Source organism: Ranitomeya variabilis, chromosome 6, assembly GCF_051348905.1.
Source record: "Ranitomeya variabilis isolate aRanVar5 chromosome 6, aRanVar5.hap1, whole genome shotgun sequence".
NCBI lineage: Eukaryota > Metazoa > Chordata > Amphibia > Anura > Dendrobatidae > Ranitomeya > Ranitomeya variabilis.
This window is the reverse complement of record NC_135237.1, coordinates 474,589,762-474,878,119: the sequence shown is the minus strand read 5'-3', so window position 1 is coordinate 474,878,119 and position 288,358 is coordinate 474,589,762. Positions and strand designations below refer to the sequence as shown.

The 288,358-nt window shown below is 44.0% G+C and overlaps 1 protein-coding gene across 1 annotated transcript; it reads right to left on the bottom strand.

Moving 5' to 3' along the window:
- Positions 1 to 54,135: 54,135 nt before the first annotated feature.
- CPA6 (carboxypeptidase A6) lies at positions 54,136 to 259,090 on the bottom strand. The gene is made up of 11 exons (XM_077270644.1): positions 258,812 to 259,090; positions 147,867 to 147,942; positions 102,417 to 102,541; positions 92,113 to 92,227; positions 85,327 to 85,428; positions 84,209 to 84,325; positions 83,985 to 84,095; positions 77,614 to 77,701; positions 66,848 to 67,050; positions 66,623 to 66,707; positions 54,136 to 54,464 (listed from the first exon to the last, which is right to left on the bottom strand). The coding sequence occupies exons 1-11, from the start codon at positions 258,946 to 258,948 to the stop codon at positions 54,277 to 54,279; spliced, it is 1,347 nt and encodes a 448-aa protein (XP_077126759.1). The 5' UTR covers positions 258,949 to 259,090; the 3' UTR covers positions 54,136 to 54,276.
- Between the last annotated feature and the right edge of the window lie 29,268 nt (positions 259,091 to 288,358).

The window sequence follows — 288,358 nt, the reverse complement described above, 5'->3', positions numbered from 1 at the left end:
TTGATCCCAGATGTGGCATAAACACGGGTAAGTTCAGAAACAGGTTCACCTTAAAGTATTATACTGGTGTTTCCAACAGCTCCCACCGGGGGGAGTAAATGAAGGATTAAGTAGCTACACACAGTCCCGAAACAAAGTTCCAAAAACACAGTTCTAACCAGAAGGAGTGAACCGAGGGTTAAGTTCCAAGTCAGCAGACTAAAGATAACATAGAGAGTGTAGCTTACAAATGCAGGAAATGTCCAAGCCCGAGGTAGAGAGACACTCAGAACCAGCAGCTGAGCTGAAGGAGAACAGAATCAGAATACTCCAGCAAAGAGTCTGACACCTGACCCGGGTTTTAAACAAACGAACAGGAAGTAGGGCAGACAAAAACAGCAAACTCCATCTTAACAAAGGGCAAAAACATTCACAAGGTGACTTAGAAAACCCAGAATACTGACATTACTCCCCCCCTAGAAACGGCCTCAGGACGAACCTGGACCAGGCTTGTCTGGGTATCTACGATGAAATTGAGCAACCTTCAGGGGAGCATTGATGTTACTTACTGGTTCCCAAGAATCGTTTTCAGGAGAGTAACCCTGCCATCTAACTAGATACTGAAGCCGGTTCCTATGAAGTCTTGAATCGATAATGTCCTGTAACACAAATTGTTCTTCGCCATCAACCAACACTGGTGGAGGAGGAGGTACGATACGTCCCTGAAATGTGTTAAGAGAGACTGGTTTTAATAAAGAAACATGAAATACTGGGTGTACCTTTAGAGTTCGTGGCAGCTTAAGCCGACAAGCAGCAGAGCTCACAATCCCGGTGATCTTGAATGGACCGATGAACCTTCTGTCCCAGTTTCTGCGAAGGAACACCCAATTTTAGATTCTTGGTGGGTGGACAACCAAACCGAGTTTCCTACCTTATACATGGGTGCCGGTTTCCGGAATCTATCGGCCGACTTCTTGTAACGCTCCTGTGCTGCGGTCAGGGAGTCTTTCAAAACTTCAAGATTACGTTGCAACACCGCCACTCTGTCTTGAACTGCCGGTACCGAAGTAGCAACCGGAGACCTAGGCAAAATATTTGGATGATATCCCAGATTGGCGAAAAAAGGCGTTACCTTTGTGGAACTGCTCTGTGAGTTGTTATACGAAAATTCCGCTAGTGGAAGTAGCTTCAGCCAATCATCCTGCAAATGACTGACGTAACAGCGTAGATATTGCTCCAAGGTTTGATTGGTCCATTCAGTCTGCCCGTTGGTCTGAGGGTGGTATGCAGAAGACAAGCAAACATTAATGTGGAGCGCAGAACAAAATCCTTTCCAAAACCTGGAGGTAAATTGTATTTCCCGGTCAGAGATGATCTCATCTGGTACCCCATGCAGCCGGAAAACATTCTGGATAACCAGATCCACTGTCTCTGTAGCTGAGGGAAGACCGGTGCAAGGAATAAAATGAGCAGCCTTCGTTAAACGGTCCACTACCACCAAAATAGTTTTTTTACCGCCAGAGGTGGGTAACTCCACAATAAAGTCCATCGAAATAGACCCCCAAGGGCGAGATGGTACGGGTAGTGGCTTAAAAAGGCCAGTAGGTGAAACACGAGGAACCTTGTACCGGGCACAAACCTCACAAGAGCGGACATAGTCATTCACATCCTTAAAGCAGGTAGGCCACCAGAAAAAACGACTTAAAAATTCCTGCGTCTTCTGTACCCCCCGATGACCAGCCAATACGGAGTCATGGACCAATTTGATAATTCGAAGTCTCACAGCTTCAGGGACATAAATACAGCAATCTCTAAGCCATACACGATTCTGAAAGACAAGATTCACATTGTCAGGTGGGGCAGCAAGAAATACGTCACCATCATAGGCCAGCTTGATCTCCAACAAGTCCCGGTCCTGGAGCACTCCTATGAAATTGGCATTAGACAAGATGGTCTTAGACGAGGTCCCAGGCACGGAGTCCATCGTGTGGATTCGAGATAGTGCATCAGATTTCCCATTACGTGAACCTGGGTGGTACGAGATGATAAAATCAAACTGGTTCAAGAACAAACTCCACCTAGCTTGTCGAGGAGAAAGACATCTGGTAGACTTCAGGAATTCCAAATTACGGTAATCTGTGAGCACCACTACCTGTTGAGTTGCTCCCTGCAAATGGTGTCTCCATTCCTTAAAGGCGGAAATGATTGCCAAAAGTTCCTTATCTGCAATATCATAGTTCAGTTCAGCAGATGATAACCTGCGAGAAAAGAAGGCACACGGGTGCAACAAACCTTTGTCTCCGGTTCTTTGTGAGAGGATTGCTCCCAGTGCACAGTCAGAAGCATCCACCTCCACGACAAAAGGCAGTGCAGGATCCGGGTGCGTCAATATCGGAGCCGCGGTAAAAGAAACCTTGAGGCGATCAAAGGCTTCCTGTGCTTGCGAAGACCATACAAACTTCTTCTGTAGTACTATTGTAGGAACTCAAGGATTCTGATAGCATGGGGCAATGAACAGACAGAGACGGGTTTCTTTAGTGCGAATAGTGTATTTGTACACCAGCAATAACACCCAAAACTATACTGATAACCCACAGTGTCCTGAAATGAAACGAGTCCTTGAAACATATACAGCAAATCGGCAGAGTTCTTAAGGCAGAGTCCTCAGCAAGGTGAGTGTGACAGGTGACGTGGTGCAGATCCAAACACTGTCGGCACAGAAAGAGTCAAATCCAGGTATGAAGTAAACGCATGGAAGTCCAGAACAAGTCAACAAGTTCATCCCAGGTGTAGCATGAACACGGGTAAGTCCAGAAACTAGTTCACAAGTTGATCCCAGATGTGGCATAAACAAGGGTAAGTTCAGAAACAGGTTCACCTTAAAGTATTATACTGGTGTTTCCAACAGCTCCCACCGGGGGGAGTAAATGAAGGATTAAGTAGCAACACACAGTCCCGAAACAAGTCCCGAAACAAAGTTCCAAAAACACAGTTCTAACCAGAAGGAGTGAACCGAGGGTTAAGTTCCAAGTCAGCAGACTAAAGATAACATAGAGAGTAGCTTACAAATGCAGGAAATGTCCAAGCCCGAGGTAGAGACACACTCAGAACCAGCAGCTGAGCTGAAGGAGAACAGAATCAGAATACTCCAGCAAGGAGGCTGACACCTGGCCCGGGTTTTAAACAAACGAACAGGAAGTGGGGAAGACAAAAACAGCAAACGCCATCTTAACAAAGGGCAAAATCATTCACAAGGTGACTTAGAAAACCTGGAATACTGACAGGGGTTCTTGGCTCATAAGGATGTATACAATCACCACTAGGGGGAGATCAGTACATATCAATTTATACAGCCACCACTAGCGGGGGTTTATTGCATGTAGATATACAGTGCCTAAAAGTAGTATTCAACCCCCTGCAGATTTAGCAGGTTTAATAAGATGCAAATAAGAGCCTTCAAACTTCCAACAAGAGCAGGATTTATTAACAGATGCATAAATCTTACAAACCAAAAAGTTTTGTTGCTCAGTTAAATTTTTATAAATTTTAAACATAAAAGTGTGGGTCAATTATTATTCAACCCCTAGGTTTAATATTTTGTGAAATAACCTTTGTTTGCAATTACAGCTAATAATCGTCTTTTATAAGACCTGATCAGGCCGGCACAGGTCTCTGGAGTTATTTTGGCCCACTCCTCCATGCAGATCTTCTCCAAGTTATCTAGGTTCTTTGGGTGTCTCATGTGGACTTTAATCTTGAGCTCCTTCCACAAGTTTTCAATTGGGTTAAGGTCAGGAGACTGACTAGGCCACTGCAACACCTTGATTTTTTGCCTCTTGAACCGGGCCTTGGTTTTCTTGGCAGTGTGCTTTGGGTCGTTGTCTTGTTGGAAGATGAAATGACGACCCATCTTAAGATCCTTGATGGAGGAGTGGAGGTTCTTGGCCAAAATCTCCAGGTAGGCCGTGCTATCCATCTTCCCATGGATGTGGACCAGATGGCCAGGCCCCTTGGCTGAGAAACAGCCCCACAGCATGATGCTGCCACCACCATGCTTGACTGTAGGGATGGTATTCTTGGGGTCGTATGCAGTGCCATCCAGTCTCCAAACGTCACGTGTGTGGTTGGCACCAAAGATCTCGATCTTGGTCTCATCAGACCAGAGAACCTTGAACCAGTCAGTCTCAGAGTCCTCCAAGTGTTCATGAGCAAACTGTAGACGAGCCTTGACATGACGCTTTGAAAGTAAAGGTACCTTACGGGCTCGTCTGGAACGGAGACCATTGCGGTGGAGTACGTTACTTATGGTATTGACTGAAACCAATGTCCCCACTGCCATGAGATCTTCCCGGAGCTCCTTCCTTGTTGTCCTTGGGTTAGCCTTGACTCTTCGGACAAGCCTGGCCTCGGCACGGGAGGAAACTTTCAAAGGCTGTCCAGGCCGTGGAAGGCTAACAGTAGTTCCATAAGCCTTCCACTTCCGGATGATGCTCCCAACAGTGGAGACAGGTAGGCCCAACTCCTTGGAAAGGGTTTTGTACCCCTTGCCAGCCTTGTGACCCTCCACGATCTTGTCTCTGATGGCCTTGGAATGCTCCTTTGTCTTTCCCATGTTGACCATGTTTGAGTGCTGTTCACAAGTTTGGGGAGGGTCTTAACCCCTTCCCGACATGTGACGGTATAGTACGTCACATGTCGGGACCACCGCTTTGATGTGCGCTCCGGCGGTGAGCGCACATCAAAGTCGCGACATGTCAGCTGTTTTTTACAGCTGACATGTGCGCGCAATAGCGGCGGGTGAAATCGCGATCACCCGCCGCTATTAACTAGTTAAATGCCGCTGTCAAACGCAGACAGCGGCATTTAACTACCGCATCCGGCCGTGCGGCCGGATATGAGCGCATCGCTGACCCCCGTCACATGATCGGGGGTCGGCGATGCTTGTACATTGTAACCATAGAGGTCCTGGAGACCTCTATGGTTACTGATCGCCGGTGGCTGTGAGCGCCACCCTGTGGTCGGCGCTCACAGCACACCTGCATTTTAGCTACATAACAGCGATCTGATGATCGCTGTTATGTAGCAGAGCCGATCGGGCTGTGCCTGCTTCTAGCCTCCTATGGAGGCTATAGAAGCATGGTAAAAGTTAAAAAAAAAGTAAAAAAAAATGTGAAAAAAATAAAAAAAATATAAAAGTTTAAATCACCCCCCTTTCGCCCCAATCAAAATAAATCAATAAAAAAAACCCCCAACCTACACATATTTGGTATCGCCGCGTTCAGAATCGCCCGATCTATCAATAAAAAAAAAGCATTAACCTGATCGCTAAACGGCGTAATGAGAAAAAAATCGAAACGCCAGATTTACGTTTTTTTGGTCGCCACGACATTGCATTAAAATGCAATAACGGGCGATCAAAAAAACGTATCTGCACCAAAATGCTATCATTAAAAATGCCAGCTCGGCACGCAAAAAATAAGCCCTCACCTGACCCCAGATCACGAAAAATGGAGAAGCTACGAGTATCGGAAAATGGCGCAATTTTGTTTTGTTTTGTTTTTTGCAAAGTTTGGAATTTTTTTTCACCACTTAGGTGAAAAATAACCTAGTCATGTTAGGTGTCTATGAACTCGAACTGACCTGGAGAATCATAATGGCAGGTCAGTTTTAGCATTTAGTGAACCTAGCAAAATAGGCAAGCAAAAAACAAGTGTGGGATTGCACTTTTTTTGCAATTTCACTGCACTTGGAATTTTTTTCCCATTTTCTTGTACACAACATGGTAAAACCAATGATGTCGTTCAAAAGTACAACTCGTCCCGCAAAAAATAAGCCCTCACATGGCCAAATTGACGGAAAAATAAAAAAGTTATGGCTCTGGGAAGGAGGGGAGCGAAAAACGAAAACGGAAAAACGGAAAAAGCTCCGGGGGTGAAGGGGTTAAATAGTCAGAAAAGGCTGGAAAAAGAGATAATTAATCCAAACATGTGAAGCTCATTGTTCTTTGTGCCTGAACTACTTCTTAATACTTTAGGGGATCAAACAGAATTCTGGTGGGTTGAGGGGTTGAATAATAAATGACCCTCTGAAAAAACTTTTCCCAATTTTTTAAAAAAAATAAACAAAGAAATAACATTCTTTTTTGCTGCAGTGCATTTCACACTTCCAGGCTGATCTACAGTCCAAATGTCACAATGCCAAGTTAATTCCAAATGTGTAAACCTGCTAAATCTGCAGGGGGTTGATTACTACTTGTAGGCACTGTATATATATAGACATCACTAGGGGGATTTTGGTGCATAAAGTGGGTGCTCAGCTCATAAGGATCCACCACTAGGGGGAGATCAGTATATATTAATTTATACAGCGACTACTAAGAGGAGATTAGTACATATCAGTTTATACAGCCACCCCTTGGGGGGAGCTCAGTGCATATGGATATATACAGTCACTAATGGTTGGAGCTTCTTGAATATAGCTTTACTAGCTATTGAACTCATTTTACGCCCCAGTGGCGAGCAATTATATTGGTATATGGTCTCAATCCTGGTATGTGCTGCTTCCAAAAAAACACCAGTATACAGGCAGAGATGCTTACCTGTCCAAGGCCTCCAACAATTGCACTAACCAAAGTGCAGTGGACCCAAGTTAAGATGGCAACTTAACTTGGGTCCGCTGCACCTTGGTTAGTGCAATTGTTGGAGGCCTTGGACAGGTAAGCATCTCTGCCTGTATACTGGTATTTTTTTGTCTAGAATAGTGGAGGTTTTTCCTCTTATGGTGTTTTTTTAGATTAGGACTGCCAATATGTAAGGACCCTTGACGCCGGTTGGCAGCTTAAATATTGTGGCCATAATATCGACCAATACCTTGCATACATTGTTATGTTTTTGGTGCACTGTATATTTTTCCAGGGTGCGGTTGGGCCCTAAATGGCTCTGTACACTGTGGCCTCTGTTCACACAGGATGCATTATGGCGAGCCCGCTACATGGCGTCATTAATAGGCTCTGAGCCATATACTTTGCATTCCTGTGTGAACACGCCACATACAGACTATTTGTTTGCACAGGTGCACCAAGTGGCCAATTCCTGATTGTAGGGTGGCTGCATTATCGGTATTATTGCACCTGTGTATTTGCCATCTTAACTTGGGTCTGCTGCACCTTGGTTAGTGCAATTGTTGGAGGCTTTGGACAGGTAAGCATCTCTGCCTGTATACTGGTGTTTTTTTGTCTAGAATAGTGGAGCTTTTTCCTCTTATGGTGTTTTTTATGTGCTGCTTCTATCCTGCGCCCTAATCTTGTCATGTGCTGCTCCCATCCTGTGCCCCCTTCCTGTCATGTTCAGCCCCCATCCTGCGCCCTCATCCTGTTTTGTGCGCCTCCATCTTGTCATGCTAGGCTACTCTCTTCCTGTGCCCTCATCCTGTCATGTGCTTCCATCCTGCGCCCCAATCCTATCATGTTCTCCCATCCTGTGCCCCAATCCTGTCATGTGGTGCTCCCATCCTGCACCCCATGCTGTCATGTGCTGCTCCCATCCTCTTCCCCCATCCTGGTATGTGCTACTCCAATTCTGCGCCCCCCCATCCTGTCATGTGGTGCTCACATCCTCTCATGTGCTGCTTCCATCCTGCACCCCCATTCTGTCATGTGCTGCTCCCATCCTGTGCCTCCATTCTGTGATGTGATGCTCTCATCCTGCGCCCCCATTCTGTCCTGTGCTGCACCCATTCTGTACCCCATTCTGTTATGTGCTGCTCCCATCCTGCGCTCCCATTCTGTCATGCGCAGTAAAAAGTCACTGGCTTGCTGTGCTGATGTATTTTCTATATATATTCAATAGAAAGTGGCTGGATTGCTCCACTGACATATTTAATATATGCAGACCCTGTAGTATAAGGCAGCACCCCATAGGCAGACCCTGTAGTATGAGGCAGCACATCATAGACAGAACCTGTAGTATAAGACAGTACCCCATAGGCAGACCCTGTAGTATAATACAGCACCCCATAGGCAGACACTGTTGTATAAGACAGCACCCCATAGGCAGACCCTGTAGTATAAGACAGTACCCCATAGGCAGACTCTGTCGTATAAGACAGCACCCCATAAGCAGACTCTGTTGTATAAGATAGCACCCCATAGGCAGACCCTGTAGTATAAGACAGCACCCCATAGGCAGACCCTGTAGTATAAGGCAGCAACCCCCACAGGCAGACTGTAGTATAAGGCAGCAACCCCCACAGGCAGACTGCAGTATAAGGCAGCACCCCCCACAGACAGACTCTAGTATAAGGCAGCACTTCCCCACAGGCAGACTGTAGTATAAGGCAGCACCCCCCCACAGGCAGACTGTAGTATAAGGCAGCACCCCTCCCCACAGGCAGACCCTGTAGTATAAGGCAGCACCCTCCCACAGGCAGACTGTAGCATAAGACAGCACTCCCCACAGGCAGACTCTAGTATAAGGCAGCACCCCTGCACAGGCAGACCCTGTAGTATAAGGCAGCACCCCCCACAGGCAGACACTGTAGTATAAGGCAGCACCCCTCCCCACAGGTAGTATAAGGCAGCACCCCCCCACAGGCAGACTGTAGTATAAGGCCCCCCCAGAGGCAAACCCTGTAGTATAAGGCAGCACCAACCGCCACCCACAGGCAGACTCAGTAGTATAAGGCAGCACCCCCCCACAGGCAGACTCTAGTATAAGGCAGCACCCCCCTCACAGGCAGACTCTGTAGTATAAGGCAGCACCCCCCACAGGCAGACTGTAGTATAAGGCCCCCTCAGAGGCAGACCCTGTAGTATAAGGCAGCACCAACCGCCACCCACAGGCAGACTCTGTAGTATAAGGCAGCACCCCCCCACAGGCAGACTCTAGTATAAGGCAGCACCCCCCTCACAGGCAGACCCTGTAGTATAAGACAGCCCCCATAAAGAAATACAATAAATACCTCTCTTCTTCCTGGTTCCTGCGCTGCTCCAGCTTACCTCCGGACCACGGGCACCAGGCAGTGACATCATCGCGCCTCCTGTCGGCGTCGGTGACGTCATATGCTGACAGGGATGATGGGAGAAGGAGCGTAGAATGTAACTGTATTGGCGAGCTCTGCTCCCCAATACAGTTACAGTAGCGTAGCTCCGGGTTGGCCCCCTCTGAGCATCGGGCCCGGGGCGATAACTCCCTCTGCCCCCCCGGTAACTACACTACTGCCGGATAGGTAAGTTGTGCCGGAGATCACAGGATGCATTCAGTGCTTATGCATATCGCCCGCGCTCTCCTGGGCCACAATCCTCATCCCCGGATGCGTTATTCTGGGGGGTCCAGACTGCGCAGGCACGTCACGCTTGTGCAGTCTATAAAGGCTTTGGACAGAGTGATGCTCCTAGCATTATATTATACAGCCACCACTGGATGATCTTAGTGTATATATGACAGTGCTGGAGTCCCAAAGTAGTTGTAGTACGCCGCTGCCTCCAGGTTGTAGAGCCGCATTACAACCATGTGAATTACTGATTGGGCACAGTCAGGCTATTAGGGACATTAGCAAACCAAATGGTAACACCCAGTTTGTTTCTATATTTCCAGGAGGAGTAACAAGGATGGGCACAATGCAGAGTTCTAAGAAAAGATGCTCTAGAAATATTTAATAGCCAATAGTATTTACCTAAAGACGTGTCAGAAAGGGGGATAACATTTACCATTGTAGAGAAATAAAATGTCAGGGTTGATTACAACGCAGCCCTTGACATTTATTGAAAATTGACCTTCCGAGTGACTAGGAGCTCCAGGTTATACTGTACAATACATCAAAGTAATATCTTTACCTATTATACGTATAGATATGAAGATACAGTCACACTTTTGTGGTGTTTTTTGGTGCTTTGATGGGTTTAAGAAAATTAAGAAGAAAATAGATACATTTCATTTGTTTTTTGCATTCATTTTTATGGCTCTACCTGATAAAAAAAAACCACGAAAAAGCATCAAAAACACTATAAACAGCCAGAAAACGTGCTTAAAAAGATTGATAAATTCCCTCCAATGTTAGTATCACGTTTCATAATTTCCTGTTCATTGCCAAAGAAGTCAAGAATAGCCCTAACTTTGCTCTGTGTGTAGACATTTCACGTTTTTTTTTTTCAGGTTTATTTAATTCAGTTTTTTAAACCAGGAGTGGTTAAAAAACTATATGAAATAATAACTGTCCTTCATACATTCTCTCACTTCATGAGCCACTCTTGCATTGAAAAGTCCCCCAAAAATCTAAAACATCAAAAATTGAAAAGTCCCCAAAAAATCTAAAACATCAAAAATATGCATTTTCAAAAATATGCGCTAAAAAAAATGCCACTTTGGTATCAGTGGAAAAATCATGTTGCCTTTTACGCTGCCACAATGTTTGACACCACTGTTTCCAACGCCACTTCAATAGGTCAAATGTCACTTATAACTAAAGTGGACAGTTTCACAAAACGTGGGATAAATACAGTAGTTGTGGCTCTTTGAATTGCATTAAAGGGATTGTCTCAGTAAATATTTGTAAATATAGAGCAGTTTGACATTAAAACAAATCTACCCATACTCACCTTCCACAGGTCCACTGGCAAGTCTCCACGACTAAATGAATAAGGCATCAGAGGGGGCCTAGTTACAAGGTATAAATGCATAACAAGATGATCAAAAATATGCACAAATATAATTTGAAAGTGACCATAAGATAATAAATCATGGAATGGTACATGAAAAAGGAGCCTAAGCATCAGATAAAAAGAGGCTGTAGTGAAATGTGTAGGTCGCGATAGTATGACAGGGCTGCATACAACCTGTTGGTTGAAATATGAGAGGACCTAGCACAAGCAAGGTGAGAAAACCCCACGCATATCGCCACTAAGTTTGGGGCTTTCTCCATATTTTGGTGATTTTCACTATTTGATACACACTTCTTTCCTCCCTTTGCATATTTGTTACAGTGTGTAGTCTGTGATCCCGCAGCATTATATATGTAGTGCCCTGAGCCCCCCTCCCTTATTTTGACTACATTTTTAGTCTGGGATTTAGGAGCAATCAAAAGAGATTGGGTAGGATTGGTCGCTCCAGACTCCAGTCCGGGTCTTGCTGGCCTAATAAAATGCACCGGGTCTAACTCAGGTACTAGTAGTGTGCTAAGGCTAGAGAAAGACAGAGCTGGTGGATAGTCTGTACTGCAGCCAAGAGGTTCCTATAATACAAAGTTGGTGAGATCGTTTGATTTACTTTGTCTTAACCAGAGAGAGGATGGTTTTGTTATTTATCTGTGCTGAAGAAAGGACTGTTTGGTCATAGTTGTGCTGAAGAAAGGCTGTTTAATTTTTGGAGCCTCTGCGTATCCAAGCAGCTACCAAAGAGCTGAAACCCATACAATTGGTGGAGAATGCGGACACAGTCCCAAAGAACACAGGTTGTTACAGTTTAAAGACTGAATGTCCTGGGTAAAAGGCAGCTACAGCATTGCAAACATGGTCTGAAAGCATGGAAGAGCTTATTAAGTAACTGGTCCAGGCCAGCCTGCAGTTACAACAGCAGTAAACCCAACAGGTAACCAACAAACTCCTGATCCAGCAGTTTCAGCAGCAGATGCCTCTCGTGACAGAAACTGTTGCTGTTGAAGCCAGAGAGATGGCACCTCCTGCGAACGAAACTGAGAGTAACTGTGAGGCGAACAGTACAGGGGACTTTGCAGAAAGCATGTTACGACCTTGCCTTGCCTATGTAGGATGACAGTAAGTACGACAGGCTGAAGGTAGAGATTCTGGCACATTTGGTTGTAGCCCTGGCTGTCAAGGTGCAACAGGTGTATACCATAGGGACAAGCCGCCCAGGTCCCGAATGTTCGACCTGCAAAAATGGCTGCAGCCTGAGACCTGCTCTTTAGCAAAGAAGGTGAAAAAATGTGGTTGATCGACTCAGTCTCTACCTAAGTCCGTGCATTGCTGGGTTGCCCAAGGAGATCCCTAGAATTATAATATAGCACCATTTATTCCATGGCGAAAGGGGTATACATAATAAAAACAAGTACAATAATCTTAAACAATACAAGTCAGTGACTGGTACAGGAGGAGAAAGGACCCTGCCCGCGAGGGCTCACAGTCTGCAAGCGATGGGTGATGATAAATTAGCTGAGGGTTACTGCATGTTGTAAGCTTATTGGAAGAGGTAGGTCTTCAGGTCCCTTTTGAAGGTTTTCATGATGGGCAAGAGTGTGATATGTTGAAGCAGAGAGTTCCAGAGTAGTGGAGATGAAATCTTGTATGTGATTGTAGGAAGAGGGGGTAAGAGGGGAGTAGAGAAGGAGAACTTGTGAGGATTGGAGGTTGTGTGCAAGTAAGTAGCAGGAGACTAGGTCACAGATGTTTGGAGGACACAGGTTGTGGATGGCTTTGTGTGCCATGGTCAGAGTTTTGAACTGTAATGTCTGGCTAATGGGAAGCCAGGGCAGGGATTGACAGAAAGGAGAGGTCTTGGAATTTTTAAACTTTGAATTTTCATGCCCTTAAATCAAAGAGATATGTCACACAAAATACTTAATAAATAACATTTCCCACATGTCTACTTTACATCAGCACAATTTTGGAAACAATTTTTTTTTGTTAGGAAGTTATAAGGGTTAAAAGTTGACCAGCGATTTCTCATTTTTACAACAAAATTTACAAAACCATTTTTTTAGGCACCATCTCACATTTGAAGTCACTTTGAGGGGTGTACATGACAGGAAATACCCAAAAGTGACACCATTCTAAAAACTGCACCCCTCAAGGTGCTCAAAACCACATTCAAGAAGTTTATTAACCCTTGCTTCATAGGAACTGAAGCAATGTGGAAGGAAAAAATTAAGATTTAACTTTTTTTACAAACATTTTATTCAGAACCAATTTTTTTTATTTTCACGAGTGTAAAAAGAGAAAATGAACCATAAAATTTGTTGTGCAACTTCTCCTGAATACGCCGATAGCCCATATGTGGGGGTAAACCACTGTTTGGCGCACGGCAGAGCTTGGAAGGGAAGGAGTGCTATTTGACTTTTTCAATGCAGAATTGGCTGGAATTGAGATTGGACACCATGTCACGTTTGGAGAGCCCCTGATGTGCCTAAACAGTGGAAACCCCCCACAAGTGATACCATTTTGCAAACTAGACCCCTTAAGGAACTTATCTAGATGTGTGGTGAGCACTTTGAACCCCCAAGTGCTTCACAGAAGTTTATAACGTAGAGCAATGAAAATAAAAAATCATATTTTATCCTCAAAAATGAACTTTTCATCCCCAAATTTTTATTTTCACAAGGGTAGCAGGAGATATTGGACCCCAAAGTTGTTCTCCAGTTTGACCTGAGTACACCGATACTCCATATGTGGAGGGAACCACTGTTTGGGCGCATGGTAGAGCTCGGAAGGGAAGGAGTGTCGTTTTGGAATGCAGACTTTGATAGAATGGTCTGCGGATGTCATGTTGCATTTGCAGAGCTCCTGATGTACCTAAACAATAGAAACCCCCCACAACTGACCCCATTTTGGAAACTAGACCCCCCCCCCAAGGAGCTTATCCAGATTTGTGGTGAGCACTTTGAACCCCCAAGTGCTTCACAGAAGTTTATAACGTAGAGCTGTGAGAATAAAAAAATCATATTTTTTCCCAAAAAATTATCTTTTCACCACCACATTTTTACTTTCATAAGGGTAACAGGAGAAATTGGACCCCAAAAGTTGTTGTCCAATTTGTACTGAGTACGCTGATGCCTCGTATGTGGGGGTAAACCACTGTTTGGGCGCACGGCAGAGCTCAGAAGGGAGGGAGCACAATTTGACTTCTTGAATGCAAAATTGGCTGGAATCAATGGTGGAGCCATGTCGCGTTTGGAGACTCCCTGATGTACCTAAACAGTGGAAACCCCCCAATTCTAACTCCAACCCTAACCCCAACACACCCCTAATCCTAACCATAACCCTAACTCCAACACACCGCTCATCCCAACCCTAACCATAACCCTAATCACAACCCTAACCCCAACACACCCCTAATCCCAACCATAACCCTAACCACAAACCTAACCCTAATCCCAATCCTAATCTCAACCCTAATCCAAACCATAATCCCAACCCTAACCTTAATCCCAACTCTAACCCTAACTTTAACCCCAACACTAACTTTAACTTTAGGCCCAAACCTAACTTTAACCCAACTCACTATAGCCCAACTCTAACCCTAATGGGAAAATGGAAATAAATATATTTTCTTTATTTTATTATTTTTCACTAACTAAGAGGATGATAAAGGGGGGATTTATTTACTATTGTTTTCATTTTGATCACTGTGATAGGGTCTATCACAGTGACCAAAATGAACCAATAGGAAAAATCTTCCTATTGCCGGATGCCAGCCGCCAGATCTTGGCAGGCGCACTGCGCATGCGCCCTCCATATTCTTACCGGAAGAAGACGCCAGCGGATCGGGGGGGATCAAGGACCCTATTTCTCTGTCCTCTGATGCGCTGGGCCTCTCTGTCCTTTCCCAGCGCCTGTGCACTCCAGTACTTTGCTCTGCCCTCAACAGGGCAGATAAGTACGCCTGCACAGGAGAGCAATGCCGGGGAGCCTGTGTGGATGACGCAGGGAGGCGTCATCCACATGAAGCAAGCAGGAGGATGGGGATCGTAAGAAGATGGGAGGTGCCGGACCAAGACCAGCGACACCCATTGGACTGGACCGCCCCGCTGGTAGGTATAATAAAAGTTATTTTTCTTCTTACAGGTCGGATTGGGGGCTTATATACAGCATTATAGAATGCTGTTAATAAGCCCTGAAAGGTTGTGGCCGTAACTCGTATCGGCCAAACCTTGTGATAGGTTCCCTTTAATTTTCCACTGGTTTATTAAAAGAACTGCATAAACCAGTGCAATGTTAGCAAAAACATACTCGGCCTTCCTGGCCTAACAGGAAAACTAAAACATAACATATGGCACTGTCCTTATTGCTACGGGAATCCACCTGCTTCAGGAGCAAACAATAAAAGGTTCAGCTTTACTTAACATGAAAACACAGCTCCAGTATTTATCCTTTGGACTCCTCACTCTCTACAGCTGTTCACTCAACCTAGCACTAAACATGGTTGATTAACCCCTTTCAGCTAGAGTTGTATCTAGGTTTTCTGGCACTCGGGGCAAGAATTCAGATTGGTACCCCCTTCACCCCCCCAAGCACATATGCAATTTGCACACTTAGGGCAGAGACAGACGGCCGTATTTCTCGTGCGATAATCGCATCGCACTGCACGGACTGGCCTGGCACCTCTCCTGACCTGAGCAAGACAGTGTGATGGATTACTATGCAGCTGTCAAGCTCAGGTCAGGAGAGCCGACAGCCAGTACGAGGTTTACGATGCGATTCTCGCATGAGAAATACGGCAGTCTGTCTCTGCCCTTACTCATGTACCAACAAGCTGCTCTGCCTAATGCTCTCAGTGTTCAGTGAACATCTGAGAGAAGCAGGAAGAGAAGTTAGTCATCACAGGGCCACAAGTGTGAAAATTGCATATGAGTGAAGTGTCCATTTGATGACTACTGGAACCTGCAGAGCTGAATCCTGACTGTGAGCTGAATCCTGACATTGCAGGCTTCTGAATTCTCACAACAAATGCCCTGCATACTTTTAGGATTCTCTCTTGCCAGTGGCAAGAGTGGACGGTCATGTGAGCACGAATGCGATTTGTATACTTCTGGCCACATTCTGACTAGACGTGTCTGGCGTCGCTCAGTTAGTTTTCGTGTCCAGTCAGCATGTGACCGTATGTATGTTGCCGGCACAAGAGAATCCTGACAGCGTGCAGGACACACTGTGAGAGTTCAGAAGTCTGCAGTCACATAGAATGTTGACTCATCACAAACCTGGACAATCCCTTTAATGCTCCTAACAAATAAAAACATGAGAATTAGTTAATAGCACAAATAATATTTACATCCAGGTACTTTATAGATGTTGTTGTCTCTGGAGTGATTCTCCTTCTTTTTTTCATCCTGTCCAGACCCCATGATGAGTTTTCTCATCCACATCTCGTCTCTGCAGACTTCCATCTTCTCCACTCTTCTGTAGCAAATCTCTACATGATGCCCTTAAAGATAGCAGTATTATTATAATTCTCCCGAATAAAAAATATCTTCCCTACACTGAGCCCCTGAATAAATAATTGCCCCTCATTATATTTTCTGCACAAAATATGACCCCCACACTGTCCCTCTTAGGATACATGAGCTCTACACTTTCCTTTCCATACTGGCCCTCCTCTTCACACTGTCCTCTCATACTGTGTCCCCCACTATTGGACACAGTCTCTACACTGTACCCTCATCACACTCCCCCTCCTTGGTATACTGTCCCTCCTGACTGCACCCTAACCCTGTCCCCCCATGCTACGCCCCCACTACTCAGTCTATATTCTGTGCCCACTCACTTTTCCCCATACTGTCTCCTCACACTATTCCCCTCCCTCCTCATACTGTCTCCTCACTCTCTATACTGTCTGCTCACACATACCCCCGTCTCCACATACTGTGTCTGCACACATCTCATCACCCTCACTCCTCATATTGTGTCCACATACAATTTTCCCATCGCTACTCTCTCTATATCCACATACATTCCCCTTTGCATCCCATACGGTCTGCACCCATCCCCCACTCACCATACTGTGTCTGCACCTATCCCCCCATATTGTTTCCTCATACATGCCCCCCATTCTTCCATACTGTTTCCTCATACATGCCCCCATCACCCTATACTGTTTCCTCATACATGCCCCCCATCCCTCCATACTGTTTCCTCATCCATGCCCCACATCTCCCCCTTTACTCCTCATTTTGTGTCCTCAAATCTCCCCACACACATTAAATCCCTCATCCTCACTCCTGATCTCCCCCCACACATTAAATCCCTCATCCTCACTCCAAATCTCCCGCACACATTAAATCTCCCCATCCTCACTCTAAATCTCCCTCCACACATTACATTTCCCCATTTCAAATTTTGCCACACACAGATCTCCCCATCCCCACTCCAAATCTCAAACTAATCACATTAAATCTCCCCATCCATGCATGCATGCCATGCACTTAATCTTTGGTGTCTTCAGCTCCACTGGAGCACTTACCACCAGTGTGCGCCTCTGCAGCGCTGGCAAGTGACAGCACCGTGTTAACAACATGATCACACTACTGGCGTCGTTCTGATCCGGCGGTCAGAGCTTCAGTTGTACTCTATGCAAAAAATAGAAAAAGAGCACTCACCATCCGAAGCTTAATTCAGTCCTTTATTGTGGCATTTAAAAATAGCAAGGTCTCACAGGAGAACGGAGGTGTCACGAGACGACGGCCGTGTCGCGCTTGCGGCTACTATTATGTTGGAAAAACTATTCGTCCCCTCTTTATAAGGTTTAGAGAGCACTTTAACTCTATCAATACAGGTAAGGGGGTTCCCCATTTAATTAATCATTTACGTGTACATCACGGAGGCAATGCGGCAGTGTTACGCTTTGCCGGTTTAGAAAGGGTTACACTTCCCCCGCAAGGTGGAGATCATAATAAGTTACTGCTTCAGAGAGAAGGCAAATGGATCTTAAGGGTGAATGCCACAGGACCTATGGGCCTCAATGAGAGATCAGACATGTCAATGTTCCTGTAAGTAAAACGGATTCCTTCATATTCGTGAGAGATATTTTGGCCATAGGTGTCATTGTATATGTGTAGATCATTTTGTTTTAAATGTTTTTAATGGTTGTTTTTTTACCTGAATAGTAAGTTTCTTGTTGTCCCGGCTGACGCTGGAGTAGGGGTGGAGCTATGCAGCGGCACTGCTGCTTAATGTTCCCCTCCTCCCAGTCTTACCTCAGACCCGTAGAAGCGCACCAGCGCGAAACGGCCGTCGTCTCGTGACACCTCCGTTCTCCTGTGAGACCTTGCTATTTTTAAATGCCACAATAGAGGACTGAATTAAGCTTCGGATGGTGAGTGCTCTTTTTCTATTTTTTGCATAACGAACTGGACTGTGGTTTTCACAGAGCACCCGTATCCTTAGCTCTGGCTGAATTAACGCACAGTTAATACATTAACCCAAAGTCTCTGATTGAAACCGGCTGTAGAGTGCGGATTGTTCTTGTTTTTTCTTTTCAGTTGTACTCTGTATGTAAGATGCGAGTACAATTGATCTCTGGAAGAGGATACGCTGCAGCTTCTTTGTGCTGGTTTTCAGCTTGACAGCTGGCACAGAGAATGGGTGACTCCCAGACCGGGAGGGCAGCAGAATGACCCCGGGGGAGACTCTGCAGACCACCACATTAGGTGGCCCAACTGTGCCCCCTTGCTGGCTGTGCCTTTGGCACATACCGCGGCTGCCCCCCTTAGATATGCCTCTGCTTTCAGCACTTAGTGGTCTAGTGCATTTTCCTAGGTTGACATCAATGAAGCGAACACCCTTAGTGAAACATACCTCCCCTCCAGTGCTTTGCCAGTGACTTTGTCACAGGAGCCATACATTAACATCGTCCCCCAATTCTGGATCCCATGTAGTAATAATGTCTACCAATTCTGGCCCCTTATATTAATAATGTACCCCTATGTGACCTCCATATAGTAATAATGTCCCCTAATTCTTGCTCTCATACATTATTATTGGCCACCTTAGTGCTCTACTCCTATTCTAAAAAAAAACCCAACCCAATCTCTCACCTGTCCCCACTCCCATTCTGAGCAGCTTGATCCCCTTTGTCTCCCGTCTGGTTCCCGCCCTACACTTACGCTACAACCACAGGTCTATCAGAGGCAGCAGAGCACACAGGCTTCACGACACCGGCCTCGGCTGGATTGCTTTGCATATGTGCACCTCTGATAGACCTGTGGCTGTAGAGTAAGCGTGGGGCAGGGACAAGTGGATCTCTCTGCTTTGAGTAGTTTTACACTTTTTATTTGTCCGAGGACACTCCTGTGGCTGAAAATAGCCCTGGCATCGGCAGCTCCTCCTCACCCACAGGCCCAGTCGCGTCCTCTGCAACCGCATTCATTACGTTCCCCCTGTAAAACATTAATTGACAGGTACAACCCCTTTAACACCAACTGTATAGTACCTGCGGCAGTTTAAGCTGTAAATCTTCAGCAGTTTCTTCCTCGGATATCTGCCACTGATTTCCGAGAAAATTGACATCCGATTTTGATGGCATGTAATAACTCCGTGTGCACATACCCTTCAGTACATGGTGGCTTAGAAACCAATGTGGGCCCATATGTATTAACTTTCCTTGGACCCATGTAGTCAATAAGTCAATTTGAGAATTATTTCTTTTTTTTTTTGCAATTTTGTTTTTTCCGCCCCTTCTCCAAAGCTACAACTTTTTTATTTGTATTGTATTTGCAGTATGTTTTGTAGCTTTCATACCTTTCATTTTACCAAATGATGTCCTGGAAAACAGGAAAAAGAATTCCAAATGTGGTGAAATGGTGGAAAAAAAGCAGGTTTTGTTAATTTTTAGTTTCGTTTACAGTATTCATTGTATGGTAAATATGACCTGTCAGCATAGTTCTTCAGGTCAGCATAACTACTGCAAGGTCATACTTGTATATATATTTTCGCCGATGACCCCCAATCACGTGAAAGGGTTTGACAGCGGCACTTAACTAGTTAATAGGCGCGGGCACATGTCAGCTGGAGTTGGAGTCCACATCAAAGCGGGGGTTCTGCCATCGAACGTACTATTCCGTCCGATGGCAGAAAGGGGTTAATCAATCTAGTCATTAAAATCTTTTTAGAACTTTGTGTAAAAGACATTCGTTTGTGTCACCTTTTCTAAGATTCATAACACTTATATTTTCCTGGTGATGAAGCTTTGAGGGGGCTTGTTTTTTGTTCTCCAAGCTGATGTTTTTATTGGTACCATTTTGGGGTACATAAAATATTTTGATTTTTTTTTTTACTTTACTGCATTTTTTGTGGCAGGTGAGATGACCTAAAAATGACAATTTTGGCATTTACTGTACATATTTTTCTTTACAGCCTTTACCATATAGGTTGTGGAATGTAATATTTTGAAAGATCTGACTTTTTCAGATCTGGCGATATCAGATTCGTTCATTTCTATATTTCTTTTTTTAAAACTCTTAAACACTTTGGATTTTGACATATATTTTTAAAATATTTTTGTAAACTATTTTTTTACTTTACTTTTTTAGTCTTCTTAGAATACCTGAACCTACGATTGTTTGATTACTGTTTCAATATCCTGCAGTATTGCAGTACATAGTGAAAATGATGGTCTCCTATAAATCCCAGCTCGTGGTTGGGCTTCATATGAGGAGGACCAAGATGGTATTGACAAGGGCCTTCAGCAGGCCCTGGCGGCTATAGTAACCCATCAGCACCTTGCGGTCACATCGCTGGGGTTTGAGTGGGTGCCAGGGCTCACTCTTACTGGCAGCCACATCTTTTAACCTATCACCTCCAGAACCACTATTTACCTGCAGATATGGTGATAATCTGTGGATAAATAGCATTTCCTTCATGTTTAGCAGGCTTACTGAAGACACTGCTCACTATACAGGGAGCACATTGTAATTTATTTCCTATAAGTAAGCGGCTACAGGGAAAATAAAACTTTATCTTCTCCCTGTAGCCGCTACTCCAGTATGCAGCCAGACATGATTTATATGCTGTTCACCTGTCCATTACCCCTACATCTGCAGTTAAAATAGCATTTCTGGAGGTGATAGACCTATTATTTGTAATACTGGTGTCTTCTTATATGGCAGGGGGGCATTTGTGCCCCCATAGGCACTGGGGCCAGGGTGCAACTGCTGTCTGTACAGTAGACCGTGCAATAGATGGTATATGGTAAACAAGGCATCTGATCAGTGGGCACAGAGACATTTGTCTTTAACAGAGTATAATCTTTGCTGATTCAATTGAATTATGAAAAATAAGATGTAAGTTGTGACCACTGCATTACCAAAGAGGTTTTCACAATTTCCCCTTCAAAATTGATTAAAAAAAAATGTCTATTTTTCTTTTTCTGTGAACTTTGGCTTGGATTGATAGGCACATACAGTAGCCTTGACAAATGATCAGCTCATTTTTCATACGGCACCAAAGCCGTGACCGGGAGAGCCTCCTACATCTGTGTAATTACCTAGGTGTGGACGATATTGACGGTGGCATTTATAGATGACCTTGCCACCTGCAATTTCACCCAAAATCAAAATAAAAGCGTGGCCTTGCTGCCCTTTTCCCCAACAATGTAAAAATGTTTTTAGTGCATATACCCATCTATTATGTCCAGGAACTGTCCGATTTGCATGCTCTGTAAGTTACCCTGTACTCTTTTGGAGTGCGTGTTTCCTCATCATCAGCATTCTGACAGCACTGTAAGTGCTGGAGCTGCACTGAAATGAGACCCCTCCACTCTATTATGCCTGTGTGCATTCTGACATAGAAGAGCAGGAGCTAAATTACTAAGACTTAACCCACTCCCTGAAATTCATTGGCACAATGAATACTGGAAATTCTAAGTGCAAAACATAATGGCATAATTGCGTTTTTCAACTCCAAAAGAATTGTTTTCTGTCTTTCAATACATTTATACAGTAAGTTAAAAGATTAAGCTAAGAAATAAAACGTGTCTTGCAAAAATAAAAACTACATATGGGTGGATCGGAAGAAAAATAAAGTTTGACCATATACCTGATCCTAGCGCAAACACTAACAGCAGCCGGGGAACATGCCTACGTTGATTCTAGACGTCTCGCGCCAGCCGGAGAACTAACTACCCCTATCAGGGAAAATAAGACCTCTCTTGCCTCCAGAGAAAAGACCCCAAAGTAATACAAGCCCCCAACAAATAATAACGGTGAGGTAAGAAGAAAAGACAAACGTAAGAATGAACTAGATTTAGCAAAGAGAGGCCCACTGACTAATAGCAGAATATAGTAAGAAGACTTATATGGTCAGCAAAAAACCCTGCCAAAATATCCACGCTGAATATCCAAGAACCCCCAAACCGACTGACGGTGTGGGGGGAGAATATCAGCCCCCCTAGAGCTTCCAGCAATAACAGGAATCACATATTGTACAAGCTGGACAAAAATATGAACAATTCAAATGATCAAGAGTACGAAAGCAGGACTTAGCTTAACTTGCAAAGAACCAGGACCTGAAGACAGGAGCAAACAGAAGTGAACTGATTACAACGAAGCCAGGCACTGGACTGAGAATCCAGGAAGTTTAAATAGCAACACCCCAGGCCTAACGAAGCAGGTGAGCACAAACCTGGTAAAAGACAATCCAAGTGCCAAATCACTAGTGACCACAAGAGGGAGCCAAAAAGTATAGTTCACAACAGTACCCCCCCCTTTAAGGAGGGGTCATCGAACCCTCACCAAGACCACCAGGGTGACCAGGATGAGCAGGGTGGAAGGCACGAACCAAATCGGCCGCATGAACATCAGAGGCGGCCACCCAGGAATTATCCTCCTGACCATAGCCCTTCCATTTGACCAAATACTGGAGCCTCCGTCTAGAGAGACGAGAATCCAAGATCTTCTCCACCACGTACTCCAACTCGCCCTCAACCAACACCGGAGCAGGAGGCTCAACAGCAGGAACCACAGGCACAACGTACCGCCGTAACAAAGACCTATGGAACACGTTGTGAATGGCAAACGACACCGGAAGATCCAAACGAAAAGAAACCGGGTTAAGAACTTCCAAAATTTTATAAGGACCAATAAAGCGAGGCTTAAACTTAGGAGAGGAAACCTTCAGAGGGACATACCGAGAAGACAACCAAACCAAATCCCCAACACGAAGTCGGGGGCCCACACCGCGGCAGCGGTTGGCAAAACGCTGAGCCTTCTCCTGTGACAACTTCAAGTTGTCCACCACATGATTCCAAATCCGCTGATACCTATCCACCACGGAATCCACCCCAGGACAGTCAGAAGACTCAACATGACCCGAGGAGAAACGAGGATGAAAACCAGAGTTGCAGAAGAATGGCGAAACCAAAGTAGCGGAACTAGCCCGATTATTAAGGGCAAACTCCGCCAATGGCAAGAAGGTCACCCAATCATCCTGGTCCGCAGAAACAAAACATCTCAAATAAGCCTCCAGTGTCTGATTAGTTCGCTCCGTTTGACCATTAGTCTGAGGATGGAAGGCAGATGAAAACGACAAATCAATGCCCATCTTAGCACAAAAAGATCGCCAGAATATGGACACAAACTGGGATCCTCTGTCGGACACGATATTCTCCGGAATGCCGTGCAAACGAACCACATTCTGAAAAAACAAAGGAACCAGATCGGAAGAGGAAGGCAACTTAGGCAAGGGTACCAAATGGACCATCTTGGAAAAACGATCACACACCACCCAGATGACAGACATTCCCCGAGACACCGGAAGATCAGAAATGAAATCCATGGAAATGTGCGTCCAAGGCCTCTTCGGGACGGGCAAGGGCAAAAGCAACCCGCTAGCACGAGAACAACAAGGCTTAGCCCAAGCACAAGTCCCACAGGACTGCACAAATGACCGCACATCCCGTGACAAGGAAGGCCACCAAAAGGACCTAGCCACCAAATCTCGGGTACCAAAAATTCCCGGATGCCCTGCCAACACCGAGGAATGAACCTCGGAAATGACTCTGCTGGTCCATTTATCAGGAACAGTCTGTCGGGTGGACACGAGTCAGGTCTACCAGCCTGAAATCTCTGCAACACACGTCGCAAATCCGGAGATATGGCCGACACGATCACTCCCTCTTTAAGAATACCAGCTGGCTCCGAGACTCCAGGAGAGTCAGGCACAAAGCTCCTAGAGAGAGCATCAGCCTTAACATTCTTCGAACCAGGCAGGTATGAGACCACAAAGTCAAAACGAGAGAAAAACAATGACCAACGAGCCTGTCTAGGATTCAGGCGCTTAGCAGACTCGAGATACATCAGATTTTTATGATCAGTCAAGACCACCACACGATGCTTAGCACCCTCGAGCCAATGACGCCACTCCTCAAATGCCCACTTCATGGCCAACAACTCCCGATTACCAACATCATAGTTCCGCTCAGCAGGCGAAAACTTCCTAGGGAAAAAGGCACATGGTCTCATCCCAGAACAACCAGAGCCTCTCTGCGACAAAACAGCCCCAGCACCGATCTCAGAAGCATCCACTTCAACCTGAAAGGGAAGTGAGACATCAGGCTGGCACAAAACAGGCGCCGAAGTAAACCGGCGCTTCAGCTCCTGGAAGGCCTCCACGGCTGCAGGAGCCCAATTAGCCACATCAGAACCTTTCTTGGTCATATCCGTCAAAGGTTTAACAACGCTAGAAAAATTAGCGATAAAGCGACGGTAGAAATTAGCGAACCCCAAGAACTTCTGAAGACTCTTAACAGACGTGGGCTGAGTCCAATCATGAATAGCTCGGACCTTGACTGGGTCCATCTCCACGGCAGAAGGGGAGAAAATAAAACCCAAAAAGGAAACCTTTTGCACTCCAAAGAGACACTTTGAGCCCTTCACAAACAAAGCGTTATCACGCAAAACCTGATACACCATCCTGACCTGCTTTACATGAGAATCCCAATCATCCGAGAAAACTAGAATATCATCAAGATACACAATCAAACATTTATCCAGATACTTCCGGAAGATATCATGCATAAAGGACTGAAACACTGAAGGGGCATTAGAGAGCCCAAAGGGCATCACCAAGTATTCAAAATGACCTTCGGGCGTATTGAATGCAGTTTTCCATTCATCTCCCTGCCTAATGCGCACAAGGTTGTACGCACCACGAAGATCTATCTTGGTGAACCACTTGGCGCCCTTAATCCGAGCAAACAAGTCTGACAATAGCGGCAACGGATACTGAAACTTAACAGTGATTTTATTCAGAAGCCGATAGTCTATACAAGGTCTCAAAGACCCGTCTTTCTTGGCCACAAAAAAGAATCCCGCACCGAGAGGGGAAGAGGATGGACGAATATGCCCCTTCTCCAAAGACTCCTTGACATAAGAACGCATCGCGGCATGCTCGGGTACAGACAAATTAAATAATCGTCCCTTAGGAAATTTACTGCCAGGAATCAAATCTATAGCGCAGTCACAGTCCCTATGAGGAGGAAGAGCACTGGACCTGGACTCACTGAATACATCCTGATAGTCACACAAATACTCAGGAACTTCTGAAGGAGTAGAAGTAGCAATAGACACCGGCGAAGAATCGCAATGAATTCCCTGACAACCCCAACTTGAGACAGACATAGCCTTCCAATCCAAAACAGGATTATGGGTCTGTAACCATGGCAGACCTAAAATGACCAAATCATTCATTTTATGCAGAACAAGAAAACGAATCACCTCCCGATGTTCAGGAGTCATGCACATGGTCACTTGTGTCCAATACTGCGGTTTATTTTCCGCCAGTGGCGTAGCATCAATTCCTCTGAGAGGAATCGGAACCTTTAAAGGCTCCAGGACAAAACCGCAGCGCTTGGCAAACGACAAGTCCATAAGACTCAGGGCAGCACCTGAATCCACAAATGCCATAACAGGGTAGGAAGACAATGAACAAATTAAAGTCACAGACAAAATAAATTTAGGCTGCAAATTACCAATGGTGACAGGACTGACAACCTTGGTTAAGCGTTTAGAGCATGCTGATATAACATGTGTAGAATCACCACAGTAAATACACAGCCCATTCTGACGTCTATGATTTTGTCGTTCGGTTCTAGTCAGGATTCTATCGCATTGCATTGAGACAGGTGTCTGTTCAGACAACACCGCCAGAGGTTTAGCGGATTTGCGCTCCCGCAAACGCCGATCAATCTGAATAGCCAGCGCCATAGAATCATTCAGACTTGCAGGAATTGTAAAACCCACCATCACATTCTTAATGGCTTCAGAAAGGCCATTTCTGAAATTTGCGGCCAGAGCAAATTCATTCCATCGAGTAAGCACGGACCATTTCCGAAATTTTTGGCAGTACACCTCAGCTTCATCCTGGCCCTGAGAGATGGCCAGTAGAGCTTTTTCTGCCTGAATTTCAAGATTAGGCTCCTCATAAAGCAATCCGAGCGCCAGAAAAAACGCATCAACATCCGCCAATGCAGGATCTCCTGGCGCTAACGAGAAAGCCCAATCCTGAGGGTCGCCACGCAAGAAGGAGATAATAATTTTAACTTGCTGAGCTGAATCTCCAGATGAACGAGGTTTCAAAGATAGAAACAATTTACAATTATTCCTAAAATTCCTAAATTTAAATCGATCTCCAGAGAACAGCTCAGGAATAGGTATCTTAGGCTCTGACATAGGACTGCTAACAACAAAATCCTGAATGCCCTGCACACATGCAGCAAGCTGATCCACACTAGTAATCAAGGTCTGAACATTCATGTCTGCAGCAAAGCTTCAAGCCACTCAGAGATAAAGGGGAGGAAGAAAAAAAAAAAAAAAAAAACTCAGAACTTCTTTTCTTTTAATCCCACTTCAGCAATGCATTAACTATTTTTTGGCCTGGCTTACTGTTATGATCCCAATGGCAGGGGACCTCAAAGATTACAGCAAAGTCTGCAAAACATAAAAACCAGCTCATAGGGAAGTGGTAACTAGGTTGACCATATACCTGATCCTAGCGCAAACACTAACAGCAGCCGGGGAACATGCCTACGTTGATTCTAGACGTCTCGCGCCAGCCGGAGAACTAACTACCCCTATCAGGGAAAATAAGACCTCTCTTGCCTCCAGAGAAAAGACCCCAAAGTAATACAAGCCCCCAACAAATAATAACGGTGAGGTAAGAAGAAAAGACAAACGTAAGAATGAACTAGATTTAGCAAAGAGAGGCCCACTGACTAATAGCAGAATATAGTAAGAAGACTTATATGGTCAGCAAAAAACCCTGCCAAAATATCCACGCTGAATATCCAAGAACCCCCAAACCGACTGACGGTGTGGGGGGAGAATATCAGCCCCCCTAGAGCTTCCAGCAATAACAGGAATCACATATTGTACAAGCTGGACAAAAATATGAACAATGCAAATGATCAAGAGTACGAAAGCAGGACTTAGCTTAACTTGCAAAGAACCAGGACCTGAAGACAGGAGCAAACAGAAGTGAACTGATTACAACGAAGCCAGGCACTGGACTGAGAATCCAGGAAGTTTAAATAGCAACACCCCAGGCCTAACGAAGCAGGTGAGCACAAACCTGGTAAAAGACAATCCAAGTGCCAAATCACTAGTGACCACAAGAGGGAGCCAAAAAGTATAGTTCACAACAAGGAAGGCAACTTAGGCAACGGTACCAAATGGACCATCTTAGAAAACCGGTCACAAACCACCCAGATGACAGACATTTTCTGAGAAACAGGAAGATCAGAAATAAAATCCATGGAAATATGCGTCCAGGGCCTCTCAGGAATAGGCAAAGGCAAAAGCAACCCACTGGCACGGGAACAGCAAAGCTTAGCTGAGCACAGGTCCCACAGGACTGCACAAACGAACGCACATCCCGCGACAAGGAAGGCCACCAAAAGGACCTAGCCACCAAATCTCTGGTACCGAAAATCCCAGGGTGACCAGCCAACACCGAACAATGAACCTCAGAAATTACCCTGCTAGTCCATCTATCAGGAACAAACAGTTTCCCCACAGGACAGCGGTCAGGTTTATCAGCCTGAAACTCCTGAAGTACCCGCCGCAAATCAGGGGAGATGGCAGAAAGAATCACCCCCTCCTTGAGGATCCCAGCCGGCTCAAGAACTGCCGGAGAATCAGGCAAAAAACTCCTAGAAAGGGCATCAGCCTTCACATTCTTAGATCCCGGAATATACGAGACCACAAAATCAAAACGTGAGAAAAACAGAGACCACCGAGCTTGTCTAGGATTCAACCGCTTAGGAGACTCGAGGTAAATCAGATTCTTATGATCAGTCAAGACCACCACGCGATGCTTGGCTCCCTCAAGCCAATGTCGCCACTCCTCAAATGCCCACTTCATAGCCAACAACTCCCGATTGCCGACATCATAATTACGCTCAGCAGGCGAAAACTTTCTGGAGAAGAAAGCACATGGTTTCATCAAAGAGCCATCAGAATTTCTCTAAGACAAAACGGCCCCTGCCCCAATCTCAGAAGCATCAACCTCAGCCTGAAAAGGGAGAGAAACATCTGGCTGACGCAACACAGGGGCAGAAGTAAAACGACGTTTAAGCTCCTGAAAGGCCTCAACAGCCGCAGAGGACCAATTCATCACATCAGCACCCTTCCTCGTCAAATCGGTCAGAGGCTTCATCACACTAGAAAAATTAGCAATAAAGCGGCGATAAAAATTGGCAAAGCCCAAAAATTTCTGAAGGCTCTTTACAGATGTAGGTTGAGTCCAATCATGAATGGCCTGGACTTTAACAGGGTCCATTTCAATAGCCGAGGGAGAAAAAATGAAACCCAAAAAAGAAACCTTCTGAACTCCAAAGAGGCACTTAGACCCCTTCACAAACAACGCATTAGCACGAAGTACCTGAAATACCATCCTAACCTGCTTCACATGAGACTCCCAATCATCAGAGAAAACCAAAATATCATCCAAATACACAATCATGAATTTATCCAGATAATTCCGGAAGATATCATGCATAAAGGACTGAAATACCGATGGAGCATTAGAGAGCCCGAATGACATCACAAGATATTCAAAATGGCCTTCGGGCGTATTAAATGCTGTTTTCCATTCATCACCTTGTTTAATACGCACGAGATTATACGCCCCTTGAAGGTCGATTTTAGTAAACCAACTGGCACCCTTAATCCGAGCAAACAAATCAGAAAGTAAGGGTAAAGGTTACTGGAATTTGACAGTGATCTTATTGAGAAGGCGATAATCTATACAGGGTCTCAAGGAGCCATCCTTCTTGGCAACAAAAAAGAATCCCGCTCCCAACGGTGACAAAGACGGGCGAATATGCCCCTTCTCCAAGGACTCCTTTACATAACTCCGCATAGCGGCATGCTCTGGCACAGACAGATTGAAAAGTCGGCCCTTAGGGAACTTACAGCCAGGAATCAAATTAATGGCACAATCGCAGTCCCTATGAGGAGGCAGGGAACTGGACTTGGGCTCATCAAATATATCCTGGAAATCCGACAAAAACTCAGGAACTTCAGAAGAAGGGGAAGAGGAAATGGACATCAAAGGAATATCACTATGTATCCCCTGACAACCCCAACCAGTTACAGACATAGATCTCCAATCCAGCACTGGATTATGTACCTGTAACCATGGAAAACCCAGCACAACAACATCATGCAAGTTATGCAACACCAAAAAGCGAATATTTTCCTGATGTGCTGGAGCCATGTACATGGTTAACTGTGTCCAGTACTGAGGTTTATTCTTGGCCAATGGCGTAGCATCAATCCCCCTTAAGGGAATGAGGCTTTGCAAAGGCTCCAAGGAAAAACCACAGCGCTTGGCAAATTCTAAGTCCATTAAGTTCAGGGCAGCGCCAGAATCCACAAATGCCATAACAGAAAAGGACGACAATGAGCAAATCAGGGTAACAGACAAGAGAAATTTAGGCTGTACAGTACTAATGGTAACAGACCTAGGGACCCTCTTAGTACGCTTAGGGCAATCAGAAATAGCATGAGCAGAATCACCACAGTAAAAACACAGGCCATTCTGACGTCTGAATTTCTGCCTTTCTGCTCTAGTCAAAATCCTATCACATTGCATAGGCTCAGGACTCTGCTCAGAGGACACTGCCATATGGTGCACCACCTTGCGCTCGCACAAGCACCGATCAATCTGAATGGCCAAAGACATTGACTCATTCAGACCAGCAGGCGTAGGAAACCCCACCATAACATCTTTCAGGGCTTCAGAAAGACCCTTTCTGAAAATAGCTGCCAGGGCATACTCATTCCATTTTGTGAGCACAGACCACTTTCTAAATTTTTGGCAGTATACTTCTGCTGCTTCCTGACCCTGACACAGAGCCAGCAAAGTTTTTTCTGCCAGATCCACAGAATTAGGCTCGTCATACAGCAATCCGAGCGCTTGAAAAAATGTGTCAATATTGAGCAATGCAGGATTTCCTGGCTCAAGGGAGAATGCCCAGTCCTGCGGGTCGCCACGCAGCAAAGAAATAACAATCTTCACCTGTTGAATGGGGTCACCAGAGGAACGGGGTCTCAGAGCAAAAAACAATCTGCAATTATTTTTAAAGTTCAAAAATGTAGATCTATCCCCAGAAAATAAATCAGGAATAGGAATTCTAGGCTCTAATACCGGAGTCTGGACAACATAATCATGGATACTCTGTACCCTTGCAGCGAGTTGATCCACGCGCAAGGACAGACCCTGAACCTCCATATCAGCACCAAAATCCTGAACCACCCAGAGATTAAGGGGAAAAAAAAGACAAAACAGGCTACAAAGGAAAAAAAAATGACTCAAAACTTTCTTTTCCCTCTTTTGAGATGCATTTAACACATTGTGGGCCAGCTGTACTGTTATGACCTGGTGGTTAAGAGGCCATACTGATATGACCTGGTGGCTAAAACGCAACATGGGACGAGCTCTGAGAAGGTGGTATCTCTACTGACCGCAGTCCCTAATCCTAACAACAACACTAGTAATAGCCGTGGGATGTTCCTGACTCTCCCTAGACACCTCTTCACAGCCTAAGAACTAACTACCCCTAAAGAAGGAATTAGAAAGCTATCTTGCCTCAGAGAAAACCCCAAAAGGAAAGACAGCCCCCCACAAATATTGACTGTGAGTGAAGAGGGAAATGACGTACACAGAAATGAAATCAGATTTCAGCAAAGGAGGCCAATACTAAACTTGATAGACAGAGAGAAAAGGATACTGTGCGGTCAGTATTAAAAACTACAAAATCCACGCAGAGTTTACAAAAATGAACTCCACACCGACTCACGGTGTGGAGGGGCAAATCTGCTTTCCCAGAGCTTCCAGCTAGCCTGAATATGACATAGTGACAAGCTGGACAAAAAGAAACATATTTGCAGAGCAATAGAGTCCAGGCAAATGGACAAACAAAACTTAGCAAAAACTTGTCTTTTGCTGACAAGGACAGGCCATATGAGAAATCCAAGGAGAGAACCAAATCCAACCAAGAACATTGACAGCTGGCATGAACTAAAGCCCAGAGCAGGTTTAAATAACAAACCCAGGCAAGGCGATTAGTGAAGGCAGCTGCCACAGCTACCTAAAGGAGCAGCAGTTCCACTCGAAACCACCAGAGGGAGCCCAAGGGCAGAACTCACAAAAATACCATTAGCAACCACAGGAGGGAGCTCCAGAACGGAATTCACAACAGGGGCTAAACAAGTTCAGAAATGTGTTGCAGTGGTAGTAATAAAGCAGAAGAGTTTCCTTTCACATTGAGTGACAGTTCACTCGGTTATCTTTTGATGTGGTTACCTAAGGAAACAATGATTCTGTAAATTTTTTAAGTCCTTTGTGAGAAACCTTAAGTTAAAATATGTACAATTGTACAGGTACATCTCACAAAATTAGAATATCATCAAAAAGTGAATTTATTTCAGTGCTTCAATACAAAAAGTGAAACTCATATATTCTATAGAGTCATTACAGACAGTGATCTATTTCAAGTGCTTATTTCTGCTAATGATGATGATTTTGGCTTACAGCCATTGAGAACCCAAAAGTCACTATCTCAGTAAATTAGAATACTTTATAGCTTGAAAAAATGATTTTAACATCCGAAATGTTGGCCTACTGAAATGTCTGTTCAGTAAATGCACTCAATACTTGGTGGGGGCTCCTTTTGCATCAATTACTGCATTAATGCGGCGTGGCATGGAGGTGATCAGTCTGTGGCACGCCTGAGGTGTTATGGAAGCCCAGGTTGCTTTGATAGCAGCCTTCAGCTCGTCTGCATTGTTGGATCTGGGGTCTCTCATCTTCCTCTTGACAATACCCCATAGATTCTCTATGGGGTTAAGGTCAGATGAGTTTGCTGGCCAGTCAAGCACAGTCATACTGTTGTTTTTAACCCAAGAATTGGTACTTTTGGCAGTGTGGACAGGTGTCAAGTCCTGCTGGAGAATTAAATTTCCATTTCCAAAAAGCTTGTCGGCAGAGAGAAGCACGAAATGCTCTAAAATGTCCTGGTAGACGGCTGCGCTGACTTTAGTTTTGATAAAACACAGTGGACCTACACCAGCAGATGACATGGCTCCCCAAACCATCCCTGATTGTGGAAACTTCACACTAGACCTCAAGCAGCTTGGATTGTCTGTCCACTGTTCCTCCAGACTCTGGGACCTTGATTTCCAAAGTCTAGTGTAAAGAATCCACCATCAATCATTGTTTTGGGAGCCATGTCATCTGTTGGTGTAGGTCCACTCTGTTTTATCAAGACCAAAGTCAGCACAGCCTTCTACCAGGAAATTTTAGAACACTTCATGCTTCCCTCTGCTGAAAGCTTTTTGGATAAGGAAATGTCATTCTCCAGCAGGACTTGGCACCTGTCCGCACTGCCAAAAGTACTAATTCCTGGTTTAAAAACAACAGTATCACTGTTCTTGATTGGCCAGCAAACTCGCCTGACCTTAACCCAATAGAGAATCTATGGGGTATTGTCAAGAGGAAGATGAGAAACACCAGACCCAACAATACAGATAAGCTGAAGGCTGCTATCAAAGCAACCTGGGCTTCCATGGAATGCTCTACCCCAAGATATTAGGACCATCCACAATTTGCATAGTTTTAGGCTCTCGCTCAAAACACATTTGTTCTGAGCGGCCTACCACGTTCACTAATCAAAGTCATTTTATATTTGTGTGTGTGTGTAGCCCATTCACTATCTCCATCTACCCCCCCCACCCCCTGAAGATGGCTGGACCATCATTGTAAATACATCATTGTAAATACATACCTGTACTTTGTATCTCCCCCACCTCATTGTAGATTGTAAGCTCTCACGAGCAGGGTCGTCTTATTTCGCTTTAATTATTGTATTGTTAACGTTGTTACTTATGACTGTTGTGTTTGAAACTGTTAAACTGTAAAGCGCTGCGCAATATGTTGCCGCTATATAAATAAAGATTATTATTATTATTATTATTATTCCGTAATACCTCAGCAGTGCTACAGACTGATTGCCTCCATGCTATGCTGCATTGATGCAGTAATTGATCCAAAAGGAGCCCCGACCAAGTATTGAGTGCATTTACTGAACATACATTTCAGTAGGCCAACATTTTTTGTGTTTAAATAATTTTTTCGAGCTGGTGTTATAAAGTATTCTAATTTACTGAGATAATGATATTTGGATTTGCATTGGCTGTAAGCCATAATCATCAACATTAACAGAAATAAACACTTGAAATAGATCACTCTGTTTGTAAGTACATATATTATAATATATGAGTTTCACTTTTTGTATTGAAGAACCGAAATAAATTTACTTTTTGATGATATTCTAATTTTGTGAGATGCACCTGTAATAGGTTCCCTGGTTGGATGTTTCAGATTATTACTCATAGTCATTTACGCTGCAGTATTCAATGATATTATTCATATTTCAGTTACCATGGAATCCTTCGAGAACATCTGTGAGTTGTAATTGTTCTGGATTATTTTGTTATTTACTTCACATAATGATCCTCAAATGGAGAACAATGTTGTTTGAGCCTGAAGCGCTTTATAGTACAGAAGAGACGTAAAAAACAACTATACAAACTAATAGGAACTTTTTGACTTTTGCTACTGCCAAATACTCAACATGTGCACATACCCTAAAGCGGTGCAGTTGGATTACATCATAGTAAGAAATCAATGTCCTATTGTTAATAAGAGAACAAAATTCTGAAGACATTTAACTAATACAACAGGTATCAAGCAGACAATGGCCTCCACAACAAAAGAGAGAAATGCAAATATCAAGTGCAGTATAAGAACCATGGTTACTTTGGAGTTGCTCTAACTTCGATGTAGTTATATTTGGCTTTTTAGAAATTTTTGTACAAATCCTTTTCTTTCGGTTTATCCCATCACATACAACAATTGTAACCCCTAAAATAGCATGTGTAGATTAAGTGATTTTTCATACTTGGCATAAGATACCGTATGTTCTCAATGGTTTAAAAAGGTATATTCTTCAACACCAAAGGAAAGTAGTTAAAACGTTTCCTTTAATCATATACCGAAGGACACAAAAATTGTGAGAATGTGCGCATATTAAAAAAGAAAACCCACAATTTTTATGCATTTCAGGTAGAAAAACCCTTAATTAAAGCTGGAACAGCTAATCTACATGGGTCCAGCTCCATTTCCTTGGGTCCAGCTCACAATACTATCAGCAATCAGCTGATTTAGCTGAAGTAATTTGCAGTTTTCTGATCATTTTCTTTGTATGGCAAGATTTCAAAGCTCTCTGTGCAATATATTGACAGCCACAGTTAAATTCACTGGTTTAAAACATAAGTACAATTTCTACGTTATGATTGGTAATGACATTTATGAAAGTCTGCTGGCAATCACTTCAGCAGCACTTCCTTCCCTGGTAAGGTCTCTGTGTCACTTTCTATGTAGTTCACTCTGCACTCACAGTTCTTGCCACAGCCTTTCATGGTCACCTCCCATGGCAGTAATGTAAAGTAGCTTGTCTAGCAGTTTGCATACATTTGCAATGTATCTTATTTCAGTCCTCACACAGGTACCAGTCTCCAAGATGTTTCTGGTGCTATAGTGCTATAAAACTCGAGTAGTGGCTGATTGACTCCTTTGATGTGGCTTCTCTTCATCTGTCTTGGCTGACTCTTTTATCGCTTATGCTGGAGTGTGCAATCTTTACATACAAGGTCCCCTTCATCTGATATGGCAAGCCACACACTCTTCTAATAGCAGTACTCCTCCAGGTAATAGCAGTACTTGCCTGATCTAATCAACTTGGGCAAACATCAATTGCAATTCAAGCTGTAGCTTTATTACACGTATGTAGCCCTACCAAGCCATTGGGTGACAAACCTCTGTAGCAAGTGCTACTCACCCCAACTTGCTTGCTATGGTGTAGTAATCTTTCTATGATGCACATTTTCTTCTCTAACCTGTCTGTGCCACCTGTGTGTATCCCATCTGGTCTGCTCTTAGAAGCTGGGAAGGGAAGTTTTCTCAGGATATTCTGGGTTCAGCTCATGGTAGACCACCAGTAAGACCTGCAGGTCTGAGGTGATAGGAGCCCCTTTCTCCCATAGTGGAATGAGCCATGTCAGGGCATCTCCTGCTAGGTAGGACATTAGAACTCCTGCCTTGTCCTGATCAGAAGAAAACTGCTAGCTGAAAACTCCATAGTGCCGCATGCACTGCTCCAGGAATCCACAGCGCTGCTTCAGATCCCCATAGTACCGAGGCAGATCAGACAGAACAGGATCCATTATGGGAGCACAAGATTCAGATTGTTAAGACGTCAGGCATCTAGTATGATAAGATTGTTCAAAACTTTTTCCTGGGTGTCTCACTGGTTGCGCAGCTGCAGAGCACAGAGAAGACTGGGGTCCAGCGGGGCCAATGGCCAAGCAAACTGTTGCAGTCATGGCAGGGCCAAGCGGACTGTTATGCCCAGCCATGGCACATGTGGATTTGTGGACCCACTGTGCCACAGGACTGGGCCTACCCAGGAAGGGGTATAACTAAGTGGCTACCTTTTGTGTTCACTGGAGACTTTAGTGATGAGGTCAGGCTTGTGTGGCAGGTAGCCGCCAGGTACCACTGCTTGGCAAAACCTGGTACTGCAGCTGCTGACACCAGGGGTCAAGAACGCTGACACTATTTTAGGGCTTAGTTCTGACACGCCGGTCTAGGATACTGGAGCAGGGTTAGGCCACTCATGGACCAGATAAAATTGTTCATGCACTGGCCGCTCCGGAACCAGGGGACAAGGTTCAAGCACTGGCCTCTCCAGGACTAGAGGACAGGGTGCAGGCACTGGCTGCTCTGGAGCCAGGGGAGGAGGATACAGGACTGGCCACTCCGGGACCAGGGGATGAGGTACAGGCACTGGCCACAACGAGACCAATGAACTACAGATACAGGACCTAGGGGAGAGTGAGTCTTTTATACAAGATGCTTCCCAGCCATTGGCTGGGAGCCATCTTGCAGGTGTACTACTTATGCTAAATGCCTTAAGAACGGGAAAGCACAGGTATGCTCTTATGCTCCACACACAGACCAGAAACTGACAGGGAAGCAGGAGTACGCCGGGGACCATGCTGCGGAGCTTGGGCAGTGAGTAAACCAGCGTCCCTGCATGGAGGGGAAGGGGACACCATGCAGGGGTGCTGTGTCATGATCTCCATGGCCAGAGAACTAGCATAAGCCTCTATAGGAACAAGCTCTTGGAAGATGTAACTGTACTGACCATGAACTAAACCTACCGCATCATCTAGAAGTAGCCAGGTAGCATGTCCTACTTTTTATCCCTATATGCCCAGCGCCGGCCGGAGAACTAAATAATGCTAGCAGAGGGAAATATAAGACCTGACTCACCTCTAGAGAAATGCCCAAAAGGAGACAGAAGCCCCCCACATATATTGGCGGTGATATGAGATGAAACAACAAACGCAGCAGGAAAATAGTTTTAGCAAATTTGAGGTCCGCTTTCTAGATAGCAGAAGACAGAAAGCATACTTTCATGGTCAGTAGAAAACCCTAACAAAACACATCCAGAAATTACTTTAGGACTCTGGCATTAACTCATAATACCAGAGTGGCAATTCCTGATCAACAAGAGCTTTCCAGACACAGTAACGAAACTGCAGCTGTGAACTGGAACCAAAATACAAAAACAAAACATGGACGAATGTCCAACTTATCTAGTAGATGTCTGGGAGCAGGAACAAGCACAGAGAGGCTTCTGATAACATTGTTGACCGGCAAGCATCTAACAGAGAAGCCAGGTTATATAGCGACACCCAGATCTAATCAGAACAGGTGAACAGGGAAGATGATGTCACAAGTTCAATTCCACCAGTAGCCACCGGGGGAGCCCAGAATCCAAATTCACAACAGTACCCCCCCCTCAAGGAGGGGGCACCGAACCCTCACCAGAACCACCAGGGCGATCAGGATGGGCCCTATGAAAGGCACGAACCAGATCAGAGGCATGAACATCAGATGCATTCACCCAAGAATTATCCTCCTGGCCGTATCCCTTCCACTTGACCAGATACTGGAGTCTCCGTCTGGAAACACGAGAGTCTAAGATTTTCTCCACAACGTACTCCAACTCACCCTCAACCAACACCGGAGCAGGAGGCTCAACGGAAGGCACAACCGGTACCTCATACCTGCGCAATAATGACCGATGAAAAACGTTATGAATAGAAAAGGATGCAGGGAGGTCCAAACGGAAGGAAACAGGGTTAAGAATCTCCAATATCTTATACGGGCCGATGAACCGAGGCTTAAACTTAGGAGAAGAGACCCTCATAGGGACAAAACGAGAAGACAACCACACCAAATCCCCAACACAAAGCCGAGGACCAACACGACGGTGGCGGTTGGCAAAAAGCTGAGTCTTCTCCTGGGACAACTTTAAATTGTCCATCACCTGCCCCCAGATATGATGCAATCTCTCCACCACCGCATCCACTCCAGGACAATCCGAGGATTCCATCTGACCGGAGGAAAATCGAGGATGGAACCCCGAATTACAGAAAAACGGGGAAACCAAGGTGGCAGAGCTGGCCCGATTATTGAGGGCGAACTCCGCCAATGGCAAAAAAGCAACCCAATCATCCTGGTCAGCAGACACAAAACACCTCAGATATGTCTCCAGGGTCTGATTAGTCCGCTCGGTCTGGCCATTAGTCTGAGGGTGAAAAGCAGACGAAAAAGACAAATCTATGCCCATCCTAGCACAAAATGCCCGCCAAAATCTAGACACAAATTGGGTTCCTCTGTCAGAAACGATATTCTCAGGAATACCATGCAAACGAACAACATTTTGAAAAAACAGGGGCACCAACTCGGAAGAAGAAGGCAATTTGGGCAGGGGAACCAAATGAACCATCTTAGAAAAACGGTCACACACCACCCAGATGACAGACATCTTCTGAGAAACAGGCAGATCTGAAATAAAATCCATCGAGATGTGTGTCCAAGGCCTCTTAGGAATAGGCAAGGGCAACAATAATCCACTAGCCCGAGAACAACAAGGCTTGGCCCGAGCACAAACGTCACAAGACTGCACAAAGCCTCGCACATCTCGTGACAGGGAAGGCCACCAGAAGGATCTTGCCACCAAATCCCTGGTACCAAAAATTCCAGGATGACCTGCCAACGCAGAAGAATGCACCTCAGAGATGACTTTACTGGTCCAATCATCAGGAACAAACAGCCTATCAGGCGGACAACGATCCGGTCTATCCGCCTGAAACTCCTGCAAGGCCCGCCGCAGGTCTGGAGAAACAGCTGACAAGATAACTCCCTCCTTAAGAATACCTGTGGGGTCAGAGTTGCCAGGTGAATCAGGCTCAAAACTCCTAGAAAGGGCATCCGCCTTAACATTCTTAGAACCTGGTAGGTACGATACCACAAAATTAAACCGAGAAAAAAATAATGACCAGCGCGCCTGTCTAGGATTCAGGCGCCTGGCGGTCTCAAGATAAATCAAATTTTTGTGGTCAGTCAATACCACCACCTGATGTCTGGCCCCCTCGAGCCAATGGCGCCACTCCTCAAACGCCCACTTCATGGCCAAAAGCTCCCGATTCCCAACATCATAATTCCGCTCAGCGGGCGAAAATTTACGGGAAAAGAAGGCACAAGGCCTCATCACGGCGCAGTCAGAACTTTTCTGCGACAACACTGCCCCAGCTCCGATCTCAGAAGCGTCGACCTCAACCTGAAAAGGAAGAGTCACATCAGGCTGACGCAACACAGGGGCAGAAGAAAAACGGCGCTTAAGCTCCTGAAAGGCCTCCACAGCATCAGGGGACCAATTAGCAACATCAGCACCCTGTCTAGTCAAATCGGTCAATGGCTTAACGACATCCGAAAAACCAGAAATAAATCGACGATAAAAGTTGGCAAAGCCCAAAAATTTCTGAAGACTTTTAAGAGAAGAGGGCTGCGTCCAATCACAAATAGCTTGAACCTTGACAGGATCCATCTCAATGGAAGAGGGAGAAAAAATATATCCCAAAAAGGAAATTCTCTGAACCCCAAAAACGCACTTAGAACCCTTGACACACAGAGAATTAGACCGCAAAACCTGAAAAACCCTCTTAACTTGCCGGACATGAGAGTCCCAGTCATCCGAAAAAATCAGAATATCATCCAGATACACTATCATAAATTTATCCAAAAAATCGCGGAAAATATCATGCATAAAGGACTGGAAGACTGAAGGGGCATTAGAAAGACCAAAAGGCATCACCAAATACTCAAAGTGGCCCTCGGGCGTATTAAATGCGGTTTTCCACTCATCCCCCTGCCTGATCCGCACCAAATTATACGCCCCACGGAGATCAATCTTAGAGAACCACTTGGCCCCCTTTATGCGAGCAAACAAATCAGTCAGCAACGGCAATGGGTATTGATATTTAACCGTGATTTTATTCAAAAGCCGATAATCAATACATGGTCTCAAAGAGCCGTCTTTTTTTGACACAAAGAAAAAACCGGCTCCTAAGGGAGATGACGATGGACGAATATGTCCCTTTTCCAAGGACTCCTTTATATATTCTCGCATAGCAGTATGTTCAGGCACAGACAGACTAAATAAACGACCCTTTGGGTATTTACTACCCGGAATTAAATCTATAGCACAATCGCACTCACGGTGCGGAGGTAGTGAACCCAGCTTGGGTTCTTCAAAGACGTCACGATAATCAGACAGGAACTCAGGGATTTCAGAGGGAATAGATGATGAAATGGACACCAAAGGTACGTCCCCATGAGTCCCCTTACATCCCCAGCTCAACACAGACATAGCTCTCCAGTCAAGGACTGGGTTGTGAGACTGCAGCCATGGCAATCCCAGCACCAAATCCTCATGTAGATTATACAGCACTAGAAAACGAATAGTCTCCTGGTGATCCGGATTAATACACATAGTCACTTGTGTCCAGTATTGTGGTTTATTATTAGCCAATGGGGTGGAGTCAATCCCCTTCAGAGGAATAAGAGTTTCCAAAGGCTCTAAATCATACCCACGACGATTGGCAAAGGACCAATCCATAAGACTCAAAGCGGCGCCAGAGTCGATATAGGCGTCAGTAGTAATAGATGACAAAGAGCAAATCAGGGTCACAGACAAAATAAATTTAGACTGTAAAGTGCCAATGGAAACGGATTTATCAAGCTTTTTAGTACGCTTAGAGCACGCTGATATAACATGAGTAGAATCCCCACAATAGAAACACAACCCATTTTTCCGTCTAAAATTCTGCCGCTCGCTTCTGGACAGAATTCTATCACACTGCATGCTTTCTGGCGTCTTCTCAGTGGACACCGCCAGATGGTGCACAGGTTTGCGCTCCCGCAGACGCCTATCGATCTGAATGGCCATTGTCATGGACTCATTCAGACCCGCAGGCACAGGGAACCCCACCATAACATCCTTAATGGCATCAGAGAGACCCTCTCTGAAAGTAGCCGCCAAGGCACACTCATTCCACTGAGTAAGCACAGACCATTTACGGAATCTTTGGCAGTAAATTTCAGCTTCATCTTGCCCCTGCGATAGGGACATCAAAGTTTTTTCTGCCTGAAGTTCCAAATGAGGTTCCTCATACAGCAAGCCCAAGGCCAAAAAAAACGCATCCACATTGCGCAACGCAGGATCCCCTGGTGCCAATGCAAAAGCCCAGTCTTGAGGGTCGCCGCGGAGCAAGGAAATCACAATCCCAACCTGCTGTGCAGAGTCTCCAGCAGAACGAGATTTCAGGGACAAAAATAGCTTACAATTATTTCTAAAATTCTGAAAGCTAGATCTATTCCCTGAGAAGAATTCCGGCAAAGGAATTCTCGGCTCAGATACCGGAGCATGAATAATAAAATCTTGCAAATTTTGTACTTTCGTGGTGAGATTATTCAAACCTGCAGTTACACTCTGAAGATCCATTATTAACAGGTGAACACAAAGCCATTCAAAGATTATAAGGAGAGAGAAAAAAAAGAAAGACTGCAGCATAGACAGACTGGCAAGTGATCCAATTAAGAGCACAGAGGAAAAAAAAAAAAAAAAAAAACTCTCAGCAGACTTCTTATTTCTCTCCTTTCTCAGCCAAGGATTTTAACCCTTTAGTGGGCCGGTCAAATTGTCATGATCTCCATGGCCAGAGAACTAGCATAAGCCTCTATAGGAACAAGCTCTTGGAAGATGTAACTGTACTGACCATGAACTAAACCTACCGCATCATCTAGAAGTAGCCAGGTAGCATGTCCTACTTTTTATCCCTATATGCCCAGCGCCGGCCGGAGAACTAAATAATGCTAGCAGAGGGAAATATAAGACCTGACTCACCTCTAGAGAAATGCCCAAAAGGAGACAGAAGCCCCCCACATATATTGGCGGTGATATGAGATGAAACAACAAACGCAGCAGGAAAATAGTTTTAGCAAATTTGAGGTCCGCTTTCTAGATAGCAGAAGACAGAAAGCATACTTTCATGGTCAGTAGAAAACCCTAACAAAACACATCCAGAAATTACTTTAGGACTCTGGCATTAACTCATAATACCAGAGTGGCAATTCCTGATCAACAAGAGCTTTCCAGACACAGTAACGAAACTGCAGCTGTGAACTGGAACCAAAATACAAAAACAAAACATGGACGAATGTCCAACTTATCTAGTAGATGTCTGGGAGCAGGAACAAGCACAGAGAGGCTTCTGATAACATTGTTGACCGGCAAGCATCTAACAGAGAAGCCAGGTTATATAGCGACACCCAGATCTAATCAGAACAGGTGAACAGGGAAGATGATGTCACAAGTTCAATTCCACCAGTAGCCACCGGGGGAGCCCAGAATCCAAATTCACAACAGTGCTGGCAGCAAAGTTGCACTCCTATAGAATGAAATTGCATATGTAGCGCCCCCACTGCCGCAGGGCCGAGGGGTACCCGGTACCGGGCCTCTGAGTCTCTGCTCTGGGGTTGTCATGGTGGCTAGGCCCGGTCCGTGACCCTGCTGAGGGGCGTACAGTGATAGATATGATGGATGTGGATGGTGGTGGTGGTGCGGTGCAGTAAATAACGAGGACACCAGGTTGCAGTCTCTTTACCTCTTTACTGAAGGTCTCTGGGTCCTCAGTCCGGAATACGGTTCACCAGGCTGCGCAAGTCCGGCCGGTCCAATGGCACCTCCAGAGTTCTCTTTGCAGGTGGAAATCTGTGCCTTCCTGCTAGCACTATGTGTTGTGGTCCTCCCCTGCTGTGCTTACGGGATAGTCCCCACAACTGTTGTGTCTGTTTCTCGTGTTCCCTCACAACAACTCGATTAGATGATGTTCTGCTAATCCTCCGTCCCTCCCGGTGTTATGGTTGGGACGCACCCGTATGACGGGTAGGCTCGTAGCTCTTCCGGGACCCTAGAGTCGCCCCTCTCCACAGGTTGCCCCCCATGTCTGCATAGGTGATTTAGGTGAGACAGCCCGCCTGTGACTGACTGTCCTGCCATTGGTTTGAAGTATTGCTTGGAGCTAGATATATGAATACTTCCTCGGCGTTCCGGCCGCCGGTTGTGCGCCTCAGTAGGATGTTGCCTCGATCTTACAGCACGACTCCTACTGGTAATCTCCTTCTTGCTTTGATCTCGTTTCTCACTCAGCACAATATATCTCGCTTCTGATCCTTTCTTAGGGCACCGCCGCTATGCTGAGCAGGCACGGTCCCGTGACGTTCCTTCTTGTTGCCAGGCCTCTGTCAGGGTCCCAAACCTGACAGGGACCCTACCGAATCTTCCCCACAACACCCCCTGCCACAAGGTGTTGCCTGGTTCCAACCCAGTCAGCTTTCTGAACTAACTTCCTGCCTGACCCCCAGTTTACCCACACGGTGAGGAGTGGCCTAATAAATAGCACCCTTAGCTCCCCCTGGAGGCCCGACTGTGAAATGTATTGGTGTATGTGATACCTGGTCAGATGAACTCCTTCAGTGCCATCAGACGTACCATAGCTCCCCTTAGCGGCAGAGCTTCAGTACTGCAACGACCAGGACTCTGGGGCGCTGCACATAGATCCTACAATTGAAATTGTCCACAAGCTAAAACAAACTCTTATCACAGTAGCTTATGATGACTAGACAGCTACTATATTATGGTTTTGATGTAGAAGATCATAATTCAACAACAGGCAGCAATGTTACTGTCTCCTTTTGGTCATGTGATTCTGTACTGATGCTTCATGTGAATTTTAGTAAAGCATAGAGGAATAAAATTCTGGATGAAATCTGTAAATCAAGATGGTGACTAAAGGAAACAAAAAGATGGATGAACAATATGAAAGTAAGCTCACTATATATAAGAGAAGTGCAGAGTGTGGTAGATATATCAGGGTGGGCATGCAGGAAAGAGGAAAAAAATTGCTGCTCTTATCAGTTCATGTCCAGGCCATTTACCCTCCTTATGGCCAGGCAAATTTTCAGGAGGTTTTGTGGTACATATGGTTTAAAGACCTGTTAAAAATGTTCCCATTCAAATATTCAGGAAATTTTAGCACCTTTTTATGTGATAAATGGGGTTTCATTTTTATGTCATTGCCATATCCTCTTTTTATTTCTTCCTGATATCGGATGATATCAGTGGAACAATAATGGAAATGTCTGTTTTTCCCATTTAGTGGTCCCACAAAGGACCACTAAAATGTATCAAAATATGTGTTCCCTATTCTGTAACAATTATTTTTTTTATGTATTTGACAAGTTTTATGTGGATGCGGCTAGTAACAGCGATTTTGATTGACTGGCATTTTTATGTTATTATAACACTTATGCAACCACATTCCAGCAGCAGTCAACTACTTGTGAATCTCCCCCAAATTTTTGAATGGCCTTTCCTTAACAATCCTTTCAAGGTTGCGGTTATCCCAGTTGCTTGTGCACCTTTTTCTACCACACTTTTTCCTTCCAGTCAACTTTCCATTAATATGTTTGGGTACAGCACTCTGTGAACAGCCAGCTTCTTTAGCAATGACCTTTTGTGGCTTACCTGTTGTGAATTTGGATTCTGGGCTCCCCCGGTGGCTACTGGTGGAATTGAACTTGTGACATCATCTTCCCTGTTCACCTGTTCTGATTAGATCTGGGTGTCGCTATATAACCTGGCTTCTCTGTTAGATGCTTGCCGGTCAACAATGTTATCAGAAGCCTCTCTGTGCTTGTTCCTGCTCCCAGACATCTACTAGATAAGTTGGACATTCGTCCATGTTTTGTTTTTGTATTTTGGTTCCAGTTCACAGCTGCAGTTTCGTTACTGTGTCTGGAAAGCTCTTGTTGATCAGGAATTGCCACTCTGGTATTATGAGTTAATGCCAGAGTCCTAAAGTAATTTCTGGATGTGTTTTGTTAGGGTTTTCTACTGACCATGAAAGTATGCTTTCTGTCTTCTGCTATCTAGAAAGCGGACCTCAAATTTGCTAAAACTATTTTCCTGCTGCGTTTGTTATTTCTTCTAAAATCACCGCCAATATATGTGGGGGGCCTCTGTCTCCTTTTTTTGGGCATTTCTCTAGAGGTGAGTCAGGTCTTATATTTCCCTCTGCTAGCATTATTTAGTTCTCCGGCCGGCGCTGGGCATATAGGGATAAAAAGTAGGACATGCTACCTGGCTACTTCTAGATGATGCGGTAGGTTTAGTTCATGGTCAGTATAGTTACATCTTCCAAGAGCTTGTTCCTATAGAGGCTTATGCTAGTTCTCTGGCCATGGAGATCATGACAGTTTGACCGGCCCACTAAAGGGTTAAAATCCTTGGCTGAGAAAGGAGAGAAATAAGAAGTCTGCTGAGAGTTTTTTTTTTTTTTTTTTTTTTTTTTTTTCTCTGTGCTCTTAATTGGATCACTTGCCAGTCTGTCTATGCTGCAGTCTTTCTTTTTTTTTCTCTCTCCTTATAATCTTTGAATGGCTTTGTGTTCACCTGTTAATAATGGATCTTCAGAGTGTAACTGCAGGTTTGAATAATCTCACCACGAAAGTACAAAATTTGCAAGATTTTATTATTCATGCTCCGGTATCTGAGCCGAGAATTCCTTTGCCGGAATTCTTCTCAGGGAATAGATCTAGCTTTCAGAATTTTAGAAATAATTGTAAGCTATTTTTGTCCCTGAAATCTCGTTCTGCTGGAGACCCTGCACAGCAGGTTGGGATTGTGATTTCCTTGCTCCGGGGCGACCCTCAAGACTGGGCTTTTGCATTGGCACCAGGGGATCCTGCGTTGCGCAATGTGGATGCGTTTTTTTTGGCCTTGGGCTTGCTGTATGAGGAACCTCATTTGGAACTTCAGGCAGAAAAAACTTTGATGTCCCTATCGCAGGGGCAAGATGAAGCTGAAATTTACTGCCAAAGATTCCGTAAATGGTCTGTGCTTACTCAGTGGAATGAGTGTGCCTTGGCCGCTACTTTCAGAGAGGGTCTCTCTGATGCCATTAAGGATGTTATGGTGGGGTTCCCTGTGCCTGCGGGTCTGAATGAGTCCATGACAATGGCCATTCAGATCGATAGGCGTCTGCGGGAGCGCAAACCAGTGCACCATCTGGCGGTGTCCACTGAGAAGACGCCAGAAAGCATGCAGTGTGATAGAATTCTGTCCAGAAGCGAGCGGCAGAATTTTAGACGGAAAAATGGGTTGTGTTTCTATTGTGGGGATTCTACTCATGTTATATCAGCATGCTCTAAGCGTACTAAAAAGCTTGATAAATCCGTTTCCATTGGCACTTTACAGTCTAAATTTATTTTGTCTGTGACCCTGATTTGCTCTTTGTCATCTATTACTACTGACGCCTATATCGACTCTGGCGCCGCTTTGAGTCTTATGGATTGGTCCTTTGCCAATCGTTGTGGGTATGATTTAGAGCCTTTGGAAACTCTTATTCCTCTGAAGGGGATTGACTCCACCCCATTGGCTAATAATAAACCACAATACTGGACACAAGTGACTATGTGTATTAATCCGGATCACCAGGAGACTATTCGTTTTCTGGTGCTGTATAATCTACATGATGATTTGGTGCTGGGATTGCCATGGCTGCAGTCTCACAACCCAGTCCTTGACTGGAGAGCTATGTCTGTGTTGAGCTGGGGATGTAAGGGGACTCATGGGGACGTACCTTTGGTGTCCATTTCATCATCTATTCCCTCTGAAATCCCTGAGTTCCTGTCTGATTATCGTGACGTCTTTGAAGAACCCAAGCTGGGTTCACTACCTCCGCACCGTGAGTGCGATTGTGCTATAGATTTAATTCCGGGTAGTAAATACCCAAAGGGTCGTTTATTTAATCTGTCTGTGCCTGAACATACTGCTATGCGAGAATATATAAAGGAGTCCTTGGAAAAGGGACATATTCGTCCATCGTCATCTCCCTTAGGAGCCGGTTTTTTCTTTGTGTCAAAAAAAGACGGCTCTTTGAGACCATGTATTGATTATCGGCTTTTGAATAAAATCACGGTTAAATATCAATACCCATTGCCGTTGCTGACTGATTTGTTTGCTCGCATAAAGGGGGCCAAGTGGTTCTCTAAGATTGATCTCCATGGGGCGTATAATTTGGTGCGGATCAGGCAGGGGGATGAGTGGAAAACCGCATTTAATACGCCCGAGGGCCACTTTGAGTATTTGGTGATGCCTTTTGGTCTTTCTAATGCCCCTTCAGTCTTCCAGTCCTTTATGCATGATATTTTCCGCGATTTTTTGGATAAATTTATGATAGTGTATCTGGATGATATTCTGATTTTTTCGGATGACTGGGACTCTCATGTCCGGCAAGTTAAGAGGGTTTTTCAGGTTTTGCGGTCTAATTCTCTGTGTGTCAAGGGTTCTAAGTGCGTTTTTGGGGTTCAGAGAATTTCCTTTTTGGGATATATTTTTTCTCCCTCTTCCATTGAGATGGATCCTGTCAAGGTTCAAGCTATTTGTGATTGGACGCAGCCCTCTTCTCTTAAAAGTCTTCAGAAATTTTTGGGCTTTGCCAACTTTTATCGTCGATTTATTTCTGGTTTTTCGGATGTCGTTAAGCCATTGACCGATTTGACTAGACAGGGTGCTGATGTTGCTAATTGGTCCCCTGATGCTGTGGAGGCCTTTCAGGAGCTTAAGCGCTGTTTTTCTTCTGCCCCTGTGTTGCGTCAGCCTGATGTGACTCTTCCTTTTCAGGTTGAGGTCGACGCTTCTGAGATCGGAGCTGGGGCAGTGTTGTCGCAGAAAAGTTCTGACTGCGCCGTGATGAGGCCTTGTGCCTTCTTTTCCCGTAAATTTTCGCCCGCTGAGCGGAATTATGATGTTGGGAATCGGGAGCTTTTGGCCATGAAGTGGGCGTTTGAGGAGTGGCGCCATTGGCTCGAGGGGGCCAGACATCAGGTGGTGGTATTGACTGACCACAAAAATTTGATTTATCTTGAGACCGCCAGGCGCCTGAATCCTAGACAGGCGCGCTGGTCATTATTTTTTTCTCGGTTTAATTTTGTGGTATCGTACCTACCAGGTTCTAAGAATGTTAAGGCGGATGCCCTTTCTAGGAGTTTTGAGCCTGATTCACCTGGCAACTCTGACCCCACAGGTATTCTTAAGGAGGGAGTTATCTTGTCAGCCGTTTCTCCAGACCTGCGGCGGGCCTTGCAGGAGTTTCAGGCGGATAGACCGGATCGTTGTCCGCCTGATAGGCTGTTTGTTCCTGATGATTGGACCAGTAAAGTCATCTCTGAGGTGCATTCTTCTGCGTTGGCAGGTCATCCTGGAATTTTTGGTACCAGGGATTTGGTGGCAAGATCCTTCTGGTGGCCTTCCCTGTCACGAGATGTGCGAGGCTTTGTGCAGTCTTGTGACGTTTGTGCTCGGGCCAAGCCTTGTTGCTCTCGGGCTAGTGGATTATTGTTGCCCTTGCCTATTCCTAAGAGGCCTTGGACACACATCTCGATGGATTTTATTTCAGATCTGCCTGTTTCTCAGAAGATGTCTGTCATCTGGGTGGTGTGTGACCGTTTTTCTAAGATGGTTCATTTGGTTCCCCTGCCCAAATTGCCTTCTTCTTCCGAGTTGGTGCCCCTGTTTTTTCAAAATGTTGTTCGTTTGCATGGTATTCCTGAGAATATCGTTTCTGACAGAGGAACCCAATTTGTGTCTAGATTTTGGCGGGCATTTTGTGCTAGGATGGGCATAGATTTGTCTTTTTCGTCTGCTTTTCACCCTCAGACTAATGGCCAGACCGAGCGGACTAATCAGACCCTGGAGACATATCTGAGGTGTTTTGTGTCTGCTGACCAGGATGATTGGGTTGCTTTTTTGCCATTGGCGGAGTTCGCCCTCAATAATCGGGCCAGCTCTGCCACCTTGGTTTCCCCGTTTTTCTGTAATTCGGGGTTCCATCCTCGATTTTCCTCCGGTCAGATGGAATCCTCGGATTGTCCTGGAGTGGATGCGGTGGTGGAGAGATTGCATCATATCTGGGGGCAGGTGATGGACAATTTAAAGTTGTCCCAGGAGAAGACTCAGCTTTTTGCCAACCGTCACCGTCGTGTTGGTCCTCGGCTTTGTGTTGGAGATTTGGTGTGGTTGTCTTCTCGTTTTGTCCCTATGAGGGTCTCATCTCCTAAGTTTAAGCCTCGGTTCATCGGTCCGTATAAAATATTGGAGATTCTTAACCCTGTTTCCTTCCGTTTGGACCTCCCTGCATCCTTTTCTATTCATAACGTTTTTCATCGGTCGTTATTGCGCAGGTATGAGGCACCGGTTGTGCCTTCCGTTGAGCCTCCTGCTCCGGTGTTGGTTGAGGGTGAGTTGGAGTACGTTGTGGAAAAAATCCTAGACTCCCGTGTTTCCAGACGGAGACTCCAGTATCTGGTCAAGTGGAAGGGATATGGCCAGGAGGATAATTCTTGGGTCACTGCATCTGATGTTCATGCCTCTGATCTGGTTCGTGCCTTTCATAGGGCCCATCCTGATCGCCCTGGTGGTTCTGGTGAGGGTTCGGTGCCCCCTCCTTGAGGGGGGGGTACTGTTGTGAATTTGGATTCTGGGCTCCCCCGGTGGCTACTGGTGGAATTGAACTTGTGACATCATCTTCCCTGTTCACCTGTTCTGATTAGATCTGGGTGTCGCTATATAACCTGGCTTCTCTGTTAGATGCTTGCCGGTCAACAATGTTATCAGAAGCCTCTCTGTGCTTGTTCCTGCTCCCAGACATCTACTAGATAAGTTGGACATTCGTCCATGTTTTGTTTTTGTATTTTGGTTCCAGTTCACAGCTGCAGTTTCGTTACTGTGTCTGGAAAGCTCTTGTTGATCAGGAATTGCCACTCTGGTATTATGAGTTAATGCCAGAGTCCTAAAGTAATTTCTGGATGTGTTTTGTTAGGGTTTTCTACTGACCATGAAAGTATGCTTTCTGTCTTCTGCTATCTAGAAAGCGGACCTCAAATTTGCTAAAACTATTTTCCTGCTGCGTTTGTTATTTCTTCTAAAATCACCGCCAATATATGTGGGGGGCCTCTGTCTCCTTTTTTTGGGCATTTCTCTAGAGGTGAGTCAGGTCTTATATTTCCCTCTGCTAGCATTATTTAGTTCTCCGGCCGGCGCTGGGCATATAGGGATAAAAAGTAGGACATGCTACCTGGCTACTTCTAGATGATGCGGTAGGTTTAGTTCATGGTCAGTATAGTTACATCTTCCAAGAGCTTGTTCCTATAGAGGCTTATGCTAGTTCTCTGGCCATGGAGATCATGACACTTACCCTCCTTGTGGAGTGTGTCAATGACTGCCTTCTGGACATCTGTCAAGTCAGCAGTCTTCCCCATGATGATGGAGCCTACTGAAAGAGACCTTTTTAAATGCTTAGGAAGCCTTTTCAGGTGTTTTTGTTAATTATTCTAATTTACTGAGATAATAACTTTTGGGTTTTCATTGGCTGTAAGCCATAATCATCAACATTAACAGAAATAAACACTTGAAATAGATCACTCTGTTTGTACTCTATATATGAGTTTCACTTTTTGTACTGAAGAACTGAAATAAATTAATTTTTTGATAGTATTCTAATTTAATCAGAAGCACTTGTACTTGCTAAAACCCTGGTTGCTACAGTACCGCTGCTCCCCTCCAGCCTGTTCACAGGACAGCCAATATACCTTCAATCATAGTGTCTCGGCTAAGCCCAGTGAATGGCTGCAGAGGTCATGTGTGGTCGACCTGACATCACCGCTGCAGCCCTGGAAACATAGAATTGTGGGGAGGTGGCTCTGGAGTACCTGGGGCATCAGCAGGTAAAAAAAATCCTTTTTTGTTATTTGAACCCCGTTCCGACATCGGGCATAAATGTACACCGATGTCGGATTCCCTCCCTTTGATGTGGGCTCCGACAGTAAGCCCACATCTTTTCCGGCACAGGTCAGCTTTTTTGGACAGCTGACATGTGCCTCTATCAGCCGCGGTTGGAATCTCAATCCACCTGCGGCTGTTAACCAGTTAAATGCCTCTGACAGCAGCATTTAACTCACGCTTCCAGAAAGCACGCCAGAAATCCCGCCCATCGGTGACCGCGTCACTTGATCGTGGGTCACTGATGGGTTGGCATGACAACCAGAGGTCCCCAGCAGACCTCTATGGTTGTCACTGCCGGATTGCTATGTGTGTCCGGTGGTCAGTGCTCATAGCAAGTGAACAATTCTGCTACATACAGGCGATCTGATCATCGCCTGTATGTACCAGAGCCGATCGGGTTATGGCATCTTCTAGTCTCCCATGGAGACTATTGAATGCCAAAGTAAAAAAAAATGTTTTTAAAAATATTAAAGTTCAAATCACCCCCCTTTTGCTCCATTCAAAATAAAACAATTTAAAAAAAATCAAAATACACATGTTTAGTATCGCTAAGACCACAAAAGCCCGATCTAATATAAAATATATAAAAAATATAAAAAAAGAATTAACTTGAACGTTAAATGGCGTAACGAGAAAAAAAAGTCAAAATGCCAGAATTACGTTTTTTTTGCTCACAGCAACATTGCATTAAAATGCAATAACGGGCGATCAAACGATTGTATCTGCACCAAAATTGTATCATTAAAAACGTCAGCTCAGCACACAAAAAATAAGACCTCCCCCAACCCGAGATCACAAAAAATGGAGACACTACAGGTATCGGAAAATGGCGCAATTTTTTTATTTTTAACAAACTTTGGATTTTTTTTCACCACTTAAATAAAGAACCTAGACATGTTTGGTGTCTATGAACCTGGAGAATCATAATGGCAGGTCAGTTTTAGCATTTAGTGAACATGGTAAAAAAAAAAACCCAACTGTGGGATTGCACTTTTTTTGCAATTTCACCGTACTCAAAATCGTTTTTGAGTACAAGACCTGGTAAAACCAATGGTGTTGTACAACTCATCCTGCAAAAACAAGCCCTCACATGGCTATTTTGACCAATAATCTAAAAAGTTATGGCTCTCGGAAGAAGGAGAGCAAAAAATGAAAAGGTAAAATAAAAAATAGCTCTGGTCGTTAAGGGGTTAAAAACAGGCAGACTCATTTCTATCATGATCCTTTACTGCCAAGACACAAGTAATCTCTCCTGATGAACCCAGGTGGGGGAACGCGTCGAGAGTGTGTTGTCAGCCTGTCCTCTTCATCTAAGGATCTAGGCTATCATCATTTCCAGCTATCTGCGTGAAGTTCCACACTATGTCAGATGAGTATGATGTATTTTGGGGTTGTATCGTTTTGAGCCCCTATTTGTCATTTTGTAAACTGGAATATTTTGGGGTTGAAGCATGTGTGTGGTAACATCTATGCATTTATATTATGCTGACGGTTATTTTGCATATTTGCTGGAATATTTATCAGGGTCATTGTGTGTCAGCACTGGTCTAATCCTTTTTCATATGAGGGGATTGTTATTGCAGCTATATGATATATCTTTTAGTGTTCTAACATACTTGCGTTGAGTGACTTAACCCATTATCTACCAATGTCCTTTTTTTGGGACGCATAATCTTTAGCTTCTAGCAACTAAGATTTTATAATTTTTATAATTGGGTCCAATTTTTTTGTGTTGTGTTTGTAAAATGAATGTTTTCAAAATAGGAAATCATGTCAATGTCATTTCTAATTGAATATTGGGACGCCCTTTTCTGAAAAATCTGTACTTGTAAAAATTTTAATTTGGCAAGTAATGGGTTAAGTTGATTGTAATCTCTCCTTTGTATACATTCACACCTTATTTTAGCCAATTTTTGGCCTGTGTTATCATACACTGACACCACGTCATCTTGATATACAATGATTACAGGCCATCTGGCCCTCTGTTTCTGACTGTCAGCCTTATAGGGTCTTTATAGGAGCTCAGGTACAGCCATCGTACGAGCGGGCGCGCCAATCTCACTTTTTCTTAGGGTGCCAACCTCCGCATCTAGGCAGGTGCTCAGATAGAAATGGTATCCAGGGAGAGGTCACTCATTTCTTCATGTTGGTTTAGTGAGTTTGTTATGACTTAGTTGCACTAATATTATCACCTTGTAGTTGTTAACCATTTAGGTGCATGCAGTTCTGCTTGTTGAGATTTTTTGACTGGGCATACTTCTATCATGTTAGAAGGGTCTTTTTCCTAACATTTTCTCTAGTCTTTTCTAGTATATCATTATTTACATTGACTAGTCAGCAGTATTTTTACAAGCCCGTTTTTTCCTAGGCAATTTAATTATAAGGAAGAAATCCCGCTGTTGGGATTCTTTTATCATGTTCACTTAATAAAGGTTATATTTTAATAGGGGTAGTTTTTCTTTAGTAAGCCGTTAAAAACAGAAACAACATTTGTGTATATACTTATAGCTCAGGTTTAAACTAACTGCCTGATAGATTGTGGTAAGATTAAAAAGACGACATGTCCTGGCGCTCCGATTTGAACGTACCGTAAAAATACCGCTTGAATATGGTATAAATTAACCACTGACATTCATCCATAAGAAGCAACTTGGTGAAAAAAATGGAAAGTAATCGTCATCCCTTGGATGCAGTTAATTAAAAAATGTTAGAAAAAGATTAAAAAAGAAAACGTTGATCATGTATCTGAGATTGCACAACTGCAGAAGGTGAGAACTTAATCTTTATGTTTTAATCAGTGCGTGTACATAGCAATTACTACGCTGTCTGCTTCCTCCTGCTTTTTTTTTTTGCAAGGATATTTCTCCAGTTTGTTGCTGCGTGATTGATTGGGCAGCTGAATTTCAGGAGTTTAGTTGCCCAAGAAGAAGATGAAAAGACGGAGGCGAGAGACAATCTTTGTGAATGCACTCAACTTTACACAAGTGATGAGGACAGTGAATAAAGAAGTGACCGAAGAAGCCGTCACAAGTAACTCAGAGTTTCCTCATAGGGTTATATAAAAATGCGTTTTGTAAACTTTTTTCATGTAGCTCTTTTTCCAAGTTGGTTACACTATACCTTCACTGTATGCAGCTTAGGGCTCATTCTCACATCCTATTTTTCCACGTACGAGACCGATTACTCTGATCAGACTTTGATCAGAGTGTGGTCCGAGTGTCATCCATTTTTTTCGCACATTGTGAAAAAAAAAACAAGTTTCTCCACCTTCTCCAATCTGACATCTGAGTGTGATCCAATTTTTTACGGACCCATTGACTGGCACTCATGACCATCCCTTCAAAATTAGACATGTCTCCATGATTTTCTGCAGACCTCTTGAGCCGTGAAAAATCATGGTCATGTGAATGGACCTACAAAAACATGGGTAGTACTCGTACATGAAAATAGGATGTGTGAATGAGCCTTTATGAATATCTGAAATACGACTAGTGAGAATATAAAATATTTCGCTCAAGAATCAAGATGCATTGTAAGGAAGGAGAATTCCAAAGCATAATTACAATATTTTTTTATATTTTATATTTCACGAATAAAGACAAATGTTTCATCTATACTGTGATGTAGCGTCCTATACCACATTCATCAAAGGCAGGAATGAGAAAAAAATAAAAAATAAAAATAAAATGTCTCTATTTCGCTAGCGGCATTTCCTCAGCAAATGCATGGTGATATTTTTAACTGCTAGCATTGTTTCTATACAGGTTGGCCGGATTAGACCCTCAGGTAGAAGAAATCCATAATATCCAGTGTCACGAAGTTCAAATGCAAATGTATATGGGATTCCAATATTGTAGGCCCAGTCCATGGAGCTGCCGGAACTCAAATCTGAAAGAAAAGGATGGTAATCGTGAATCACCACAAGCAATTAGCGGAAAGAAATTGTGAGTGTTGTTGGATATGCAATTGTTATGTGCTGAAAATGACAGGGCTGAGACAGAGACACCTCCGATCAAACCCTGGCTCAGGATCTAACATTATTCCGATTGTATCTCAGCTTTGGTAATTAAATGCAAATACATAAGTGGCTAAACAAAACATGTTATATGTAAAAAATGCAATAAAATACTTCATTATTCATAAATGAATATTTCTTATTATATTTTCCGGTTTATTGGGCTGGTTTGGAGCTATGAAGATTTTCTGAGACCTTTCTGCTGCTCCAGTATCTTATTATTTCAGAGCTTATGCTGTATTTCTTGCATAAGTGCTTAGAAGTGTCTGGCAGGCACATTATTAACATTCATAGATTCCCCACTTAAAGGGTTCTTCTGGTTTTGTATAAACAAAGTTCAATCTCTGAAACATGGGAATTAATGTTTACCTATCCTTTCATACATTACTTGTAGAAAAACAAGTATCTTACTGCTTTTGTCATCCACCACAGCCGGCTAAAACTGTTTTTGGTGCCCTTACCAGGCTAATGTGTTTTGATTCTTATGCTCTGTAATTTGTTAACCACTCCTTTGGAGTGAGTAGTTCCTTTTCATCATTCTGCCGGCACTATACATGCTGGAACTTTCTTATTCTACTCATCCATCTTGTATTGCCCCTGCCATTGTCCAATGGCTTGTTTTTCTTGCACTGAAAACCCACCTCTCTGTTGTGCCTGTAAGCAGGCTTTCAAACAGGATAGCAGGAGCAGAGAGGCAAAAATCTGCTCCACTTCCTATTATGCATTTTGGCATCTGTGTTGCTAGACATGGATTACATTTGACAGCAGGCAGCGGGCAGGTTACACGTTACACAAAAGAGTGAGACCATGTGGCCATCACAGTAGAGTACTGCGCACTGCAGTACTTTGCTCTGCCCTCAACAGGGCAGACAAAGTACGCCTGCGCCGGAGCCGCGGCAAGAAGCAAAGAAGAGGACGTCATCGTATGAAGATGGGAGGCACCGGACCGCGACGCCCATCGGACCAGACCGAACCGGGACCACCCCTGGGTTAGTATAATCTAACTTTCAGGTTACATCGGGGGCTTATCTACAGCATTATAGAATGCTGTAGATAAGCCCCTGATGGCGGTGGCCCTAGCTTATAAGCCTAAAATGGGGTGACAGATTCCCTTTAACTTTAGGCAAAGACTTATGGCCATATCCAGGCCTTGGAGGATACTGTGCATCATAAGATCACTACTGTTAAAGAAATGGTTAATCTTCATTTCATTTAAATCAGAAAAATAGCAGAAAAACAAAGTATTGCACAAAGTTATCATCTGAGTCTCATTTCCCGGATATTTTAAATAACAGTGGTCAATAATTCCCAGAAAATGTCAAGGACGTCTGGTTGTTGTTGCCCAGATTCTGTTTTTCTGTCCGAATACATCCAAAAATGTAAATGTCCAGCCAACATCTTATGAAACCAGAGGCATGTGCAAAGACTCCCTACATTCTTCTTGCCTAATCTATCTTGTGTCCCAGGATGTATATGACAACCCATTGTGTAAACCATGCATATGTGCCAATTTATTATGCAACGTTGTTTTTCCCATTTTGGGCTATAAAAGATGGGCTTGAGAAAATAAAGGCGGATTCATTATTATCTTGGAAAGACAACGTGTGTCTGTCTCTCTGATTTAGTTCTTCCCAATTATAGGTGCCTATGAATAGCTATACCTGAGGTTGGTTCGAGTGAGAGAAAATCTCGTCTTCAACACTACGTAAACATCGCAAACTTATGATGATGGAAGTCTTTGAGATATCATGTGCAACGGCTCAAAGAAGAAAAACGGATGATGAGCACCGGGGCAGGCAGAGAGGTGAGTATTAGGTTTTTTTCTTTTAATTAATATTCGCTTTGTTGTCCGGTACTCTTCTTTCCATGGTCGGGCGAGCCACGTCTTCGCGGAGCTTCTCTGCGGAATAATAGTTTGCAATGACGACGTGACATTATGACTTGTGAACTGAGTATATTATGGTTTTTTTTACCATCCAACATTCTTAACTAGGAATCACATGAAAGTCGGATTTTCGTATATTGGAGACTCCTTGTAAAGCAGGGGTGGGGAACTTTTTTCTATCAGGGGACATCTTAAAATCTATACCATCACTTGGAGGCCATACAAAATCATCCTGTTATATTTGGTCAAACATTTAATTAACTCACTCCTAATGTGATGGAATTAGCTGCTGCTCTTTGGTGCGGCTGTGGTGATACAGGCGCTTCTCACAAAATTAGCATATCATCAAAAAATTAATTTATTGCAGCTCTTTAATACAAAAAGTGAAACTCATATATAGAGTCATTACAAACAGAGTGATCTATTTCAAGTGTTTATTTCTGTTAATGTTGATGATTATGGCTTTCAGCCAATGAAAACCCAAAAGTCACTATATCAGAAAATTAGAATAATTAAAAAAACTGCAAAGGCTTCCTAAGCGTTTAAAAAGATCCCTTAGTCTGTTTCAGTAGGTTCCACAATCATGGGGAAGACTGCCAACTTGACAGATGTCCAGAAGGCAGTCATTGGCACACTCCACAAAGAGGGTAAGCCACAAAAGGTCATTGCTGAAGAAACTGGCTGTTCACAGAGTGCTGTATCCAAGCATATTAATGGAAAGTTGACTGGAAGGAAAAAGTGTGGTAGAAGAAGGTGCACAAGCAGCTGGGATAACTGCAGCCTTGAAAGGATTGATAAGAAAAGGCCATTCAAAAATATGGGGGAGATTCACCAGGAGTGGTGCTGGAGTCATTGCTTCAAGATCTACCACACACAGATGTATCCAGTACATGGGCTACTAGTATCGTATTCCTTGTGTCAAGCCACTCATGACCAATAGACGCCAGAAGCATCTTACCTGGGCCAAGGAGAAAAAGAACTGGACTGTTGCTCAGTGGTCCAAGGTTTTGTTTTCCGATTAAAGTAAATTTTAAATTTCATTTGGAAATCTCGGTCCCAGAGTCAGGAGGAAGAGTGGAGAGGCACACAATGCAAGCAGCTTGAAGTTTAGTGTGAAGTTTCCACAATCAGTGATGGTTTGGGGAGCCATGTTATCTGCTTGTGTAGGTCCACTGTGTTTTATCAAGACCAAAGTCACTGCAGCCGCCTACCAGAAAATATTGGAAAAGATCATGCTTCCCGCTGCCGACAAGCTTTTTGGAGATGGAAATTTCATCCTCCAGCAGGACTTGGCACCTGTCCACACTGCCAAAAGTACCAATACCTTGTTTAAAGCCAACAGTATCACTGTGCTTGATTGGCCAGCAAACTCGACTGACCTTAATCCCATAGGGAATCTATGGGGTATGGTCAAGAGGAAGATGAGAGGCACCTGACCCAACAATGCAGATGAGCTGAAGGCTGCTATCAAAGCAACCTTGGCTTCCATAACACATCAGCAGTGCCACAGGCTGATCTCTTCCGTGCCACGCCAAATTGATTCAAAAGGAGCTCTGACCAAGTATTGAGTACATTTACTGAACACACATTTCAGTAAGAAAACATTTCAGTTTTTAAAATCATTTTTCAAGCTGGTGTTATGAAGTATTCTAATTTACTGAAATAATGACTTTTGGGTTTTCATTGGCTGTAACCCATAATCATCAACATTAACAGAAATAAACACTTTAAATAGATCACTATGTTTGTAATGACTCTATATAATATATGAGCTTCACTTTTTGTATTGAAGTAACTGAAAAAAAATAACTTTTTGATGATATTCTAATTTTGTGGGAAGCACCTATAGGTGGTATTAATGATACTACGCATAACTGCATTTCCAGATTTGAGTCGGTCTGGAGCTCATTCTCAGTCGAGTCTGAATTTTGAAAACTTGTGGCAGTAAGTTCTAAACAGATGTAGATTACAATATATGTTTCGTTACAGTGGGAAATTCATCACTGCTCACGGTACCTTTATAGAACTCAACCAGTGGGGGTCTGCAATATATACATCACACACAGTGGCATGTAAACATTTGGGCACCCTTGGTCAAAATTACTGTTCTTGTTACAGTTAAGCAAGTAGAAAATGAAATGATATAAGGCCTAAAGTTAAAGATGATACTTTTCCTTTGTATTTTAGGCAAAATATCTATATATATATTCATCTTTTACATTTTAAAAATTACCAAAATGAAAATAGGCCGATACAAAAGTTTGGGCACCCTGCATGGTTAGTACCTAGTAGCTCCCCCTTTGAAATGCTTTTTGTTGCCAGACAAGGGTCTTTCAATTCTTGTTTGAGCGTTTTCATCCATTCTTCTTTGGATTATTCTTCCAGTTCTGTGAGATTCCTGGGTCGTCTAGCATGCACTTCTATTTTGAGGTCTAGCCACAGATTTTCAATGATGTTCAGATCATGGGACTGTGAGAACCATTTTATAACCTTCAACTTTCACCTTTTAAGGTAGTCTATTGTGGATTTTGACATGTGTTTAAGATCATTATCCATTTGTAGAAGTCATCCTCTTTTCAACTTCAGCTTTCTTATAGACGGTGTTATATTTATATCAGAATTTGTTGGAATTTCATTTAATCCATTCTTCCCTCTACCCGTGAAATGTTCACCGTGCCATTAGCTGCAGCAAAATCCAAAAGCATCATCGATCCACCCTCATGCCTAATGGTTGGCGAGATGTGATTTTCCTGAAATTCTGTGCCCTTTTTTCTCCACACATACCTTTGATCATTGTGGCCAAATAGTTCTATTTTAACCTCATTGGTCCACATGACTTGTTTCCAGAATGCATCAGGCTTGTTTTTATGTTTTTTTGCATACGTCTGACGCTGAATTTTATGGTGAGGATGCAGGAGAGGTTTTCTTCTGATGATTCTTCAATGAAGGCCATATTTGTGCAGGTTTCTCTGAACAGTAGAACAATATACCACAACTCCAGAGTCTGTTAAATCTTTCTGGAGGTCTTATGTAGTCAAGTGAGGGTTCTGGTTTGCTGTTCCAGCAATCCTATAAGTAGCTCCTTCTGATTTTTTTGGTCTTATAGACCTTATTTTGACCTTCATTACTCCACTGGAATGATTTTATGTACATCATCTATTTTTGTGCCACGTTGTGAAACTTACAACTTTTTGAGCTAAGAAGTCGCAAAACGAGTCAAAGACAGTAAAAAAAGCATTTTTTTCAAATTGCACAAAATTCATTAAACACTTGTGACATTTTGAAACACGTCACAAAAAAACAGTAAAACTACAAGACAAGAAAAGTAAAAAAAAAAAGCAAATGAAGAATGAGGATTTTTTTGTTTTAATTCCTCACTTTTAAAGGGAAACTGTCAGTAGGTTTAATACATTTACATTAATTCTACACCTGCCCTGTACTTGACTCATTGGAAGCCCTCCTGTCATACTCAAAATCTGTTTAAGAAATCTTGCACATTACAGTAGCGTTGGCGACATTTATAACTCACACTAGTCACCAAAGTCGTGTCTCATCCTAGAACAATCATGAATCTGTTGTATTCACTTCCAAAGAGGCATGATTGACTTGCCACAAACTGCCCAACAACCTTCTCCCTGTGATTGAATCTTGACTGTGGTACGTCAGTCACTTCACTTAGAGCATGATTACAGCAGATTCAGCATTACTCTTATGGGATGAGGTGATATGTCATTCGATGCTCTGAAAAATACATTTTTAAGATTGCTTAAATAGATTTCTAGGGTAAGGGATTATTTTGAAGGCTTAGAAACCTGTTCCTTTGGTTCATAAAATGGAAAAATCTTACAGATAGGTGGCATTAAAGGATGTTAGCGAACTTTCAGTGACTAGAAACATGCTCGCTGACATGCAGAGATTCTGTTCTGACCTAGCTGTGCTCACACAGATTTGAAGAGTGTACAAAAGCAGCCATACATATTACATTACTTCAATTTAAATAAAACCTTACACCAACTGAGCATTTTACAACAAGTAGACAAGTCAAATTTGTAAATTCTCTTTATTCTCTCAAACTCTCACTCATATTTTTATCAGAGAAAGACTTATCTAAATCCTTTTAAATATTGTGTATAATTTGAGGTATAAGGGTAAGCTAAGCAACACATGTAGAAATCATGAAGACCAATGTATTACTATGGAACAGGGGTGCACAACATTTTTTGTCAAATGGCCACATCGTCATGGTGAACTGATCTTTAGGGCTGAAAAAAAAATTAAAGGGGTAGTTACTTAAATACTTCATCAGACATACCTTAAGTACATGAGTACATCACTAAAGCCAAGTTTTAAAGAAGTTTTAAGTTTTGGGAGAGATTATCTTCAGTTTCTTCTCCAAAAGGAGTGATCATTCCCAAACTTACACTGAATTTTTGGACCAGAAATTGAGCAGAAACTCTCAAAAGTCCAAATGTAGAGGAGTTTTAACAGCCATGTAGTACATTATCTTACCAGTTATAGAGTGCTAGATGTGCTACTGTCAGTACATGTGTACAAGATCAGAACCAACATCATCAGTCCATGAATACAGCGCCAGAGCCACAGTCAGTACATGAATCCAGAACCAAAGTCAGTACATGAATGCATCACTGGGACCACCATTAGTACATAAATGCATCACCAAACTCAGTATAGCGATCAATTGCAACATTAGTTTATCACCGACAAAATACACTTGCATGGCATGAACCTTCTCTTCTCAGTATGCCCTTATTAATTGTAAGAAGATGCTGGGACTTGTTAGCAGTTATCATCAGACTGTTGATCATACAGGAACCACAGCACTGCATTATCACAAGTAAACATTTGTATATATGTACCTTACAGATCACATCTTCTCTGATTAAAATTACTCCCACCCCTTTTCCTTCCATGTAGCACAGACACCATGATCATATTTCACGACCACAACTTGTCTCTGCAGAATATCCTAATCTCTGACCCTCTGCAGCACATCATGAGACAACACCCATAAAAATAAAAGTATCATATGTGAGATAATGCTACCTGAGTGGGTTGGGGAAACTCGCTTGGCAACAGGATTAAAGCACTCAGGTACGGTTTCTCCACATAAACAGTCTAACCGGTTTATTAAACATCATAAACCGTGTCACAAACAGTTAATTATTTACATCAACGGAATACATTAACCACCAACAGTCTGTTCCAATGGCAGACACTTCTCTGCCCGTAACCACCTTTATTTGGAGTTACCTCACAGGAGCTCCGGCTCCACACACTGACTCCTGTCAGTCCTGGTTCCCAGGGAAAAGCTACCTCACTGGGATCACCGTCCTTGTGACTAGGGTACCTCCGATAATCCAGACCCACAGTAGGAACTGTATCTTCCCCAACACAATAGCCATCCCAGGCTCTGCCGATACGGCCTCTCCGTGTGCTACTCAGGAAGTCCAGTCCCAGGCTCTTCCAACACATAGGCCCTCAGTCTATAGCCTCACCAGGTGCTTCCAGGAATCCAGTCCATGCCAGGACATTCCAACACACAGGCTATCAGTCCCTGGCCTCACCATGTGCTTCCAGGAATCCAGTCCACTACAGGACATTCCAACACACAGGCTATCAGTCCGTGGCCTCACTATGTGCTTCCAGAAATCCAGTCCACTCCAGGACATTACAACACACAGGCCATGCACTCTGAACATGTGACCAAACCCTGGTCACATTATGTAGCTGTAACCACTCCCATAGATGGAAGGTGTGTGTGGCTAGTTTGACCCGCCCAGCTCTCAAACTATCCCTTCAAGCTTCCCTTTACAAACTATACAAATACTTGTGGGACTACAGGTCCCAGAACAACAATACTACAGGCTTACAGCGCAGACACCCTCTGCGACATATACCGGCCATTTACAATCATGCCGGACACTGTTTCATCACCACAGTTATACCTGCGACTGCCATGCATTTGTAGTGCCCCAGGGCCCTGGTCGTCACAGTAGCATTGCTTTCCTCACAGGGAGAGTGATGTTACGTTTGGAGGCAAGAAGGGATAACTGTCACCAGGTAAACACAAACATGCAACATGTTCACACTCCAGGCCACAAGGGGGAGCTTTTGATCCAATTTACTAGGTGACTCCCCACATATATGGTAGTTTGTAGGGAAAGTTAGTTAGTTCTTGCCAGGGAACAGACTGGAGCAGTCTGTGGCAGAAGAAGGTGTACGGAGCTGTGTAGCCGCAGTGCTGCAGCTCCTGGAGAGAGATTATACGAAAGCCGAATATATTGCAGTGAGCGTGCAGGAGTAAGAAGCACAGGAGAGGATACCAGTGGGAGACCATCCACGAGCAGGCTGCCTCCTTCTGAGGCGCAGAGACCGGTAGCCGGAACATTGAGGTTGTAAGGGCCTCTACGACTTACATCAGAGACCGGCAGGACAGCTGAACTGCAAGTTACCTGTCCACCCTATAACCCAGGATGCACGGTGACACCTATAGAGCCCGGGGCGTGCTAGAGTCCCTGTAAGAAGGCTCAAGTCACCTGTCATACGGGTTATGCCATATCCTATACGGGGGACAGAGAGAGAGCATCTGTGAGGACCTTATGCAAAGTCATAGACAGTAAGGAACTACCACACCACGACGCTAGAGGAAGGCTTTAATCTTCACCTGGATAAGGGGACTCCCAACTTGCCTCCAAGCTGGCCGGACCCTGCCTGCCCTGTGATCTGGTGCCCTGGACTGTGGCTGCCTGAAGTCTTCAGTAAACTAAGATAAAGAGACTGCAACCCTGTGTCCTTGTTCTTTACTGCACCATTCACCATCTTCCATCTACACACCGGGAGCCCTGGGGATATACTTCACCTGTGGGAAGTTATACCATCTAGCTGTCATAACTTCACCCCAGAGGATCCTTTAAAGCAGCGTCGGTCCCCACTGACCGAATACCACAGGTAGCATCACGAACATAAACTTTATTCCCTTTAAAGACCTTTCCCTTTTACATGGGCGCTCAGGGCCACGGACCGGGTCAGCACCATGACATCCCCCCGTGAACACCGGACCCGGTACAGAGTACCCCACAGCCCTGGCAGAGCGACTCGCATTCTTATGGCCTCAATATGCCTCCGTGCGTACTCTGAAGAGATCATGCAGCACCCCCTACCTGTAACTGGGGTCACTGCATCACACATTATAATACCCCAAGATTAACAATACCTCCCATGCTGTAGCCCTGAATCTATAATTTCCCCTCACTGTGTTTCCTGTATAAAATATGACCCCCGCACTGCCCCTCTCATGATACAATTCCTCCACACTGTCTCATATAAATTATCCACCTCTCCATATTACTCCCATATACTGCTCATGTCACATCTGCCCCCCATGCTGCCTCCTCTCTACATTGCCCCTGTACTCTCCCACATATCCATAAAGTCCCCCCAAACTAAAGCCCATACTGTGCCAGCACAGCAATACACCTTCGCCTATTATAATAGTTTGTATATACAATCTTCAGCAATGGGATGAGGTCAGCAGCTGATGAGCGCTCTTCTGCCCACTTCCAGATTTCAAGTCTTCAAATTCTCCTCTAAAAGATGTGACTACAATTAAATCTAGAAAGAAGGAAACCGGTATCTACCAATTTTCTGTGGGCCACAAGAAATCCTATGGGGTCATATGTTGTCAGGACTGCTCTTCAAGTTTCTCATTATGCAGTTAGTAGCAGATCTTTCTAATGGAAATGTAGGATATTATTTTAGACATCACCTCCCTACTAACCAGAATCCCACAATGTCTGTCCACTATTTTATCCTTCTCCCCTAGACTAGTAAAACTTTTTGTGCAGTGGGACTACCTGGCACCGTCTTCCCATCCACCGTCTATTGAATATGCGATGCGCATGTCTATTGACTTCATCGGGTGCTAGGTCACCCGCATGCGCAGTGCATGTTGACAGCTGTGGGACAGACAATACGCTGTGTGCAGGATCATGTGCGCATGCGCCATTTATATTGGCGAGTCTGGGCCCTATAAATGGTGCATCATAGACAGGACTGCTTTACCACTTCCCCTATGAGAAAGCGGGCACGCAAAACGTGCGTCAGAGCTTGCGGGGGGTCGGCTTTCAGGTCTGGACTTACGATGGGTAAGCACTTTATGTAATGTAGCGCTCTATTTTGAGGCAACACATGGGTGCAGTTACCGTTTAGCAATATACACGTGTTACTGGGTATTACCATGTAAATGTTAGTCTGCACCTTAGTGTGATTGCCTCTGCCTTCCCATGTCATACTACTGACATGTTGCTTCTCCTCAGTGTACTGGCTTTGTTTAGTCCTCACTGTATTCTTGATTGACTTTTTATTTAAGGTCACATATGTTTGTTTGCATGATTATTTAGTAAAAGAACTTTCTTTTATTTTTAGGTGGTGTTTTTCGTTTACTCCTTCCTTTTGTGTCTATAATTGTATTGGAGTACTACACTTTGATGATTCTTTATTGTTTGGGGAGACTTACCAACCATAATATGCTCTCGGCCCATAAAAATATAACGTGCTGTATGATTTTTATAGCTGCTACTAAAACGTAAAGGGAACCTGTCACCCCCAAAATGGAAGTTGAGCTAAGCCCACCAGCATCAGGGGCTTATCTACAGCATTCTGGAATGCTGTAGATAAGCCCCTGATGTAACCTGAAAGATGAGAAAAACAGGTTAGATTATACTCACCCAGGGGCAGTCACGCTGCGGTGGGCGTCTTGGTCCGGGGCCTCCCATCTTCTTACGATGACGTCCTCTTCTTGTCTTCACGCTGCGGCTCTGGCACAGGCGTACTTTGTCTGCCCTGTTGCACTGCAGTACTTTGCTCTGCCTTCAACAGGGAAGACAAAGTATGCCTGTGCCGGAGCCGCAGCGTGAAGACAAGAAGAGGACGTCATCGTAAGAAGATGGGAGGCCCCGGACCGGACCGCGACACCCATCGGACCGGACCACAGTGAGGAACGCCTCTGGGTGAGTATAATATAACCTCTTTTTCTCATCTTTCAGGATACATTGGGGGCTTATCTACAGCATTACAAAATGCTGTAGATAAGCCCCTGATGCCGATAGGCTTTGCTCACCTTCCATTTTGGGGGTGACAGGTTCCCTTTAATATAGACTAAACAGAATTCATCATCTTTCCCTCATCTCACTCGACTTCTCCAATGGACCTATCCATTAAAGTAAATGGCTGCTCACTCTCCCCAGTCCCTCAAACTCACTGCTTCGGGGTAATCCTTGAACCTGGTCTCTCCTTCAAACCATGTATCCAAGCCCGCTCCACTTCCTGCCCACTTCAACTCAAAAATATTTCCCGGATCCGCACATTCCTCAACCTAGCATCTGCAAAAATGCTAGTGCATGCCCTCATCATCCCTGCCTTGACTACTACAACCTCCTGCTCTGTGGCCTCCCCTTTAACACTCTCGCACCCCTCTGATCTATTCTAAACTCTGCTGCCCGACTAATCCAACTGTCCCCTTGCTATTCTCCAGCCTCTCCTCTCTGTCTATCCCTGCACTGGCTCCCCATTACCCAAAGACTCCAGTTTAAAACCCTAACCATGACACACAAAGCGATCCACAACATCCATATATCTGTGACCTCGTCTCCCAGTACAAATCTCAAAATCTCCTTCCCTACTCCCCCCTCATCTCCTCTTCCCACAATCGCATACAAGATATCTCCCGCACATTTCCCCTACTCTGGAACTCTCTAACCCAACATATCAGACTCTCGCCTACCATGGAAACCTTCAAAAGGAACCTGAAGACCCACCTCTTCCGACAAGCCTACAACCTGCAGTAACCACCAATCCACCAAACCACTGCACGACCAGCTCTACCCTCACCTACTGTAGCCTCACCCATCCCTTGTAGATTGTGAGCCTTCGCGGGCAGGGTCCTCTCTCCTCCTGTACCAGTTGTAACTTGTATTGTTTAAGATTACTGTGCTTGTTTTTTATTATGTACACCCCTCCTCACATGTAAAGCGCCATGGAATAAATGGCACTATAATAATAAATAATAATAATAATACAGGTGTAATAATGAGAGTGTAGTGCAATGTTTTCTTATCATATACTCACATAAAGTGGTGGCTGCAGGACCATGTCTGTAGCGTATCCCATAAGCAGAATTTATTGCTTGGACGGCTTTATTTGCTGCTGACTCCTGACAAGGTATAAAAAGAAAGGGCAAAAAAATTGTTTATATATGCTGTAGTTTTGTCCCAAAATTATATAGGAACTTCTGTAATATTCAGATTAAATTATTACATTTTTTCCAAAAACACAAACTATAATGTGACTTACCACACACTTGTAATTTGGAATGGCATCATACTGGTAGGAGTAAGGGTAGAGTACCATTTGGGCATAAGCGTGGAACGACATGTAAATTTTAATAAATTTTCTTCTTTTATGGATAAATTGAGCGACGGCCTTAACTTCTGGCTCAGATTCCGGATAGGGACCACAATATGTACTGTCACATGGATTAAATGAAGCACCTTCCTCTGAAGTAAGACAAAAATGTGAACGCCATGAAGTATTATGGAGTGAAATATTATTTGGCTGCCACAATCATATTGGAATGATAAAGCTGACAGCAATGTAGATAAGCATTTGTACATGGGAAGGCGGGGGAGCTGGGGAGCGTCGGAGCTGGGGAGCGTCTAAACAGCGCAGTGCGCATGCCCAGGAACCCCAGCCCCGCACTGTGCATAATGAATAACAGTGCGGGGCGGGGGATTCAGCAACAGTGTGGCCGCACTGACAATGAACACTGCGCAGGCCCCAGGCAGGCACGCACAGCGCAGGCGCCGGATTTCAGAAGATAACAGCCCTCAGGGGGCGGGTACCATCGCCCCTGAAGAGAAGAGTGACGGCAGTTGGGAGCTTCATAGAGGACACTTCGGACCGCCTCCAGGTGCAATATCTGGTATTTGTGGCCAATTTTTAAAACGCTTTTTTGAGGTAATAAATGAATCAAAAACTAAAAGAGCCACCTTGTTAGACTGCAGCATTACTGCTGCACAAGGTGGCTCTTTTAGTTTATAACGGCTGGAGGGGGGTGACAGTGGCCCTTTAAAGTGGGTCTGTCTCTAGATTTCAATTTGTAAGAGTGGCTTGTAAAAACAGGTAGACTACAAATGTACAACATCAGGTTACTACTACTAGGATAGGTGAAAAAGTTAGGGGCCGGGTAACTGGTAGTTGCTCATCTTCTATAATAATGCCATATCCAAAAAGTATCGTTTCTCCTTGCGTAGATTGACATGCTAAGCATGCCGAGATGAGGAGACTTAAAGCCGCAATGCTCCTCTGGGAAATATGCTAATTATGCAAATTGTCTCTTCAGAGAGGAAGAGAACTAGAACTCTAGTGCCACCTATTGGAAGGTAGCAATCCTACAAGTCAATGTCGACCCTTTAACAAGCCTTGTCACATGACTTAGGATAATAGCCAATCCAGAATCTCAATTTGCAGACACTGTGTTTCGGGGTACTGTACGTTCAGACCTCAAAGAATGCAAAGAAAACAAGTTCATAATCATTTAGAAACAACAATACTAATGTTTTAACTCTGGAAGAGTTCAGAAATCAATATTTTGTGGAATAACCATGATTTTAAGTCACAGCTTTCATGCGTCTTGGCATGCTTTCCACCAGTCTTTCACTCTGCTTCTGGCACAAAAAATATAAGCAGTTCTTCTTTGTTTGATGGCTTGTGACTATCCATCATCCTCTTGATTACATTCCAGAGGTTTTCAATGGGGTTCAGGTCTAGAGATTGAGCTGCCAATGACAGGGTTTTGGTGTGCTGGTCTCTTAATTTTTGCCAGAGCTGAATGTGTTTTTTTTTGTTAGTTTGATTTTTAATGAGGAAAAAGGGTGTGATTTGACATTTTGTGGGTTTTTTTTTTAATATCTTTAACCCCTTTCTGACATCAGATGTAATAATCAGTCCCTGTGCCCTGGGCCTATTTGATCAGGGACTGATTATTACGTCTGAGCGATCACCCACGCACACAGGGGTCGACTGATTCTGACAGCTGCTCCCAGCACTTTAACCCCCGAAATGCTGCCATTGAACACGAAGGCGGTATTCCGGAAGCCGGCAGAGGGCTGACAGCCCCTCTGCATTTACATCAGAGACACAGTGTTATGATGCGGGGTCCCGATCATTGCCATGATGACCTAATGTCGTCATGGCGACATCTGGGTCACCAGACCTAGCAAACTTGCTGATCATGCCCAGTGCATGATCAGCAAGTTTGTCAGTGCAGAACTGACAGTTTCTGCAGAATGGAGAGGCTGCTGCCTCTCCATGCTGTAGAAGAGATCAGCATGCAAAAAATGATTGTTCCATAGTGTCCCATAAAATTGTCCCACTAGTTAACCCCTTTAGTGAACACCATAACAAATAAATAAATAACAAGGCAAAAAACAATGCTTTATCATCATACTGCTGAACAAGAAGTGGAATAAAACGCAATAAAAAAGACGGATATATGGTAAGTAAACATGGTACTGCTGAAAACTTCATTTTTTCCTGCAAATACAAGCAGTCATACAGCTCCTTCAGCAGAAAAATAAGAAATGTATACACTCCCTACAGAAGTTATGTCGCTTATCCATGTTATGTAAATAAAAGCTTATAACCTGATGTTAAATTCATCCATTGGTGGGCGACAAAACTTTTGTCTTGCCCAAATCTGACCATTCTGTGTCCATTAACTGATCAATATTTCTGCATTGCTGCCAATTTATTTTCTTAACCTAAACCACATTTCGGAGGGTTTCAGCTTTCAAAAGAATAATTTATACAACCAATGGATGAATTTAACATCAGGTTATAAGCTTTTATTTACATAACATGGATAAACGACATAACTTCTGTCAGGGAGTGTAGGTGTAATGCTACAGTCGCACACTTTTGCAGTGAGGAGGCAGTGACCCAATAAAGTTTCAACATAAAATCTCTTTAATGCGGTTACTTCACACCATTAATGTCCAATTCACACAAGTATGTATCATTAAAGTCCAATTCACAGCACTACATAGTATCCGGTATCCTCCAGATCACTACCAGGAACCATATTCTCCGGATTACAGTCACTAACCATGCCAGTCCTCCTTCGGGCATAGGACAGTCTTCCTCTGGTTCACCACTGGGCACAAGGCAGTACACCTCCGAGACCTGTTGCCGTGGGCGATTGCACCACTGAGTTAATGTCTCCTTACTCACAGCTTTCCACAGTACACAATATCCTTCAGTTTACAGTCACTAAACACACCAGTCCTCCTCTGACCAGTTACAGTGGGCGACTGCACCGCTGTGTACGCTGTGGGGGCCAGGAGTTCACTCTGCTGGGCTCTGTATTACTCTCACACAGAGCTGAGCCATCTGCTTTGTTTGCTTCAAACTCCACTCTGATATTGACACACCCAACCCTTTACTGCAGGGCTTTTTACAAGCAACCTGTGGCCTTCAGCCACATGGAAAACCCGGGCCTGGAATGAAACGGACTGCACAACTACCATCCTGCAGTCTGTTGCAAAATGCAAAAAAACCCAGAGCAGGTTTTCCCAACTCTGCTTTGGACACTAACATGCCCAAGACTAACACTTAGGCCTCATTCACACATCCTTTTTTTTCCAGTACCACAAAAAACAGTACCGAAGATATCCATGTCTGTGTGTGTAATACCTGTGGCACACGTGTGGCAACTGTGTGCCACCCGTGTGCAACATCAGTACCACATGGACAGCCACCAGGGAAGAAGCGCTACAATAGGCGCTGTTCCCCGGGGCAGGTTCTGAAGATGGCTCTCATCAATCTCCCCTGCTCTGCCGGCGATTGGCGCGAGCAGAGGAGAATGATGAGAGTTATATTAAAGTCTGAACGATGACAGCAGGTGGGGGCTTTTGGGACTTTTACTTTCATCATCCAACACCTGGTGCTACTAATAACAGTGACAGCAGGGGCAGATGATCAGGGTATTGTACAACTGGTGCATGTGATCTAATCAAATAAATGAATGAAAAACCCAGCGTGGGTTCCCACCTATTTACTTGAGCCAACCAGGCAAAACTTACAGCTGGGCGCTGCAACCCTCAGCTGTCAGCTTCAGCAAGGTTGGTTATCAAGAATAAAGGAGCCTTGCTAAAGCACACAGCTGGGGGCTGGTATTCTCAGGCTGGTATGGGGCAATTGATATAGGCCCCCCCAGCCTAAAAACAGCAACCCGCAGCTGCCCAGAAAAGGCGCATCTATTAGATGCGCCTTTTCTGGCACTTTGTCCGGCTCTTCCCACTTGCCCTGTAGCTGTGAGCTTTAGCAAGGGTGGTTGTCAAAAATGTGCGGGACCCCACACTTTTTTTTTAAATTATTTAATTAAATAATTTAAAAAAAAAGTGTGGGGACCCCTTTATTCTTGATAACCAACCTTGCTGAAGCTGACAGCTGAGGGTTGCAGCCCCCAGCTGTGAGTTTTGCCTTGTTGGTTCAAGAAAATAAGGGGAACCCATGTCGGGTTTTTCATTCATTTTGTTAGATCGCAGGCGGCGGCTGAGGAATATCTGGATCATCCGCTCCTACTGTCACTGTTATTAGCGGCAGCAGGTGTCGGATGATGGGGTAAGAGTCCCCAAAGTCCCCACCTTCTGTCATTGTTCTGACTTTAATATAACTCTCATCATTCTGCTCTGCTCGTGCCAATCACCAGCAGAGCAGGGGAGAATGATGAGAGCCGTCTTCAGCACCTGCCGCTGGGGAGCAGTGCTTACTGTAGCGCTTTCCCTGGAGCTGATGCATGTCAAACGGAGGACATCAATGTGTGTTCTCCGTGTGCACATGTGCGGGACCTTTTGCCGTCTTTGTTGGCGTTAAAAAACAGACATATCTACGTGTGGCACACACGAATACACGGTCCATAGAAACACACAGACATGTGCACTGATCCATTCATTTGAATGGGTCGACGTGTGTACGTTCTCCAGTACGTGTGAAAACTGTCACCACATGTACCAGAGACACGGACCTGTGAAAGAGTCCTTAATTTTTAGACTGCATTGCAATCACAGCTATGCCTGTGATGGCAATGCACTCTCATGGCCTCCATACACCTCCATGCACATCCTGGGATGAATACACAAAACCCCTACCTGTGACATCGGTCACTGCCTCACAATTACAATCACTGCTACGCCTGTGACTGCAATGGCCTCAATACGCCTCCATGGCCTCAATACGCCTCCATGCGCATTCTGGGGAGAACATACAGTGACCCCTACCTGTGACACCAGTCACTGCCTCACAAGGTCTAAGAATAAAGCGATGCAAAAATAATAATTTTTTTCTATAAAATAGTTGTTATTGAATAAAAGCACCAAAACATAAAATACATATAAATGAGGTATCGCTGTAATCATACTGACCCAAAAAATAAAACTGCCTTATCAATTTTACCACACATGGAATGGCATAACCCCCCGCCACCCAAAAGAAATTCCTGAATTGCTGGTACCAATATAAATGTCAACTCATTCCACAAAAAAACAAGACCTCACATGACTGTGTAGGCCAAAATATGTAAAAATTATAGCTCTCAAAATGTGGTAAAGCAAAAACTATTTTTTGCAATAAAAACTATCTTTTAGTGTGTGACAGCAGCCAAACATAAAAACCCGATATAAATCTGGTATTGCTGTAATCGCACTGACCTAAAGAATAAAGTTGCCTAATCACTTATACCACTCGAGGAATGGCGTAAAAAATAAATAAAACCAATTCTTCATATGCTGTTGATTTTTTCATTTTGCCTCCCAAAGATCACAGTAAGGCTCGGCACACATTTATTCTGCGCTCTGCGTTGAGCTCTTACACCGGGGTTTCCATGTAAATCTCTGAAATATGTAATTCAGACGGAACCTCTGGTGGAAGATTCCGTATAATGAGGCAGATGGAGGCACTGTGGACGCCATCTGACCTGTGATCTGGCAGTGTTCGTCTTGTTAGCATTGCATAAAAGTGCCGTCGGTCACAGTTTTGTGCACTTCTGAAAAGAAGGACACTGCTGAACAGAGGCCATATGGAGACCAGAGTAACTGATGCCTCATTATAGTGAATGGCTCCCTCAGGGGTTCATCTGAATCGCATCACTCGGAGATTTAGAAAAGCAAAATAGCTCCGCACCCGCCAAAAGAAATTCAGCGAATTCTCGGCTCCAAAATCCAAATGCCCCCTCCCTTCTGAAAATGCCCATGCAGTGAAAATCGACACTATACCTGTAGATAAATTCTCCAAGAGGTAAAGTTTTCCAAATGGGGTTACTTAAGGGGAGATTCTGCTCTTCTAACAATTAGGGGCTCTGTATATGGAGTCCACAAACTATTCTAGGAAAATCTGCGCTCCAGGAGGCAAATAGCTCTCCGTTCCTCCCGTGTCTCTCTGTATGGCTATGTAGTACTGTACAGCCACCTATGGGGTATTGCCACATTCAGTAGAAATTGTGGGACAAATTTTGTTGTCACTTATACCCACTTTTTGTGTGAAAATGTAAAATCTGGGGCTAAAACAAAATTTTGGTGGTAAAAAATGTAGTTATTTTGTCTTCACTGCCCAAAGGTATAAAATTCTGTGACACCCCCATGGTGTCAATATGATCACTGCACCCCTAGGTGAATTAATTGAGAGGTGTAGTTTGTAAAATGGGGTCATTTATGGGGAGGGTTCTGCTGTTCTGTCACCTCATGGGCTTTCCTAGTTGGTCATGGCTAGTGTTGAGCGATACCTTCCGATATGCAAAGGTATCGGTATCGGATTGGATCGGCCGATACCCAAAAAGTATCGGATATCGCCGATACCCGATACCAATGCATATCAATGGGACACAAAATATCGGAATGGTTCCCAGGGTCTGAAGGAGAGGAAACTCTCCTTCAGGCCCTGGGATCCATATTCATGTATAAAATAAAGAATAAAAATAAAAAATATTGATATACTCACCCCTTGGACGGCCCCTGGCTCTCACCGGTCCAAGCGTCTGCCTCCATTCCTAAGAATGCAGAGTGAAGGACCTTCGATGACGTAGCGGCTTGTGATTGGTCGCGTGACCGCTCATGTGACCGCTCACGTGACCAATTACAAGCCGCGACGTCATCGCAGGTCCTAAACTCACTGCATTCTTAGGAATGGAGGCTGCCGGTTACACCGCTAAGGTCCAGGCTCCGCCGGAGGGGTGAGTATATCCATATTTTTTATTTTTAGTCTTTATTTTTTACATGAATATGGATCCCAGGGCCTGAAGGAGAGTCTCCTCTCCTCCAGACCCTGGGAACCATACACTGGGAACTTCCGATTCCGATTTCCGATATCACAAAAATATCGGAACTCGGTATCGGAATTCCGATACCGCAAATATCGGCCGATACCCGATACTTGCGGTATCGGAATGCTCAACACTAGTCATGGTACCTGCAAATCATAACAGTAAAATCTGGAGCTCCTTGCCTTCTGAACTTTGCACCGTGCTTGAAAAATATAGTATTTCCCAATTACTTGTAAGATATTGACGCACTCAGGAAAAAAATGGACCTCAGTTTGTTGTAAAAAAAAATGTCCTGTTAGCCCTTAGAAAAATTAAAGAATTGGAGCTAAAACAACATTTTAGTGGTAAAATTGTAATTTATTCTTTCTTCATCGCTCAGTGGTATAAAACTCTGTGAGGCACATGTGTTGTCAATATGATCACTGCACCCCTAGATGAATTCAAAATCTGAACTCCAATATGGCGCTTGATCCCTTCTGAGCTTTGCACTGTGACTCAAAAGTAGTATTGCCCCACAAATGGGGTATCGGCATACTAAGGAGAATTTGCACAACAAATAGTTGGTTTTTGTGGGGAAAATAAGATTTTTTTATTTTTAGGCTATGTGCACACGTCCGGAATTGCCGCGGAAATTTCCGCGGCAATTCCACAACTGTGCCGAGGGTAAAATGCATGTGGAATTGGCATGCGTTTTCCCACTAAACACTAGCGTTTTACAAGCGTAATTAGCTTGCAGAATGCTAGCGTTTTCCAAGCGATCTGTAGCATCGCTTGGAAAACTGATTGACAGGTTGGTCACACTTGTCAAGCATAGTGTTTGACAAGTGTGACCAACGTTTTACTATTGATGCTGCCTATGCAGCATCAATAGTAAAAAGCTCTAATCTTAAAAATAATAAAAAAAATAATACATCGTGATATTAACACCTTCCGGCGTCCCCGGCAATCTTCCCGCTCCTCGCGATGCTCCCGCTCCCAATAATGCCTAGGGGCAAAGACCTCAGATGACGTAGCGGTCTCACGAGACTCATGTCACCACAGGTCATTGCCGCAAGACATCACTGGGAACGGAAGCATTGCGAGGAGCGGGAACGCTGTGAGGGACGCCGGAAGGTGGGAATATCACGATTTATTATTTCAATTCTTATTTTTTTAACAATTATATGGTTCACAGTCCCTGGAGGAGAGTCTCCTCTCCTCCACCCTGGGTACCAACCGCACATGATCAGCTTACTTCCCGCATGGTGAGCATAGCCACATGCGGAAAGTAAGCGGATCAATGCATTCCTATGTGTGTGGAATCCCCGCGATTCCGCACAAGGAATGAACATGCTGCGTTTTTTTCCAGAATACGATTCCGCCGTGGAAAAAAAACGCAACATTTGCACAAAAATTGCGGATTGCATTCTAATAATAGGATGCTTAATGTGTGCATTTTTTTGCGGTTTTATCAAGTTTTTATAGTGAAAAACCGCAAAAAATCCTGAGCGTGTGCAGTGTGCACATAGCCTTATGGCTCAACATTGTAAACTTCTGTGAAGCACCTGATTGTTCAATGAGCTCACTACACATCTAGATCAGTTCCCTGAGGGGTCTAGTTTCCAAAATGGTGTCACTTGTTTGGGATGTTCACTGTTTAGGCACTTCAGAGGCTCTCCAAACGCGACATGGCGTCCACCAATTGTTCCAGCAAATTTTGCATTCAAAAAGTCAAATGGCATTCCTTCCTTTCCGAGCTCTGCTGTGCTCCCAAACAGTGGTTTTCTCCCTCATATGGGGTATTGGCATACTCAGAAAAAATTGTAAAACAAATTTTGGGGTCCTTTTTTTCCAGTTACCCTTGTAACTAAAGTAAATTTTTTTGGGAAAAAAGTTAAATGTTAATTTTTTTTCCCCGCATTCCAAAAATTCATGTGAAGCACAGGAAGGGTTAATAAACTTCTTGCATGTGGTTTTGAGCACCTTGAGGGGTGCAGTTTTTAGAATGGTGTCATTTTTGGCTATCTTCTATCATATAGACCCCTCAAAGTGACATCAAATGTGATGTGGTCCCTAAAAAAAAAAAATGGTGTTGTAAAAATGAGAAATCGCTGGTCAACTTTTAACCCTTATAACTTCCTAGCAAAAAAAAAATATTGGTTCCAAAATTGTGCTGATGTAAAGTAGACATGTGGGAAATGTTACGTAATAAGTATTTTGCACGACATATCTCTGTGATTTAAGGGCATGAAAATTCAAAGTTTGAAAATTATTAAATATTCACCATATTTTCCAGTTTTTTTCACAAATAAGCGCAAGTCATATCAAAGAAATGTTACCACTATCATGAAGTACCATATGTCACCAGGGTTCATTGACGTGTTCCAGAGTTATTACCTCATAAAGGGACAGTGGTCAGAATTGTAAAAATTGGCCTGTGGACAAAAGTGGACACCACCTTCGGGGATAAAGGGGTTAAAAACATTTTTCTCACTTTTTACTCTATTTATTAGCCCCATTAAGGGACTTGAATCTTCGATCGTCTGATCGCTTGTACTGTAAACAACAGTGCTACAGCACTGCTATGTATTATGTACAGTATTGCTAAAATCACAATCTCCTATGAACGCTAGCATTTGTGGCAAAAATGTTATTATTAATTAATTAATATGATCACGGCCACTTAAATCAATTAATTGAAAGGTGTAGCTTATTAAATTGGATTAATAATTGTGGGGTTCTGTTATTCCGGCACTTCAGACCATCTTCTAGTGGGTTATGGGATCCACAAACCATAACAGCAAAATGCTCACCCTAATGTGCCCTCCTTCCTTTCTGAGCTTTCTACTGTGCCTGAAAAGTAGTTCCCGATTACATGTAGAGTATTGGCGTACTCAGGAGTAATTGCACAAGAAACTATGGGGTCCATTTTTTCCTCTTAGTCCTTATAAAAATTTTAAACTTGGGACTGAAACAACATTTTAGTGGTAAAAATGTAAATATTCTTTCTTTATCACCCAATAATGCAAAATTCTTTGAGCCACCGGACACAGATCTCCCTGAAAATCTTCCTCCAGGGTGTGTTGTGTAAATGAATGGGGGCATTACCATTGTGAGACATGTAATGGCTGACAGTCTGCTCAGCTGACCTCACTGCATAGCTGTGGGTGATTACAGCTAGCATAGTATAGCAGAGCACTCTTTCATTGCAAACACATCTGTAGTTGTAACTCTCCTCTCATAGTTGCAATCACGCACAGCTATGCAGTATAGCTGACAGTATTAACACTTCTTTAGCTACCATCACACAAGCATCTAGTGTAGAACAATGGCAGTACAGATAAGCTGACATTACCATTGGAAATAATGTGTTTGTAATGAGACAGAGTTCAGCTCCGCTGTACTGTTAGGTATAATCGCACGCATTTCTGCAGTGAGATCAGGAGAGCAAAGTGCCAGTCATTACATGTCTGACACTGGTAACTCCCCCTTTCATTTACAATATCCTCTGGTGGCAGATTCTCAGAGAGATCAGTGTTTGGACCACAGATCTTAACAGCTAATTCACATATTAAGAAAAATTTGTATTTCTCTAGAATAATCCATCAGATTGCAGATATTAAAGTATCATTTATTAAATTTTATATGACCTCTGTGTCCGTAAAAACATTTTATGAGAGTTAATACTTCTTACAGATTCCTCTTAAATACTTTTAAAAATATAGGACTAGGCATGAGGCAGGAGGCCATAGTCAACTGTACTTACCACAAAAGTTAACTTTCCAGTTCCTGTTAGCATCTACTCCATAACAGTTGAATCTCATTTTAGACCTTGTTTTTCTCCAAAAACGATCCTGTACATGAAAAATGGATTGATATTCATTATTATTCATTGACACATTCTGATCTAGTTTTCCTTTTAAATATTTCACACAAATTGCAAATTCTTGAAAGTTAAGTAAAGCTAAAATTTGAGGTCGTTACAGCTTAACCTCTATTACTGGTGTCGTGTGCTCTTCGTTAAAATGAATATATCAGCAGGGGTGGAGAACAGAGCTGGAGTGACCAAGGCTTCAGATCTTAAGCTTCATTTGCATGTCAATTCAAATGCTGATTTCTCAATAACAGAGGAACAAACCGGCCATGTTAAGGTATTGTTGGACTTGGCTTTGAAAGAGTTACATGTGCATAAAAATTGTTTGCAATGAAAGAGAAGAAGTGATCTGCACCGCTGGAACCACAATAGCGTAGTTTGTCAGCTTGGTGTGCAATACAGCAGCAGGCATGTAACCTGAGACGTCGGGTGCTCACCAAGAAAATATACAGTACTATAAGTCCCAATATGTAGAAAGCAGAGGTGGCACTCACCAGTTTTGAAAATCCATGTTTTATTGAAGAAAACAACGGTTAAAACATCTACAACAGGAGAATGGGAGATGGAATATGCGAGTGACGACGGCCGTTTCGCCCTGTTGCGCTTCTACGGGAGCTGACTTGCAGATTACTTTTTATCTGCATAATGGCTCCCATACCTATTGACAGCCATGTCACCCTCCCAACCAGTTCCCTGCCCTGTACTGGCAAGGGACAAGAATCTGGAAACAACTCTTTACATATGGGTTTCTATTCTTTTTGGAGGAGACTTTGGTTTGGTTAACCCTGCTGTTTTGTTCGCATTTATTATACACTTGTAGTGTTCCGGGTCACTATGACCCGGCTTAGTAACCCTAATGTTCTGTTCGGGTCATAGTGACCCGAACAGACTTTTTGCGGCCCTGTAGATTTTTTTCTGTAAGTCTATAAAACTTGAGACTCCTTGACTTTTCCTCATTTGGGGGGACCTACCTATGAGTATTTTTTATTTTATTTTTTTCGTTTACTTTTTGCTACACGCAAAAAGTTACACTTGTTGTGTTCGGGTCATAGTGACCCGACATCGTTTTTTACAGCTGTGAGGCCATATTTTCAGTGAAATAAAGGAGTTATAACCTCACTTGGGTCTATTTATTGCATCTACTATTGTATATCAATTGATTTATTTCCTAAATTATTTCAATGGGGTCGTGCACGCGCTCTACCGGGGGTATGCATTGAGATCTGCGCACAATAAAATGGCTTTATTTTGATTATGTTTGGTGCGCAGTCTATTCTAAAATGTAGAGTGCATCCGGAGAGATCACTAGGTGTGCACTACACGTGTATATTATGCACAGAACGGACTGCTCAGAACGCGCTGTCTAAGACATTGTTTTTTTGTAATAAAATATGTGTAGTTTTCTATTTCCGTTTTGCTCATTGATCTGTTTTTTCAGAATAAAAACAAAAAAAAAAAATTCTAGTTCATTTTTTTTTTTTTTTACTACCAAACATGTTCACAAACAGTCTAGTAAGCAAAAATTATAAAAAAAATGGAGTTAGAGTGTCTAAAATCAAGGTTTAAAATGACTAATCATGTTCTGAGATTCTTTTATGGGTGAAATACTGACAGCTTAACTATCTATAAGTAGCGGTAAATAGACCATTTTCTTCTGGAGAAGAGTTAATCTACATGTAATGTACAGACATACAGGTTCCTCCAGAGTGTGATAGAAGAAGGCAATATTAGTCCACAATTTGTAAAAATGACTGACAAAATTAGTTTAATAAACCAGACGATGCATGGAATTAGATCTATTAACAAAGATGTGATTTTTTCACATATATTTATGCATTATTCTATTTTATTTGTATTACAGAACTGAAAACGGTAGAAGCAGAATACTCACTTGGTTACTTGGTTATTAATTGATGAATAATTAAATGATTCTGGACCACCAGAGACTGTAAACATTTTTGAATATCATTGAAGGGTCAGCATCTGCACTAGATTGTGCAGGAGCACAGAGCCGGAGGTCAGTTTATTACCATCTCTTCCTTCCTAATCACTCTGTACATGGCACTGAATGAGTGCTGTGTATACGGTATAAGAAGTGCTACTGTATATACAGTATAAGAAGATCAGCTCTGTATTTTAAGCAGGAGAAAAATTGCCATAAGCAGGAGAAAAATTGCCATGTAACTGGGGCTAATATGCTAGACCCAGTTATAGGGGAAATCAGTGATGATAAAAAAGTATTTTAATGTTGAAATTCCCCCTAAAGTACTTTTTTGACCTTTATTGCGAAACAAACAAAGAAAAAAAAGAAAAGAAAAAAAATCCGCCACTAATCCGTATCGCTGTTTCTACTAGCCCAGCTCCCATCAAAAACAAACTGGAAGTGTTCAATACATAAAAAATACTTGGTACAGAAGGGAGAACACAATGTAAAATGTACTTTAGAGTTTCTTTGTGGTCATAAAAAAGTAACAATAAAATGAAAAATAGACATTTTCCTGTTTTCTGTAATTTTTCTCACGATATCAGCAAAAAAGGAAAAAAAAAAAAAATGTATATATATATATATATATATATATATATATATATATATATATATATAAATCGGCTAAAAATTGTGCCCTGCATAGCTTTTAAAACTGCATGTATAGAAATAGCCTCAACACATGTGGTTGTGAACTGGCTAAAGCTTTATTTTAATGAACATATTGTATTTATCGCTTCTAATTTTTCAGTAGTTGTGCCATTATAAGTTGGGTGATAATAATACACATAGACACACATGCCCCTTTTCAGCCTATATATATATATATAATTCACAGCAATAATGAAAACAGGAGGCACAAAAAAGAAGACGTGGACTGTGATTCAGTTCAGCAGAATTGACCTCATTCATAGATTTAATGAGTCTTGATGGTAATAATTCCTGGGGGTTGGTAATTGGCCTGCTGACAACATCAGTTAAAATTAATTAGCCATAATTGGCTGCATACATCGCATAGACTGAGTGGATACATTAATGAATACAAAAGGATTTGAAAGCTAAAAATAAACATATTATTTTCAGTGCTGACAAGGAGTTATTTCGTTTTGTCACCTCGGAACAAAAGTCAGACTCCATAAACTGTGAGGAATCACACCAGGTGGAGCTGGAAGCAGACGTTCATTCTGTCAGCTGACGTACTAGTCTTTTATTGCATACAATTTTAATTACAAGTTGAGTAACAGTTTTTTATGCCTTCCTTTATGGTTTTGTAGCCTTTGATCTGTTTCCTGTACATTCAGAAATATTTACTGTAATCAGCAAATCTCTAGCATTTATGTGTCACTTTCTTTAGCCACTGGCTCTTCAAACTCTGGTTCTAAAGATACATTATTATGGCTGTCCTTCCAAAGAGATCGCAAATTATTCATGTTATTGATCACAAATATGTTAGGTGACTTTGCCAACCTATCCAACACAAATCCAGCAAAATAAGCTGAAAGTAATTTCTCAAAATAGTCTTTCTTGGACAAAACTGCAAGGCAAGCTGCAACAATACAAAACTGATCCTAAACATAACTGTTAAGTACAGTAAGTTAAAGAGATTCTCCATTTCTGGAAAATTCCTTTTTAAAGCACCACTCCAGTGTTTTGTTTTGTTTCTTTGAGTGGTGTCACTAATCCAAGTTCCCTGTACTTAGAACCAACCACCATCTTCATCCGTTATCTGCGCCATTCCGGACTGTTTTTTTTACAGTTTTTGACCTGCCGGATTGCCCCAGTGTTTTCTGGGCGAGATGAAGGTCAGTTCTCAACGTAAGGGCTCCTTTTCACTTCCAAGAAATACAGTTATATGAAAAAGTTTGGGCACCCCTATTAATCTTAAGCTTAATGTTTTATAAAAATTGTTTTTTTTTTGCAACAGCTATTTCAGTTTCATATATCTAATAACTGTTGGACACAGTAATGTTTCTGCCTTGAAATGAGGTTTATTGTGCTAACAGAAAATGTGCAATCTGCATTCAAACAAAATTTGACAGGTGCATAAGTATGGGCACCCTTCATTTTCTTGTTTTAAATACTCCTACCTACTTTTTACTGACTTACTAAAGCACTTTTTTTGGTTTTGTAACCTCATTGAGCTTTGAACTTTTTAGCCAGGTGTATGCAATCATGAGAAAAGCTACTTAAAGTGGCCACTTGCAAGTTGTTCTCCTGTTTGAATCTCCTCTGAAGAGTGGCATCATGGGTTCCTCAAAACAACTGTCAAATGATCTGAAAACAAAGATTATTCAACATAGTTGTTCAGGGGAAGGATAGAAAAAGCTGTCTAAGAGATTTAACCTGTCAATTTCCACTGTGAGGAACATAGTAAGGAAATGGAAGAACACAGGTACAGTTCTTGTTAAGGCCAGAAGTGGCAGGCCAAGAAAAACATCAGAAAGGCAGAGAAGAAGAATGGTGAGATCAGTCAAGGACAATCCTCAGACCACCTCCAGAGAGCTGCAGCATCAACTTGCTGCAGATGGTGTCACTGTGCATCGGCCAACTATACAACGCACTTTGCACAAGGAGAAGCTGTATGGGAGAGTGATGCGAAAGAAGCCGTTTCTGCAAGCACGCCACAAACAGAGTCGGCTGAGGTATGCAAAAGCACATTTGGAGAAGACAATTTCTTTTTGGAAGAAGGTCCTGTGGACTGATGAAACCAAGATTGAGTTGTTTGGTCATACAAAAAGGCATTATGCATGGCGGCAAAAAAACACAGCATTCCAAGAAAAACACTTGCTACCCACAGTAAAATTTGGTGGAGGTTCCATCATGCTTTGGGGCTGTGTGGCCAATGCCGGCACCGGGAATCTTGTTAAAGTTGAGGGATGCATGGATTCGTCTCAGTATCAGCAGATTCTTGACAATAATGTTCATGAATCAGTGACAAAGTTCAAGTTACGCAGGGGATGGATCTTTCAGCAAGACAATGATCCAAAACGCCGCTCCAAATCTACTCAGGCATTCATGCAAAGGAACAATTACACTGTTCTGGAATGGCCATCCCAGTCCCCAGACCTGAATATCATTGAACATCTGTGGGATCATTTGAAGAGGGCTGTCCATGCTCGGCGACCATCAAACTTAACTGAACTGGAATTGTTTTGTAAAGAGGAATGGTCAAAAATACCTTCATCCAGGATCCAGGAACTCATTAAAAGCTACAGGAAGCGACTAGAGGCTGTTATTTTTGCAAAAGGAGGATCTACTAAATATTAATGTCACTTTTCTGGTGAGGTGCCCATACTTATGCACCTGTCAAATTTTGTTTGAATGCAGATTGCACATTTTCTGTTAGTACAATAAACCTCATTTCAAGGCAGAAACATTACTGTGTCCAACAGTTATTAGATATATGAAACTGAAATAGCTGTTGCAGAAAAAAACAATTTTTATAAAACATTAAGCTTAAGATTAATAGGGGTGCCCAAACTTTTTCATATAATTGTACGTGCGAGTCTCGCATGTTAAAACCAAGCTCTGGCGCCGGCACTTGGGAGCGGAGCGTGCAGCTCCATGTGTTGCTATGCGGCCGCACGCTCCGCTCCCAAGTGCCAGCGCCAGAGCTTGGTTTTCACATGCGAGACACAGACGTTTATCTCACAAGTGGAAAGGAGCCCTAAGACTTACGTGGAGAGATTGTGACCGTTACCGCTGATATCCGGTCAGTCAGAAGCTAGAGTCACCAGATGGCGGTATGGGATCATAGCGACGCGACGCCGGGAGGAGCAAAAGATGGCAGCTGGTAAGTATATTAATCGGGGTAGGGAACTTACATTAGTGCTGAAATAAAAATAATACTAGAGTGGAGCTTTTAAATGCTTCAGGCTTTCAAAACTTTTCACTTTTCTTTTTTGTCTTGCTCTATATCACATAGGCCAGGAAAGTTGCACGGGAATGCAGATGCCCTGTCCAGATTCCCCAGCCTAGCGAGTGAAGGTGCCAAAACCCCCAGCTTTGGGCAGAATCACTGGCAGGGTGGTAGAGGGGAGATATGCGCTTAACGGTGAAATTAAACCAGAGCATTTTTTCTCCAGCACTCTATGACCTAAATTTACCACTAACATGAAGTACAATATATCATGAATAAACAATCTCAGAATCACTAAGATCTGTTGATGCTTTCCTGAGTTATTACGTTATAAAGTGAAACTGATCAGAATTGTAAAAATTGGTCTGGTGAGGAAGGTGAAAACAGGCTTTGGGGTGAAGGGGTTAAGAAGATACTTACATGGGTCCAGCTATACTTATATCCATCTACATTGAACACTGGCATTACATAAACATAGAGAAGGTCCATAATTTTCCTCATAACAGGATCAGTTTTATAAGTATTAACAGCCTAAAGAAAAGAAGAACATTTTTATTACCTGCAAGCTGTCAGGTTATAATTTATAAACTATATAACAGAGACAGATACTTCAGGCGGTAACTACAGCAAGATCTAGTTAGTACCTCCTTTACAAACCACTGACAAAACGCCGGTCCGATCCATTCTCTTGCATGAATTCCACAATCAATCCACACATCTCTCTTGTAGGGTTTCTTAGTCATGGATGGCTTGGCTCCCAACTGAATGAAGAGAATCTGGATTTAGTGCATTGTGTATTGAAATCAGAGCAGATATCAGTACAATGACTGCAAATTAAATTTTAGACATGTGTGCCCCACATGGTGGAACATTGGGATGTGATAAGTCCCTGAAATGCACCGTGATTACAAATATGAGCTAATCTAAATGACTACTATATGACTTTTTTTATGTTCGGGTATTATGCATGATCCATTTCTATGCTGAGTTTTTGATGACTGGAGTGTAGCGCAATCAACCCTGAGTAGATGCCTGTAATATGCTATCCCTACTACACCAGCTAGCCCTAAACTAATTGTAGATAAGAGTGGAATTAGAGAATAAAATCTATTTAATTTATCACTGAAAAGAGTTTTGCTCGTATGTGGCAGCTCCAAGGATGGTAATGCAATCAAGCCTACTCTAAGTGCCTCTAATACACTATTCCTACTCCAGCAGCTAATCCTACCCAAATTATAGCTAAGAGCAGTATTATTGCACCAGCAGGTAATGGAATGCTAAGCAACACACTGCCCTTTCTGCAGCAGCAACTCTCCCTACACTATTTCCAGGTACAATGCGCCCCTAATGGCGTCACAGTGTCTCATATAGACCCGATAACGAGTTGTGGCCGTCAATCACAGTAATGCCAGTAGCCAACATGGTTACGCCATTACCGTGATTGGCAGGCAATCCCCGCATGTTTAGTGTCTGAAAATCAGGTGCCAAACATGTTGTACAGAGCGTCATGAGCACCAAGATGCTCGATTGAGTACCGAAAAGTGTCGAGCATGCTTGCCCATCACTAAATACTACTTGTACTATACATTGCAGTATGTAATATCTCCAGATCGCACAAAAGAAAAATCTGCATGTATTTTCTGTAGGAGAATTTCACATGTATTTGTAGTGAGGCATAAAAACAAGCAATGCATTGAAGGATCATTATCAGAAGGAAGGCAATGTTTTGGTTTTCAGATGACTCTCCTGTCAGTCCGCTTACCTTAAGCACATACAACGGTCTCCCCTCATAGGATTTTCCCAAGGAAAACATGTGAACAAGGTTAGAATGAGTTCGATTCATGTGATGCATCCACTTTACAATCTGCAAGAAAAAAGATTTCATAATATTTCAGAGTAATCATGAATATATTACTGCACATTTTACATGTACAATGGACCTTTTTGTAAAATACATGAACACACCGAATATTCATAACTGAAAGCTCTAAAAAAGTACAGTCCAGTAGTCACATTAAAGAGTTCCTGTCATTTCAAATAACTTTTTAAAATGAGCTATCACATGTGCCCATGAGGAATAAAACTACTTCTTGTCTCTGAGTTAGTGTGGCATATTAGCTGCTGTGATGTGTCCCATCCACACAGAGACGTGAAAGATTCCTACTCTTCTATCTCTATGTAACACATGTTCGGAAGCAGCAGCAGCATGGAAAAGTCATACACTATTATGGGGTGAGATTAAACACTTACTAGAAAGCAGTAGGGGAATTATTACATATACAAGTTATACAAGTACAGTGTGAATGCAAAAGTACAACAAGGAATTTGTGTTTACAGTTTCCTCCCACACTCCAAAGATATACTGATAGGGAATTTAGATTGTAAGCCCCATTGGGGATGATGATGATGTCTGTACAGTGCTGTGGAATTAATTGCACTATATACAGTGGAGGGAAACAAAGTATTTAGGCTAAGTTCACACTTGCATTTGGCTGGTGTGCGTATGGCTGCGTCCTTCCTCCATTAAGCTCTGCCTATGCTCCGCCTACTTCCGCATGCATCCTGCGTATCTATCTTTAACATTCAGGACACAGGGACATGCGTTATATGCAGATGCGTCCGCATGTGGCATTTTGACATGCCAGCCGACCGCACGGGAACAACACAGGACGCATGCGGAAGTAGGCGGAGAGTACGTGGAGCTTAAGGGAGGAAGTTCGGCAGCCATACGCAAACCAGCCAAACGCAAGTGTGAACCTGGCTTTAGACAGACACCAATTGTGCAAGTTCTCCCACTTGTAATTTACATCATAGGTAGACCACAACTATGAGAGTCAAAATGAGAAAACAAATCCAGAAACTCACCTTGTCTGATTTGGCAAGATTTATTTTGCAAAATATGGTGGAAAATAAGTATTTGGTCACCTAAAACATGGAAGATTTCTGGCTCTCACAGACCTGTAACAACTTCTTTAAGAGGCTCCTCTGTCCTCCACTCATTACCTGTAGTAATGGCACCTGTTTGAACTTGTTATCAGTATAAAAGCACCTGTCCACAACCTCAAACAGTCACACTCCATACTCCACTATGGTGAAGACCAAAGAGCCGTCGAAGGACACCAGAAACAAAATTGCAGCCCTGCACCAGGCTGGGAAGACTGAATATGCAATAGGCAAGCAGCTTGATGTAATTAAATCAACTGTTGGAGCAATAATAAGAAAATGGAAGACATACAAGACCACTGATAATCTCCCTCGATCTGGGGCTCCACACAAGATTTCACCCCATGGGGTCAAAATGATCACAAAAACGGTGAGAAAAAATCCCAGGACCACACAGGAGGGACCTAGTGAATGACCTGCATAAAGCTGTGAGTACCGTAACAAAGGTTACCATCAGTAACATACTACACCACCAGGGACTCAGATCCTGCAGTGCCAGACGTGTCCCCCTGCTTAAGCCAGTACATGTCCAGGCCCGTCTGAAGTTTGCTAGAGAGCATTTGGATTATCCAGAAGAGCATTGGGAGAATGTCATATGGTCTGATGAAACCAAAGTAAAACTGTTTGGTAGCAACAAAACTCGTCGTGTTTGGAGGAGACAAAATGCTGTTAAATCCAAAGAACACCATACCTTCTGTGAAGCATGGAGGGGGCAACATCATGCTTTGGGGATGCTTCTCTGCAAAGGGACCAGGATGACTGATCAGTGTACATGAAAGAATGAATGGGGCCATGTATCATGAGATTTTGAGTGCAAATCTCCTTCCACCAGCAAGGGTATAATGCCCTAGGGTCCTGATTGTTACAGTGGCATTACTTTCCTCACGGGGAGAGTGATGTCACGCTTGGATGCAAGGGAAGATCTCTTCTGTCAGGTAAACACAAACATGCAACATGTTCGCACTCCAGGCCAGAAGGGGGAGCTCTGAACCCAGTTTTCTGGGGAACTGCCCTTGAGATATATTCTAGCTGGAGGGAAAGTCTATGAGCAGTCTGTCAGGAGGACAGAGAAGAGAGCAGTCAGACAGTGAGTGTTGGAAGGACTGAAGGGGCCATGCAGCCAGAGTTGCTGCAGCTCCTGGGAAAAGAGAATTAAGAAAGAAGAACAGTTTGTAGAGATCGTGCAGGAGAGCAAAGCACAGGAGAGTGACATCTGGGAAGGATAGCTGTGACTGGGCTACCTCACTAGCAGAGCGCAGATTCCGGTAGCCGGAGACCGAGATTGTGGCGGACTCCAAGAGGCACAGCAGAAACCAGCAGGACAGCTGGATTACAAATCACCTGTCTGCCTTGATACCCAAGAGGCACAGTGGCACATAGAGCCCGGGTCATGATAGAGACCCTGTAAAAAGGCTCGAGCCACCTGCCATACGGGTTTGTGTCCCACCTTTATGGAGGACAGAGAGGAACTGTGAGGACCTTGCTAGAAGCCATAGGCAGTAAGGGACTACAATACCACTGTGCTATGAGGAAGGCTTTCATCTCCACCTGGTAGAGGGGACTCTGAACTTGCTCCAAGCCGGCCGGACCCTACCTGTACCTGTCATCTGGTGCTCTGGAGTGTGGATACCTGAAGTCTCCAGTAAACCAGGTAAAGAGACTGCAAACCTGTGTCCTCATTCTTTACTGCATCATTCACCATATTTATCTATACACCGGGAGCCTGGGGATCTACTTCACCTGTGGGAAGTGATACCATCTAGCTGCCATAACATCACCCCAGAGGACCCCTTTAAGCAGCGTCGGTCCCCACTGACCGAATACCAGAGGTGGCGTCACAAACACAAACTATTCAAAACCCCTTTAAAGACCTTTCCCCTTTATTTGGGCGCCCAGGGCCATGGACCGGGTCACAGCCAATTGTGACATCCCCTTTAATTGCGACCAGACCTGGTACCGGGTGCCCCACCGTCCTGGCGGGTGACTTAAGGGCATTGAAGATGAAATGTGGATGGGTCTTTCAGCATGATAATGATCCCAAGCACATCGCCAAGGCAACGAAGGAGTGGCTTCGTAAGAAGCATATGAAGGTCCTGGAGTGGCTTAGTCAGTCTCCAGATCTTAACCCAATAGAAAACCTTTGGAGGGAGTTGAAAGTCTGTGTTGCCCAGCGACAGGCTCAAAATATCAACGCTCTAGAGGAGATCTGCATGGAGGAATGGGCCAACATACCACCAACAGTGTGTGCCAACCTTGTGAAGACTTACAGAAAACGTTTGACCTCTGTCATTGCCAACAAAGGATATATAACAAAATATTGAGATGAAGTTTTGTTAATGACCAAATACTTATTTTCCACCATATTTTGCAAAATAAATCTTGCCATATCAGACAAGGTGATTTTCTGGATTTGTTTTCTCATTTTGACTCTCATAGTTGTGGTCTACCTATGATGTCAATTACAGGCCTCTCTCATCTTTATAAGTGGGAGAACTTGCACAATTGGTGGCTGACTAAATACTTTTTTTCTCCACTGTAAGTGAATAAAATAAATCAAAATATGCTAGTGGACCTCACTGTTTCAGTGATAATCTGTCTCAAGTTCATTCACCAATGTTGACCTTCACGATCACAAGATCTAACACTATGAGACTTTTTTTCTGTTGGGATACATCAAGGACCCCGTGTACCTGTCCCCTCCTCAACCAAAGGATCTGAATGACCTGAGACAACACATCACTGAAACATTGGAGGTCACATCTGAGGATAAGCTGATACTCGTCTGGACAGAACTGGACTACAACCTAGACATCTGCAGTGTCACCAATGAAATCACACAGAAGATTTGTAGTGTATGGATAGAACTATAGATAATGTGTCTTTAGTAGTATATTTGTGTTACATTCTCTCGGTTATGAATACCGAGGCCATCATTTTGAACTATGCTTTTTGAATCACCTTGTATTTAAAGGTCATGTCAGAAGAGATGACTGGTCTTTAACCTTTTACCATTTATTATTACCAGGCCTTCGTTACTTTTAGGGACTACAATATTTAATTTCACTTGTGTCTTTTAGGTCCAGATCGATACATATAAAGCATTTACAGACCACCAGCAGGTGAATGCAGACCGAGAAAGTTATCGTCAATACTCCTCTATGATCAATGTGGTTAACAAAAGCTGAGTAGACGAGAACACAACAGGCAACATTTACAGTCCATTAGGTCGGTGAGAAAACTGCTGTGAATGTTATAACTGCGTTCACAATATTGATGTGTCATGATTATGACAGGAGATCCAGCTGCATTCACCTGCGGCCGACGATGGGAGATGATGAAAGAAAGTAGCTGGTTCCTGAAAATTCAAATGAAAGCCCAAGTGCAAATAGGATAAAGGGGAATTAAAAGAAAAGTTTTGTAACATCATCAGAAAACAAAAATAGAGATAAAAAAAACCTAATAAAATCTGTTTGAGACGACCACCCAAATTTATAGTAAACAAATGGTCTCTAAATAGGTTGTTTTACCAAAGCAGTACATATTATAAAAGCTAAAAAGGCTATTCCCACCTTACAGATATGTGGAAAACTCACAGCTTAGGGCCTCTTTCACACATCAGTTTTTTAGAATCAGTCACAATCCTGTGTCCAGTTTTGGCACCACTTTTTAAAAAAGACATCAACAAGCTGGAGCAAGTTCAGAGAAGAGCGACCAGAATGGTGACCGGTCAGCAAACCACGTCCTATGAGGAACGGTTACAGGATTTGAGAATGTTTAGCTTGCAAAAAAGAAGACTGAGAGGAGACTTAATATCTGTCTACAAATATATCAAGGGCTGTCACATTGTAGAAGGAAGTAGAGGAGCTGCGGAGACACCATCACGTGTTTCTCAACGCAGGCAGTGAATAGCCAGGCCTTTCCCCGGGAAGGAACAACCAAGGGAAGGGCAGCATCCAATAAAGGAAAACATCCAATAAAGGAAAACCACCTATGCCAAGCATGGTATCCATCCACAGACAGCTGTTTCGGGGTTTTTGCCCCTCATCAGTGTGGAGTAGGAAACTGGCTATCAGGAGCAGTGCCTAGTAGAAAGACTATAAAGGCACGGATGATTGACCTCGTGGAGACCAAAACACCCAACACTGCGGAGACACCATCACGTGTTTCTCAACGCAGTGATCCAGAACACTGCCCCCAAATATGCAAATGCAAGTAGAGGAGCTGCGGAAACACCATCACGTGTTTCTCAACGCAGGCAGTGAATAGCCAGGCCTTTCCCCGGGAAGGAACAACCAAGGGAAGGGCAGCATCCAATAAAGGAAAACATCCAATAAAGGAAAACCACCTATGCCAAGCATAGTATCCATCCACAGACAGCTGTTTTGGGGTTTTTGCCCCTCATCAGTGTGGAGTAGGAAACTGGCTATCAGGAGCAGTGCCTAGTAGACACTACTTGCATTTGCATATTTGGGGGCAGTGTTCTGGATCACTGCGTTGAGAAACACGTGATGGTGTCTCCGCAGTGTTGGGTGTTTTGGTCTCCACGAGGTCAATCATCCGTGCCTTTACATTGTAGAAGGATCATCTTTATTCTCATTTGCACAAGGAAAGACTAAAAGCAATGGGATGAAACTGAATGGGAGGAGACGCAGACTAGATATTAGAAAAAACTTTTTGACAGTGAGGGTGATCAATGAGTGGAACAGGCTGCCACAAGAGGTGGTGAGTTCTCCTTCCATGGAAGTCTTCAAACAGAGGCTGGACAGACACCTGTCTGGGATGATTTAGTGAATCCTGCTTTGAGCAGGGGGTTGGACCAGATGACCCAGGAGGTCCCTTCCAACTCTAATATTCTATGATTGAAAGTGTTGAAAAGACGGATCCTGTGTAGATTGTAAAAAACTGATGCACTGAATCTGTTTTTTTATGGAACCCGTCGAAGCAGCTGCTGCCGGAATTTAAAGGAACAAAATTCTGGAGAGAGAGAGGGAGAGAGAGGGAGAGAGAGAAAGAGAGAGAGTTTTTGCAGCTTTTTTTAATGCTTATTTCAGCTGCGTTTTACAATACCAGCAAAGCCGATGAGATCTCAGAAATCTCATGCACAAACCTTGTTTTTTGTCATCAGTATTTTGTGCTTTGCATGGTTTATTGCACAATGGAGTATGTCACTTCTTCCAGTGTTTTTTCAATGTTTTTCACCCACTGAAATGAATGGGTGGTGAGAAAAACCACCAAAAACGCAGGTATCAGGTTTTGCTGTGTTTTTTTGTGCTAAAACCTGATTCTATGGAATAGGACTTTTTAACACTAAACTTTATCAGCATGCACAAAAGACAAATCTAGCATGCCAAAACTGCAGCAAGAAATACCAAGGAAAACCAAGGAAAACATGCTTTTTTCTGCAGCTTCTTTCCTGCCAAGAGATCAGGTTTTGCTGCAGAAAAAAACAATGAAAAAGCTCCTAGTGTGAACTTGCTCTTAATTGCCTGTGGGAAAAAAATGCATAAAAAATGCAACTTGTGAACATAGCCTTATAACAAATGGTTAACTATTTCCATATCTCACTAATAGACTTTTACGCAACTAACTTGTGGAAAAAGAATACCTCTTCCAGTGGATGGAACTCCTCATAATTATGTTTTGGCAGCGATCTCCTTTTTCTTCTAGAATTGGAATGATTCTGGTTTTCAATCACTTTTTGCAAATTTTGTACAAGAATACTGAAAAAAACAAACAAACAAACAAATAAATGCAGAATAAATAATATAGATATTTATGTGGAAATAAATATAAATCTCATGAAGATAAATGAGGTCAGTGCTTGGCTAACTCTCCCTGTCTGTTAGAGATCTACACCATGTTCCAAATTATTATGCAAATTATATTTTTCTCGGATTTTCCTAAATGGTTGGTGCAAATCACAGTCAGTCTAATAAAAGTCATCACCCGTTAGAGTACACATCGAATTTTATCGAAGAAACCTCCCAATGATGACAGTATAATCTCCAAAATGAATAAAAACTCAATATGCACTGTTCCAAATTATTAGGCACAGTAGAATTTCTAAACATTTGATATGTTTTAAAGAACTGAAAATGCTCATTTGTTGAATTTGCAGCATTAGGAGGTCACATTCACTGAACACAAAAGCTATTTAACTCCAAAACATCCTAAGAGGCCAAGTTACATGTTAACATAGGACCCCTTCTTTGATATCACCTTCACAATTCTTGCATCCATTGAACTTGGGAGTTTTTGGAGAGTTTCTGCTTGTATTTCTTTGCATGAAGCCAGAATAGCCTCCCAGAGCTGCTGTTTTGATGTGAACTGCCTCCTAGCCTCATAGATCCTCAACCGTCAATCTACTAAAATGCTTGCGCATGTCCTCATCATCTCCCGCCTTGACTACTGCAACATCCTTTTCTGCGGCCTCCCTGCTAACACCCTTGCACCTCTCCAGTCCATCCTTAACTCTGCCCGACTAATTCATCTCTCTCCTCGCTACTCCTCCGCTTCCCCCCTTTGCAAATCTCTTCACTGGCTCCCATTCCCTCAGCATATCCAGTTCAAATTACTAATACTAACCTACAAAGCCATCCATAACCTGTCTCCTCCATATATCTCTGAACTAATCTCCCGATATCTTCCCTCACGTAATCTCCGGTCCTTTCAAGACCTCCTTCTCGCCTCCACACTTATTCGCTCCTCATCCAACCGCCTCCAAGACTTCTCCCGAATATAATTCCCGAAGAGAATGGAATTCTCTGCCCCAACACGTACGACTATCAACCACATTCGGATCCTTCAGACGGAACCTGAAAACCCACCTCTTCAGGAAAGCCTACAGCCTGCAATGACCCCACTGCATCCTCACCACTACCGGAGCTACTGCCTCACCAACACCGGAGCTCCTGCAACCCTCAACCTACTGTCTCCATCCCCACCATCCTGTAGAATGTAAGCCTGCAAGGGCAGGGTCCTCGCCCCTCTGTATCAGTCTGTTAGTTTGTTTACTGTAAGTGATATCTGTAACTTGTATGTAACCCATTCTCATGTACAGCACCATGGAATCAATGGTGCTATATAAATAAATAATAATAATAATAGATCTTTTGCTTGATGATACTCCAAAGGTTCTCTATGGGGTTGAGGTCAGGGTAAGATGGTGGCCACACCGTGAGTTTATCTCCTTTTATGACCTTAGCAGCCAATGACTCAGAGGTATTCTTTGCAGCATGAGATGGTGCATTGACATGCATGAAGATGATTTTGCTCCTGAAGGCACGTTTCTGCCTTTTATACCATGGAAGAAAGTTGTCAGTCAGAAACTCTATATACTTTGCAGAGGTCATTTTCACACCTTCAGGAACCTTAAAGGGCCCTACCAGCTGTTTCCCCATGATTCCGGCCCAAAACATGACTCCTCCACCTCCTTGCTGATGTCATAGCCTTGTTGGGACATGGTGGCCATCCACCAATCATCCACTACTCCATCCATCTGGACCATCCAGGGTTGCTCGACACTCATCAGTAAAAAAGACTGTTTGAAAATTAGTCTTCATGTATGTCTGGGCCAACTGCAACCGTTTCTGCTTGTGAACAAGCCTTTGAAGTATCCTACACCTTGAGACTCCAGAGGCACCAGCAGCTTCAAATATCTATTTGCTGTTTTATAATGGCTTTCTAGCAGCTGCTCTCTTAATCCGATGAACTTGCCTGGTAGAAACCTTCCTCACATTGCCTTTATCAGCACAAACACGTCTGTGCTCAGATTCAGCCACAAATCTCTTAACAGTACGATGATCACGCTTAAGTTTTCGAGAAATAGCTAATGTTTTCATCCCTTGACCAAGGCATTGCACTATTTGATGCTTTTCGGCAGCAGAAAGATCCTATTTCTTTCCCATGTTTCTTGAAAACTGTGGCCTGCTTAATAATGTGGAACATCATTTTTAAGTAGTTTTCCTTTAATTAGAATCACCTGGAAAACTAATTATCCCATGTGTTTAAGATTGATTTCAGTGATCCATTGAGCCCTGAGACACAATACCATCCATGAGTTTATTTGAAAAACAATTAAATCTTTATGACACTTAAATCCAATTTGCATAATAATTTGGAACACAGTGTAATGCGACCATATTGTGCATAGGCAACCCCTGTTCGATTCAGAAGAGGAATGGTTTGATTGTATAAATGCACAGAATAATGACATGCTGGCTGATAACATTGGCGATTTGTTTATATATATTATTGCCCACGATCTTCATCAGTTCATCAGACTTTGAATGGAGTTCTTCCCTTCTGTGGGGTCTGAGCAGTTAGACCCTCATCGATCTCTTATGACCTATTCAGTGAATGAGTGATGGCTTGTTTTTACTGAGTTACGCCTTTATGAAAAAGTGTTAGTTGTTATTACAGGAATTACCCTTAATAATAAAAAGTTGGTTCATTTGACAATATAGTACATTAAAAGGGAGCTATCAGCAGGTTTTTGCTATGTAATCTATGGACAGCAGGAGGTAGGAGTATAAACACTGAATTCAACGATATGTCACATAGGCTGAGTGCTGCTGTTTACTTATAGTGAAGATTTTAACACCAGGACATTATCATTGCTTAGACTAGCTGGCAGGAGCTTGCTAGTCCCACGCTGCCTCCTCCTGTGATAAGCAGCTCACTGTCAATAGACAATGTAAATAGAGAGCTGTGGTGTGGGCGGGGTTAGCTTTCTCAGCTCTGCTGCATGTTACATCTAAAAATTCTGGTTATGTCACAACTGCTGCACCCAGTAAATTATGTGATACATCATTGGGTTCAGGGTCTTTTTTCTTACTGCAGCTCAGAGATTCCCTTTAAGCAAATCTCTCATACATTTAAATGTCTATTCTGTAGAAGACAACTACATAGAGCTTTAAATTATTATGCAAACTAAATTCAAGTGTTATAAAGATGTATTTTTTGTTTTTCAATTAAACTTATGGATCGTATTCTGTCTCGGGGCTCTTTGGATCACTGAAATCAGTCTCAAACACATATGATAATTAGTTTGCCAGGTGAACTCAATTAAAGGAAAACTACTTAAGATGGTTATTCCACATTATTAAAGAGGTTGTCCACTAGTTTTGACTGATGAACTATCCTTAGGATAGGTCATCAATTTCTGATCGGCAGGGATTCGACACAAGCCACCCCTGCCGATCAGCTGTTATCGGTGTCAGTGGCGGAGGATGCCAGGCAGAAGTACTCACTTGCGGAGCTGGCTGCTAGTGGCCGAACCTTGGTACTACACATCCGCCTCCTATTCAAATCAATAGGAGAAAAATGTGCAGTACTCTGCAGCGGCCACTATCAGAAGATGGCCTGCTCTGCAAGAAAGTAAATCCAGCTGGTAGCCGTCACCACCAACACCGATAACAGCTGATCCGTTTGGGTACTTGGTGTCGCACCCTGGCTGATCAGACATTGATGACCTATCCCAAGGATAGGTCATCAATGAAAAAGTAGTGGACAACCTCTTTAAGCAGGCCACACATTTCAGCCAATATATAGGCAAGAAGAAGGATCTTTCTGATGCATCAAACAGTGCAATGCCTTGGACAAGGTATGAAAATATTACCTATTTCACAAAAACGTAAGCGTGATCATCGTATTGTGAATACATTTGTGGCTGATACATAGCGCAGATGGGTTCGTGAAGATAAAAGCATAATTTTTGTTCCAGACAAATTCATTGGATTAAGAGAGCAGCTGCTAAAATACCATTACAAAGCAGCAAATAGATATTTGAAGCTGTTGGCGCCTCTGGAGTCAAACCATCCTCCAGAGTCTTGCAGTTGTGCATAGACCTACTATTCAGCCACCCCTAAACAATGCTCACAAGCAGAAATGATTGCAGTGGGCCCAGATATACATGAAGGCTAATTTAAAACAGTCTTGTCTACTGATGACGAGAGCTGTGCAACCATGGATGGTCCAGAAAAAAATGAAGTATTGGATGGTTGGTGGATGGCCACCAGGTCACCACAAGGCTGCGATGTCAGCAAGGCGGTAGCGGAGTTGTGTTTAGGGCCGAAATCATGGGGAGAGAGCTGGTAGGCCCCTTTAGGGTCCCTGAAGGTGTGAAACTGACCTTAGCAAAATATATAGAGCTTCTTACTGGTCAATTCCATGGTGCAAAAAGAAGAACCATTTGTAGTAACATCCTCCTCATGCATGACAATGCACCATCTGATGCTGTAAGCAGGGGTGGGGAATCTTTTTTTCTGCCAAGGGCCATTTGGATATTTATACCATCCTTCGGAGGCCATACAAACTCCGCCCACAAACGGCATCCTAACTCTGGCACTGGTGTTAGGACGTAATCCTTCATTGCATGCCCTTCAGTGTTGAGAGCAAGAAGAAATTAATGAGCTGGTTATAATCAAAATAAACCTCTCTGCCCTCTCTGTGAATCTGCTCGGGCGCTTGATAAAAGGTAATTGAGGGCCGTAAATGGTCCTGGGGCCTGAGGTTCCCCAACTCTGCTGTAAAGAATACTTCTGAGTCATTGGCTGCTATATGCAAAAAAGTAGAGAAACTCATGAAGCGGCCACCATCCTCCCCTGACCTCAGTCTTATTGAAAATCTTTGGAGTATCCTCAAGCAAAAGATCTCTGAGGGTGGAAGGCTGTTCACATCAATACAGCAGCTCTGGAGCTCTGGGGCTCTGGGGGGGGGCTTTTACGATGTTTTGCAAACAAATTAAATCCAAAAAAACCTCCAAAAACTCACAAATTTGATGGGTGCAAGTGTAAGGAAGTGGCGGAGGACCTCAGTGCTCCCTCTCTTTTCTGTGTGGCCCACTCTCTCCTTTGTGCACTTCACTGTATTGTGTACCTGTATGTTACCTGGTACTGTAATGTACGTGCTGTGTTTGCAAAGTATAATGTCTGTTACTGTATTAAGATGTTATTAATGTCATGAGAACTGTTCTTGTATCCATGTTCCTATCTAATGTATGCTAGAGTTATGGACAGTGAAGAGTTAACAGCCTCAAGAGCAGGAATCTCCTGCTTCTAGTTGCCCAGACATGTTTGCCCAGGGCAAATGCTCAGTACAGTCGGGGCATTGCCAGACCCCCAGGAGGGGAAGAATCTGTTGCCCCAGATGCAATGATAAGACTACGGGCATTGCCAGATCCTAAGGAGGGAAAAATCTATTGCCCAGGACTGCAACATGGGCCCCAGTACTTGGAAGGGACTTCAAGCCTCCAGACTCCGGTATATTGACTACTGCTTCGACCGGCTGCCGAAGCTGTTGTGGGTATGGCCATGGACATTGCCAAGGAGAGGGCAGGAAGCCAGTGTTGTACTTCATCTCTTCAACTTTGTTCCCTGTTATTAAACTTCGTTCCCTGTTTGTCTGCAAGTTGTGTCTGAGAAATGTGTCCGTCCTGTCTATTTCATGTACAAGGTCCCGGGGTGTATACTGACTGTGGCTTAGTTGACTCGGCTGGGACTACCACCCCGAGCCACCTTGTTACACAACAATTGTGAAGATGATAACAAAGAAGAGGTCCTAAGTTAACATGTAACTTAGCCTGTGAAGATGTTTTTGATTTAAATGGATTTGATTTCAGTAAATGTGACCTCTTAACGTTGCAAATTGAACTCTGATGTGCATAATAATTTGGAACAGTGCATTTTGCATTTTTTTTAAACACTGTTATGATTGGGAGGTTTGTCCAATAAAATTTAATTTATACTCTATTGGTTGATGATTTGAACATTATACTGACTCATTTGCAACAAGCATTTAGGAAAATCAGAGAAAAATAGCATTTACATAATAATTTGGAATGCGGTATAGGATTGTACAATAGAAAGTAAATAAGGAGGAGGGAGATGCAGCTGCAGTTTTTGCTTCCATGTCTGTGAGACTGAATGAAGGAGTAGCTGACAGGGAAGGGGGGCAACGACAGCGCCTATTTCACGTGAATGTGCATCTGATGACGTACGTTCAGCTGATGTGTATGACGGCGTAAAGAGCCACTGGCTCCCTACTCTGCAAAACGTGTCACCAGCCAATCAGAGGCCAGCAACTGATGCCTATAGCCGGCACACCAACATCAGCTGCAGGCTATAGAAAAGGACACCACAAGTCATGGAAGCAGAGGAAGGTAAGAAGAATCTTTTTTTTTTTAATGTGTTGGAAAAGAGCGATAAAATTCACATTATACCAGGAAGGGGCCCACAATGTGGGACATTATAAAAGAAAGGGGACCAGAAGGGGGGGCATTATACAGGACAGGGGTCATTATACTATGAAGGAGTTCAGGATGAAGTACATTACACCAGGAATTGGCCCAAGATAGGGGTCATTATATCAGGATGGAGTTCATTATACCACGAAGATGCCCAGGGTGAGGGACATTGTTATAGGATGTGGGACATTATACCAGAAAGGCTCCACAATGGAGGACATTGATATTGGATGGAGGACATTATATTAGGATGAGGGACATAGTTACAGGAAATGCCAGGATGGGGGACATTATTACATTAAGGGGATCAGGACAGGGGACATTATACCAGGAAGGGGCCCAGGATGGGGGACAATATACCAAGATGGGCAACATTGTTACATGAAAGGGCCAAGATGGGGGACATTATTACAGTAAGAGGCCTGGGACAGGGAACATTATACCAGGAAAGGGGCCCAAAATTGAAGATATTATACCGGGAACTGGGACATTATAGCAGGAAGGTGCCCAGGATGAGGGACATGATTACGGGATTGGGACAAGATGGGGTACATTATTACAGAAAGAGAACAGGACTGGGGACAATAATACAGAAAGGGGTCAAGTATGGGGACATATTTAAGGAAAGGAGACCATGAAGGGGGGAATTATTACAGGAAGAAACTAGCACAGGGGACATTATTACAAGAAGGGGCCAGGATGGGGGACATTATTACAGAAAGGTGCCAGGTTGGGGACATTCTTACATGGAGGGTGAACAGATATGTCTTTATGGTATCTAGAATGATACATCTGACCAACATGGAATGTAGAATGCTACATCTGACCAACATGGAGGTGTGGGCCCAGGTCCAAATTTTGCACCAAGGACATCAGAGGCCCACTGTGGGCTGAAGTAAGTAGAAATTGTTTATACCACCCATGAGAATGCAGGAATCAATGTGATCCTTTCACCTTCTAGAGGCCTTATATCAGCTATATGCTATCTATGACCTCAGTGGTCTCTGTGTCCTGGGCTCCAATATTTCTAAATGATCTACAAAGATTTTCTGGTTAATCCGAAAGGTATCATAAAAGATCCAATAAGTAAACTCATTTTACAATTTTCTCACATAATATTGAAGACAATGTAAAGTTACATAAGTTTAACAATAAAAGATTAAATGAAATAATCTATTCTACTCAGTAGAACATATTGTACACAAACACTTAAAATATATTGATTTATTTCCTCAGTCTTCATTTCTAATTCAGGTATATTCTTTGTTTAATTACTCAGAGAAAAAAGCTGCACATACTGGAACATTGAATCAATTTTGTCGCTGTTAATTCAGTCTGTATTTCAGGCAGAGTGTTCTACAATATAAGCAGTAAACCTTCCTGGGAGGTAAAACTTGTGCATAAACAGCACAAACATTTATTTTTTGTTTACAATCTTTTAATTTATAGAATTGTTTTGTCATTTACTGTTCAAAATATAAGAATACTTAAATTGGTTGTTCAGTGAAAATAAAGTAGGATAGGTGATAACTTGCTGATCGGTGGGTGTCTGACCACTTAGACCTGCACCAGTTGGCAGAAGGGGGAATTTTTAGCTCTGATGGGAAACTTTTATGCCTGTTACAAAATGGAGCAGCAAGCTGCATGCCCAACCTCAACTTCATTTATGCTCTTGGGACTACTGGAAAAAGCAGAGCGTAGCGCTTAAAGGCAATCTGTCAGCAGGTTTTTGCTACCTCATCTGAGTGCAGCATGTTGTAGGTGATGAGACGCTGAATCCAAAGATGTATCACTTAGTTTACTGAGTGCAACCGTTCTCACACACTCAGAGCTTTTGTATTTAGAATGAAGCAGAGCTGAGGAAGCTAACCCCACCCACAACAGGCTCTTCATGTACAAATCCATAGACGGTGAAGTGGTTAGTTGCCAGACTAGTTCGGTAATGTTAATCTCTAAGGCTGCTTTCACACATCAGTTTTTTGCGGTCAGGCACAATCCGTCAAATGTTGAAAAAAACTGATCCATCGCAGATTGCGAAAAACTGATGCGACGGATCTGTTTTTTTCGACGGATCCGACTAGCTGATCGAGCTAATTGGATCTCAAAAAAATTGGAGCATGCTCAGTTTAAAAAGACTGAATTCCGTCATTTGACGGATCCGGCGTCATTGGATTCGATTGTAGCAAACGCCGGATGGGGCACGCTGTCCGGTTTTTCGCCGGAGACAAAAAACTTAACTTTGTACGTTTTTTTCCCGCTGATGGATGAACAATTTTCGCTGGATCAGGCGAACGACAAATGAAACGTGTGGCCATCCAGTGCAATCCGTCGCTAATACAAGTTTATGGGTAAAAACGGCAGCATCATTTGCCAGGATCCGTTTTTTTAAAAAATTCGCCGGATTGAGCCTGACGGCAAAAAACTGATGTGTGATAGCAGCCTTAGGCTACTTTCACACATCAGGTTTTTTGCATCAGGCACAATCCAGCAAATGTTGGAAAAATCGGATCCAGCGCAGATTGTGAAAAACTGATGCGATGGATCCGTTTTTTTCGAAGGATCCGGCTAGCATATCCAGATAATTGGATAAATTAAAATTTGGAGCATGCTCAGTTTAAAAAGACGGAATCTGGCGCCGGAATCCATCATTTTCCGTATCTGGAACCTTCCGGCCCCCATAGGCTTCCATTCTAGCAAACAGCCCCGGCGCTTCCGGCTTTTTTGCCGGAGACAAAAAACGTTGCTATTGACGTTTTTTCCAGAAACCGGAAACGGCCGAAAACCGGACGAAACGCAAGGCACTAATACAAGTCTATGGGGGAAAAAACGGATCTGGCAGCAACATTCTCATTTTTTTGAAAATTAGCCGGATTGAGCCTGACGGTGAAAACCTGATGTGTGAAAGTAGTTAGTGATAAATCCTTCACAGTTAGTAAACAACAGTACATACTTTGATAAGTGACACATCTCTGAATTATGTGCTTCAGCCTCTATCTCCGTCTGTCTTCAGATTACATAGCAAAATCCTGCTGACAGATTCCCTTTAGCAGCCTCAAAGGAATTGAATGGAACTCAGGTCGAGCATGTGCAATGCCGCTCTATCCTAATAGTGTCCCACCGTTAAATAAGTCCACACCCACTGTTCAGAAAATTATCACATGTTTTTTATTTTCAACAGACAACCCATTCAATTTCTGTGCTGGAATGTACTGTTTAGCAGATGTAGAGAAAAACAAATTTCAATATATTGCATGCACCATATTTATTATCTTTTAGACGTACTTTATGCCTCAGTCTTCGGTATTAATTAGTGTGTAGAAAATGTGGCATAGCTAGAAAGATTGGAGAAATGGCTTACAAATACTGATGTAAAATACTGACCAAATATTGCTAGTGTGACGGCAGCCTAAAGCGGCGGTGTAATGGAGAGGAAAGAGCTGCCTTTTTTCCTTGATAACTAACTTATATGAATTATTATTATTATTATTATTATTTATTGTTATAGCGCCATTTATTCCATGGCGCTTTACAAGTGAGGAGGGGTATACATAATAAAAACAAGTACAATAATCTTGAACAATACAAGTCATAACTGGTACAGGAGGAGTGAGGACCCTGCCCACGAGGGCTCACAATCTACAAGGGATGTGTGTACATGCCCTTACCTGTGCTGCACATTGGCTGTTCTCAGGTATGTCAGCAAAGCCTCAGAGCTGATATTGGATATGTGAACATCAGTGATGGTGTTATTTAGGATGTTGCTGAAACTGCTGGGCTGCCACAGATCCACCTGCAGTGCAAGAACTAACATGTCAACCGCATTCATGTATCGTAGACAATGAAACAGACAAATACAGGGGACAGGTACAAATCGTAAACTCAGAAAGTGAAATGTCTTACAGTGATATGAAGAAATGTATCCCTATTGACTATTAACCCATTTACACCCGAAGGTGGTTTGCACGTTAATGACCGGGCCAATTTTTACAATTCTAACCACTGTCACTTTATGAGATAATAATTCTGAAATGCTTCAACGGATCCCAGTGATTCTGATATTGTTTTTTCGTGACATATTGTACTTCATGATAGTCGTAAAATTTCTTTTATCTGACTTGCGTTTCTTTGTAAAAAATAAACGGAAATTTGGTAAAATTTTGAAAATTTCGCAATTTTCCAAGTTTTAATTTTCATGCCTATCGCTTCATCATCACTACTATTGTCTGAATAAACTTTTACACTTGGAGCAAATAACTTTCACCATACGAGTGCAGTGATTATTCTACTTTATGCCTGTGTGTGTACATGGTGCAGTGCTTTGTGTGTGTGTGTGCGCGTGTGTGTGGTACGGTGGTGGGGCTTTACATGTGGGCAGTGTTAGCTGCAGCCTGCGGCTAACGCTGCCCGCTATTAAAGAAAAAAGGTATTCACGCCTCTCCACGCCCATAGGGGCGTGGGGAAGCATGAATATTCATTTTGCTTTAGCAGCGGGGACAGGATCTTGTCTCCAGCTGCTGCAAGGCTGGCACAGGGCTGGCCCCCTTGACTCAGGGGCCCCATAGCCACTGGCTGGGGGCCCCAGGACCAGTGGGGGCCCTTGAAGCAGTGGGGGCCCTAGGCAGCTGCTGGCCAGTATGCCAGCAGGTGTCAGTGCCTGGGCCCACCGGGAATCCTGCGGTTCTCCGGTGGGCTAGTCCGGGCCTGGGTGCATGTAACTTTGGTGCAGAGCAGGCCTTGCATTCAATGCAACATTTTTTCAGGAGGCCCTCCTGTACATCTCGTGAAAGAGGTATTGGGGTGCTTCCTAATTTTTGGCAGCCAGGCCACTCACTGCATAGGCATTAACAGTATAGGAGACCCACTGTTTAATAATGGCCCTTTAAGAGTATTAATGCTTCTTGATGCCCCTCTAAAAATAGGCTCTGTGACTTTAACAGTCCCTCCTTCATAAATGAAACAAGATGGGTCTGCTTATGTGTCACACACAGGTCCGGACTGGCCATCTGGCAATTCTGGCAAATGCCAGAAGGGCCTGTCTGGTCATTGGCTGCCTTGTCTGCTACGTTGTTAACAGAATCGGTGTTCTCAAGATACCCATACTGTTAAGAGTTGTGACGGAGCCCAAAGTGGCTGACTCCATCACTTACCCCAGCAGGCCACGGGTATCATTAGAAACATTGGTCTTGTGGAAAATCTTCCTTTCCTCCATCCAGGGTAATATTAGCAATATGTCCAATCTGGTTCATGGGGACAGGGACAACATGGGCCTGTGTGATTTTAAATGCCAGGGCTGAATTTCAGCCCCAGTCCGTACCTGGTCACACACCACATGGCCAGCTAGTGTTGTTAAATGCTACAATGACATTTCTTAGTGAATGCATTTGTATTGGTTGAAAGCACTGCTAAATTTGAAAAACGCATCAAAAACGCGGTGGTGGAGGAACATTTTTGTTTGGGGTTAATTATTTATATACAGGTCATTACCCTGGAAATGATGTTCCTTAACATATTTCCCAGCAAAATCCATTTTGGTTTTGGTTTTGTATGTTTTTTGGTGCACCTGTAAAAATGGCGTGAAACTCTGACAACATTGCTTACAGCTGTGACCAAGGAGTCAGGAATGCTTCCAGGGGCGATCCCCATAATGTTCCTGTGTCATTTAAGCAGTGATTCCATCATTTACAGACGCTTTTAGATCTTAAAAGGACCCCAGGGGGATCGACGTAAAAATACTCGGGTCCCCCATAGACTTACATTGGGCTCGTTGCTCGGGTCGAGTACCTGAGTATTACAAATTGCTCAACTCGAGCAATGAGCACCTGAGCATTTTAGTGCTCGCTCATCACTAGAGTCAAGACATGCCACTGTGCTTGCTTTACAACCGACGAATTGCTCCTATTTTTACCAGTGCTGATTACTTGGTGGCCACCCTGCTGGATCCACACTAAAAGGACAACGTACCATCATTACTTCTGTCACGGGAGCAGGATTGCAAAATGTGTGACTACAAAAACACGCTTGTAGAGAAACTACTAAGGGGAGTGATGTTACGTCTGATTGCACTAAAGGAGTTCACCTGACCAGGTATCACAGTCACACATTACACTTCACACCCTGGCCACCAGGGGGAGCAAAGGGTTCTATGTATTAGGCCACTCCTCACACTCTGGTAAAACTGGGGGTTGGATAGGAAGTGAGAGAGAAGCTGACTGGGTTTTGCCCAGGCAACATCCTGTGAGAGAGGGAGTTCCTGGGAAGATTCAGGGGGGTCTCTGTCAGGGGTGGGATCCTGACAGCGGCCTAGCGAAAAGGACAGATCGTTACGGAGCCGCGCCTGCACCCGTTGCGGCGGCATCTTAAGAAAGGACACGAAGCGAGGTTTATTGTGGAGAAGTGAGAAACGAGATCACAGCACAAAGGAGGATAGAACCAGTAGGAGTCGTGCCCTAAGATCGTGGCAACATCCTACTGAGGCGCGTAACCGGTGGCCAGAACGCCGAGGAAGTATTGGGCTCCAAGCATTACTTCAAACCAACGGCAGGACAGTTAACTTTAGGTTGGCTGTCTCACCTAATTCACCTAAGCAGACAACGGAGGCAATTGTGGGAGAGGGGCGTCTCTAGGGTCCCTATAAAATAACTCCAGGCCTACCCCGTCATACGGGAGCGTCCTAGCCATATCATCTGGGGGACGGAGAGAGAAAGAACATCAGAAACACACACAACAGTTGTGAGGACTATCCCGTGGTGCTCAGCAGGGAAGTACTACAACACACAGGCGCTAGTAGGTAGGCACTGATTTCCACCTGCAAAGGGAACTCTGGATGTGCCTTCGGACCGGCCGGTCTCAGCCAGCCCTGTTAGCAGTGCTCTGGATTGCGGATCCCAAAGCCTTCAGTAAAGAGGTAAAGAGACTGCAACCCTGTGTCCTCGTTATTCATCGCGCCTTGCACCACGCACCATCATCACCCCTTTCATTGGACGCCCCTTAGCAGGGTCACGGACCGGGTCTAGCCACCGTGACAACCCCAGGACTGAGACAGAGAGGCCCGGTACCGAGTACTCCGCGGCCCTGCGTCTGGGGGCGCTCAAATACTACTGGTTTTCCCAACTTACAGTGGGGGCTCAATGGAAGTGTAGCGCCCCCACTGCCGCAGGGCCGAGGGGTACCCGGTGCCGGGCCTCTGAGTCTCTGCTCTGGGATTGTCACGGTGGCTAGACCCGGTCCGTGACCCTGCTGAGGGGCGCCCAATAATAGGTGTGGATGGTGGTGGTGGCGCGGTGCAGTGCCGGTCACAGTAAATAACGAGGACACCAGGTTGTAGTCTCTTTACCTTTCTTTACTTAAGGTTTGGAGGTACCCAATCCAGAGCACTGTTAACAGGGCTGGCTTAGACCGGCCGGTCCAACGGCACATCCGGAGCTCCCTTTTCAGGTGGGAATCAGTGTCTAACTTCTAGCGCCTGCGTGTTGTAGTCCTTCCCTGCTGAGCACCCCAGGATAGTCCTCACAACTTATTCTGTCTGTCTCTGATGTTCGTTCTCTCCGTCCCCCAGATGATATGGCTAGGACGCACCCGTATGACGGGGTAGGCCTGGAGTTCTTCCGGGACTCTAGAGTCGCCCCTCTCCCACAGCTGCCTCCGTTGTCTGATTAGGTGTTTAAGTGAGACAGCCAACCTATAATTGGCTGCCCTGCCGTGGTTTGAAGTAATGCTTAAAGCCTCTTACTTTCTCGGCGTTCCGGCCACCGACTGTTTGCGCCTCAGAAGGATGTTGCCTCGATCTTACAGCACGACTCCTTCTGGTCCTATCGCCTCTTTGCTGTATTCCTGTTTTCTCACTCAGCACAATATACCTCGCTTCTTGTCCTTTCTTGGGAATCTGTCAGGATCCCATCCCTGACAGGTCCTCTCTCTAGCTCTTCCCAGTTACTTCTCTCTATCTTCCTGTCTAACCCCCAGTTTTACCAGAGTGTGAGGAGTGGCCTACTAGATAGAACCACCCCCCTGGTGGCCGGAGTGTGAAGTGTAGTGTGAGTGTTACCTGATCAGGTGAACTCCTTTAGTGCAGTCAGACGTAACATCACTCCCCCTTAGTGGCAGAGCGACATTACTGCAACGACCAGGACTCTGGGGCGCTGCACTCCCCCCCGGTTAAATCCAGTACTCCCGGACTGGGAAAACAAGAACAACAATACATGTTAACAGGAAACACACAACAATTTGAAATATCATAAACAATTCATCATAACAGTGCTTCCCTTTATGGGAGGTGAGGACTTCTTGAACGTTGCGAAAGTTAGGTCATGCACAGTTTATGACTCTCAGTTCAGTGGTTGAAACAGCGGGGACCCCGGGTAAACAAAGGGGTCCCCTTTTAGAAGTTTTTGGAGCAATTCACTGTCCATTACTCCGTTGTCCATTTTGTTTTTTAAACCCTGTAACAGAAGATATGCACACAAATATTTTCAACTAAATAGCAGCTCTCATTAATACCTCCAAGTTTTGTAGCGGAGGGGAGTTTGATTCTGAGTGCTGCGTGTGGACCTTCGCAGCGCAGTGGTCGCTATTGACCTAACAGGGCCCACTATGCTTGCTACCGCTGGTGTAGTGCACTGTCTTATGGCTACACTTCTAGTGAGTCTGGGTAGCACTGGCAGGCTAGAGCTCTCAGGGCTGCTGCTACCAACAGTGGGTACGGCAGGCTCGCCGATAGCAGAGGGAGGATTCACCAGTTCAACGGTCAGCACGGCATCTTCAGGTAGGGCTTGTTGAGGCTGCGGGACCGGATGATCTGGTACCACCATTGTTTCTGGTGGGTTCGGCTGGTGGAACATTAGAACAGGTACCACGATGGCCTGATTTATCTGAGTCCAGGACTGGGGAAAGTCACCAAGAACAGTGTGTATCATCTTCTCCTCCTCCACAGGCGGGGAGACTCCTGGAGCCGTTTCTCTCCCTCTCAACTTTTCAGGGCAGACCTTAAGGTGGTCCCTGGATATCGCTGTCGAGGTCTCCCCTCCGTCCTTGCTGATGAGACAGACCTTCGTGTTGTCGAAATCGGATGGCAGGATGGTATACAGTTCCGCTTCCCATTGGTCATCGAGCTTGTGTAGTCTCCTCTTTCGTTTGAGTACTTGCTCACCAGGTGACAGGGGAATCGCAGGAGCGTGCTGGTTGTAGTCCCTTTCTTGTTTTTGCCTAGCCTGGGCGAGACTTCTTTCCACGCACTCCTGTACTTTGCGGTACCTTCGCTGCCTTTCTGTGTCCCAGTCTGCATCCGGCGAGGTATCTTCGGGGACTAGGACCCCCATGTCCAGATCAACGGGTAACTGGCTAGACCTTCCTCGCATCAGGTACGCTGGGGTGCAGTTGGTGGAGTTTACTGGGATGTGATTGTATATATCCACCAAGTCAGGCAACTTTGTCGGCCACAGGTTCCGTTCCTCTACGGTCAAGGTCTTCAATAAGTCGATCACTACTTGGTTCATCTTTTCGCACATCCCATTGGTTTGAGGATGGTACGGTGTAGTTCTTCTTACACCCGTACAGTTGGCAGAACTCCTGGAACACTTCCGCCTCGAATGCTGGTCCCTGATCGGTCAGTACCTTCTCCGGGTAGCCATGGGGCCTACAAAAGTACTGCTGGAAGGCCTTGGCGGCAGTCTTGGCCGTTAGATCCTTGACAGGTACAACCACCAAAAATCTGGAGTAGTGATCTACGATGGTAAGAGCGTAGGTATAGCCTGACCGGCTAGGTGTCAGCTTCACATGATCCAGCGCGACCAGTTCGAGCGGCCGTTTGGTGATGATAGGCCGCAGGGGAGCCCGTTGGCTGCCACGGTCCCTCCTGCGTAGGCTACATGGACCGCACTCTCAACACCACTTCTCAATGGCTCTCTTCATGCCAACCCAATAGAACCTCCCTCGGAGTAGCCTCTCCAGCTTCTTCCATCCGAAGTGTCCGGCTCCATCGTGGTAGGCTCCCAGAACCATGGGCGCATCTCGCCTTGGCACTACTATCTGCCATACTAATTCGTGAGTACGTGGGTCGATGCTTCTTCGGCACAGCTTGCCATCATGGATAAACAGTTTGCTTCTCCCCTTCCACAGTTGTTGGGTCTCCTGTGGATCATCTGGGCCAGAGTGCAACCCTGCCTGCGTCAAGAGCTCTTTCACTCGACGGACCGCGGGGTCACCATCCTGGGTTTCCGCCCATCCGTGATGGGGCAGGGGATTCAGCGTGGCATCCGGTTGGTTCTTGTGCCTGTTCTTCACATGATGGGAGTTCTGAGTGGCTTTGGGGCGATGGAATGCAGGCAGCTCCACCTCTTCAAGTGCCTCCGGGTCTTCCCCCGTTTCTGGCAAATTGGGCATTCGAGACAAGGCATCGGTATTTGCATTCTTGCGTCCGGCCCGGTACTTGATGGTGAAGTCGTAGTTGGACAGCCGGGCCATCCACCGCTGTTCCAAGGCCCCGAGTTTGGCAGTATCCAGATGCGTTAGCGGGTTGTTATCCGTGAAGACGGTGAATTTCGCTGAGGCCAGGTAGTGTTTGAACCTCTCTGTCACCACCCAGACGATGGCAAGGAATTCCAGCTTAAAGGAACTGTAGTTGTCAGGGTTCCTTTCCGTGGGACGAAGTTTCCTGCTGGCGTAAGCGATTACCCTCTCCTGGCCTTTCTGAACCTGGGACAGCACAGCTCCCAATCCTACATTGCTGGCGTCCGTGTACAGCACAAACGGTTGGTCGTATTCGGGGTAGGCCAGTACCTCTTCTCCCGTCAGTGCCGACTTTAAGCAAGTGAAGGATTCCTCCAGCCCCTCGTTCCAATCAAATGGGATGTTCCTCCCCTTGGTCTTCTTGGACTGGCCCACCAACAGGTTTTGCAAGGGCGCGGCCTTCTTGGTGAAGTCCTTTATGAATCTCCGGTAATAGCCTACCAGCCCGAGGAACTGCCGGACTTCGTGGAGGTTGCTGGGCTTTGGCCAGTCCTGGATCACTGTGACCTTGTCGGGGTCTGGGGTCACTCCTTCGGCGCTCACCACATGGCCCAGGTACTGCACTTTTGGTTTCAGCAGATGACATTTGGACGGTTTCACCTTTAAGCCAAAGTTGGACAGGGCTTCAAACACCTCAGCCAGGTGCTTCAGATGGTCTTCGTAGGTCTTGGAGAAGACAATTACATCATCCAAATACAGCAGTACGGTTTCAAAGTTCTTGTGCCCCAGACAGCACTCCATCATCCTCTGGAACGTCCCCGGGGCATTGCACAATCCGAAGGGCATGTAGTTGAATTCGCAGAGACCCATCGGTGTCGTGAAGGCCGTCTTCTCTTTGTCCGCCTCCGCCATGGGAACCTGCCAGTACCCACTGGTGAGATCTAAGGTAGAGAAGTAGTTAGCAGATTTTAAGGCAGCCAGAGACTCCTCTATCCTGGGCAGTGGGTATGCATCCTTATGTGTAATGCGATTCAACTGCCTGTAATCAACGCACATCCTCATTGTGCCATCTTTCTTTTTAACAAGGACTAACAGGGCTGACCAGGGGCTACAACTGTCTCTCACCACCCCAGCCTCCTTCATTTCTCGCAACATGTCCTTGGCACACTGGTAATGAGCTGGGGGTACAGGGCGCTATCTCTCTTTTAAGGGCCGGTGATCTGCCCGTGGGGATGTGATGTTGGATCCCTTTCACCTGTCCAAAATCTAAGGGGTGTTTGCTGAATACCTGCTCGTACTCATGAACCACCCTGTAGGCCCCCTGTTTCTGATGGGCTGGGGTGGAGTCAGTGCCCACATGCAATTCCTGACACCAATCTTTCGAGTGCCCTGCAGAACCGTTGTCCTCCGCCACGTTTGACGGGACCAAGGGTTCAGGTGTCTGTATCACACTATTATTGACAACGAACAGTTTGGCGAGCGTGGCATACTTGGTGAGGTGAACCTCTTCCTCCCCACAATTGAGGACACATACGGGCACCCTCCCTTGGCAGACGTCGACCACCCCCCGGGCTGTCAGGATAGTAGGCCTATTGTCTGAGTACACGGGTTCTACCAAGGCCTGGTAGTCCTTACCCCTGAGGCCTATGGCTGCCCGACACCATATTAACATCTCACTCCTGGGGGGTATCGCGATGGGATTTGAATCACTCACAGTGACACGACCAATCTCACCACCAGTCAGCTCTACCTGCTGTCTCTGCATCAGAGCTCTGATTTCTTTTTGCAGGGCGCGTTGTTCACTGTGGCCAGCGGTTTCTGCTACCTGTTGCAACAAAATAATAACTTCTGCAAGACAATTTTCTATAACATTAGTACCGATAGTCATCATGGGATTACATTCTCGGCGATCAATATCAACAATCACAATCCCTTGGGCTTTCAATTCCACCCGCTCCACCTTGATGGTGACCTCTTTATACCCCACTTGTGGCAACGGCTGACCATTACTGGCTATTATGGTGAAATCGTCATCAGGGCCACGAGTAATATCGGTGTCCTCCCAATACCGCTTATAAAGCACGTAAGGCATAGTCGTCACCTGGGAACCGGTGTCCAGCAAAGCGTTCATGGGGATACCGTCAACCACTACAGGGAGAACTGGTCGCCCTCCAATGTATTTGGCTCTCCAATGCTGCGGGCCTGACCGTCCTACTCCTGGGGGTTGGCCCTTTGCCCCAGGGGTTGCTCGTTTAAAGGACAGTACCTTGCAAGATGGCCCACCTGGTGACAGCGGCGGCAGATGGGTCGTCTGTCCTGATGGAAGCGATCGCTGTCCCGGCCCCTGGTCGGTGGAGTCCTCCTCTGTCGCATCCAGGGGACATCTTCTGGTCTGGAGGCCAGCTGGATCTTTTCCTTGGGGGCCTCCTGTAGGGACTGCACCGTCCGGGCTAGGGCAGCAACGCTCTTGGTCATCTCCTGCATCTGAAGGCGGAGTCCTGCAGGGGAGTCGTCCTCTAGGCTCTGGGCATCGGCCTCGGCGGCGACTGGGGCATCCGACACCACCTCCTGATGGTATGTGAGAGCGGGACGCCTGGGAGGCGCTGCACGGCTAGGCTGTCGCTCCTGCAATGCCTGGATAGCTTTATCCTTGAATTGCGCAAAAGTCAAGTCTGGATTTTGCATGGCCAGGAAGTGCAATTGGCCCCGTTGGTGACTGCACAGGAGCCCCTCAATGAACCGCTCCTTCAGGAGTTTATCCTCATCCTGCATGCTGTCGGGGTCACTCTGCTTAATGGCCCGCAGCGCCTCCTGGAGATTAAGGGCATAGTCCCGTAAGCTATCCTGCTGTCTCTGTTTGCACCCATAGAAAGTCAGTTTAATTTCTGTAGCAGTGCGGGTATCGAAGGTGGCTTTAAGCTTTGCAAAAACCTGCTGTGCAGTTCCCTTATCTGCAGCGGGCCAGGACTTCACTTCTCTCAGAGCCGCCCCGAAGAGTTGGCCGATTATCATATGAACCTTCTGAGGCTCCGTCAGGGGATAGAACTCGAGCAAGCTGCAGATTCCTTCTTTAAAATCGGTTAATGTGTGCGACTCCCCGGAGTAGCGCGGGAGTCAGGCCGCTCCGGGCAGGAACGGCATAGAGAAGGGCATTATGGCCTTTGTAGTAGCGGCAGTGTCCGACTGGCTGATGGGGCAGCGGGCTCCGCGGCCACCGGTGGTGGTATTAGGGCCGCGGCTACGTCCGCTACGGGGACCAGAGCTGCCTCAGAGCACAGTTCCAAGGCACACATGACCTGATTCTTCAGGCTTAAGTAGATCCTGTTCGTGACGCCAAGTTTGTAGCGCCCCCACTGCCGCAGGGCCGAGGGGTACCCGGTACCGGGCCTCTGAGTCTCTGCTCTGGGATTGTCACGGTGGCTAGACCCGGTCCGTGACCCTGCTAAGGGGCGCCCAATAATAGGTGTGGATGGTGGTGGTGGTGCGGTGCAGTGCCGGTCACAGTAAATAACGAGGACACCAGGTTGCAGTCTCTTTACCTTTCTTTACTTAAGGTTTGGAGGTACCCAATCCAGAGCACTGTTAACAGGGCTGGCTGAGACCGGCCGGTCCAACGGCACATCCTGAGCTCCCTTTTCAGGTGGGAATCAGTGTCTACCTTCCAGCGCCTGCGTGTTGTAGTCCTTCCCTGCTGAGCACCCCGGGATAGTCCTCACAACTTATTCTGTCTGTCTCTGATGTTCGTTCTCTCCGTCCCCCAGATGATATGGCTAGGAGGCACCCGTATGACGGGGTAGGCCTGGAGTTCTTCCGGGACTCTAGAGTCGCCCCTCTCCCACAGCTGCCTCCGTTGTCTGATTAGGTGTTTAAGTGAGACAGCCAACCTATAATTGGCTGCCCTGCCGTGGTTTGAAGTAATGCTTAAAGTCTCTTACTTTCTCGGCGTTCCCGCCACCGACTGTTTGCGCCTCAGAAGGATGTTGCCTCGATCTTACAGCACGACTCCTTCTGGTCCTATCGCCTCTTTGCTGTATTCCTATTTTCTCACTCAGCACAATATACCTCGCTTCTTGTCCTTTCTTGGGAATCTGTCAGGATCCCATCCCTGACAGGTCCTCTCTCTAGCTCTTCCCAGTTACTTCTCTCTATCTTCCTGTCCAACCCCCAGTTTTACCAGAGTGTGAGGAGTGGCCTACTAGATAGAACCACCCCCCCTGGTGGCCGGAGTGTGAAGTGTAGTGTGAGTGTTACCTGATCAGGTGAACTCCTTTAGTGCAGTCAGACATAACATCACTCCCCCTTAGTGGCAGAGCGACATTACTGCAACGACCAGGACTCTGGGGCGCTGCAGAAGAAAAAGGCAGAGGTGGAGGAAGTCACCAACGTAGCTGAGGCATCGCCAGCCCCTCGAAAGGCAGGGTTAGCATGGCTGAAATGTAGCAAAACCTTCTCAGCACGCCACAACATCCAGCAACATCATTTATTATGGTATGTATAAGCAGGAGGCAGCATTTCAGCAACATGATGGAAGCGCATATGTTCACACGTCTTCACGTGCTTAGGCTACGTTCACATTAGCGTTAAGCTAATGTGCGTCGGGTTTGCGTCGGCGACGCAGCGGCGACGCATGCGTCATGCGCCCCTATACTTAACATGGGGGACGCATGCGTTTTTTTATGTTGCGTTGTGCAACACATGCGTCTTTTTTGCCGCAAGCGTCGGACCAAGAAAACGCAACAAGTTGCATTTTTCTTGCGTCCGATTTTCGGCAAAAACCGACGCATGCGTCGCAAAACGCAGCGTTTTTGCGTGCGTTTTGACGCGTTTTTGCGTGCGTTGTGCGTTGCGTCGCCGACGCAACGGCGCACAACGCTAGTGTGAACGTAGCCTTACTGATGGGTCTGCCCCATTTTCCAAATTAGACACATGGCCTGAACTTGCCCTTTATGCCTTGGATTTGCTGGCCTGCCCTGTGGCAAGTGTTCTGACGGAACGTATGTTTATCATTGCAGGGGGTATAATCACATACAAGCGCATCTGCCTGTTAATATCCAACATGGGAAGCTAACATTTCTGAAAATGAACCAGGCGTGGATCCCACAGGACTTGTCCATATCTATGGATGACTAAAGAACTATACTGCCATTGGTTTAATTTGAGTGCCTGTTCCACAAATAAAAAAGCCCAAAAAACTGTGTTGGCTACCTCCTCCTCCACCTCTTCCACCTACACCTCAATGTCTACCTCCTCCAGTCTGACCTCTGCCCCCTGGATGTAGCTTGCTAGTTTATTTTGGGTTCATTCAATGTTCTTTTAAGGTAGTCCTCTAAAAAAAAATGTGAAAAAAATACAAACAATACAAAAAATAGTGTTGAATTACTCCTCCATTGCCTCTTCAACCCATCACACTGTGCATAGAGGAGCAGTGGGCCCATCATACTGTGCATAGAGGAGCTATGGACCCATCATACTGTGAAGAGAGGAGCTATAGGCACATCATACTGTGAAGAGAGGCACTATAGGCACATCATACTGTGCATAGAGGATGTGGACCCATCACACTGTGCATAGAGGAGCTGTGGACCCATCATACTGTGAAGAAAGGAGCTATGGGTACATCATACTGTGCATAGAGGAGCTGTGGACACATCATACTGTGCATAGAGGAGCAGTGGGCCCATCATACTGTGCATAGAGGAGCTGTGAACCCATCACACTGTGCATAGAGTAGCTGAGGACCCATCATACTGTGCATAGAGTATCTGAGGACCCATCATACTGTGCATAGAGGAGCAGTGGACCCATCATACTGTGCATAGAGGAGCTGTGGACCTATCATACTGTGCATAGAGGAGCTGTGGACCCATCACACTGTGCATAGAGGAGCTGTGGACCCATCATACTGTGCATAGAGGAGCAGTGGACCCATCATACTGTGCATAGAGGAGCAGTGGACCCATCATACTGTGCATAGAGGAGCTGTGGACCCATCATACTGTGCATAGAGGAGCTGTGGACCCATCATACTGTGAAGAGAGGAGCTGTGGACCCATCACACTGTGCATAGAGGAGCTGTAAACCCATCACACTGTGCATAGAGGAGCTGTGGACCCATCACACTGTGCATAGAGGAGCTGTGGACCCATCACACTGTGCATAGAGGAGCTGTGGACCCATCATACTGTGAAGAGAGGAGCTGTGGACCCATCATACTGTGCATAGAGGAGCTGTGGACCCATCATACTGTGCATAGAGGAGCTGTGGACCCATCATACTGTGTGTACGGAAGTTGTAGACTCCTCAATATGTGTATAGGGGAGCTGTAGGGCAATATATTGTGTACATTGGAGCTTTGGGTTCCTCATAATGTTTACAGGGGAGCTGTACATGGGGGGACTCAGGTTACATTATTAAATGTTAAATGGGCTCTTAAGAAGCCTTATTGTTATAGGGACACGCAGAGTTTTGTGACTGTCAGAGGTAGCATTATTTCTTTGAAGGGACTAAATGTGGACACTGTTTTCACAGTGGCACAGAGGTGGCATTACTATGTGGGGCAATGAGAAGAGCCCTGTTTTTCTGTTTTTGTACAGCAGGTGCATTGCTAGTAACACAACAGCAGCAGCTCAGTATTTGGGTATCAACAGGATGAGGAGTTTGTGCAGGTTGGGGATAGATGGGTCGGTGCTAGAAATGTGAGAAGTCGGATATGTCTTTGCTGTAATATCTGCAGACGAGTCCTGGCTGGAGAAGTTGTCGTGTCGGTCGGGGCCAGATGGAAAAATGGGAAAAGTGAACAACTCCATCAGAAACCATATGTCATTTGTAAGTCACTATCTGTAACTGTACTGTAAACTCCTATATGTTCTGCAGTAGTGGTATCTACTGCACCATATGGCGGTAATATCAGTGTATTTTTATAGAGATTTATTTTCAGTAATACCATGGCCATTGGCAGATGGCAGTCTTTTCTCACTATGGTCACATTCCACAAGGGCTCTTCGGGGGTATCACTACTTCCTCTTACAGGTACATCTCACATGAGGTGCGGAGCAAGAAGGTAAAAGTAAAGCTGCACAGCAGACAGGGTGAGAACCTCAAAAGGGCACACACACTGTTCGCATTTTGTGACGAGAAGACAGTGGCTGAAGCGGAGAAGGCAGAGGAGGCAATATATAGATTGTAGAGTGTAAACTTGAGAGCAGGGCCCTCACTCCTCCTGGTCTGTATTTGTCCCCACTTAATTGTAAAGTACTGCGGAATATGTTAGTCTATAGAAATGAAATTAACATGGACAGGGAAGAGGCTAGGAACGGCTGTAGTGCACAGTAGCAGCCAACTTAATGACCCGGACTGCTGTGTGACTTTGGGCTCAGACTGCTCTCCTGATTTGCAAAGGGGTGTGGTGGAAGATGACCTTGAGCCACAAGTGCAAGATCTGCACTTTCTGCAGGGGACCAAGTGGAAGACAAACTTGACTGATAGCCTGCACTACACTAATGTACTACAAACACGGCTGTCAGTCAAAGTGCTGGGGCAAAAAAAAAAATTATTTGAAAAAAAAATCAACCATAACACTGTGTGAAGCTACACTTGTGCACTCTTGGTTTAAGGCACCTTGTGGTGGCACAAAACAGTCTGATTGGGGATAAACAACCATGGACTTGGAGCTTTGCAAGAACTACAATAGAGATATTCCGGACTTCACAAGCCTCTGTTACCAAAGCCTGGACACATTCTAGGTGAAAAAAGCCTTATCAGCAGGTTCTGCATAAACTCTTCAGAATCTTGCAGCTGCAACATTATATCCATGAAAACATTATTAATTATGCAGTATGCATGCTTATGATTTATTCTTTCCCTGTCTTTTAAGGGAATTAGAGTAGATATGCAAAGACCATTAGTAAATCGTCCTGCTAAGTACACGGGGATATTTACTTGGTCTGCAAGGACTTAAAGGGGTATTCCAGTTTAAGCAAATTAATGTTATTCGTTAATGAAGAATTTATATTAATAATAATATTCCTCATGATGTATAAAGATATTTGGTATAATTCAATAAGAACCTTTGTTGTAAACTACCTGTGAATGAAAATAACAAGCCGTGCACCTGAGTGTCTAATACATGACCATGATAGAGGAAGGTTCCTGTTGAATTACAGCAAGCACCGGTCTTAATTTACAAAATACATTAGAAAGTTTAACAACTATTCACTATAGAAAAAAATAATGTAATTCTGAATTAGTAGTTAATATGACTTTGCACGATTCTACACCTTCAAAGCACCGCTAACAGAAAGATACACCCAATAAGTGAGAAAAAACAGATATAGCTTGCATCTGTTTGATAAGATGTTTGATGATGGAGGGCAGCGATATTAAAGAGGTTTTCCAGGTTTTATAAATTAAGGTTTATCCTTAGAATAAATTGATTGGTGGCAGTGACTATTGGCATGCCATCTGATCAGATCTTTGGAGAGAAGATGGCGCTCAAGAGCCACAGCATCTTCAATGTTAAGATGTTGGGAAATAGGAGAGCAGGGCAGGCCAGACAGGTGCTGATAGTGGGGGACACAATTATTAGGGGAACAGATAGGGCAATCTGTCACAAAGACAGGGATCGTCAGACGGTGTGCTGCCTACCTGGCGTTCGAGTCCGACACATCGCTGATCGGGTGGACAGATTACTGGGAGGGGCTGGTGAGGACCCAGCGGTCATGGTGCACATTGGCACAAATGACAAAGTTAGAGGTAGGTGGAAGGTCCTTAAAGATGATTTCAGGGAATTAGGCTGCAAGCTGAAAGCAAGGACCTCCAACGTGGTATTTTCTGAAATACTGCCTGTACCACGTGCCACGCCAGAGAGGCAACGGGAGATTAGGGAGGTTAATAAGTGGCTCAAGAATTGGTGTAGGAAGGAGGGGTTTGGGTTCCTGCAGAACTGGGCCGACTTCTCAGTTGGCTACAGGCTCTACGCTAGGGATGGGCTGCACCTCAATGGGGAAGGTGCAGCTGTGCTGGGGGAGAAAATGGTTAGAAGGTTGGAGGAGTGTTTAAACTAGGGAATGGGGGGGAGGGTATTCATTTTATAGGTGGGGAAGATAGTGCAGATAGAGACCTGGGCACAAATAAGGAAGTTGGGGGTGGCGGAGGCATGGGGGGTGGGGTTAGAACAGTTAGTAATTTAAGAAAGAATAGAGGTACAGAGAGTAACATCAAGTGCATGTATACTAATGCCAGAAGCCTCGCCAACAAAATGGACGAATTAGAACTAATGTTGTTGGAACATAATTATGACATGGTGGGGATATCTGAAACATGGCTGGATGAGAGCCATGACTGGGCTGTTAACTTGCAGGGCTATAGCCTTTTCAGAAATGACCGTACGGATAAGCGAGGGGGTGGGGTGTGTCTGTTTGTAAAATCGACCTTAAAACCCATCCTGCGTGATAATATAGGTGAATCTAATGAAAATGTAGAGTCCCTGTGGGTGGAGATAAGGGGAGGGGGAAAAAATAATAAATTACTGATAGGGGTTTGTTATAAATCTCCAAAAATAATGGAAGCAATGGAGAATATCCTTGTAAAGCAAATAGATGAAGCTGCGACTCAAGGAGAAGTCATTATTATGGGGGACTTCAACTACCCTGAAATAGATTGGGGAACAGAGACCTGCAGTTCCAGCAAAGGTAATCGGTTTTTGACAACTATGAGAGACAATTACCTTTCACAACTGGTTCAGGACCCAACAAGAAGGGGGGCACTGCTAGACCTAATATTAACCAACAGGCCAGACCGCATATCAAATATAAGGGTTGGGGGTCACTTGGGGAATAGTGATCACAAAATAATAAGTTTTCATGTCTCCTTTAATAAGATGTGTAGTAGAGGGGTGACAAGGACACTAAACTTCCGGAGGGCAAATTTCCAACGGATGAGAGAGGATCTTGGTGCAATTAACTGGGACGATATCCTGAGACATAAAAGTACACAAAGAAAATGGGAGACATTTATTAGCATCCTGGATAGGACCTGTGCACTGTATATACCGTATGGGAATAAACAAACTAGAAATAGGAGGAAACCAATATGGCTAAATAAAGCTGTAAGGGGCGCAATAAGTGACAAAAAGAAAGCATTTAGAGAATTAAAGGAAGTAGGTAGTGAGGCATTAAATAAATACAGAAAATTAAATAAATTCTGTAAAAAGCAAATCAAGGCAAAAAAGATTGAGACAGAGAGACTCATTGCTAGAGAGAGCAAAAATAACCCCAAAATATTCTTTAACTACATAAATAGTAAGAAACTAAAAAATGATAGTGTTGGCCCCCTTAAAAATAGTCTGGGTGAAATGGTGGATGAGGATGAGGAAAAAGCCAATATGCTAAATGACTTTTTTTCATCAGTATTTACAAAAGAAAATCCCATGGCAGCCAATATGACTAGTGATAAAAATTCCCAATTAAATGTTACCTGCTTAACCCAGCAGGAAGTACGGCGGCGTCTAAAAATCACAAAAATTGACAAATCTCCGGGCCCGGATGGGATACACCCCCGAGTACTGCAGGAATTAAGTACAGTCATTGATAGACCATTATTTTTAATCTTTAAAGAGTCCATAATAACAGGGTCTGTACCACAGGACTGGCGTATAGCAAATGTGGTGCCAATATTCAAAAAGGGGACAAAAACTGAACTCGGAAATTATAGGCCAGTAAGTTTAACCTCTACTGTGGGTAAAATCCTGGAGGGCATTCTAAGGGATGCTATACTGGAGTATCTGAAGAGGAATAACCTCATGACCCAGTATCAGCACGGGTTTACTAGGGACCGTTCATGTCAGACTAATCTGATCAGCTTCTATGAAGAGGTAAGTTCCGGACTGGACCAAGGGAACGCAGTGGACATAGTGTATATGGACTTTTCAAAAGCTTTTGATAGGGTGCCACACAAAAGGTTGATACATAAAATGAGAATAATGGGGATAGGGGAAAATATGTGCAAGTGGGTTGAGAGTTGGCTCAGGGATAGGAAACAAAGGGTGGTTATTAATGGAGCACACTCGGACTGGGTCACGGTTAGTAGTGGGGTACCACAGGGGTCAGTATTGGGCCCTCTTTTTAACATATTTATTAATGACCTTGTAGGGGGCATTCAGAGTAGAATTTCAATATTTGCAGATGACACTAAACTCTGCAGGGTAATCAATACAGGGGAGGACAATTTTATATTACAGGCTGATTTATGTAAACTAGAAGCTTGGGCTGATAAATGGCAAATGAGCTTTAATGGGGATAAATGTAAGGTCATGCACTTGGGTAGAAGTAATAAGATGTACAACTATGTGCTTAATTCTAAAACTCTGGGCAAAACCGTCAATGAAAAAGACCTGGGTGTATGGGTGGATGACAAACTCATATTCAGTGGCCAGTGTCAGGCAGCTGCTACAAAGGCAAATAAAATAATGGGATGCATTAAAAGAGGCATAGATGCTCATGAGGAGAACATAATTTTACCTCTATACAAGTCACTAGCGCGACCACACTTAGAATACTGTGCACAGTTCTGGTCTCCGGTGTATAAGAAAGACATAGCTGAATTGGAGCGGGTGCAGAGAAGAGCGACCAAGGTTATTAGAGGACTGGGGGGTCTGCCATACCAAGATAGGTTATTACACTTGGGGCTATTTAGTTTGGAAAAACGAAGACTAAGGGGTGATCTTATGTTAATGTATAAATATATGAGGGGACAGTACAAAGACCTTTCTGCTGATCTTTTTAATCATAGACCGGTGACAGGGACAAGGGGGCATCCTCCACGTCTGGAGGAAAAAAGGTTTAAGCATAATAACAGATGCGGATTCTTTACTGTAAGAGCAGTGAGACTATGGAACTCTCTGCCGTATGATGTTGTAATGAGTGACTCATTGCTTCAATTTAAGAGGGGACTGGATGCCTTTCTGGAAAAGTATAATATTACAGGGTATATATATTAGATTCCTTGATAAGGCGTTGATCCAGGGAACTAGTCTGATTGCCGTATGTGGGGTCGGGAAGGAATTTTTTTCCCCATGATGGAGCTTACTCTTACCACATGGGTTTTTTTTGCCTTCCACTGGATCAACATGTTAGGGCATGTTAGGTTAGGCTATGGGTTGAACTAGATGGACTTAAAGTCTTCCTTCAACCTTAATTACTATGTAACTATGTAACTATGTGTGGCCATTATACAAAGATCGGAACTGGTTGGTTCATATTCATCTGCATCACATTATATTGAGCATTTTTCCATTTGGACGCCTGCTATAACAAGGTAGATGTGACAAAAGCTTGGTTGGTGGGAGTTATTGGGATTCCACTGATCTGATATTGATGGATTATCTTTAGGGCTCGTGCATATGGGCCATATTTTCAGTCCGAGTATGATCTGACTAAACATCGGATCGCACTTGGACCAATGGTATTGGATCGCCCGTCAGGGCAGAAGGGTACTCGGTATTGGATCCTTCGGTTCACGGGGGGATGTCACGGTGGCTGACCCGGTCCATGGCCCTGGGATGTCCGTGTAAAAAGGGAATGGTCTTAAAGGGGGAAATGTTCATGACGCCACCTGTGGTATTCGGTCAGGGTGACCGACACTGCTTTAAGGGGTCCACTTTGGTGATGTTATGGCAGCTAGATGGTATACCTTCCCACAGGTGAAGTATGTCCCCAGGGCTTCCCAGTATGTAGATGGTGGATGGTGAGAGGCGCAGAGAAGAACGAGGACATGAGGTTGCAGTCTCTTTACCTTTACTGAAGACTTCAGCATCCACAGTCCAGGGCACCAGATCACAGGGCCGGCAGAGTCCGGCCGGTTTGGAGGCAAGTCCAGAGTCCCCTTGTCCAGGTGGAAATCAGTAGCCTTCCTCTAGCGCTGCAGTGTTGTAGTCCCTTACTGCTAAGCTTCTCATAAGGTCCTCACAACTGTTGTAGATGTTATGCCTTTCTCTCTGTCCCCCGGATAGGATAGGACAAACCCGTATGACTGGTGGCTTGAGGCAGTTTAGAGGGACTCTTTCATGCCCCAGCCTCTAAGGGGTGCCACTATGCCTCCTGGGTGTAGGGTGTACAGGTAAAGTGAAATTAGCTGTCCTGCCGGTCTCTGGAGCAAGGCATAAAGATCATTACTCCCTCGGTGTTCTGGCTACCAGGCTTCTGCGCCTCAGAAGGAGGCAGCCTGTGTAGGGCTAGTCCCCTTCTGGTATCCTCTCCTTTGCTATGACTTCTTTGCACGCTCGCTGCAATACAGTTCTGCCTTCAATGTCTCTTTCTAGGAGCTGCAGCTCTGAGGGCATGCACAGCTCCTTTAACCTTCTGTCCTCCTCAGACTCTGGTCTGGAACTCACTCTGTCAGCAACTGAACGATGTTCTTTCCTTCTTAGTTTCCGCTTTCTGCCAGGAGCTGCAGCTATTCTCCTATCGTACCAGCTCCGCCTCAGCTGATGTTCCACGACAAGCTCCCTTCTGGCAATCGCTCTCTCTAGCACATCTTTCTGTTTCCTTCCTCTCTGTTTCTCTGACAGGACCTGAACTGACTTTCCCTACAGACTACCAGTTATATATATATATGGGGAGTGACCTAATAAATATGGTCATGAGCTCCCCCTGGTGGCCTGGAGTGTGAAATGTGTTGCATGTTTGTGATACCTGGATGCAGTTATCCTTCTTTGCCTCCAAACGTAGCATCACTCTCCCCCAAAGGAAAGCAATACCACTGCGATGACCAGGACTCTGGGGCGCCGCATTATTCTATGGGTCCATGCACATGTCAGATATTTTCCTCCGACTACGTGGCCCAGGGAAAACATTCCTGCATGCCCAAGTTTGATCCGATCTTTGGATTGCACTCGGTGTCTCGGCCATGCAAGTCAGTGGAAAACATCTGACTGCACTCGGATGACAGAATGGAGAAGATGGAGACATTTTTTTCTTTGTCTTCTCCTCATCCAAAATAAATGGATCACACTATGATTGCACTCTGATCAGTGTGATTTTCATAATTGACCCCATTCTCTCGAATTAGAGAATATATGCCTGTTTGCACCTGCAGGATAATCCTTCATTTTTTAAAGGCTTGATAACCCCTTTAAAGACAGTATAGACTAGTGAGTAATTCTACTAGTAAGCAATGGATGTGCTTTTAAAGCTGAAAATGTGGCTGGCAATGGACTTCTGAAGGTTGGGCATTGCATGGTGTGTGTAACGCTCGCACCCAGACTGGTTGGCGGGGGCGTCCGGGGGTGTGGCCCCACTGGACCACTGACTAGACTACCCTGGAAGGGGCGTAACTAAGTAGCTTCCTAGGTGTTTGCTGGAGCCTCTGATGGTGAGGTCAGACTTGTGCGGCAGGTAGCTACCAGGTACTGCTCCAGGGTGGTGTCTTGCTGTGGATCCTGATCTCACAGGGAGACAGGACACAGGCAGGCAGGCACAGCTGTGACACTGGCTGGCAGATGGGTAGGGCAGAGGCCCTGATGGGCAGACGGGCTTGAAGGAGAAACAGGCAGGCACGGCTGGCACTCTGCAAGGCAGGTGGGCACGGCTGGCACACTGACAGACAGAACTGGAACTCTGGCAGGTCAGGTATGTACCAGAATACAGGCAGGTATATAGAAACAGGTAGGAACCTGTTCAGACAGGAGAGTATGGGGGAACAGGTAGGAACCTGTTCAGACAGGAGGAACGGAGATAGCAAAAAACCGCAAGAGCGGATGCAAAGCAGAAGCACAGGAGGTAGAGCTAAGAGCAGGAGGCGGAGCCAAAAACAGAAACGCAGGAGGCGGAGCCAATAACAGAAACACAGGAGGCAGAGCCAATAACAGAAATGCAGGAGGCAGAGCCAAGAACAGCAACCAGGAGGCAGAACCAAGAGCGGAAGGCAGAGCCAAGAACAGAAAGGCAGTTAAGAGCAGAGAAAGAGAAGACAGAGCTAATAGCAGAGAAGAGGAAGGCAGAGCTAAGAGCAGAGAAGGAGAAGGCAGAGAAGGAGGTGAAGCTAAGGACAGAGCCAATGGAGGCGGAGCCAAGAGCAGAGATGCTGGAGGCCGAGCCAAGAGCCAGAACCGCAGGAGGCAAAGCCAAGAGCCAGAAGGTGGAGAGCCACAGGTTTTGGAGAGCAGAGCAGTGAAGCTCAGAGCCACGGGTTGTGGCGAGCAGAGCACAGAAGCAGAGCCATGGGTTGTGGCAAGCAGAGAGGTGCAGAGCCACTGGTAGAGGCAAGCAGAGCAGAGAGGTGCAGAGCCACTGGTAGTGGCAAGCAGAGCAGAGAGGTGCATAACCACTGATAGTGGCAAGCAGAGCAGAGAGGTAACACAGAAATACACACAGCAGAGTGGAAATGGCAAACAAACAAAGAAGGAACAGGAACGGACATAGACCAGAGTTCAGACAGGAACAGACACGGATACACAAACAGAACATGGATAAAGGCCTGCGTATTGCAGCCCTCAGAGACAGACACGACCTGGCAGCTCAGTAGCACATACTATCTGAGGGAAATAGTTTGCTCAGGCGTCCTCCAATGGGTGAGGACGCCTTAAGAATCAGAGGCCTCTAGGGCATTGGCCGGAGACACCATAGGGAGGTGCGCACAGTCTCAATAAGAATCCGGATTTGCCAGTGCCGCCCCCCCTATGCACACAGCCAGGAATTGTACAAAGAGCAAGCGGCCATGAAGCACACGGCATGGAGCCGGCAGCAGACAGATCTCACAGCATGGCACAGGATGAGTGAGTTGATGTAACAGGCAGGTGGGGGATGGAGGGCCATGCAGTGATGCCGGCAGGGTTGTTACAGTGTGACAAGTACAAATTTAGCAATAAGTTGATGGCTGCAGAATTTGCACAAAGTTTTAGGGCCAGCATACCTGTTGTTAGCTTTCCAAGTTGGTGTCAGGGTACAAATCATATTTTTTACATTCTTTTGCTATTAATCATATGTAGCCTTTCATTCATCTGTGTTGCCTGAGTACGATGGCATGTTCCATCTTGACATCGCATTTTGTCACAATGGATGATTTGGCTCCCAGTAGTGTAACGGCAATGTCTTAGACTTTACTATAATGGTTATCACTAGTGTTGAGCATTCCGATACCGCAAGTATCGGGTATCGGCCGATACTTGCGGGTATCGGAATTCCGATACCGAGATCCGATACTTTTGTGGTATCGGGTATCGGTATCGAAACAACATTAATGTAAAAATGTGTAAAAGAGAGAATTAAAATAAAAAATATTGCTATACTCACCTCTCCGACGCAGCCTGCACCTTACCGAGGGAAGCGGCAGCGTTCTTTGTTTAAAATTCGCGCTTTTCTTTCCTTACGTGAAGTCCCGGCTTGTGATTGGTCGCATGCCGCCCATGTGGCGGCGACGCAACCAATCACAGCAAGCCGTGACGTAATTTCAGGTCATTCAGTATTTTAAAATTACGCTCCGGCTTTGTGATTGGTTGCGTCGCAGTCACATGGGCGACGCAACCAATCACAGCAAGCCGTGACGTAATTTCAGGTCCTTAAGGATTTTAAAATTACGTCCCAGCTTTGTGATTGGTTGCGTCGCAGTCACATGGGCGACGCAACCAATCACAAGCCGTGACGTCACGGGAGGCTGGACACGCGCGCATTTTAAAATGGGCGCGTGTCCAGCCTCCCGTGACGTCCCGGCTTGTGATTGGTTGCGGCGCGGTCAACCAATCACAAGCCGGGAGGCTGGACACGCGCGCATTTTAAAATGGGCGCGTGTCCAGCCTCCCGTGACGTCCCGGCTTGTGATTGGTTGCGGCGCGGTCAACCAATCACAAGCCGGGAGGCTGGACACGCGCGCATTTTAAAATGGGCGCGTGTCCAGCCTCCCATGACGTCCCGGCTTGTGATTGGTTGCGGCGCGGTCAACCAATCACAAGCCGGGAGGCTGGACACGCGCGCATTTTAAAATGGGCGCGTGTCCAGCCTCCCGTGATGTCCCGGCTTGTGATTGGTTGCGGCGCGGTCAACCAATCACAAGCCGGGAGGCTGGACATGCGCGCATTTTAAAACGCATTTTAAAATGCGCGCGTGTCCAGCCTCCCGGCTTGTGATTGGTTGACCGCGCCGCAACCAATCACAAGCCGGGACGTCACGGGAGGCTGGACACGCGCCCATTTTAAAATGCGCGCGTGTCCAGCCTCCCGGCTTGTGATTGGTTGACCGCGCCGCAACCAATCACAAGCCGGGACGTAATTTTAAAATCCTTAAGGACCTGAAATTACGTCACGGCTTGCTGTGATTGGTTGCGTCGCCCATGTGACTGCGACGCAACCAATCACAAAGCCGGAGCGTAATTTTAAAATACTGAATGACCTGAAATTACGTCACGGCTTGCTGTGATTGGTTGCGTCGCCGCCACATGGGCGGCATGCGACCAATCACAAGCCGGGACTTCACGTAAGGAAAGAAAAGCGCAAATTTTAAACAAAGAACGCTGCCGCTTCCCTCGGTAAGGTGCAGGCTGCGTCGGAGAGGTGAGTATAGCAATATTTTTTATTTTAATTCTTTCTTTTACACATTAATATGGATCCCAGGGCCTGAAGGAGAGTTTCCTCTCCTTCAGACCATGAGAACCATCAGGAATACCGTCCGATACTTGAGTCCCATTGACTTGTATTGGTATCGGGTATCGGTATCGGATTGGATCCGATACTTTGCCGGTATCGGCCGATACTTTCCGATACCGATACTTTCAAGTATCGGACGGTATCGCTCAACACTAGTTATCACAGTCCCTGGATGTTTCTCTAATACACTGGTCTGTGGGATACAGTAGACTTTCTATGCATGAGTTATGCAGAATGTCAATGGCAGCATTTCAGTCCAAAAGTGGAACTATTGTTGAAAACATACAAATTATGTGGCTGCTCATAATACCCTCGCGTGACATGAGGTGTTCGTATGTCGGCCAAATTACAATCACCATAGCTTAAGCAAAGTTTTGGACTGGGGTACCAAGAGCCCACCAGTTACATTAATTCTATGTGCCCAATCTTTAACAAGATGACAAAATTATTGTCCTGCGATGGAGGATACTATGCAGTTTTCCTGCTACTCTGTTGTGTAATTTGTGCCTACACTTACATAAAATAATTTAATTGGAGGCAGTGTCAGAAAAGTTTGTGTCCTCTCAGTATGTATCATTCATCATTTTATACAGCACTGTGTACTTACAATTGCACAATTTGTCTTTCTACCTGGATAATTCTTCTCTTTTATCTGCTTTATATAGAAACAGGAAAGCTCTGTTCCCTGCATTTATGATCCCCCTCTTCAGCTCCTGACCCAGCTGCTCCGCCCCTCCCCCCGATATAGACTTTTGCAGTGACTGATGACTCATACAGAGAAAATTGACCTCCTGTTTCTACATGGAGCTTAGAAGGATTCAGCTAGTCTGTTTTTAATCCCGTAATGTCATAGACATAATGGAAAACAGAAGAATTTACTGGGTAACAGGGAAAAAATAATTAACTTGGTAAAAGGGAAAAATGGGCAATAGTAAGTACACAGTGCTATATAATATGGTGGCTGCAATATGTTAAGATGATAAAAAATTTGATGGGAGGAGGCGGAGTGATTCTTTAAATAAATTAGATGTTGTATATTGCCTTTGTCTGCATTTAGTGTATCAAGTGTAGATACATTACCAAACACTGCTCATATGGGGGCCCCACTGCTGCACAGGGGCCCTCCAGGGAATTCACCTGTTCCCCTGTAGGCCGGTCCAAGCCTGCCTATGTACTATGTTAATGACTGCAAGGACAGGGACACACATTCTAGCCTGATGAGGGAGTTGGGGAGGGGAGTGTTGCATGCACTTACATGTATTTGTGGACTAAAGATACACTGGTAATAAATAAACGTCTATGGTCACACTGCTTTGACAATGAAGAACTGAGATTTTTTTTCTTCCTGGACAGTCCTAATAAGGAAAAAATATAGCTATTAAGCCAATGCATACAGTATGTCTTCATGCCCAAATGCTGAAATTGCAGTTCACTATTTCATATATCTATGCCTAGAACAATTAGAATATGCCTAAAACTGTGAAACAAGTCATCTTGCTTATAATAATCTAGCTGGAGGTGATTACAGCTTTAATAATCCAAGTCAGATAGTCATGTTCTGTGATAGTCACAGCAGTGCAGTGACCACATACTGAGCACTTTTGTCTATGTTGGCGTTTTACCTTATGGACCTGGCTTCAGTAAAAATCATACACCTCTATAGTCACACTAAGGCTGGTTTCACACTTGCGTTTTTATCTGCATGCGTTTTTAAAAAAAACGCATGTGTGAAAAACGCATGTAAACGCGGTAAAACGCATGCGTTTTTTAGACGCATGCGTTTTTATAGAAAAACACAAGAAAACACAAGAAAACACAAGAAAAAACAAGAAAACCCTAACCCTAACCCTACCCCTAACCCTAACCCTAAACGTGACTGAAATACGTGGCACTGAAATACGTGCAACTGAAATACGTGGTACTTAAATACGTGGCACTTAAATATGTGGCACGTGGCACTTAAATACGTGGCACGTGGCACTTAAATACGTGGCACGTGGCACTTAAATACGTGGCACGTGGCACTTAAATATGTGGTACTTAAATACGTGGCACTTAAATACGTGGCACGTGGCACTTAAATATGTGGCACGTGGCACTTAAATACGTGGCACGTGGCATACGTGGCACTGAAATACGTGATACATGGCACTTAAATACGTGGCAATATGACTGTCAGAAAATGTTCATTAAACGGTTAGGGGTGAGGTTAGGGGTAGAGTTAGGGTTAGGGTTTGGATCCCTTTATCACCTTGATGGTGGTGGGTGGCTTTTCAGTGTGTTTTCTGGTTTTTTTCTATAAAAACGCATGCGTTTTTAGCGCAAACAAACGCATGTGCTTAAAAACGCATGCGTTTACATAGACAGCAATGCATTTTTTTGCCGCGAAAAAACGCATGCGTTTTTTCGCGGCAAAAAAACGCGCAAGAAAATACTGCAGGTAGCATTTTTGAAAATGAACGCATGCAGACAAAAACGCATGCGTTTGAAAACGCGACCAAACGCATGTGCAAAAAAACGCATGCGTTTTCAATGTTAAATATAGGAAAAAAAAACGCATGCGTTTTTTGTGCAAAAAACGCTGCAGACAAAAACGCAAGTGTGAAACCAGCCTAAGAAAAGGACATCTTTCTCTTTTGTTTATGTCATATTTTTTCTTCATTTGTTTAGCAGAGTTTTGCTAACCATGGAATTACAGCTAATTTCAATGCAAATGAACCAATTTGTACTGGATCAGATGGAAGATAAATTATGCATCCATGAATTAGTTTCCTCATGATAATAACCATTTTATATTTGACTGGTATTTATGTTGTATGTAATAACTTCACATACTGTAAATGCCTTCGAGGCTGTTAGTTCAGGTCACTCAGGACCCATGGTTGATTGTGAAATACAGACATATGAATTTAGTCTTAGACAGAATAAACACCGATAGATTCCCAGTAACTTATTCTGCAGTCAACTATGTACAGTTTAGTTTGTTTCCATTATTTAATCATTTGCTTATTATTAACATGTCTATAGATCCTGTGATTTCCAGAATTCCATGACTTTTCAATGTTAAGCATACATACAGCACAGTAGTGAATAAAAGTTATTGGCAGTTTTGGAAAAAATTATGCAAACTAAGATTGATTTCAAAAATAGAAATGTTAATAGTTTATTTTTATCAATTAACAACATTCAAAGTAAATGAATCTATATTAAATCAATATTTGGTGTGATTGGCAACCACCCTTTGCCTTCAAGACACCATCAGTTCTTCTAGGTACACTTGCACACAGTTTTTGAAAGACCTCGAGAGGGAGGTTGTTCCAAACTTCTTGGAGAACTAGTAATCACAGATCTTAAGTGGAAATAGGCTTGCACCAATCTTTCTGTCTCTTCATGTCTCCTCATGTAATTCTACATAGACACGATGCTGAGATCAGGGCTCTGTGGGGCCATATCATCACTTTTAGGACTCCTTGTTCTTTACATTAATTCTTAATGACATTGGTTTCATTGGTTTTATGTTTGGTCTCGTTGTCCTGCTGCACAATTAATTTGGAGCCAATCAGTCAAAATTCTTATACTCACCTTAGTGCTCACCTCTCCAGCTCCTCCACTATTAGGGGATTTGTGTATGTGCTGAAGTAATAGTACACGTTGTGATGTCATGTTGCAATGATCTTCCGCACACTTTCGGTTTCCAGCGTCAACGGTGGGGGATCAGAAGATGCAGTGAAGAACAGACAGGTGCCGTTGAGTAACGGAGTTCAAGAGAGTTGAGTGGTGAGTATAAAGATTTAAATATTACATTTATTATATTCTGCAGTCTGAAGATAGCCCAGAACATAATAAGGTACATAAAATTTTTCCAGTGGAAAACAGCGCAAACAGGCAAATTAGAATTTTGCCTGTCTTGCTCATTTCTAATTGGTAGGTGTCTGCCTGTATTTCTCAGCATTGAGGACACAAAGAAATGGGCAGCGTTGAGGACCATGGGCACAGAAATCAACCAAGGAAATTTTCAGCAGATAAAAGGCATCATGTTTGTCTTCTAAATCAGAAGATGTACAGCATAGTCAGCATCTCAAAGCTGGCAGTAATCAGTGGGACCCAGCTTGGATAACTCTGTACAGAAGTGGCCTTCATGGGATAATTGTGGACAAAAACCATACTTTTGATATGAAAACAAGACCAAACAACTCAACTATGTACGAAAACATAGGAACTGGAGTGCAGAAAATGTAAGCAGGTGCTGAGCAGCAGTTTAAATGTGAAATATTTGGCTTTAACAGAAGGTAGTTTGTTAACGAAAAAAGTGGAGGTCAGTAAAATAATGAGGGTTTTCACTGCAGACAACAGTGAAGCATGGTGGACCAGTCTTTTAAACTTGAGGCTACATTTCAGCAAATTTACTTGAGAAATTGGTCAGTTTTAATGGTGTCCTGAATTCTGGAAAATACAGGCAGATACTTATCCATCTTGCATTATCATTAGGGTGGCATCTGATTGTCTCCAAATATATTCTACAGCAGGACAACAACCCCAAACATACAGCCAAAGTCATTAACAACTATTTTCAGCAAAAAGGAGTTCTGAAAGTGATCCCCGATCTCAACATCAATGAGTTTGCTGGGATTATATGAAGAGACAGCACGGTGGCTCAGTGGTTAGCGTTGCAGTGCTAGGGTCCTGGGTTCAAATCCAACCAAGGACAACATCTGCAAGGGAGTTTGTATGTTCTCCCCGTGTTTGGGTGGCTTTCTTCCTGGTATTCTGGTTTCCTCCCACACTCCACACTATGTAAAGCGTTGTGGAATTAATGGCTTTAAATAAGTGAGTAAAATACATAATAAAAAAAATGTGCAAGCCTACATCCATAGAAGATCTGTGGGAAGTTCTCCAAGATGTTTGGGACAACCTCTTTGTTGGGTTTTGTGCAAGTATACCTAGTAGAATTGATGCTTTGATGATGTTTTGAAGGGAAAGTGTGGTCACACCAAATATTGATTTGATTTTGATTTAGTTAATTCACTTTTGCTACACTAATAATAACAATAGCAATAATAATTTTATTTCTAGCACTAACATATTCCGCAGCAAGGAAAATAGAATACATGTATAAAGTGATATTAGAATTTCCTATCTCTGCCAATCCTTTAGTATCTTACTGATCTGTGGTAGATAATGCCTTAACTGGATGGAGGAGTACGTTCTCCCAGGGAGAGAAGATACGTGTAATACTGCATCTGATTGAGAATACCAACAATTTTTGTTCCCATGGATTCGATAAAAAATATGACATTGAAGGCACCGGAGGTACAGAACATAGGATGGATCCACAGGAGGCAATGTACTCTGTACCATGTGAAAAACTATTTCAAAGGCTGAACAAACTTATCCACACTCTTTGGAAGCAGCGTTTGGAACTCTTTAATACTGAGTGGTCTTAGCCGCTCACCTGCACAGGTCAGGAACCTTTTTTGCATTCATGCTATGTAATCTAATCCTTTCCTTTGCACAAATACAATTACTAAGAACAGAGAACAGCACATCTAATAGCAAGTGTGGTTAATATAAGCCCCAGGTCCCCAGGCAATCTATTAAATTACTTGTTTGAGCCTGTTAGATACATTGAAAAACAAGCACAGCGCCGCAGGCCGACACGGCACAGTTATCCTCTTTATGAATAAAAATAACAAAATTATGGAATGTTTGTATGTAGGTTTATTACATGGACCAGAATCCGAATCATTGTTCTGTCTAATCTGCATGTTATGGAAACTACAGAGGTAAATCATTAATAGACCTGATATATTGTCTGTGGAAATCCCATTCAATTTAACCCAATAGATTTTAATGTGCAGGACTGGACTGGAAAACGGTCTATGTCAATTTTCATGACGGCCATGCATCAAATCCCTTTAGTTAGATAGCTGTCAAAAATGGATAACTGTCCATTATGATGAGTATCTGTGAAAAGTAATTATCATGGTAATTACCAGTTACTAAATTTATTCCAGTGACTGGGGCTTCCTGTACAATGTCGGAGCCATATATAGCATAGTACATGCTTTTCACTCCAGCGTCAGAATAAGAACCATGTCACTGGCGATTGGATCCTGGGTCGTCATCATTTTTTTCAGATTTTTGTGTTAGGTTAGTGTCATGATCCATTCCAGGGTTTATTAGTGTCTGCCCTTTTTTCTGGACGGATCATGTCAAGGGTTAACTTTGCTCTGCCTCATTCTGGGTTCAGGTTTGCTATTTAGGTCCCATGAATCTTGCTGGCAGTGTCAGTTATAGTTCTGTGTCATGATCTCTGCAGGCAGAGATCATAGCAAGCCTATAGAGGGACAAGCTCTCGGAAGATGGAACTATACTGACCATGAACTAAGCCTGCCGCGCAACTAGAAATAGCCAGGTAGCATTTCCTATTTATCGCTAGATGCCCAGCTCTGGCCTAAGACCTAAATAGCTAGCAGAGGGAAATATAAGACCTGGCTCACCTCTAGAGAAATATTCCAAAGAAGACAGTAGCCCCCCACATATAATGACGGTGAGTTCAGATGAAACAACAAACGCAGCAGGAAAATAGTCTTAGCAAATTTGAGGTCCGCTTACTAGATAGCAGAAGACAGATAGTATACTTTCATGGTCAGCAGAAAAACACTAACAAAACACCATCCAGAGATTACCTTAAACTCTGGCATTAACTCATAACGCCAGAGTAGCAATCCCTGATCAACGAGAGCTTTCCAGACACAGTAACAAAACTTCAGCTGTGAACTGGAACAAATAGGCAAAACAAAACATGGACAAAAGTCCAACTTATCTAGTAGTTGTCTAGAAGCAGGAACAAGCACTGAGAGGCATCAGATAACATTGTTGACCGGCAAGAAACCACCAGAGAAATGAGCTTAAATAGCGACACCCACTACTGATGGAATCAGGTGAAACAGGAAAGAGGATGACAAGTCCAATTCCACAAGCGGCCACCGGGGGAGCCCAGAATCCAAATTCACAACAGTACCCCCCCCTCAAGGAGGGGGCACCGAACCCTCACCAGATCCACCAGGGCGACCAGGATGAGCCCTATGGAAGGCACGAACAAGATCAGAAGCATGAACATCAGATGCATTGACCCAAGAATTATCCTCCTGGCCGTAACCCTTCCAGTTGACCAGATATTGGAGTTTCCGTCTGGAAACACGAGAGTCCAAAATTTTCTCCACAACGTACTCCAACTCACCCTCAACCAACACCGGAGCAGGAGGCTCAACTGAAGGTACAACAGGTACCTCATACCTGCGCAATAACGACCGATGAAAAACGTTATGAATGGAAAAGGACGCAGGGAGGTCCAAACGGAAAGAAACAGGATTAAGAATCTCCAATATTCTATAAGGGCCGATGAACCGAGGTTTAAACTTAGGAGAAGAGACCCTCATAGGGACAAAACGAGAAGACAACCACACTAAATCTCCAACACAAAGCCGAGAACCAACACGACGATGACGGTTGGCAAAACGCTGAGTCTTCTCCTGGGACAACTTCAAATTGTCCATAACCTGCCCCCAGATGTGATGCAATCTCTCCACCACCGCATCCACTCCAGGACAATCCGAGGATTCCACCTGACCGGAGGAAAATCGAGGGTGAAACCCCGAATTACAGAAAAACGGGGACACCAAGGTGGAAGAACTGGCCCGATTATTGAGGGCGAACTCTGCCAATGGCAAAAAAGCAACCCAATCATCCTGGTCAGCAGAGACAAAACACCTCAGATATGTCTCCAGGGTCTGATTAGTCCGCTCGGTCTGGCCATTAGTCTGAGGGTGAAAAGCAGATGAAAAAGACAAATCTATGCCCATCCTAGCACAGAATGCCCGCCAAAATCTAGACACAAATTGGGTACCTCTGTCAGAAACAATATTCTCAGGAATACCGTGCAATCGGACAACATTCTGAAAAAACAGAGGAACCAACTCAGAAGAAGAAGGCAACTTGGGCAGAGGAACCAAATGGACCATTTTAGAGAAACGGTCACAGACCACCCAGATGACAGACATCTTCTGGGAAACAGGCAGATCTGAAATAAAATCCATCGAGATGTGTGTCCAAGGCCTCTTAGGAATAGGCAAGGGCAACAGCAATCCGCTAGCCCGAGAACTACAAGACTTGGCCCGAGCACAAACGTCACATGACTGCACAAAGACTCGCACATCTCGTGACAGAGAAGGCCACCAGAAGGATCTTGCCACCAAATCCCTGGTACCAAAAATTCCGGGATGACCTGCCAATGCAGAAGAATGTACCTCAGAGATGACTCTGCTGGTCCAATCATCCGGAACAAACAGTCTATCAGGCGGACAACGATCCGGTCTATCCGCCTGAAACTCTTGCAAGGACCGCCGCAGATCAGGAGAAACGGCCGACAAAATTACTCCCTCCCTAAGGATACCTGTGGGTTCAGAATTACCAGGAGAGTCCGGGTCAAAACTCCTAGAAAGGGCATCTGCCTTAACATTCTTAGAACCCGGTAGGTATGACACCACAAAATTAAAGCGAGAAAAAAATAAAGACCAGCGCGCCTGTCTAGGATTCAGGCGTCTGGCAGTCTCAAGATAAATCAAATTTTTGTGGTCAGTCAATACCACCACCTGATGCCTAGCCCCCTCGAGCCAATGGCGCCACTCCTCAAACGCCCACTTCATGGCCAAAAGCTCCCGATTCCCAACATCATAATTCCGCTCTGCGGGCGAAAATTTGCGAGAAAAGAAGGCACAAGGCCTAATGACGGAGCAGTCGGAACCTTTCTGCGACAACACTGCCCCAGCTCCGATCTCCGAAGCGTCAACCTCAACCTGAAAAGGCAGATTCACATCAGGCTGACGCAACACAGGGGCAGAGGCAAAACGGCGCTTAAGCTCCTGAAAGGCCTCTACAGCATGAGGGGACCAATTAGCAACATCAGCGCCTTGTCTGGTCAAATCAGTCAGTGGTTTAACGACATCCGAAAAACCAGCAATAAATCGGCGGTAAAAGTTGGCAAAGCCCAAAAATCTCTGAAGACCCTTAAGAGAGGAGGGCTGAGTCCAGTCACAAATAGCTTGCACCTTGACGGGATCCATCTCAATGGAAGAGGGAGAAAAAATATACCCCAAAAAGGAAATTTTCTGGACCCCAAAAACGCACTTAGACCCCTTCACACATAAAGAATTAGACCGCAGAACCTGAAAAACTCTCCTGACCTGCTGGACATGAGAGTCCCAGTCATCAGAAAAAATCAGAATATCATCCAGATATATTATCATAAATTTATCCAGAAAATCGCGGAAAATATCATGCATAAAAGACTGGAAAACTGAAGGGGCATTAGAAAGACCAAAAGGCATGACCAAATACTCAAAGTGGCCCTCGGGCGTATTAAATGCGGTCTTCCACTCATCCCCCTGCCTGATCCGCACCAAATTATACGCCCCACGAAGATCAATTTTAGAGAACCACTTAGCACCCTCTATACGAGCAAACAAATCAGTAAGCAATGGCAATGGGTATTGATACTTAACAGTGATCTTATTCAGAAGCCGATAATCAATACATGGTCTCAAAGAGCCGTCTTTTTTTGAGACAAAGAAAAACCCAGCTCCCAAGGGAGAAGAAGATGGACGAATATGTCCCTTTTCCAAAGACTCCTTTATATATTCCCGCATAGCAGCATGTTCCGGCACAGACAAATTAAACAAACGACCCTTTGGATATTTACAACCCGGTATCAAATCTATGGCACAATCGCACTCACGGTGCGGAGGTAACGACCCAAGCTTGGGTTCGTCAAAGACGTCTTGATAATCAGAGAGGAACTCAGGGACTTCAGAGGGAATGGACGACGAAATAGAAACCAAAGGTACGTCCCCATGAATACCCTTACATCCCCAGCTCAACACAGACATTGCTCTCCAGTCCAAGACTGGGTTGTGAGACTGCAACCATGGCAATCCCAGTACCAAATCGTCATGTAAATTATACAGCACCAGGAAACGAATAATCTCCTGGTGATCCGGATTGATACGCATGGTTACTTGTGTCCAGTATTGTGGTTTATTATTAGCCAATGGGGTGGAGTCAATCCCCTTCAGAGGAATAAGAGTCTCCAAAGGCTCTAAATCAAAACCACAACGATTGGCAAAGGACCAATCCATAAGACTCAGAGCGGCGCCAGAGTCAACATAGGCGTCCGTGGCAATGGATGACAAAGAGCAAATCAGGGTTACAGACAAAATAAACTTAGACTGAATGGTGCCAATGGAAACAGACTTATCAAGCTTCTTTGTACGCCTAGAGCATGCCGATATAACATGAGTAGAATCCCCACAATAGAAACACAATCCATTCTTCCGTCTAAAATTCTGTCGCTCGCTCCTGGACAGAATTCTATCACACTGCATACTTTCTGGCGTCTTTTCCATAGACACCGCCAGATGGTGCACCGTTTTGCGCTCCCGCAGACGCCTATCAATCTGAATAGCCATTGTCATGGACTCATTCAGACCTGCAGGCAAAGGGAACCCCACCATAACATCCTTAACGGCATCAGAGAGACCTTCTCTGAAAGTTGCCGCCAAGGCGCACTCATTCCACTGAGTAAGCACAGACCATTTACGGAATTTTTGGCAGAAAACTTCAGCTTCGTCTTGCCCCTGAGATAGTGCCATCAAAGTTTTTTCTGCCTGAAGTTCCAAATGAGGTTCCTCATAAAGCAAGCCCAAGGCCAGAAAAAACGCATCCACATCGCGTAACGCAGGATCCCCTGCTGGCAATGAGAAGGCCCAATCTTGAGGGTCACCCCTGAGCAAGGAAATCACAATCCTAACCTGCTGAGCAGGGTCTCCAGCTGAACGAGACTTCAGGGACAAATAAAGCTTACAATTATTTCGGAAATTCTGGAAGCTAGCTCTATTCCCTGTGAAGAACTCCGGCAAAGGAATTCTCGGCTCAGATACCGGAGCATGTACCACAAAATCTTGTAAATTTTGTACTTTCGTGATGAGATTATTCAAACCCGCAGTTACACTCTGGAGATCCATTATTGTCAGGTGCACACAGAGCATACAGAGATTAGGAGGAGAGAGAGAAAAAAGACTGCAGCAAGGCAGACTGGAGGAAAAAAAAAAAAAAAAATTCCAGCAGACTTCTTATAACTCTCCTTTCTCAACCAGGGTCTTTAACACTTTATGGGCCGGTCAAACTGTCATGATCTCTGCAGGCAGAGATCATAGCAAGCCTATAGAGGGACAAGCTCTCGGAAGATGGAACTATACTGACCATGAACTAAGCCTGCCGCGCAACTAGAAATAGCCAGGTAGCATTTCCTATTTATCGCTAGATGCCCAGCTCTGGCCTAAGACCTAAATAGCTAGCAGAGGGAAATATAAGACCTGGCTCACCTCTAGAGAAATATTCCAAAGAAGACAGTAGCCCCCCACATATAATGACGGTGAGTTCAGATGAAACAACAAACGCAGCAGGAAAATAGTCTTAGCAAATTTGAGGTCCGCTTACTAGATAGCAGAAGACAGATAGTATACTTTCATGGTCAGCAGAAAAACACTAACAAAACACCATCCAGAGATTACCTTAAACTCTGGCATTAACTCATAACGCCAGAGTAGCAATCCCTGATCAACGAGAGCTTTCCAGACACAGTAACAAAACTTCAGCTGTGAACTGGAACAAATAGGCAAAACAAAACATGGACAAAAGTCCAACTTATCTAGTAGTTGTCTAGAAGCAGGAACAAGCACTGAGAGGCATCAGATAACATTGTTGACCGGCAAGAAACCACCAGAGAAATGAGCTTAAATAGCGACACCCACTACTGATGGAATCAGGTGAAACAGGAAAGAGGATGACAAGTCCAATTCCACAAGCGGCCACCGGGGGAGCCCAGAATCCAAATTCACAACAGTTCTGCCTTTGGCGTGTTAACCTGACCCTGCTGGTAGCTCTTGATTTGCCCTGCTGTGAACCCTGACTTGTCCTGTGTCTGCTAACTCCCTCTGTCTGCCCTTTTCCCAGTATTTCTCTGTCTGTTTGTCTGCTTGATTCTCCGGTTCTGATCTTCTGGCTTGGTTATTTACTTAGTTGCTGTTTGTCCCTTTTGTACCGTATATGCCCGTTCTGGTTTACTGATCTCTGGCTATGTTCTGACCATCCGTCTGTCTAATCCTATTATACTGTGATGCTATCTAGTGTTTTTTTGACTCGGCTTGTCTGACCACTCTCTCGCCACTTGGTGGCGTCTGTTCTGCTGTCCTGTGAGTGCAGTCTTATTTTCCGCTCAAGCTCCCTCTGGTGGAGGTTACGCTGTACTGCAGTAGCCTGACAGTTAGTTTGCTCCTTCGAATGACCTGGGCATGAATTCAATACCATTTCTTTTTGATTATGGAAAAACATAATTATCAAACACCTTAAGGAGCTTGATTTGAGTGTCCATTTTTTTGTAAATTTGCTGAATCCGATTTTTCAACTAATTTGTCTGTGTGTGCATTTTTAATATTAGTGTGGTCTCCATTTTCTTGCTTGTGTAAAGCGCTTCACCATGTTACATGAAAATGGAGGTCCTGATGCAGTGTGTGCTGATGTTACCTTGGCGATACGTCTCTGCAGACCGCATACTGCCATTTGGCTGGGCAGACCAGGACAAGATGGTATGGAGATGGATGAGGAATCTTTCCTTCTGTTCAATCTCCTTTAAGTGGGCCTCCTGATCTCCCCCTCCCCTTGGCAAAGTCCTCTACCATTTAAATGGCCTTTCTGGAACAATTTCAGGCTGCTTACCTGAGTGATTATTTCCCTTTTAATAAGGCCCTACTGGCCTAGACTAAGATCCTTTTCATTCTGTTTAGTCTACGTTAGGCTTACTAGAATCCAATTTGCCAATGTTTCTTTACACTTCTTCAGAACATACTATCTCATGTCTCGTGGTCTCCCCTATTTGCACATGAATACCTGTTTACATTTCAGGTATGCAAGTAGTTAGACTATAGGTCTGTTACTTCTCAAGTACTGTCTCTAACTGCTACAAACAGGAAATTGCAAACCTGTGTTGTTGTGAAATTGCTTTTTGCTCCCTCTAGTGGTTACTAGTTTTTTGACTCTGGTTTTTCTGTCATTCCTTTTATCCGCACCTGGGTCGTTAGTTAGGGGTGTTGCTATATAAGCTCCCTGGACCTTCAGTTCAATGCCTGGCAACGTAGTTATCAGAGCTAGTCTGCTGTGCTCTTGTCTACTGATCCTGGTTCCAGTTATATCAGCTAAGTCTGCCTTTTGCTTTTTGCTATTTGTTTTGGTTTTGTATTTTTGTCCAGCTTGTTCCAAATCTACATCCTGACCTTTGCTGGAAACTCTAGGGGGCTGGTGTTCTCCCCCCGGATCGTTAGACGGTTCGGGGGTTCTTGAATTTCCAGTGTGGATTTTGATAGGGTTTTTGTTGACCATATAAGTTACCTTTCTTTATTCTGCTATCAGTAAGCGGGCCTCTCTGTGCTAAACCTGGTTCATTTCTGTGTTTGTCATTTCCTCTTACCTCACCGTCATTATTTGTGGGGGGCTTCTATCCAGCTTTGGGGTCCCCTTCTCTGGAGGCAAGAAAGGTCTTTGTTTTCCTCTACTAGGGGTAGCTAGATTCTCCGGCTGGCGCGTGTCATCTAGAATCAACGTAGGAATGATCCCCGGCTACTTCTAGTGTTGGCGTTAGGAGTAGATATATGGTCAACCCAGTTACCACTGCCCTATGAGCTGGATTTTTGTATTCTGCAGACTTCCACGTTCCTCTGAGACCCTCGCCATTGGGGTCATAACAGTTTGCCAGGCCAGTATTAAATGTTTAATGCATTGCAGAAGAGGGATTATAAGAAAGAAGATTCTGAGTTTTTTTTTTTTTTTTTTTTTCTTTTTCCCCTTTACCTCAGAGTGGCTATGCTTGCTGCAGACATGAATGTCCAGACCTTGATTACAAGTGTGGACCAGCTGGCTACTCGTGTGCAGGGCATACAAGACTATGTTATCAGAAATCCTATGTCAGAACCTAAAATACCGATTCCTGAACTGTTTTCCGGAGACAGGTTTAAGTTTAGGAATTTCGTGAATAATTGTAAATTGTTTTTGTCCCTGAGACCCTGTTCATCTGGAGATTCTGCTCAGCAAGTAAAAATTGTTATTTCGTTCTTACGGGGCGACCCTCAGGATTGGGCTTTTTCGCTGGCACCAGGAGATCCGGCATTGGCTGATCTTGATGCGTTTTTTCTGGCGCTCGGTTTACTTTATGAGGAACCCAATCTTGAGATTCAGGCAGAAAAGGCCTTGCTGGCTATGTCTCAGGGGCAGGACGAGGCTGAAGTGTATTGCCAAAAATTTCGGAAATGGTCCGTGCTGACACATTGGAACGAGTGTGCACTGGCCGCTAATTTTAGAAATGGCCTTTCTGAAGCCATTAAGAATGTTATGGTGGGTTTTCCCATTCCCACAGGTCTGAATGATACTATGGCACTGGCTATTCAAATTGACCGGCGGTTGCGGGAGCGCAAAACCGCAAATTCCCTCATGGTGTTGTCTGAACAGACACCTGATTTAATGCAATGTGATAGAATCCTGACTAGAAATGAGCGGAAAATTCATAGACGCCGGAATGGCTTGTGCTACTACTGTGGTGATTCTACACATGTTATCTCAGCATGCTCTAAACGTATAGCTAAGGTTGTTAGTCCTGTCACCGTTGGTAATTTGCAACCTAAATTTATTCTGTCTGTAACTTTGATTTGCTCACTGCCATCTTATCCTGTCATGGCGTTTGTAGATTCAGGTGCTGCCCTGAGTCTCATGGATCTCTCATTTGCTAAACGCTGTGGTTTTACTCTTGAACCATTAGAAAATCCTATTCCTCTTAGGGGTATTGATGCTACACCATTGGCAGCAAATAAACCGCAGTATTGGACACAGGTTACCATGTGCATGACTCCTGAACACCGCGAGGTGATACGTTTCCTGGTTTTACATAAAATGCATGATTTGGTTGTTTTAGGGCTGCCATGGTTACAGACCCATAATCCAGTCCTGGACTGGAAGGCTATGTCAGTCTCAAGTTGGGGCTGTCGTGGTATTCATGGGGATTCCCTGCCTGTGTCTATTGCTTCTTCTACGCCTTCGGAAGTTCCGGAGTATTTGTCTGATTATCAGGATGTCTTCAGTGAGTCTGAGTCCAGTGCACTGCCTCCTCATAGGGACTGTGACTGTGCTATAGATTTGATCCCAGGCAGTAAATTTCCTAAGGGAAGACTGTTTAATTTGTCGGTACCTGAACATACCGCTATGCGTTCATATATCAAGGAGTCTCTGGAGAAAGGACATATTCGTCCGTCTTCTTCCCCTCTTGGTGCGGGATTCTTTTTTGTGGCAAAAAAGGACGGATCTTTGAGACCTTGTATTGATTATCGGCTTTTAAATAAGATCACTGTCAAATTTCAGTATCCTTTACCGCTGTTGTCTGACTTGTTTGCCCGGATTAAGGGTGCCAAGTGGTTCACCAAGATAGACCTTCGTGGTGCGTACAACCTTGTGCGCATTAAGCAAGGTGATGAATGGAAAACCGCATTCAATACGCCCGAAGGTCATTTTGAGTACTTGGTGATGCCTTTTGGGCTCTCCAATGCGCCTTCAGTTTTTCAGTCCTTTATGCATGACATTTTCCGGAAGTATCTGGATAAATTTTTGATTGTTTATCTGGATGATATTTTGGTTTTTTCTGATAATTGGGATTCGCATGTGGAGCAGGTCAGGTTGGTCTTTAAAATTTTGCGTGAAAATTCTTTGTTTGTCAAGGGCTCAAAGTGTCTCTTTGGTGTACAGAAGGTTCCCTTTTTGGGGTTCATTTTTTCCCCTTCTGCTGTGGAGATGGACCCAGTCAAGGTCCGAGCTATTCTTGATTGGACTCAGCCCTCGTCAGTTAAGAGTCTTCAGAAGTTCTTGGGCTTCGCTAACTTCTACCGTCGTTTTATCGCTAATTTTTCTAGCATTGTGAAACCTTTGACGGATATGACCAAGAAGGGCTCCGATGTAGCTAACTGGGCTCCTGCTGCCGTGGAGGCTTTCCAGGAGTTGAAACGCCGGTTTACTTCGGCGCCTGTTTTATGCCAGCCTGACGTCTCACTTCCCTTTCAGGTTGAGGTGGATGCTTCGGAGATTGGGGCAGGGGCCGTTTTGTCGCAGAGAGGCCCTGGTTGCTCTGTTATGAAACCTTGTGCCTTTTTCTCTAGGAAGTTTTCGCCTGCCGAGCGAAATTATGATGTGGGCAATCGGGAGTTGTTGGCCATGAAATGGGCATTTGAGGAGTGGCGTCATTGGCTTGAGGGTGCTAAGCATCGTGTGGTGGTCTTGACTGATCACAAAAATCTGATGTATCTCGAGTCTGCTAAACGCCTTAATCCGAGACAGGCCCGCTGGTCATTGTTTTTCTCCCGCTTTGATTTTGTTGTCTCGTATTTACCAGGTTCAAAGAATGTGAAGGCCGATGCTCTTTCTAGGAGCTTTGTGCCTGATGCTCCTGGAGTCGCTGATCCTGTTGGTATTCTTAAAGATGGAGTTATCTTGTCAGCTATTTCTCCGGATCTGCGACGTGTGTTGCAGAGATTTCAGGCTGATAGGCCTGAGTCTTGTCCACCTGACAGACTGTTTGTCCCGGATAAGTGGACCAGCAGAGTCATTTCCGAGGTTCATTCCTCGGTGTTGGCAGGTCACCCGGGAATTTTTGGCACCAGAGATCTGGTGGCCAGGTCCTTTTGGTGGCCTTCCTTGTCAAGGGATGTGCGGTCTTTTGTGCAGTCCTGTGGGACTTGTGCTCGAGCTAAGCCTTGCTGTTCTCGTGCCAGCGGTTTGCTCTTGCCCTTGCCTGTCCCGAAGAGACCTTGGACACATATCTCCATGGATTTCATTTCTGATCTTCCGCTATCTCAGGGCATGTCCGTTATCTGGGTGATATGTGATCGCTTCTCCAAGATGGTCCATTTGGTTCCTTTGCCTAAACTGCCTTCCTCTTCCGATCTGGTTCCTGTGTTTTTCCAGAACGTGGTTCGTTTGCACGGCATCCCTGAGAATATTGTGTCAGACAGAGGATCCCAGTTCGTTTCCAGGTTCTGGCGATCCTTTTGTAGTAGGATGGGCATTGATTTGTCGTTTTCGTCTGCTTTCCATCCTCAGACTAATGGACAGACGGAGCGAACCAATCAGACTTTGGAGGCTTATTTGAGGTGTTTTGTCTCTGCTGATCAGGACGATTGGGTGACATTCTTGCCGTTGGCTGAGTTTGCCCTTAATAATCGGGCTAGTTCCGCCACCTTGGTTTCGCCTTTTTTCTGCAACTCTGGTTTCCATCCTCGCTTTTCTTCGGGTCATGTGGAGCCTTCTGACTGTCCTGGGGTGGATTCTGTGGTGGATAGGTTGCAGCAGATCTGGAATCATGTGGTGGACAACTTGAAGTTGTCACAGGAGAAGGCTCAGCGCTTTGCCAACCGCCGCCGCGGTGTGGGTCCCCGACTACGCGTTGGGGATTTGGTATGGCTTTCTTCCCGCTTTGTTCCTATGAAGGTCTCCTCTCCCAAATTTAAACCTAGTTTTATTGGGCCTTACAAGATATTGGAAATCCTTAATCCTGTATCTTTTCGTCTGGATCTTCCTGTGTCGTTTGCTATTCACAATGTATTTCATAGGTCCTTGTTGCGGCGGTACATTGTGCCTGTAGTTCCTTCTGCTGAGCCTCCTGCTCCGGTGTTGGTTGAGGGCGAGTTGGAGTACGTGGTGGAGAAGATCTTGGATTCTCGCCTCTCCAGGCGGAGGCTTCAGTACCTGGTCAAGTGGAAGGGCTATGGTCAGGAGGATAATTCCTGGGTGGTCGCCTCTGATGTTCATGCGGCCGATTTAGTTCGTGCCTTTCATGCCGCTCATCCTGATCACCCTGGTGGTCGTGGTGAGGGTTCGGTGACCCCTCACTAAGGGGGGGGTACTGTTGTGAAATTGCTTTTTGCTCCCTCTAGTGGTTACTAGTTTTTTGACTCTGGTTTTTCTGTCATTCCTTTTATCCACACCTGGGTCGTTAGTTAGGGGTGTTGCTATATAAGCTCCCTGGACCTTCAGTTCAATGCCTGGCAACGTAGTTATCAGAGCTAGTCTGCTGTGCTCTTGTCTACTGATCCTGGTTCCAGTTATATCAGCTAAGTCTGCCTTTTGCTTTTTGCTATTTGTTTTGGTTTTGTATTTTTGTCCAGCTTGTTCCAAATCTACATCCTGACCTTTGCTGGAAACTCTAGGGGGCTGGTGTTCTCCCCCCGGACCGTTAGACGGTTCGGGGGTTCTTGAATTTCCAGTGTGGATTTTGATAGGGTTTTTGTTGACCATATAAGTTACCTTTCTTTATTCTGCTATCAGTAAGCGGGCCTCTCTGTGCTAAACCTGGTTCATTTCTGTGTTTGTCATTTCCTCTTACCTCACCGTCATTATTTGTGGGGGGCTTCTATCCAGCTTTGGGGTCCCCTTCTCTGGAGGCAAGAAAGGTCTTTGTTTTCCTCTACTAGGGGTAGCTAGATTCTCCGGCTGGCGCGTGTCATCTAGAATCAACGTAGGAATGATCCCCGGCTACTTCTAGTGTTGGCGTTAGGAGTAGATATATGGTCAACCCAGTTACCACTGCCCTATGAGCTGGATTTTTGTATTCTGCAGACTTCCACGTTCCTCTGAGACCCTCGCCATTGGGGTCATAACACTGTGTGTGCCCATATGACTCCTCCCATCCTGGGCTGTTCCCCAACTGTTAACTCTGTCTGCTGCCAACTCACTGTTGGGCAGAAAATAGACAAACAACATATAAAAATATCACAACGCATTATATACTGTAACCAAATATAATCAAATATTCAAGGTGGAGTGTGAGCAGCTTCTCCACTCCCTTACACATACAAAGGGAGGTGGACACATGAATGTAGTAGACTGCATATGGGTGTCCATCTCCCGTTGGCGTACACACCCATAAATGATGCATGCCAGAATGCACAATAGCTCTGTCTGCACCATTATAGTCTATGGCCACATCGATGCATACGCCCAAATCCCGTTTTGCGGGGGTTTGGTTGTAAACCCTCGATGGGACCAATGAACGGATAGCAGAATACAGTGTGAAAGCACCCTAAGTTTACTGGGTTCAGCAATTAGAGTTCTTAGATGCAGTATAAAAATTGAGCTGAGAAAGCTGTCCTCACCCACACCAGCCTCTGTCTATTGACAGTGAGCTGCTTTTCACAGGAGGGGTCAAAGTTGAACCAGAGCTCAAGGGCTGTTGTTGTCCAGGCAATGATAATGTCCTAGTGACATATTGTTGAAATCTGTGTTTTAACCCCTACATCATGCTATCCACAGATTACATAGCAAAAATCTGCTGACAGATTCCCTTTAATGCTACACCCATCTACACCTTCGGTCTGGGACAGCTCATAGAATCCCATGGTATGCAGTACCATCTCTATGCTGATGACACGCAGATCTACCTATCCGGACCTGACCTCACCTCCTTACTTACCAAAATCCCGCACTGTCTGTCTGCTATTTCAGCCTTCTTTTCTGCTCGCTTTCTACAACTGAACATGGACAAAACAAAATTCATCATCTTTCCCCCATCTCACTCTAGCCCTCCACCAGACCTATCCATCAATGTCAATGGCTGCTCACTTTCCCCAGTCCCACACGCCCGGTGCCTCGGGGTGATCCTCGACTCTGCCCTCTCTTTCAAGCCACATATCCAAGCCCTTGCCTCCTCCTGCCGCCTCAAACTCAAAAACATTTCCCGGATCCGCACATTCCTTGACCGCGACACCACAAAAACACTAGTGCATGCCCTTATCATCTCCCGCCTTGACTACTGCAACCTCCTACTCTCTGGACTCCCCTCTAGCACTCTGGCACCACTCCAATCCACCCTACACTCTGCTGCTCGACTAATCTACCTGTCTCCCCGCTATTCCCCAGCCTCTCCCCTATGCCAAGCCCTTCACTGGCTTCCTATCTCCCAGAGACTCCAGGTCAAAACCCTCACAATGACCTACAAAGCCATCCACAACCTCTCTCCTCCATACATCTGTGACATGATCTCCTACCAACACGCAACCTCCGATCCTCTCAAGACCTCCTTCTCTACTCCCCTCTCATCTCTTCTTCCCACAACCGCATCCAAGACTTCTTCCGTGCTTCCCCCACACTCTGGAACTCTCTACCCCAGCACATCAGACTCTCGCCTACCATAGAAACTTTCAAAAAGAACCCGAAGACTCACCTCTTCCGACAAGGCCTACAGCCTGCAGTGATCCTGAACCTACTGAACCGCCGCACAACCAGCTCTACCCTCTCCTAGTGTATCATCACCCATCCCCTGCAGACTGTGAGCCCTCGCGGGCAGGGTCCTCCCTCCTTATGTACCCGTGTGCCTTGTTTTTGCTCATGTTTAATGTATTTGTCTATATTGCCCCGTATTTCACATGTAAAGCGCCATGGAATAAATGGCGCTATAAAAATGAATAATAATAATAATAATAATAATAATAATAATGCTGAAGTCTGATATGTATTGTGATGCACAGAGGCTGTAGAAGCCAAACTGTTTTACATTAATGAAAAAAACTATACTTTACAGACACAAATGCATATATTTAAGTGATTAATAAAATAGCACAAGAGTGTGCAACTTTTAATTTTACTAGTTTCTGAGTTTTTTACTATATTATAATCATTGTTTGATTAATTATAATATTGACTTATTGTATTGTTCTTCACACTATGGTGTGACCAAACCTATTACCAACATGTCTAAATGCTTTGGTCAGTTACAGAGCTATTTTTGTGGGAGGGTGAGGCTTTATAGATGAGTACAACAATCTACTAGTCTGCTTTTTCTAAGCTAGTTTCTGGCACTGGAGGTACAGCAATGTTTGGGAGGAGATGACAGCCTTACCTGCAACTGACTGCACAAATTCTTCACATCATTCACTTCTTTATCGCTATGAGGAATGATTCGCACGACTTTGTCTCTGCAGTAAATGAAACAAATACAACAATGAGAAACTGAAGTGTCAGCTGCTAATAGTACTATAAGAAGTTCACAAAAGCAAAAAAAAACAAGATACTGAAGGATAATGACAGACTGTGCGTCTCTAAGACATCCTGCAATGAAGGCAATGGGGCTTCTAGTTACACCTCTAATGAAGATGACATGTATTACTTGATAGACGTATTCCTTTTCATAAACTTTGACCAAAAGAGGTCAGTTCACCAAAACATGGCATCTCCAAAAGGTGTTTGGCTGCTGGTGTATGGACTTTAGGAGCGCAGATAGAAAGAAGATCACCAGCATACAGTGGGTGCGGAAAGTATTTAGACCCCTTGAAATTTTTCACTCTATGTTTCATTGCAGCCATTTGGTAAATTCAAAAAAGTTCATTTTTTTCTCATTAATGTACACTCTGCACCCCATCTTGACTGAAAAAAATACCGAAATGTAGAAAGTTTTGCAAATATATTAACCCTTTTACCCCCTAGGTGGTTTGCACGTTAATGACCGGGCCAATTTTTACAATTCTGACCACTGTCCCTTTATGAGGTTATAACTTTGGAACGCTTCAACGGATCTTGGCGATTCTGACAATGTTTTCTCGTGACATATTGTACTTCATGATAGTTGTAAAAATTCTTCGATATAACTTGTGTTTATTTGTGAAAAAAAACGGAAATTTGGCGAAAATTTTGAAAATTTTGCAATTTTCCAACTTAGAATTTTTATGCCCTTAAATCACAGAGATATGTCACACAAAATACTTAATAGGTAACATTTCCCACATGTCTACTTTACATCAGCACAATTTAGGAACCAAAATTTTTTTTTTGTAGGGGAGTTATAAGGGTTAAAAGTTGACCAGCAATTTCTCATTTTTACAACACCATTTTTTTTAGGGACCACATCTCATTTGAAGTCATTTTGAGGGGTCTATATGATAGAAAATACCCAAGTATGACACCATTCTAAAAACTGCACCCCTCAAGGTGCTCAAAACCGCATTCAAGAAGTTTATTAACCCTTCAGGTGTTTCACAGGAATTTTTGGAATGTTTAAATAAAAATTAACATTTAACTTTTTTTACACAAAATTTATTTCAGCTCCAATTTGTTTTATTTTACTAAGGGTAACAGGAGAAAATGGACCCCAAAAGTTGTTGTACAATTTGTGCTGAGTACGCCGATACCCCATATGTGGGGGTAAACCACTGTTTGGGCGCATGGCAGAGCTCGGAAGGGAAGGAGCGCCATTTGACTTTTCAATGCAAAATTGACTGGAATTGAGATGGGACGCCATGTTGCGTTTGGAGAGCCCCTGATGTGCCTAAACATTGAAACCCCCCACAAGTGACACCATTTTGGAAAGTAGACCCCCTAAGGAACTTATCTAGATGTGTGGTGAGCACTTTGACCCACCAAGTGCTTCACAGAAGTTTATAATGCAGAGCCGTAAAAATTAAAAATCATACTTTTTCACAAAAATTATCTTTTCGCCCCCAATTTTTTATTTTCACAAGGGTAAGAGAAGAAATTGGACCCCAAAAGTTGTTGTGCAATTTGTCCTGAGTATGCCAATACCCCAAATGTGGGGGTAAATGACTGTTTGGGCTCATGGCAGAGCTCGGAAGGGAAGGAGCGCCGTTTGACATTTCAATGCAAAATTGACTGGAATTGAGATGGGACACCACGTTGCGTTTGGAGAGCCACTGATGTGCCTAAACATTAAACCCCCCCACAAGTGACACCATTTTGGAAAGTAGACCCCCTAAGGAACTTATCTAGATGTGTTTTGAGAGCTTTGAACCCCCAAGTGTTTCACTACAGTTTATAACGCAGAGCTGTGAAAATAAAAATTCTTTTTTTTTCTTCACAAAAATGATATTTAGCCCCCAGTTTTGTATTTTCACAAGGGTAACAGGATAAATTGGACCCCAAAAGTTGTTGTACAATTTGTCCTGAGTACGCTGATATCCCATATGTGGGGGAGAACCACTGTTTGGGCGCATGGCAGAGCTCGGGAGGGAAGGAGCGCCATTTGGAATGCAGACTTAGATGGATTGGTCTGCAGGCGTCACGTTGCATTTGCAGAGACCCTGATGTACCCAAACAGTAGAAACCCCCCACAAGTGACCACATATTGGAAACTAGACCTCCCAAGGAACTTATCTAGATGTGTTGTGAGAACTTTGAACCCCCAAGTGTTTCACTACAGTTTATAACGCAGAGCCATGAAAATAAAAAATATTTTTTTCCACAAAAATGATTTTTTAGCCCCCAGTTTTGTATTTTCCCAAGGGTAACTGGAGAAATTGGACCCCAAACGTTGTTGTCCAATTTGTCCTGAGTATGCTGACACCCCATATGTGGGGGGGAACAACTGTTTGGGCGCATGGCAGAGATCGGAAGGGAAGGAGTGCCATTTGCAATGCAGACTTAGATGGATTGGTCTGCAGGTGTCACGTTGCATTTGCAGAGCCCCTGATGTACCCAAACAGTAGAAACCCCCAAAAGTGACCCCATATTGGAAACTAGACCTCCCAAGAAACTTATCTAGATGTGTTGTGAGAACTTTGTACCCCCAAGTGTTTCACTACAGTTTACAACGCAGAGCCGTGAAAATAAAAAATCCTTTTTTTTCCCACAAAAATGATTTTTAGCCCCCCAAATTTATATTTCCCAAGTGTAACAAGAGAACTTGGACCCCAAAAGTTGTTGTCCAATTTGTCCCGAGTATGCTGATGCCCCATATGTTGGGGTAAACCCCTGTTTGGGCACACGGGAAAGCTCGGAAGGGAAGGAGCACTGTTTTACTTTTTCAATGCAGAATTGGCTGGAATTGAGATCGGACGCCATGTTGCGTTTGGAGAGCCGCTGATGTGTCTAAACAGTGGAAACTCCCCAATTCTAACTGAAACCCTAATCCAAACACACCCCTAACCCTAATCCCAACGGTAACCCTAACCACACCCCTAACCCTGACACACCCCTAACTCTAATCCCAACCCTAATCCCAACCATAAATGTAATCCAAACCTTAACCCTAACTTTAGCCCCAACCCTAACCCTAACTTTAGCCCCAACCCTAACCCTAACTTTAGCTCCAACCCTAGCCCCAACCCTAACCCTAGCCCTAACCCTAGCCCTAACCCTAGCCCTAACACTACCCCTAACCCTACCCCTAACCCTAACCCTAATGGGAAAATGGAAATAAATACATTTTTTTAATTTTATTATTTTTCCCTAACTAAGGGGGTGATGAAGGGGGGTTTGATTTACTTTTATAGCATTTTTTATAGCGGATTTTTATGATTGGCAGCTGTCACACACTAAAAGACGCTTTGTATAGCAAAAAAGTTTTTGCGTCTCCACATTTTGAGACCTATAATTTTTCCATATTTTGGTCCACTGAGTCATGTGAGGTCTTGTTTTTTGCGGGACGAGTTGATGTTTTTATTGGTAACATTTTTGGACACGTGACAGTTTTTGATTGCTTTTTATTCTGATTTTTGTGAGACAGAAAGACAAAAAAACAGCTATTCATGAATTTCTTTTTTTTGGGGGGGGGGCGTTTATACCGTTCGACGTTTGGTAAAATTGATAAAGCATCTTTATTCTTCGGGTCAGTACGATTACAGCGATACCTCATTTATATCATTTTTTTTATGTTTTGGTGCTTTTATACGATAAAAACTATTTTATAGAATAAATAATTATTTTGGCATTGCTTTATTCTGAGGACTATAACTTTTTTTTTTTTCTTTGATGATGCTGTATGGCAGCTCGTTTTTTGCGGGACAAGATGACGTTTTCAGCGGTACCATGGTTATTTATATCTGTCTTTTTGATCGCGTGCTATTCCACTTTTTATTCGGCGGTATGATAATAAAGCGTTGTTTTTTGCCTTGTTTTTTTTTTTCCCCCTACGGTGTTCACTGAAGGGGTTAACTAGTGGGACAGTTTTATAGGTTGGGTCGTTACGGAAGCGGCGATACTAAATATGTGTACTTTTATTGTTTTGTTTTTTTTTGTTTAGATAAAGAAATGTATTTATGGGAATAATATTTTGTTTTTTTCTTTATTTAGGATTTTTTTTTTTTTTTTACACATGTGGAATTTTTTTTTTTACATTTTTACTTTGTCCCAGGGGGGGACATCACAGATCGCTGATCTGACAGTTTGCACAGCACTCTGTCAGATCGGCGATCTGACTTACAGTGCTGCAGGCTTACCAAGCGCCTGCTCTGAGCAGGCACTTGGTAAGCCACTCCCTGCAGGACCCGGATGCAGCCCTGCGGCCATTTTGGATCCGGGGACTGCAGGGAGAGGAGGTAAGAGACCCTCGGAGCAACGCGATCACATCGCGTTGCTCCGAGGGTCTCAGGGAAGCACGCAGGGAGCCCCCTCCCTGCGCAATGCTTCCCTATACCGCCGGCACACCGCGATCATGTCTGATCGCAGTGTGCCGGGGGTTAGTGTGCCGGGGGCGGTCCGTGACCTCTCCTGGCACATAGCGCCAGATGTCAGCTGCGATAGTCAGCTGATACCCGGCCGCGATCGGCTGCGCTCCCCCCGTGAGCGCGGCCGATCGCGCTGGATGTACTATCCCGTCGGTGGTCATACGGGCCCACCCCACCTCGACGGGATAGTACGTCCAATGTCAGAAAGGGGTTAAAAAATAAAAACTGAAATATCACATGGTCATAAGTATTCAGACCCTTTGCTCAGTATTGAGTAGAAGCACCCTTTGGAGCTAGTACAGCCATGAGTCTTCTTGGGAATGATGCAACAAGTTTTTCACATCTGGATTTGGAATCCCCTGCCATTCTTCCTTGCAGATCCTCTACAGTTCCGTCAGGTTGGATGGTGAATGTTGGTCGACAGCCATTTGCAGGTCTCTCCGGAGATAGTCAATTGGGTTTAGGTCAGTGCTCTCGCTGGGCCACTCCTTTGTTATTTTAGCTGTGTGCTTAGGGTCATTGTCTTGTTGGAAGGTGAACCTTCTGCCAAGTCTGAGGTCCAGAGCACTCTGAAAGAGGTTTTCATCCAGGATATCTCTGTACTTTGCCACATTCATGTTTCCTTTAATGGCAATCAGTCGTCCTGTCCCTGCAGCTGAAAAACACCCCCCTAGCATTATGATGCCACCACCATGCTTCACTGTTAGCATTGTATTGGCCAGGTGATTATCAGTGCCTGGTTTTCTCTACTCATACCACTTAGAATTATGACCAAAAAGGTCTATCTTCATCTCATCAGACTAAAGTATCTTATTTCTCATAGTCTGGGAGTCCTTCAAGTGTTTTTTTAAGCAAACTCTATGCGGGCTTTCATATGTCTTGCACTGAGGATAGGCTTCCGTCGGGCCTCTCTGCCATGAAGGCCCGACTGGTGGAAGGCTGTAGTGATAGTTGACTTCGTGGAACTTTCTCCCATCTCCCTACTGCATCTCTGGAGCGCAGCCATAGTGATCTTGGGTTCTTCTTTACCTCTCTCACCAAAGCTCTTCTTCCACGATTGCTCAGTCTGGCTGGACGGCCAGGTCTAGGAAGACTTCTGGTGGTCCCAAACTTCTTCCATTTAAGGATTATGGAGACCACTGTGCTCTTAGGAACCTTGAGTACTGCAGAAATTATTTTGTAACCTTGGCCAGATCTGTGCCTTGTCACAATTCTGTGTCTGAGCTCCTTGGCCAGTTCCTTTGACCTCATGATTCTCATTTGGTCTGACATGCACTGTGAGCTGTGAGGTCTTACATAGACAGGTGTGTGTATTTCCAAATCAAGTTCTATCAGTTTAATTAAATACAGCTGGACTCCAATGAAGGAGTAGAACCATCTCAAGGAGGATCACAAGGAAATGGACAGCATGTGACTTAAATATGAGTGTCTAAGCAAAGGGTCTTAATACTTATGACCATGTGATATTTCAGTTTTTCTTTTTTAATAAATTTGCAAAAATTTCTACATTTCTGTTTTTTTTTCAGTCAAGATGGAGTGCAGAGTGTACATTAATGAGAAAAAAATGAACTTTTTTGAATTTACCAAATGGCTACAATGAAACAAAGAGTGAAAAATTTAAAAGGGTCTGAATACTTTCCGTACCCACTGTATACCTGTATACTTAAAAATATTGTTTTATTTTATTACAAAAGAGGACATTCCACAAATACAGATTTACAAATTACTGAGGCTATGATATCTGTTACTACCTCTGTCCAATTGCTTTTATGTATGTTCCCTGGTAAATGTTTATCTTGTTAACTTCCATTGTGTTACATCCCTGTCCCAGCTCTGCTTTTTCCACCTCTATCCACTGCCCTCTGTTGTGCTCCACGTCGGGTTTTGCAGGTTGCCTGGCGTGTCTCAGTGATGTCATCCCCATGATCCTATTTAAGGCCCATTAAGGCACACCTACTGTATGTCTTAGGATTATCATTCAAAACTTCAGTTTGATGCTATTACGCATGCAGGTGGCACTAGTGGTTTTGCGAACTCACTGTGCCACAGGGCTGGGCTTGCCTAGGAGAGGTGTAGCTAAGCAGCTACCAGGTATTCGCTGGAGTTCCTGATGGTGGAGTCAGGCTTGGCTGCGGGTAGCCACCAGGTACCACTTCTAGGCAGTCCCCGGTATTGCAGCTGCTTACCAAAGGTACACAAACATGGATATGCACTCAGACTCCATTCAGACTACTAAGTTCAGGATACTGTTACTGATACGGAGGGACAGGATGGATTCAGGAACCCCTGAAATGGCTTCAGGGTTCAGGTGCCACTGATGTGGCTTCAGTGTTTGGAGACTGGTTGTAGCAGTTCAGAAACACGGAATCCATATTCAGGACTAGAACTCCAGGACCAGGGGTTTGAGTTCAGGACACTGGCCACACCAGGACCCGGGGTTAGGGTTCAGGACATGGCCACACCGGAACAAGGAGTTTGGGTTCAAAACACTGGACATGCCAGAACCGGGGGACCTAACAAGTCCTCTGTTAGAACACCACCCTACCTAATGACTAAATGTGTTGCTTGGTTACTCCCTAAGTGGGAGGGAGTCTTTTATACAAGATGTCTGTTAGCTATCTCCTAAAAGCCATCTGGCAGGTGAACATTAACACTAAATGCTTCTCAGCTATAGGCTGAGGGCATTTATCTATATGTGCGATCTGTCCCTTTAAGAGGTGTGGCACGCACAGACCAGGGAGCAATAAGCAGGGAACACGCGGGGACAACATTATGGGGCCAGGGTTGTGAGTAGGCTGGTGTCTCTGCATGGAGGGGGAAGGGGGAACAATGCAGGAGTGCTGACCATAGCGTTACAGATCCACTCCACCTTCTGTGCACCCCGTGCTTTACCTATTTCAACGCCTGCTCACTTCATCTTCAACCGCCCTGCTGCTCCTAAGATTCTTGAGTTTGCCACATCCTTGTGTGGTGCCCCTGACGGTTCAGTCACCACAGAGGTACTGCACCTCATCCAGAGGTGTGGCATCCCACTCTCAGGTAAGGAGGGGGCACTACCCATGACTCTAACACCAGCATCCAACACATGCACCTCACCACTCCAGTCAGGGCACCTGGACGTACCCTATGGGAGAATGGCCTCATCACAGTCTGGAGAGGGTTACTAGGTAGAGGGTGTGAGTGGAGAGAGTAGAGATGTCATGGAAACAGTAGGAGGACTCAGGAAAGGTGTGGAAAGTTAGTCAGTCTGTGAGAAGGAGTGGAGCAGAGGATAAGTGAGAGACAGTTGGAGCTGGGGACTTGAGCAGTGAGGAGCTTGTCCCAGCACCAGAGAACAGAGAAACAGAGAGAAGCTCCTGACAGAAGGAAGAGAGTGAAGGGGTCCTAGGGGCACGGGTAGTGAGCAATCCACCCGTGTGGTCCACATCCACACTAACCATCAGAGGTGGAGAACTACAAGTCTCAGCTAGCCAGCCGGAGGCTGTGGTATCTGTACATGCCACAGCCACATCCACACACATTCGATGAAAAGGCAGCCACATAGGACCCAGGGACAGGACGACTGGTTGCCATTGAAGGAAACATGAATGTGGCAAAGTACAGAGATATCCTGGATGAAAACCTCTTTCAGAGTGCTCTGGACCTCAGACTTGGCAGAAGGTTCACCTTCCAACAAGGTGTGTCCTCTGAATTATTCCTGCAACACTTGCCATGTACCACAACTACCACAGCCACCATCATCACAATTAACACCTATATCTGCCCTGGGCACTAGCTCTGCCTGTGGACAGCTGAAAAATCTTAGCTGCGTTACCAACTGCCCCAGTGGATCTGAACTGCAACGTCAGCCATATTGACCGAGTACCACGGGTGGCATCACGAACAATATCCCCATAAACTTTATTTCCCTTTAATATCACTTTTATTGGACGCCCAGAGCCACGGACCGGGTCACTGCTGCTGTGACCACATCCATTTAAGAATTGGCCCGGTACCGAGTATCCCCATGGCCCTGGCAGGCGCTCCACTTTCTCCACACATGCTATCCTGCCAGCTGCATCAACTTACCAGAGTCTGTGTACCCATTCAGGCCTGGGGCTTAAAGGTGTTGTCCTTTACAAATCAATAATTCTGCTGTCACCGGGGATTTGACAATATCTGACCCTGGACTGGAGGGTCTGCATAAGTTGTACATACTCCCAGCAAGTGTATGGAGCGAGGCCACACCCTCTAGACAGGCCCTGGCCGGGAGTATGTATGACTCATACATACCCTCTGGTCCCGGGTCAGAAACCAGCGAATCCCTGCAGCGCACAGTGCGTGCGCTGGGGGATTCATAAGTTTGCAGTCACCCAAAGTGACTGCAGACTTATTAATTTCAACTGAACAGCCCCTTTAATGGGTCCACTTTACAAGGTAAGCCTCACACATTGGCAATTTCTGGACTGCCTGCCTTTGCTTCTACTTCATTTCCTACACACTGTACCTTTTTGCTGGCATATTAGTGACGTCATGTTTGATTTTGCCCATAGCCCCTTTGTCTCATATTGTGTTTATTTGCTACCTGTTATCTATCTGGAAACCATGTCATGTACCTCAATACTAACAAAGTGATTAGAAACAGGCAAAATGATGGTGTTTGGTGGATTCCTTCCCTCAGCATTACAGAGATCCCACCATGACACTGTCACAACTTTGTTGTAGGGTATCCCAGGGCCAGGGGCTCCTTTCCTGTTCTTAAAGCTGGGGTGCCCTAGCTATCCCTGTTCCCTGCATTACTTCTAATGGTTAAGATGCCGGGGCCATGTATTTTGCTGAGCTCCTGAATCTGCCCTCAGTCTGTTCCCTTCCCCCACCCAGGGAAGAGGGGTGTAGTAGTGTATGACTATTCACCAACCAGACTAACAAGTTAATACGAACAGGGATAAAGGAAAATTTCAAACAAAAAATGGACTCACAAACAACAGGGAGATACCAGGGAGTGAAGGATGGGAAAAAAAGTAGGAGGAGAGGATTTGCACACAACCAAAAGCTAGAAATTCTTTGATAAATCCAACAAATGCCTTCTCAAACAACACACCACCAACTCCTGAACCATGCAGCATGAATCTAACTCTGGCAATGCTTAGCTTATATAGGAGAAGGGAGTTGCAAACTTTCATGGGTTTACCGCGAAAGAGAGGAGTCACAAGACCACAGGGTCTGATTTATCCTACTCCTGCATGAATTAGAAGCATTTCAACTTCTTATTAAATTGTACAAATTTCTTTGGGCAGTGCAGGGGTTGATCTGCTCTGTTAAGAGCTCCTTTAGCTAAAGCTCTCAACTGTGCACTGTTAACCACTCCCATCTCCTATATAATCTGGGCCCTGGCTAGCACTCATTGTCTGAGTACGTTTGCTGCAAGGCTGGAGGTTGTTGTTGGCAGTTATTGGAGAAGGCGTTTGGTGGATTTATCTGACTGTTGCTAGGTTTTGAGTGTGTGATAATTCCCTTTCTTCTTCTACTTTGGTTTTACCCCATCATCTACTCCCCGGTGTTTTCCTGTTACATGTGTGAGTATATTTGTATGTTTGGTATTTTTCGTTACCCCTGTTCATATTACCTTGTTAGTCTGGTTGATGTATTATAGTACACTACTACTTCCCTCTTCCCTTGGTATGGGAAGGGTACAGACAGAGGGCAGAAGTAACACGGGGAACAGGGTGAGCTAGGGCACCCCATAGCATTAGGGAGAGGGAAGGAACCCCCGGTCCCTGTACACTCAAGAGCAGTCATGACAAAAACAGTGAACTGAGATCTTTAAGGAAGGGAAGCTTCCAGGAGCTCTCAACTGAGTAGATTAACACTTGCACTGCTAGAAGAAATCTGCACTGTTTAATAAGGTGAAGTGCTTCTAGTCAATGCGGGAGTAAGAGAAATCAGACTGCGCTGTCTTTTGGCTTCTCTCTGTCGCTGCAACCCCATGACAGACAACTTCTATGTGGATTCTAAGTACCAGTCATCTAATTTATGAATACATTTTACCTATAATATATAAAGCTCTGCCAAGTTACCAAGGTCATTTTACCTTTATATTCAAAGTTAAATAAAACACAGAAGTAAAGTTAGAAAACAGCACAGCAAAAGCAAAAAAACATATGTAGCTTTATTGTATTGCTGTTAATAAACACAAGATTTGTGCATTTTTGTACTATAATTTGAAGCTTTTCATTGGAGTATAAAAAATATACACACATTATATATCTTCCAGCAACAATCTCATATATTATATGGAGGTAGCATGAAAATCCCCCATCCTTTGATCTCTGGGAAACAGTAATCGCACATGTTGATGTCTGTAATGACAGTTGTCTGAGGGGCTTATCCCCCGCTATGTGTGATAAGTCCGAGTGCATGTTTTTGGCTGAAGATCATTTGACTGGCATCTATCTTATGTGTATAGTCAACGATAAGATGGAAATACATACTAAAAAAATATCAAAAGAGCTATAGATCTCCCCGATTTCTACCTGTGTATATAAAGGTCTCGGAACGGTATGCTATTTTCTTCTGAGCACCTTTGAAATTCTTTCTCCCTTCCTTGAGATTCTGTACTTGGCACCTGCTGGCTTGTGCATACCAGGCCTCTTAACTCCTGCCAAAGCACATGGTGCCACCACAGGGGGTGATCCTAGCACTGAAATGTCAAACAAGACTCTTACTGATTTCTACCTTTCACTGCTTAAAAGTAAGGTGATTCAGGCATCCAGTACAATTCGGGTACTTGCCACAAATGTCTAATTTAATAGCTTTAAATCTTCATTTACAAACCAGGAAACTGCGAAAGTGTTTGTAAATGGCCAGAGGGTTAGTACTCTTCTGACTAGCAGATGGTCACAGCAACAAATACTGGCTCAGAGAAACAATACCAGTTGGACGTCCCAACATGGTAAGGAATTAGTATATGTAAATCACAACCTGTTCACAAGGTTAACTATAGGGCTTTTTACATGGCTTATAAGGGAAACTGTGTAGATCTGTGTGATCTTACCGCTCTTGTATTTATTTATATCGCTTTTATTTGTATATCTTGTATTTATTTATTACTATTAAGGCTCATAACTGTATTTTAGGTCCGAGTGTAATCCAAAAAAACATCGTCTCTCACTCGGACCATTATTATTCTATGGGTTTGTGCATATATCAGATTTGTCCCACACACCAAGCGAGTTCGAGGAAAAAAATCTCTGAATGCAAGTCAAAGAGTCCGTGGAAAAGGCAAGAAAATACATAATGTTAACGACAGAGCAGTACATATAGCATTATAAAGCTGGGTACAAAAAAATATATGAATGTACAAAGTCCTAAGAAGAAGACCCACTGGTCAAAGAATAATTATATGCTCAAAAATACATGTACCAATTCATAGGTGTGTGAAAAAAATGCTCTTACCCATATTATAATGCAATCTTCATAGTTGCTATAAGAACATAGTCCCCAATGCACGTTTCGCATGTTTAGATCTTGCTTCCTCAGGGGGTGTGAAGTATTAAGCTTTCCCACACAGCTTTCAATGTTCTGAATGCTGATCACATGGTCAGAGGACAGCGAATGGGATCTGAACTAATGAGTGCATGCACTGATACTGGTTGTTGTCAACTCCATTAGGTTAAATTGCCAAATAAAATATAGTAGTAATTATAAAGAAAGAAAAATTATGTGCAGTCAGCAATTTTATCTCTAAATTCTGTAATTATGATGTTCTATTACAGATCCTAAAATGACAAGCTTCTCATCATTCAATCAAAATGTTAAAGGTATTCTCCAACTTATAAACTGGCTGCTAATACTGTAAATAACAAAATCCTCACTATTCACCTATTCTCTCACTCTACAATCCAGCGCTGACCCTCTTGGCATTTGTTAACATTAGGGCAGCACACAACCAATGGAGCCTATCAGTGGCTATAACAGGGTCTGCAATGGATGCGGAGTGCAGCATATATGGCTCATGTACTCTAAGGGTATGTGCACACGTCAGGATTTCTTGCAGAAATTTCCTGAAGAAAACCGGAAATTTTCTGCAAGAAATCCGCATTTTTTTTGTGTGTTTTTTTCCCGTTTTTTTCGCGTTTTTTTTAGCATTTTGCAAACGAAATTAGCTTGCAGAATGCTAACGTTTTCCAAACGATCTGTAGCATCGCTTGGAAAACTGACTGACAGGTTGGTCACACTTGTCAAACATAGTGTTTGACAAGTGTGACCAACTTTTTACTATAGATGCTGCCAATGCAGCATCAATAGTAAAAGATAGAATGTTTAAAAATAATTAAAAAAAAAAAAAAAATGGTTATACTCACCTGCAGACAGCCGATCTCCTCAGCGGCGTCCGTTCCTATAGATGGTGTGTGTGTGCAGGACCTTCGATGACGTCGCGGTCACGTGAGCGGTCACATGAGCGGTCACGCGACCAATCACAAGACCGCGACGTCATCGCAGGTCCTTCACACACACCATCTATAGGAACGGAAGCGGCAGCATGCACCGAAGAGAGGCGGGAAGACTCCGGGGCCATCAGAGAGTGAGTATATGACTATTTTTTATTTTAATTCTTTTTTTTACCAATTATATGGTGCCCAGTCCGTGGAGGAGAGTCTCCTCTCCTCCACCCTGGGTACCAACCGCACATGATCTGCTTACTTCCTGCATGATGGGCACAGCCACATGCGGAAAGTAAGCAAATCAATGCATTCCTAGTTGTGCGGAATCCCCGCAATTCCGCAAATTTAATGAACATGTTGCTTTTTTTTCCGCGATGCGATTTTTTCCCGGAAAAAAATGCAACATTTGCACGAGAAATGCGCAATACACTGTAATAATAGGAGGCATATGTAAGCGTTTTTTTCGCGTTTTTATCACGTTTTTATAGCGAAAAAACGCAAAAAACGCAAAAAATACTGAACGTGTGCACATGGCCTAAATGTTATTGGTAATTAGTTCACGGACAAACAACAAGGTATTTTCTGTTTCTAAAGTTTGTATAGTGTCTGTATTATTGATGCGCAAACGTGCTTTGATAACATTTTATCCGAGCATGCTCGGGTGTTATCCAAGTATCTTGGGAGAGCTCATATATTATGTTCAAGTCTCTGCTGCTGCATGATTTGCAGCTGTTAGACAGCCTCAACACGTGTGTGGATTGCCTGTTTGTTACACAATCTCCACATGTGTTGAGGCTGTCTAACAGCTGCAAATCATGCAGCAGCAGAGACTTGAACATAACATAACACCAGAGCATGCTTGGATAAGACGTTATCCAAGCACGTTCACTCATTTCTAGTCTGTATGTATATTTTTACTTTGAGAAATATTCCGTTGATACACATACTGCAGAATTTACAGCTGGGGGTCATCATATCCATCACTGGAATAAAATCGGGATACATGATGGCACAAACTTAACAAGTCCTGGGCTCTCTAGTGAATATGACATTTGACATTCAAGCGAACCCCTTCAACTCTATACATGAGAATTGTGATGACGCGGAAAGGTCATTTATTGTAGTTTTTAAAGTTATAGTTCTGTAATGAGCAGCTAGTAGTGTAAAGATGAGAGGAGTGAAAATAATATTTATCAGTAATTATGATGCAAAACTTTAAGAAGGAAATGAGAAAACATCAATAACAACACAGCAAGATAAGAAATATTGAATAAATTAGTAATTAACTTTCCGAACTGATTTCACATATTGTAATTAATTTTCTTAGAATGATGAATATAAACAGTTTTATTCTTCCAAACACCAATGAGTTTGAATAAATACAATTAGTTATAAATGCAAATCATTTTTTAAACTATTGCCTATCTGAATTTACACTGTTCATGTAGCCCAGAAACATGACACAGAGGGGCATGTGTGTAGAAAAAGTGAATAAATCAGGGAACCTGTCACATTAAAGATGCAGCCCTCGCTTATCTTATAGAGCAGGAGGAGTTTTGCGGTAAAAGGTTCAGCATAACTTGTAATTTATTGATCTAAATTGGTGCTCATTCAGGGCTTAGGAGGCGAATGGGTGGTCTCACTCAGTTATTGACAGCCTTAAAACCCTCATACATAATAGATTACCATCGACCAAATGAGCCGATATCGACAGGTTTGGCCAACAGTCTAATCTTGACAGTCACCTGTCAATGAAAATATAGGAGACTGGTAGTAACTCCATGTAACTGGTAGTACAAAGACTATGAAAAAGTGAAATAGCTCCTCAGCCTCCAATAGAAATTCAGCAAATTCTGCTCTCCCAAAACCAAACGTCCCCTCCCTTCTGAGCACCGGTGTGCCTAACCCACATATAATGTCCACATGTTTGGCATTTCTGTAGCGATTAGAGCCCACCTAATTTATGGGTGAGTATCTCCAATAGCATGAGTTTGGCATAATGTAGTGGTCACTATAAGGTACTGGTCACTACAGCATACTGTTCACTACAATTGCAGTTTGCAATTTTCACTCAGCAACATCCACTGCTGCTTGTTTGTAGAAAACACCCATGGAGTCAAAATCGTCACTATGCTTATAGATAAATTCACAAAGGGGTATAATTTCCAAAATGGGGTCAATTTAGGGAGGGATTTTGTAAGTAGTGTACTAAGACTGGTGTGCACCTTACACTCCTTTCTCTTGTGTCTTACATCCCTGACAAGTGCTGGTTCATGTTATATATACAGTATACTGTATATATTTATTGAGTATGCTTTCTATTGTACAGATAGGGAAAGCGTAGTATGTAGGTTAGCCACTAGAGGGGGGCATGTTAAAATACTATAAAGATGGGAACATAGAGTTAGGAACTAGTTAACATAAAAGGGGCCAACTGGAGTAAGCCAGGATGATTTCCTGATTGGAGTTAGTGGTGCCAGGGAGCCCAGGCAGGTCAGCTGGGCCTGGGAGCCCAGGCTGTACAGTGGGCCATGCAACTTTAAGTGATAGCTCAGTCGTCCAGGGCCTATAGTGGCCAGAAGTGACAGCAGAAGTTACAGCAGAAGTCACAGCAGAACAGAAACGCAGGTCGCTCTAAAATGTGGCAGCTTACTACGTGGGCAGATGCCCTTATGTCTAGGTTGAAACGGACAGGGAAACTCTAAAAAGTAGTTAAGCCAGACATGGAGGACGCTGCAGTACCAGACGAGACTGTAAGACCCGGGAGCATAACGGGAGATGATAGGAGAACCACAGGGAAAATGAAGGATATATACTGTGTAGAATTCCATGTCAATGCTGTAACTGATCTGGTTGTGCTGAGGATGGATTCAAATAAATTTGTTTGTTTAAAGTTGGAACTGGACTCTGTCTCTCTTTGCGTGCAATCGACAGGAGTGAACCTTCAGCAAACCAGAGGGGACAATTAGGGTGCGGAAAGCAGAGAGACAGGTACGCTGACTAAGGGACGTTGTATTCATGAGGTGGGGGACCAGGGCACGTATAAGCATTTACTCTCAGTCACGACTACGGCCCTGGCAGTCCCTCACAATTTTGCTCTTTTAGCACATAGGGGCTCTCTATATGAAGTCTGCAAACTATTGTAGGAAAATCTGCTCTCCAGAAGCCGTTTGGCAAAGCAGTACTGCACAGCCACATATGGGATATTGCCACATTCAGTGGAAATTGTGGGACACATTTTGGTGCCATTTTTACCCACTTCTTGTGTAAAATGTAAAATCTGGGGCTAAAACAAAATCTTGGCAAAAATGTAATTATTTTTTCCTCACTGCACAAGGGTATAAAATTCTGGGACACACCTGCAGCGCCCCAGAGTCCTGGTTGTTGCAGTACTGTTGCTCCGCCACTAAGGGGAGTGATGGTACGTCTGATGGCACTTAAGGAGTTCACCTGACCAGGTATCACAGACACCAATACACTTCACAGTTTGGCCTCCAGGGGGAGCAAAGGGTACTATGTATTAGGCCACTCCTCACAATCTGGTAAAACTGGGGGTTGGATAGGAAGTTAGTCAGAAGCTGACTGGGTTGGAACCAGGCAACATCCTGTGGCAGAGGGTGTTGCGGGGAAAGATTCAGGGGGGTCCCTGTCAGGGGTGGGATCCTGACAGAGGCCTAGCGAACAAGAGAGAACGTTAAGGAACCGCGCCTGCACTACATCGCGGCGGTATCTCAAGAAAGGACAAAAAGCGAGGGTTATTGTGGAGACGTGAGAAACGAGATCACAGCAAAAAGGAGATAATACCAGTAGGAGTCGTGCCGTAAGATCGAGGCAACATCCTACTGAGGCGCGTAGCCGGTGGCTGGAACGCCGAGGAAGTATTGGGCTCCAAGCATTACTTCAAACCAACAGCAGGACAGTTAATTATAGGTTGTCTGTCTCACCCAAATCACCTAAGCAGACATAGGGGGCAACTGTGGGAGAGGGGCGACACTAGGGTCCCGGAAGAACTCCAGGCCTACCCGTCATACGGGTGCATCCTAGCCATATCATCTGGGGGACGGAGAAGAACATCAGAACAGATACAAGTTGTGAGAAAGAACATGAGAAACAGACACAACAGTTGTGAGGACTATCCCGTGCTGCTCAGCAGGGAAGTACTACAACACCCAGGCGCTAGAAGGTAGGCACTGATTTCCACCTGCAAAGGGAACTCTGGATGTGCCTACGGACCGGCCGGTCTCAGCCAGCCCTGTTAGCAGTGCTCTGGATTGAGGATCCTGAAGCCTTCAGTAAAGAGGTAAAGAGACTGCAACCCTGTGTCCTCGTTATTCATCGCGACCTGCACGACGCACCATCATCACATCTTTCATTGGACGCCCCTTAGCAGGGTCACAGGCCGGGTCTAGCCACCGTGACAACCCCAAGACCGAGACAGAGAGGCCCGGTACCGAGTACCCCGCGGCCCTGCGTCTGGGGGCGCTCCACAACCATGTCGTCAATATGATCACTGCACAACTAGATGAAGTGTAGTTTGTAAAATGGGGTCACTTATGAGTGGTTCTGCTGTGCTGGCACCTCAGTGGTTCTCCCAGTGAATCATGGCACCTGCAAACTATAACAGTAAAATCTGCACTATAATATGGTCCTCCTTCCCTTCTGAGCTTTGCATAGTACCTGAAAAAGCACAAAATTTCACAATTACATGTAGTGTATTGATACAATTAGGAAAAAATGGATCTGAGTTTGTTGCAAAAATTTCTGCTATTACCCCTTAGAAAAATTAAAAACATGGGGCTAAAACATCATTTTAGTGGTAAAAATGTAATTTATTCTTTCTTCACTGGTATAAAATTCTATGAGGCACATGTGGAGTCAATATGATCTCGGCACCCCTAGATTAATTCATTGTGGGGTGTTGTTTGTAAAATGAGTTCACATATGAGGGGTTTCTGTTGTTCTGGCACCTCAGTCTCTGCCAATGTTCCAGCTAACAATATGAACTCCAATATGATGCTTCTTCTCTTCTGAGCTTTGCACTGTGCCTCAAAAGTAGTTTTACCTCACACATGGAGTATCGGTGTACTCAAAAGAAATTGCACAACAAATTATATGGTGCAATTTCTCCTGTTATCCTTATGAAAATAACAAAATTGGGGCTAAAATAACAATTTTGTGGGGAAGATGTGATTTTTTATTTTCACGGCTCAACGTTATAAATAGTGTTGAGCGATACCGTCCGATACTTGAAAGTATCGGTATCGGAAAGTATCGGCCGATACCGGCAAAGTATCGGATCTAATCCGATACCGATACCCGATACCAATACAAGTCAATGGGACTCAAGTATCGGATGGTATCCCTGATGGTTCCCAGGGTCTGAAGGAGAGGAAACTCTCCTTCAGGCCCTGGGATCCATATTACTGTGTAAAATAAAGAATTAAAATAAAAAATATTGCTATACTCACCTCTCCGACACAGCCTGCACCTTACCGAGGGAACCGGCAGCCTTCTTTGCTTAAAATGCGCGCGTTTACTGCCTTCCGTGACGTCACGGCTTCTGATTGGTCGCGTGCCGCCCATGTGACGGCGACGCGACCAATCACAACAAGCCATGACGTAATTTCAGGTCCTGAATGCCTAATTCTAGGCATTCAGGATTTGAAAATTACGTCACGGCTTGTGATTGGTCGCATGCCGCCCATGTGACCGCGACGCGACCAATCACAACAAGCCGTGACGTAATTTTCAGGTCCTGAATGCCTAATTCTAGGCATTCAGGATTTGAAAATTACATCACGGCTTGTGATTGGTCACGTCGCGGTCACATGGGCGGCACGCGACCAATCAGAAGCCGTGACGTAATTTTCAAATCCTGAATGCCTAGAATTAGGCATTCAGGACCTGAAATTACATCACGGCTTGTTGTGATTGGTCGCGTCGCGGTCACATGGGCGGCACGCGACCAATCAGAAGCCGTGACGTAATTTTCAAATCCTAAATGCCTAGAATTAGGCATTCAGGACCTGAAATTACGTCACGGCTTGTTGTGATTGGTCGCGTCGCGGTCACATGGGCGGCACGTGACCAATCAGAAGCCGTGACGTCACGGAAGGCAGTAAACGCGCGCATTTTAAGCAAAGAAGGCTGCCGGTTCCCTCGGTGAGGTGCAGGCTGCGTCGGAGAGGTGAGTATAGCAATATTTTTTATTTTATTTCTTTATTTTACACATTGCTATTAATCCCGATACCGATTCCCGATATCACAAAAGTATCGGATCTCGGTATCGGAATTCCGATACCCGCAAGTATCGGCCGATACCCGATACTTGTGGTATTGGAATGCTCAACACTAGTTATAAACTTCTGTGAAGCACCTGGTGGATCAAGGTGCTTACCGCATATCTAAATACATTCATTGAGGGATCTATTTTCCAAAATGGGTTCACTTGTGGGAGTTTCCACTGTTTAGGCACATGGCATCCGCTAATGATTCCAGAAAATTTTGAGTTAAAAAAATCAAATTAAGCTCCTTCCCTTCTGAGCCCTGCCGTTTTCCCTCATATGGGTTATCAGCATTTTCAGGAGAAATTGCACAGTAAATTGTAAGGTGCAATTTCTCCTGTTACCCTTATGACAATGCAAAATTTGGTGCTAAAAAAAAAGATTTTTATGGGAAAAATGTGATTTTTTATTTTCACAACTCAACTTTATACATATCTGTGAAGCACCTGGGGGTTCAATGTACTCACCATACATCTAGATAAGTTCCCTGAGGGGTCTAGTTTCCAAGATTGTTTGCACACTATATGGAAAAAATGTATTAAAATGGTGATTTTCTGTAAAAAAAAAGTGGTTATTTCAATGTTCGGTTTGGATTCCGATCGCCGAATTTGCAATATTCGCCAATTTATTCGTCGAATATTCGCTGAACATAACCGAATGCCATTACAGTCAATGGAAGGCAAAAAAACAAATACATGCACAACATCTTCAAATGGCCCCAAAAGCTTCCAACAGACATCAAATAAGGAAGAGATACAAGGAAAGTGGCCTCAATTCACCAACAGCACAAATTGTAGCATGGCATGACATCGATCATCGATCTGGGCCAACATTTACAGCTTTTGATTGAATGTGAAAGTAAGACAAGGTGGGTGAGGGATTGGTGTAGGCCTGCTGTGCTGGGAGCCCTGATACCACATGCAACAGCTCAACCTGCTTTCATGCTCAGCCACATTCAAGTGGCACAAATATCAGTTTCGTAGAGTACTATTGTCAGAAAACTCTAAGGATAATAACATGAGTAGTTGACTCAAAGTAAGTGGAGACCTGACGGTCTTGGAGGCCTACTGCTACAGGCGACACACATGAAGGAGACCCAACAAGGAGTCTACACATTTACAAAAAATAGTGGCAGACACCAACAAATTGGCATCAATTGCAATAGAGTAGAACTAGTACCTCTTCCACTACAGCCAACCCAGCAGATATAGATTGTAATGGGCAAGATGGTGGAACCACTGTGCCATATCTCTCGGAAAGCCTGGAGTGGCGTAACTAGGTGACCTACCAAATCCCAACTTGAATAAGTGGCAGCAGGCGAAAACTGCGACCCAAGCCGGGACAAAGAGGTGGCACTCGGTGTTACTCCAGGCTGACCTACAGAAGGTGGCAGCTGACCCCCTACGTAGGTAGGCTGCTACGGCCTGAAGGAGGAATGAAGAATGTAAGCAGGCACTGTAGGGACACTGGAACCACGGGTGCAGATGGGACCGGCTCTGGAACAGAAAAGCACTGGCAGGTGCCGGCTGTACTGGGTGTTAGACAGATGGACACTGGCAGGTGCGATCTGGACCAGCTGATGAACAAAATAGCACAGAGAGGTAAAAACAGATGGGCACAGACAGGTACGAGCAGACCTGGGGAACCCAGTGATAGGCTGGGAATACCTTAGGTTGACGCAGTCGGTCCCTTTAAGAGCGAGGGAGCGCATGTGCGCCCTAAGCATAGTGCATGGACTTACAACTGAACCTTGGGGGACACCGACACATAGGGGGCGAGATGAGGAGGTGGTGTGTGAGTGGGAGACACTGAATGTCCTGTCTGTTAGGTACAAGGAGATCCAACAAAGGGCCAAGTCTGTAATGGAAACATCAGAAAGTCTGTAGTAAGAAGGAATGATCCACTGTGTCAAAGGCAGATGCCAGGTCCAGGAGAAAGAGGAGGACAAACTCGTGTCACTTTCATTTGGTGGTTAGTAGGTTGTTGCTGACTTTAGTCAGGGCACTTTCTGTGGAATGGTGCAGTCTGAAGCCAGATTGTAAGTGGTCAAAGAGGGAGCAAGAGAAAAACTGGCATGATAGTTCAAAATGGACGTGTTGTTTCAGTAGTTTGGAGGCATAGGGGAGAAATGACATGGGGTGATAGCTAGACACAGAGTGTAGGTCAAGGGTGGGCTTTTTGAGGATGGATGTGATCGAGGTATGTTTCAATCAGAAGGGAAGACAACAGTTGTTAGTGACAGGTTGAAGATATGGGTTAGGCTTGGGATGAAGACTGTGGTAAGGTTTGGAATGAGGTGGGATGTTATTGTGTCAAGTTCACAGGTGGTGAGGAAAAATCTTCAGCTGAGATGAGAGGGAGAGGGAGCTGGTGGACGGAGGCGAGAATTGAAAGTACTGAATAGCTGTTTAGGGTTGTGAGACAGGTATGATATGAGGGATGAGAAGTCTGTTTGTTTTGCTGCAGTGGGCAATTGCGCAGCATTTTTGCAACTTCTGTTACTGGATGGGCTACTCCACTCCCTTTCTTTGGCAGCTGCACAGCAGTAGGCTTTGCAGATGAGGGCCAGAAAGTACATGTGCTCCAGCAGATGGCAAGCGCTGCATCAAGTTGCCTTTGCGCCTCTTCCTCCACCTTAACATCACACACAGTCCTCAGTGGGGCACCCCAATTACCCTTGTTTTCCCTCACATCACAACTCCCCAACTGACTGTTGGTAACAACAAATGGCTGAGTCTGCAGATCTGTTCACACATTGTAAGCCATGGGCATCAGAAGTGTACTACAAAGATTCACAATGTCAAAAGGAGGAAATCATCTGCACCGATGGTCAAATTTTTTCTCAGTTTGATCCAGGGCCAGACGAAGTTGGGTCCGAGCAAAATCGAAACCCTGGACTCGGATACTTGAGGCACTCGCGGACTGTACTGTTCTGTCAGAGGAGGAAGAGGAGGAGGGTGACTCTTAGGGCGAGGAGTGGGAGAACAGAGAGGATAAGGTAGTAGATCACACTTGGTAAACCTAGAAGCATGCAGATGAGTAGCTCAGAAGAGGAGGAGGAGGAAGTAGAGGAGATTACATAGACACAGAGTTATGCAACCACGACAAGCAATGCATCCGAAACATCCTGTGGCAAGTGTTGTCACACAGGTCTCCGGCCACAAAACCTTCACTTGTTTACCCCCTACATTTGGGGTGACTGAGAGCCTTTCAGCTGAGACGGAAGTGGACATGCCAGCTGTTTTTGATTGATCTTACATACCAAGCACAACCCATCTTTCTCAATCAGCCGTAACATCTCCACCTGCACCTCTCTCACAGTCCAGCAGCTTGTCATATTCACCATACTCCTCTGTGTGTCAGCAAAGCAGTGAACCCTTGTTTGTGCAGTTGTGCTCACGTGAAAGATTCTTTCCTTCTACACATGGCAAAGCTAGCAGCTTGAACTTCACCATCTTCAATCTACTACTAATAATAACCTTTATTTATATATCGCAAACTTTTTCCGTATAGCTTTACAAGTCAGCAGTTCATATAAAACAGTCAAACGTTACCAAGTTTAAGATAATCAATCAATTAAAACAAAAATAATGATGACTCTACTCTTCAGAGCTTACAATCTACAGTGGGGTGGGGGTGACACAAAGTACAGGTGCTTATTTACAGTGATGGTACAACCATCTTGAGGGAATAGGGGTAGATAAAGGTTGCATGAGGCTTTTGGGTATGGTTGAGCTTGATGGCGAATTATGTCCAGAGAAGTAGAGAATAGGCTATATACATAAAAAGGATGTTGATTAGGGAACATGATAGGCCACCCTAAACAGATGTTTTTAGGGAGCACCTAAAAATTTCTACGTTGTGGTTATACTCCTAATTTCATGGGTGATAAAGAGTAAGAGATGATATATCTAGGTAGGAGTGAACTGAGCCAGACAATTCCAGATCAGGGGTGTTACCGTCTTTGCGTGTCTCAGAGGTTGAAAGTTGTGAGAGGCCACGAGAAGTGGCTAGAGATAGAAGCTGGGAAGCAGTTGGGGAGGTAGGGCTGTTGATGTCGCCCAGGATAAGGTTTGGCAATTCTGAGGTCACAAAGTGTGGCAGCAATGCTTAAAAGTGGTCAAGAAAGTAGATGGGTCAGCCTGGGGGATGGTATATGACTGCTACTCTATTTGCGAGGGGATGGAACACCCTGATAGTGTGAACTCAAAAGAAGAATGGCATCCAATGGTTACATAGTAGAAAAAATGCACACAGATGAGGCTTGAGTAGAACGCCAGTTACACAAGGATGTGTGATGCACAGTGTCCGGCTTACAGCCAATTAATGACTCCCATAATATTATGTCAGGCTCGCTAGGCCCCTTTTTGCTTGTTGGGTATACTGGGGCATCTGTCCTTGTGGGGTGCACTTATATAGTGCTGGAAAGCCCACCTGACATAGTATTATGGGCATCATTAATTGGCTGTAAGCCGGACACTGTGAATCACACATACCTGTGTGACTGGCGTTCTACTCAAGCCTCATCTGTGTGCATTTTTTCTACTAAGCAGCCACCCCCTCCATAATTTGGTCAGTTAGTGAGTGTCTGCTTTTATCAGTACTTTGCACCTGTGCTGCCCCTGCATATATAATGGGGGTTTGCTGCATCCTGCCTGTGCATTTGTGACCTGATTAGTTTTGCTAAGGCTGTTTTCTTCTGGAATATTTATGGTGGAGTTAGCAGTGATCACACGGTGGGATATACACATATTCCATGTGTTCAAATCTGGAGGGGGATAAGTCATACGCTCACTATTACTTTTCAGAAAACTAATTATTTTGAACAGCTTGCGGCCTCCTCGGATGATCGTCGCCCAATCGTGTCACTGTCTGGACGATAGGGGCCAGCTGAAAGCTAATCGCTAGAAAGATCACAGCGCTTTTTCCTGCATGACTCATGGCTAGTGTTGAGCATTCCGATACCGCAAGTATCGGGTATCGGCCGATATTTGCGGTATCGGAATTCCGATACCGAGTTCCGATATTTTTGCGATATCGGAAATCGGGATCGGAATGCATATTCATGTGTAAAATAAAGAATAAAAATAAAAAATAGGGATATACTCACCCTCTGACGCGCCCTGGTTGTAACCGCTGCAACCGGCAGCCTCCGTTCCTAAGAATGAGCGAGTGAAGGACCTGCGATGATGTCGCGGTCTTGTGATTGGTCGCGTGAGCGGTCACATGAGCGGTCATGCGACCAATCACAAGCCGCCACGTCATCGAAGGTCCTTCACTCGCTCATTCTTAGGAACGGAGGCTGCCGGTTAACACCGCTAGGTCCAGGGTCCGCCGGAGGGGTGAGTATAACCATATTTTTTATTTTTATTCTTTATTTTTTACATGAATATGGATCCCAGGGCCTGAAGGAGAGTTTCCTCTCCTTCAGACCCTGGGAACCATCCAGGATAGCTTCCGATACTTGTGTCCCATTGACTTGTATTGGTATCAGGTATCGGTATCGGCGATATCCGATATTTTTCGGATATCGGCCGATACTATCCGATACCGATACTTTCAAGTATCGGAAGGTATCGCTCAACACTACTCATGGCCCGTGATTTCTGTGATTATTGCATGGCCACTCCAATCTGTTGGCCACAGAAATGCAGCCTTTCTGTCAGTATTCCGTGTTTTCCAAGTCACCTTGTGAATGATCTTGCCCTTTGTTGAGATGCAGTTTGCTGTTTTTGTCTGCCCTATTTCCTGTTCGTTTGTTTCAAACCCGGCTCAGGTGTCAGCTTCCTTGCTGGAGTATTCTGCTTCCGTTCCCCTTCAGCTCAGCTGCTTGTTCTACTGTGCTTCTATCCTTGGCTCTGGACATACTCTGCGTATGTAAGCTACACTCTCTAAGTTATCTTTAGTCTGTTGACTTTGGAACTTAACCCTTGGTTCACTCCTCTTGGTAAGAACTGTTTCTGAACTGTGTTTTTGAACTAAGTTGCTGGACTGTGTTTTGCTATTTAATCCTTCATTTACTCCCCCTGGTGGGAGCTGTTGGAAACAACACCAGTATAATACTTTAATGTGAACTTGTTTCTGGACTTACCCGTGTTTATGCCACAACTGAGATCAACTTGTGAACTTGTTTCTGGACTTACCCGTATTCATACCACACCTGGGATTAACCTGTGGACTTGTTCTGGACTTCCCTGTGTTTACTACATACCTGGATTTGACTCTTTGTGCACCGACAGTGTTTTTGATCTGCACCACGTCACCTGTCACACTCACCTTTTGATCACCTTGCCAAGGATTCTGCCGTAAGAACTCTGCTGATTTGCTGTATATGTTTCAAGGACTTGTTTCATTGCGGGTTATCAGTATATTGTTTTGGCTGTTATTGCTGTTGTACAAATACACTATTTGCACTAAAGAAACCCGTCTCTGTCTGTTCATTGCCCCACGCTACCAGAATCCTCGAGTTCCTACAATAGTATTACAGGATACTACAGCCAACAGAGTATTCTGCTGGGGCAATGACTGAGACACGGGTAGACAAACTGTTTGCTATGATTAACTCCATGCAGCAGGAGGTGAAAGCTGTTCAAAATAAAATTAGAGAAATGGACTCCCGGGCTGGCCACAATGCGCAGGTATTTGGTCAGGCTCTCCAAGATTTGCGTACTTTGATAGAAGCTCAGGAGACCTCACCTGCTCAGCATACACCACCCACCAGTATGCCTAAATTGCCTCCATTCCGGTTTAATGGTGACCGAAGTCAATTCCGCGGGTTTGTTAATCAGTGCATATTATTCTTTGATGCATATGCCTCCTACTATCAGTCTTATAGATCTAAAGTACTATATATTATTATGTTGTTGACATCACGAGCACTGGCTTGGGCAAATCCTATGGTTGAAAGTCGCGATGTCCATCTAAATAATTTGGATGATTTTCTGGCAGCTATGGCGCAAATGTTTGATGATCCTAACCGCCATGCCTCTGCTGAAACTGCCTTGCTTTCCTTACACCAGGGGAAACGTTCAGTCATAGAATATATTACTGAATTTAAGAGGTTAGTAGTGGATACCAACTGGGATAACAATGCCTTATTGCCAATTTTTAAGAAAGGGTTGTCCAGTACAATCAAGGATGAGCTAGCTCTCTCAGAGTCTCCACAGGAGTTTGAATTATTTTTACAACACTGTGTGCATATTGATATCCTCCTAACTGAACGCAGACAAGAGAAATGGGCAGCTTTAAATTGCATCACTAATTTTGCTCTTCCGTCTAGGGAAACTACCAGCAAGAACCCGCGGGAGGCTGCGGAGGTGCCTATGCAAGTGGACTCACTACAAAAATGTGAGAGTAATGAACGCCATGAATATCGTTTTCGTGAGTGCTTTTGTTTTTACTGCTGTCATTTGGATCATTTCCTCATTAATTGTCCAAAATGTCCCAGGCGAACTAATAAGTTGTTGGTGGCAGTAGGGGATTATGACAATACGGACACTGAGTCAGAGATTTCGGAGACCAGTTTACATCTAGATGCTGTGGTTCCCCTAACAGTGATGTTGACTTCCCCTAAAGATCAAGGGGAGAAATATTCACATTGTTCCCTTCTTATTCAGATTCAGGGACAGTGGATATCAAGTTCTGCTATGATAGACTCTGGAGCAGGCGGGAATTTCATGGATTCTTCTTTTGCCAGGGAACATCGTATTAAGACACAACTAAAAGCCTCACCAGTCACCATGGAAACGGTGGATGGTTCTCCATTAGTTTCCGGACTAGTAGACCGGGAGACGGTGCTTCTGAAGTGTAAGATGGAACCAGACCATCAGGAAACCCTTTCATTTATGTTAATATCTTCTCCTCAGTTTCCTGTAATTTTAGGAATTCCCTGCTTGTGGTCACAAAATCCAAACATCAATTGGGAAACCAAGGAGATATCATTCCTCCCGAAGTGTAGTCCTACCATCAGTCCAATGGCAACGGCTCCAGTTACCCAGAATTTGGAGGAAACAATACAGAGATCTACTCTTCCTCTGGTTTACCAGGAATTCTTGGTTGTTTGTGACAAGAGGAAGGCAGACCAACTCCCTCCACATAGACCATATGACTGCCCCATAGAACTGCTTCCTGGGGCAGCGATTCCTTTCGGCCATTTTTACCTGTTGGCAGCTCCAGAATTAAAGAGAATATATAAATGAGAATTTAGCCAAGGGATTTATCCGACCATTTTCTTCACCAGTGGGAGCCCCCATATTCTTTGTAAAGAAGAAAGATGGGACTCTAAGACCTTGTATTGACTACCGGGAGCTAAATAAGGTAACCATTTGTAACAGGTACCCGTTGCCGCTAATTCCTGAATTGTTGGAGAGAGTTCGTCAAGCTAAAATATTTACCAAATTAGATCTTCATGGGGCATATAATTTACTCAGTATACGTTACGGAGACGAATGGAAGACAGCTTTCAGATGCCGGTATGGACATTTAGAATATTTAGTGATGCCATTCGGACTCTGTAATGTTCCTGCTGCTTTCCAACACTTAGCCAACTATATTTTCAGGGATTTACTGGATCATTATGTAGTAATTTACCTGGATGACATCTTGATTTTCTCTGTTTCTCTACAGGAACATCAGGAACATGTCAAGACGGTGCTCAGACGTTTGAGAGATAAACATTTGTACATCAAACTCGAAAAGTGTGAAATTCATTGCTCCAAAATTAAATTTTTAGGCTATGTTGTTTCTCCCCAGGGATTGAATATGGAGTCCAGCAAGATCCAGGCGATCGTAGATTGGCCGGTACCAAGAAACATTAAAGAGGTGCAACGATTCATTGGTTTTGCTAACTTTTATAGACGCTTTATCCGGAATTTTTCGGAAATTGTCTGTCCCATCACTTTCCTCACTAAGAAGGGGAAGAAGTTTGTATGGTCTTCACAAGCCCAGGGAGCCTTTTACTGCCTCAAGGTTTCTTTTACCACGGCTCCGATATAGACGCACCCGGATCCTGCACTGCCTTTTGTTGTGGAGGTGGACGCTTCTGACTGTGCACTGGGAGCAATCCTCTCACAACGAACCGGAGACAAAGGTTTGCTGCACCCGTGTGCCTTCTTTTCTCGCAGGTTATCATCTGCTGAGCTGAACTATGATATTGCAGATAAGGAACTTTTGGCAATCATTTCCACCTTTAAGGAATGGAGACACCATTTGCAGGGAGCAACTCAACAGGTAGTAGTGCTCACAGATCACCGTAGTTTGAAATTCCTTAAGTCCGCCAGATGTCTCTCTCCTTGACAAGCTAGGTGGAGTTTGATCTTGAACCAGTTTGATTTTATTATCTCGTACCGCCCAGGTTGACATAATGGGAAAGCCGATGCATTATCCCGAATCCACAAGATGGACTCCGTGCCTGGGACCCCGTCTAAGACCATCTTGTCTGATGCCAATTTCATAGGAGTGCTTCAGGACCGGACTTGTGGGATGAGATCAAGCTGGCCTATTTTGGTGACGTATTTCTTGCTGCCCCACCTGATCATGTGAATCTTGTCTTTCAGAATGGTGTATGGCTTAGAGATCGATGTATTTACGTCCCTGAGGCTGTGAGTCTTCGAATTCTCAAATTGGTCCATGACTCTGTATTGGCTGGTCATCGGTTGGTACAGAAGACGCATGAATTTTGAAGTCATTTTTTCTGGTGGCTTACCTGCTTGAAAGATGTGAATGACTATGTCCGCTCTTGTGAGATTTGTGCCCGGTACAAAGTTCCTCGTGTTTCACCTACTGGCCTTTTAAAGCCGTTACCCGTACCATCTCGCCCTTGGGGTTCTATTTCAATGGACTTTATTGTGGAGTTAAAAATACTATTTTGGTGGTAGTGGACCGTTTAACGAAGGCTGCTCATTTTATTCCCTGTACCGGTCTTCCCTCAGCTACAGAGACAGTGGATCTGGTTATCCAGAATGTTTCTGACCGGGGAATACAATTTACCTCTAGGTTTTGGAAAGGATTTTGTTCTGCGCTCCACATTAATGTAGACCGAACGGACCAATCAAACCTTGGAGCAATATTTACGCTGTTATGTCAGTCATTTGCAGAATGATTGGCTGAAGCTACTTCCGTTAGCGGAATTTTCGTATAACAACTCACAGAGCAGTTCCACAAAGGTAACGCCTTTTTTTGCCAATCTGGGATATCATCCAAATATTTTGCCTAGGTCTCCGGTTGCTACTTCCGTACCGGCAGTTCAAGACCGAGTGGCGGTGTTGCAACGTAATCTTGAAGTTCTGAAAGACTCCCTGACCGTAGCACAGGAGCGTTACAAGAAGTCGGTCAATAGATTCCAGAAACCGGCACCTTTGTATAAGGTAGAAGACTCGGTTTGGTTGTCCACCAAGAATTTAAGATTGGGTGCTCCTTCGCAGAAACTGGGACAGAAGTTCATCGGACCATTCAAGATCACCGGGATTGTGAGCTCTGTTGCTTGTCGGCTGAAGCTACCACAAACTCTAAAGGTACACCCAGTATTTCATGTTTCTTTATTAAAACCAGTTTCTCTTAACACATTTCAGAACAATTTGTGGTACAGGACTTGATTCAATTGATTCAAGACTTCATAGGAACCGGCTTCAGTATCTAGTTAGATGGCAGGGTTACTCTCCTGAAAACAATTCTTGGGAACCAGTAAGTAACATCAATGCTCCCCTGAAGATTGCTCAGTTTCATCGTAGATACCCAGACAAGCCTGGTCCAGGATCATCCTGAGGCCGTTTCTAGGGGGGAGTAATGTCAGTATTCCGGGTTTTCCAAGTCACCTTGTGAATGATCTTGCCCTTTGTTAACCCATTATCTACCAATGTTCTTTTTTTGGGATGCCTTATCTTTTGCTTCTAGCAAATAAGATTTTATAATTAGGTCCAATTTTTTGTGTTGTGTTTGTAAAATGAATGTTTTCAAAACAGGAAATCATGTCATTTTCATTTTTAATTTATGTGAATACTTTTCTGCCCAATGATGACAGAAGTATTCTAGGAGTGATACCTTTATTGGCCAAAGGTATCACTCCTAGAATACTTCTGTCATCATTGGGCAGAAAAGTATTCACATCGATTTTTCGGGTTAACACGGTACCACAATACAATTTGTTATTGTACATCATCATTTTTAATTGAATATTCTTCCACCCAGAGAGCTTTCAAAGCACCTATTTTCGAGGTTTTTGCCGTCCCATTTTTGGGACATTGGCAGAATGCATTATCTATATACTGTATATATATATATATATATACAGTTAGGTCCATATATATTTGGACAGAGACAACATTTTTCTAATTTTGGTTATAGACATTACCACAATGAATTTTAAACAAAACAATTCAGATGCAGTTGAAGTTCAGACTTTGAGCTTTCATTTAAGGGTATCCACATTAAAATTGGATGAAGGGTTTAGGAGTTTCAGCTCCTTAACATGCGCCACCCTGTTTTTAAAGGGACCAAAAGTAATTAGACAATTGACTCCAAGGCTATTTTATGGACAGGTGTGGGCAATCCCTTCGTTATGTCATTCTCAATTAAGCAGATAAAAGGCCTGGAGTTGATTTGAGGTGTGGTGCTTGCATTTGGAAGGTTTGGCTGTGAAGTAAACATGCGGTCAAAGGAGCTCTCCATGCAGGTGAAACAAGCCATCCTTAAGCTGCGAAAACAGAAAAAACCTATCTGAGAAATTGCTACAATATTAGCAGTGGCAAAATCTACAGTTTGATACATCTTGAGAAAGAAAGAAAGCACTGGTGAACTCATCAATGCAAAAAGACCTGGGCTCCCACGGAAGACAACAGTGGTGGATGATCGCAGAATAATCTCCATGGTGAAGAGAAACCCCTTCACAACAGCCAACCAAGTGACCAACACTCTCCAGGAGGTAGGCGTATCAATATCCAAATCTACCATAAAGAGAAGACTGCATGAAAGTAAATACAGAGGGTTCACTGCACGGTGCAAGCCACTCATAAGCATCAAGAATGAAAAGGCTAGACTGGACTTTGCTAAAAAACATCTAAAAAAGCCAGCACAGTTCTGGAAGATCATTCTTTGGAGAGATGAAACCAAGTTCAACCTCTTCCAGAATGATGGAAAGAGAAAAGTATGGTGAAGGCGTGGTACAGCTCATGATCCAAAGCATACCACATCATCTGTAAAACACGGCGGAGGCAGTGTGATGGCTTGGGCATGCATGGCTGCCAGTGGCACTGGGTAACTAGTGTTTGTTGATGATGTGACACAGGACAGAAGCAGTCAAATGAATTCTGAGGTATTCAGAGCCATACTATGTGCTCAGATCCAGCCAAACGCAGCCAAACTGATTGGTCGTCGTTTCATACTACAGATGGAGAATGACCCAAAACATAAAGCCAAAGCAACCCAGGAGTTTATTAAAGCAAAGAAGTGGAATCTTTTTGAATGGCCAAGTCAGTCACCTGATCTCAACCCAATTGAGCATGCATTTCACATGTTAAAGGCTAAACTTCAGACAGAAAGGCCCACAAACAAACAGCAACTGAAAACCACTACAGTGAAGGCCTGGCAGAGCATCAAAAAGGAGGAAACACAGCGTCTGGTGATGTCCATGAGTTCAAGACTTCAGGCAGTCATTGCCAACAAAGGGTTTTCAACCAAGTACTAAAAATGAACATTTTATTTAAAATTATTGAATCTGTCCAATTACCTTTGGTCCCTTTAAAAACAGGGTGGCACATGTTAAGGAGCTGAAACTCCTAATCCCTTCATCCAATTTTAATGTGGATACCCTCAAATGAAAGCTGAAAGTCTGAACTTCAACTGCATCTGAATTGTTTTGTTTAAAATTCATTGTGGTAATGTCTATAACCAAAATTAGAAAAATGTTGTCTCTGTCCAAATATATATGGACTTAACTGTATATATATATATATATATATATATATATATATATATATATATATATCTGTAAAACAAATTTTTGAATTCTTGGCGCTATATAAGTGATAAAACAAAAATAAATAGAAATTGATGCTCAGCCATACTCAGGTAGCACACGTATCAGTTTCGTAGATTACAATTGTCAGAAAAATGTAAGGATAGTAACTCAGGTAGTTGACTCAAAGAGTGTGGAGGACTGCTGGTATTGGAGGCCTACTGTTACAAGCAACACACATGAAGGAGACTCAAACAGGAGTCTACACATTTATAAAAATGTATTGGCAGACACCCACAAAGTGACATCAATTTCACCACACTAGAAATAGTCTGATATGGACTGACAGGTCTTGCACTACACCCAACCCAGCAGATGGACACCCATCCAGGCGTGTTCACATTTACAAAAATTAGTGGCAGACACCAAGAAAGTGCCATTGATTTAACCACAGTAGAAATAGTATAATAGGGACCTACTGGTCTTCCACTACACCCAACCCAGCAGATGGACATTTGGACACCAAACCAGGAGTCATCGCATTTCCAAAAATTAGTGGCAGACACTAACAAAGTGGCATCAATTTTACCACAGAAGAAATACTATAATAGGGCCCGACAGGTCTTCCACTACACCCAACCCAGTAGATGGACACCCAACCAGGAGTGTTCACATTTAAAAAAAATTAGTGGCAGACACCAACAAAGTGGCATCAATTTTACTACAGTAGAAATAGTATAATAGGGACCGACAGGTCTTCCACTACACCCAACCCAGCAGATGGACACCCAACCAGGAGTGCTCACATTTCCAAAAATTAGTGATAGACACCAACAAAGTGGAATCAATTTAACCAAAGTAAAAATTGTATAATAGGGACCGATGGGTCTTCCACTACACTCAATCCAACAGATGGACACCCAACCAGGAGTGTTCACAGTTAAAAAAATTGGTGGCAGACACCAACAAAGTGCCATTAATTTTACCACAGTATAAATATTATAATAAGGACCGAAAGGTCTTCCACTACACCAAACCCAGCAGATGGGCAGCAAACTAGGACTATTCACATTTCCACAAATTAGTGTTAAAATCTCTAGCAGCAGCAGCAACAGCAGACAACGAAGCCTCACTAAAGATATCAGAGACTGCAATAACGCAGGTAAAATTCAGCACACTGAAAGCTTCAACATCCAGTAACAGAAGTTGTCAGTTGTCTTTGGTTAGGACGTCACTTTGTTAGTTCACTAGTGCTTTCAGAAACATTAACACCTACCCCACACACACCCCAAACACCAAGCCTAATCCCCCTTCCACCACGACCTTGCTTTTTCCCAGTCATGTTGTTCAGATACTTTGCTAGGAGCACACTATTAGCAACTGAAAATGAGATTTTTTACTCTGCACCACCTCTGCACACAGCTGAAATTCAACGGTACAAAATGAGAAGATGAAATATGGTGTGATGAATCACATTACTCAGAGAAGAAAGAATTGTTTGCGTGTGGATGAGGGTTGGATGACAAAGAAGATATGCTCCAAACTATTTTTGAATTAGATGTCTCCTACTGTATGATGTTAGTAACCGACAAATTTTTGGTGGGCCTGTGGATGAGGCCTGTATAACATTGACTAGATGCTTCAAACAATTTCAAACTGAGCTGTGTCCCTTACTGTATTATGATAGTATCAGAATAATCCTTTTTGTGTCTGTCAATGAGGCCTGTATAACATTGACTACATGCTCCAAACAATTTCAAAGTGAGATGTCCCCTACTGTTTGACGTTATTAACAAAATAAATAACTGAGAAGAAAGAATTGTTAGAGTATGGATGAGGGCTGGATGACAAAAAAGATATGCTCCATTTTTTTCACTAGATGTGCCCTACTGTGTGATGTTAGCAACTGACAAAATTTTGGGGGGCCTGTGGATGAGGTCTGTATAACATTGACTAGATGCTACAAACAATTTGTAAGTGATTTGTCCCCTACTGTATTACGTTAGTAACAGAAGAATTTTTGGGGGCCTGTCAATGAGGCCTGTATAACATTGACTACACTTTCCAAACAATTTCAAAGTGAGATGTCCCCTACTGTATTGTTAGTAACAGATTAATTCTTGGGGGCCTGATAAAGAAGATATGCTCCAAACAATTTTTTAATTACATTTCCCCTACTGTATGATGTTAGTAACTGACACATTTTTTTAGGGCTTGTGGATGAGGCCTGTATAACACTGACTACATGCTCAAAACAATTTCAAATTGAGATCTTCCCTTCTGTATCACGTTAGTAACATAAAAAAAGTATTTTGAGTGTGTATGAGGTCTGTATAATCTAGAAGATTGTTTGTGGCATTGTAACGCCTTCTTTCCTACAGTTGCTGCTGGTAAGGTGAAGGTTTGCCAGAGAAATATGGCCAATGTGTTGCTAGATGAACTGACCAAGAAAAGGGGCATGACGACGGCGAGAATGGAAACGTACAACAGGATCAATAACAGGGTGCTATAGGAGGTATGAGATCCAGGATTCAGCCTACAATGATTTGTAGTTCACACAACAAAAATTACCAGAGAGCGTTTGAGGCTCATCAGAAGACAGGTATAACAGATGCGCGTCTCAAGGTAGGCATAAAAGATGCCCATGACAAATTGATTGCCAAAGATGCACATAATCTAGAAGATAGGCTCAAAACAATTTCAAACTCAGTTCTCGGCTGCTGTATCACGTTTAAAAAAAAATGTTAATGTGCAATAGTTCTGCACACAGAACAATTTCAATGCCACTAAATGGATATAGTGGGCTGTATCACGTTTTGCAACAGAAAAAATATTTTTTAATGAGCGTGAGGTCTATAGACAGCTTCACATCACCGCCACAAAATGACAACTTGGAATATGGCAGGCTGTAGCACGTTTACCAACAGAAAAACTAATATTTTTTTAATGTGCATGAGGTCTGCAGACAGCTTCATATCACTGCCACAAAATAACAATGTGGGATGCGCTGGGCTGTATCATTTTGCAACAGAAAAAAATTATAATTTTTTTCTAATGTTTGTTAGGTCTGCAGACAGCTTCATATCACCGCCACAAAATGATAACGTGGAATACGACAACCTGGATCATGCTTAGCAACAGAAAAAAATATTATTTTTCTTTAATGTGCATGAGCTATGCACACTGTGGAATTTCACCACCACTAAATAACAAGGTGAGATATACCATTGGGAATCATGGTAGCAACTGCCCCAAAAAATATTTCTTCATGCTCAACAGCTCAAATCACAGAACCATGTCACCAATGCGCTAAATGACAAAGCTAGTGCCAGCATCAGGAGCAGCCTCTATTTTGCTGTTACACTGTCAAAATGGTGCTAAAACAAGATATCCGCTCTTTATATGGAGAGGGACATGTGATTTCAGCAGCCAATCACACAAGCTGTTGTGTCGGGACATTGTGAATGTTTTCTGCTCCCTGATTGGCTAGCCACAATGTGCACACATAAAGTTAGGAAAAAAAATTACTGTTTACAGTCACACAGCGCCTCTGAGCTCTGCAAAACCCCTCCCCTCATCAAACATGTGCCCCATGCGCTCATACACCACCATTATCATAGCTAAAGTGCTGAAAGTACGCAAATATTTTCCACACTTTTTACCGATTTTTTCCCGATGTTATAGCATTTTGCTCGTGTTTTCCGAACATGAATCCCAATGTGCCATATTCATGCCGAATTTATGTTTGGCAATCGTTTTTCGAACAAAGTTGCTCATCACTAGGGGTTATCACTATTAAGCAATAGTGTGTCTGTAATTAAAATCTAGAATTACCAAGTGGAACTTGTGAATTGGCACATTCCAGGTGTGTTATCTCTTTTCTTCTCTAGTTCAATGCCTAGCATAATAAGTATGTAATACAGTAAATCTCCAGCATATTTGGAGCATGTAATTAAAACACTTAAGCACCCTAAGTAGCCCATTTAAAGGAAAATTAACTACTTCTCGCTTAATTAAAGACAGTAAATTGCACTACCTGGAGACAAAACATAAGAGTGGTAAGTTTTTCTGTAATGTTTGTTTCATCTTTCAACTTTTGCTAAGGTTTTGGTGAAAAAGTGTATGTATGTTTGAAATGCGCTGCTTCATGTATGATGCTTTTTATTTAATAGATGCGTGCTGCAAGTCTCTCTATAAGCTGGTGTATTGGAGACTTTCTCTCTACTTGCAGAGGACCAACAACACAGCTGCTGACTGACTGTTATCGTTTGTGGCACTGCACCTTTCATTCTCTCCTGCCTGCATTAGAATATATTTCATAGTCCCACAGTCAGGGGCAGGCTGGGCTGGGTGGCAGAGAGGCAAATGCCCCCGGGCAACTCCCCCAGCAGTCGTTTAGGGCCGGCTGCATGATGGCTACAGCCGCACTGCAAATTGTGCACGGCCATGTGTGCTGTACTGTGACGTAGCTGGCAACAGACACAGCCGCATCACAGTCTATCAGCGCACACATCTGTGACGGGGCTGGGAGCTGTGCACGGCCATCTAACCTTGACGGCTGCACAGCTCTCGATCCCTCCATGTTCTCTGTACTTCCGGGTCAGGTGTCGGGCATGCACGATGATGTCATCGCACACACGCCGACATGTCCAAGATACTGGAAGCAGAGAGGCACTGCAGGGGAGCGACTGGAGAGGTAAGTATGAAAATGTTTTTTGTTTTCTTTATAAAAAGAAATTTAATGGTGGGTAACTGCAAGTGATGAAGTGGGGGGGGGGGTGTAAGGAGGACTGCACATGATGAAGTTTGGGGGTTAAAGGAGACTGCACATGGCCATGAACTGCGCCTGCGCAAGTGACATTCACATCACCGCTATTCCCGCACATGTGTAGTAACAGCCACAACTGCATGCTCTACCCACGCATGCGTGATAACAACGCGGCTGTTACTGCGCCTGCGAATTTCACCGCACTCCCGATGCGATATAATCGCCAGTTGGGACTTCTGGCCTCTGTCCCCGAATCCCATAAGGCACCACGGCAGGGTCACTTGCACAAGGCCATGAACTGCGCCTGCACAAGTGACATACACGTCACCGCTATTCCCACGCAGAATAAGTAACAGCCACAACTTCACTCTCTTCCTGATCTACCCGTGCATGGTAATGATGCGGCTATTACTGCGCCTGCGAATTTCACCACACTCCCAATGCGATAGCATCGGGCCTATTTCTAGTACATATATAAATAAAAGAAATGGTGGGGACCATCATATGGGGCTGTGGGGCCACCATATTCCATATAGGGGGCTGTGGGGACATGATACTTTATAGAGGAGATGTGGGATCATCATACTATATATAGGAAGCTGTGAGGTACATAGTATAGCAATTAGAGAGCTGTAGGGGACCATCATACTATATATAAGAGTTTTGGAAACATACTATTTGTGGGGAGCTATAGTATATATAGAAAACTGTAAAGCCTCATACTATATATAGGAGGCAGTGGGGACATCATATTGTATATAGGGGGCTATGTAGCCATTTTACCATATGTAGGGAGTTTTGGGGTCCTCAATGTATAATAAAGGGGTATTGGGGGCTGTAGACCATCATTCTGTATATACAGAGCTGTGTGGGTGCTCAGAGGACATTATTTGTTATGAATGGGCACATTATTAGTTTTGATAGGGGCACTCAGGTTCCTTTTTTTTGGGGGGGGGGATATTGTTACTTTAAGTGAGCACTCAAGGGTATTTGTTGCTGGAAGGGGGCACTTGGGATATTATATTCTTCAAAGGACCATACATGTCTTTGCACAGTAGGGGTATTACCGTATATACTCGAGTATAAGCCGACCCGAGTATAAGCCGACCCCCCTAATTTTGCCACAAAAAACTGGGAAAACTTATTGACTCGAGTATAAGCCTAGGGTGGAAAATGCAGCAGGTACCGGTGAATTTCAAAATTAGAAATAGATACTCCATACCATTCATTATGGCCCCATAGATGCTCCACATAAAGCTGTGCCATATATAATGCTCTGCACCGTTGCCCCATAGCTGTGCCATATATATAATGCTCTGCACCGTTGCCCCATAGCTGTGCCATATATATAATGCTCTGCACCGTTTCCCCATAGCTGTGCCATATATATAATGCTCTGCACCGTTGCCCCATAGCTGTGCCATATAGTGCTCTGCACCGTTGCCCCATAGCTGTGCCATATAGTGCTCTGCACCGTTGCCCCATAGCTGTGCCATATAGTGCTCTGCACCGTTGCCCCATAGCTCTGCCATATAGTACTCTGCACCGTTGCCCCATAGCTCTGCCATATAGTGCTCTGCACCGTTGCCCCATAGCTGTGCCATATAGTGCTCTGCACCGTTGCCCCATAGCTGTGCCATATAGTGCTCTGCACCATTGCCCCATAGCTGTGCCATATAGTGCTCTGCACCGTTGCCCCATAGCTGTGCCATATAGTACTCTGCACAGTTGCCCCATAGCTCTGCCATATAGTGCTCTGCACCATTGCCCCATAGATGCTCCACATAAATCTGTGCTGCTGCTGCTGCAATAATAAAAAAAAAAACACATACTCACCTGTCTTGCTTGCAGCTCCTCGGCGCCACCTTCCCGGCGTCTCTCCGCACTGACTGATCAGGCAGAGGGCGGCGCGCACACTAAATGCGTCATCGCGCCCTCTGACCTGCACAGTCAGTGCAGAGAGACGCCGGGAAGATGGCGCGACGCCCGGCGTGTGGAACGCGGACAGGTGAATATGTCATACTTACCTGCTCCCGGCGTCCCGCTCCTTCCCCCTGCCTGTCTTCGGTGCCGCAGCCTCTTTCTCTATCAGCGGTCACCGGCACCGCTTCATTAGAGAAATGAATAGGCGGCTCCGCCCCTATGGGAGGTGGAACAGCCTATTCATTTCTCTAATGAGCGGTCCCACGTGACCGCTCAGGGGAAGAGGCTGCGGCACCCGGAGACCGTGGGACGGGCAGGGGGAGCGCCAGGAGCACCGGAAGCAGGTAAGTATATGACAGTGCTCACCCGCCGACCCCACCACCGATCATGACTCGAGTATAAGCCGAGAGGGGCACTTTCAGCCCAAAAATTTGGGCTGAAAATCTCGGCTTATACTCGAGTATATACGGTAATACTTTCTGTGGAACACTTTAATTTTTTGGGGGTGGGAGTAATCCTAGTAATGACACAATCGATTAAATATTGGGGTCAGTGGTCCACACTGTAGGTGCACACTGAGTGGGGAGTTTTTGAAGGTTGGGAATAGATGGAGACGGCGCTGGAAATGTGAGAAGTCAAATGTACCTGTGTTGCAATCTGTGGAGATGAGTCCTGGCTGGAGAAGTTGTCATGTCGGTCTGGGCCTGATAGAAAAGTGAACCACCCGAATCAGAAAGAACGTCATGTGTAAGTTACTATATATAACTGTACAGTAATCACTTGTTCTGCGGAACTGGTATGTACCAATATACGGTTACTGTAAGGTTGTAATATTCCTCTTAGGTAGCATTTTTTTTTTTAATTTAGCAGCAGCTTAATGTAATTTAGTCATTATAGTAAAAGGTGTACGGTGGTATAATTGGTCTTTCTATAGAATGTAGTTTCATGTACAGGTAATGGTGATATTATAATATTATGTATTCACTATGTAGTGGTGATAGTAGTAGGCACTATGTAGCTGTATTGTTGTATGTATGTTTGTAAGTAAGCTCCGTTATGGCACCATATCTAAGCAGTTAGCATGGTTTTGGTACTGTATCAATGTAGTAATCTAGATTATGGTACCGTATGTACACCGAAATCTCGGTTCTGCTCCAGTTTCTATGTACCAGGCTTGGTTCCATGTAGTAGACTCTGTAGTAAGCTTGCTCCTGCTCCCTTATCTCTGTAGTTAGCTCGGTTCTGCTCCCATATCTCTGCAGTAAGCTCTGTTCTGCCCATTAATATGCAGCATGTTAAATCACAATGTAGTACCAGTTGTCACCATTAGATACACATTTATCCTGTTCCTGTATTCAGGAGCATTTCACTTTAAGCCCTGTGTTCTGACTAGAACCGCCCCCCTGGTTTCCCAGGCAAGAAGGTTGTAGCCATTTTCCTCCAGACCTTTGAGTCTTACACACGTGTTCCTGGCTCTCTCTTCCTGCAGATCATTGCTCTTGATAAGCAGATTCCGTTTTTACCTGATCATCCATTATATCGCATATCTCACAATATCATCTACTATTGTTGTTCATCATTCACATCTCAATAAATATAGACTTAAGAACCCATACAGTCTGTTTACTGAGGAAGTGGATGAAGCTTTATCTGTATGCTGGAATCCACAGATTCTCTGTAGTAAGCTCAGTTCTGCTCCCTTATCTCTGTTGTAAGTTTGGTTCTGCTCCCTATCTCTGTAGTAAGCTTGGTTCTGCTCCCATACCTCTGCAGTAAGCTCGGTTCTGCTCCCATACCTCTGCAGTAAGCTCTGTTCTGCTCCCATATCTCTGTAGCAAGCTTGGTTCTACTCCCATATCTCTGTAGTAAGTTCAGTTCTGCTCCTATATCTCTGTAGTAAGCTCGGTTCTGCTCCCATATCTCTGTAGTAAGCTTGGTTCTACTCCCATATCTCTGTAGTAAGTTCGGTTCTGTGCCCATATCTCTGTAGTAAGCTCGGTTCTGCGCCCATATCTCTGGAGTAAGCTCTGTTCTGATCCCATATCGCTGGAGTAAACTCTGTTCTGCTCCCATATCTCTGTAGTAAGCTCGGTTCTGCTCCCATATCTCTGGAGTAAGGGTACTGTCACACTATACGATTTACCAACGATCACGACCTGCGATACGACCTGGCCGTGATCGTTGGTAAGTGATTGTGTGGTCGCTGGAGAGCTGTCACACAGACAGCTCTCCAGCGACCAACGATGCCGAAGGCCCCGGGTAACCAGGGTAAACATCGGGTTACTAAGCGCAGGGCCGCGCTTAGTAACCCGATGTTTACCGTGGTTACCAGCGTAAAAGTAAAAAAAAACAAAAACGTACATACTCACATTCCGGTGTCTGTCCCCCGGCGTTCTGCTTCTCTCCACTGTGTCTGTGCCAGCCGGAAAGCACAGCGGTGACGGCCGGAGCTCACAATGCAGAGAAGCAGAACGCCGGGGGACAGACACCGGAATGTGAGTATGTACTGTTTGGTTTTTTTTACTTTTACGCTTGTAACCAGGGTAAACATCAGGTTACTAAGCGCGGCCCTGCGCTTAGTAACCCGATGTTTACCCTGGTTACAAGCGAACGCATCGCTGGATCGCTGTCACACACAACGATCCAGCGATGACAGCGGGAGATCCAGCGACGAAAGAAAGTTCCAAACGATCTGCTACGACGTACGATTCTCAGCAGGATCCCTGATCGCTGCTGCGTGTCAGACACAGCGATATCGTATGGATATCGCTGGAACGTCACGGATCGTACCGTCGTAGCGATCAAAGTGCCACTGTGTGACAGTACCCTAAGCTTAGTTCTGCTCCCTTATCTATGCAGCAAGCTCCGTTCTGTTCCCATATCTATGTACCAGCGGGTTTTTAAAGCCTGTTATCTCTGCTACTTTAATGCAGTGGCCAGAGATAAGCAGGGAAAAGGGCCACCGCAACTCGAGGGCCACTGCCTTGTGATTACCCCCCAGGCGAAAAAGTGCCAGCTAGCCCCTGCCTACAGTTACTATGGCCTATTTTCTAAAGTTAGATGGATACTGTACATTTTTTGCCACCGAAATCAGTGAAGCAGCTAATGGAATGTTAAAATCCTTCATGCAAGAGAAGCCATGCTCAATGCACTGAAATGCCTCTTAAAATGACTGAGTATTGATGAGCTATCCTTATTATCATATCAGTGGAGGGCCCGATTCGTAACAACCCTGCCAAACAGTTGACTGAAGGGACCACCTCCTTACTTTTGGTAATGACATTGCTTTTCACTGTGGCTCAGTCCTGAACTAGTGATGATCAGACACAGCTCTAATAACAATACAGAATTGGACATGTTAAGCAATAAAAGTGAAGGTCACTTATTGGAGTGACATATCATCTCATCTTTAATCATCTTTAATCAGCTGATCAGAATCGGTAAGATGGATCAGACCCTAAGGAAAAGCCATCAACATTCTAGTCCCAGAAAACCCCTTTAATAATTAGCATTAAAGAGTTGTTCTATTTTTATGTAATAAGTAACATTTTATAGATGTATAAAAAAAAAGTTCTGCAGTCCGACTATTTTGATCATTTTCTGCAATGGATCAGTGTAGGATAAATGTATTATTCTGGAGTCCATAGCATTATGCTATTCTGTATGGGTTTTTAGACTTTGATTCAGAAGAATTGTTTTAGCATTTTTTTAATTGGTTTTACATCTGAAACTGACACGATACATATATCATGTGTTATTTATTTATTTATTTATTTATTTTTTTACAGGGGAAGAAGAGGTTCTTAAATGGAATGGGTGCTAGGTGAGTATAACTGTGTTTGTTATTTTTGAATAAAGTAAAATGTCTTTTTATTTCAAATAAAGGACTTTATTCTTAGTGTGTGTTTATATATAATGTGGTCACAGGATTAGTAATATGGCCAATATCCATGGCCTTTTGTCAGCCTGAGAATATCAGCCCCCATTATTATTAAATAATAATAAATAATAATAATAATAATTAAAAAAAAAAAACGGCTTGCGGACCCCTCTATTCTTGATAACCAGACATGATAAAACTGACAGTTGAGGGTTGCAGCCTGCCGCTGTCAGTTTTGTCTGGCTGGTTATCAAAAATACAGGAGAAGCCACATCATTTTTTAAATTTATTCATAGGGTAGGCGCCGGCTGATGAATATACCAATCATCCGTTGCCCACTCTCGCTGTTATTAGCGGCAAGAGGTGTTGACTGATAGTAATAGTAGTCAGTTAATGTCTGTGACTGGAGGTAAACTTTTTACTCTTGGTCACAACTGGGGGCTTAGGCTAGGTTCACATTGCGTTAGGGCAATCCGTTTAGCGCTAGCGCTAGCGGATTGCGCTAACGCAATGTTTTTTTCGGGGCCGCGTTTAGGGGTCACGTTAACGTCTCCGCTCTAGCAGATCCCCGATCTGCGAGAGCGGGGAACGGACCTCAGGCGCGCCGCGGACGCTGCAAGCAGCGTCACAGAAGAACGGCACATCGCTAGCGCGAGCCGAAAAAGGCACGCGCTAGCGATGCGCTACAGGCGAAATTTACATTGCTGTCAATGGGTGCGCTAACGGACCCGTTGCACGGCGTTAATTGCGACATTTTCGCCGTGCAACGCTGTCCGTTAGCGTGCACACATTAACGCAATGTGAACCTAGCCTAACACTGTCATCTGACAGTGTGGGATCCGTGGCTCTCTGTCCGGCGGTAATGATCTTATCGTCTATTAGAGGCAGTGTTTGCCATGCTGTCATGCAGATGATAGCTCAGTAAACAATGGATTTTCAGGCTCCCCATATGGGGTTTGGGTTCAGATACTGTTCTGGTACCCGAACCAAACTTTTTTTAACGGTTTGGCCTTACTCACCGGACCCTAACCACCGGTTTTCCCATCACTATTCACGATAGATTTACTGTATCTATTCCCCATGTGCTGAACTGCAGCCACTGGTCGCAGATTAGTGACAGTATAATCTGACATTTATGGCCCTCCGTCTTGTGTCCTCTACAAAATAATGCTGAAGATAGAGGCTATGAAGTGTTCAGAAATTTCTGTGAAAATCTTTCCCATAGTGAAAAGACAGAACAGTGAAAAAAAGTTGACATTTGGGGAATGTAATTAACGACTCGGCTTCTAGACAGAAGACAAGAAATATTACAGTGAGCTTCTAAGTACAGTGTTTGTGCTGGAGGTTTAAGACTGAGACATTTATATCTGCCTTTGTCACCAATCAAAGAAAGATATTTTTCTTTTTATGACTACAATAGTCTTTCTCCTACACATTCAAGAATTCATTTTCCAAAGTGACTCATTTATAGCAAAAATAATAAAATACAGCATTTGGGTTATTTTGTATCGGAGGTATTAAATGTTTCTTCATGCATTCATCTTCACTGTCACAGGTCTCTCTATATACCTACTTTATGAATAATGTATTTAAAGGTAATGTCTTGTTGAAGCCCTAGCACCTCTTTTCCACTGCAGCCCAGTGATGTCATCTACCTCAGCATCACTGGTAAGGCCAGTAATTGAATCAACCTGAGATCAAAAAACTGAATGAAGCAGCGTTGAGGTTGCATTTGAGTGGCATGGGCTTCAATAGGTAAATAATTGCGACAGATAGAAACTGCACCATTGGTTTAAGGCCCCGTCACACATAGCGATTTACCAACGATCACGACCAGCGATACGACCTGGCCGTGATCGTTGGTAAGTCGTTGTGTGGTCGCTGGGGAGCTGTCACACAGACAGCTCTCTCCAGCGACCAACGATCAGGGGAACGACTTCGGCATCGTTGAAACTGTCTTCAACGATGCCGAAGTCCCCCTGCAGCACCCGGGTAACCAGGGTAAACATCGGGTTACTAAGCACAGGGCCGCGCTTAGTAACCCGATGTTTACCCTGGTTACCAAAAAAACCAAACACTACATACTCACCATCTGATGTCTGTCAGGTCCCTTGCCGTCTGCTTCCTGCTCTGACTGAGTGCCGCCGTACAGTGAGAGCAGAGCGCAGCGGTGACGTCACTGCTGTGCTGTGCTCTCACTGTACGGCCGGATCTCAGTCAGAGCAGGAAGCGGACGGCAAGGGACCTGACGGACATCAGATGGTGAGTATGTAGTGTTTTTTTTTTTTATATTTACGCTGGTAACCAGGGTAAACATCGGGTTACTAAGCGCGGCCCTGCGCTTAGTAACCCCATGTTTACCCTGGTTACCAGTGAAGACATCGCTGGATCGGTGTCACACACACCGATTCAGCGATGTCAGCGGGACCTCAACGACCAAAAAACGGTCCAGGCCATTCCGACACGACCAGCGATCTCGCAGCAGGGGCCTGGTCGCTGGTACGTGTCACACATAGCGAGATCGCTACTGAGGTCGCTGTTGCGTCACAAAACTTGTGACTCAGCAGCGATCTCGCTAGCGATCTCGCTATGTGTGACGGGGCCTTTAGAATCATCCAGGGAGTGGTTAGCTTAGCCCCAGGGGATATTGGGAAAGTTATTATTGTGTCCTAGACATCCAAGAGTAAGAGGTGTGTTAGAGAGTCTCCTGTCAGACTGAAATCTGACAAGCTGTATAGACCAGTTCTTCCTGGGAAGCAATTTCTATAATCATAGCAGAAGTCAGGACAGCCAGGAGCATCTTTATTACCTCAAGATAGAAGTGAGCTACAGCACCAGACTCACCCCCCACCTCACTGAATAAATAAGGTACAGTTCTGCTTAGGTTGAAACACTGTGTGTGAAGAGAAGTTATCTGTGAAGAGAAGTTTTCTGTAAACAGACTTTCTTATATGTTGATGGAACATCGAATGAAGAGAAGTGATTCTGTGTGATGAAAATAAGCTTGAATAAAACCTCTATAATGAACTTCAGCTCCAATCTGAGTCATATATGTGTGCTTGTAAACCGTTACCTCTCCATTACTGTGAAGAATTATAATTAATGGTCACACTGAGTAAGATTTCCCCAGGATTCCAAAAGAACTCATGTTTCCTTTGTATCACTTTCATATACTGATTGGAGTCCATGAAACATAATCCTTATTTCATTGTTTTTGTATCAGTGCCCAAATTTATTTTGTAAAAATGCAACCTTTTTAAGACTTTATGCACATTACCAGACTTTTATTTTTCTGTTCCAAACAACTTGTGTCGGAGCCTTGCAAGAGTTCAGTGTCCCTTTGGGCACATGGCTTACTCGTGTGCATACCTATAACAAGAATTTTGCTGAACAACATTATGGATTTTAAGATGGTAATTAAACAGAGCAAAGTATTAAAATTTTACATGTCTCTGCAACTTTTCTTGTGCTGAACTTGTTCTCCGGAATGAGCTAACAGAGAAAAGGGCAGCATGTATTAAACACTGACTGTATGATCGGGCAGCATGTATCAGCTTTCAGATTCCCTTTAAAAATGCCGTAAAAACACATCTTAAGAAGGACCTTTGCAATACTTAATCCAATCTTTGCATTTTTTCCCATGCTACATTATTCAGGAAAACCCAATCTCCATTTTAACACTAACCCCATTCACATATGCACTCATATGTACCTCATGTCAGATAAAATTACATGTGACATCACCTGACTCGCTCACTTCTCAATACGCAAGTGAGCAGAGAAAGACTAATCCTTTGAAGCATCCCATGACTGGGTATACAAATGTTGTAAGGTACGATAAGTGAGTTCCTGAAACAAAATTCCTTTAGAAAGGTGGCAAAATTTCTTTATAACATGGTTTTTAAGTTAGAAGGGATAGGGCTTAACCAGGGATAGGATTTAGCCAGTTCCCACAGATTCACCAAAGTGTTTGTTAAAATGATGCTGGTTTACGAATTAGCAGACTGCAGAATGCTGATCTGGTTCCTAGCTTTCTGGATTCAACTTTGCATCTTTAACGCACTGCGGACGTAGCAAAGATGTGGGGATGGTAAGCACACCATAGTGGAGCTGGAAATTCAATGAGGGACTTTTACTGTAAACTAAGTTAGGGATACAGTATACAGAGAGAATAATCTTGTGAGGGCACAGTATGGAAATGACGCAACACGGTGGGGACAGTGTGAGGGCACTATATGGAGAGGGGACCCACTATAAAGAGGAGGCTGTGTGTGGAGGGGCAATGTGAGAGAAAAGTACAAAGTAAGCTCACAGCAAGGAGAAGGGGCACAGTATAGATGGGGAAGTGTAAGGGGTGACAATGTAAAAGCAAAGTATGGATAGGGTCCTGGAATGTTATGAGGAAGGGACAATGTGGAGTGAACAGTATCAGGGTACCGGGGGGGGGGGAATAGGACATAGTATTGAGAGGGGCAGTTTGAGGAAGTGTAGTATGGAGCAGTGGATATGTGCCGCCCCTGAGGGTCCAGTCGCCACAGAGGTACTGTACCTCAGCCAGAGGTGTGGTACTCCGCTCTCGGGTAAGGAGGGGGCACTACCCGGAACTCACATACTAGCATCCAACACCACACCACTCCAGGCCAGTGGATCTGGGCGGACCTTATTGAGGGAGGGCCCCATCTCAGGCTGGAGGGGGAACTAGGTAGAGGGTATGGGTGGAGAGAGTGACATTTGTGAGGAGTTAGTTAGTCAGAGAGTTGGTGGGTAGAAGAGGAGGCTCCTGAGAGAGAGAATGGGTCCTAGGGGCCAGGGTAGTGAGGGATCCACCCTGGGCACCCGAATCCACACCAACCGTAGTCAGATGGAAGGACCAGGTCGTAGTGAGGGACTGGCCCTAGACTAGTGGAGGAACTGCAAGTCTCAGCTAGCAAACCGGAGGCTGTGGTATCTGTATGTGCCACAACCACATTCACACACATTCTCTGAAAAGGCAGCCATATAAGATCAAGGGGACCAAGAGAGGGTCGCCCGACAGGACCCGAGGCTGCTGGCTTGGAACACTGTGTGTGAGGTGCAGGGCAGGAGGGCGAAGCCAGCGCAGAGACACGGCCTGTGAATGTACAGAAGAAAGGGAGTCTTGGAAAAGTGCACCCAAATTACCTGAGAGCTACCTGAGAGCTGGCTGGACCACAGACCCGGAGGACGCAGCACTTGGCTGGAGACTGTAACCATCTGACTGAGAGTAAAGTGAGATAACTGCACCCTGCTGTGTCCTCAGAATTATTTACTGCATCACCTGCCCTGCACTACAACATTAACCATCATTGACTTAAACACTTTACCTGCCCTGGGACATAGCTCTACCCCTGGAGAGCTGTAACATCTCTGCTGCATTGCCAGCTGCCCCAGTGGACCTGAACTGCAGCGTCGGCCATTTTCTTTATTGCCGAACACCACGGGTGGCGTCACAAACTAATCCCCCATAAGCTTTATTCCCCTTTCAATTCACTTTTATTGGACACCCAGGGCTATGGACCGGGTCACTGCTGCTGTGACCGTGACAACCCCTGATGAACTGTCCGACCCGGACCGAGTACCCCACTGCTCTAGCGGGCGCTCCAGATAGCATTAAGAAGGGGCACAGCATGGGTAAGGTGCAGCATAGAATGGTTCAGTGTGAGGAGACAGTGTGAAGAAGGGGCACAGTTTGGAGAAGAGGCAGCTTGGAGGGACCATGGAATATGGAGACAGCATGGAGGTGAGACAGCATGTACACCAGTACATTGTATAAATAGGGACAAAGTAAGGTGACCGGGTGAGGGGAAACAGTGTAGCAGGGGCAGTGAAATAGGAACAGTGTGGAGGTCATAGCTCATAAGATTAAAAGTATGGAGGGGGGAACATGTATAGAACATACTTCATAAGGGAGGATGTACTGGTGGTTATAGTTCATAAGACAGACAGTGTGGTAGTTATAATTTATAAGGGGGTGACAATGTGAAGATTATAATTCATAAGGGTAGATAGTGTGGATTCAATGTGCCAAAAGAGGTATAGTGCGGCTGGTCATATTTTGTGCAGGGAGGATAGTGAGGGGCAATTATTTTATTCAAGATCAATTATTTACTAAGGGACTAAGTATGGGCAGATATTTTTATACATGAAAAAGGGTTTTTTTCTATCACATAGCTAGGTAACATGTTAAAAAAATTAATACCATCTTTACGTTTTATTATGATGGCAAGAGTCACATTCGTGCACAGCATTGGATGCAATAGCATCAGATGCAATATGGTAATGCCCCTCGGCTCCTGCTCTGCTGTGAGTTTGATCTGAGTGTCAGTGTGCTAATCCTCTCGCATTAGAGAATCGCAGCACAGGTGCGAAGGAGACGGAGAAAGTAATTTCTCCATCTCCTCCTTTGCCAGCACCCGCAGTAATCGCACTGCTCTCAGATGACATCAGAGTGAAGTCCAATGTCCCTTAGACTTATATGGGTGTGTGCTGTCTGAAATACGCTGCCAGGTGTGTGCTGTCTGAAATACGCTGCCAATCACAGCATCCAGCAAACTCTTTTTTCATGCAGACTCGGCATTTCAGAATAAAGGCTAGTCGGCACTGCTCTATAGTATGAGATTGCTCCATATGAAACATTGGATAGCACTCATCCGAGTTATACTCTGGCTGTACACCAGTATGAGTGAACCCTTAGAGTCAGGAAAGAAGGAGGAGGTTTGTGACGCCCCAGGGTCCTGGTCGTCACAGTGGCATTGCTTTCCTCACGGGGAGAGTGATGTTATGCTTGGGAGCGATGAAGGATAACTCTCACCAGGTAACACAAACATGGAACATGTTCACACTCTAGGCCACAAGGGGGAGCTTGTGATCCTATTTCTAGGTGACTCCCCTGCATATAGAGATATATTGTGGTTTGGAGGGAAAGTTAGTGAGATAGTGCCAGAGAGCAGACTGGAGCAGTCTGAGGCAGGAAGAACGTATGAGGAGCCGTGCTGCCATGAGAAAGTGCTGCAGCTCCTGGACAGAGATAATAACGAAAACCGAACAGATTGTAGTGAGCGTGTGGGAGAGCGAAGCACAGGAGAAGGGACACCAGTGGAGCAGAGCAGTGAACTAGCTACCTCCCTGGCTGGCGCAGATTACCGGTAGCCAGAACACCGAGGTTGTGAGGGACTCTAAGACTGACAGCAGAAACTGGCAGGACAGCTGGATTACACATCACCTGTCCATCCTAATACCCAGGAGGCACAGTGACACATAGAGCCCGGGTCATGATAGAGATCCTGTAAAAAGGCTCGAGTTACCAGCCATACGGGTTTATGTACCTCCTTTATGGAGGACAGAGAGAACTGTGAGAACCTTATCAGAAGCCATAGGCAGTTAGGGACTACAACACGACCGCGCTATTAGGAAGGCTTTTAACTCCACCTGGTAAAGGGGACTCTGAAGTCGCTTTCAAGCCAGCCGGACCCTGCCTGCCCTGTGATCTGGTGCCCTGGACTGTGGCTGCCTGAAGTCTTCAGTAAACCAGGTAAAGAGACTGCAAACCTGTGTCCTCGTTCTTTACTTCACTATTCACCATCTTCCATCTACACACCGGGAGCCCTGGGGATACACTTCACCTGTGGGAAGTTATACCATCTAGCTGCCATAACATCACCCTAGAGGACCCCTTAAAGCAGTCCTAACTGACCAAATGGCGTCACAAACACAAGCTGTAATCAATACCCCTTTTACATGGGCGCCCAGGGCCACAGACCGGGTCGCCACCGTGATATCCCCCTGTGAATACCGGACCCGGTACCGGGTACCCCACGGCCCTGGCGGGCATTCCAGGTTTCTCCTACATTCTTTACAGACATGAAGGACCCTAAAGATACCTGGTTCTCCTTCAATAGCTGTCAGTTGAACGCTCGTTCAGCTGACAGCTATTCCACTCCATCCCCCAATGCACATGAACGCTCATTTTGGCTGAATGTGCATGTGTTTCCAAAGGAAAGAGGGAATAATAAGCTGCCGCAAGACACTTAGGGTATGTGTCCACAGGCCGTATTACATCCGGAATAGCTGCAGATTGAACGCTGCGTAGAGCCGCAGCGTTCAATCTGCAGCATCCAGATGTTACAGCATAGTCAAGGGGATTTTATGAAATCCCGTCCCCACTTTGCGTGCGAACACGCACCCGGCGGGCCTGCGTTTCTGGACATGCGGCACATCTTTTTAGATCGCAGCATGTCTGTTTACCTTGTGGCTATGCTCCTTCGCCGCAAGGTAAATCACAGGGTCCTATGAACGGGGGGCGGAGATTCCAGATGTGTGCAATGAACACATCCGGAATTACCGCGCGTATAGAAGGGGGTGGCACTTTGGGCGGAACTAGTTTTCTGCTCCGTCCAAAGCGCCGGCAATCCGGATAGTGGAAACATACCCTTATGGTGTCAGTTTATCTTCCCTATGAACAAAACGACTGGGCATTTTAATTCAACATACCAGGTGTTTCCCGACATCATGTTCTGGAGGAGAGTCAGAAGATCCCCTTACACATAAGATCAACATCATAAGGTTTTCTGTGATGATGTCTATGGCACATCTTTACCCAGCCTATCATTCTAGTCTAAACTCATTAGAGGCAAGGAAGGAATATGATCTCATGAATGAGAATGTGATTTTTCTAGTTTTATCACAGGTCGTAAAAATACTTTAGAACATAAATGTAAGTGGATATATGTCATTATCACTGAAGTTTATAAATGCTTTATATCATGTAAGAGCAGTTATCACAGGACATATACGTAGATCGTTATTAACATACAGAAGAAATTGTATCATTGGACTGATGTCATCTAGAGTTAATCTATGGCCAACGGCAAATTACATTATGGTGACAGGCAAAGCAGAATAAAGCATGAACACTAAACAGATCACGGATGACTCAGAGCAAATATCGCTCTTTGCTACTATTTCTGTGAGGAAAGGTAAAGGCCTCTGCAAGAATAACAGATTCAGACACAGCTAACCCAAAATGACTCAGAAACTAATTCATCCGAGTTATTTGCTTGATTTAATATTTGGTAATTTCTGAGCGATTCTGGCTCCTGACATAAAACGTTTCCTAAATGCAGACTTTATGGATGACTGTCAGCAGCCTTCCCACTGCATGATGCCTTTATTGGGTGTTCTATACAGTTATGTTGTTGCTCGCTTTTAGGCCCCTTTCACACATCAGTTTTTTGCTATCTGTCACAATCAGTCGAATTTTGAAAAAAACGGATCTGGCGACTGATTCCGCCGAATTGTTTTTTTTCTCATAGACTTGTATTAGCGACAGATTGCGAAGGATGGTCTCACGTTTCATCCGTCACTCGCTGGATGCGTCGAAAATTGTTTGTCCGGCGGCCGGAGACAACGGACATAGTAACGTTTGTTGTGTCCGTTGAAAAAAACGGACAGTGACGGATGCGTCACCATCCGTGGTTTGCTAGAATGGAAGCCTATGGTGCCGGATCTGTCAAATGACGGAATCCGGCGACGGATTCCGTTTTTTTTAAACTAAGCATACTCCGATTTTTTTTTAGGATCCAATTAGCCGGATCAGCTAGTCAGATCCGGCGAAAAAATGGATCCGTCACATCAGTTTTTCACAATCTGCGACAGATCAGTTTTTTTTCAAAATTCAACGGATTGTGACTGATAGCAAAAAACTGATGTGTGAAAGGGGCCTTAGGCTACGTCCCCACTATCAGGAATAGTAGCATATTTTACTGCACTTGTTTGTTAGTACATGCCGATTTGCCACATGTAATGACATTCTATTGGTCAAAATATGCAGCGTCTCCGCTACAGCATTGGACATGCTGCGGCTTGTAAACCCACAGGTTGAGTTTACACAGCATTAAACTTTGACTTGGTTAACTGTAGACTCCCACTAATCCTGAATACCGGGGCCAGCAGTCCCATATACAATAGACATACGGATGTAATGATTTGTACTCTGCAGCCTCTAGTACCTGAATTGGTGACCGATCGCCATCTAGTGGTGAAAAATATAAAATTTGCGTCCTATTTAGATTTTGCTCGATATTCAAAGCCTAATTAATTAACTGAAATCCTTAAAATACTGATATTATTCAGGTCATCTTCTCCATATGGCCTCACTCACATCTGCGTAAAAAAATCACTCCAATGTTGATCCAGAAAAGTAAGATGAGTGTCATTCGTATGTCATGAGAGTGCAATGTGATTTTTCTCACTAAGCAATCGTATGTAATCCGTATGCAATGCATTTTAACATTACCTTTACATACTGTATTTCTCTATGTAATTTAAAGCTAGTTTACAAAAGTAATAAAGCAATCTTATACACAGGGATAATTAGATATATAGATAGATTCATACCTCCCAACTTTTGAAGATGGGAAAGAGGGACAAAGTTTGCGGCGCGCCAAGCGTGCCGCAGCAAATTTTAGGCCATGCCTCTGACCACATCCATTCATAATTAGTCACACCCATATCCACGTCCCAACCACACCCATTTAGCAATGCCGATCACACTGCTTCATATACAATAATTATAAACAAAAAATATGGCCACACAGTGCTCCATACTGTATAATGGCCACACATGATGCTCTATACTGTATAATGACCGCACATGATGCTGCATACTGTATAATGACCACACATGATGCTGCATACTGTATAATGACCACACATGATGCTGCATACTGTATAATGACCACACATGATGCTGCATACTGTATAATGACCACACATGATGCTGCATACTGTATAATGACCACACATGATGCTCCATACTGTATAATGACCGCACATGATGCTGCATACTGTATAATGGCCGCACATGATGCTCCATACTGTATAATGACCGCACATGATGCTGCATACTGTATAATGACCACACATGATGCTCCTTACTGTATAATGACCACACATGATGCTCCATACTGTATAATGACCACACATGATGCTCGATACTGTATAATGACCGCACATGATGCTCCTTACTGTATAATGACCACACATGATGCTGCATACTGTATAATGACCACACATGATGCTGCATACTGTATAATGACCACACATGATGCTGCATACTGTATAATGACCACACATGATGCTGCATACTGTATAATGACCACACATGATGCTCCATACTGTATAATGACCGCACATGATGCTGCATACTGTATAATGACCGCACATGATGCTCCATACTGTATAATGACTGCACATGATGCTCCATACTGTATAATGACTGCACATGATGCTCCATACTGTATAATGACTGCACATGATGCTTAATACTGTATAATGACCCCCCTCCTGTATGCATGGCTCATATTCCCCCCTCGCCTCCCCTCCTCTCCCCTCCTGTATGCATGGCTCATATTTCCCCCTCCTGTATGCATGGCTCATCTCTCCACCCCCCCCACGCTCCCCCCACGCTCCCATCTTGAATGGCGTGGCTTACCGTCCTCCTTAATCCCCCCTACCCTGTCCCCCATCCCTCATACTTACCTGTTCCTCACCGCGCGGCCATCCCTCTCGCTCTGTCCCGACTCCCGGCTCAGCACCTTCTTCCTGGGTGAGTGGTCAGGTGATACCTCATTAAGGTCATGAATATGCGCATATTCATGAACTTAATGAGCGGTACCACGTGACCGCTCATTCAGGAGCGCTGCAGAAGCCGAGACCATCGCTGGAGCAGGGTGAGTATCGTCTTCAAGGAGGGTGGGTGGGAGGCGGGCGGGGGGGGGCGGGGTCGGTCGGGAGGTGACCCAGCTTTTATAAAAAAAAAAAAACAGCCACAAACCTTGCTCAGGTGCCGCTCCCTGCATTGTCCCCGCCCTAGGCACGTAGTGCGGGACAACTAATGTCCCGCCCGGGATCGTGGGGCTGACTGTCAAAATCAGGACAGTCCCGCGGGACCCGGGACGGTTGGGAGGTATGATAGATTAGCTACAGTAGATGTCCAGTAAAATAGTTTTTACTGTATAAAAGCAGCAAAACACAGTAAGATTATATAAATGTGGTATAAGACTGACATGAAGCTGTATTATCAATTTTATGAGATGAGCAACGCATAAAAAATTTTAAAAAAATCCTAAATTGCTGTTTTTTGTTAGTCATGCCTCCCAAAAATTGGAATAGAAAACGAGCAAAAAATGTTATGTGCAAAAAACAAGCCCTTACACGACTATGTCGGTAAAAATATGGAAAAATTACAGCTCTCAAAATATGTGCTCAAAAAAATAAAGGGAACACTAAAATACCACATCCTAGATATCACTGAATCAAATATTACAGTAGCATTGCTTTATTCATTACAAAGTGGAATGCGTTGAGAACAATAAAATATAAATCAATATGATCAATGTAAATCACAATTAATACCCCATGGAGGTCTAGATTTAGAATGATACTCAAAATCAAAGTGGAAAATCAAATTACAGGCTGATCCAACTTCAGTGAAAATGCCTCAAGACAAGGAAATGACGCTCGGTAGTGTAAATGCTCTCTCCACCAGATGCACAGTAGCATGAGGCGGTGTCTACAACACACAGAAGCTGCTCTGGTAGTGCCTAAACAGTGGAAACTCCCCACAAGTGATCCCATTTTTGAAACTAGTCCTATCAGGGAATGTATCTAGATGGGTGGTGAGTATCTTGAACCCCCAGGAGCTTCACAGTAGTTTATAACGTAGAGACACTAAAATAAAAAAAATCCCATTTTTCACACAAAAATGTTTTTAGGCCCAAATTTTTTGACTTTTTGAAAGCAAAAATGGCAGGAGTCGAGAGCGGATGCCCTGCTGCATTTGGAGAATTTAGGGGTCCCTTTGTCATGTTACCCATTTAAAAAAATAGAAACACAACATGGTGTCCACTCTCGATTCCAGACATTTTTACAATCAAAACGTCAAACAGTGCTCATTCCAGTTCCAAGCCCTGCCATGTGTCCAAATAGTAGTTTTCCCAAAAATATGGGGTATCGGCATGTTAACCTTGTGAAAAAAAAAAAATTGGGCTATAGTAAAATTTTTGTGAAAAAAGTTAAATGCTAACTTTTTCCTTCCACATTGCATTAATTCCTGTGAAGTATCCTGTGAAGTGCTCTCTAAAAAAATTAGGCCCTCGGCATGACTTCTGCTGTCCCCTTGGACTCTGGATGCCCCACCTCATTTTTAACCTCCGCCCCCCTAGTATGGAGTGGGTTGCCTTCCCAAGGAACTGTCGACCCTTGGATATGTTTCGACCAAGTCATTGCTGTTCCTGGGATCACCCTGAGCAACCCAAGTCTGCATTGGGTTCGGAAGGGAGTGCACGAACCAGTCCATTACAACTCGCTGCACCATCTACGCTGGGGTAGAGGACTCTGTCTAAAACCACTTTTGAATGAGGTGCAGCAGATGAAACATTTGGGAGCGAGGAGGTTTGTTATGGTGATATGTCCAGCGGTGGGCCCTATCACGGTTTCACCCCTTAGTGTGTCTGGGATGCAGTTACTGACAGCTTTGCCTTCCAATCTCAAATAGGAATGTACTGAAGCTGTCAGTACTTTGATTGACAGCTTGGCCATCCAATCTGGTACAGGGATGGGCTGAGCTGTCAGTGTGTTGATTGACAGCTCGACTATACAATCTGAGACTGTGAGGCGTCGGCTGTCTCCATGTGTTCATTATTCCAGTCAATGTATATACTCGAGTATAAGCCGAGGTACCTAATTTTGCCACGGAAAACTGGGTAAGCTTATTGATTCCAGTATAAGCCAGTTATGTATTGTTCCCTCATCCCTATCCCAGTATGCGTGGTTCCCTTTGTCCTGTCCTGCTCTGTGTGGCTCCCCCTGTTGTATGCATGGCTCCCCTGTCCCATCCTTGTATGAATGGCTCCTCCTGTACAATCCTTATATGCATGGCTTCCCATGTCCCACCCTTGTATGCATGGCCCGGCTCCTCCTGTCCCATCCTTGTATGCATGGCTCAGCTCCACCGGTCCCATCCTAGTATCCATGGCTCGGCTCCCCTGGTCCCATCCTTGTATGCTCAGCACCTCCCTGTCCCATCCTTGTATGCTCGGCTCCCCCGGTCCCATCCTTGTATGCTCGGCTCCCCCAGTCCCATCCTTGTATGCTCAGCCCCCCTCCTCCCCGTCATACTCACCCTCCTCGCTCCATCGCTGAATGTCCCTGCATCTCCATTGTCCCGGCGTGGCAGTTCTTCCTGTGCTGAGTGGTCATGTGGTACCGCTCATTAAGGTCATGAATATGCGCTCCAAACCTACGGGAGTGAAGTCACATCCATATTCCTGACCTTAATGAGCTGTACCACGTGACTGCTGAGCACAGGAACAGGAAAGAGCTGCCGATGCCTGGTCAGAGATGCAGGGACGAAGATGCAGCAACGGAGGGTGAGTATTCTGGAAGCCGGCAGCTGCAGCCGTCACTGTGCTACAGCCGCCGACTCCTCACTCCCCTCCCCCGCCAGCTTTCTGGACCAATACTCGTGTATAAACCGAGGGGAGTGTTTTCAGCACAAAAAAGTGCTGAAAATCTCGGCTTATACATGAGTATATATGGTAATTGCCATGCTTCTTAACTGAGCTGTGTCTCCCAGAACTCTGCCAGACATACATTCAGCTTGTGAGGTTTGTAAGATAATGAATATTCACTCCATGCCTATGGGAGTGGAGAGAGGTGAGTATTCATTACCTTAATGAGCAGGGGACATGTGATCACTCAGCCAGAAGAGCTGCTGGCACGAAACGAGATGCAGCAAAGGTGCGCAGGGAAGGTAAGTAGGATGTGTGCGGGAAGCCGGTGGCTGCGGCTATAACTGTGCGCACTATAAGAGAAATCAGTATTCACTGCCAGTGCAGTGACTATTAATTTCTCTTTAGCAGCAGGTACAGGCTTTAGCCGCATCTGCTGGCTCCTGCCTCTGTGAGCCACTGCTCCTCCGCTCCCCCATCGTCTTTCTGGAACAATGACTTGTGTATAAACCAAAGTGGTTGTTTTCAGCAGAAAAAAATGTGCTGAAAAACTCATTTTATACACGAGTATATATAGTATATACACTGCTCAAAAAAATGAAGGGAACACTTAAACAACAGAATAGAACTCCAGGTAAATCAAACTTCTGTGAAATCAAACTGTCCACTTAGGAAGCAACACTGTTTGACAATCTATTTCACATGCTGTTGTGCAAATGGAATAGACAACAGATGGAAATTATTGGCAATTATCAAGACACACTCAATAAAGGAGTGGTTCTGCAGGTGGGGACCACAGACCACATCTCAGTACCAATGCTTTCTGACTGATGTTTTGGTCACTTTTGAATGTTTGGTTGTGCTTTCACACTCGTGGTAGCATGAGACGGACTCTACAACCCACACAAGTGGCTCAGGTAGTGCAGCTGATCCAGGATGGCACATCAATGCAAGCTGTGGCATGAAGGTTTGCTGTGTCAGCATAGTGTCCAGAGGCTGGAGGCGCTACCAGGAAACAGGCCAGTACACCAGGAAATGTGGAGGGGGCCGTAGGAGGGCAACAATCTATCAGCAGGACCGCTACCTCAGCCTTTGTGCAGGAGGAGCACAGCCAGAGCCCTGCATAATGACCTCCAGCAGGCCACAAGTGTGCATGTGTCTGAACAAACGGTTAGAAATCGACTCCATGAGGATGGTCTGAGTGCCCGATGTCCACAGATGGGGTTGTGCTCACAGCCCAACACCATGCAGGATGCTTGGCATTTGCCACCGAACACCAGGATTGGCAAATTCGCCACTGGCGCCCTGTGCTCTTCACAGATGAAAGCAGGTCAATACTGAGCACATGTGACAGACATGACAGTCTGGAGACGTTGTGGAGAGCGATCTGCTGCCTGCAACATCCTTCAGCATGACCGGTTTGGCAGTGGGTCAGTATTGGTGTGGGGTGACATTTCTTTGGAGGGCTGCACAGCCCTCCATGTGCTCGCCAGAGGTAGCCTGACTGCCACTAGGTATCGAGATGAGATCCTCAGACCTCTTGTAAGACCATATGCTGGTGCGGTTGGACCTGGGTTCCTCCTAATGCAGGACAATGCCAGACCTCATGTGGCTGGAGTGTGTCAGTAGTTCCTGAAAGATGAAGGCATTGAAGCTATGGACTGTCCAGCCCATTCCCCAGACCTGAATCCAATTGAACACATCTGGGACATCATGTCTCGCACCATCTACCAACATCACGTTGCACCACAGACTGTCCAGGAGTTGGTGGATGCTTTAGTCCAGGTCTGGGAGGAGATTCCTCCGGATACCATCTGCCGCCTCATCAGGAGCATGCCCAGGCATTGTAGGTAGGTCATACAGGCACGTGGAGGCCACACACTACTGAGCATCATTTCCTTGTCTTGAGGAATTTCCACTGAAGTTGGATCAGCCTGTAACTTCATTTTCCACTATGATTTTTAGCATCATTCCAACTCTAGACCTCCGTGGGATATTAATTGTGATTTACGATAATTTTTAGGTTTTATTGTTCTCAACACATTCCACTATGTAATCAACAAAGATTTACAACTGGAATATTTCATTCAGTGATATCTAGGATGTTAGATTTTAGTGTTCCCTTTATGTTTTTGAGCAGTGTATATATACAGTATATATACAGTACAGACCAAAAGTTTGGACACACCTTCTCATTTAAAGATTTTTCTGTATTTTCGTGACTATGAAAAAAATTCACACTGAGGGCATCAAAACTATGAATTAACACATGTGAAATTATATACTCAACAAAAAAAGTGTGAAACAACTGAAAATATGTCTTATATTCTAGGTTCTTCAAAGTAGCCACCTTTTGCTTTGATGACTGCTTTGCACACTCTTGGCATTCTCTTGATGAGCTTCAAGAGGTAGTTACCGGAAATGTACTGTTAGAATTTGTATTATGGCAAGAAAAAAGCAGCTAAGTAAAGAAAAACGAGTGGCCATCATTACTTTAAGAAATGAAGGTCAGTCATTCCGAAAAATTGGGAAAATTTTAAAAGTGTCCCCAAGTGCAGTTGCAAAAACCATCAAGCGCTACAAACAAACTGGCTCACAAGAGGACCGCCCCAGGAAAGGAAGACCAAGAGTCACCTCTGCTTCTGTAGATAAGTTTATCCGAGTCACCAGCCTCAGAAATCGCAGGTTAACAGCAGCTCAGATTAGAGACCAGGTTAATGCCACACAGAGTTCTAGCAGCAGACACATCTCTACAACAACTGTTAAGAGGAGACTTTGTGCAGCAGGCCTTCATGGTAAAATAGCTGCTAGGAAACCACTGCTAAGGACAGGCAACAAGCAGAAGAGACTTGTTTGGGCTAAAGAACACAAGGAATGGATGTTAGACCAGTGGAAATCTGTGCTTTGGTCTGATAAGTCCAAATTTGAGATCTTTGGTTCCAACCACCGTGTGGGGGTGCTTTGCTGGTGACACTGTTGGGGATTTATTCAAAATTGAAGGCATACTGAATCAGTATGGCTACCACAGCTTCTTGCAGCGGCATGCTATTCCATCCAGTTTGCGTTTAGTTGGACCATCATTTATTTTTCAACAGGACAATGACCCCAAACACACCTCCAGGCTGCATAAGGGCTATTTGACCAAGAAGGAGAGGATGGGGTGCTACACCAGATGACCTAGCCTCCACAGTCACCAGACCTGAACCCAATCGAGATGGTTTGGGGTGAGCTGGACCGCAGAGCGAAGGCAAAAGGGCCAACAAGTGCTAGTCATCTCTGGGAACTCCTTCAAGATTGTTGGAAGACCATTCCCGGTGACTACCTCTTGAAGCTCATCAAGAGAATGCCAAGAGTGTGCAAAGCAGTCATCAAAGGAAAAGGTGGCTACTTTGAAGAACCTAGAATATAAGACATAATTTCAGATGTTTCACACTTTTTTGTTAAGTAAATAATTCCACATGTGTTAATTCATAGTTTTGATGCCTTCAGTGTGAATTTACAATTTTCATAGTCATGAAAATACAGAAAAATCTTTAAATGAGATGGTGTGTCCAAACTTCGAGGCATGGAATTAATAATTTGGCAACATATTGCAATATATTGTTCCTTCCAATAACAACCTCTTTTAGAGCTTGGATGTTTGATGGAGAGATCAACTTGTCTGTTCCAAATTCACCATAGGTGTTTGATTGGGTTCAGATCAGGAGACATACTTGGCCACTGAATCACTTTCACCCTGTTCTTCTTTAAAAATGCAACAGTGGCTTTAGATGAGTGTTTTGGTTCATTGACATATTGGATAAGTGCTTGTCTACCAAGGGCATGGAGTGATGGCAGCATCTTCTCTTTTCAATATAGAACATGACATCTTTGAATTAATTACACCGTCAATGAAATGTAGCTTTCCGACACCAGCAGCACTCATGCAGCCTCACATAAGCACACTGCCACCACCATGTTTCACTGAAGGCACCATACATTTTTTGTTGTACTCCACATAATTAGATTTACCTTTGGTTGAATTCTTGTTATTTAGAATTTTGTAATCTAAACTTTAGCTTTGATCCTAACACTTTAATTTGGGTGTACTCATTTTTTCAATACAGTCTTGAATTAATTTGTTAGGAAAATTTACTTTTTGGGTGTGAAAAATAACAAATCTTGTTTGCAATTAATTACCCACATTTGTGGGAGTATTTTGAAGTATGCTACCTAAAAGAAAATGTTAATTCTGAAAGGAAATCTGTTAAGGTGTGCATATTTCACTTAATATTCATTTTCACAAAAACTATAACAAATGATACAAAAATAGTAGATGCCAATAAATTATATAACTTCCCTTTATGGAGTGTAGCATATAATTTCCTGGAAAGCAGCACTATTCACTGTGTCCAGGAAGGTTTAGTGCTGGTGACAGCCGTTAAAAGCATGTGGAATTTTCGCTGCACAATTAGATGTACTGTGTTCAAAGGGATTGCATAATATTCTGAATATGTAAGTCTCATATGTTCTAAAGCTTAGGTGTCAACAGAAGACTTTTAGGATGATGGAATTTCTTTTTGTCGTATAAATGATATTGCATGTGTAATAATATTTCAATTCTTCTGTATACGTGTTCAGTAAGTGGAAGCTTATTGTCTACTTCCCTTAAAATGAGCAGTGATACAGTGATGACTTAAAGCCCACTTGACGCTTCAAAACTTTAACCCTATCACACGCGTGCAATTTTCCATTTTTGCGTTTTCATTTTTTGTTCCCCGTCTTCCCACAGCCATAAGTTTTTTTTTATTTTTCCATCAATATAGCCGTATGTGGGCTTGTTTTTTGTGAGATGAGTTGTACTTTTGAATGACACCATTGATTTTACCATATAGTGTACTGGAAAACAGGAAAAAAATCCAAGTGTGGTGAAATTGCAATTACATAATTGCTTTTGAGTTTTTTTTATTTACCATGCTCACTAAATGCTAAAACTAACCTGGAAATATAATTCACCAGGTCAGTATAAGTATACAGATACCAAACAAGTATAAATCCGAAATTTTGAAGAAAAAAAAATTAATTTGCTTATATTGCCATATTCTGAGACCCAATGCATCTCCGTCTTTCATGATCTGGGGCTAGGTGAGGGCTTATTTTTTACACTTTGAGCTGACATTTTTACTGTTACCTTTTTAGAGTGAGTACATGCAATGTTTTGATCTCCTGCTATTGCATTTTACTGCTGTAAAAAAAAACATAATTCTGGCGTTTTGATTCTTTTTCTCATTACAACATTTACTGATCTGATTAATTTACTTTATATTTTAATAGATTGGACATTTCTGAACACAGTGATTCCATGTGTATTTTTTATTTTTATGTAATTATTTTATTTTTAACAGGGAAAAATGGGGGTGATGTGAACTTTAGTTTTTTATTTTCTTCATATCTTTTAAAACTTTATTTTTACTTTTTTTAATTTTCGTCAATAGTCACCTTAGGAGACTTGAAGCTGCGATCATCCGAAAAATTGAAATGATTGACAGCGGCATTTAACTGGCTAACAGCCAAGAGTGGACCTTTGACGTACAGATATGTCAAAGTTTGTCAAGGGGTTAATGTAATAATAATAATAATAAAAAAAATTACGGTATATAGTGCCAATATACTAAAATTACAAATTAGCGGGAACATATGCAAACAAAACAATACAGGCAAGCTTGGGGTTCGCCCCAGGCCCACTCATGTGGTGGGACCCACCCGGAGCAGCTGCTACTTGTTACTGTATTACTGCCAATGCAGGTATTGCCCTAATGACGGACGTCGCCCATACACACAGCACTGCCTGCTTTATTTCTTCTCCCACACTTTGTGGCCCAACACACATGTGTATGTTTGATAGGCCGGGTTCACACTTGTGAGTGCAATGCGAGAAACTTGCCAGCAGTGCCAAGTATTGATGCGAGAGACTCGTGCGACCCCGGCCATAAAGGTATTTACTGACCGAAATGTCACGCATGGTACACAATACCTATAAGGATCACTATAATATGTACTCGAGTATAAGCTGACCCGAGTATAAGCTGAGACCCCTAATTTTGCCACAAAAAACTGGGAAAACTTAATGACTTGAGTATAAGTCTAGGGTGGGAAATGCAGCAGCTACTGGTAAATTTCAAAAATAAAAATAGATACCAATAAAAGTAATATTAATTGAGACATCAGTAGGTTAAGTGTTTTTGAATATCCATATGGAATCAGGAACCCCATATAATGCTCCATACAGTTCATGATGAGCCCCATAAGATGCTCCACAGAAACATTTGCCCCATATAATGCTGTATAAAGGTTGATTATGGCCCCATAAGATGCTCGATAGAAAATGTGCCCCATACAATGTGGCATAAAGGTTGATGGCCCCATAAGATGCTCCATAGATTATGCCCCATACAATGTGGCATAAAGGTTGATGGCCCCATAAGATGCTCCATAGATTATGCCCCATACAATGCTGTATATAGGTTGATGGCCCCATAAGATGCTCCATAGATTATGCCCCATACAATTCTGTATGAAGGTTGATGGCCCCATAAGATTCTCCATAGATTATGCCCCATACAATTCTGTATGAAGGTTGATGGCCCCATAAGATGCTCCATAGAGTATGCCCCATACAATGCGGCATAAAGGTTGATGGCCCCATAAGATGCTCCATAGATTATGCCCCATATGCTGTTGCTGCGATTAAAATAAATAATTCACATACTCACCTCTCGTTGCTCAGGCCCCGGCATTTGCGATATTCACCTGTCCCGTTCCACCGCTAACTACATCATCGCGCCCTCTGAACTGAACGTCACAGGCAGACAACGTGGAAGACGGAGCGGCGCGCAGCTGTGGAACGGGGAAAGATGAATATTGGAATGCTCACCCTCCCCGTTATACTCACCTGCTCCCCGCGTGGTCCCTGGCAGCTTCTCACTGTCAGATGGTCTTCGAGTGCCGGCAGCTTCTTCCTATGTTCAGCGGTCACATCGTACCCGCTCATTAAAATAATGAATATGCGTCCATATTCATTACTTTAATGAGTGGCACCACGTGACCGCCGAACACAGGAAAAGCTGCTGGCGCCCCTCCCCCACGACCCCCTGGGAGAACGACTCGAGTATAAGCCGAGAAGGGCACTTTTAGCCTAAAAAAATGGGCTGAAAATCTCGGCTTATACTCGAGTATATACGGTCATTTTTTTACTATACTAACATCAGAGTGTGGGATTCTTCTTACAGCCTCTATATTACAGATTGGGATCCTATCCAGGCACCTGATCCTGACAGGGAGTGCCATATTCCTTCTCCTACTCTGCTACAGTTAAGCCATGGTCTCCCTGCCCTACTGCTCTCCATTCTATAGGACTTCGACTACACAATGGTGGGAGCACGCACAGGAGCCTTGGCGCAGGTTACTGACTGCTGGAGGATTCTCTAGATGAGAATATATAATTTATCTTTATATGTTATGACTTACTATTTGTAGGGTAATGTGGAGGTATTTTACTGTGCTATTGGGCCCAAGTTGTAAATGCTAAGATGACAGTACTCACCACATCTTGGAAAAATCTTCTTTATTATTTTATAGTAAGCAATAAAAATTATATGGGGAGAATACAGTCAAACAACAGCAAGCTACGGCCATTTCGCCATTTGCATAGTGGAAACCATATACTATTTAACCCTTTAACCCCAGAGCTTTTTTCAGTTTCGCGTTTTCGCTTTTCACTCCCCTTCTTCCCAGAGCCATAACTTTTTTATTTTTCCATCAATATGGCTGTGGGAGGGCTTGTTTTTGTGGGACGAGTTGTACTTTTGAACAACACCATTAGTTTTACCATGTTGTGTACTAGAAAACGGGAAAAAATTCCAAGTGCAGTGAAATTACAAGAAAAGTGCAATCCCACACTTGTTTTTTGTTTGGCTTTTTTACTAGGTTCACTAAATGCTACAACTGACTTGCCATTATGATTCTCCAGGTCATTACGAGTTCATAGACACCAAACTTATCTAGGTTATTTTTATCTACAGGTGCTTCTCGCAAAATTAGAATATGATCAAAAACTTAATTTATTTCCATTCTTCAATACAAAAAGTGAAACTCTATATTATATAGAGTCACTACAAACAGAGTGATCTATTTCAAGTGTTTATTTTTATTAATGTTGATGATTATGGCTTACAGTCAATGAAAACCCAAAAGTCACTATCTCAGTAAATTAGAATACTTTATAACACCAGTTTGAAAAATGAGTTTAACCCCTTAACGACCGCGATACGCCTTTTACGGCAACAGAGAAATTAAGGACAGAGAAATGGGGTCCCCAATCGCCCACCAATACTTACCCATTTCCCCGGTGCTCCTCGTGGCTCCCGATGGGCGCCGCCATCTTCTTCCGGGAAAAAAATTGCGGGCGCATGCGCAGTGCGCCCGCTGGCCGGCACCTGGCAGATCTTTGGGGTCTCGGCTGCCATGGGTAATTAACCGTTTACCGGCGGCTGCAGAAAAAAAACGATGTCTGTCATTCTCTGTTCTCTGTCCTCGCACATCAGAGGACAGAGAAATAGGGGGATCTGGGAACCTGTTATACTTACCGGTGTCCCTGCGTCCTCCTGCATCCCCTCCTGGCTGCCTGCTTCTTCCTCCGGTAAGAAAATGGCGGGCGCATGCGCAGTGCACCCGCCGTGATCTGGCTGCCGGCAGAGGAAGATTCTTCCTCTTGTTTTATTTTGGTCACTGTGAGATCCTATCACAGTGATCAAAATAGAAAAAATAATAAATAACCCCCCTTTATCACCCCCTTAGTTAGAAAAAGCAATAAAATAAAAAAAGGATGTATTTCCATTTTCCAATTAGGGTTAGGGTTAGGGTTGGGGCTAAAGTTAGGGTTAGGTTTGGGGATAAAGTTAGGGTTAGGGCTAGGGTTTAGGGTTGTGGCTAAAGTTAGGGTTAGGGTTGAGGCTAAAGTTAGGGTTAGGGTTGGGGTTAAAGTTGGGATTAGGGTTAGGGTTGGGATTAGGGTTTGGATTAGTGTTAGGGTTGGTATTAGGGTTAGGGTTGGCATTAGGGTTAGGGTTGGCATTAAGGTTACATTTGGGATTAGGGTTAGGTTTGGGATTAGGGTTAAGGTTAGGGTTGGGATTGGGTTATGGGTAGTGTTGAGCGATACCGTCCGATACTTGAAAGTATCGGTATCGGAAAGTATCGGCCGATACCGGCAAAGTATCGGATCCAATCCGATACCGATACCCGATACCAATACAAGTCAATGGGACTCAAGTATCGGACGGTATTCCTGATGGTTCCCAGGGTCTGAAGGAGAGGAAACTCTCCTTCAGGCCCTGGGATCCATATAAATGTGTAAAAGAAAGAATTAAAATAAAAAATATCGCTATACTCACCCTCCGACGCAGCCTGGACCTCAGCGAGGGAACCGGCAGCGTTGTTTGTTTAAAATTCGCGCTTTTACTTGGTTACGTGAAGTCCCGGCTTGTGATTGGTCAGGGCGGCCATGTTGCCGGGACGCGGACCAATCACAGCAAGCCGTGACGAAATTACGTCACGGCTTGCTGTGATTGGTCCGCGTCCCGGCAACATGGCCGCCATTAACCAATCACAAGCCGTGACGTCACGGGAGGCTGGACACGCGCGCTTTTTAAAATGGGCGCGTGTCCAGCCTCCCGTGACGTCCCGGCTTGTGATTGGTTGCGCCGCGGTCAACCAATCACAAGCCGGGAGGCTGGACACGCGCGCATTTTAAAATTTTAAAATGGGCGCGTGTCCAGCCTCCCGGCTTGTGATTGGTTGACCGCGGCGCAACCAATCATAAGCCGGGACGTCACGGGAGGCTGGACACGCGCCCATTTTAAAATGCGCGCGTGTCCAGCCTCCCGTGACGTCACGGCTTGTGATTGGTTGCGTCTCCCATGTGACTGCGACGCAACCAATCACAAAGCCGGGACGTAATTTTAAAATCCTTAAGGACCTGAAATTACGTCACGGCTTGCTGTGATTGGTTGCGTCTCCCATGTGACTGCGACGCAACCAATCACAACGCCGGAACGTAATTTTAAAATCCTGAAGGACCTGAAATTACGTCACGGCTTGCTGTGATTGGTTGCGTCCCGGTCACATGGGCGGCACGCAACCAATCACAAGCCGGGACTCACGTAAAGGAAAGAAAAGCGCGAATTTTAAACAAAGAACGCTGCCGCTTCCCTCGGTAAGGTGCAGGCTGCGTCGGAGAGGTGAGTATAGCAATATTTTTTATTTTAATTCTCTCTTTTACACATTTTTACATTAATGTTGTTTCGATACCGATACCCGATATCACAAAAATATCGGATCTCGGTATCGGAATTCCGATACAGCAAGTATCGGCCGATACCCGATACTTGCAGTATCGGAATGCTCAACACTAGTTATGGGTGTATTGGGATTAGGGTTAGGTTTGAGGCTAGGGCTGAGATTATGATTATGATTGTGTTGGGCTTAGGGTTTTGATTAGGGTTATGGTTAGGGTTGGGATCAGGGCCGTATTTAGAGCTTCTGCTGCCCTAGGCACTTTTAGCGCTGCCTCCCCCTTTGGTGAGTATGACACTATCGGCAGTGACTTTAGCAAGAATCGCTGATGTGAAAGTCGCCTTTTGCAGCAGATGGGGCAGTTTTTCTGCATCTGCCACGTAACGGATCACTTACGGCAACACTGCGGTCGGCCTCATTCATTCCCTATGGTATTTGCGGCACTTGCCATGATCTGGCAAATGTGGTACCATACCTCCCAACTTTTGAAGAAGGGAAGGAGGTATGAAGTGTGCGGCGCGCTACGCGCGCCGCGGCAAATTTTAGGCCACGCCTCTGACCACACCCATTTAACAACTAGTCACACCCATATCCACGTCCCAACCACAGCCAATTAGCACTGCTGATCACACTGTTTTATATACAATAATTATAAACGAAAAAATATGGCCACAGTGCTCCATACTGTATAATGGCCACACATGATGCTCCATATTGTATAATGGCCATGGGCCACACATGATGCTCCATACTGTATAATGGCCACACACAGTTCTCCATACTGTATAACGGCCACACATGATGCTCCATATTGTATAATGGCCATGGGCCACACATGATGCTCCATACTGTATAATGGCCACACACAGTTCTCCATACTGTATAACGGCCACACATGATGCTCCATATTGTATAATGGCCATGGGCCACACATGATGCTCCATACTGTATAACGGCCACACATGATGCTCAATACTGTACAACGGCCACACATGATGCTCAATACTGTACAACGGCCACACATGATGCTCAATACTGTACAACGGCCACACATGATGCTCAATACTGTACAACGGCCACACATGATGCTCAATACTGTATAATGGCCACACACAGTTCTCCATGATACTGTATAATGACCCCCCCTCCTGTATGCATGGCTCATATTCCCCCCTGTATGCATGGCTCACACTCCCCCCCCCCTGTATGCATGGCTCACACTCCCCCTGCATGCATGGCTCATATTCACCTCCCCCCTGTATGCATGGCTCATATTCACCTCCCCCCTGTATGCATGGCTCATATTCACCCCCCCCTGCATGCATGGCTCATATACACCCCCGCTGCATGCATGGCTCATATTCACCTCCCCCCTGTATGCATGGCTCATATTCACCTCCCCCCCCTGTATGCATGGCTCATATTCACCTCCCCCCCCTGTATGCATGGCTCATTCACCCTCCCCCCCCTGTATGCATGGCTCATATTCACCCTCCCCCTGCATGCATGGCTCATATTCACCCTCCCCCTGCATGCATGGCTCATATTCACCCTCCCCCTGCATGCATGGCTCATATTCACCCCCCCCTGCATGCATGGCTCATATTCACCCCCCCCTGCATGCATGGCTCATATTCACCTCCCCCCCTGTATGCATGGCTCATATTCACCCTCCCCCCCTGTATGCATGGCTCATATTCACCCTCCCCCCCTGTATGCATGGCTGATGGGCCATCAGCCATGCGTACGGGGAGGTGGAATATATATATTCCCCCGTAGGACCAGGTATATACCGTGCCTGCAGCCCTGGCATACACAGGGGTGGCAGTGCAGGACTTGGATGGCGTGCCGGGAGTTTGCCAGTCAGCCAGACCGGGGCCGCTCGGCTCTGCTACATCTGCGCAGCACTCACCTTCAGGTGCCCGTTCAGGTCCCGGTCCGGCTGACTGTCATACGATTTCTCCGGCGTCAGCATCTGGGCAGAGGAGCGGCTGAACTCCTCCATGAAAATGCGAGCGTCGGCTTCCTCCAGCCCCATGCCTCCTCCGAGCTGCAGCGCGGAGAAGACACTTCCTGGATGGTGCAGCTGCTCTCCACGCCCCCCGCCCGGTGTGAGTTGTGAGTATTGTCTTCAAGGAGGGCGGGTCGGACTTGGAGGAGGGGGCGGGAGGCGGGGGGGAGGGGCGGTCGGTCGCTTGTGACCTGGGACTTTAAAAAAAAAAAAAAAAAAAAAAAAACCTTGCTCAGGTGCCGCCCCCCCGCAATGTCGCCGCCCCAGGCACGTGCCCTCGAGTGCCTAGTGGGAAATACGGCCCTGGTTGGGATTATGGTTAGGGGTGTTTTGGGGTTAGGGTTGAGATTATGATTAGGGATGTGTTGGGCTAAGGGTTGTGATTAGGGTTATGTTTAGGGTTGTGATTAGGATTATGGATCTGGTTGGGATTAGGGTTAGGGGTGTGTTGGGGTTAGGGTTGGAGTTAGAATTGGGGGGTTTCCACTGTTTAGGTACATCAGGGGGTCTCCAAATGTGACAGCCAATTTTGCGCTCAAAAAGCCAAATGGTACTCCCTCCCTTCTGAGCTCTGCCGTGCGCCCAAACAGTGGTTTACCCCCACATATGAGTCATCAGCGTACTCAGGATTAATTATACAACAACTTTTGGGGTCCAGTTTCTCCTGTTACCCTTTTAAAAATAAAAAAAATTGGGGACTAAAAAATCATTTTTGTGGAAAAAATATGATTTTTTATTTTAACGGCTCTGCGTCAAACTTCTGTGAAGCACTTGGGTGTTCAAAATGCTCACTACATATCTAGATAAGTTCCTTGGGGGGTCTAGTTTCCAAAATAGGGTCACTTGTGGGGGGTTTCTACTGTTTAGGTACATCAGGGGCTCTGAAAATGCAACATGACGCCCGCAGACCATTCTATCAAAGTCTCCATTTTAAAACGTCACCACTTCCCTTCCGAGCCCCGATGTGTGCCCAAACAGTGGTCCCCCCCCCACATATGGGGTATCAGAATACTCAGAACAACCTGGACAACAAATTTTGGGGTCCAATTTCTCCAGTTACCCTTGAGAAAATAAACAATTGCGAGCTTAAAAACATTTTTGAGGAAAACAAAGGACTTTTTTTTTTCACAGCTCTGCATTATAAAGTTCTGTGAAGCACTTGGGTGTTCAAAGTGCTCACCACACATCTAGATAAGTTCCTTGGGGGGTCTAGTTTCCAAAATAGGGTCACTTGTGGGTGGTTTCTACTGTTAGGTACATCAGGAGCTCTGCAAATGCAACATGACGCCCACAGACCATTCCATCAAAGTCTGCATTTTAAAACGTCACTACTTCCCTTCCGAGCCCCGATATGTGCCCAAAGAGTGGTCCCCCCCACATATGGGGTATCAGCGTACTTAGGACAATCTGGACAACAAATTTTGGGGTCCAATTTCTCCTGTTACTCTTGAGAAAATAACAAATTGCGAGCTGAAAAATCATTTTTGAGGACTAAAAACATTTGCCCCCAGCCACCCCAGAAAAGGCGTATCTGTAAGATTTGCCTATTCCGACACTTAGCCTCTCTCTTCCCTCTGCCCTGTATTGGCATATGGGGTAATAAGGGGTTAATGTCACCTTGCTATTGTAAGGTGACATTAAGCCTGGTTAATAATGGAGAGACACCTATCCATTATTAATCCAATAGTCTGAAAGGGTTAAAAAGACACACACATTAAGAATAAAGTCTTTTAATGAAATAATTAAACACACAGGTTTTAACATCTTTATTGCACTCTCAATCTAAGTAAAGCCCTCATTCTCCTGTAAAAAATTCCAAAATCAAAGAGCAACAATATCCCATACCTGTCCACCAAACAGCCAAGTACCATACAGTAATCCATATCTGGGGGAATTTATATTTACAACCGGGAGCGCTGCTCCTGGCTGTAAACGACTGGGGAATGAATGAAATGCAGGGAGCGGAGCTTCGGTGACTAGCGGTGCCGTTCACCAAAGCTGCGCCCCCTGGCGGCATGAACTCAAATGAACTCTTTAGCCTGGGAAAATGCCAGCTGATTGTCCCACACTGAAGAGTTAATTTGAGTTCATGCCGCAAGGGGGCGCAGCTTTGGTGAACAGCACCGCTAGTTTTTTGCCGGTGGGGGCAATAACCATGGCCCCTCTCTCGGCTACTAATATCTGCCCTCAGTCTCTGGCTTTCCCTCTCTGGCGGAGAAAACGCCCACGTCAGTTTTTTCCGTGAATTATTCCTTTCATTTTACACCTACAGCTCCAAAATTTTACACACACACACTAATAACATTCTTAGGGAGGGATATATAAAAATCTAACGGATATGCAATGGTTTACTGTATGTAAACCATGTCTCATATCCTGTTGGGTTCGGTAATGATTTAGCAAAAGCCGACAATTGAATTATTGGCTATTCTGCTATCTAACGCTCTATGAAATATAAAGATATATATATATATGTGTGTGTCAATCACATATATATGTATATATACACCTATATTATGTGTAGACATTTATTTTATCTATTCTATTCTAACCTGTCAGTGTGATTTTACTGTACACCGCACTGAATTGCCAGCTTTTCTATAGGACACCGGTGCATATTTCTCGCAAGTGACACTGATGGTCCGTGTGGTGTGCAAGTTTTTCTCGCACCCATAGACTTTCACAGACGATAGGAGCTGCTACATAGATTAACATTGGTCCGAGTCCTATGCGATTTTTTATCGCATTGCACTCGTCTGTATTATGGTCTAGTGTGACTCTGGACTAACTGTCCTGCAGACTCGTATGCTTCAGGCTGCAATGCATTTTGTGCTCTGACACTTTATTGTTGTCGTCAGCATTACTTTTTCCAACAATTTGTGGGATTGTCGGGTTAGTTTTCGCTTTCCACATGCATTAATGTTCCTTACGTGTCAATAAACCTGTTGCTGAGTCACAGATCTCCCTTCCTACTTTTAATATGTACTAACTGTTGCATTTCAGGAACACCTTGCAAGAGTTAATGTGTTAGAAATGTTCTGACCCTGTCATCCCTCAGTTGCTCAAATTCTTATATTTGTCCATATTTCCAGCCTCTAACAAAGTAACTTCAGGACCTGACTATGTACTTGCTGCTTATTATATTCCACCCTTGACAGGCATTTTGTTAAAAGATATTCAGTGTTATCCACTTCCCGTGTTATGGTTGATTTGTGTTAATGGTCAATGATTTTTCTAGACATATGGACTTTATTCAGATGTTTTCATGTATGCAAAAAAAAACTATCTGAGTTTCATCAGTGTTTTGGATCAGATTGGTGTTTTTACCGGGTACTTACGGTGTCCACTTTCTTAAAGGCCAGATTGGTCAACCTCTTTAATAAGTACTGTAAGTATATTTTTTTGGGGAAAAAATATTCTGGTCCAAAGTTTTAAATGAGGAACGGAAGGTATTGGTGGTATAATATACTGTAAGAGATTTTCTTGCTTGAATGTGTAAGCCATTGGCCAATTCAGCATGGCAGGTAGAATGGATACGCACGCGCGGCCAAAGAAAGATGGCCGCGCCCACCGATCACCAATGAAATAACGAACAGCGCGCTCTTTTAAATCCCCTGGCAGAGGATTCGGGACCTTGGGCATGCGCACACCACTACGCCACCAACGGAAAACTACGCAAAATCTGGGGGAAGACAACACTCCCTTTTGACCAGACCAGCCTGATTGACAGGCGAAAACGGAGACTTTGCAAAGGTATTTCGGCAACTTAGGTGGGTAATAAACGCATAACAAACACACTAATGTAACGCCCACCTCTGCCCCTATTTAACGCTATTTTTATCCCATCTTCCAAAAACGTGGTGACAGGTTCCCTTTAAAACCTCATTTTTTTCCATCAATGTGGCATTCGATTTTTCTCTCATATCCAACAAAAAAAAGAACAAATAAAAAAAAACAGTAAAATGAATAGCACTCATGTGAAACATGGATGACATCTACTGTATGTGCTCTCCATTTTTTTCATGAACTCATTGATTTGAATTGGTTAGTTTTATCCGTGAGTAGTATAACAAAATGTCTCCTTTGTCCTCAAATGAACACTGACAGGTGAAAAGCCCCATAGGATATGATGGAAACATGTTCTATATATGTCAGTTGAAAAATGGATGTCTGAATGAGGCCTAAGTAGAGAAATGAAAGTTGAAGAATGAATGAAATTAGAGTGATATTCTCATGTTGTTAACTTAACTCTCCCATGAAGATTGTTTTTGTTAATAAATCTGTGTATATGTACAGGTAATGTAGTGTGGGTGTATTAATAAACTCTTCTACCTCTGCTCTCTCTGGAATCTAGCGCCATTCTGCTCCTCTTCTCAGTGCCACCACTCTTCAGACTAGCTGGCTCACTCTATATTCTATGTGTGAGCCGGAAGTCTCTTCTACAATGTAAGTTTAAGGAGCTTTATTGGGACCCTAGAGACTTTTCACTGTAAAAGCTACTTCTAGGTCACTCAAAGTGCAGTGTGATCCAAAGAGTCTGCAGAGGGATGAGGTTACTCAGAAAAGAAGCAGAACAGCTCTGGATCTCAGAGAAAGGTAGGTGTGTAAATTAACACATACTCACTACATTACACACACATATGTACAGGTTTATCTTTTTTAAATCTTTACGGGAGGACTTCTTTCATTTGCTTTGGTTAGTTAAGCAGCCTGAAAATAAGAATCTTTGTAGACTTTCTATCTGCTTTCATTCCCCTGCAATGACAGCTTTTATCGTACATAGTGTACAGCTTGTTTCAATGGAGCTTGTCCACGAGAGCCTGGACAAGTGTGTAAGCAACCAAGAACTATAAGGAAACTGCAGAGCTATGAGCTGCTCAAAAGACAACTTAAGAATACCCCTGTAAGTAATCCAAGCAAAACAAAATACAGTTCATGAAATGGTTTCAGCTAATAAGTTAAATGTAATCTTGTGCTGAATCCTCTTCTTACTGTATATCAGCTAATTTGTCTATATTTTATGTTGATTTCAGATAACCTGCTATGGATTCCTTCCCTTTGAAACATACTTAGGAATAAACCCTTAGCGCATAAATTTGTGCTGATATCAGGGAACATTAATGCTGAATGCAGAGAACATGATGTAGAGTTTGTCTTCAGTACACAGAGGGGAAGTTTAACACTAAAGCAATAAATAACATTTTATAGAAAGTGTAATAAACAGAATATTGAACATTCTGTCCACATAAGGTTTCAGAAGACACACAAAGGCATGACTAAAGACAGTGCCACACCGGGGTGTGCAGGGACAACCAATAAAATTCCCATTGGAGACCAATCCTTTAGTTACATTCAGATGTTCATTTTAGGTTTTCTGACTTTTTTATTGGTACCATATGGGCATATACACCATTAATTGGTTCACTTTTTCTTTATTTTTTTGAGAAGGGGCTGGGAGGGAGAAATATAGTACAAGTTACTAAACATAATTAACATGCTATATATATATTTAAAAAACGATCATTATAGGATTATTTCTAAAAAAAACAAGCAATCGTTACAGAAAAAACACCTGATAATGCAGACTTCCTGGCAATTATCAGTAGACATGACATAACCTTCCATGTGGAAATACGCTGAGCGGGATTAACCCTTTTTCTTCATAGAAGTGGAGAGAAACATTTTCCTATTTAATTTTCTCTTTACGTTCCTTTTTTATATGTTTGTATGTGTGTATTTGATGAATAAAAAAAAGTGATGGCATACCCTAGTAATATGTCATCAATGTATAAGATTTACATAATCTTTAACTAAATGTCTGCTTCCTGTGAGGGTATGTGCCCACGATCAGGAATAATAGTGTTGTTGATGCAGTGCACTTGCGCTGAGTTGTACAGTACAAGCACAATGGATGGGATTTATAGAAATCCCGTGCCCACTGTGCTTCTATTTGGTGCTGCGTAAACTCACCCATGGTGCGGGTTTACCAGACGCAGCATGTCAATTTCTCTTATGGAAACATGCTAGTCTCCACAACAGAAATTTCCGCAATAGAATGTATTGGACGCAGTAAATACACACGGTTCAATGAACGAATGCGGATTTACCTGTGTGATTAGAAAACAGCGCTTTGGATGCAGAGAAAATACGCTGTGTCCAAAACGCTGCTACTTACTGACCGTAGGAACGTAGCCTTATTCTCCTCTCCCATGGAAGACATTAATTTGTGATCCTTCTAATATAGAGGGATCATTGAAGAGAATCAGAATGTCGCCTTCTCTATGGAGTAGTGTGGGATTTTCTTTTATTTTTATATTGGATATGTAAAGGGCATGAGCTCTGTCTTCTTTACCATCTTTTAGTATTGGATGAACTTTAGCCACCTACTGCAATCCACTTCTATGATATATTGAATTATCTTTGGTGAATATTTTAAGCGGAGGAATCATAATTACAGAATGGGGCCAAAGTTCACTTTATAAAGCCTTTTTTTTACATAGTTTTCATTTTTTGCACATTAGCCTTTTAAACTCCTTTCATCAACACCTGTATAATCAATGTTCATCATTTATTTACTGAGATGATTATTTGATTGGCAGATGCCCTATTCTGTTCCATAACTCCAGAAGTCAGAAACGTTCCCATGTTGATTTTTTTTTTAGGGCAATCATGTGATTCGTTTTTGAATAGAAAGGCACAGGAATTTATCTGAGTATCTTTTGTGCTGAACACTTTTCCTGATGCCAGGCATCAGGCACCTACTTATAAACTGGGCAAGAAAGTAAATTTGGATATCAACAGAAATCTGTCACTTATTCTTTGAGTTTCTTCCACTATACTTTGGACTTTAAGAGATTGAATTGCTTTCAGAATTTCATTAAAAGACTCATTCCTGCCTCCATATTTCTGTGTCATTTTATCCTGTGAATTATGCCTCAATTTTGTAACTATTTGTCTTCCCTGCCTCCCTCTGAACTGTATAGTGACCCCAGATAAATGTATTAGACTCACCTCACTTGACTTGGACTGGAATGAAATATAGTTGCTGGTTTCGTATTACTCCAGCAGATATTGCATTATGGAGGTAGTACTGGGCCATACATACATAGCGAGATTTCCTCTCCTAGAAGCAATGCCCTGGAAAATACCTTTGTACACATGAAAATCATGAGATCAGAGTCTTATAGACATGCAGTTAGTATTACAGCTCCATACAACTGATAGATTATCCAGATTTGTATTATGGCTTTGTTCACGAGCTCTGGGAAAATGTACTTCTGAGTAGTGGGAGAAGGAACCCTGGACCACACGGTCTTCCACTTCTCCTCCCGGTTGCAACATACCATAAGTGAATATGTATTTAGTATTTGTCAACAAAAGCATCCATACTTTTATGCAGTGAATCATTTCTTCGTTTTGTAGCTAAGAGTTGCCAAAGGCTTATCAGGATTTATTTTCTTGGCTGAAAAGCAATGCTGCTGTGGAAAGTATTTGGCTAAAGACTGAGAGTGTTTATTCAGTTAACCTTTTCGTAGGCACCACAAGCATGCGACACTTGGAGTTATTGCACTAAATATGAGCAGTGATTTAATATTATGACGTTTATGTTGTGTAATAGATATTTATTAGGGTTCGTACACATGTCCGTATTTTTGTCGTAGTGCGATCCAGCAAAACATCGGATTGCGCTTGAACCAATATTATTCACATGCTAGAGTCTGTCTGATGAAAATATTGTTGCATACCCAAGTTTAATCCGATATTCTGATGGCACTCAGCCATGCAAGTCAATGAGTGCGTGGAAATCATAGGACTTCACTCGGATAACTTCTGTCTGATTTCCATGGACTGACAAAATGGAGAAGGTGGAGACATTTTTTCTCCATCTAATCCTCATATGAGAAAATTGGATCACAGAATGTGATTAGCATAACATTATTCTACATATTTTCAAAAGTTGTCAGGTTCAGTTATGAAATCAGCCATTTCATAGTGATTTTCACCTCCTGAATACAAATCTGATGATGAAAATTTTTAGTTGCCTCTTGTTTTTATGATGTCAAAGATTTTTCCTTTAAGGCCCCTTTCACACATCAGTGTTTTGCCATCAGTCACAATCCGTTGGCTTGACGGATCCGACACAGATTGTGAAAAACTGATGCGACGGATCCGTTTTTTTTTATGGATCTGACTAGGGGGCTGGCTAAAGGATCCTAAGAAAATTGGAGTATGCTCAGTTTAAAAAAACGGAATCGTTCACCAGATTCCGTCATTTGATGGTTCTGGCGCCCATAGGCTTCCATTCTAAGAAACGATGGACAGCGACGGATCCGTCGCTGTCCGTTTTTTCGACGGAGACAAAAAACGTTACTTTGTCCTTCGTCTCCGGCCGCCGGATCCACAATTTTCGATGGATCCGGCAAATGACAGATGAAACGTGAGGCCATCCATCCAATACAAGTCTATGAGAAAAAAACGGATCCGGCGGCATCAGTCTCTTTATTCGTTTTTTTCAAAATTCGACGGATTGCGACTGATGGCAAAAAACTGATGTGTGAAAGGGGCTTTACTGCTACATATAATTAATTAATAAAAGTTTCAGTACTTTGAAACATTATTTTTGCAAATATAAAGATGCTGGATATTTTGCTATGACAATTTTCTGATATTTATTTAGAAGAAACTTAGCAACAAATCAAATAACTAAAACCTGTCTAAATACAACTGTAAATTGTAAATAGTTACATGGCCCCCTTTCAACTAAGTCACAACTGTATTAAAAGAGCATGTCAAAGTGGCAGAACCTCTTAGAAGAAAGTATGATGGTGAGGTTCACTAATCTGTGAACAGTTGCATCTAAAAATGTGGAACAATGGTCTCCAGTGTAAAATTGCTAATCTCTTGAATATCCACCATTTATAGGACATAATAATCAAAAGATTCAGAGATTCTGAAGAAATCCATGTGAACAAGGAGCAAAGCTGACAGTCAATATTTGATGATTGTGATCTACAAGTCCTCAGGTGACACTGCATTAAAAATAGTGATGATTTGGTCATGCAAATCACTGCGTGGGCTCAGGAATATTTCCAGAAAGCACTGTCTGTGAACACAGTTTGTCATGAAATCCACAAGGGCAAGTTAAAGCTCTCTCGTACAAAGAAGCCAAATATCAACACAACCAAGAAACACTGCCATTTTTTCTGAACCAAAGCCTATTTATATGGACTGATGCAAAATGGAAAAATGCTCTGTGGTCAAATGAATCAAAATGTGAAATTCTTCAGAGAAACTACAGAGGTTGTGTCTGTCAGACTCAATATGAGAGGGACCATCCAGTTAGTTATCAATGCACACTTCAAAAGTCTGTATTTCTGATGATATGGGGTAGCATTCCTGTCTACGACATGGGCAGTTTACATACACTAAAAGTGACCCCATTTTGCAAACTAGACCCCTCAAAAGTGTCTTCATCTGCCTCATTATAGTGAATTGTTTCATTGGGTATTTCATCTAAATTGTCTTTTTTCTGGAATTAAGCATAAACTCCAGATAAAGGCTCAACATAAAGCACAAGATACATGTAAATGCAGCCCTTTTTTAGGTTTTTCTCTTTTTGCACTCAAAATCTATTTTTTTTAATCAAAAATAGTTTTTCGTTGGCATATACTGAGAGCTATAACTTTTTTATCTGATAGAACTGTATGAAGGATTACTGTACGTACGGTGTCACGGTCCCTAGGCTGCAGAACATGACAGTCTGTCGTGCCAACTCCGCTTGCATGGCATGGGTCATAGAATACATGCATAGCATGGTCCTCAGTGGCTCCATCTAGTCCCACAATAGTGGATTGCTTCCCGTAAGCTTCAGCAGGTTGCTAAGCATAGCCCCCAAGGAATGTGCCCCCTGACAGGCTCGGTAAGGCTAGGTTCACATTGCGTTAGGGCAATCCGTTTAGCGCTTGCGCTAGCGGATTGCGCTAACGCAATGTTTTTTTAGGGGCCGCGTTAGGGGTCGCGTTAACGTCCCCGCTCTCGCAGATCCCCCATCTGCGAGAGCGGGGAACGGACCTCGGGCGCGCCGCGGACGCTGCAAGCAGCGTCCGAGGTGCGGCACAGAAGAGCGGCACATCGCTAGCGATGCGCTACAGGGAAACTTCACATTGCTGTCAATGGGTGCGCTAACGGACCCGTTGCACGGCGTTAATTGCGACATTTTCACCGTGCAACGCTGTCCGTTAGCGTGCACACATTAACGCAATGTGAACCTAGCCTAACTGACTCGCCATTTCTGCAATGGAATGTTGTATCCTGCCGACTCTGTCAAATGTAAGCAGAAAGCGGAAGTAACCAATTAAACTATTTCCCTGATGTGGCAGGAAATTGTGGGAACTATAGCAACAGTAAATAATGCCAAACAGGATAATTACAGCATGTAATATGCAATATCAGATATATGCAATAACAGATGTACAATAAATCCTCAGGTCTCCTCATGGAAATTCAGTGGTTGATGTCTGTGTTTTGGCTCTTGACTGACATAGTCTGGTCTTTGGGCTGTAACCGGCGTATTCTATGCTCCTGATCTTGCCTGGCATAGATTGGGTCTTTGGACCTTGACCAGCGTTGTCTGGATTCTAGAACTCGTCTGGTGTTGCTTAGGTTCTGCTTCCAAATGCACCACAACCCGTTGCCTTGGGCTTTCTGTCATGTCCTGTCACTTCATCTTCAGCATCTCACTTGACACACGTCCTGTACTTGGTGCACAATCTGATCCCATTTTGGCGTTTTTCCTTTTTATATTGGGAAATTGGTCATCAAAGTCACCTGACCTGGTGCTTAATCCAAACTCCTCCTTCCTGAAACTCTTCCGGTTCCAGTCGGTTTCACAGGGTTTCACTTGGACAGTAGATGGCAGTCTTCTTGCAAAGAAGCCGCATAGTGCTTTTTATGGCACACCTTCTTACACAAGCATGGCAATGATATATGAATGATTTTTTGCACACATAGTTGTGTGAGTGCATGTGTTCTGGTAACTGTGGGACTTTCCCAGTGAGAGTTAAGGGTTGAATGAGTCCTTGGAATGCAAGGGGCCTTGATGTGTGTATAAGAGATTTTGAGCAGAGCATAATGCTGAGGGCTAGCTTTTCATGCACCATTAGAAATTATGAGGGGTATTTAGATGCTGGTTTTCTAACACCTGTTGCTAGTTTACGGCAGGGTTGATGGGCAGGCAAAAGTCTAGAAGCTGCTTTAAATACAGCTGTGTGTGAGTAAAGTGGGGTATAGGCTGCACTCACCCACTGGTGTGCTACCCAGAGAAAGGGACAATGGGATTAAAAGGTCCTGTGAAAGAGTGAACTCCCACTGTATTCTCCAAGGCAGAAGAACTTTGACCCATAGGGAGCAGAGGAAAGAAGGAAAGACTGACCCTGTATGAGAGAGAGCTGTGCAGTTGAGGGTAGTCAAATGAGCCCCAATAGATGAACAAGAGGTTGCTGACAGAATGGGAGTGAGACACCTCGAGAGCAGAATTGACCAGAATCGGAGAGTTCAATGTTGCTGTGATGTCACAGTAGTTAACTTCACATGATCACATCTACAGGCAATAATCATGGATGATTCAGCTTATGTCAAAACAAGTGAAATTCTAAGAAAATCCAACATGTTCTTGACCTGTTAGCTTTTTTCTAATATGTCTTTACCTTTGTATACTGGAGCACAGCAATACCTTACCTGTCCCCCTTAGCTATCCCCTAAAGTTCTAATTGCAGCTCCTGGCTCAGAGAGTGAAACATTTCAATACAACCTGGACAAGTCGGAGCCATATTTCTTCACATGTAACACAACTTTTTTTGGGAGATTACTTTCAATTTCCCTCTCTAAAAGTACAAAATAAATCTTTGATTCCTCCGAATAACAGGTTAGTATTTCACTGCGGACGTGGCAAGGGAGTGAAGTGGCCACTGCTGCCTGAGATTTAGGTGCCTCATTATGAATTAGTCAGCGGCAGTAAATAGTGGCTTTCATTCCAGAACATGCTTTACATTCCAGCCACCGCTGTAAATAAGAGGAGAGCCCCCATTTCATATACTTTACTTACCTAACATATCACATAATTCATAAACACCACAAATACAGTTCAGATACCTGCACAAATTCTATGTAGTTAGTCCAAGCATTTAGACTCGGGGGTACATATCAATATTGTTTGTTTACGATTTTTACTAAATGATTTATTATTGTGGCTGTATTCCCAAAAGTGACAAACATTTTGAGTAATAAGTTGAACAGACACTGTTGCAGGATATTTTATAAGACGGGGTCAGCTGTATAATCAGTTAACCTCATTTTCCATTTTTTGGTGTTAGAGTTACTGATCAGTTTTGGCATCCATGATTGTAGAAGTATATTGGGATCTGGTGCCAGGAAAATATTTATTTTCGCTGAAAATTCTGGAAATTGTATTTCTCACCTCACCTCTTGCAGACAGATGTATTTTCAGATCCAGTGCGACCTGACAAAACATCGGATCGCACTTGGACCGATGTCATTCTATAGGTCCATGCTCAGGTCTGAATTTTCTTCGGACATATGCTGCCCAAGGAAAAAGTCACAGCATGCTCGATTTACATTTGATATTCAGATTGCACTCGCATGCAGGTAAGTCAGTTCGTGGAAAACATCGGACTGCACTTGGATGACATTTGAGTGTAGTCAGATTTTCACGGAATGACAGAATGACGAAGATGGAGACTTTGTTTTCCATTTTCTCCTCATGCGAGAATATCAGATCACACTATGATCACGCTCTGATTGTGATTAGCATAATCCTCCTGTTTGTCTCAGATTAGAGAAAATACTGTTGTGTGACCCTAGCCTAAGGCCAGATTCACACATCAGCTTTTTGTATGTGTGCTATCAGTTAAAACACGGACTCATTACAATCAATGTACCTTTCCACATTTGCTTTGTTTCTGCAGATCAAATATCCACATAAAAAGGCAGACTGTCCTACTTTGATCTATGTGGCAGATCAAACTCGCAAGGCTAAGATTTTTTTTCTTCATATGAGAAAAACAGATGCAAATAGGATTGTAAAAACTGGTGCACAGACCAAAAAATGGAAACAGTATACAGACAAAGGCATGGACTGTTTTTCACTTACTGTATAAGAAAAGGTGTGAAATCGGGCAAACGTAAGTCCAAGGTATGCATTGTAGACTGTCACTGTAAGCGCTTGTCCTGATTTTCTGCAGAGCATTTCTAGTAATTTGGATTTTCACAATGGATAAGAATGGGTGAAATGAAATCTCTCCCAAATTCACAGCATTTCTACAACTAAATCTGCTGCAGATTTGCCACATATGAATGTACCTTTGATTTTGTTCCATAAAGGTCTTCTGAACTTTTAGAGGATGTTTTGGGAAAGGTTAGTTCTTATCAAAGTGAATGAATTGATTGCAAATTATAAACCTCAAACAATTCTAAACTTTATGGGGATTGTCCAGGCTTTATGATACTAATGACCTATCCATATATTAGCTCTTCAATATCTGGATAGCTGGCAGCTCCCTATATTGCTTGCTTGCCGAACTTTATCTTCCATTCACATGAACGCAAGATAAATAGAATACTCGGCAGCAGCAGCCACTACACAATGTGTGGGGCTTCTGTATTTTTCCTCACACATCACTGATTTCCAGCCGCAGGTATCAGCTGATCAATAGGGATGCCAGATGTCAGACCACCACCAATCTCATATTGATGACGTATTTTACAGATAATTTTCCCCATAAGGAAAATAAACAGGTCACATTCATTACAAAAGACTTTTCACTGGCCACCTCATGCAAAAATCTAAATTCTCAAGTTTTTAAAAACTTCCAGATGCATAAATGAGAGGTGAATGATATTTCTGTTATTAATTTTTGGTGCCCTCAGGCATCACTGTCCTTCAGAGTTCAAAAGGGATCGGTTCATAAGAGCAGGAGGTTCTCCTGAGCGTCTCTTCAAGATGGAGCATACAGCTCTTTCATTATTCACTGTTACACACCTGTCTGGGGTATCCTTGGCTCCACATAGAGTTTTGCCCAGAGTGGATAAATTACATAATCTCCCTATACCTCTTTAAGGCCCATTTAGACACACACCTGTGTCTTGAGATTGAGACTCTAGTCCACACATATCAAACTCTGGACCACGGGTCAAATCTGGCCCTCAGGGTGAGTAGAGTATATTTGGCTTGTGACGCTGAGCGGGTTCCTTTGCTGGCATCACACTTTCAACTGCATTCTATAGTACCTTTAATTTTGTTCCATAAAGGTCTTCTGAACTTTTAGAGGATGTTTATATATGCAGATACAGTTGAAAGCAATAATGGAGGAAGGAGCGTCACCTAACAATGATGTCATTAGAACGCGCCCACTGTTCCAAGCGGACCACGTGGATTCCTGCTTACTGCATCAACACTGGGGGTCCGTGTGCCCACCTGTTCCTAAGGCTTGGAGGATCCACCTTACCTGGTGAGCCTAGCATTTCCATTTATGAATCAGGAGTAAATGCTATAAATGTTGATAATCTCTGAACTGTAAATATTTACATACAATGTGTAAAAACGAGTCTTCTGGTAAAATTCCATCAATCATCTATTAAATAACGGTGATGAAAACACATTGCAGGACTATCCACTAATATGTAACAAATGTGCAGTGCTCATTAAAATGTTATTATAAATTTTCAGTAATTTCTAAGCAATTGGTTACAGATGTCGGCAGATTCAGACTTATCCAGTAGGATTAGACTCAATGTTATACAAAAATGACATCATAAACAAGTCTGCATACAGATAATACAGTACGAGTGTGATAATGGCGCATAGAAAAAGATCAGCAATTAGTTCTCACTCTACAGTCCAGTTATACAAAAGCAATTTATTCCCATAATGACAGAAAGTTAATTTTATTTACCTTAAAACCTGAATAATATTTAGATAGGACAATAATGGTGGACACTGATAAGGTTAAATTCCAATAGGATCTTTCGGCTTTCCCGTATAAATACAAGTGCTTCTCATTAAATTATTATATCATCAAAAAGTGAATTTATTTCAGTTCTTCAATATAGAAAGTGAAACTCATATTATATAGGCAAGCATCACAAACAGAGTGATCTATTTCAAGTGTTTATTTCTGTTAGTGTTGATGATCACGGCTTACAGCCAATGAAAATCCAAAAGTCATTATGGTATCTCAGTAAATTAAAATACTTTATAACACCAGTATGAAAAATCATTTTAAAATCTGAAATGTTGGCCTACTGAATTGTATGTTCAGTAAATGCACTCAATACTTGGTCAGGGCTCCTTTTGCATCAATTACTGCATCAATGCGGCGTGGCATGGAGGTGATCAGCCTGTGGTACTACTGAGGTGTTATGGAAGCCCAGGTTGCTTTGATAGCAATCTTCAGCTCGTCTGCATTGCTGGGTCTGGTGTCTTATCTTCCTCTTGACAATACCACATAAATTTTCTATGGGGTTAAGGTCAGGCGAGTTTGCTGGCCAATCAAGCACAGTGATACTGTTGTTTTGAAACCAGATATTGGTACTTTTGGCAGTGTGGACAGGTGCCAAGTACTGCTGGAGAATTACATTTCCATCTCCAAAAAGCTTGTCTGCAGAGGGAAGCATGAAGTGCTCTAAAATTTCATGGTAGATGGCTGTTCTCACTTTGCTCGTGATAAAACACAGTGGACCTACACCACTGGATGACATGACTTCCCAAACCACCAATGATTGTGGAAACTTCACACTAGACCTCCAGCAGCTTGGATTGTGGCCTCTCCACTCTTCCTCCAGACTCTGGGACCTTGATTTCCAAATGAAATGCAAAATTTACTTTCATCTGAAAACAACACCTTGGACCACTGAGCAACAGTCCAGATCTTTTTCTCCTTGGCTCAGGTAAGATGCTTCTGGCGTTGTCTATTGGTCGTGAGTGGCTTCGCACAAGGAATGTAACACTTTTAGCTCATGTCCTGGATACGTCTGTGTGTGGTGGCTCTTGAAGCAATGACTCCAGCAGCAGTCCACTCCTTGTGAATCTCCCCCAATTTTTTGAATGGCCTTTTCTTAACAATCCTTTTAAGTCTGCAGTTATTCCTGTTGCTTGTGCACCTTTTTCTACCACACTTTTTCCTTCCACTCAACTTTCCATTAATATGCTTGGATACAGCACTCTGTGAACAGCCGTCTTCTTTAGCAATGACCTTTTGTGGCTTACCCTTATTGTGGAGTGTGTCAATGACTGCCTTCTGGACATTTGTCGAGTCACCAGTCTCCCCATGACTGGGGAGCCTACTGAAAAAGACTAAGGGACTTTTTTAAATGCTTAGGAAGTCTTTGCAGGTGTTTTTTGTTAATTATTCTAATTTACTGAGATAATGACTTTTGGGTTTTCATTGGCAGTAAGTCATAATCATCAACATTAACAGAAGTAAACACTTGAAATAGATCACTGTTTGTAATGACTCTATATAATATATGAGATTCACTTTTTGTATTGAAGAACTGTAATTAACTAATTAACTTTTTGATTATATTCTAATTTAGTGAGAAGCACCTGTAGATATTATGCTGTAGGGTCCATCCCTCTTTCCCAAGTACCATGGGATCTGGTTGCATCTCCCACTCCCACACTACCTCCCTAAGTTATGTTTCTAAACTAGCACTTTATAATTTCTGCTTACTGTTTGTCAACAGTTTTTACTAATGAATCAAGTCACAGCACATATATGATTCCAAAAATTTGTGACCTCGTGGATTTGCATACCGGTTTGGTGTTTAGCACATCCCTTGAATCCGTGTGTCAAATTTGTTGGTTTTTGTAAGAAACAAGAATGGCTGGCGCACAACCCAATAGACACATAAATATAAAGAGGAGGGGTGCAAAAATAAGCGGTTTAAAGTAATATAACCAAACAAAAGAGGACAGCAGCCGCTCAAAAACTTGATGCACACCACCCAATGTAATTTATCAAAAAGGAACAACTTTAATGATGAAACAGGATTAAAACCAATTAAAAGAGTAGCAAAACAACTCCCTCATCAGGCCCGTTCAAAACATAATAACATGCTGCATACACAATCTAAGCAAATACTCAATACAATAAATGGACAATTATGCCAAATGCACACACTGTGATGACCCCACGATGTATAAACGCAAACATATATGCAAATATAGCCCCCTACCTACTCAGACAATAGCAGTCTCATAAATGCTGTACAAAAATAACAAAGCCATATAATCTTGTATGGATAAAGAGCTATGACCAAACAACTTGTGGCTGGTACAACACAAAATAGTGTGGAACAAGCTACCCACAAGGGGAATGGTAAAGACAAAGAGACCTTGAGCAGGTGAAGAGCACCGGTCCAAGTAATAGGGCCAAAGAAACCCTGGACGGGTCAGCATTAGCAGGGAGGCATCTGTGTGCAAGGCACACCAATAATCACCTGTGAACGAGATGGTACCAAAGCAGCAAAATAAAGAACAGGACCGTCAGGCAGGATGTCCCAACGCGTATCGCGGCTGCAGGGGCCGCTTCGTCAGGGGAAGTACTCACCACTAAAGATATCATCCTTAAATACATGGCACAACGGCCGGTAAACGCTAACAGGTGCAATGGAGGGAACGGAAGCCGGAGGGCCAAAAAGCATGAAGTGAAGCAGCCGGAATGACGCAGTGCCGCTAGCACATGCGCAGAGAGTAAAATATGCTAAGTATGGGCAGACGTCTCTGCCCATATCACTCTAATGCGCATGCGCCGGTACTAGACCGGCGGTCCACAGTAGAGCCAGGGGGAAAGCCTAATAGGCCGATCAAACAGAGGGACATACGCAACATATTAAAAAACAAAGCTCATAACCAGACCGTCAGGGAAAGAGAAATATATTACCTGACCCCTAATAAAGGTGGACGGCTGGAGCGTGACGAGAGATATACAAATAAGCTATGGTACCGGCATACAGCCCAAGCACAAATAGTGCATAGAGCTCTTAGAGGAGCACCCAATGAGTGGAACAAAAAGAGCTTAAAAGTGCAGATATCAGACATAACAGACATAAGTATTCAATAGCAAAAGGGCATATGTATAAACATGTCCATAGAATACATGGTACATATGTCCATGTATATGCAGGACATAAATATAAAATACATAGTACAAAAATATATAATACAATATAATGTCCAACCCATATATATATAAAATACATGGTACAAAGTATAATGTCCAACCCATATACAAAAAATCTAATATGGTAGGTACGCTCCCATACATGAGTCCAATGGCCAATGAGCGGCCCCATCCCGTGTAATCCTGGGCGTTGGAACCACTCATATTGATGACATAAGCCAAGTCTATGGCCCAATTACAGAGCTTGGTCCAACTAAAAGGAGGTGAGCAGAACCGCAGATAGATAATCAGCCCAAAAAACCCGTGAAATGCAAGTCCTCATTAATGCCTTGTGGCGCTATGGAATGAAGAAGGTAAATCCAACGAGATTCCACTTGCAGGAGTTTTTTGTATAGAGAACCACCTCTGCCAGATCTCATGATGTGTTCCAGGCCAATGATCCTCGTATTCGTACACTTGCCCCCATGATGAGATAAATAATGTGAGGTCACCGTACTCAATGTTTTGCCCTTCCGACTGTCCATAGCTGCCGTATTGATGGTAGACACGTGGCTTTGTATTCTCCGTCGCAATTCTTGCGAGGTCTGACCTACGTAGATACAAGGACAGGGGCAGATCAAGGCATAAACAACATGAGAGGTTTTGCAGTTGATGTAAGATCTAAGCTTGTGCCGCATCTGGTCAATAGGATTGCAAAACACATCCCGAACTGGATACATATATGTACAAATACTACAGTCACCGCACGGGAAGGAACCCCTCAGAGTCATACCGCGGTTAAGCTTCCGTGTAGGTCTCCTGTAGTGACTCTGGGTAAGTATATCCCTAAAATTGGGAGCCCTCCTGGCCGTAACCAAAGGCCTAGCACTAATGACCTGTGAGGTTAACGTGTCGGTAGCTAAAATCCTCCAGTGATCATTCAGAATTTTGCTCACCTTGGACCAATGGGTATGATAACCCGTGATGAAACGCACATAGCTATCTGGTCTCTTCCTGTTAGTGATGAGCAATGAATCCTGCGTATCCCGGCTCGCCCTCTGGTAGGCCTGGGAGATGCAGTTCTTAGGGTAGTTCCTGGCTTTAAACCTTGCCGTTAGGTCCCGGGCTTCTTTCCTGAAATCAGAGTCAGAAGAACAATTGCGCCTCACTCTGAGGAATTGGCCCATCGGGATCCCATCTCTCGTGTGTTTGGGGTGAAAACTCCGGTAATCGAGAAAACCCGTGACAGCAGTTGGCTTCCGATAGAGAGATGTAGAGAGAACGCCGTCGCAACACCTGATCTCCAGGTCCAAAAAATTCACTGTAGTGGAAGAAAAATGATAGGTCAAAAAAATATTCAAAGAGTTGTTATTGAGGGCCTCCATAAATTGGGAAAGCTCCTCCTCTGAACCCGACCAAATAAAGAAAACATCGTCAATGAAACGCGACCAGTGTCGCACATAACTCAAAAAAAGATCAGAAACAAAGACCACAGAAGACTCCCACCACCCCAAAAAAAGATTTGCAAACGAGGGGGCACAACGCGCCCCCATGGCCACACCAGAAGTCTGTAAATAATAACTCCGATCGAATAAGAAAAAATTATGCCTCAACGCAAAGTCAAGCAAATCAATAATGAAAGAATCGTGTAATCTATCTGAATTTACCTGTTGGTCAAGGAAAAACAAGAGCGCCTGCATGCCATCGTCATGATTGATATTAGAATAAAGCGATTCAACATCGCATGTGACCATGAGGTCACCCGGAGTAAGGATGGCCCCCTTGTTGACGCTGATGAAATGTGAAGAATCTTTTGTGTAGGAAGGGAGCGTGGTCACAAGAGGCTGTAAAAAGAAATCAACATAAGAGCACGCCCTCTCACAAAGGCTGCCTATGCTAAAAACTATAGGGCGTCCAGGGGGCTTGACAGTACTTTTGTGGACTTTGGGTAGCATGTAGAAAGTGAGCGTGATTGGTTGATCTACCCAAATAAAGTCCCGCTCATGCATATTAATGATACCTAGTTCAAAAGCTCTGTCAAGTAAGGCCCTCAATTTGGCGGAGAACACCCCAGTCGGGTCAGAGGGTAATTTGCGATAAAACCGTGAATCCCCTAGCTGTCTGTGCGCTTCCTCCAAATACATGTGATGGGGCCATAAGATAATATTCCCCCCTTGTCAGCCTCTCTAATCACAAAATCCTTGTTGTTACTAAGGTCATATAAGGCCCTACGCTCCAGGCCGGTAAGATTGGTACCCACACCTGAGCCAGAAGGTAATGCCTCAATGTCTTGTTTGACCAGCTCAAAGAAGATTTTTACGGCTGGAACCGTAGATAGAGGGGGACATGTAGTGGATCTATTCCTATCTGGAAATGACGGCCTACCTCTGGGGGTATCTCCTTCGTCCAATAGATCCAAAAGATCCTGTAGCGCCCTTTGATCTGTTTCCTCAGTAGTTGAAGCTGAGTGTGACTGGTTGTGTAGAACTTGTAAGATGATTTTTCTGCAGAAGAGAAAAAGGTCTTTGATAAGTGTAAACTTATCCATCTCCTGTGCAGGCGAAAATGTCAAACCCTTCTTCAAAACAGAGGTCTCAGCAGTACTCAATTGATATTCAGAAAGGTTAATAATCTGAAGAGACTCATAGTTAGAACAGTCATACTCACGGGTATTGGCGGTAGATTGTAGGGCTATCTGCGGTTCCCCCTCCGTTGATTGTAATATACCGGCCTGTGATTTCTGTTCCTGGTGACTCGCGTAAATAGGCTTGTACCTCCTCCGTCCACGTCTGGTCCTGGTCCTGTGTCGGGCTCGCTTCCGCAGAAGATAAAAAATCACTCGACAACTGCCCATCCGGGGCCGAATTGTTATGTGTTGAATCATGGGCATGAGGTTTTATATTCCTGCCACGTCGCTGGTTGCCTTGATGTTTCCAATTGAACACCCTTTTTTGGTCAAAGTCAGACTTGTCCCTCAGGAACTTGGACCTCTTTTTATCCATAATTTCCTTATCATATCTATCCAGAACCTCTTTGAGTTTGACCCTAAAGGGCTGGATCTGCGATGCTTCATCAAATTTGTTGATTTTTTTATTATATTCTAATTTAGTGAGAAGTGCAGCGCCCCAGAGTCCTGGTCGTTGCAGTACTGTGGCTCCGCCACTATGGGGAGCCATGGTGCGTCCGATGGCACTGAAGGAGTTCATCTGATCAGGTATCACAGACACCAATACATTTCACAGCAGGGCCTCCGGGGGGAGCTAAGGGTGCTATTCATTAGGCCACTCCCCACCATAGTGGGTAAACCGGGGGTCAGGCAGGAAGTTAGATCAGAAAGCTGACTGGATTGGACGAAGCAACACCTAGTGGCAGAGGGAGTTGTGGAGGAAGAGACAGTAGGGTCTCTGTCAGGGGTGGGATCCTGACAGAGGCCTGGCATTGGAAAGAACGTAACGGGTCCGCGCCAGCTCCGGGAAGCGGCGGGGCCCAAGAAAGGACTAGAAGCGAGATAGATTGTGCTGAGTGAGAAACGAGATCAAGCAATAGGAGAATTCCAGTAGGGGTCGTGCTGTAAGACCGGAGCAACACCCTACTGAGGCGCACTGCCGGTGGCCGGAATGCCGAGGGAGTATTATAACATTCTGCTTCAAGCAATACTCTAAACAGCGGCAGGACAGTCAGTTTAAGGCGGGCTGTCTAACACATATCACCTATGAAGTCTTGGGAGGCAATTGCGGGAGAGGGGCGTCTCTAGGGTCCCGGAAGAACTCCAGGCCTATCCGACAAACGGGTGCCGTTCTAACTGTAACATCAGGAAGGGACGGAAGATTAGAAGAACATCATTTAATCGAGTTGTGAGGGAACTTAAGAAACAGACACAACGGTTGTGGGGTACTTTCCGTAAGCACAGCAGGGAAGGACTACAACACATAGCGCTAAGAAGGAAGGCACCGATTTCCACCTGTGAAGTGAACTCTGGAGGTGCCATTGGACCGGCCGGACTTGCGCAGCCTGGTGAACCGTATTCTGGACTGAGGACTCAGAGATCTCCAGTAAAGAGGTAAAGAGACTGCAACCTGGTGTCCTCGTTATTTACCGCGACCTGCACCCCACAACTGCACCGTTACAACACGACCTATTTCACCGGACGTCCCCCACTGACTGACAGGGCCACGGACCGGGTCTAGCCACCGTGACAACTCCAGCGCTGAGACCCAGAGGCCCGGTACCGGGTACCCCCTCAGCCCTGCGGCAGTGTGGGGGTGCTCCACAGAAGCACCTGTAGATATTATGCTGTAGAGTCCATCCCTCTTTCCCCAGTACCATGGGATCTGGTTGCATCTCCCACTCCCACACTACCTCCCTAAGTTATGTTTCTAAACTAGCACTTTATAATTTCTGCTTACTGTTTGTCAACAGTTTTTACTAATGAATCAAGTCACAGCACATATATGATTCCAAAAATTTGTGACCTCGTGGATTTGCATACCGGTTTGGTGTTTAGCACATCCCTTGAATCCGTGTGTCAAATTTGTTGGTTTTTGTAAAAGAAAAAGAGAGTAAAGCAGTGACCGACTTCCACCCTTCTTGTTTTTTTGTGCTTTATTATATATATATTGTAGCATTTCACCCGCTACGGGTCTAGGGGACACTCGCTTAGGTGCGGCGGATGACACTCAGGAGACACGTTTCCTTAAAAGTTCACAGGGTTTATTGCTCCATAAACCACATTGCAACAGGAACAACAGGTAAACAGTCTTACGTCAGACAGATGATTCCTCAATGTTCATAGTAGAGCTCCGCTCTCTCTCAGACCTGTAGGCACAAAGGTCGTGCTATATCCAGCACGTAGGCTCTCCAGCCTAAATGGTCTCTGTGTGTTGTTCAGGACGTCTGTCCCCACGTGGAACCGTCCAACACACAGGCCACTCTGCAGTGTCCAGCCAGGACACACGGAAGCGTGTCCACCCTGACAGGCTTCCACACACTCACTCCATGTGCTACACACACCTCTTTACATAGGTGTAACCACACCCAGGTACCTGTCACATGGCTAGTCAGGTGAGCGTGACATCACCACAGGTCCTTACACACAAAACCATCTTACGTGTTCAGGCACGCCTCTTTGGGTGGGTTTGTAGGTGACTGAACCCACCCATCTCTCCAATCACCTGGAATTGCCCAATGTAAACAAATCCGTCAGCAGTAGATCTGCTTGAGCAAAACATACCCAGGCTTCCATCACAGGGTCACCCACCTCTGTGATACATACTGTCCATCAATCACATGACCAGTCACTATGCCACAATATATATATATATATATATATATATATATATATATATATATATATATATATATATAGGGCCTTAGTTACGTTTGTCGCTACAGTCTTGATAGTTAATTAGGTAACTAGAAAAACAGATACTGTTAAAACTGGTGATTTCACATCAGTGTGTTTATTGTCACTGTGCTGTGAAATTACTGTTTTTACCCCTTTATTATGACTTTACTTTGTATATTATACCTATAACTTGACATAATGGTGTTTCTATTATCTATACTGTGACAGCACAATGGACCCGATTCATCAATACCGGTGTTGTTCACATCAGTCTTGATGAGGGGCATGGTGGAGTCACAGGTGCCTGATTCTTTAGAAGGTGAGGTGCGCCTCCCCACAAATCTTACTCCTGTGTTTCCTATCTCTGTAGTGTATTTAGCTCTGTACTGTGAAATCACCTTGTTTGTTATACCTGTATTACTACATCACTGCTTTTATTATATCTGTTCTGTAACATCACTGTGTTTATTAAACTGTTACTGTGACAACACAGTTTATTATCTATAATTTGTAAACTCACTATGTTTATTATTCATTTCCTTTTAAAGGAGGTGTCCACTACTTGGACAGCCACTCCTCAGTTATAATATTCTCCCACATAGAATAAAAATCCTTTATATTCACCTCCGGTGCTGTTCTAGCATCATTGATTGTATGCCATGTGAGCCCTACTGCCAATCAGATCCCTCATTCTCACTTCCTTCAGACAAAACTGACATCTGGAAGCAATGAAATCTGTTTCAGGTTTCTGACTTCCTTTTGATGTCAGGTACATCCGAAGGAAGAGTCATGTGGTCAATTAGTGGCCATTGATTGGCTGCAGCGGTCATGTGACATAACAACATCACTTGAGCCATCTCTCTTGTTCCCTTCAGACTGTCCAAAAATGACAGCAATCACTTGATGAACGAGCAAAACACTAATTTGTCTGGTGAGATCATGTTAAAGATTGTTTAAAAATCCCCGTTCTCAGCTGCACATCATCCTGTGTAAACAGGGGATGTGATACTGAAAAAATGATCTTCTATGCACACAGAACGATCATATTAACGATGGTCCAGTCAGTATAGTACAGTAGCAGCGGTAGACACGTGTAAATGTTCCCTTTCATCACTGTGTTTTATTACTGTTCTATGACATCTGGTGTTTCTTATCCATGTGCTGTGCAGTTGTGTGTTTATTGTACTAGTACTGTGTGTTATTACTGGGTTTGTTACCCATTGACAGCAATTACTTTATTATCTTTGCATTATTATTATTATTATTATTTCTTTACATAGCACCATTAATTCCATGGTGCTGTACATGAGAAAGGGGGTTACATACAGAGTTATAGATATCATTTACAGTAAACAAATTTACAATGACAGACTTATACTTACTGCATCTACATTATTACTCCTGTACTATGATATTGCAGCCCCCCAGAGTCCTGGTCGTTGCAGTAATGTTGTTCTTCCTCCAGGGGAGTGATATTACGTCTGAAGGCAATAAAGGAGATCTTCTGTCCAGGTATCACAAACACACCACACACTTCACACTCCAGCCACCAGGGGGAGCAAAGGTTCTATCTATTAGGCCACTCCTCACAGTTAGGTAAAACTGGGAATTGGAGGGAAAGTGAGACAGAGAGGGTTCCTGGCTGGAGACTGAGGGAGAAAGGTCTCCAGGCCGAGCTGGCTGGAATGATTTCTAGTCAGTTCCAGACTGCGGTCTGAAGAGGATGAGGGTCCACGGAGCTGCGCCTGCCCCACGTGCGGCAGCATCCAAAGAAAGAGACACTGAAAGGAAGCGTGTTTTAGTGAGTGAGAAACGTAGGCATAGCAACAAGTGGATACCAGAGAGGATAGTAGACATGAGGAGCTGCATCCTTCTGGTGCGCGTTCCAGTAGCCAGAATATCGAGGAAGTAAAGTGCTCTACGCCATTGCTTCAGAGACTGGCAGGACAGTCAATTCCAAGTTGGCTGCCCGACCTTAATACCTAAGAAGACACGGTGGCAAATTGTGGGGGTCGGGGCGTCTCTAGGGTCCCTATAAACAAGCCTCAGGCCATCAGTCATACGGGTTTTGTTCTATCCGACCACGTGGAACAGAGAGAGAAGAGTAATAACAGTGAGGACCTTATTAGAGCTTAAGCAAGTGAGGACCTACTGTGTTACTGTGCGCATAGGAAGGCTATTGCATTCCACCTGGACAAGGAGACTCTGGATTTGCCTTTAGACCAGCCGGACTCCGCCTACCCCGTGATCCGGTACCCAGGACTGTGGACACTGAAGCCTTCAGTAAAGGTAAAGAGACTGCAACCTTGTGTCCTCATTCTTTACTGCGCCTCTCACCATCCACCCTATACACTTTGGGAAGCCCTGGGGATACACTTCACCTGTGGGAAGGTATACCATCTAGCTGCCATAACATCACCTCAGTGGACCCCTAAGCAGCGTCGGTCACCCTGACCGAATACCACAGGTGGCGTCACGAACATCATATAAGCTTTTTCTTTCATTGGACGCCCCTCAAAGGGTCATGGCCCGGGTCGGGCCACCGTGACCTCCCCTGAACCAAAAGACCCGGTGCCGAGTACCCCATTGCCCTTAACGTGGGGGCGCTCCAAATCTTGGGGTCACGAACAGGATGTACTTAAGCCGGAAGAATCGGGTCATGTGTGCCTAAGAACTGTGTTGGAACTGTGATTTGCTGAAAGAACTGTGTATTGCCATTACCGCAAAGATTCCCGCCAAAATTGCTGCCATTATAGCGCCACGAGGAGCGCAGGAGAAGAAGAAGGGCGTGCCATGGGAGGAGACTACCAAAACGGCGCCAAGAGTGACGACCGCCCCCTCTGCTACGGGATGACGATGTGCCCAGGAGCCAAGGAGGACCACCCCCTGATTTGCAACGGTGGGAACCGGGTAGAGAAGGAGCTCCACCCCGAGAAAATGGAGGAGCAGCGTGTGTGTTACCGACGATCCCGGAGCAGAGATGGCGACCAGCGGGTACCTGAAAGGGGATGAATCGACCCACAGCAGTTCCAAGCCATCGAAGGAGGAGTACCCAGGCGTACCGCCGCTAGAAGAAATTGACTTTGTGCAGCTATGGGTAGAGCAGCTGCGTCGACTGTTGTGGCACAATGGCTTTACGGTACCGAGGAAAGCGAAGCCAATCCTATGCCAGGAGGACGCCCAGGCGGAAACACCGGCTGTGCCGCCACCAACCCCAGTCTTCGGGACCGCGGAGCGGGACAGCGTCGGGGGAACCATCTATGGTACAGGTACGGGGACTGTCCTCACCCCGGTGACCAAGCCGACTCCAGAGGCCATCCAGCACCCAGACTCTGACTCGACACCTGCGCTTCCGGTATGATGAGGAGTAGTGGTGGTCTCTCCTCGCCAGAATAAGAAGGGCTACATCCTAGAGATAGAGCCGCCAGTAGGGGCCCCCAACACCGAAACAAAAGTATCATCTTCCACGGGCACAGACTGTACTGACTACGAGCCAGGAAGGGGGGACATAGTCACCTACACCCGCTACTGGACAGTCGCCGGTTGGCATACCCGGGAGGTAAAGCCGGCTACCCCGTTAATGGTGCTGCCTAACGTCAGGCAGAATGATCTTGCCGCCCCTGTGGCTATCAAGGATGTGGCAGTAACTGATATGCACACGCAAGCCACTCAGGCTGCAATTGCGGCCCATGAACTGACAATGCATGAACAATGGACCCATGGAGACGACGTAGACGAGGACATATACACGAGTTGTCCAAGGCCAAAGATTACCAGATATCGTATCAGGCACTGGATGCAGCTACACTAATAAACCTCAGAAACCTGAAAATGTAAATAGTTAACTGTTTGTTTCCTGCTGCTTAAACCTGTTTAGGCTTAACTCTTAAAGGGATCCCTTTGTTTACCCGGGATCCCTGTTGTTTCCAGTTTGCACAAGTTTTCTACTTTTTCAAAAGAACATTGGAATCATGGACGGTGAATGGTTCACAAACTGTCCCTGTACATATTTTGCACCTTCTTAAAGGTGCTCTCTACTGGTTTTACAAGAAAAGAGCTTTTTGAAGAGACTGTTCCTGATGACAGCGTGAAAGTTCTTGCTGCTTTTACAAGTTGATGATTGACTTGCAGATTGATTGTTTGCACTACCTCAGAAAAGACTTGAGATTTCCTCTTAAAGGGAATGTTAGTTGTTGTACTTTCTCCAAGAGTGATAATGTGCCTTGAATAGTTAGATAGTAATAATGTTTATACATAGCTGATAGTATGTAGCTAGGAATAGTAAAATGTTTAATGATGCACTTTGAATAAAATTGAAGTTAAAGTAAATGTTAGATTTTATAGAAATAAGCTGAAGGAAAGATGCAGTGAGCCCGTAGGGGTAGACAGTCCTGCATATGTAGAAGAAGTGAGAATAGCATATTGATTTGCACTTTGAAGTTTTATAGTATACCCTTAGAGGGTACTCGCACTTAAAGAAAGAAAAATACTGTTTTATACTTGCACTTAGTAGATAGCATACCCGTATGGGTAATGGTCATTCATAATTAGTTAATTGTTATTTAAAGTCAAACGCGCATAATGTAAATATGTTCATGTTTGTAACATTCAAGTGTCCTTACCTCTCATAAAGGGAAGCACTGTTAAATTAATTTGTTTATAGCATTCCAAAAATTTATGTATTTTTGCTGATGTATTGTTGTTTTCTTTTCCCAGCCCGGGAGTGCTGGATTTAACGGGGGGGAGGAGTGCAGCGCCCCAGAGTCCTGGTCGTTGCAGTAATGTTGTTCTTCCTCCAGGGGAGTGATATTACGTCTGAAGGCAATAAAGGAGATCTTCTGTCCAGGTATCACAAACACACCACACACTTCACACTCCAGCCACCAGGGGGAGCAAAGGTTCTATCTATTAGGCCACTCCTCACAGTTAGGTAAAACTGGGAGTTGGAGGGAAAGTGAGACAGAGAGGGTTCCTGGCTGGAGACTGAGGGAGAAAGGTCTCCAGGCCGAGCTGGCTGGAATGATTTCTAGTCAGTTCCAGACTGCGGTCTGAGGAGGATGAGGGTCCATGGAGCTGCGCCTGCCCCACGTGCGGCAGCATCCAACGAAAGAGACATTGAAAGGAAGAGTGTTTTAGTGAGTGAGAAACGAAGGCATAGCAACAAGTGGATACCAGAGAGGATAGTAGACGTGAGGAGCTGCATCCTTCTGGTGCGCGTTCCAGTAGCCAGAATACCGAGGGAGTAAAGTGCTCTACGCCATTGGTTCAGAGACTGGCAGGACAGTCAATTCCAAGTTGGCTGCCCGACCTTAATACCTAAGAAGACACGGTGGCAAATTGTGGGGGTCGGGGCGTCTCTAGGGTCCCTATAAACAAGCCTCAGGCCATCAGTCATACGGGTTTTGTTCTATTTGACCATGGGGAACAGAGAGAGAAGAGTAATAACAGTGAGGACCTACTGTGTTACTGCGCGCATAGGAAGGCTATTGCATTCCACCTGGACAAGGAGACTCTGGATTTGCCTTCAGATCAGCCGGACTTTGCCTACCCCGTGATCCGGTACCCAGGACTGTGGACACTGAAGCCTTCAGTAAAGGTAAAGAGACTGCAACCTTGTGTCTTCATTCTTTACTGCGCCTCTCACCATCCACCCTCTACACTTTGGGAAGCCCTGGGGATACACTTCACCTGTGGGAAGGTATACCATCTAGCTGCCGTAACATCACCCCAGCGGACCCCTAAGCAGCGTCGGTCACCCTGACCGAATACCACAGGTGGGGTCACGAACATCATATAAACTTTTCCTTTCATTGGACGCCCCTCAAAGGGCCACGGACTGGGTCAGGCCACCGTGACATCCCCCGAACCGAAGGACCCGGTGCCGAGTACCCCATTGCCCTTAACGTGGGAGTGCTCCAATTTCACAATTTGTTATCTATATTTTGTTACTTAACACTAATAACAGCAGGTCACGCAGCCGCTGTGGGGCCCACGAGTCATGGGGCCTGTTGTTGAATAGCAACGTCCCTCCCTTGCACGGTGTCACAGTTTCAATGGTATTTGCATTTTCATGATGTGTTTGCAGCTAGGAGTGTGCATATCATTGATGCGACCTGTGCTGTCGCACAGGATCCCAAGAAGCTTGGGGGCCCGTTTCCACCTTCAAAGTGTGTGCATTATGATGAGCTATTGGGCTGCACAGGGTCCATCTTTTTTTTTGCACAAGGGTCTTTTTATGTCCAGAAGTGGTGTAACATATGCCGCTCACAGGGCCCAATAGGTGGAGTCCATTTCCACCTCCACAACATCTGTCACAGACACATGAAGGTGTGCATTATGATTTGACAATGGACAATATACTGTTATTGCACATGGCCGGATTCCTTCTACATCCGCCCCGGTGTACAGCTGAATGCATTGGTGGAACAGGGGGCCATCGCTTGTTACACTGGTGCACCTGGAAGTGTAGCGAGCAGTAACAGATAGGAGTCAGGGAAGAGAACAAACCGACTCGCGTGGCTGGGCTCAGGCAGTGTCAGTGAGCACATGCAGAAACGTGTGCTGACCTCAGGCATCGCCCGCTCTGTGCAAGCGAAAGCTGTAAATCAGAAGGGAGGGAAGTCCCCTAAAACCTTTGGTATTTTCTCAGGAACTGTATCACTGAAATATACAGTGCTAGCATGATTTTTATAGGTGCCAATTCCCCTATATCACTGTAGAGATGCGTTTTGGGGATTGACAGATTTCCTTTAACTGTTATGGATTTCCCATGGGGCCTTAGTGAATTCCTGCTGTCTCATGTAAGGAAATCTATAGTTGTGCGCACAGAACATTATCAGAAATATCTTCGGCCTCTGGGTAGAAATAAAACGTTTTTGCTCCCTGATATCAAACATGTTGGGGAGAAATTGTGAAGAACTGAGATACAAGGATGTTGGAAAGTTGCATTACTTTAATCACACATAAGCCTTAAATGTCATCAGTTACAAGAGATAGGGCTCAAATTTCAACTTGTAACAGTTTCAAAAGTATATATACAAAATATACATTTATGGGTCCTATAAAGCAAAAACCTGAACATCTCCAGGAAAATAAACAATATTACAAGCTTGAATCACGAAAGCTATGTTGTGCATACCAACATGTTTGCTTCCTAGATGCCCTATGGGCATCATTGCCACTTTCATGGTTTTTATCAGCAGCACGGACAAAATCTGTGCCGCACACTGATGACTCACGGATCACATCCATGTATCATCAGCTTGACACGTACCGGCGCTTGGGAAGAAGCAGTACAGTTTGCGCTGTTCCCAGGCACCGGCTGCTGAACGCAGCTCTCATCATTGTCACCTGCTCTCCCTATGGTCAGCATGACAAGGCAACAATGATGGGAGTTGTATTCAGTACCTGCTGTGTACATTCTGTGTAAAATAAAGATTTAAATTAAAAAATGGCTTGGGCTCCCACATAATTTTCATAAACAGCGGAGGGAAAGCCTATGGCTGGGGGCTGATGTTAATAATGTGGGAAATGGGACAATATCAAAATAGGTTCCCAAGCTGTTAATAACAGCCCACAACTGTTTGCTTAGCTTTTACTGGTGAATCTTCGGTAGACCCCAGAAAAGAAAAGACGTAGGGTCCCGATATAAATTCCAACCAGAAAAACCTAAACAGACAGCTGTGGGTTGATATTAATAGCCTTGAAAGTGGCCATAGATATTGCGCCCCCCCCCCCAGTGTACCAACATCAGCCCTCACCCGCCCCAGAAATGGAGCATTGATAAGATGAGAATTTTTTCATGGTGCCAGCGGTGATCTCAATGAGTTCACCACAGTTCATCAGGTTGCTCACAGTGAACTGCACAGGGGAACTGCAGCTTCAGGGACTGTCCGTAACCTCTATGATGTCACCGCTCGTCATTGAAGCTGCACTAACAGCAGCAGCTCATCGTGTCCTGGTTTTCAGCATGAACGGTCGCATCATGGCACCGTTCATTTTGAAAATCCGAAGTACAGAGTTGGATTATGGCATGGGACAGTGTGAATTATCTTCACGTCTGACAAGTGATGGATATGGTTGTGTATTATTTTTGTTTTCTTACAGGGGACATGGGCTTCAATGGAATAAGTGTAAAGGTGAGTATAACTTTGCTTTTTTATTTAAAATAAAGGAGTCAGTGCCTTTACTTAGCTAGAAATACAGGGGAATCCTGCAGTTAAAGGAATTGTCCACTACTAGAACAACCCATCTTGATTTAAATATTTGGCCATGATAAAATAACAAAGCTTATACTCAGCTCCTGAGTCAGCACCGTTCTAGTGGTCTTGACAATCGCAGTTCCGGGGCTCTTGTGCGGTTGTTTGACATGTGGTGCGTGGAGCCCAATCAGTTGGTGTCACTGTCTTGAGGACTGGAGTTGGGGAAAACCAGCCTAGGCTATAAGAAGATTACAAATACCCTTAAACTGAGCTGCAGCACAGTCGCCAAGACCATACATAATAACACAGGTTCCACTCAGAACAGGCCTCTCTATGGTCAACAAAAGTAGTTGATTGCAAGTGCTCAGTATCACATCCAGAGGTTGTCTTTTCAAAATAGACCTCTGAGTGCTGTCAGCATTGCTGCAAAGGTGAAAGGCAATCTGTCACCCCCTGGGATATATATGACCTATTAACATGTGCATACAGGTGATTGAAATGTTAAACTAGTCCTACCTATGTGCCTCATATTCGCGGATTTGTTGCTGCGAAATCTTATATTCTTTCCTTATGCTAATGATTTCTTCTAGGATTCGGGGCGTATGGTGCCTGGAAGAAATCCCATCCTCCTGTCCTCATTACAATACTACCTCCTCCCAAACACGTCAGTTGTGGCCCTGGAAGTCCCCCCCCCCGCACTCTCTCCAAACTCCAAACCATTTCCTCCCTTCTATGGACAGTATATTCAGAGATCTTCTTTCACTGAGTCCCTACTGTCAGGTGAGGATGCTGTCAGTAGTTAACTCCTTAACCCCCGGAGCTTTTTTCAGTTTTGCATTTTCGTTTTCCGCTCCCCTCCTTCCTAGAGCCATAACTTTTTTATTTTTCCGTGTGAGGCCTTATTTTTTGTGCGACAAGTTGTACTTTTGAATGACTCCATTGGTTTTACCATGTTGTGTACTAGAAAGTGGAAAAAAATTCCAAGAGCAGTGAAATTGCAAAAAAAGTGCAATCCCATGCGTGTTTTTTTTTGTTTGTCTATGATTCTCCAGGACATTACGAGTTCATAGACACCAAACATGTCTAGGTTATTTTTTATCTAAGTGGTACAAAAAAATTCCAAACTTTGCTAAAAAAAATAATAAAATAATAAAGATGAAATCCAAAAAATGCTTTCTATTATCCAAGGTACATGAAGCAAAGATTAAAATTGTGTGTTCACAAAAAAAGAGAATAAAGGCATCTTTTCATGCGTTTCGAGCGATAAGCGCTCTTTGTCAAGAGCTGTCAGTAGTGCATCTACCAGCGTGCGCTTGTATTTCCTTATTTTGCGATCACGCTCTAGTGATACAAGTAAGCTGCTCAAAGGAAAGGACAAGCTGTCTTTGGTGGGAGGTATATAGTCGTGGCCCTCTTATCTCCCCAGCCACTCTCCCGCGATGCAGGAGAGCTGATTTGAGTGCCACCATGCTGTGAATACAGTTCACCCTCCCCAAGGGGATGAATCCTTTAGCAAGCCACTGTATGTGTTTCTAAGTACATCATCCCCAAATTCCAAAGAAGGAAAACCTGATGTGTGCCCAGCATCCCATGTAATGAGGCTCGGGATGTCACTACTCCACCATCACTCCAACAACTACAAACAGGATTTATTAAATGAATGATGAAATACACAAACTGTATGTAAATTTTAATGGTGACATCTCCTCTGTTTGTTTTATTGAGCAAGATTTTGTTCCATCCAACCTAATTCTTTCAGCATTCAATCAGGAGCAGCGATACCAAAACATTATTTGAAGAGAAAATCCACTAAAAAGTAATCTGATGACTAAAAGAAACACGAACCGATCACAGTAGTCTTTACAGATTATTACTGGGTTTCTCTAAAAGAAAGTTGAAGAAAAGGGCTACTCAAGTCAATGGAAGTTGCTTTACAGATTTCCAGCAGCAAAAAACTCTTGTGAAGCTAAAGATGTTGCTCACAAGAGGAGCGCCACAAAAATCTTTAGACCGGGGTCACACTGGCGAGTGCAGTGCGAGAAACTCGCGTGAGTCTCTCACACCAATACCTGGCACTGCCGCCGGCACTTGGGACCAGAGCCTGCAGATGCATAGAAATACATGCAGCCTCAAGCTCCAGTCCCAAGTGCCAGCGGCAGTGCCGGGTATTGATGCGAGAGACTTGCGCGAGTTTCTCGCATTGCACTCGCAAGTGTGACCCCGGCCTTAGGCTCCAGCACTGTCATTTTTGCGAGTGGGTCTGACACATGTTAGAACACGATTTGTGGATAGATACTTCTGCATAATTCTCTTGACAATGGATTTATAAGACCGGATAGTTGTGGGACAGAGATTTAATGGATACTTTTAAAAACTCTCTCCATTTGGAAAAAGGTTATTTAGGGATAGTGAGGATAATATAAATTCCAAAAGCCGTCATGCATCTATCCTGATTGAGGAATTGCCTTATCTAGCCATGTGCCGTATTGAAATATGACTTTTGTCAATTGGACATTTTGCATTATGTAATAATGACATGTTTTCATCAAGTGACATGCGTTCTTCATGGGCCAGTATAAGTCCTGCACACCTGAAGCCCTGAAGTCATGTAGCCCATAAAATATATGTCATCATTAGTCCATTTATGTGAAAATAATTATATACTATAACAAACCCTAAGCAAAAGCAGATGGAAAAACCTCAATACTGTGAATTCCTGCAGGCAGACACCAATCTTCATGCTCTACAGATTAATCACGCTCCGCCTTATTCTATGAAATTTCAGTCCTAAGCCTAGAAGTCTAATTCCACAGAATTGCTGCTCTTAAAATAAGAAAATATGTCAACTCTTAGGGCTTGTTCAAACATTTTGGTTTTGTCACTTTTTTCTTCACACATTTTTGCCGCTGAAAAAACTCAATGTTTTATAGTACCAGCAAAGTGAATGAGATTTCTGATGCACATGCTGATTATTTTTTCTTCCTGCAAATTTAAATCATTAAAGTGTTTTTTCAAATTTGCAGCTTTTCACTTTTTTCAAAGTTTCTCACCCATTCAAGTGAATGGGAAAATTATGCAACTAAAATTGCACACAAAATTAATCAAAAACATGCAGTTTTTATGCAGTGTTTTCCTCACAGCATTGTTGGTATGGAAAAATCTGAAGGAAATACTCAATGGGCCTGATTTATCAAAGCTTTCATGCCACAATTGTGGTGTAAAAGCTTTGAAAAGTTGCGCCTAAATTTTGAGGCTTTTGGCATTTTTATGCCAGTTTCTCATAGACCTGCCAAAATGGGCAGAACTGAGGCTGGGCGCAGCTAGGGCATTCCTTACTCCAGAAAGCTTATTCCAGTCCCTTACTGGAGTGAGATTTCTGGTGTAATGCATAAAGGTGCATGCCTCTCGTCAGATGCTTCAGATTTATGAAGAGGTTGGCATCTCTCAGGAATCAGGAGCTCCTGACTCCAGCATGCCTATCATGAACACTGGTAGACAATGCCGGTCTTGATGAATCGGGCCCAATCTGTGCATATACCCTTCTTTGGATTTGCTGTTTTCAGGTCCTGTGATTGTTTTCTGATTAGCATACTAGATAAAGGATATTAAGGGAACTTAACGGCTGATACATGCCACTCAATCAACAGGCAGAATTTATCAGACACTGACTGTATGATTTCAGCTAGGTATGTTTGACTCTGAAATGCTGCACAAGTTCAAAGAAAAAATAGTTTAATAGCTGTCAGGGACGAAGTTTCCAAGAGACTAATCGGACAGGTGGGTCCCCGGTGTCTTCTTCCCCCAACTGCCCTGGAGTGACAGGTTTCTCTTTCTGCATCTGTGTGAAAAGAGAAACCTGTCACTCCAAGACAGTGGGCAGGGAGATGCTGGGGACTTGCCTGGCCGACTATTGTCCTGTGCAGTTCGGTCCCCGACTTCTATTAAATGTTTTTCTCTGAAATGCTGCAGTGAAATCATACAGTCACAGCCTGACACATGCGGCCTATAGGTCAGGCAGCATATATCAGCTGTCAGATTCCCGTTAAGGAGTGACGTATTTTCCATGCCCCAATGTCACATTACAGACACTGTCATAAGTATGCTTACCTGGCACAAATGTGTTACAATCTTGATAAATAAATTATATTATTTATTTATTTTTTTCCGTTGACTTAGCCTCATAAATTTTGCAATTTCTTACAGTGGGGGAAATAAGTATTTGATCCCTTGCTGATTTTGTAAGTTTGCCCACTGACAAAGACAGGAACAGTCTATAATTTTAAGGGTAGGTTAATTTTAACATAGACAGATAGACTATCAAAAATAAAATCCAGAAAATCACATTGTATAAATTGTATAAATTTATTTGCATTTTGCAGTGAGAAATAAGTATTTGACCCCCTACCAATCATTAAGAGTTCTGGCTCCTACAGACAAGTTAGATGCTTCTAGTCAACTCGTTACCTGCATTAAAGACAGCTGTCTTACATAGTCACCTTTATAAAAGACTCCTGTTCACAAACTCAATTAATCAGTCAAACTGTAACCTCTACAACATGGGCAAGACCAAAGAGCTTTCTAAGGATGTCAGGGACAAGATCATAGACCTGCACAAGCTGGAATGGGCAACAAAACCATACGCAAGACACTGGGTGAGAAGGAGACTATGCAAAATCTCACCTCGTGGGGTATCATTGATCATGAGGAAGGTGAGATATCAGCCTGAAACTACAAGGGGGAACTTGTTAATGATCTCAAGGCAGCTGGGATCACCGTCATTAAGAAAACTATTGGCAACACATTACACCATAAAGGTCTAAAATCCGGCAGTGCCTGCAAGGTCCCCCTGCTCAAGAAGGCACATGTGCAGGCCTGTCTGTAGTCTGCCAATGAACATCTGGATGATTCTGTGAGTGATTGGGAGAAGGTGCTGTGTTTAAATGAGACAAAAATTGAGGTCTTTGGCATTAACTCAACTCGCCGTGTTTGAAGGAAGAAAAATGTTGCCTATGACCCAAAGAACACCGTCCCCACTGTCAAGCATGGAGGTGGAAACATTATGTTTTGTGGGTGTTTCTCTGCAAAGAGCACAGGACTACTTCACCGCATCATTGGGAGAATGGATGGAGCCATGTTCAATAAAATCCTGAGTGACAACCTCCTTCCCTCTGCCAGGACATTAAAAATGGGTCAAGGCTGGGTCTTCCAGCAAAACAAAATATACATCCAAGGCAACAAAGGAGTGGCTCAAAAAGAAGCACATTAAGGTCATGGAGTGGCCTAGCCAGTCTCCAAACCTTAATCCCATAGAAAACTTATGGAGGGAGATGAAGCTCCGAGTTGCCAAATGACAGCCTCAAAATCTTAATGATTTAGAGATGATCTGCAAAGAGGAGTGGACCAAAATTCCTCCTGACATGTGCACAAATCTCATCATCAACTACAAAAAACGTGCTGTGCTTGCCAACAAGGGTTTTACCACCAAGTATTAAGTCTTGTTTGCCAGAAGGTCAAATACTTCTTTCTCACTGCAAAATGCAAATAAATGTATATAATTTATACAATGTGATTTTCTAGATTTTATTTTTTATATTCTATCTCTCAATGTTAAAATTAACCTACCCTTAAAATTTTAGACTGTTCATGTCTTTGTCAGTGTGGAAACTTACAAAATTAGCAAGGGATCAAATACTTATTTCCCCCACTGTATATCAGGCTTCTTACTTTTTGTTTAATTAAAAATAAGTCATATGTATTATTTGTGAAAATTCACAGTTCAGAGAACAGACATAGTCTAAACAGAGACAGAGACATTGTGTTTTAACATATATCACTTAGGGATATTCTTTTTGGTATTGGTTTTTGTGCTACACCATGTCAATTCTCTGTCACTCTAGGAATTGAAATACATGAGTGCCCCATGTTGTATGTCATATAGGTTATTTAATTTTGTTTAAATATTTTGAATAAAGGTTATGTTTTAAGTATCCCTTTCAGTGAGTCCTTTACACAGGTTGCACAGCACCAAAATAACAAAATCATAAACATAAATAACTAGCCTTGTCCAGTGGCTAACTGAACAGCATAGTCTCTGACTACTTGAGACAATTCTGAGCTAGCCCTAGTTCAGCCAAACAAAACTGCTATAGTCCATAGCAACCACTATTACTTGTAGCTCTCTTCACATGGCCTGTGGACACTCTTCTCAGAGAGATTCTGTCTTGTTTCTCTCTTAAACTTTAAGACACATCCAGTATGGTCAGCTTCCCTGAGCTGACTGCTTTATATGAACACCTATCCCGTTTATACACAGGGCTAGCCAGGTGCACTAATCAAAGCCTGCACAGCTAGGATTGAACCCTAACCTCCCTGGCATTGCTACAACTCTCATAATAAAAGGAGATATTTAGCCCTGCATTTTTAGTGCTACAAATAATGCAGTAGGTTAAGCCCCCCATACACATTAGATTAAAGTTGGCAGAACATGCTGATATTGGGGGGATTGGTTGGCAGTCTAATGTGTATGAAGAGCTTCAGACTCCCTCCAGACAGATGATATTGAGGAAGAGATGCATCGGGCATGCTGGATTTCCAGTGTTGGTTTTTCAACAGTTGATTCTTTTGTTGAAGATAAGCCACTGTTAAAGGGAATCTGTCACCTCATTTTGGCCCTATAAACTGCGGCCACCACCATCAGGGGTTATCTACTGCATTCTGTAATGCTGTAGATAAGCCCCCGATGTAACCTGAAAGATAAGAAAAACAAGTTAGATTATACTCACCCAAGGGCGGTCCCGGTTCGGGTCTGATGGGCCTCCCATCTTCATACGATGTCATCATCCTCCTTGCTTTGTGTCATGGCACCCACACAGGCATACTGATTTGCCATGTTGGGGGCAGCGTAAAGTACTGCAGTGCGCAGGCGCCGGCCTCTCTGACCTTTCCAGGTGCCTGCGCACTGCAGTACTAGATGCTGCCCTCAACAGAGCAGAGAATTATGCCTGCGCAGGAGCCACGACAGAAGCAAGGAAGAGGACATCATCGTATGAAGATGGGATTCCCCTTATTATAGGGGTTGTTGGTACATACATACTTGTATATGGCCACCCTTTGCACACATTTCTATATTTTTTTATGCTGCACTTTCTATCAGCATAATTTGCCTCATGGTATAGGCGCCAGTCTACTAGCAAATATGGGCCCTCTGTTCAATCGTTTCTGTGCACTTGATATTTCTATATTCCTCCCACATGAAAGGGTTTTTTTCTCTCTGCGTATGCGTCTATCCTGACCAGGATAGTCTTCCGGCTTTTCACCGCTCTGCTCTCCACACACCAGCCACATGTTATGCCTGATTGCTCCACTATTTAAGGTTGGTTGATCCCTTTCCCCAGCACACTTCCCCTGACGAAGCTGCTGGTTGCAGCGATATGCGTGGAGCTCCCCACATCGCCTCGGTCCCTTGGCTATTGACCTCTGGACTTCATGCCCTGATGCCCATTTCACTGCTTCATCTGGTAAATCGGATGGCTTTGTCATCCTGGATGTCTTCCAATTTCTTTTTTTTTTTTTCTTTTCCCCTCTCTTTTTGCAATTGTTTTCAGCGTTCCTCCATTTCTTACACAACCAGGGAACTGCTCACTTCTCTACTTGCTAAGAGGGGCTTATATTTCTATATCAGGATTTATTGTGATCTTGCATTAAGTTTCTTTTTCTTCTGTCTCCCTGGGGACGCCCGCTGTGAGATTTCATGTGATTTAAGATTTATTGACATTGATATTGTTTTCCAGGGCTAATTATCCATGTGTGCACACATATATATGCTACACTTTGCCTTGACATTGCATTGTTATATGTCATAGTCATATGGGACTTTTGGTGATGTGTTCTGTCTTTTAATGGTTTTATTATGTCTACTAATAAATATTGCTCATAATTTCAACATTGTCTTGTGATTTTGGGTGTGCGCCTTGTGTATGCACGGATCTTTTTCTCCTCCTCTCCTCATCATATGAAGATGGGAGGCGCTGGACCCGGCCCTGCGACGCCCATCGGACCCGGACCGCCCCTGGGTGAGTATAATCTAACTTGTTTTTCTTATCTTTCAGGTTACATCGGGAGCTTATCTACAGCATTACAGAATGCTGCAGATAAGCCCCTAATGGCGGTGACCGCAGTTTATAGGGTCAAAATGAGGTGACAGATTCCCTTTAAGGGAGTCTGGCAGCAGATCTTTCATAGAGAACACAGGTGGGTCCAGCCTATGCTCCTATTTATGGAGAAATTGGTTGAAATAGTCTTCGCTGAAGCCCCACATATACATTAGACAGCGGACAACTATGTCAGACAATATTAAAAGTACAGATCAACAAACTAGACTAGATTAAGAATCTAGGTCATGAGCTTAGGTCATATTCTGCTCCAGTCCGGAAATGCCAGACACAACACACATCTCTCCACCTTACAAGCTCAGGTACCCACATTACATAGCATATAAAAGCTTTCTGTGTATATTTAGTAGGTAAATGAAATTCCTTTGCAAAATATTTATTAACTTTTCATGACTCATGATATACATTTTTGTAATAATAAATACATGCACTTATCTCTTAACCATTAGATTGTCCACTGATTCCACCAAAATTCGCACGCTCAGCCAATATTTATTTATTTATTGTGTGTGGCCAAATTTTGCCACAAATTCCCAATTTTCTGCTATTTTAAACAAAGCCCCCTTTGTTTCTCACTTGTTTATTGGAGTTTATTTGAAAACATTTAACTTTCCAACAGACCATGATTATGCATTTTCCACCATCCTCTCTGTGAATTTCTTCAGCCACATGTACACAATGAAATTAAACGTTGTTAAAGTGTAAACTGATATAGAGTATGGGTCTCATTGGCTTGTATAGCGAGGGTGATGTTCCTCCTACCAAACTTGTCAATAGGAGACGGAACCGGAGGCATGGGTTCCCCAATCTAGTAAACAGTGGACACCTAAGGGTCCCCCACTTCTGCGGATAGGTGATACATTTCCAGAGTGAGAAAATTATTTTGGTTCATATTATATTAATCACATTGTAAAACACATAAAAATGCTAAAAATACCCTAAATGCAAACTGTCAGCATATAGAAAGCTATAGAAAACCCTGGCTATTATTTAGATGCTTGCATAAACTTTGTGCTCACTTGTAAAGGGGAAGAATAACCAATTTTTTTACATTCTGATAACACACTTTTAAACATAGCTTTACATAAGACTGTATAAGAATTTTAGGATACACAATAAAATCATCTCCACTAACTTGTAGGACATAAAATTACAATGAATTCCCCAAAAATGAAAAAGTCTAAACTTTTTAATGCTCTCTCATTGTGAGCGTGGTTGGATTTGGAGTCCACTAGGATTGCAGAATAGGGTGAATTACCTCTAGCTTTGTTATTCGTTGTATTGTTAAATTCTACAAGTTCCCTTTAAATGACAAATTCAGCGCCAATACATCAGTAATAGCTGTAATATGTCATGCAGCTTCCAGTTGAGTGTGAATATGATGTGAATATTCTTACCCGGCATAACGGTTGTCATACAAGTGTGAGGATGCAGACAGCCAAGTCTGGGAGAAAAGGCAGAGATGAATGAGTTGTGACACTCTCCATGTGAACTCCATCGGTACACAGTTCCGGGGAGATCCCAATTTATTCATCCATATGATCCGAAGCAGAGCGGGTGTTATTGTAGGGCTGCGGAGAGTTGAGTGCAGCTGCTGTGGGGTTTGTCGCAGCAGTGAGAGGAGCAGGATGTATGTATGACAGTACTGGGAGGCTCGGCACTTGGGTGAGGATATGTAGTGTTCTGACACTCAGCCAGGATTAGCACTCTACACAAGGGAGGAGGGGGCTTGGGTCACATGTACAGGCGAAACAGCTGCCCCTCCCTGTACAGGACCTCTCTTACCTGGACATGCTGGAAGTTTAGGATACCGTCTGCAATTTCTGGTTTGATATCTGAGCTCTTAGAAGCAATATATCTAAAAATCATTGTTCAGGCCAAGATATTGGGATCTGCAGTTTTATAGAAAACAGAGGCAGATATCCCCCAACCTACTGTCTCCATCCCCATTAGACTGTAAGCCCACAAGGCAGGGTCCTCTCCTTTCTGTACCCGTCTGTCATTGTTAGTTTGTTGACCGTATTTTATATTTGTATCCTGTATGTAACCCATTCTCATGAACAGCACCATGGAATCAATGGTGCTCTAAAAATAAATAATAATTTGCCAAGAGGACTGAAAAAGAATATCTGTCTTTGTCACCAATAGCATGCTATCACCTCCATCAATTTACAAGTCACAGAGAGGAAGCCTGAACCTTCCTTGTTTGCTATGGGCAACAAAGATAGTTTTTGTTTTAGACAGTTTTGACAAACGAGGCTCTAGTGTTTATACACAAAACTCTATGCATCACAGGTTATGGACAAGCTGTGTGCAAAGCTTGAAGTGTTTGTAGATAACCCATACCATAAACGTGCATTGTTATTAAAATTATTATTATTATATCATTCATGCAAAAGGTGCAGATAAGTTTACAGGGCATAACATACATATGACAATCCATAAACATAGGACATAAGCTAAAAAACAAGTACAATAAACAAGACTAAATGAGTGACAGACTGGTATATAAGGAAGCAGGACCCTGCCCTCAAGAACTTACAATCTACAATCGAGGGAAAGAGTCAGTAACGAGGGTAGACGCTGTTTATTTGGTATTGTAGTGGCAAGAGGGTTATTTTAAATTGTTGGCTTTTCTCAAAGGGGATTTTTAGGTGACCTTTGAAGGTGGGGAAGGCTCGTACTGGTTGGGGTTTTGAGTTTTAAAATATGGGGGGTGCACTGCACACAAGAAATCCTGGAGACTGTTGTGTGAGTAGTAAACAAGTCAAGAGCAAAGAAGAAGGTCATGTGAGGACTGGAGATTGTGTTGGGACATGGCAGGAGATTTGGTCAGAGATGTATGGAGGGGCAGGCTGCGTTGTAAGTCATTTTTAGTATTTTAGATTGAGCTCTGTACGCAGTAGAAAGCCAATGTAGAGATTGGAAAAGACAGAGAAGTAATGGGAGAAGAAGTGCATTATTCATACAGCAGAGTTCAGACTTCAGAGTTCAGGGGAACAAGAGTGTTAGATTAGGGGCCACAAAGAAAGATGGTAGTAGTCAAGGTGGGCGATGAAAAGGGCATTCACTTTTACAGACTGGAGAATGGTTTATAAGGTGGGGACAGCAGGAGCTGGTAAGGGCTGGATCTACAATTTAGTAAAAGGTAAGTCAAGGGTGCAGTCAAAAGAGGTTACGTAAAGCAGAGCATGAATGTATAGCCATGCATGGTTCACACCTGTCTTATACTTTATATAATGTTGTTGCAAGAGCTAAAAGTTCAATGGGTTGTACAGGATATATCACCGGGGTGCTGGGGTGGCAGGGAAATTACAAGGTGAGTACTGTCTATTTCTTTGTTTCCATGATATTTGTGATCAAATAAATTAATATATAGAATACAAAATAAGTGTCACATTGTAAGGGGCACAAGGAGGTGTCCGTAAATATGAATGTTTGCCTCCTTTGTAATGCTATTGCAAATAATTCATGTTGTGCATATTTATGGTACCCGTTGTGTAAATGCTATGTATGATTACTATTATAGTTGTACAGAAAGTGTACTACCCTAGTTTGGCCACTAGTTGGGGGTGGAGAGTATGTTTAACCTGTACATAGTTAAAGTAGGAGGTGCTAACTTGGGGTACATCTGGGATTTGAATGAGTTGGGCGCGGAGCGCCCTGACAGGGCTGTTAGCTCCATAACGTTGAAGATAAGAGCCCAGTCATACAGTATTCGGGGTCAGGGCCTCATCAGGGAAAAAACACCAAGAGAAGTGCTGACAGTGCAGAAAAAGTGGGTCTGCAGTTGCCAGAAGGAGACTAAGCAGTACGGGCAGGTCACTCAGAATGTGGCGGCTTGTTACGTGGGTGGATATTCTCGAGACAGGGCGAAACGGTTTAGAGGTTCCCCTACTGGAGCAGGACTGAGCAGAGATGATGCTGAGAGACCGGAGAGCATGGTTTGTCGCGGAAGCGATCTTAGCGACAGAGAAGGAATGATAGGGACAGAGGAGAAATTGTCCAATGTTAAGCCTGACGCTGATTCTGGAGAAAATACGATACACTGTGTACCAGAAGCAGTAAAGCTAATAGTTCAAGCGATGAAGTGGATTGTGACTATTCTTCATCGTCTGAAGAGTTTGTGCAGCACAGTGCAGGAAGTTCTGAGGGGGAGCTGGAGAATGTGACAGGTAATGGAATGGAGACCTGTGATTTGTATGTAACGGGAGGCCAGGGTGTGCTAGAGATTTTTACCTCAGGCACAACTACCGCCCTGGTGTTCTCTCACAACATCATTATAAACCTAACTACTTGAATGAAGCATGGATATGAGCATTATACTGTATGCAACGTCTACTTTGTCAATCCAATTTTCTAATGTAATATTTGCCATAAAGAAGTGTGTATAAGTAGATCCTTCAACAATCTGATGTCTGTGGGGGTTTGCTGACATCTGATCAAAGTCAAGGAGGATGTGATTCAGTCACACTTGAATTTTCTGATTATAATTGTCTGATTATATACATTGAGATAAGCAGCATCAGACATGTCGCTGATCTTCTTTTCTACCATAGGATCCATAATTAATAATATCTGTAGTGATCTGTTTTGAAAACTTGACAATTTCTAAACATCTGTCTGCATGCAGTCAGATCATAAGGTGACTAACTTCATATTGAACTCAGTGGGATCTGTATAAACCTGTCATCTGCCCTTTCTTATAGTAAATATCCTGCAAAGTAAATACACAATGTGTATTGTTATGACTCTTAAAAGAATGATTCATCTGATAATGTCATGAAGACTATATCCAGAAAAATAAGTTTATATAAGATTTCACCTACCTCCATATGTTCACAGATTAACAGTGATTTAAATGGGGTTTCTCACTATGGCAATTTACCAAAACAACCCGGGAGTCACCAGTTTTGCACACTTGCCAATTCCTCCTGAAGGCCCAGAAGTCGCCCAGAAAAAGGCAGACTTCCCATATTACTGGAACAGTTTGCAAAAATCACAGAAGTAGCCAAAACCTCCCAGAAACTGTCTCTTATGGTGGGTGTCTTGTACAGGACGCAGATATTTTCTGATTCTTCACAGAACCCCAATGACTAAAGTCACGTTTAGGAAATATTAGTTTGTTGAGGGAGCCTGAACTAAAAAGGGGGCATGGATAAGTAGACATGTTTCTTTACACCACATGCGGCGCCCCAGGGTCCTGGTCGTCGCAGTGGTATTGCTTTCCTCTCGGGGAGAGTGATGCTACGTTTGGAGGCAAAGAAGGATAACTGCATCCAAGTATCACAAACATGCAACACATTTCACACTCCAGGCCACCAGGGGGAGCTCTTGCTCCTATTTATTAGGTCACTCCCCACATTGGTAAAACTGGTCGCCTGTAGGGAAAGTTAGTTAGTTGCTGGCTGAGCTCCGCTCAGTGAGTTGGTCCCTGACAGGGGTGGGATCCTGTCAGAGAATGAAGGAGAAGGACACAGAGTTGTGCATGCCCTCAGAGCTGCAGCTCCTAGAAAGAGACAATAGAAGGCAGAACTGTACTGCAGTGAGCGTGAAGGAAGTCATAGCAAAGGAGAGGATACCAGAAGGGGACCAGCCCTACACAGGCTTCCTCCTTCTGAGGCGCAGAAGCCCGGTAGCCGGAACACCGAGGGAGCAACGACCCTTTATGCCTTTCTCCAGAGACCGGCAGGCCAGCTAATTTCACGTTACCTGTCCGCCCTACACCCAGGAGGCACGGTGGCACCCCTTAGAGGCTGGGGCATGATAGAGTCCCTATAAACCGCCTCAAGCCACCAGTCATACGGGTTTGTCCTATCGTATATGGGGGACAGAGAGAGACATTACATCTGTGAGGACCTTATGTGAAGCCTTAGGCCGGCGTCACACTAGCGAGTTTTACGGACGTATGAGCGCAGAAAATACGTCCAGAAAATATGCATTGCACACGGCCCAATGATTCTCTATGGGGCAGCTCCTGTCTGCCGTAATATACGGTATGTTACGGGCTTAGAAAATCGCAGAATGCTGCATTTGTCAGCGTATTATGCAAAAAATCCGCCAATGAAAGTCTATGGGGGCGAGAAAATTACGGACTACACACGGACCATGCGTGTGACTTTCGAGAAATGAGCAGCGGTATTCTATAGAAAAGCTGGCAATTCAGTGCGGTGTACAGTAAAATCACACTGACAGAATAGAATAGAATAGGTAGAATAAATGTGTACACATAGAATGGGTATATATATATATATGTCAGTGAGACACATATATATATATACGGTATATATTTATATTTAATTCAGCGCAGAAAAGCCGGTAATTCCCGGCTTTTCCTATCTCCTTCACAAACCCGACAGGATATGAGACATGGTTTACATACAGTAAACCATTTCATATCCCTTATTTTATTACATATTCTTCTTTACTAATGTAAGAAGTTTCTCTGTGTAAAATTTTGGGGCTCTAGCTATTAAATTAAAGGGTTAAATCCCGGAAAAAATTGGCGTGGGCTCCCGCGCAATTTTCTCCGCCAGACTGGGAAAGCCAGTGACTGAGGGCAGATATTAACCCCTTCATGACCCAGCCTATTTTGGCCTTAATGACCTTGCCGTTTTTTGCAATTCTGACCAGTGTCCCTTTATGAGGTAATAACTCAGGAACGCTTCAACGGATCCTAGCGATTCTGAGATTGTTTTTTCGTGACATATTGGGCTTCATGTTAGTGGTAAATTTAGGTCGATAATTTCTGAGTTTATTTGTGAAAAAAACGGAAATTTGGCAAAAATTTTGAAAATTTCGCAATTTTCACATTTTGAATTTTTATTCTGTTAAACCAGAGAGTTATGTGACACAAAATAGTTAATAAATAACATTTCCCACATGTCTACTTTACATCAGCACAATTTTGGAAACCAATTTTTTTTTGCTAGGAAGTTATAAGGGTTAAAATTTGACCAGTGATTTCTCATTTTTACAACAAAATTTACAAAACCATTTTTTTTAGGGACCACCTCACATTTGAAGTCAGTTTGAGGGTTCTATATGGCTGAAAATACCCAAAAGTGACACCATTCTAAAAATTGCACCACTCAAGGTGCTCAAAACCACATTCAAGAAGTTTATTAACCCTTCAGGTGTTTCACAGCAGCAGAAGCAACATGGAAGTAAAAAATGAACATTTAACTTTTTAGTCACAAAAATGATCTTTTAGCAACAATTTTTTATTTTCCCAAGGGTAAAAGGAGAAACTGGACCACGGATGTTGTTGTCCAATTTGTCCTGAGTACGCTGATACCTCATATGTGGGGGTAAACCACTGTTTGGGCGCACGGCAGGGCTCGGAAGGGAAGGAGCACCATTTGACTTTTTCAATAAAAAATTGGCTCCACTCTTTAGCGGACACCATGTCGCGTTTGGAGAGCCCCCGTGTGCCTAAACATTGGAGCTCCCCGACAAGTGACCCCATTTTGGAAACTAGACCCCCCAAGGAACTTATCTAGAAGCATAGTGAGCACTTTAAACCCTCAGGTGCTTCACAAATTGATCCGTAAAAATGAAAAAGTACTTTTTTTTTCACAAAAAAATTATTTTAGCCTCAATTTTTTCATTTTCACATGGGCAACAGGATAAAATGGATCATAAATTTTGTTGGGCAATTTCTCCTGAGTACACCGATACCTCACATGTGGGGGTAAACCACTGTTTGGGCACATGGTAAGGCTCGGAAGGGAAGGAGCGCCATTTGACTTTTTGAATGAAAAATTATCTCCATCGTTAGCGGACACCATGTCGCGTTTGGAAAGCCCCTGTGTGCCTAAACATTGGAGCGCCTCCACAAGTGACCCCATTTTGGAAACTAGACCCCCCAAGGAACTTATATAGAGGCATAGTGAGCACTTTAAACCCTCAGGTGCTTCACAAATTGATCCGCAAAAATGAAAAAGTACTTTTTTTTCACACAAAATTTCTTTTAGCCTCAATTCTTTCATTTTCACATGGGCAACAGGATAAAATGGATCGTAAAATTTGTTGGGCAATTTCTCCTGAGTACGCCGATACCTCATATGTGGGGGTAAACCACTGTTTGGGTGCACGGCAAGGCTCGGAAGGGGAGGCGTGCCATTTGACTTTTTGAATGGAAAATTAGCTCCAATCGTTAGTGGACACCATGTCGCGTTTGGAGAGCTCCTGTGTGCCTAAACATTGGAGCTCCCCTACAAGTGACCCCATTTTGGAAACTAGACCCCCCAAGGAACTTATCTAGATGCATAGTGAGCACTTATAACCCCCAGGTGCTTCACAGAAGTTTATAACGCAGAGCCGTCAAAATAAAAAATAATTTTTCTTTCCTCAAAAATGATTTTTAGCCCAGAATTTTTTATTTTCCCAAGGGTAATAGGAGAAATTGGACCCCAAATGTTGTTGTCCAGTTTGTCCTGAGTACGATGATACCCCATATGTGGGGGTAAACCACTGTTTGGGCGCACCGCAGGGCTCGGAAGGGAAGGCACGCCATTTGGCTTTTTGAATGGAAAATTTGCTCCAATCATTAGCGGACACCATGTCGCGTTTGGAGAGCCCCTGTGTGCCTAAACATTGGAGCTCCCGCACAAGTGACCCCATTTTGGAATCTAGACCTCCCAAGGAACTAATCTAGATGTGTGGTGAGCACTTTGAACCCCCAAGTGCTTCACAGAAGTTTATAACGCAGAGCCATGAAAATAAAAAATAATTTTTCTTTTCTCAAAAATGATTTTTTAGCCCACAATTTTTTATTTTCCCAAGGGTAACAGGAGAAATTGGACCCCAAAAGTTGTTGTCCAGTTTCTCCTGAGTACGCGGATACCCCATATGTGGGGGTAAACCACTGTTTTGGCACACGTCGGGGTTTGGAAGGGAAGTAGTGACGTTTTGAAATGCAGACTTTGATGGAATGCTCTGCGGGCGTCAGGTTGCATTTGCAGAGCCCCTGATGTGCCTAAACAGTAGGAACTCCCCACAAGTGACTCCATTTTGGAAACTAGACCCCCAAGGGAACTTATCTAGATGTGTGGTGAGCACTTTGAACCCCCAACTGCTTCACAGAAGTTTATAACGCAGAGCCGTGAAAATAATAAATGTGTTTCCTTTCCTCAAAAATATTTTTTTAGCCCAGAATTTTTTATTTTTGCAAGGGTAACAGGAGAAATTTGACCCCAAAAGTTGTTGTCCAGTTTCTCCTGAGTACGCTGATACCCCATATGTGGGGGTAAACCACTGTTTGGGCACATGCCGGGGCTCGGAAGGGAAGTAGTGACGTTTTGGAATGCAGACTAGAATGGAATGGTCTGCGGGCATCATGCTACGTTTGCAGAGCCGCTGATATGCCTAAACAGTAGAAACCCCCCAAAAGTGACCCCATTTTGGAAACTAGACCCCCCAAGGAACTTATCTAGATGTGTGGTGAGCACGTTCAACCCCCAAGAGCTTCACAGAAGTTTACAACGCAGAGCCGTGAAAATAAAAAATCATTTTTCTTTCCTCAAAAAAGATGTTTTAGCAAGCAATTTTTTATTTTCACAAGGGTAACAGGAGAAATTGGACCACAATATTTGTTGCCCAGTTTGTTGTGAGTACGCCGATACCCCATATGTGGGGGTAAACCACTGTTTGGGCACACGTCAGGGCTCGGAAGGGAAGTAGTGACATTTGAAATGCAGACTTTGATGGAATGGTCTGCGGGCGTCACATTGCATTTGCAGAGCCCCTGATGTGCCTAAACAGTAGAAACACCCCACAAGTGACCCCATTTTGGAAACTAGACCCCCCAAGGAACTTATCTAGATGTGTGATGAGCACGTTCAACCCCCAAGTGCTTCACAGAAGTTTACAACGCAGAGCCGTGAAAATAAAAAATCATTTTTCTTTCCTCAAAAAAGATGTTTTAGCAAGCAATTTTTTTATTTTCACAAGGGTAACAGGAGAAATTGGACCACAATATTTGTTGCCCAGTTTGTTGTGAGTATGCTGATACCCCATATGTGGGGGTAAACCACTGTTTGGGCGCACGTCAGGGCTCGGAAGGGAAGTAGTGACATTTGAAATGCAGACTTTGATGGAATGATCTGCGGGCATCACGTTGCATTTGCAGAGCCCCTGATGTGCCTAAATAGTAGAAACACCCCACAAGTGACCCCATTTTGGAAACTAGACCCCCGAAGGAACTTATCTAGATGTGTGGTGAGCACTTTCAACCCCCAAGTGCTTCACAGAAGTTATTAACGCAGAGCCGTGAAAATAAAAAATAATTGTTCTTTCCTCAAAAATTATGTTTTAGCAAGTAATTTTTTATTTTTGCAAGGGTAACAGGAGAAATTGGACCCCAACAGTTGTTGCCCAGTTTGTCCTGAGTACGCTGGTACCTCAAATGTGGGGGTACACCACTTTTTGGGCGCACGTCGGGGCTTAGAAGGGAGGGAGCACCATTTGACTTTTTGAACGCAAGATTGGCTGGAATCAATGGTGGCGCCATGTTGCGTTTGGAGACCCCTGATGTGCCTAAACAGTGGAAACCCCTCAATTCTAACTTCAACACTAACCCCAACACACCCCTAATCCTAATCCCAACTGTAGCCATAACCCTAATCACAACCCTAACCCCAACACACCCCTAACCACAACCCTAACCCCAACACACCCGTAACCCTAATTCCAACCCTAACCCTAATCCTAACCCTAATCCCAACCCTAACCACAACTGTAACCCCAACACACCCCTAACCCTATCCGTAACCCTAACCACAAGCCTAATCTTAACCCTATTTCCAACCCTAGCCCTAATTCCAACCCTAACTCTAATTCCAACCCTAACCCTAAGGCTATGTGCCCACGTTGCGGATTCGTGTGAGATTTTTCCGCAGATTTTTGAAAAATCTGCAGGTAAAAGGCACTGCGTTTTACCTGCGGATTTACAGCGGATTTCCAGTGTTTTTTTGTGCGGATTTCACCTGCGGATACCTATTGAGGAACAGGTGTAAAACGCTGCGGAATCCGCACAAAGAATTGACATGCTGCGGAAAATACAACGCAGCGTTTCTGCACGGAATTTTCCGCACCATGGGCACAGCGGATTTGGTTTTCCATAGGTGTACATGGTACTGTAAACCTGATGGAAAACTGCTACGAATTCGCAGCGGCCAATCCGCTGCAGATCCGCTGCGGATCCGCGGCCGATCCGCTGCGGATCCGCGGCCGATCCGCTGCGGATCCGCGGCCGATCCGCTGCGGATCCGCGGCCAAATCCGCACTGTGTGCACATGCCATAACCCTAACCCTACCCCTAACCCTAACCCTACCCCTAGTTCTAGTTCTAACCCTAGTTCTAACCCTAACCCTAGTGGAAAAAAAATATATATATATTTTCTTTATTTTATTATTGTCCCTACCTATGGGGGTGATAAAGGGGGGGGGTTATTTATTATTTTTTTATTTTGATCGCTGTGATAGAACCTACCACAGCGATCAAAATGTACTTTGCCGGCCGGCAGATGCGGCGGGCGCACTGCGCATGCGCCCGCCATTTTGGAAGATGGCGGCGCCCAGGGAGAAGACGGACCGACTTCAGGAGGCTCGGTAAGTATGAGGGGGTGGTGGGGGGGTGGATCGGAGCACAGGGGGGGGGATCGGAGGACCGGGAGAGTACAGGAGCACGGGGGAGCGGACAGGAGCACGGGGGAGCGGACAGGGGGACGGAGGGGGGTACCGGAGAGAACGGAGGACTGGGGAGGAGATCGGGGGCGGTGGGGGGGGGGGCAGAACATGATTTCCAGCCATGGCAGATGCTATTGCAGCATCGGCCATGGCTGGATTGCAATATTTCACCATTTTCATAGGTGAAATATTGCAAATTGCTCTGATTGGCTGTTGCACTTTCAACAGCCAATCAGAGCGATCGTAGCCACGTGGGGGCAAAGCCACCCTCCCTGGGCTGAAGTACAACTCCCCCTCTCCCTGCAGATCGGGTAAAATAGGAGTTAACCCTTTCACCCGATCTGCAGGGATGCGATCAGTCCATGACGCCACATAGGCGTCATGGGTCGGATTGGCACCGACTTTCATGACGCCTACGTGGCGTCAAAGGTCGGGAAGGGGTTAATAGCCTAGAGAGGGACCATGGTTATTGGCCCCCCCAGCTAAAAACATCTGCCTCCAGCCACCCCAAAAAAGGCACATCTGGAAGATGCGCCTATTCTGGCACTTGGCCACTCTCTTCCCACTCCCGTGTAGTGGTGGGATATGGGGTAATGAAGGGTTAATGTCACCTTGCTATTGTAAGGTGACATTAAGCCAGGTTAATAATGGAGAGGCGTCAATTATGACACCTATCCATTATTAATCCAATAGTACGAAATGGTTAATAAAACACACACACATTATTAAAAAGTATTTTAATGAAATAAAGACACATGGTGTTTTAATATTTTATTATACTCTTAATCCACCTGAAGACCCTTGTCACCTGAAATAAAGTTAAAAAAACAAACAAAAATATTCCATGCCTTCCGTCGTTCAGTCTTGTCCCACGCTGTAAATCCATCTGAAGGGGTTAAATCATTTTACACCCAGGAGCTCTGCTAATGCAGCTGTGCTCCTGACTGTAAAACTTGGTGAATGAATGGAATGCAGGGGAATGTACTGTAGTTATCTCGAGTCGCGGTGATGCGCCCTCTGCTGGATGAACTCATATGAACTCGAGCCTGGGAACTTTTCAGAATATTTTCCCACGCTCGAGTTCATATGAGTTCATCTAGCAGGGGGTGCATCACCGCGACTCAAGGTAACTACAGTACATTCCACTGCATTCCATTCATTCACCAACAGACACACTTCTTACATTAGTAAAGAGGAATATGTAATAAAAGAAAGGATATGAGATGGTTTACTGTATGTAAACCATGTCTGATATCCTGTTGGGTTTGTGAAGGAGATAGGAAAAGCCGGCAATTGAATTACCGGCTTTTCTGCAATCTAGCGCTGAATTAAATATAAATATATATTTATATATATATATGAGTCTCACTGACATATATATATATATATATATATATATATATATATATAGACTGTATATATGTTTTTAAGAATATTTGAGCTGATGGATCCATGATATGTCCATTTTGCAAGCCTGCGAGAAAAAAATCGCCATACCGAAGCCATGCGGATGCCATACGGATGACACACGGATAAATTTGTGTGTAAAAATCGCATCCTCGCATTGAATACGGAACAGTGTTTTGGGACAATTACTGTGTATTACGGCGGTAAAAAATGGACTGTATTTTCATATGCCTAGTGTGACGCCGGCCTTAGGCAGTAAGGAACTACAACACTGCAGCGCAAGGGAAGGCTACTGATTTCCACCTGGACAAGGGGACTCTGGACTAGCCTCCAAACCGACCGGACTCTGCCTGCCCTGAGATCTGGTGCTCTGGACTGTGGATGCTGAAGTCTTCAGTAAAGGTAAAGAGACTGCAACCTTGTGTCCTCGTTCTTCACTGCGCCATTCATCATTCACCATCTACACACTGGGATAGCTGCCATAACATCTCCCCAGCGGACCCCTTAAAGAAGCGTCGGTCACCCTGACCGAATACCACAGGTGGCGTCATGAACATTTCCCCTTTAAAGACCTTTCCCTTTTACACAAGAGTCCCAGGGCCACGGACCGGGTCAGCCACTGTGACATCCCCCTGTGAACCGCAGGACCCGGTACCGCGCACCCACGGCCCCATGGGGGCGCTCCACACACACTTAGCAATCTTTCCCACATACTAACCTGTTACCAGAAAAAATACTACTAAACTGCAGATATGTGTTTAATCTGCAGGCTAATAGCATTATTAAGCTGCCCGGCACCCACACTTGGCCATACGCTGCAGAAAGAAAATTCACTTTATTCTCCCAGCATGACACTCCAGTTTCAGTCATGGATGAAGCTGAAAGCGAAGTGCTGCAGGGGGAATAAAGTTAATTTTCCCCCCTGCAGCGTTTGGTTAAGTGTGGGTGCCAGGCAGGTTAATAACGCTATTAACTTGCAGATTAACCCCATATCTGCAGATTAATTGCGTTTTGTCTGGTAACAGGTTCCCATTAATATGTGGTGTGACAAGTTCACTGGCACAGTATATGAGGGGAGATATGTGTCACGAAGATTGCTTTCTTCCGTAATCTAGAAACCCATTTCTCTTGAACATGGTAGGTGCTGAAGGAGTTAATTGGCCATGCTATGGGTGGGTTTGTAGGTGAGTAGGTAAGAGACTGGCAGGTGCCTACTCACCATATCTCCACCTCAAGGGTGTGGCTGGGATGTTACATGTCCAGCCAGTGTTTTTTTCTGTCTGTGTTGTATGGAGGAAGGAAGCCTCCAGACTGAAGCTCCTGCGAGAGCTGCCGAATATGTTGTCCCAGAAGTGCTGGGAAGGACTTTATGTGAACTTTTTACTTTCATTTGCATCAGAAAGGCTGTTTTCTGTTACCAGTTAGAGGTTTGGTTTATAATGCAATTAACCACCCAGAGACTTTAACCAAGCGTGTTCCTGTGTCTACTTTGGAGAGCAGCTAAGTGAGCCGACCTTCCACAGTGGGAAGATTGTTAAGTTTGTGGCATAAATAAACACGTTTACTTATCAATGACAGGTTACTTTTAATAATCAACAAAGTTGGCAAGTAGGCCATTTGGGTATACAGACAGCAAAGAAGATGGTTCCCTGCTTAGCAACCGCTCTTTGATCCAGAAAACAGAGGCATTACAATTCAGTCCCTCACTTTGTAACATTTCTTTGCATTAAATGGGCAGCCATTCATAATGGTTAGTTTACACCCTATACAAAGGCTTAATGGTTGGAGTGATATTATTTTCCTGAAATTCTGTGCCTTTTTTTTCTCCACACATGCCTTTGATATTTATGGCCAAAGAGTTCTATTTTATACTCATTGGTCCACGGAACTTGTTTCCTATATACATCAGGCTTTTTTAGATGTTCTTTTCAATACTTCTGATGCTGAATTTTATGGTGAGGACACAGGAGAGGTTTTCTTCTGATGACTCTTCCATGAAGGCCATATTTATGCAGGTGTCTCTGAACAGTAGAATAATGTACCACAACTTCAGAGTTTGCTAAATCTTTCTGAAGGTCTTTTGCAATCAGGTAGGGGTTCAAATTTGGCTCTCTAGCAATACTACGAGCAGCTTCAACTGAAATTTTGCTTGGTCTTCCAGACCTTATCTTGACCTACACTGTTTCCGTTAACTGCCGTTTCTTAATTACATTTCAAATTGAGGAAAGGCCAAGTTGAAAAAGTTTTGCAATCTTCTTATAGCTTTCTCCTGCTTTGTGAGCCTCCACCATTTTCATTTTCAGAGTGCCAGGCAGCTGCTAGAAGTACCCATGGCTGCTGTTTTTTGGCACAAGGTTAGCGGAGGCAGGATTTTCATAAAGTTGGGAAATTTGCATCCCTTTGCCTTTTCTAATGATGGTAGTGATCAAGCCATAACCCAAACAGGCTAATTAAGGTCTAAAACCTTTGTCAAAGTTATCAAAGCACACAAATCTTCAAGGGTGTCCAAACTTTTGAATATTGGCCCATTTTCCCTTTTGTAATTTTTAAAATGTAAAAGATGAATAAATATATTTTGCCTAAAATACAAAAGAAATGTGTCATCTTTAACTTTAGGCCTTTTAGAAATCATTTAATCTTTAACTTAACTGTTCACAATAGCAGTAATTTTGACCAGGGGTGCCCAAACTTTTCAATGACACTCAAGATCAATAGAACAAGTTATGTGCAGACACTGAGCTGGCAAGGAATGTTGGGAGATCTTAGCTCTGATAAATGTTTAAAGGGGTTGTCTGAAACACAAAGTAATTTTCATTCTAAATGTCTATCTATTTAATGCCACAATCTAATCTATTTTCTAATTTACTTTTCTAATTAAAAAGCCCCTATCCTTCCCTAGCAATACAGTTTCTCTTTTTTAACCAGTACATGCTGGAATATTCAAATGAAGTGTCATCAGGGGGCAATGGCTGTTGTCACTGATGCAGACTCTGCCCCGTCCTTTAAACAAAGAGTCCTCAGTGACCTCTGTTTCAAGGGCTGGGCTAGTACCTGCTCTACTGAGCATGTGTGAGTTGTCAATTCCGATGGATGCTCGGTAGATTTTTGTCACTGTGCAACGTGCTTGATGACAGTGTGCTCTCTAGCTGGCTCTGACAAGAAGTAATTAGCCAGTAACAGAGTGCAGTGTCAGTGCACATTGTAAGAGAATTACCCATCATGCAGAGACCTGTGCCACCCCTGCATGAGACATCACTTGCGGGGGGCAATGCTGTCTTTGCATACCTGTAATCCTCTTACAACGTGCACTGACAGTGCACTCAATTGCATGTTCATTACTTCTGATCAGGGCCGGTGACAGAGCTTACTGTCATTGTGCACATTGCACAGTTCAAAATATAAAGAAACAACACCAGCACACCCTTATTGCAAAAATAAAATAAATGAAGGCAGAGACCTCTGTGAAACCTTTGCTTTTCAAATTCCAAATGTTCTTAATCCTTGCATAGCATCATCAAAAATAAAGTAGTGAAAAAAAGAAATAAAAAGAGCAGTTTGAAAGTGTAGTTAGGGAAGGATAGGGACTTTTTAATTAAAGTATGTTAGAAAATAGATTAGATTATAGTACTAAATAGATAGGTATTCAGAATGAAAATTAATTTGTGTTTTGAGTTCAAGTCAAACTTCCTGATATTTGCGATTTCATGCGAATTCAAACATTATAAGTAGGGATGATCGAATAGATTCGGATAAGCACTTATCCAAATAGCTGTAGCGCTTCCTGAATAGCTGCATCGATAACCTTGACACCTGGAGCGCTCCCGAAAATTAGATATGTGGCTCCGCAGCTGCATGAGTCGCGGCTGTGTGACAGTCACAACTCATGCATGGAGAGCCCAACAAACAGGCTCTCCATGCATGTGTTGTGACTGTCACACAGCCGCGACCCATGAAGCTACGGCGCCGAACAGCTGATTATCGGGAGCGCTCCAGGTATCCGGGTTACTGATGCAGCTATTCAGGATGAGCTACAGCTATGCGGATAAGCACTTATCCGAAGCTATTCGATCATCCCTAATTATAAGATTTGATCTGCGTTTTTTAAAATATAAAAGGAAAACTTGCCCGATGCCATTTCACACACTGCTGAAGCATCAGAGAGCGGGCTAATGTCATGTTGAGTGGCAGCACTCTCCATAATGCCTTGCAGTTATGCCATCTCTTAATCTGTTGGCCCTCAGGGAAACCTGGATTCAGGATTCCGACACCGTCTCTCCTGCTGTCATTTCCCATGATGGCTTACAATTCTCACATTCTCCGAGATCCACAAACAGACATGATGGTGGAGTCGGCATACTCTTGTCCCCACAATGCACTTTCCAGGTCATCCCCCCAGATCCATCACTCTCATTCCCTTCTTTTGAGGTCCACACCATCAGGCTCTTTTGTCCCCTCTCCCTCAGCGTAGCGGTCATATACCGGCCCCCTGGCTCACCCACCCACTTCCTGGACCATTTCTCTGCCTGGCTGTAGCACTTCATGTCCTCAGAACTCTCAACCCTTATCCTGGGAGACTTCAACATCCCCATAAACAGCCCCACTTCTACATCTGCATCCCAGCTTCTATCACTAACCACTTCCCTAGGCCTCTCACAGCTCTCAAACTCTGAAAAACACAAAGACGGTAACACCCTTGACCTGGTCTTCGTCCAGCTCTGTTCAATCTCCTACCTAGATAACTCACCTCTTCCCCTCTCTGACCACAACATTCTCTCCTTCACACTCACAATTCCTCACCCACCCCAGCACCCTCCTACCTACCACACATTCAGAAATCTACATGCTATCAACCCTCACACACTTTTAGACTCCCTACACTCATCATTGTCCCCAATCTCCTCTTTTTCCTTTCCTGATCTGGCTGTACATCACTGCAATGACACTCTTAAAAGCACCCTGGACCAAGCAGTGCCCCTCACCCTCAGAACCTCCAAGCACAGAGTAAAACAGCCCTGCATTTCCCCTGGCTCACTCTCCACATTCGATCCCATCACAGAAGAAGAAGTCTCCAGGCTCCTCTCTTCTTCTCGTCCGAATACACGCACTATCGACCCACATTTCCTCCAGTCTCTCTCTCCAGTCGTCACAACTCACCTAACTACAATCTTTAATCTTTCCCTTTCCTCTGGCATTTTCCCCTCATCCTTCAAACACTCTATCATTACTCCATTACTAAAGAAACCCTCCCTCAACCCATCCTGCACAAACAACTACAGACCAGTCTCCAATCTCCCCTTCATCTCTAAACTCGGGGAGCGCCTGATCTACTCCCACCTTACCCATTACCTCTCCACTGATTCCCTCCTAGACCCTTCACAGTCTGGTTTCCGCCCCATACATTCGACATAAATGGCACTCGTCAAGGTGACCAATGACCTTCTGACAGCAAAATGTAACGGTGACCACTCTCTGCTCATTCTTTTCGATCTTTCTGTTGACCACCCTCTCCTACTCTCTAGGCTCCAGTCACTAGGCATTAAGGACACTGCTCTCTCCTGGTTCTCCTCCTATCTTTCTGACCACTCCTTCAGTGTTCTGTTCTCTGGCTCCACTTCATCTCCTCTTCCTCTCACTGTCGGGGTACCTCAGGGCTTAGCCCTAGGCCCCCTTCTCTTCTCCCTCTACATGGCCCCAATTGGACAGACCATCAGCAGATTTGGCTTTTAGTACCATCTTTATCCTGATGACACACAACTATACACATCATCCCCTGACCTTACTCCTACTGCACTACAGAACGCCACTGACTGTCTGTCCGCAGTCTCCAACATCATGTCCGCTCTCTATCTGAAACTCAACCTCTCCAAAACGGAACTTCTTCTGCTCCCGCTATCTACTAACCTCCCTAAATCTGACATTTCCCTCTCCATATGTGGCACCATAATAACACCCCGGCAGCAGGCGCGCTGTCTGGGTGTTATGTTTGACTCCAATCTCTCCTTCACATCCCATATACAATCTCTTGCCCGCTCGTGCCGCTTACACCTAAAGAACATCTCTATAATCTGTCCTTTTCTCACCATGGAAACAACAAAAACCCTCACTGTCGCCTTGATCCACTCCCGCCTGGACTACTGCAATGCTCTACTAATTGGCCTCCCCCTCACTCAACTTTCCCCTCTCCAGTCTATCCTAAATGCAGCAGCCAGGGTTGTCCATCTGGCTAATCGTTACTCGGACACGTCCTCTCTTTGCCAGTCGTTACACTGGCTACCTATTCATTACAGGATACAATTCAAAGTACTTGTTCTCACCCACAAAGCTCTCCACAGTGAAGCAACCCCTTACATCTCCTCCTTCATTTCGGTCTATCGGCCTAACCGACCTCTGCGCTCTGCAAATGACTTTCGACTAACCTCTGCACTAATCTGTACCTCCCACTCCCGACTCCAAGTCTTCTCCCGCACTGCGCCAATCCTCTGGAATGCTCTACCCCAAGATATTAGGACCATCCACAATTTATATAATTTTAGGCGCTCCCTCAAAGCACATTTGTTCAGAGCGGCCTATCACGTTCTTTAATCAAAGTCATTTTATGTTTGTGTGTGTGTACCCCATTCACTATCTCCATCTATCCCCCACCCCCTGAAGATGGCTGGACCATCATTGTAAATACATCATTGTAAATACACACCTGTACTTTGTATCTCCCCCACCTCATTGTAGATTGTAAGCTCTCACGAGCAGGGTCGTCTTATTTTGCTTTAATTATTGTATTGTTAACGTTACTTATGACTGTTGTGTTTGAATCTGTTAAGCTGTAAAGTGCTGCGGAATATGTTGGTGCTATATAAATAAAGATTATTATTATTATTATCATACCTTGTGCAGTGGTGATCAGGACCGGGGCCATCACAGATCAGTAGTTCCCAGCAGAGAACAGTTTGTATTGCAGAGTCATTTTTCATTTCCAGAGTCACTGGGTAAGTCTCTCTCTTCTGTAGTGTGCAAGCTTTTATAGTCAGTAAGGACCTCTATCTCTTTCTTCTAAAGCTCTTATGGTCAGCGGAGTCCTCTCTCTTTCTCTAAGTAAGTGTCATGGGGATACCATGAAAGAGAGAAGCCAGAAGACAGCACCATCTTTTTAAACAGAGCAGGTTTCTTGATAACCTATAAGTTGAAGGTCCTAGAGCTTTCCTACTTGGATTGTCTCGGCTGTTCAGTGCTGGTCCCTACCCTCTGCTATATATGCTTTCCTCAGGCACCTAGGGATTGCCAAAGTTAGTTCTTTCTGCCTGGTTTGGAGTTAAAAGTGTAGTTCGTGGTTGGAGTTGGTGTTTGGAGAGTTTCAGGAGATTGTTGGTTGGAGTTATGTCTGTGTGCACATCCTCATCCTCTCCTATTTGGTTTCTCCATCCTTTAACTCCCTGTGTCCCACTCTGTTGTTTAGTGTTTATTTTGTATAGTTGGCATTTCCATTTATCCCTGTCCGTATTCCCTTGTTTGTCTGGTTAGTGTTATCCTATATACTTCAGCTTCCCACTACTCTGGTTGGTGGAGGGGACATATCAGGGTAGCTATTGTAGCACAGCAAGGCGTGAGAACTGGGCATCTCCACTTTCAGGAGTAATCTGGGGGACAATGATAGATCAGGGTGCCCCTAATTCTAGGGACCTGGAAAGCGCAAAAGTCCCAACACCTGCGTGACCGTGACAGTAAGCTTTTATAATCAGCTGGGTCCACTCTCTCTTCTGTGGAGTGTAATATCTTATGGTCAGTAGGGTGCCCTTTCTCTTGCTCTCTCTCCTGTAGAGTGTAAGCTTTTGTGGTTAGCAGGGTTTCCTCTCTCCGAGAGAGAGAGAATATCATGGAAAAGTCTCAAGAAATCAGCCAAGATATCAGAAAGAGAATTGTGGACTTGCACAAGTCTGGCTCATCCTTGGGTACAATTTCAAGATACCTCAAGATGCCTCATTCATCTGTACAAACAATTAAACACAAGTACAAACAAGAAGGGAAGGTCCAGCCATCATACAGCTCAGGAAGGAGACGAGGTCTGTGTCTCAGAGATGAATGAGCTTTGGTCCGACATGTGCATATCAGCCTAAGTACTAAAGCAAAAGACCTTGTGAAGAGGATGGTGGAAGCTGGTAAGAGTGTGTCAATATCCACAGTGAAACGAGTACTGTATCAAGATGGTCTGAAAAGCCACTCTGTCATTACTTACTTAAAAATTAATCTTAATGTTCGCAAATTTACATAGGAACAAAGACTTTAATTTTTAGAGATCTGCCCTGTGGTCTGATGAAACTAAAATTGAACTTTTTGGGCAAAATGATCATCGTTACCTTTGGTGGAAAAAGGGAAAAGCTTGGAAGCCTAAGAACACCATCCCAACTGTGAAACACAGGGGTGGCAGCATCATGTTGTGGGGTTGTTTTGCTGCAGGAGGAACTGGTGCACTTCACAAAATAGATGGCATCATGAGAAAAGATCATGTGGCAATACTGAACCAACATCTCAAGACATTAGCCAGGAAGTCAAAGCTTGGGCCGAAATGGGTCTTCCAAATGGACAATGACCCAAAGCATACTGCCAAAATGGTATCAAAGTGTCTTAAAGATAAAAATGTCAATGTTTTGGAGAGGCCATCACAAAGCTCTGATCTCAATCCTATTGAAATTTAATGGGCAAAGCTGAAAAGGCAGGTGCGAGCAAGGCGACATACAAACCTGGATCAGTTACACCAGTTTTGTAAGGAGGAAGGGGCCCAAATTCTGACCAAATATTATGAGAAGCTTGTGGAAGGATTTTCCAAACGTTTGACCCAAGTCATTCTGTTTAAGGGCAGTGGTACCAAATACTAATGAAATGTATGTAAACTTTTCACTTCGCAGTAAGATAAATGCCATAAAACATTCTCTCTCTCATTATTCTGGCATTTGGCAAATATTAAATAATTATGGTAATCCTAATTGACCTAAATAGGAAAGGTTTATTCTGATTTCACCTCAGATATTGAAAAAAAACATGTATATCTGTTTTTTTATATAGTGAATGTAAACTTCTGGCTTCAACTGTATATGTTGTGGGTTAAAAAAGTTGAAAATAGGGAAAAAAAATTCCCAAAAACTTGCTAAAAAACAATGGCAGAAAGAGTATTACACTGACTTTTGTTATGAACTGCATAATTGATGAGACATGTACAGTATCTGTAATACACAACCGTAGATATGACTGAGCTGTGGTGTTGGGGCAGCATCTGAGAACTTCCTGCCGGTGCCAGTAGCAACTGATCGGCAGGGATGGAAGTGCAATTCTGTAGTATTACAGCATACAGAACAAGTGATTAAATGTCTGCAGGTTCAAGTCCACTTTGGAAACTAAAAATTAAGTGAAAAGTGCAAAAGAAAAAGTTGAATCAACTTACTTTTGTGATTTAATAATAGTAATACAAAAAAATTAACCTGTGTGGTAAATGCTTTACAGTAAAAAAAAAAAAATAGGCAAAACACCAGAATTTTTGTTTTTTTGTCACTGTGCCCATCCTATAAATTTCAATAAAAAGAGATCAAAACATTGAATGTATCCAAAATAGAAGAAGGAAAAACTACAGCTCGCCATTCAAAAAATAAGATATCACACATCTCTATAGATGGAGAAATAAAAAAATTAGTAGTCTCAGAAAATTGTGACACAATCTTAATTTTATCTTTTTTTGTAACTTTTGAAAAAAAAATTACCACATAAATGTAAAAAAATATATACTATAAAAGTTTGGTATTGATATAATTGTACTCAAACGGAAAATCAGGTTGCTCGATTATTTTTCCGGCACAATGAATGCTGTAAAAACAAAACCTCAAAAAGTAAAGGTGGATATTTTTTTTTCACCATTTCAATGTCCTTCCATTCTTCCCCTTTTTCCAGTACATTGTATGGAAAAACTAGTCATGTCTTTTAAAACTACAGCTCATCTCACAAAAACAAGCCATCATGTAGCTGCATTGACAGAAAAATTAAATAAATTATGACTTTTGGAAAATAGGGAGGAAAACAAAAAAGAGCAAAATTAAAATTGTTAGGAGCGGGTACGGGTTAAGTAACATTGTGTTGTATTGGTGTAGTGCAAACCAAGTCATCTCATGAGACATCGATAATTAGCAAGTGTCAGTTTATATCGTTGTCTAATTATCTAGAAGCAGCTTGTCATTTCACTGTAATGCTGAAAAAAGAAAAAAAAAAAAAGAGTGCAGGATGGGAACATACATCATACTGAATGTGAAAGCGATACAACATCTGTATGCCTCCTGTTGCACAAAAATAGTCTCGGGATTCAACAGAATAATATAATTAGTGATAATTAAAAGCATTTAATAATAATATAATAATTTAATAACTTGCTTTCTAGACTACAGTCCTGTAATAAATTCAATACGCTCAACATCTTATATAATATATATACAGCATCCTTGATATAAAAATTTACTGTGACCTTTCTTCTGCATGATACACCCTCCAGTGCGAAATGGGATGATCAAGGCTAGGGATGGGCCGAAAAGCTGACACCCCCCCATTATGAAACAGGTAGATCAAGGTCAGGGATGTGCCGAAATGATGACACCCCCCATTGCGAAATGGGATGATCAAAGCCAGAGATGGTCCTAAATGATGATACACCCCCCATTGAGAAACAGGATGATCAAGGTCAGGGATGGTCCAAAATGATGACACACCCCCACTGCAAAATGGGATGATCAAAGCCAGGGATAGGCCGAAATGATGACACCCCCCATTGCGAAACAAGATTATCAAGGTCAGGGATGTGCCGAAATGATGACATGCCCCCATTGCGAAATGGGATGATCAAAGCCAGAGATGGTCCTAAATGATGATACACCCCCCATTGCGAAACAGGATGATCAAGGTCAAGGATGGTCCAAAATGATGACACCCCCCCACTGCAAAATGGGATGATCAAAGCCAGGGATAGGCCGAAATGATGACTTGATGATCAAGGCCCAGAATGAACTGAATTGCTTCAATTTTAATAATATTCTACACAACATACAAATAATGATGAAACATCAGTAGTATATATCTTTTATTTGCATACAAACATCTGGAGTACTCAGGTGTTTTGCTTTTAGCTGCCATCGGAAGACTTGTAGCCCTAAATGAGGGCTTTCTCCTTCGTACTCAGTGCCCAGTGCTTTCTCATTACTACTCCTAGTAGCTCTATGGCATATTGCACATTATTAACCACAGCAAATGACTATTTGGGAGCAGTTAATAGCATAGTCTAATGTAATATTTTTATAGGCTTTAGATTATCCATACTAACTTACGGTCCTGTAAAAAAATAGAACAGGTTAAATGCATTTAATGATAACTAATAAGGTACAGTGTATTGGACTGAAAGGAACAAAAATGCTTCCATTTAAAGAATAACCCTTATTTTATACCTGTCTTCAGTGATTACTAGTGATGATCGAATAGTAAAATATTCAGATTCAGGAAAATTGGCCCCAATAATTTCTAATATCCGTGTGTTCGTACCGAATAACGAATCCAATGCAAGTCAATGGGAAAGTCGAATATTTTTCTGCTGAACCCAACAAACAGGTCTGGAGGCATGGGAAAAAATCTGAAATTGATGGGAAAGAGCTAAAACTAAATGGGAACAGCATGTAGAAGATGCCTGCATGCCATTCTGACTCACATATGGTATCTGGAATAATGTTGTCAGACCATTGCGCCGGTTTTACAGATTTTTAAAAAGACCTACCAAACCATAAATACATTTTTTTAAAGGGAAAAATCCTAAGAAATATTTTTCCTTTATAATTACATGTATATAATGCTAAAGAAAAAAATATATATATATACAGTACAGACCAAAAGTTTGGACACATTTTCTCATTTAAAGATTTTTCTGTATTTTCATGACTATGAAAATTGTACATTCACACTGAAGGCATCAAAAGTACAAATTAACACATGTGGAATTATATACTTAACAAAAAAGTGTGAAACAACTGAAATTATGTCTTATATTCTGGGTTCTTCAAAGTAGCCACCTTTTGCTTTGATAAATGCTTTGCACACTCTTGGCATTCTCTTGATGAGCTTCAAGCGGTAGTCACCGGAAATGGTTTTCCAACAATCTTGAAGGAGTTCCCAGAGATGCTTAGCACTTGTTGGCCCTTTTGCCTTCACTCTGCGGTCCAGCTCACCCCAAACCATCTCGATTGGGTTCAGATCTGGTGACTGTGGAGGCCAGGTCATCTGGCGTAGCACCCCATCACTCTCCTTCTTGGTCAAATAGCCCCTACACAGCCTGGAGGTGTGTTTGAGGTCATTGTCCTGTTGAAAAATAAATGATGGTCCAACTAAACGCAAACCGGATGAAATAGCATGCCGCTGCAAGATGCTGTGGTAGCCATGCTAGTTCAGTATGCCTTCAATTTTGAATAAATCCCCAACAGTGTCACCAGCAAAGCACCCTCACACCATCACATCTCCTCCTCCATGCTTCACGGTGGGAACCAGGCATTAGAGTCCATCCGTTCACCTTTTCTGCTTTGCACAAAGACACGGTGGTTGGAACCAAAGATCTCAAATTTGGACTCATCAGACCAAAGCATAGATTTCCACTGGTCTAATGTCCATTCCTTGTGTTCTTTAGCCCAAACAAGTCTCTTCTGCTTGTTCTCTGTCCTTAGCAGTGGTTTCCTAGCAGCTATTTTACCATGAAGGCCTGCTGCACAAAGTCTCCTCTTAACAGTTGCTGTAGAGATGTGTCTGCTGCTAGAGTTTTTGCCACTGCACTTGAGGACACTTTCAAAGTTTTCTAAATTTTTCAGACTGACTAACCTTCATTTCTTAAAGTAATGATGGACACTCATTTTTCTTTACTTAGAATTTGTATTATGGCAAGAAAAAAGCATCTAACAGTCTATTCAGTAGGACTATCAGCTTTGTATTCACCAGACTTCTGCTCAACACAACTGATGGTCCCAAACCCCATTTATAAGGCAAGAAATCCCACTTATTAAACCTGACAGGGCACACCTGTGAAGTAAAAACCATTTCCGGTGACTACCTCTTGAAGCTCATCAAGAGAACGCCAAGAGTGTGCAAAGCAGTCATCAAAGCAAAAGGTGGCTACTTTGGAGAACCTAGAATATAAGACATAATTTCAGTTGTTTCACACCTTTTTGTTAAGTATATAATTCCACGTGTGTTAATTCATAGTTTTGATGCCTTCAGTGTGAATTTACAATTTTCATAGTCATGAAAATACAGAAAAATCTTTAAATGAGAAGGTGTGTCCAAACTTTTGGTCTGTACTGTATATACCTCACCTTTAGCATATGTTCACACGGAGCGTTTTGGCTTTAGTTTTTTCTTTAACATTTGTGAGGGCTCTCACTCCTACATTTGGGAGGTCCCTCCCTCATGCCAAATAGTTAGCAAGATAGTGGAATACTTATTTCCCATCCCTTTACAATGCCATTTCAAACATGCCTATTTGAATTTTGGGCTTTGCTCGCCACCATCACCATGTCCACCGCCATGTCATTATGCGACCATTGCTTACAATTTGCAGAGTGCCAGCAGGTGCCATGAAACCTGAGTTTGGTAAGGGCTCTCAGATGGCCCTGTACCATACATTTGGGAGAGCTCTCACTCCTACATTCGAGCCACCAGGTGCTGTGAAACCTGCATTTTGTAAGGTCCACAGTTCATTTTTGCCACTGGATCCCAATTGAACCACTGTCATAGTGGGTGAAGCCGCTGCAAGCTTACAATGTATGAGAAAATAGGGTAGGCACGAAAGGTGGATGATAACAATTGCTTTCATTGCTCTGACCAGCCATAATGTAAGAAATCAAGTGCTCATAAAATGCTGTATGAACCGGTTACCAATAAGCATGTGTAAAAGTACAGACACAGAGGGCTATTAAATGCATAAATTATGTGAGAACAAGATACAAGGATCCTGGTTATGAAGAAAATTTTGAGTGGGCAACAAAGGGATAGCTAAATACTGCAAATGTGTTGAGGCATTAGGCAGTTCATATGTTGGCAAGACTTAGTGAGCAGCAGAGAGCATTGTCTGAATTCCAGCTTCTAAATGCCAGTTAGAGTAACACTCAGCCCCCACATATAACAACTGCCAAGTGGGTTTGGATCGATGACATTTGTGAGGTTCTTCAAAACTTTGAGTACTGCACCAAGATGGTGAGCGCTGATGATGCTATTGTCAGCGTAACCATCCTGCTGCTCTGTCTATTAAAACGAAGCAGAATTTCAAAGAGGAAGCTTTGAATGCCAAGCAGGTGGCTATGGAGCAAGATTTTACAGTGGTTAATACCACACAGCCCAGCCTCACACAATATTCTCAAGCCACATTGGGTGACGATGAGGAACAGGAGGATGAGGAGGAACAGGAGTTTTTGGTCTGCACCAAAAAGGGGACTCCTATTCCCAGCTTCATGCCTGTCCAGCATGGATGGCCTGAAGAGAAAAAGGAGGAAGAGGAGGAAGCTATGCATTGTGAGGAGGAGAGGATGGTTAGTGTTCTTCCTGGTGAGGACACTAAACAAGACCCTTGCGTGAAACACATTTTGTCCAACATTAAGTAATGGCTGTGCACATTTCTTGACCCACGGTACAAGGAGAAATTTGCTTCTCTCATGTCGGAGGCAGGAGTGCAATTTTCAGTGCATGTATGCCAGAGGGCCATTGTGGAAGACTTGCTAAAAACATTACCCTCAGACAACGCTGCAGAGCTACCAGCTCTTTTCACCCACCCAGGATTACATGGGAGGACCACTCACAGCAGGTGCAACTCGAGGGGGGTAAAGTTCACCAACTGGCACATTTTCATGAGACCGTCACATCAGCAAGAACTATCTGTGGGTGTAACTATGACGAGGAGGGAGACGTTGACCAAGATGGTGAAGGACTACTTAAGTGGCCAGCATCCTTCCTTATTCTTCAGTGTCGTTCCACATTTGGCCCGACCTCTCCTTCTACATCTTGGAAGCGCTGCCATACCCTGCTGCAAGTGTGTTGTCTGAGCTGGTTTTTAGTTCGGCTGGTGCAATCATAACGGATAGGTGCACATTCCTGTCAATGGAAAATGCAAGCAAAGTGATCTATTTCAAGTGTTTATTTCTGTTAATGTTGATGATTATGGCTTACATCCAATGAAAGCTCAAAAGTCATTATCTCACGTGTATACTTCATGTGGCTAATGTTTTGTACTTTGTGAAAACTTGGCACATTGTGCAATGGTGAAACTTGTACTTCCTATCGATTCCCTTGCTGACACACTTCAACAGTGGAGTAATTAAGGTTATTGACCCTGCTAAATTGTCACGTAAGATTATCACTAGCTGTATTGCGCCAGTCACACAACTGCTAGATAGAGCTACGCTATTTTTTAAACCAATAGAAAATTATGACTTTTTTTTAAAGATCGCCTTGCTGATACACTCCAAATGCGGAGTAATGAAGATTATTGCCTCTCCTAAATTGTCACGTAAGATTATCACCACCCAGATTGCGCCAGTCACACAACTGCTAGACAAATATTAGGTATTTTAAGCAATAGATGAATATTATTTAGCAATTAGATTTTAGAATTGATGTTACTATATGCTGCCACTGAGGAATATTTTGCAGTCAAAAACAAGAAATTATAGGCTGTTATACAGGAATATTATGTAGCTCCCAAAAAATAGTTTTGTATATGCTATTACTACCTAATATTATTTCCCTCTTCAAATAGCTGATTTTTATATTTTGGTAGTGGATGAAACCCTCCCTATTTCACCCTAATCCCACATTGTGTTCCTAATACTAACTACTATACAACACAGTGGAAAATAGAGATCTGCAGCATGTTCTTGCAATGATGAGAACACACAGGTGCCTGCCTTTCACCCTCCCTCCTATTAAATCTCTCCCTACTTAAATCCCCACCTAACAAACAAGTAATCACTTCACCATCTTCAGCTCTTAAAATAGCTTTATTAAATAAATAACATTCACTATAACCTTCTATCGCTCTCCCTACGCTGAAACTACACTCTCCCTATGCTGTTTCTGGCTGCAATGTGTGCCTGCAGCCTTTAAATAGTCCCTATGATGCTAGAAGGCCATACAATCACAGTAATGCCACACCAAAGATGGCGCCGGCATTACTGTGATTTGCAAGCCAGCCCAGCATGTTCATTGGCTGCAAATAAAGTGCCAAACATGCTGGGCAGGTCACTCGAATATACCGAGGCGAATGCCTAATTACTCGCCAAGTATCGAATGGTCCGAATACCGTATTATTCGTGCAATTAACAAATAGTGCCGAATGTATTGGCTCATCACTAGTGATTACAGACTTTTCCAATACTTAGATTGGAGATGTTAGTTGGTGGTCAGAAAGTTCTATGGAGAGGAAGGTGGGAGGAGGAGCTGGAGGCATATACAGATATGATGCTGCAAATTCTACTGAAATGACAGACTATGTTCACTGTCATGGATCCCAATGGCTGGGGATCGCACTGGACAAGCAAAATAACATAAATAACGGACGAGCTCTAGGGTGATGGAACCTGGGCTGACCGCTGCCCTACTCCTGACAAACACAACTAGAAATAGCCAGGGAGCGTGCCTACGTTGATTCTAGACGCCACGCGCCAGCCTAAGAGCTAACTAGCACTGCAGAGGAAATAAAGACCTAGCTTGCCTCCAGAGGAATGAACCCCAAAAGGTATAGTTGCCCCCCACATGTATTGACGGTGAAATGAGAGGAAGGCACGCACATAGAGATGAAAAATAGATTTAGCAAAATGAGGCCCGCTATAACTAGAAAGCAGAATGATACAAAAGGGGTCTGAGCGGTCAGCAAAAAACCCTAATCAAAAACCATCCTGAGATTACAAGAACCCATGTGCCAACTCATGGCACATGGGGAGAACCTCAGCCCACTAGAGCTACCAGCTAGCATAGAGTCATAATTAGCAAGCTGGACAAAAAACCAAACAACTGAAAAACAAAACTTAGCTTATCCTGAGAGATCTGGGAGCAGGTAGTCAGGAACCAAACTGAGCACATCTGAGTACATTGATAGCCGGCAAGGGAATGACAGGAAAGCCAGGTTAAATAGGAAACACCCAGCCTCTGATGGACAGGTGGAAACCAGAGACCGCAACCCACCAAAGTCACCCAGTACCAGCCGTAACCACCAGAGGGAGCCCAAAAACAGAATCCACAACAGTACCCCCCCCTTGAGGAGGGGTCACCGAACCCTCACGAGAACCCCCAGGGCAATCAGGATGAGCTCTATGGAAGGCGCGGACCAAATCAGTCGCATGAACATCAGAGGCAACCACCCAGGAATTATCCTCCTGACCATAACCCTTCCACTTAACCAAATACTGGAGTTTACGTCTGGAAACACGAGAATCCAAGATCTTCTCAACAACATACTCCAATTCTCCCTCCACCAGCACCGGAGCAGGAGGCTCAACCGAAGGAACAACGGGCACCTCATACCTCCGCAATAACGACCGATGGAACACATTATGAATAGCAAACGATGCTGGGAGATCCAAACGAAAAGACACAGGGTTAAGAATCTCCAAGATCCTATAAGGACCGATGAACCGAGGCTTGAACTTAGGAGAAGAGACCTTCATAGGGACAAAACGAGAAGACAACCACACCAAGTCCCCAACAAGAAGTCGGGGACCCACGCGGCGACGGCGATTCGCAAACTGCTGAGTCTTCTCCTGAGACAACTTCAAATTGTCCACCACCTGATTCCAAATCTGATG

What these genes read in the sequence shown, in the direction of transcription:
- CPA6 (XM_077270644.1), bottom strand. Translation starts at nt 258,948, where the DNA reads ATGAATAAATTGGGATCTCCCCGGAACTGTGTACCGATGGAGTTCACA. An exon ending in AGTTCCATCCACTGGAAGAG is followed by an intron (nt 85,429 to 92,112) that starts GTATTCTTTTTC and finishes TTTTTCTTGCAG; the next exon opens with ATTGTAAAGTGGATGCATCA. An exon ending in GTCAGTGGTTTGTAAAGGAG is followed by an intron (nt 84,096 to 84,208) that starts GTACTAACTAGA and finishes TCTTTTCTTTAG; the next exon opens with GCTGTTAATACTTATAAAAC.